Source organism: Pseudorasbora parva, chromosome 20 (genome assembly GCF_024679245.1).
Source record: "Pseudorasbora parva isolate DD20220531a chromosome 20, ASM2467924v1, whole genome shotgun sequence".
Taxonomy (NCBI): domain Eukaryota; kingdom Metazoa; phylum Chordata; class Actinopteri; order Cypriniformes; family Gobionidae; genus Pseudorasbora; species Pseudorasbora parva.
In genome coordinates, this window is record NC_090191.1 from 33,215,157 (window position 1) to 33,457,307 (window position 242,151).

General features: G+C 37.1%; 4 protein-coding genes and 2 long non-coding RNA genes across 10 annotated transcripts; 4 read left to right on the forward strand and 2 right to left on the reverse strand.

Annotated features, from left to right (window-relative positions):
• The first annotated feature begins 2,290 nt into the window (after positions 1-2,290).
• Positions 2,291-161,371, forward strand: btbd11a (BTB (POZ) domain containing 11a). 3 transcript variants are annotated; one of them, XM_067427535.1, is made up of 17 exons: positions 2,291-3,461; positions 109,728-109,877; positions 130,959-131,166; positions 138,083-138,235; positions 140,330-140,495; positions 144,098-144,187; positions 145,964-146,065; positions 146,770-146,863; positions 150,065-150,200; positions 151,654-151,877; positions 153,747-153,925; positions 154,865-154,970; positions 155,641-155,743; positions 156,408-156,489; positions 156,675-156,743; positions 157,139-157,252; positions 158,639-161,371. In XM_067427535.1, the coding sequence occupies exons 1-17, from the start codon at positions 2,594-2,596 to the stop codon at positions 158,858-158,860; spliced, it is 3,066 nt and encodes a 1,021-aa protein (XP_067283636.1). In that variant the 5' UTR covers positions 2,291-2,593; the 3' UTR covers positions 158,861-161,371. The 3 variants fall into 3 exon arrangements, with proteins under 3 accessions (XP_067283636.1, XP_067283637.1, XP_067283638.1); XM_067427537.1 differs by having other exon boundaries at positions 3,323-3,461; positions 109,728-109,881; XM_067427536.1 differs by lacking the exon at positions 145,964-146,065 and having other exon boundaries at positions 2,292-3,461.
• A 1,006-nt stretch (positions 161,372-162,377) lies between these two features.
• cyb5r3 (cytochrome b5 reductase 3) lies at positions 162,378-167,578 on the forward strand. Its single transcript, XM_067426877.1, has 9 exons — positions 162,378-162,544; positions 162,863-162,985; positions 163,068-163,140; positions 163,227-163,333; positions 163,418-163,547; positions 163,774-163,857; positions 163,933-164,018; positions 166,339-166,438; positions 166,561-167,578. The coding sequence occupies exons 1-9, from the start codon at positions 162,527-162,529 to the stop codon at positions 166,731-166,733; spliced, it is 894 nt and encodes a 297-aa protein (XP_067282978.1). The 5' UTR covers positions 162,378-162,526; the 3' UTR covers positions 166,734-167,578.
• A 16,886-nt stretch (positions 167,579-184,464) lies between these two features.
• LOC137049144 (uncharacterized) lies at positions 184,465-195,517 on the forward strand. Its single transcript, XR_010899560.1, has 3 exons — positions 184,465-184,667; positions 192,737-192,843; positions 195,179-195,517. It is a non-coding gene; the product is annotated as an uncharacterized lncRNA (long non-coding RNA).
• On the reverse strand, positions 193,074-197,585 carry LOC137049143 (uncharacterized). 2 transcript variants are annotated; one of them, XR_010899558.1, is made up of 4 exons: positions 196,886-197,585; positions 194,869-194,953; positions 193,582-193,720; positions 193,074-193,404 (listed from the first exon to the last, which is right to left on the reverse strand). It is a non-coding gene; the product is annotated as an uncharacterized lncRNA (long non-coding RNA). The 2 variants fall into 2 exon arrangements; XR_010899559.1 differs by having other exon boundaries at positions 193,077-193,401.
• Positions 197,586-202,605: 5,020 nt separating this feature from the next.
• On the forward strand, positions 202,606-216,507 carry podxl (podocalyxin-like). Of its 2 annotated transcripts, none has more exons than XM_067427162.1 (8): positions 202,606-202,995; positions 210,275-210,913; positions 211,882-212,024; positions 212,114-212,143; positions 213,267-213,378; positions 213,529-213,572; positions 213,650-213,784; positions 213,966-216,507. In XM_067427162.1, exons 1-8 carry the CDS (start codon positions 202,959-202,961, stop codon positions 214,158-214,160), a joined length of 1,335 nt encoding a protein of 444 aa, XP_067283263.1. In that variant the 5' UTR covers positions 202,606-202,958; the 3' UTR covers positions 214,161-216,507. The 2 variants fall into 2 exon arrangements, with proteins under 2 accessions (XP_067283263.1, XP_067283262.1); XM_067427161.1 differs by having other exon boundaries at positions 202,608-202,995; positions 211,879-212,024.
• A 484-nt stretch (positions 216,508-216,991) lies between these two features.
• On the reverse strand, positions 216,992-240,065 carry mkln1 (muskelin 1, intracellular mediator containing kelch motifs). The gene is made up of 18 exons (XM_067427092.1): positions 239,905-240,065; positions 238,375-238,444; positions 234,550-234,692; positions 234,198-234,286; positions 233,787-233,896; positions 232,117-232,309; positions 230,703-230,780; positions 230,428-230,493; positions 229,928-230,040; positions 228,393-228,605; positions 227,978-228,199; positions 227,618-227,747; positions 224,727-224,874; positions 222,256-222,370; positions 221,709-221,848; positions 221,048-221,150; positions 219,376-219,430; positions 216,992-219,223 (listed from the first exon to the last, which is right to left on the reverse strand). Exons 1-18 carry the CDS (start codon positions 240,033-240,035, stop codon positions 219,102-219,104), a joined length of 2,241 nt encoding a protein of 746 aa, XP_067283193.1. The 5' UTR covers positions 240,036-240,065; the 3' UTR covers positions 216,992-219,101.
• Positions 240,066-242,151: the final 2,086 nt, after the last annotated feature.

Genomic DNA, 242,151 nt, shown 5'->3' on the forward strand with positions numbered 1-242,151 from the left:
GAGGAATGAACTTGGAGATCTAGACTTAATTACACATTTCTTATTCATACTTGCTCTTTTCATCCTGATATAACTGTAATGGGTTCTGAATATCCATAAGATGGAATTCGTATGTGAGTTATAGGAACCAAAATACATTGCTGCATTTGTGTTTCCAGGCAACAAGCAATCATAGAAGAACATGTGAAGGAGAAATCTCAATTAAGGATAACAACCTCTGCATCCCAGCCTACCGCTGCTGCTCACTGATTTATTCCCATGCGCAGTGCACAACTAAGGTAATTAAAATATGTAGAATGGATGAAATAAGAATAAAGGTCTAATAATGCTTATTATATTATACAAAGATTGAATGGTGTAAGTTAAATAAGTGCCTTCAATAACATAAACACTGCAGTACTAATATAATTAGTTTTTTTTCTGTTAAGAAGTATTTTATTCTGTTTTTAAGTATTTTTACACTGAAGACTGGAGTAATGATCCTGAAAATTTAGCTTTGCATCACAGAAATAAATGATAATTTAAAGTATAATTAAATTGAAAACCAAATATTTTAAATTGTAATAATAAATCACAATATTACATTTTTTTCTGTATTTTTGATCAAATAAATGCAGGCTTGATGAGCAGAAGAAACTTCTTTCAAAAGCATTACAAATAGTAATGTGTCCAAACTTTTGGCCTGTACTGTATGTGTGTGTATATATATATATATATATATATATATATATATATATATATATATATATATATATATATATATATATATATATATATATATATATATATATATATATATATATATATATATATATATATATATATATATATACTTTTTTTAATTTTATTTATTTATTTATATTTTTCAGTGTTAAGTGGTCTCATTTTGTTCAGAGCTCTGTATACATAAAATATTTTTCAGAGCTCTGTATAAAATATATTATATATATAATATATATATATATATATATATATATATATATTAATAAGGCTGTAACATTACAAAATGTGGAAAAAGTGAAACGCTGTAAATACTCTCCGGATGCACCATAAGTATAAGAACATTAGACAGTGTTATACTGAATGGGGAAAAAAGGGCTTAATGTAGATTTTGAGAGTGAAAATGCTCCCTTTTATGGCAATGACTAAACTTTTGTACAATGTCTTTGAATTTTCTTTTGTAACAAGCTATATTTTTATTAATAATGTGTAATCAGAATGTTTTTTTCCACTGTGAACAGAAATTACTGGTTCAGTTATATAATAGGTGTATTCCTGCATTTTTGATATACCACCATATTCACAAGCCTTGCTGAATGTCACATATTACTGCATAATGCTGTTTTGCATGATATTTAGTGATTAATTCATTTTCCTGTTTAATTGTACATTGATGTCAACATATGTACTTAATTTCACCTATAGAGGGCGCCAGATACGTAACAATTCTCCACCAATGCACCAATAGTCCTCATCTATAGTGTTCTCTTTGTGCGTATTAATAATGAAATTCATATGAAGACATATTGCAAGGCTTCTCACGTCAAAACAATTAGTTTCTTTGTCACGCCAGAACACTTGCATGATTAAACACACAAAGCCTAGACGTGTTTAAACCCATTCTCGTATAACGTGCTTATTCCAGAACTTTTTTGACAATTCTGGAATAATTTCCTGAGTTAAATTTTAAATGGTTTGAGACAGATGAAAGGTGCAGGAGCTATACAAGAGATTGCTTTGATCTGCAAATTTCAGAATCATCTCGTAAACATCCCCTGGCTAGAGGAGGGTGCCGAGATGGAAAGAGACTATTTACTAGAGACTATGTGGTGTCTCTTGTGTGATCATATTGATCAATATTTATTTATTTCCAAATATGCAGTTAGAGATAAATATATTGAAAATCTGCAATTTGTTAGTTCTAATAATTTTCTATAGTAGTTTTATTGAATACGCTATTTCTTTTGAAACACCGTTGTCTGATTAATTTCACTTTTAAAAAAATAAATTAAAAAAGCCTATTTGAGCCTGTTGATTTGATCATGAGTAATTTTCTTTCTGCATTGACCCCAGAATGATTAATATACACAATCCGTCCCCCTATAAGTGGTTTATTGGCATAGCTCCTCCTCCATATGAGTGGTTTATTGGCATAGCTCCTCCTCCATATGAGTGGTTTATCGGCATAGCTCCTCCTCCATATGAGTGGTTTATTGGCATAGCTCCTCCTCCATATGAGTGGTTTATTGGCATAGCTCCTCCTCCATATGAGTGGTTTATTTGCATTGCTCCTCCCCAAATGAGTGGTTTCGCAGTGAAGTTGCAGTGGTTGGTTGGTGAAGGCGTTCTGAGCTCTCGAATTACGCACGCGAAGTTGGGAGCAGAGGCGCGCTTTGGAGATATATTTTTTCTTGTGACTTACTTAAACATTCATCGAATTGTCACCGCGCGCACTTGCAGATTGGTGTTTTCGCGTGAAATTAGGCGGCAATACCTACATTCCTATACTACGGAGGAGAGGGCGCGTCACAGGAACGCGCTTTGGGCTTTCTTTAAAATTTCAGGCATAAGCCTAACATTATGAGGTGCAGCCATGGCAGGCAAGGGTAAGACAGCGGCGAGGACGCTGGAGGATTTAACGCTCGATTCCGGTTATGGTGGAGCAGCGGATTCCTTCAGGTCGTCCAGCGTGTCGCTCTGTTGCTCGGACACGCATCTGTCGTACGCGCATGGGGGCAACTGCTGGCATCTGACTGAATCCATGCACAGCAGACACAACAGTTTGGACACGGTCAACACCGTCCTGGCGGAAGACACGGAGATCCTGGAGTGCTCGGGCCAGTGCGCTAAACTGCCCGAGCTGGAGGAGGACGTGCCGTGGAGTCTTGGAGAGGTGGAAGGCGCGCTGCGCAAAGACGAGGACCTGTGCGTGGGAAACGCGTCGCGGGAGATCCTAGCCAAGCTCTCCGCGCTGGTCAGCCGCGCGCTGGTGAGGATCGCCCGGGAGGCTCAGCGCCTGAGTCTGCGTTACGCCAGATGCACGAAGCACGAGATCCAGAGCGCCATCAAAATGGTCCTCTCGTGGACCATCTCCGTGAACTGCATCACTGCGGCGCTCAGCTCGCTGTCGCTTTACAACATGAGCACGGGCGATAAGTTCAGCCGGGGCAAATCTACCCGATGCGGACTCGTCTTCTCCGTAGGGAAGTTCTTCAGGTGGATGGTGGATAGCCGAGTGGCCCTGCGCATTCATGAGCACGCGGCGATCTACCTGTGCGCGTGTATGGAGAGCCTGTTCAGAGAGCTGTTCAGCCGTGTCCAGAGGAGCGCGCTGGTGGAGAAGGAGAACGGAGTGCCAAAGTTTTCCGTGGAGTCCCTGGAACAGGCCATAAATAACGATTCAGAGCTGTGGGGTCTCTTTCAGCCGTACCAGCACCTCATTTGTGGCAAGAATGCAAGCGGTAAATGTTTTTTTTGTTTAATTTTGTTTTTTAACACACACACACACACACACACACACACACACACACACACACACACACACACACACACACACACACGCCACACGTTTGTTTTTGTGACATATGGGTACATTGGTTTTTATACTGTACAAACCGTATTTTCTATCCCCCTACCCCTAAACCTACTCATCACAGGAAACATTCTGCATTTTTACTTTCTAAAAAAACTCATCCTATATGATTTATAAGCATTTTGAAAAGTGGGGACATGGCCAATGTCCTCATATTTCACCCTCTCCTTGTAATACCAGTGTCATACCCATGTCATTATACACATTTGTGTCCTCATATGTCACAAAACATGCCCCCCCCCCCCCCCCACACACACACACTTTTTTTTTTGCATTGCTGTAGTCACACTTAACATTTAGAATGTGCTTTATAGTCATGACCAGCTCATGCATTTCTTTTCATTGATTCCTGCTGGTCTTATGATGCAACTGCAGAAACGCACCTGAAGTCAGTCACAAACCTAAGTTGAGGTCAGTCAACAGTTGTTCTGTCCATCAACCTACTTACGGTACCTCCTACCTGCCTTCTTTTGTGATAACACCATTGAAAGGGTGTTTCGTAATTTCTAGCATAATCAGATCCCTGCAGCTCCTCTCTTGGTAAGGTGCATGGTGCTTCTTACTTCATAAATGATGCCTGCTTCTCTACAGCACTGTTTACTTATTTATTTCTCAGGATAAATAACTTCTGTGAGATGACGTGAGTGAGTCCCAGCAGGATGTTTGTTTTCAGAATTCTTATTCATTTAGACACTGTAACAGGTGCAATCACAACAGGAAGTGATTCACACTATGTGCCGCAGTACATTTTCCCTCCACCTGTTGAAACAAACTCATTTTTTGGTGTCTGCTATGATGGGCTTATTGTGATGGCATAATCATGGAATCTGAATAGTAACAGTTAAGGTTGTTATTCATTTTTTAAATGATTCATAACCACAAACTAGTGAGCAGTCAGTTTGGGCTTAATATTTTTGAGGCAGATTCCGGTAAACCATAAAGATTTCTATGAAATTTCACACTTTGGAGCTGACACATGTTTTACATCATCATAGGCATTTTACTGATGTGTTGACAGTTAGAAAAGAATATAGCTAAATGTCTAGTATCACATTAACACTATTTGCATCTGTTCAGCCACCCTAATATGGAAATTGAGTTTCCCTTTATTTTGATAGTAGACTGATAGGGTTAGGGTTAGAATAAGTTGACATTTAGTTGCAAAGTTACTTATAGTCAGTAGAATATTTGTTGGAGGACTGTCAGAATAAAGAGTTAGCGGAAATTGAATATGGATATTTCTCTTAGACAAACTCCCGGAGCTGTATGGATTACTTTCATAATGGATTGATACACTTTTTAGGGCTTCAAATTTTGGGCACTGTCTGTCATTGTAAAGCTTGGAAGAGCCAGGACATTTTTTAATATTACTCAGATGGTATTCGTCTGAAAGAAGAATGTCATATACACCTAGGATGGCTTGAGGGTGAGTAAATCATGGGGTCATTTTCATTTTTGGGTGAACTATCCCTTTAAGCAGCAGACAGTCTACTAATACTATAATGAGAGTTTGCTGACATGTAGTTTCAAAGTCAACAGAATGTTGGAAAGGGTAAATCAAAATAATGTTTATCTTTTACTCACCCTCTTGTCACTCCAAAACCATATAATTTTATTTCTTCTGTAGAACACGAAAGCAGAAATTTGGGAGAATGTACCAGTTGCTCTTTTCCATGCATTAACAATGAATGGTGGCTAAGGGGAAGCTGGATAAAACAATCTATTTCAAATAAATGCCATTCTTTTGAACTTTCTATTCATCAAAAAATGCCGTAAAAATTGATCACTTTTACGTATTTTTAGATACAATTTTTCCATTGTAATTAAAGAATGTATCTGGCACTCATTTCCATACAATTTCACCTTTTATGTGCCATGCAAGATAGTCATAAGGATTTATGGGTGAGAAATGTTGTTCATTTAATAGATTTTGGATTTATGACAAAAATCCAAAGATTTACAGAAATATGCTGAAAACATTTTGTTCCATATTATTTATTTGTGTTTGCACCATGAGCTTTTAGCACTTTTCCTGCAAGGCCTCTTGTGTTTTTTGTAATGTCACTGTGGTCTTATAAGGTTCAATTTTGGAGCAAATTGCTGTTGCTCTTAGGAGCTTTTAGAATGTGATTGCACAGTGATTGCAGCATGGATTGGTGATCAGCTCCTATATCCCAAGCTCTTTTTGTATGAGCATGTCTATGCTTGTTATGCATTACTGATTTATTGATTGATTTATATATGTGGGCTTCTCCTGTATGATTATCTCATTTTCTCCCTTTACCCTTGTTCTTTTCATGCCCGGCTCCCTGCTTGTCTCAAATACGTGAAAGCCTTTTCCAGCATAGTTACCTGAATGGTGGTTATGGTCAATTTTCTGTGGCCCAGCCAGCAGGGTTGATTATCGACACGTGTAACTGACAGACCATTTGCAGGAATAATGCTCTCTCTGCAACAGAGGAGGAGAACAAAGAGACCAAGTTAAAGTGAAAGATGTGGAGGGACAAATTGAAAAAATGACAATGTCAGGAATGGGTGGAGAGAGGTGATGAAGGTGAAGAAAATGAAACTGAAAGAGCAATGACTTGAGATGAGACGGTGAAATGAGAAAGTTGGAAGAAAATTAGCGTGAAGACACCAATATTAGGATAAAAGAGCAAGAAGGACTGCTGATATGGTTTTGCGTCTTATGTAGGAGGTAGACATTCGTAACAAAAAGCAGACTGTGAGTCCCAGATAAGCCAAGTAAATGTAATTTTGGTTCTTGATATGAAGGGTTTTGTTGCCTCCCGCAAAATATTGCATCTTTTCAATTTCGTTCGGTGCACAAGCTGTCCCTTCACATCTATTATTAATGTGTAGCTAATGTCCCTTCTCGATTTTGGTGTAATTTGTTTTTCATGAGTTGCTGACAGAAGTTGTTTCACTTGTTACTTGTCAAGCATATATAGGCTGCACGTCAGTCAGGAAAAGTGTCCCTTAAGACACCTGAAAAGTGAGTGGTAGTTGCACCGCCTAAATGTGCTTGCGGATTGTTGCTTTAGGGTGTTTTTTAACTCGAAACCAAAGCAGAAGACGGTCAACAGGCTCAACTGAAGCTTGCAAAGTCTTTGATGTATCATGGTGAATCTATGGCAGATTTAGGAGAGACAGAGCTGTATGTTTTGGAGATTTAAAATGCAGCGAAGAACAGCCAGAGGCCCAACTTACTTATCAACTTACTCCATATGTCGTTTCCAAAATCTATAAATCTATCAACAGCATTTCTGTTACATATACACTATTTTGCCAAAAGTTTTGAGACGCCTGCCTTTACATGCACATGAACTTTAATGACATCCCATTCTTAATCCGTAGGCTTTAATGGGGAGTTGGCGCACACTGTGCAGCTATAACACCTTCAGCTCTTCTGGAAAGGCTCTCCACAAGGTTTAGGAGTGTGTTTTTGGGAATTGTTCACCATTCTTCTAGAAGCACATTTGTGAGGTCAGGCATGGTTGGTTGAGGTTGAGATTGATGTTGGAAGAGAAGACCAGTCTCCGCTCTAATTTATCCCAGAGGTGTTCTATTGGGTTGAGGTCAGGACTCTGTGTAGGCCAGTCAGTTTCCTCCACACCAAACTCGCTCATCCATGCCTTATGGACCTTGCTTTGTGCATTGGTGCACAGTCATGTTGGAACAGGTAGGGGCCATTCCTAAACTGTTCCCACAAAGTTCGAAGCATGAAATTGTCCATAATGTCTTCTGAAGCATTAAGAGTTCCTTTCACTGCAATTAAGGGGCAAGCCCAACCCCTGCAAAACAACCCCACACCTTAATCCCCCTCCCCCAAACCTTACACTTGGCACAATGCAATCAGGCAAGTACCGTTCTCCTGGCAACCACTAAACCCAGACTCGTCCATCGGATTGTCAGACAGAGAAGCGTGATTTATCATTCCAGAGAAATAGAGCCCAGTGGCGGCATGCTTTACACCACTGCATCCGACAGTTTGCATTGCACTTGGGGAATGATGTAAGGCTTGGATGCAGCTGTTTGGCCATGGAAACCCATTCCATGAAGCTCTTTATGCACTGTTTTTGAGCTAATCTAAAAGCCAAACAAGGTTTGGAGGTCTATAGCTGTTGACTTTGCAGAAAGTTGGCAACTTTTGTACACAACATGCGCTAACCCTGCTCTGGTTGAGCCTGATTTTACGTGGCCTACCACTTTGGGGCTGTGTTGCTGCCTATTATAACTTTGTTATAATACCACTAACAGTTGAGCATGGGATATTTAGTAATGAGGACATTTCAAAAATGGACTTATTGCACAGGTGGCAACCTATCACAGTACCACACTTAATTTCACTGAATTTACTGAGCGACCCATTCTTTCACAAATGTTTTAAAAAGCAGCTTGCATGCCTAGGTGCTTGATTTTCTACACCCTTGGCCATGGAATTGATTGGAATACCTAAATTCAATGATTTGGAGGGGTGTCCTAATACTTTTGGCAATATGTATGTACGCTAGCATTAAATGTATGTACGTTAGCAACTAGGTCCGTTAATTTTATTCAGCATTTAGGAAAGTCTCTAATGCTCACCAAGGCTTCATTTATATAAGCAAAATGCTGTAAAACACAAATATTGTGGAATATTATTACAATTTAAAATAACTGTTTTCTATTTGAATACATTTTAAAATGTAATCGATTTCTTTGACGATTAAGCTGAATGTGTAAGCTGAATTTTCAGCATCATTAGTCCAGTCTTCAGTGTCACATGATCCTTTAGAAATCATTCTAAAATGCTCATGAAACATTTCTTATTATTATCATGCTGAAACCGTTGTACTGCTTAATATGTTATTGAAAACATTGATTTAGGATTCTTTGAAGAATATAATGTTTAAAATAACAGCTTTTATTTTAAATAGAAATGTCTTTCTTTTGCAACAATATCAGTCACCTTTGATCAATGTAATGAACCAAATCTGATTCACTGAATCAAAAGAATGATTCAGCAGTCTTCAGAAGACTTTTTTTTGTAACGGTCTGTGATTTTTTTCTTTTTCTTTTTTTTTCTTTCAGTTTTTCTTTCTTTTTTTTTCTTTTTTTTTTTTCTTTTTTTTTTTCAAATTCTGTTGCATTTTCCTGGTTTCTGTTTTGATGGTTTCATTACATGCAAAAATAATGCCTAATAGAGAAAGGAAGTCATAGGATTGTGAACAAATAGTAAATATAAAAATGTACCATTTCCATTTTCATCTCTTTAAGTTTCTGTATATTTCTAACAGCACCTGTTTGAAACAACCCTACAGTCAAATGAGAGCAGAATCTTCATATCATGGAATAACAAATCTTATGTTGGTCACGATTCATCCTGTAGTCTGTATCTCAAATCATCACTCCCACATGGTGCTCTGATTGAGCTTGACCTTGACTTGAAGTCAAAAAGTATTTCCAATGTTGACAGTCCCTGATTTGCAAATGTCAGTCCCTGCCATATATTTCTGTTGCAGTAGAAATTTCTCTTGGTTTGCGTTTTAAATCAGCTGCGGATTACTCTTTGTTACTAGAGGCTGGCTTCTGCCATTTGACATATTGGTGGGGTCTGCTTAGTCAGTGTGCATAGTGCGCTGCCCCCTGACCTCTTTGAAGGATTAAACTGTTAGAATGCTGCTCCAGCAGGTGGCTGATGAGTATATTCTGAGCCCACGCTGAGCTCAGGCCAACGGTGAAACGCACTGTCAGCCGTGATTCTCTACAACACTCCTCTTCATGAGGGCTGCGGCACGGACTGCTCACTGCCAGATTTCTCCCACTCCACACAAGCCTTTGGGGACAGTTTAACTCATAAATCATTGATACACCTTGGTTTAAAATTCACTAGTTCTGGCCGATAAGCCAATAATTATGTTATGCCTTATAACCGATATGTGAACAAAATTAAAATTCCACACTATTTTATCTAAATAAATAATAAGAAAAAACTAACAAATTAAATCGGTTGTTTTAAAAACTCAAAAAATTATGATGACATATAGAATAATTATAAAGTACAGTAATTTTAAGATTTGCTAAAGATTGCATTAACAGTGAGCATTAGATGACGGGATATGTAAAATATATGCATAAATATATGGCACAATATGTAATTTTCGCCGCTAGAGGTCGCTTATTTAAAACAATGGCATAACTTGATGACGATTCATATCGTAGAATTATCAGAGTTGCTGTCTTTAACTCTACAGCCGGTGGATAAGACTCCAACAGGACTCGGGCAGAAATCATATCAGGGATGAACTAATGTATGAATCAGTGTATTGAATTTATATTAACGTTACTGTTGCACAGGGGTGGTGATCTCTGGTCCTGGAGAGCCACAGTCCTGCTGTATGAAGCAGGCTGGGGCTGAATGCCGTTGGAGCGGAATGAGGCCACCGGAGCAATTTCTAATAAGAGACAAGCACGACACATGGCTCGAGAGCAGACGAATGCTTCTGCTTTTTCTGGTTGTACGTATGTAGGGTAACGCAGCAGTTATATTATAGATACATTTAAGTGTGTTGAAAGTTATTTTATAATGTGTGTTCGCTCAGCAGCTATTATGAGACTGTTGCACACTGCAGTAAACTAGATCGATATTAGGCATGGTAAAACATGGTACTCGCGGTAAATAAAGAAAAAAATATTCAAACAATAAGACTGTTGAGCTATATAACAATGATTCGTTTTCTGTCGATGAATGTGTCCAAACTGTTGCTCACCTGTCTAATAAAACATAATATATTAAAGCGTCTTTGGTGTTTCCAAAATAAGACCGGAAATCGAAGGTAACGATGATGTAATTGATGAGCAACATATGGATCCATGTCCTGGTTAAAACATTTTGGATAAATTACACAAGTCAACAAAATCTATACTTTGGATTTTGGATATTTTAATCCAAAAATCTTAACATATTTGTAGCAAAGTTCGTGAATGTGAGGAAGGAAGAGGACACGGGGGTCGGCTAGACGGTTGTTGCTCTTTTATTTTGGAACTCAATAGTCAAACACACTCAATAGTGTGGCTTCTCTCAGACTCAAAACAATAGCGATCACTTCCGGGTCGGCACTTCCGGCTTCCGGCAACTCAGTCTCTGTATGGGTTTGGCAACAACCGTCCTGACTCTCTCTCTTTCTGGTCTCTGGTTCCGCTGGTGTTTTATCCCGTCTCCGCGCTCATTACTGGAACAAGAGACAGGTGTTATTAATCTGCGTCCAACCCACTCACTTACCGCTCGTCCCGCTGCCCTCTCTCCCGCTGCAGACCTCGCTGAACCACGCCCCCCTTGCCACAATATTGTGCCTTAAAAAATCCAATATCGACCAATAGTGTTAAATATAAAAATAATAATAATAATAATAAAAAAAAACATCTTTAAAAACATAATTTCTGTGGTGGACTGTTTAAAAAAAGGTGTGCAGAGATGCAATGGCCAAAGACGGTTGATAGACAACTTGTCGATCATCATAACCCATCCTTAATTCCTGGGATTAACCTGATGCTGTTTTGTCCATTGTGAATGGATTCTTTAATAACGATCTTTGGACATTCTCAAAGGCACTGCAAATCACGTTTGCATGCTACAGTTGTTTTCTGCAGTCACGTTTCAGTCTCTGTACACCAATAGAGCATGTAGCTTGTTGCAGATTCTCCCTATTGACATGTAAGATTATTTAGTTAAATCCCATCTATTTGAAGTCTGCCATCGCAAGCTGTAGGAACACTGATTTCAAAGCAAGGGAGGTTTCATGGTAGAATGAGTTTTCGTGTCCTTGACTGCCTTTTGACGTTAAAGTCCCGTAATCCTTTTAGATGTGTTGATGCAGCCTACATCATAATTGCATAATTACCGAACTGCTCTGAAGTCGCATGCGTTCTTTCCGTGAAAAACGAAAGCCTTGAGCTGTCGCAGTGTTTATCTCTTGTCTTTCAATAGACACAATGAGCGTTTGTTGTTCTCCAGACAGTCTGCAATGTTTAAGATGAGAACAGGAAGTTAAATGTGTTTGTACTATTGGGTTAAGTTCCATTCAATCTTGGAACAAGAACTTTATATATTCAAATTGAAAATGTTTTTCTTGATGCTTATAGATATGTGTGTGTGTGTTTGTAAATATATACATTAGCTTAAAGGCATGAATAATTTCGTGAAGTCTTAAATGTCAACAGTCAAAAATCATCAGGAATGTTGGTTGGAATAAGTGCGTGACATATTGTAGAAACAAGATGCTACTGTAGCTCTTGCTTTTTACAAAATAGTTTATTTCTGATGAAAACACAGTTTAGCATTTCACATAATCTTTAAAACATGCCCAGAAGTTCTGCAAGACCCATGCGTCATTTATTTTACATTCCTCTAAGCTTTGCATAATTTAGATGACTGTTACTGTTTCGCCTTCATTTTCAGTCTCTGATTTTTTCGAAGTGAATTCCATTAAAACAGACGTGGGTCCCATTAGTTAGATGTTGTTCTGTGGGAAGAACATGAATGACTTTGTTGTCAAAAGCTGCATATTAAAGCGTTGCACATCTATGTGGCTAAATTCATCTTAAAGGGATAGTTCACTGTCATTTAATGCTTGGATTAGCCAGGACATTTTTTAATATAACTCTGATTGTGTTCATCAGAAAGAAGAAAGTCGTATACACCTCGGATGGCTTGAGGGTGAGTAAATCATCGGGTAATTTAATTTTTTGGGTGATCTATCCCTTTAAACATCCTCTTGCTGGGGCTATTTCAGGCTCTGCACTGGATGAAACCCAAAGGCTGTGTGAGATTGTACACAGGTGCATGTAGAAATTCTAATTTTTTACAAAGCCTAAAATAAATATCTGGAATTTAGCAGCCAACAAATATAGCGATCACCTTGCAGCAGTTTTTGTTTAATTTTTATATTAATCTTGCATGTACGGCTATGGTTTTCAAATCTTTATGACAGTCAGTTAAATTCTCATCCATGTGTGCTGTTGAGTGTTTCCTACATTCCTCTCAGGAATCTCCACGTCTGTATTTTGCATGTTACTATTGCTACTAGAATTCAGCAAACGTGTCCCCACTTCACTTGTGATGTAATACACAGACATTTTCTGCCTCCTTAAAGGGACAGTTCACCCGAAAATGAAAATTCTATCATCATTTACTCATGTTTTTCCAAACCTGTATGAGTTTCTGCTGAACACAAAATAATATATTTTGAGATATATTTTCAGATATAACAACCATTCGCTGCCATAGTATTTTTTTCCCTATATGGTAGTGAATGGTTATTCTATCTGCTTGGGAACAAACAGTCTTCCAGATATTTTCTTTAGTGTTCAGCAGAAGAAAGAAACTCATACAGGTTTGGAACAACATGAGGGTTAAGTGAATGACAACAGAATTTTCATTTTGGGTGAACTATCCCTTTAAAGGGATAGTTTAACCTAAACAAAAAATAATGTAATGATTCACTATGCCATTCCAGAAATGTGAAATTATTTTTGAATTTGCTGCCTTCTAGACTGACAGAAAAGACAGAAAATGTATTTTTGTCTCATGGGGATGAAAGACTAAAATTCCCAGAATGCTTTGCTGCCCTGTGAGGCCATTCCCAAAGCCACCGCTACTGGATTACTGTGACTGAGTTAGAGAAACGACACTACAATTAAATACTGAACGTGTCTGTTCAATATAAGGATCGAGTCTCACAGCACTAACTCAGATTAGGTGTCCGATTACATTTAACGTCATAAAATAACCGATGAGGTCTCGTGATGAGAGCTGAGGTAATCGCGACCATATTCGAGGCATACATTCACAACGCGTGTTCAGTCTCCGCGTTTTCAGTTCATGCCTTTGTCAGCTTAACTTTCATAGAAATTAATTTGAGAAGTTAAAACACTTACATTGCTCAGCATCCGTTTAAATAAATACCTGCAGCTGCGAGCTGAGCTGTGAGTGTGATCTCTGATCGCCCATGCGCGAGTTGAAAACTCCCTCTGCTGGCTGTAGTCTTTAGCCTTTGGCCAAACATTCCAAAGATGACGCAAATATCGTCAATTTGCGTCATGGGAGAAATTTTTCCAGAAATAAAATTTCTGCTGATACAAAGCCATATGCTAATCGCTGAAGTAACCCTTTAAAATATCTTCTTTTGTGATCCAGAGTTAGAGAAGGAAAAAAAACATGAGGGTGAATAAATTCTAACTGAATTTTTATTTCTTGGGTGAACTATGCCTTTAAGGCAGTCGATCTGTATCACTTCTGTTTGTCTATTTGTATCATTTATTGCATTTAATTGCGCATATTCTCGGGTGAAATCGCGTTCTAGTCAATGTGATGTGAGCCTGGCAAACCGACAGACAGAATTGTGTAATGCCCAAGTAGTACATGACTTTTTCAATTTGTTTGACTTGTTTTGTGAGTTCAGATGGGTTGGATGAAGGCATTCAGGTCAACATAATGAATTCTGGGTTGTGCTCGGAAGAGCAGTGATTTTTCCTTTGAACAGAGTTTAAAAGCAGGATGCTATTGATTAGTGGAGAGATTTTGCACCAGTGGTTTTTGCGGGAGAGGCAGGAAACAGGCAGTATTTTTAACTACAAAAACACATTGTTCTTTGGCTTAGCATTTACGTTAGTGGTGTAACTTTTTTTTTTTTTTTTTACAGTCAAGAAAATGAGGTCATTTTAAAAATTAATTGTATTTGGAATGCCAGTTTTTATAGTAATTGCTTTCAGAATATTTCTTGTAATTCAGATGATGAATCATTCCCCACTTCTATCTGTAATTTCCTCTGATGGTGATTGTGAATCACAGCGTTACAGCCTGGAGCTGTTTGACATGATGGCCATCTGGAATGACAAGGAAAAATTGTCTCAAAAGTGCTCTGGATTGCTCAGTTGTGTTTATTCAAGTGACATGGAACAGCATATTGAAACATTATTAAAGTATTTCAATTAGGGCTGTCAATCAATCAATCAATCAATCAACCAATCAATTTTTGTTGAGAAAAGCATCCAAATGAAATCATTCAAAGACAGTAATTCATTGTGGCAGATGAAAACATTGAATAGCAATGCAAAATTTTTGTTTCTTTTATTTCTGTTACAAACCTACAATCTGTTCGAATTCCTGTTATCTTTTGTAGTCCTTTTAATCCCACATGCATGATCAATAGATGCACGTATGGTGGTGAATATTGCGATTCAAGTGTTGTTTGCTCTGGTGGCATCAGTGCCTGTGTTGTGTACCGTGTCTGCCCTTCTGTCATGCTCATAAAGTTGTAATTAACAGTTTTCAAAAGGCCTCCCGTTCTTTTTCTCAGAGTCCTACTAATTACTGTTTTGCTGGCAGTCCCTGGAGTGAAGGGGAGAGTCCACAGAAACTGGCAAAATAATATAGCGTCTTTCATTCGACAGAAGCCAGAAGGAAACAAACAATTAGTCTGACTTGGCGAGAGAAAGGTGGGTGGCAGAAGGTTTTGTGGGTGCACTGACAGCAAAACAACTGTGTGTTCTTCTCCTTTAGGCCTGAAAGATCACATGGTTGACAACCCGGAGAAAGGGGTTAGGGTTGTGAATGGGAAACGACCTGATTTGAGCTCATATTTGGGATGTACACACACAACCTCAACATGTTACAGCGGTTATACCACCCATGAAGCCACGACAGGAGATTTACACCTTTACTGACTGACCTGTCATGTCAGGGCTTTGGCAAATAATTTCTGTTACCCATAATTCATTGTTTCTACTGTTACAAGACCACATTGATCTATTTATTTATTTTAATTACAAATATAAAATTAATTAATTAATAGAAAATAAACAGAATATAAGCATGACCAGTTTTACATAATATATTGGACATTTAATTTCTTGAATAAAATTAAATACTTTTTTTTTTGTTTAATTTTATATATATATTCAATATAATATATTGTAATATTTGTATTTTAATTGCATTGATTTTATAGTAAATAAATGAACCCATTTAAAAAAAATTCATTTATAAAATCAATTTAAAAATAAATAATTAAGACATATTTTTTCTAAATATATATATTTTTTATTATATTGGAAATGTCATTATATATTATATAATGATTGAATTTTTTTTGTTAAATAATAAAAATAAAGTAAGCAAATCATAGATTTTAGTTATTTACTTGCTTATTTATTAATTTAGTTATATGCATTTATGATATCATGTATTTATTACACTTACTATTATTATGTATTATGATGTAATGTATTTGTATTATTATTGCACATATTTATTTTATAATAAATAAATATAAATAGTTTTACATATATATTGGAAATTAAATTTCATTATAAATTATAATGAATGCAAAAAAGTAGTAAAGTAAAATATTTATTTACTTAATAAAATATATATTTGCATTTTAGTTTTAGTTTTGTTTTTTATAAGTTAATAAATATAATACATGAATAAATTAGTAATACATAATATACTGGACATTTTATTTCAATATAAATATTATATAATTAATGCACAAATGTAGCTAAAAAATAAATGAATACATTTTGTTTTTATTTGAAATGATTTGTTTTTTTGTTTTTTATTTTTGTGCATTTGTCTGTTTGGATGTGCTCTGGCTTTAGGGAGCCAACACCCTTATGCCTTGAGGGGGGACAGGTCTGGACATGTGGTTAACTGATGTGGTTTGGTGGGAATGGGAACCGAAATAATACCAGTGCAGGTTATCTCTACTTTTCCATTCTATTGCCTCATCACATACATTAATTGGCACACACATGCATATGCTATCACCCTACTGCGCTCTCTGTCACCATCACATGCAGACATATATACGCATGGCACTGTCATTCTGCATACTCACACGCACTTATCGTTAATGCTCATACGCCCACATGCAGGCTGCTTGCACGGTTACTTCTGCTTGCCACACCCTGTGCATGCCATAGCAACAGAAACAAGTCTTACAGCTTTACTCTTCCTACGAATACATCCTCTCTTTTACACTTATATAGCTTTCTTTATCCGTTCCCCCCCACCCACACCAGAAACACCCCACGTGTACAATTCATTTATCTTCCTTTCCCTCGGGCTGCCTGATACGACGGCCCATAGACGCTTCATTTTTTTTTCTTCTGTCAAAGAAACATGCAAGATCAGCAGCTTGTTGCTGTTCACAGGCTGGCATTGATAGGTCGGGGATTTGAGAGTCTTAACCCATGGTGTCATAACCTAATACCAACTCCCACAATGCAATTTACCATCTTGCCCGCCTCGGAGTGAAAGGCTCTTGTGAGAATTGCCTTGAGTACACTTGGAAGACAGATTCATACTTCGGTAGTCTTTCATTTCAATTGTGAGACACTTAAACATCTCACCTTGCAAACATTGTGTTACTTTATTTGACCCAAAACCAAAGTATCAGGGAGAGCGGGGCTAGTTGTCACTATACTCCAGTAAATATTTCTTAGGCTGAGTATGCAGAACTTTAACTTGGCTAATATATATATATATATATATATATATATATATATATATATATATATATATATATATATATATATATATATATATATAATATTTTAACATCTCCCTTTATTACCTTGTAAAGAAGTTAAAGTTGCTTTTGGAGCATGTTGTTATCACAATGGGAACCTGCAATTTAAATGACTGTTATGATATGGCTTTTTAGCTAAATGTAACTATTATGGCCTGCTCTGACCTAAGATTTATGAAAATTATTATTATTGTTAATTTAGGCCCTGTACACATGGAGTTGCGTTTAGCTGTATATGTAAAAAATAAAATACGTTATTGTATTGTCCAGATGGATCCGACATTTTGGGAGCCTGAAATGCACATTTTTTTAAACCGGGTCCCAGGGTGGAAAGATTTGAAAACGACACACTTGCGTTTTCGTGTGTACAGCCAATCTGTATATTTTGTGGGACGATGATGTCATCGGGGGAAGCTCTGGCTTCATATGGATGTTAATTTTAATGTCTGATAATTTTCAAATAGTTTAAAAGCAATAATCCGCTGCTAGAGAAAATACCTTTGTTTAATTGAATTTTGGACATTGCCCTAGTAAAAGTAGCCCCAGTCAACCATATGAGATGTCAATAGATCATCCTCACACTGATATTTCTTTAGGCAGCGACTATTTGCTATAGATGATACACTGTGTAAACAGCAACTTGATTCTATTTACACTTAGTGAAAATAACATTTTCTTATAGCTATAGATGATATTTACATTGTGCAAATAGCTGTAGATGCTATTTACTAAGTTAAATAGTGATATATTCTCTTTACAAAATATAGAAAAGCAGTTCTTTGCAATATGTGTAAGTAGGAATGCTATTTCTATTTTATTTTAACAGATACACACTATTTGCGTAAATAAATTATTAATTGGATCCCGCCTTAATGGGAGAATAAAATCCTTCTCTACACCTATCCATAACCCTACCCAATAACCCTGCACAATTTTGTTAGGCACTTCTTTTCCAGAAAAGAGAGAAGAGCGAGCTCTGCAAAAGACGAATTTGTTGAATTGTGTTGTGTTGATCGCAACAAAGCCTCTTTAAGCCTTATGTTATGCTTTAATGACTAGGCCAGTGAAAACATTGAAATGTTATGTTTTTAATCTTGTTTTTCCCAAACAGGCATTGTTAGGCACAGCTCGTGCGAATAGCACCTGCCAACAAGGCACGCTATTTGCACTTGGCGTAAATAGACACCTTGACTTCTTAAAGCTGCATAATACAGCTCTCCGAACACTCAGTTTTTTACTATTGAAAAAAAAATCCTGAGCAGGATGATCAGTATAACAATGTGAGGTGTGAAAAAATGTGAATCAGCAAAGCTGAGCTCCATCAAAAGGAGCACAAAAGTATTGTGTGAAGTATGAGCAGCTCGGCATTCTCTCTTTCACACACTGTATTTGTTTTCTCGCCCGCTTTATATCCATTTCCCTACCTCCCTGGTCCTTTTTCACTCTCTTTTTCATACACCCACTCTCTCTGTTGCTAAGGGATCTTCACCTTGCATTATCCACTCTGGAAATCATTAACCAAGCCATCACTCTGTCTACTGCACCAATGTTATGTTCATAAAAGCCATCATTCACAAATATATCAACATATCAAACGTCTCAGCCTTCACTGCCCATTTATCGACCCATCTTTGTTCCTGCATATGCCACTGCAGTAAAAATTCACTGCTGAGTATTAAGAGTAGCATTGTGTTAAAGTGAATGTGGGTGCAGATGAGAGAGAAAAAAAGCTCATTAAATGATAGCGCCATTGCACAAAATGTCATCATTAGGTCTTTACGTTTCATCCCTCCAGTGCTCTGGGAATCACAGTCCAGCTGTTCTGACACCTTTCTTTGTTTCCTCTCATTTAGTCAGACGTCCAACTAGATTACCACTGCCTGACTGGAGAGCAAGCTAGCTAATGGTCTTTCTTTAGGGACTGCCGGGAGCTTTCTTTTCTTTTACACTATATATATATATATATATATATATATATATATATATATATATATATATATATATATATATATATATATATATATATATATATATATATATATATATATATATATATATATGTATATATATATATATATACATATATATATATATGCACACATATAGAGATGGAGATTAGATTAGACATATTAGATAGACATATTTTCTGTGATACAGGTGCGAAACTTGCCCTTTTTGGCATGTGAGAAAGTTAGGTGCAAGGTTCAGACATGGAATACTAATGAAAAATGGTCAAAGTGTAAATAACGTTAAATAAGAAATTCAAAACAAGCCTTGTTTACTTGGACATGGTTGCTTTGCAACCATTGAAGCTATAACTGTGAATAATGAAAGACTAAATTTAATTTATACATGTGAAGATGTGTAACATTTTAAAAGACTGTCAGGAATCTTGTGGAAGTGCATCTTTTGTTGATGCAAGTGTGCGTGAGAGGCGTTTAGATAAGCTTGTGTCTGTGTGTGGCGATGCATTGTTTGCCCTCCTGCCAAATGTGTAGGCCTCACTGAGTCAACAGTATCACGTAAGCCCTTTCTCACCAAATTTGTGTATTCCAGCAGTGGGTTTGTTTGTAAATGTGTGATCGTGAATATTAAGTGATTTGTCGATGGACTGTGAACAAAGAAAAGTCAGCCTTATGTCACTCATAACTGCATATGAGTCATTCGCATCCATATGCTCAATTACAGAATAATACTTAACACTTGGCGATCTGATTGAAGCTATATTTTAGACATGGTTTTGTTGCTGTTATCTTCAAAGGAAAGCCTGCAGGTGTTAAAAATTACGATTTATAATATGGTAGAAAAACAATAATGCTGTGCCTGGATTGGGTATAAGCAGCCGCGGCTCATCTGTATGGGCAGGTGCACCAAAATATTCATCCAAACATAGACATCTATACACACTGAATTAATCAGTGTTGCCACAGTTACTTTGAAAAAGTAATCTGATTACTGATTACGGATTACTCCTTTAAAAAGTAACTTAGTTACTTTACAGATTACTTGATTTTAAAAGTAACTAAGTTAGATTACAAGTTACTTTATTAGTTACATTCAGCAGTTGCCGACAACACCGCTGCCGCCTCAAAATAGAAATGACAACCGTTTTTGGCAACACACTTTATTGTATTTATGCCCGAGACTGACGGTCCCGACTTTTTTACGCCCCCTTTTTTAGGCTTCTCCTTCGTTTTATATTTATTTTAATAATTAAAATGAACAATGAGATGTGCTGGTGGAAACAACATGAGACCATGATAGCTTGCGCCACTGTCAAGATATGGCTCGCGCAGGGTTAAAGAGTCCGTATCTTCAGCACAGCTGCTAGAGTTATGGCCTTTTTACAACTGGTTCCTTCATTCGTTTTCTCTGACCAGGTATCTATCTGATTGCGAAATGACCAGGAGTGGGCCTAAATGCCTTCCGAGAGTCTTTCCAGACGTATTTAATTCCGATCACTCAAACAAACCAATTCAGAAGGTGCATGAAAGCATTTCAAACTAAACCGGACAAATGTAAATATATCTGGTTGTTTAAACCACATGTGTAAATTTTACTCCTGGCAAATAATTAAAAAATAAATGTGTGAGAGCGTGTTATGTTGTAGTCAGATAGATATGACGGTGCAACTGCAACACCGCTGCAGATGAGTAAAGCAAGCCAACGCATATGGCCGTAAATGAAACTTTAAAATAAGTCACACAAAACACAATCATCTTTAATATAAAATAATGAGACTAATGATCTTACCAGTGCTTAGGTCGCTCTCTCTCTCATATTGTGATCATTGAATTTAAAATGAGCTGCTGAATAAAATGCTGGAATCTTTTGCTTTGATGTGAACTCCGTTAAATGAGCATATACCGCGGGAATTGAAGATCGGATTTATATTAATTTTGCTGAAGTGTAAGGTAGGCTATAAGACAACCTGCCTGTACTTTTTTTTTTTGTTTGTTTAGATTGTGTAGCCCGTTTCGGGTTTTTTGAGCACCGTTGCGAGCATGTTGTGAGCAGTAGGCTAATCTATCAGCTGCCTCAGCTCGTCAGAAATGCCTTTGTGGTGGTATAATAACTAGCCTACTTTGTTTTTAATGTCAAAGTAGTTATATTTCGTTTCGTTTATTTTTTAAGTTCATTTAGAAAAATGTTTGGAGCAATTTTTGTTTGTTAAATTAAAGTTTTAATTTTTTTATGTGACGACCCAGTGAGTTAACCGCATGTTTAATAGCCTAGTCTCTCAAACCAACTCTTGAATTGTCTTGCCTATATAAACTTTAATTTAACAAACAAAATTAGGATAATAAAAAACGAAACGAAAAATAACTACTTTGACATTAAAAACAAAACTGAACTATTTTAATGGCTGCAACAATGTAAAAAATAAAATAAATAAATAAAAAACACGGCTCCAGCCCTCGGGCTGAGAACTTTGATAAGCTGTCGGTTTTTACAAAGGAAAATGACTAAAATAGTAACTCACAGTGACTTGGATAAGTAACTTTAATCTGATTACTGGTTTGGAAATAGTAACGCGTTAGATTACTCGTTACTGGAAAAAAGTAGTCAGATTAGAGTAACGCGTTACTATGTAACGCGTTACTGGCATCACTGGAATTAATAATAAATTATAAATGTGTTCAGCACTCAGCAACATATTTTCTAGACTACTTTAAGCCATAACGTGAGCAGAATATATTAAAATGTAACGCATGGTTTCAGCAGGGATATATTTATGATCCTAAGTGGGGCAGCTGGTTTCAGAGCCCTCCCCAGCTCTACAGCGCCCCACAAATATCCATTTTAAATCTGTGGTAAAAGAATTGAACTGCACAACGCTCTAATTGAGAGCCATTGAGGCAAATTTCAGGCTGTCCCACTTACTTTCACGTTACCTCATGTAAACCTCGCTCCAGACAAAGACAAAAACAATCCGCTTCAGTATGTGTCTGCATCTGTCCTTCCTATGTGGAGTATCAAATAAATGAAAGTATAAATCCTTTAGTTTAACTTTGTTTTCCTCACTGAAATTCCTACACAACTTGCAATATTCTAAAGAAACATTCGGACACAATAAATACTACATTAGAGGGGTGGCTGATTATGATTTCACTTTTTAAACTTTAGTTAGTGTGTGATGTTGCTGTTTGAGCATAAACAACATCTGCACCGTTCAAAGCAAACGGAGATACATGTAAGGCTTTTTAAGGACTACAGCAAATGGCTGGTAGTGGCTACAGCCAGCTTATTCACGGTTAGTGACATCACTAACGCTAAAATGTAAGTAAACCCTGCCCCGTAAACATGCAACAAAGGTAATGTTGAGAAGAGGAAGAGTTGTTGTAGTACATTTGGCAATCTGTTCAAACTGTCACATCCGTTTGGTCACATTTATTGCAATACAGTACTTAACAAAAATGCGACAGCATGTCATAAAAGCAAGATGACAACATAAATTATAGACGTAATTAAACTAAACTATAGTTGTTCTATCTCCATGCAGCATTCTCTGGCTCTGTGGGCATCTTACAACAGTTCCCATACAAGCTATTTAAAGATTATTATGACCGAATAGGCTAATCAATGACTTGAAGACAGTTAACTTCACATTAGCTAACCATTCAGAAACATTGTGTTGTATTTTAAATATCGTCACTTCTTCTCTTCTTGAGTCTCTCCATCATTGCCCTACTCCAGTTTGAATATAAAAGGCTGAACAGTTTCTGACTTTTTTCAGTGCTTGTCTGCTTGAGGTAATCGGAGCTGCTAACTCGAGCTCTTGAAGCTCCACCCTCTTTTAGAAAGTGGGCAAGGAGCAACAGCTCACTTGCTTTTAAAGGGACACACACGAAGGCACATTTTTGCTCACCCTTAAAATGTGGCAATTTTAACATGCTATATAAAAGATTATCTGTGGGCCATTTTGAGCTAAAACTTCACAAACACACTCGGGGAACATCAGAGACTTGTTTTACATCTCTTAAAAGGTGTCATTAAAATACCCCTTTAGGCAATTCTACGATGGCATTCCATGCGTTTGTCATGTACTAATTTCAGTCATCATTAGAGCGCAACCCTCAGGCTGAGTAACGCTGTAATAATGACATTATAAACGTATATTTCCATTGTTGAGCTTTATATTTCCCTTTAACTTGGTCTTTAACTTACTTTCCTCTTAATATCTTCTGATGTACTTCGTGATGTCTGGAGCTCTTCTGTAAAGATACCTCTTTCACAGCAGAAAGGTGAAGGGAGTTTTTTTTCAATGGAGGAAAACTAGTTTCATGTGTAATGTATTCTTAATTTTAAATGGTTAAAAGAAAATTATATCATTAATTACTCATTCCAAATCTGTAAGACTTTGTTCATATTTAATTAATATATTTTTAAAGAAATCTGAGTGTTTTCTGTCTTTCCATTGCAACAACCACTTTGACAGTTCAAAAAGTTCATAAAGGGATCAACTATTCCATTGAGCAGATTAGTCTGAAGAGACTCGATGGCTTTATATGATGAACAAATTTAATTTATGCTTTTATTCAAATAAACAGAATCTCAAACGAACCTGCTTGACGCATGAGAACAAGACTTATTGGCGGAAGCTTCTGTTTTCCATAACTGATGTGTGAGTTGATGAAGGTTTATATGTGAACCAAAGCCTATGTTCATCATATAAGGTGATCGTGTCTCTTCAGAAATTGCGACTAAACCGTTCGCTTACGAATACTGTATTTCGTTTTACTGTAATATTCTATAAAGCAATTTCACAGAATTCATACTGTAAAATTACAATAGATCGGTGACTCTGCTGCATTTTAATCTGACTCTGCTGTTATTTTACCACATTTTTTACAGTAAAAACAAACAAACAATTCTATTCAATTGGTCTGATCCACTTTCAACAACCTTTCTCAGAAATTTCTTACCTCTCCTGTAAACGTTTTTTGTTGTCTTCATACTGGAAGGTTGGTGGTTCGATCCTTGGTTCCACCAACCCATTTAACATTTACCATCAAAAAACAAATCAAAATGAGTTTTGTGGCTTTGTAATGAATGTTAGCTTTAAGGTAATTTACAGCAGGGGTTTTCAAACTGGGGTCCGGGGACCCCCAGGGGTCCTCCAGAAGGTTCTAAGGGGTCCTCAGAAAATGTTTAGATAATTAAAAGATAAAGCAAAAATGGATAAAGTCTACTGACTAATTTAACTGTTTAATTCCTAAACGTTTCTCACCTTGTTTGCCATATACAAACCTTTCAGAATTGTATATGTTTGCTTTGTATCCTGCTAGTGATTTTTTTCTCACTATAGTCCCCTTTATCATGCTCACTTGGGTTCGTAGAGCAGAATTCTTAATGCGGTATGCAAGCTGCTTACCAGTACATATTTTTATTGTGAAAGTTGCTTATACAAGTAATTTTTAATTGAACACCTTCTTCAGGTTTATACGTCCAACATTAAGTATATCCAATTTAAATTTGGAAACAATGTTGTATTTAAAATGTTATACTATTTATCTAATAGTTTAAATGTTTTTTCATACATAAAAATACATAGATGGATTTAAGGGGGTCCCCCATAAAGGTGCATCATAGTTGGGGGTCCTTGGCATCGTAAAGTGTGAAAACCCCTGATTTACAGTATATGCTAGTTTGCTATCAAAAGTTTACAGTTTAAATATGCACATCTAAAATTTAGTGTCTTGTTTACCCATATCTGTTTATTGTGGTGTAGGTGAATATGTGTCCGCTTATGTTTAACAGCAGCGTTTAGCACACATTTAAAGTTAACTAGTCTAAGAAGAAGCTTCTGTTTCTCGCCTGCCTTAACTCTTCATGGACTTGCTAATGCAATGTGTATGTTGTGGGAAATATTCCTCATTTGACAGTTCTTACCCAGTTGGCAGCAGCAGGTGTTGCTCCGTGGGCCGTCTTTATGTGTCAGCTCAGAAATATGGCGCACACTCCGGGGTCGTTTTGCAGATCCCTGAACCAGCTTTCATGTTGGCATTATACATTTTATTATGCTTGCATTTTTTGGCATTGCATAAATGTGTCCCTTCCTTCTTGTCCTCCCCCTTTTCCCACTCTTCATAACTGTGAAATTTCACATGTAGGTGTAGCCGAAGTTTAACTCCTAATTTTCACTTTTGATGGGGTGTACAGTGCCTCTGCAACACTTGTTTAAAGCAACAAATGTATCTGGGTTGCAATGCCTACAGTCTTTGGGGAGGGTGGCATATGGAAACCTAGAAAGTGGTGGAAATATTTCTGCAATGAGAGCACACCAGTGCTGTTTATCAATATGGAACATTGTCACTTCAGAAAGCGGTCGCAGTTCATGTAAGAAGTCAGAAGAAATATAGCATTATTGTAGTGTTAGTGAGACAACAGTTTGTTAATGTGTTTCAGCTTTCCCTGCAAATTATGTGAAACATTTTCTCTTATGCAAAACACATTAGTTTTGTGCTGTAGTGCGTCTGACTTTGTAGTGGCGTTAATTAGAAAAGCAAAAGTTAGTATAGCCCCCTAAGAAGACACGTCTTGATTTCTTGATAAAGGAATGTTTGCTTATGGTTTTCCTATGTTGAGATTAGTCTTTACATTTTGTCTAAACAGTAACATTTCTGATGTCTGATGTTCTGATGTCTAAACAATTTTTATTTAATAATTAGTTATAGATTTAGATTGGCTATATATATATATATATATATATATATATATATATATATATATATATATATATATATATATATATGTGTGTTGCAAATCTAAATCTATAACTAATTATTAAATAAAAACTGTTTAGATTTAATCATCCGAAAGTTTACTGTTACACATTGCAATAACTATCCACAAATCCCCCAATAAGAAATTAACATACCATATATATATATATACCATATATATCATATGTATACCATATTGAATTGATAGTATGTATTAATTTACATAGCTTATTGGATTATTTCACCTTTTTCTAAAACAAATGGTGTTTTGATGAAATTATAGATATTTTGCGTAGTTTAGATGTCAAGAAAAAAACTTTTGTCATGCCAAGCTATTTGAAAATATGTGATCATGACAAATTGTGACAAAAAATAATAATAATGGATTTCTTGCATGGAGAACCTCATACGTTTATCAGTTTGTTGTGCCATGTGGGGCTTGTGTGCAGTAATAATTCACCATCTGCAGCTCACAATTATGACTACTGGAAAAATGTCATGGTTGTGCATAAGAACCATATTGATGTAGGAATAATTTGAACTATTTATATTTTTGGAATCGGCTTGTTAATAATCATGTTGCACCAGTTGCTTGGCTTTGGCAAATCCCACTTTAAAGGGATAGTTCACCCAAAAATGAAAATTCTGTCATTTACTCACCCTCAAGTTTTTTCTAAACCTGTATGAGTTTTTGTTCTGCTGAACACAAAAGAAGACATTTGGAAGAATGTTTGTAATCAAGCAGAGAGACCAACCATTGACTACCATAGTAGGGGAAAAATACTATGGTAGTCAATGGTTGCTCTCTCTGCTTGATTACAAACATTCTTCCAAATATCTTATTTTGTGGTCAAATGATGACAGAATTTTAAATCTTGGGTGAACTATCCCTTTAACCCTCTGATACCTAATGTCCATGTTTACTTTTACAATGAAAAAGATTGGCTTTGCTTTGTGATTTATTCCATGCATCAAAGAGTTAAAAGTGCTGTGCTACTTTTGTTTTCCTCATAGCTATTTGCTTAACCTTATGCTATCAAACTTGATTCAAGTGACAACCATCAACTGACCTTAGTTTAAATAAATGCATTGTAAAGGATTTGACTGTCCGTGTGATGGATAATATTGAGTTTTTCCTTTATATTGTTAGCACACATGGCACAAGACTCCCTGAGGCAGACAGAGTTTGTTGATACTGTAACGGGATCTCCCACTATCCACACAGTAGATTCTCCCACTGCTGATTATGTACACACAGCACAGGCTGTACATACACACAGCTACACATCGGCTGTTTCAGTCACGGTGAAAGAAGAAAAACGGGAGAGGACTGTGGGGGATGCTCTGAAGGAGTTGTAGGTTATTGGGGTGCCAGGCCGGGCTGCGTAGCCTACTTAGTGTACAGCTGCAACTAGGCCAGACTGTTCCTGAGAGCAGACGTGTCAAGTGATTCAGCAAGCAGAGGGTCCGCTGGGACTGAAGTGTCCTCAAGCACAACAGGCACAGTAACACATTTTTATAGTGTTTTTTTCTTCTTGACTTTTCATTGGTAACATTTTGATGTTATTCTCTATATCAGTGCACACTTTATCTTAATTCCCTAAAACGCCTCGATTTGTAGTCTCGAGTTTTCTTCTGGGAATGTACACCACAAAATATTCTTCATTAAAGGGGTGAGGAATTGAGAAATCAACTTTCCCTTGAGCTTTTGATATATAAAAGGTCATGGTAATATAAGAATATCCTGCAAGTTTCGGAGCTGAAAACATCAAAGATAGTCAAAGAAAAGCTTTTATAGACACCAGGCCCAGAAAACGATTGTGTGCTTCATCCTGACGTCATCGACTGAACACCGCCTCTACAGAATATTTAGCACGTGTAATTCAGTAGCCCCGCCCACCGACTCATGGAGATGTTCAGTTTGCGCTAGCCAGCATCAGTAAACATGTCGAAGAAAGCAAGATATTGCGCTATTCCTGGTTGTGAAAGAACACAGTCGCTGCATAAGTTTCCTTCAGATCCTAATATTAGGAATGTGTTCCAGGTGACTTTTGGAAGACATATTCACTTAATTTCACTGCAGAATCATTTGTTAACAAATCTAAGGTGAATTTGCAGGATTTGCAGACATTTGATATTAAAATAAAATGCTATTTCTTCTATATTGGATCCGACAGGAGGAATGGTGCAACACACTTATGTGAGTAAAACTTGTGTTTTTATATAATAGTATTGCATTGTTATAGATAGTTTTGCTTATGTGTACGTGTCAAACAGAACATACCTTTTAGCACCCTGGACTCTGACATACTCGCAAAGCCCAACGTCCCGGGGCTGTGTGTTTTCCAGACGGGTTACCAAAACGGAATTTTGTTTTGCGGTGTTATTTCTCTCTTGACTTGACTCGGTTTGCGCTTATATCGAACGATCGTGCAGGCTATGTAATACAAAAATATTTGTCCAATCAACCGCGGGTGGATGAGAAAGGAATCATTGTGTTTGTTTGATAAAGACGTACTTGAATAATTCCGGTTGCCACTTTCAAAACAACCCCTCCCTCATGTGAGCTAAAATGACAGGGGCATAGATATGACAGGAGCTGAAGCTCATTAAATATGCAAATCTTATCCAATCCTAGATGTGGGCATTTACTTTCAAGTCTCCATTTCGGCACGCCCATCAAAACCCAGCGTTCAGGAGAGAGCCTCAAAACCAGTGTATAAAATATTAATTATGATGTTTTTAAATGTAAAAAACACACAAACGTCATTAGTTGACCTCAGACAACAGTATAATTGTTTTTTTTAAAAGCCAGTTCATGACACCTTTAAAATAATTTCCACCAAATACATATGCAAAACAAAAAGGGGGAGTGGGGGGAGGCCTGATTAAGTTAGTGTGTTGAATCTCATGGTTATCAGAGCACATTGTCCTTTTTGGAAGGAAAAATATATATGTAGAAATTAATATTTGACCGAGTGGCAACCTCCCCCAGTTACTGTTGAAGCCTATAAGGAAGTAACTAAAACTGCAATTCCTGGCTACTAGGGAAAGGCTCCAGAAGGGAGCAGCTCTTATTGAGGCCCATGTTAAAATGCCCAACTTTACAGCAGAAAAAAACATGTTTATAGCCTGGTACAAATTGTGGCTTTGGTCTATATGGCTGATTTAGCCCTTCATGACAATTGTGATGGGGTTGGAACTCTTTGGTTTACATAATATAATTAAGGGTCTGGCCACTTTGATTGACAGGTGGATAGCCGTTTGTCTGCTGTCTGTTAGTCATCGCATCACCCTAGCTCCGCCCACATCCCGCCTCTTTGCCCATTTTCTGTTATCTGGGCGTGACACTGATGACACGTTGCCAAGATGGCAGCGGCCAGCTCCTCTTTCCTTTATGCTTCAAAACTGCACTTCAGAATCCAGTGGTTGACGTTACGGACACTATGTCAATTTTATGACGTAAAATAGCTTTTTACGAAAGCCAAAGAGCACACCCATCAACAAGCTTCGTTCGGGTTACAGAAGCCGTTGGTAGAGCTGTCCTTTTATTTTTAGACAACAAAATCAACAATTTCACAAAGGTTTTTTGTTTGTGAGGGAAAGATAACCTGCTCAGCTTAAAATCCAGAGTTAAGGAAACAGGATGCATTTTTTTTTTCTGGTGCAGCAACAGAGTTCTGTGTGTTTGTTTGTCAAAAGTTATCAAGAGATAGTGTGTGTGTGTGTGTGTGTGTGTGTGTGTGCGTGTGTGAGTGTGTGAGTGTGTGTGTGAGTGTGTGTGTGTGTGTGTGTGTGTGTGTGTGTGTGTGTGTGTGAGTGTGTGAGTGTGTGAGTGTGTGAGTGTGTGAGTGTGTGAGTGTGTGTGTGTGTGTGTGTGTGTGTGTGTGTGTGTGTGTGTGTGCACTTAAGGACCGCCCACTACAACGCACTTCTGACGCACTTCACAAGCTCGGCTGTTTTAAAACGAAAGACTCTTCAAAGATATGAAGGATGCAATACTACTTTAGGTGCTCAAGATTAAAATGATATTGGCAGAAACCAATCTCAATCTCAACACCAATTTTGTGTTATGTAGCCTTTAAGATATTTTTAATGAAATTTGTGAGCTCTCTGACCCGTCCATAGACAGCTATTTAATTACTACTTTCAAGGTCCAGAAAGGTTGTAAAGATATCGTTAAAATAGTCCATGTGACTACAGTGGTTCACAAGCACAAGCATTTTGAGCTGTGAGAGGCCTTACACTTCCTGTGTTAATTGAATATGGAGAGAGGTCTGTGAACTAACCCTTTAACGTATTAACTAACATGAACTAACAATGAGCAATACATTTATTACTGTATTTAACATCCTTTGTTAACGTTAGGTAGTAAGTCAGTCATTGTTTGTTCATGTTATTTCATACTAACATTAACAAATACAACTTAATAATGTATTAATAAATGTTGAATTTAACATGAACTAAGATTTATAAATGCTGTAGTATTGTTTATTCTTAGTTCTTGTTAACTAAAAAAAAAAAAATCCTTATCTGTCTTACATGAGCATACAATAATCAGTAAAAATGAAGAAAACATTTTATTCCCGAACTTTCCCAAAACAGGTATGCGTCTATAAGCAATGTCACAAATAAGTGTCACATTTCGCTTTGGATAGGACCCCTATAGTTTACAGACCATGCAAAAAAAAGCACACATCACACTGTTTCTAAAGTCTCACAGCTCTTTATTGTGGTACAAAGCACACAGACGCACACACCTCAAGAGAAGGAAGCTGGGGAGGCGGGGAGTGTTAGTGCCGAACCAGGCTAATCAGAGCAGGGAAATGAGGCGAGTCCCACACAGGGCTCCCGCGCCTAGAGGCCCACTCGCTTGACAGCTCTGATGGATGGAAGTGTCTTCTCATCTGAGAAGGAGAAATATATTGGGAGGAAGTTGAGGAAGTGCACTGCAGGTATGTCGCTGTTGGGTTTCTAACCTGCCTGATTTAGGATACTTAACAGAGAAAGATGGAGGTGGAGTTTGAGGGGATGGAGCGAGGGCATAATTAGTCTCTGCATCAGTCGGCACACCCACACAACATCTAAAACGCATATTGAACAATAATGACGATAACTGGCGGAAATCATCAGTTCAAATCAAACTGGATGGCTATTACATAATACCCAGTAGGCATGGGGCACAGGTTTTTATCAGCCTAATGGGAAGCAAAGCAACAGTTTCCTCGGATAAACTCTTCCGAGCAAGGACAAGTCAATTAATTTGGCACGTTTGCATTATGCGTTGCATTGAATCTTAGGTTGTGTTCACACTTGGCTGGTTTGGTTCGATTAAAACTAACTGGGATTGCTCTGTTAGTGGGAAGCAAAGCAACAGTCTGCTACAATATACTCTTCATAGCAAGAACTAGTCAATGCAGTTTGCATTTTCCAATCCGGTTGTGTTCACACTTGGCTGGCTTGGCTCGATTAAAACTAACTCTGGTGGTGTGATCGTTCTGTTTGTGAGATTCACTTGAATTGGTGTGAAAGCTGCCATCCGAACCCCGGTGCTCACCAATCAAGCAGCCCGAGACCCCTGAAAAGGTGCTTCTCAGTCTGCTTCCAAGCAAACTTTGGGCCGGTTCGACTGAAATATGAATGCAACAGGAACCAAAGACATCAAAACAAACCAAAGACATCAAAATAGAATGCTCAAGCATACCTATTTTTTCTCGTCATAGGAGCATTAAAACCGCCATCTTCTTGCAGCAGATCTTCCTTTGTGTGCAATGGAGGCATTCCTGACGCTGTTTTGATGCATTTACACATTTTTTAAGCTCTTTGTAAGTTTTCGGCTGGAAAAATACCATCATATATACGCACATACAACAAGTGTATTTAGCCCAACACAGTGTTTTGGATACATCCTTAAAAAGCATTTATTTAGTTTTTTGCATCTTTAGGTTTAGTGTTAAAAATGACGTTGAAAACAAAATGAACTGGACTAAATGTATAAATCTTTTTTTTTTCTTTTTTTTCTTCTTCTAATATATACATTTTCTTTACCAAAACAATCAAGAGAACCAAACTATAAGTGTGACCACACTCTATGAAATACGTTTCCGTTTTGTATATCACATCTGATTATTTCACTTCCTTCTCTGTTTTGTCCGTTTGATAACAGGTGCTTAATACTAGGGACGGGATTTTTTTTTTTACGTTTCTGTTTTTATTTATTTATTTAAATACCATTTATTACAGCAAAACTGTTTTGAGTATGACATATAAACAACCAGTCATTAATTGCACTGATTACACTGATTTAAGTTTGATGGAAGATAGAATCTGTTTGATTGGTTCATTGAAAAGTTAGTTCATGAAAGTCATTAAGTCATGAATAGGATTGCTGTTACATGTAATGACATGCAATAGAAAGATGCCTTGTCTATTTATTTTTATTTGTATTAGTCGTTCTCACTTATTTCATTCAATTCAAAGTGAAAACCCACTACAAGGAAACCAGAAAAAGAGCTTATTTTGTTTAGCATTAGATTGTTTCAGAAAACATTGTCCACTGAGTATTTTACAACATTGTTCTGTTCACATTGGCAGAAGAATACAGGCGTTCAAAGAGTCTTTGAAGGACCTGAATGCTATAAAAGTAGTGTTTTTTTTTAACATATAAATATTTATTAGATATAAATATATACTATTAATAATACATTTTCACAGTTTTTACTGTGTTTTGCCATCAATACACAGGGCATTTTTCATATTGCTGATTAAAGCAATGCTGGACCAAATCTAAAAAAAAATAATATATATTTTTTTATTTTAAATGTTAAGTATAACCTTTAAATATAGATTATATTTGTTCTCCCAAATGTCTAGTAGAATACTAGTGCATTTGAAGAGCAGGGCAAAGTAAGGCTACAAACTTGTGGCACGGCTGATGTGGTTTTCCTGTGGTGTCTGATTTAGTCCTCAAGTATATGTCTAACCACAAGGGACATTTCAATAAGCTCTGTGGGTATTATAGCAGGCCAGACAGAAGCTAATTACACCTTTTACCTCCACATACAGTATCTATAGATGCAGCACATAGAATGAAGTGTATTTTAATAGACCGACAAACTTTCCATTATTTTTATAGAAATAGCCAGTGGCTCCAACAGTGCCAATTTATCGTTAACAGCATGGCTGGGGGAGATATGGAATGAAAATATTTAGTTAACTCTCATCGGGGTTTCTCCACCACCAAGTTGCAACTCACTCACACTAGGCCAACTGCTATTGATATGTCACAGGTTGTCAGTCACACAGTAGGGCGTTGTGTTTGGGAATTATTTGTGTGGCTGAGGAGCTTGTTATAACATGGTTTGAATTAATGGAGATCAACTCGTTTATGAGGCTTGGACTGGTATCAAAGTCATATGGTGAAGTAACATGCACTGATAAAAAACAAGGGTTGCAATGGATGTGTAGACGGATTGCTAAAGCATTTTAGAAACAAAGAATTGTTTTTTTATTTTTAATAAATTAAGAAATTTTAATTGTACGTAAAATAAATAGACACGTACATGTTATTTATATGTATGTGCGTGCGTGTGTGCGTGTGTGCGTGTGTGTGTGTGTGTGTGTGTGTGTAAATATATAATTTATTATTATTTATTCCAAAAAAGAAATTCTATACAAGTAACCTCAGTGAATCAGCATGTGTGTTAGAGAAGCAAACACACAATTATGTGTAATTCCGGATAACTGGGTCAGAAAAATTTCCCAAGGGCATTTGGAAGATCTTAGAGAGAATGAGCTATGATGGTTCAACCTTTGGTCATAGACATGGAAAATAAAAAAATGTGTGTTATTTTGTGGCCACACACATTTATCGGTTTCTTTCATACTTGATTAGACTCTCGCCCAAGGGCGACTGTGTTTAATGATGGTACTGAACCAGTGGCAGGTTCCCATAATAGGCAGAATAAAAGGGTCTAAGGTAAAGGGTTTATTTGACACATCCGAATGCATTCTCACCAGGCAAAGTCGTCTAAGATGTTATCATTTGTTGTGGTGTAATTATGATTTTTTTTTTTTCATTTACATTGAGAATTGATGTTGGCACAACAGAAATGTCAGTTTTTTTTGTCAGATTAAAAGATTTAAAAGGCCCACACGAGTTCAAAGGTGGATTTAAAAACTGAATATAAACACTTTCTCGATGAAAAATCCCCTGGTGGACTGGTAAAAATCCAAAAGTGCACAGAATTTTCTTATTATACCTGTTTATTGAACCTATAACCTTTTGTATCATATTGCTGGGTGATTTTAGAACACCTTATTGAGGTCATTTTTATTAGATTTTATAAATGCTGTTTCACATCTCACTGCTGTTTCACATCACTGAAACCTATATGAAGATTATAGGTTTCAAACCATGGGAATTGAAGGACAAAATACCAGAATTTTATGAATAACAATAGTCTGGCAAAACTTTCACTTTTGCTGCAGAAAATGAATGCAATAATGTTCTGCTGACTAGAAATGATAACGGGGTGTATTATAATTGTCCAATCGATGCCCTTGGACATACGCTTACGGCCTTAAATTTACATGTTACATGGAAATAAAAGCTGAGAATATCAGCTATCACCGTTTTAGATGATGAGAGAAAGAATTAGGCAAGATGTTGGTTGCACAGGCAAACTCTTTTTGACTTCTGTAATTGTTGAAAAATGTAGCTGGAAGGCTCAGATCTGCATATAACCCAGCTATTGCGTTCTGTACCATTCACACTTCATTAGGCTTTCCCTAGCATTTATTTCAAATGGCGGGTGAACCGACAGCCCGGCCACACTGAATGAATCGGCCAGACTGTGAGAGGTCATCTGTAGCATCTCAGTTTCATTTTACATCATGCTGCGTTGAATATGAGCTCACCCACATGCACAAAGACAATATCGTGCATAATGTAGATTGCCCTGTAAATTTAAAACACAATCTCAAATGGCCCACGGGGATTGGTTTGCACAGCTCCACCGGTGAAGGGTTAGTCTCATTTTTGGCTTGTGTCCTCGGGGAGTTTATTTGACAAGCTCCGGAGGTGTTTGTTGAGGATAACGCACTGCAAAATTCAAACAAAAAGGTGTGTAATGTCGTTGAAATAGGATTATAAAACTTGTTCTTGTGGGATTGTGTTTTTGATGGTTTTCTTGCTTCCTCTCATGATTTCCCAAGTCATCACATTATGTCACTTCTTTATAATAGATGCCCTTTTGGTTCTTGTTCGATACCACATTCATTGCTGCATTCAGGTGGCTTTTGTCTGATAAGATGAGACCATGGATCGCATGTTACAAATTCCTCCCTAGCCACATCCAACACAAAAGCACCTTTCACAGAAGCCCTCTCCATTTCCCTTAGCCATAGATAAGGCAGTCATCCATACATTCGACTCTGAAGCGGACTGACTTCTGCCGCGCTGCTATTAGAAACTCTATCCTGAAGAACCAAAGCGGTTGTAGACATCTGGACTGATAAGAACATACAAGAGACCCAAAAGAAAGTCACTTACCAGCCACGTCGGGTCACTGAATAGATAATCTCACTTCCTCGCAATTTCCTATCACTACAGGATTGTTTTGGAAGCGAGAGCTTAATTGTCTCTTATCTTGTTGGACCGGTCACCAAACGTCTAACAACACAGAGGGCAAGTGCATTTGACTGTTACACACTCTCAACCTAAGATGATGCTCCCCATTACCAGTTTCTTTCTTAATCTTAAGCCACTAAAAGGCAGGTTCAAAATAAAAACAAGATGATGAAAGGAAGAGAGAAATCAGTCAAGAGCTGAAATAAATAATAATAGCCTGTCATGAAACTCAAGGGCTGAATTTACACTGCAAGTCTTAATTCACAGATCTGATTTTTTTGTCCCACCTGTTAACATTCACTTCAGACATGACTGGTATCCGAAAACTGTTTACATTAATTCAAGCCGAAAATTATTCTGTTGGTGATCGCTTTACTACGCAACATGGTTGACCGTTGGGTTTTGAATGGGTGTGCTATTAAAATGATTTACATAAATCATGTTGGGTGGTACCATGAATACTTGCCAGCATGGATAAGCTAAAATCTGTCAGCAGCAAAGCTGTTTTATTTATAGCCTACGATTCATGGGGAAGAGGTTGAAAACAAGTTTCTATGCTCCTGGATGTTTCTGTGTGTGCGCAATCTTTTAGCAATATATTACATGTAGACGTGGGTCAGATGTCCAGATATCGGATATGTATATGATTTAAAACCACTCTTGAAAGAACGGATAAGAAAAAAATCTTGATTTTGTTGTGCAGATTTTTGTGTTTACACGTGTGCAACGAGTAGAATATCTGACTTTTTGTGCCAGTGTAAACGCAGCCAAGGTCATCTTACAAACATAACACAAATGCCATCCAAAGCGTCAGTACTAACAACATTAAACAAACAATACACTCTCAGAAAAAAAGGTACATTCCTGTCACTGGGGTAGTACCCTAAGGTACAAAACCAAAAAGGCACTACTATGAACCTTTAAGGTACTAATTCACACTCTTAGAGTACTGATATGTACCATTTAGGGGTGAGTAAGGTACGAAGATGTACCTTTTGTACCTTAAGGTACCTCCCCATTGACAGCACTGTACCTTTTTCTCTGAGAGTGCACTATGATTACATGTGCAGTCAAACAAATATAGGTGAGTTTTGAGAATAGATTAAAAAGTATGAAGACTTTCCCTGTTTGGAATATCCAGGAAGGGAATTCTAGACCCCATAGTATTCAGACGGATACATGGTAAAGTTGATGATCTAAGAGTATGTGTAGGAGTGTAGATAGGAAGAAGATCAGAGAGGTACACAATGAATGAGTAAGATTATTGAGAGCCTTGTAAGAAGCAATATTTTGAAATTGATTCAAAATATAAAAAATATAAAAAATCAAATGTTAACACAATACCGGATGGATTTCTGACTTTGATACAATACCTTTTCCTTTTCTGGATACAATATTAAGGGCATAAAATTTAAATAGTTTCAAAGTTAATTTACTTGTGAACATAGTCAAAGTATTTTCATATACCTAAGTGGGATTAAATTATGATAATAATAATATATGACAGAAATATATTACTATTTTAATACAACTGCACTATAAAAAGTAAATTATTTATTTTACCTGACTTATTTAGCAAGAGATAAACCCTTACATTTTGTTTTGGTGATAAACTGCAGGGACACTTTAAGATTCAATAACAATAGGTTTACAGGCGTTTCTCATTACAAATCTGCGTGAAATGCGGTAATCTTTCCACACAATTGCTGGAAATTTTAAATAAAGCATAACTGGTGCATGTTGCTGTTTCAAATGCATGTTAAACTCGCAGCACATGCAGAGTTTGTTGCATTTACTGTGAAACAAGCTGCTCCGAGACACTGACAATACCAGATCACGAGCTGCTTCCATGTAAATGAACACGGTGAAATGCACATCATTAAAATACACAGATTGTGGTATGTCTCAACCCATTGTTGGAGAGAAAAGTGCCAGAATGTGCATATGGTATCGATGCTGCGACAAATGAGTATTGAAATATTTCAGTGCTGAAATCAATATGTTTGACAACACTATTATACCCAATATTCAAAGTCTTCTGGAGTCATGCAATAGTTTAGTGTGACAAACAGACCAAGTCTTTAATCACAGTATCCCTCTTCGTTAACAGCAACTGGAACACAGAATTTAATTTGAGAAGTTCAGTCTGATTCATGAACAAAGTATTCGGCCCAGTCAAGGTTATAAGTGAAAAAACGAATTAATTTCTGTCTGTTCGTCACACAAAGCTATCGTATGACTTCAGAAAACGTATATATAGTGAGTCATATGGACTAATTTTATGATGCTTGTTTTAGAGCTTTAGTCCTCATTAACAAAAAGATGAGCTCTACGGAAGTAAGAAAGTGTATTTGAAAGGACACACGGGTAAGTAAATGATCACAAAATTGTCATCATTGGGTGATCTTTAAGTGCAAAAATAAAAGGCTGAGATGAAGGGGTAAGTAGCAATAGAAAAGTCACTGGCTTTATTAAATCTTCCTGTAGCAGGGCAGGCATTTAAGGTAATGGGAATGAGACTTGTACCCTCAAAGGCAGACGAAGAAAGACATTTCATTGTATATTTCCGGCTGGTGTCCCATCATGCCATGTCTATTATGCATGTCTGTCATCATTATCATATCCGTATGAGAAGGAGATGGCTGTACAGTCAAATTGGGCTGACATGGTTGATTTAGACTCTGAAGTAAGTGAAAAAAGGAAACTCCATTATCCATGTTTAATATTACAAAAAGGAGATAGAACAGTTGATAAAACATTTTCATCCAGAAACGATGATGCTTTTAAAGAGTTGATTTTAGTACAAAATGTCTGTTTTATTGCAACACAGGCAATTTTTGTGCTTAATTTCATGGCGCCGCAGCATCTGTGTGTATTTCATTGATATTCGTTCATCATTATAAGCCCAGCGAAGGAGAGAGACAGACAGACGCTGAGAGGGTAAGGCCCCCACTGGAGCTCTCCCACGTTCCTCCTAAGCGCTTGTGTCATAGCCAAACCATTTATCTTTTTAATGTCAGAATATTAGACAAAAAATAGAGATTTATCTGCCCTGGTTCTTTATTAATTAAATTTGTATGTTTGTTACTTATCTTGTTTGACAAGGACCACGTCATTAAATATATTGGAACCAAAGAGAAGTGGATAATAGTGCTTTGCTTTTTTGGTTTTATTTGACAGAGCAACATTGGACAAAATATCATTTGATATTTTGAGATGTTTATTGTATTGTATTATGAGCACATATTGTATTGTTTTGTTTTGTTTTACCTCAAAACTACTTCAAACAAATATTGCGGTATAATTGTATTAAGACTCCCCAGACCATGCAATGTTCAATCTTAAATTGAGCTTGCTCTGTGATAGATAGCAAGACAAGAACAGGGAGGTTTTGCTCAATGACTTGTGTTCAGAAATATTACCATTCTTTCTCTTAATAATAATAATAATAATAATAATATTAACATTAATATTTATAAATATTATGCTTATTAACCCAGAATATTATGTTAAGTATACACCAACAATTACAATAATAATAATTTTTTATCCCCAAAATTGAAATACTCCATTCATCCATGCATTATCCAAACTGCTTGTCCTTTGTAGGGTTATGGGAATGTGGGAGCCTATCTCAGAGGAAAACAAGCTGGCAGGATGGCAGTCCATCACAGAAGTTTTAAACCTTTTTAGTATTAAAGATATGTGTCATGTCTTTTTTTTGGTTTCTTGCCCATGGTGAACAACTTCAGAGTTATCCAAAATAACGTGTAGAGTGGAGAAACCTGACAGAAATGTTGCTTCAGTTTGGTCCCTACCGATCTCTAGAGTAAATGTTCAGAAGTCAGAGCTGTGGTTAAGGTCTTCACTGAAAAAGTGAAGTCCATTCCCTTGAGAAAGTGCCTCACTTTGTAAAGGGTTACAAATGCCTGGCCCTTCAGAAACGTCTCTGCTGAGCAGTAGGGCGCACAGACACCTGGCTCCATTTTGGCGGCGAGGTCTGATGACTTTTATCCTGGCTCTGTGAGCGACTCCATCCATCACCGCAAATTTTATCTCCTGTAACGACCTCTCGTTTCTCAGCCTGTCTGGGGTCTAATGGAGGAGAACGGAGATGGATTAGGAGGTGGGATGTCGACAATAGTTTTGGGGCACGGCCCTTTTAGGACACCCCCTGCCATTGGAGGAAATTGTGTTTCGCAACTGCGTCTAGTTAATTATTATTGTGGTTTTGATTGCTTTCCTTATCATTTATTGGTGGATCGTAAGTCGGTCAAAGCCCTTGATCTGATTCTCCTGAGGTCAGACACCAGGGTTTATGTGACGGGTTAATGTGCGTATGATGCTCAATTATCTGTCCTCGATCAAAGGGCCTGACGTCAGAGCCTGCCATTAAATTAGATTGTTAATTCAATTTTGGGCTTGTTTTTGTTGTTTAAAGGCCAGTGAAGCATGTAATGATACTTTATAAAATAAAGAGTTTGTCATAGTGGACAGTTATCCTGAAATGCACCGTTTGCCTTTATCAGCTTGGCTTTAATTGCCATTAAAGTCTAGTTAAGTATGATATAAGATATGTCAGTGTGCAATTGTGCTTTTTGCATGTCAGAGTAAATTTTTATGGAAGGCGAAATTATTTTGATGTTAAAGCAAAATTATTTAGCTCTAAAAATGTTGTGTATGTATGCAACCAAATAATTTGGATATGAATAATTCCACAAATGAATCACCCCCAATGTCAATGACTTAAATAATCATGATGAATGCAGGAAACATTACAAAAACGAACTAACTACATACAATTATTCTAAATTAACGTTTTCTTGGCTGGTTTATGTAAATAGGCAGCCATATTTTTTATTATAATTTTTTAATGCCATATATAAATGTTTCAACAAATTTCAGCATATAGATTTCTAGAAGATTTTTTTTTCATTCAATTCAAGTCAAAGGAGGCACAGCTCACCCCACTTCAGCCTAGAAAAGCAAGTAAAGATTATCGTATAGTATAATGCTCTGCATTTTTTATTTAAAACAAAAGCTTATCACCTACTGAACAAAGAAAAATTAACGTTCTCCTCTTCAGCCAGATGTTTTGCAGTGGAATGCATTGTCCTAGCTATTTTATACCTCTCTTATTTGCCTCCCAGGGAATCATGAGTAAAACCTACAAGTGGTTGGTAGTATTGTTTTCTATTTTTACTATAGCCTCCATGATTCATTGTGCTATTTAGGGAGATTCACCCTTTGTATCACAGTACAAGCTGTTATTTTGCATTTCATTACGTCCTAACCCTAATTGTGGTGTTTTTAAAGCAGTCAATAAACCCCTGCATTAGATCCGTCATCCGAAATACACCACTCACCATCCGTTTTGCCTACAGGGGTGGTTTGAACTCATCTGAACCGTAGAAACGACACAATTTTAATAGACACTTGCTCTAGTTAATGTTATCAGGATCATATGTAAGGGATAATGTAAACCCAGCATATTGTTATCGCAGAATAAACCCTGACTTTTGATCAGGACTTGCATCACTCTGAAGGGGTTTAATCTGCGATAACACTGGCTGGGTGTACATTGTCACGCTTATTGCACGGCTACTCGATGCAAGTAAATTAGACATTAAATATTGTCTTGAGTTTAAATATTTTATTAGCTCATACGCAAATGTTCAATGAAGAAAAACAATTCCAAACTGCTTTAAGCCTTTATCTATTGCTGAAAAACATGTTTTTACCATTTATGTTGAAATGAATGCTGAAAGGTATAGTTCACTCAAAAATTAAAATTAGCCCATGATTTACTCACCCTCAAGTCATCCTATGTGTATTTGACAATCTTCTTTCAGATTAATAAAATCGGAGTTATATTAAAAAAGCCCTGGCTAATCCAAGCTTTATAATTGCAGTTAGTTGCAGCTCTGTTTTTGAAGTCCATAAAAAATGCAGCTGTCCGTCAAAAAAAAAAAAACTGCTCCACACGGCTCTGTGGGCTTCGGCTCACATACGTTTGTGTAAGAAAAATGTCCATATTTAAATCCTTACAAAGTTCCGGCGATCGCATGCCCTGGAAAAAGTGTTGAAAGTGCCTTCTCGCAATTCAAAATGCTTGCGCTACGTCTGACGACCGTAACTGGTAGCGTAATCCTTGTGAACTGCATAGGCACTTTCAAGACTTTTCCCATAAACTGACTTAGGAAGGAGATCGGCTGAAAAAAAAGTTTTAAATATGGATATTTTTCTTACACAAACTCATCGATTTGCATCAGAAGGCCTTTATTAACCCCCCAAAGCCGAGCATGCTATTTAACGGGCAGATGCGCTTTTATGGATTTCAAAAACAGAACAGTCACTGCCATAATAAAGCTTGTAAGAGCCAGGGGTCTCATTTATGAAGTACATGTATGCCAGTTAACACGCAAAGGTTGTGATCTATAAAAAACAAACTTGACGGGAGAATGTGCGCACCTTTAAGCAAACTTTGAGCTGTGCGTACGTGCATTCTGCAACAAAGGTAATTGGTGACACAGATGGTGAGGTCGAGAACTAAAGTTAGAATTAGATCGTGAACTGTAGTTGGATCGTGAACTGTAGAAAATAAATGTGAGGAACAGTTATAAGAATTCATGACATTTAATTTTCACTCCATTTCATACATTATAACCACATTATAATCAAGATTAAATCCAACAGTGTTAGTTGTGCTGATTGTTATCGGCTATATACATCTTGTGATATCCAAACGGAATTCAAAATGTATTAAAAAAATATATAATAAAAAGAATCAGCGCTGCCTTAAAGTCACATTGTCCACAACGGGAGCGCAGGAGGAGATGGCGCGAATACACTTGATACAGAATAGGATGAAATACCCTTTTAGAACTGCACAAAAACGAAATATTTACCTTAATGTACATATATCATAAAATGTCAAAGTCTGCAAATACAGTCATGAAGCACAATCTCTCATCGGTCCTAACTATTACAGTGTTCATTACAAAACTGTCATGAAGAAGCATGTGTTCACTATAACATTTTCGTCTTAAATTTTCGCCTACAAATTAATTCTGTGATTTTGTCACGGTGTTAACGATCAGTCTATTTGTTAGAAACATATAAATCCTCCGGTGACCCAGGTATGTAATGCTTCATGACGGCACTGTTGGAGGATTACGCTAATGGCAGAATAAGAAAAGAACGAGTTAATTCAGGGACATTACATTATCAACAAAACTGCATGGATTTTATTTGATTTGAAGTGTTTAAAATCAATGAAATATTTTTAATTAAAATAACACGTTATGTAAAAAAAAATACCTGAGAAGTATTTTATACAAATTTGTTTTTATGGATATTTTGATATATTTATTCTACGACATAAAAAGCATATTGAATGATTTTCAGCAAGGTAATATGTAAGACACAAATGGCATTTATAGTCCATATCTAATATTTTTCAATGTCTTTTACCTTTGACAGGGTTAAACATGGTGTCACGTGGATGGGAATATGCATGCAAATGATATGCAAATGAGGTCATGCATAGTAAAACTAGGCGTTGTAAGCTCCATATATGGTGATTTTGAGGAGGAGACGGTGAAGAAGCACGTATCACAATCTGCTGCTGGCTGTTATTTATAAAGGGATTTTTGCACAGGTTTTATAAATCTGATTTTTTTTTTATGCATACACAAAATCTATCTTTTGTACGTAAGTACACTTTTAGGATGAAATCTGTGCAAAGTTTTATGAATGAGACCCCAGGAATTTAATATATCCGATTTTATTTGTCTGAAAGAAGAATGTCATATACACCCAGGATGACTCGAGGGTCAGTAAATCATGGGCTAATTTTAATTTGTGGATGAACTAGACTTCAAGTCTTCCATTGTAACCCATGGTGATCAAATGTGTTTTTCTGTCACAAGATGTCACAAGACAGCGGAGTGACACGTTTAGCATAATAAGTAGTACCGGTCAAGATAACTTGTAGTACCCGGATGAGCGGTGTGTTATTCACTTTGGTGGTTGTTATGTGGGAATAACATAACGCTGGAATGCGTGACTGACCAATCAGAATGAAGTATTCCACAGAGCCGTGTAAAAAGTGGTTAATATCACACTCAGTGTTGCTCCTTCTTGTTTTTGTTGGCAATCGTAGTGAATCGATTGACTGAAATGTTGTTGTGATAGATTGTTTCACTGCACACACGCTTTAAAGGGGTCCGGTACTATAGTCGTCCCTCGATTTGCCTTCTACACATGACTAGGAATCAATGGCAGCTGGGTCAGAAAACAACATGCCCTTCTAGTGCATTAATGGGTTGGTAATTAACTGATGCTTTTATCTGCCAAATCCATGAATCCTTTGAAGGGAAAGTGAAGTTTAATTCCTGTGAATGTGCATTTACTGCCTGCTTTGATTGAAAAGATTATATTGGCTGAGTAACCTTTTTCCAAGATGATTGGGCTAACTGTAATGCTTTCTGCTAGTTTCTATGTTTTGTTGAACTAGGTTTCGTGCTAGGTTTTCTGAGAATTGTGCTCCAGTGAAAAGCTACTCTGTGGGAAGAATAAGATGCAGTCTTTATATTGCACTCCCTTGAAAATTAAAAACAAAATTGCCTCGAAACTAGCAGATCTCAAGAAACAGTTCCACTGTAAACGTCAGTTCCCTTATGAATACATTTTGAAGTACATTAAATCTTGAAGATCTTTTGCAATCATTATGAAGAATTGAATCAGTGACAATATTGAACACTTTTATTAATCGCCACTGATCCACTTTCTAACACACATTTCAAGTAATTTGAAGAGCAAAGTGCTTGTCTCACCACTCACAATAATGGAGTCAAATGCTTGGATTGGTTCAGCGAACGCCACTATGGTTATAAATGCTGAAAGTCTTACAGGAGTCATATTATTGGTTTAATGTGTGGTCATGTAGACAATAAGTACACTCTATTTTAAGGTGATGTGGTTACATTAATATTAATTACGGTAACATGTAGGTCAAGGTTAGTTACTTGTAATTATGCATAATTTACTGTTATAGTAACGTAACTATGTCACCTTAAAATAGTGTTGCCAAATATCATGTTTAAGGCTGTTAAACAATTAATCCATCCAAAATAAAAGTTTGTGTTTACATAATATATGTGTGCGTGTACTGTGTGTATGATTACGTATATTTAAATACACACATACATGTAATATAGTTATACAAATATTATTATATATTTATATTAAATATAAAGATTTTAAATATAAAGATTACAAATTTGTCTTAAATATATACAAGTGTGTTTATATATATACATATAATAATACACAGTACACACATATATTATGTAAACACAAACGTTTATATAATATGTTTTAATCGTAATTAATTGTTTGACAGCACTAGTATTTTTATTTAAGTTTTACCTATTATTAATATAATGTTATCAGTAACAATAATACATAAAATTAAAAATACTGTATAATTAATATTAATATTATTTTTTATCTCTAATGGACACATGCTTAGTGATTCATGAAGACAGAAAATAAATTGTAACATTTCACAGAATCAGCAATAAAAAGTAGAATATTTATAAATGAACATGAACCGCTATAAAAGCTGTAAAAACTTCAACAGCTAATCCTAACAAATTGACACTTATTGTAAAGTGTTGCAGGAATTAGTAGCAGATGTTTTTTTTGTTTTTTTTTTTCTTGGCAACATGTATTTCCAAACAAAGTCAGTTTCATCTCGTCCTGTTTCAGCACAAAATGACTCCAATTTAATGCCCTTCATCACATACTAATTATAATGTTGGCCTGTTGCAATGGTTATGTAGCTGTGCCAGAGTAAAGGGCTGCCGTCTGGTGTTGTGAGAAGGCTAGGGATCTAAATGACACGAGGTCTCTGGGCTCAGATGGCCGAGCAAAGGGTCAGTGCCACCACAAACACTGATTACCCAATGTCCTGTCTCCGGGAAAACTCGCTTTTTAAGCTGTCTAATTTTCTCCTCTGCTAGAGAGAGACGAGAACTGCTCAGAAATAGAAACCATTGTGTAGATCACTTTGACCATAGTAGCTTGTCAAGAAAGAAACTACTCAAAGAAGAAGCCTTTGAAGAACTATTTTTGGTTCACCAAAGAAACTCAAAAAGTAAAACCATTCTTAGTGAGAAGAACATTTTAATAATTTAAAGAATCTTTTTTCAATATTAAGATTCTTCGGGGCAATTGAAAGGTTCCGTGGACATTAAAAGTTCTTTATGGAAACATTGATGCCAATAATAACATTCAGGAGTATACACTTGACAAAAGGCTACAATTCAACACTTGAGCGTCTTATTAGTTTCCATTGTATGACAGAACTAAATGCCATTTGAACAGATTAATTTACATTTAATACAACTAACAATACAATACCATTAAAATTTTGTCAGAGTTATTTCAGTATTTATTCAATCCACCATGTTTTTCCTGTCCAGCCATTGCATCACACAAATGCACTTAAATCTAGCAGCTACGTTATGTTCTTGTCCCTCAGCATGTTCCCAAAATTCCTCCTCGGACTGGTCCTAAACTGATCAAACTAGAAAACATGGGCTCTGCTTTACATAACAGAAATGCAATCCAATGAATACAGATGGGATGATAAATGTCTGTTTGCAACTAAGATGCAGATGACATTGATTGACTGCTTGTGATTTACATAATTGCACTGCATGCCCAATAAGAAACACAGTTTGCAGGATGTTCTTGGTGTTTATTTAAAGAATCTCTGTGTCGTGCGGTCTGGCTGGAAATGAACTGCTTTGAAAACTGTTGCTCAATTGTAAAATGTACTGTATGCATGGAGACAATTCATTTAAATAACTACGGCAATGAGCAAGAAAGCATTACAAATTACCTGGATAAAAATCAGCATTCATAATATCTAGGTTAAGTAATATGAAATTGATAGATGTGGGGAACGCCAGCTATTGTCCAATAATTACCGTGCTCGTTTGCAAGAAATAATTATTATTAAGAAATTCGTCCTTCGGATGAGACGTTAAACTGAGGTCCTGACTCCCTGTGGTCATTAAAAATCCCATGGCACATCTCGTAAAGAGTAGGGGTGTAACGCTGGTGTCCTGGCCAAATTCCCTCAATTAGCCCTTACCAATAATGGCCTCCTAATAACCCCCATCCACTGAATTGGCTCTATCACCCTCTCTCCTCTCCACCTATCGCTGGTGTGTGGTGAGCGCACTGGCGCCGTTGTACTGTGGCTGCCGTCGCATCATCCAAGTGGATGCTGCACACTGGTGGTGGTTGAGGAGAGACCCCTGACATGAGTGTAAAGCGCTTTAGGTGTACAGTAGTACATATGAAAGCGCTATATAAATGCCTCATTCATTCAAATGAACATATTAAACACTAGGTTTTTAACGTAGTGAAAAAAGTGACCCTTTGCCCTCATGTAAATTGAAGTGTTTGCCAATGTTTTTCTATAGTTTCTAAGGGGTTTGTAGCATATTTGTGGTTGCTAGTTGGCTATGGATCTTTGACATTGAAGGTTCCATGATGAAACCTTTCACCTCCATCATTGCACAAAAGGTTCTTTACACTATAAAAAAAATTAAGTTTCTTTATTGGCACTTTATGGATGGTTCCAGAAAATAACCTTTGCTTTTACTTTTCTTTATACTGGAAAAAAAAGGTTCTTTAAGTTATTCAAATAAAAAAAAAAAATGGCTCTTTTCAGATCTGTTCACTGAAAGTTATCTGGAGAACTGTAAATGTGACCCTGGAACACAAAACATATTTTTTTTCATAAGATTTATACATAATCATTTATACAATAAATAAGCTTTTCATTGATGTATGGTTTGATAGGACAATATTTCGCCGATTTGAAAATATGGAATCTGTGTGCAAAAAAAATCGAAATATTGAGAAAATCTCCTTTAAAGTTGTCTAAATGAAGTCCTTAAACCTGCACATCACTACTAATAATACACTTTTGATTTATTTACAGTAGGACATTTACAAAATATCTTCATTGAACTATGTTTATTTAATATCACAATGATTTTTGGCATAAAAGCAAAATGTATCATTTTGACCCATAACAACGTATTATTAGCTATTGCCACACATATACCTCTGCGACTTATGACTGGTTTTGTGGTCCAAGGTCACAAGTGATTTTTCTGTGGCATTGATGTAAAAATAATGGGATGGTAATTTGGAACCTTAATCTTTTAAGAGTTTACTCAGTGGTTCAATTAAGTCAAAATATCCCAAGTCTTTATTATACTCTGGTACCCAGATACTGTATGATTAAATTTCCTCCTTCAGTGTAAGTCTGATAGATCAGTCGGCTAGCTTAGAAATGCAACAGCACATTAGTTTAATACTTAAAAACTTATCAATATAAATATTTTGTTGATTATATTCTAATCGCCAAATAAATATTTCTATTAATATTAAATAAAACTTCCTTCTTTCACAAAAACACGCAATTTTGGGCAAGGTCAAAGGCAGAAGTGATATTACAGTAATTCATTCCTTCATAGTTTTTCCTTTATCTATCCAAAGAGCTCATTTACATTTGGACATTTCTCAGATCTCTCTAATCACACTAAAATCACTCTCAATTAATTTGCAGATGGCTCCTGGCTCAGACCAGATCGGTTTCTGTTCCTCTTGTTTACTTTGATTCCCATGAGCTCGCCTGCTTGTCTGTGTGTCCATCCATCCGTCATCGATGTCACATGTGCCTGATCATGTCCCATGTTCCCTCAGGGAGACCAGACAGAATGGCACGTGTCACTAGTATTAGGGATTACCCATCACAAACCCATGACATGTTGTCATGCGAATACTAGATAAACAGAGCCTGGCCCACTGTCATATTTACCACAGGCAATCCCTGATCAATGGCCGTTTCAGTTATACAATGCTATGAAAAGTGTTGTTTTGGCCAATCGCTCAACTGAGAGGCATTTGCAGATTATTTATTTCATTAGAGATGGTAATCAATAGACAAGTAGCGGTATCATTGATTTTTTGCTGCAACGCAGCATGCACATGAGATATCTGTGGAGGAAGTTAACCGGTTTCATTCGGAAGTTATATGTTCACATTTGGCTGGACAAACTATATATTTGAATGATAAATATTATTTAAATAAAACATTTAGCATATATATTTTTAAATGTTGAAGAATTTTTCTTTTATGACAAAAATCAAAAAATAGGATATTAAGTAAAAAAAAAAAAAATGTTCCATTAATATATTTTGTAAATTTACTACTGTAAATGTATAAAAAATATATTATTAGTTGTTAAACGCATTGTTACGGATTTTTTCAATATTCAATCTCAGTTTTCTCAATATTTAGATTTTTCTCCATATAGGTGTATCTCTGCCAAATATTGTCCAAATCACGTCGATGGAAAGCTTATTTATTCAGCTTTTAATTTTTAAAAAATAAAATGAAACATTTACCCTTATGGCTGGTTTTGTGGTCCAGGGTTACATATGGTCTCAGACTTTTGGACTCCACTGTATTTCATTCGAGACCTGAATAAAAATTCCAAGTATGTTTTTTTTGGGTTTTTTGTTTTTGTTTTTTAAACACTATAATAGTTCAATCCAGCTATATGAGTTGACTGTGCTAATGTGAAACACTTCCTTTTTTAATGTATAATTGAGTGTTCTAAAATCAGAAATCAGATACTTTGAGGCCAAGTTAATTTTTCAAGTCGTATTCAATCTCTCATAAATCTCAGATGTTGATGTAATGCACTTATGCTCTTTTTGTGGTTAAACATGCATTTGGCTCTATCTGTACTTAGATTTAGTATGTGGTGTTGTTATACCACTGATCTTCCTTGGGGATTAAAGGAAGAGGATTTGAACTTAAAAAAAACTCTCATCATTGGGAAATTTGAAAAACAGAAGGCCAACAGACAAGCAGCCGTGGCTTTTTTATGACAAGCTCGCTACTAGAAGAGCAGTGTAATTGTAGTTTTTATGTGTTTTAAGTATCAACTTGTCATTCTAGTTTATTTTAATGTTCAATCTATGATTGCTTTAGTTTTTAAAATTTCAGTTTTGTGTTTTAGTATATTCCATCCATCCATCCATCCATCCATCCATCCATCCATCCATCCATCCATCCATCCATCCATCCATCCATCCATCCATCCATCCATCCATCCATCCATCCATCCATCCATCCATCCATCCATCCATCCATCCATCCATCCATCCATCCATCCAGTCTTCTGTGCTTAATTTGACTTACAAACCACAACATTTCAAATCCTGGATATATGAACCTATAAAACCTGTTTTATTCATAAAGGGAATCAATAACAACACATAACTAAAAACTAACTTAAGCCAAAGGCAGTTTTGTCCATTTTATTTCTTGCAGTCCTTTCTTGTGAATATTCTTGAAGACATCTTATTGAGCAATATTTCCCAGTATTCACATCACGTCTCACATCACATTGCTTTGCCAAGGTCGTAACAGCCTTTATGAGCTTAGTTAGCCACCGGCTTGTCAGTGTAAATTTTACTGTTACAGGAAATCCAAACAATGTTTTAAAAAATGCATACGTTCTGATGACATGCATAGCTCTGCAAATCACCTCGCAAGGTTTTAGTCAATGTTGTCAACCAGTCTGAGCCGCTGTGGCCTTTTTAATACTGTTGCGCAAGTCTGACCCCCCACCCAAGTGTGTGATGGACTTTTTTCTGACCGAGTCAGAAGTGATTGGATTCCTCTTCCCGTTCTCTCATCCTTTCTCATGTTTTTTTTTTCTTTCTCCATGTTCTCTAAGCTGACATCTTTCAGTCGATGTGTCCTTAAAAACTTGATCTGTTAGCAAGCCAGTTCTTGATTCTCAAGGTCATCACAGTCTGCAGCCCAAGGGACGGGACCTTATCTTTGACAGCGACTGTCATCACCGCGAGAAAGTGTCCCCCAACCTGTATGTTACATAACATGCTATATGTCATCTGGACATCAATCGGCCAGGCAGAATGTGGCATTTACCTTGAAAACGGGAAGAACAGGACTTGACAATTAAAATGTCATCAGATGATTAAAAAGATGCGATTTATAACAATGCATTATGTAATTGGCTGCTCTTGGATCGTTATAAAGAAGACATAAAAATGAGTAATAAAATGTACAAAAATGTCTGCATCTTCTGATTTTCCACCAAACCTTTGAACTAAGAATATTTCCATGTAAATTGTTTATCTATCCGTCCATCCATCATACATTATACATGCATATATATATACACACACAAACACAAATTGTATTTATTTATAACCCAATCCTACCAAATTTTTCTGCCAATGTCATTAATTGATGTGAATGCATTGTAATTATTCTAATCAATTCCTTTCTTTCTTTTGCATGATTCATGATGTCCCCACTGATATCATTCTGTTGACAGGTAAGATTAACATACAGTTCTTTAACTTTACCTAACTACAAAATGATGAAATGTTCAAAGCATCTAAGTCCATCAAACCATATCCGTTTATAGCAAATGAAAATAAATGAGTGCCATTATGCAATTTCAGCTGACATTCATCATCACTGCACCTTTAAAACCCTTCCATGGGAAAATCCTTTTCAATTTCAACATAAATCTCCCATATTCCCTCAATAGGTTTTATGGTGACACACATTTGTTAGATCTCTATCATCATTCTCCCTTTTGGTCTGACCTCTTAGCTTTAAAGCTTGGAGAATGTGATAGTGACAATAAAGTAAAATTGGTCACTCTGAATTACCTTCACCGCTCGGTTTCCCTCTCACCTTTAGAACGCATAACCTGACCGTGATGCTCAGAGCTTATAAGAATAATGAGAAAGTAATGACATGCTAATGAGCACATTAGACTTTTAACAAATAAAAAACGTGCCTGTTGGCCTCCGACTGCACTCGAGGTGGGATGGCATAGTATTTTGTTTCAGAGGAAAGTGTAATTGTGAATGGTGAGGTTACGGCTGACCTGGGACCTCTGTCTTGATTAATGGCTTTTGGACTGAAACACACACTTTCTTGCAGCTGTTCGTAATGGACTGTGAAGTTCTCTTCCAGCTTCATATGGTGATTTAGATCAAATCTGGTTTTGTAGGTAGTTGCTGTGAAAAGCCCTATTGGGTAAGTGTCTCATCTGTTGTGAACAGTTTGGGTTGCTCTATAATTTTAATCAAGATCTTATTCTAGTCGGGACCAATTTGCCCTTCAAAATTTTAAATTAGTACAGAGTTGCCCATATTAGCCAGTACATGGTTATTAAGCTCATTTTTCTTTGCTGTCATGAATCCATAACCTCTTATTGGCTTTGAAACCAAAAAAAAAAAAAAAATCCTGTTTAAATCTCTTAAGGGATCCGTAACTTTCCTAAACAAATTTAGCTTGCAATTGCAGAGTTGCACTTTTAAATAACATTATAATCTCTTTTCCAGGACAAATCCTTATGTTAAACAATCGAAACTTGTCTCTTTGCTACTGCATATACAACCTTGATTCCTATTTCCTTAAACCTTGAATGTTATTTTATAATGCTGCAATGAAAAACCAAAGCGCAAAAGAACTGAAAGAAGCTTCTGAGCAGAGTCTCTCACAGAAGGTGGGTTGGCGATTGCAGGGCTGAGAGGACTTATAGCCTACAATGCTTTTCAGTGGGTGAGCTGTAATTGTTTTAGGTCATTAATCCTGTGGCACCTGGTTCTGAAAATGATTTTGCTAACTTTAGTACAGTGATTACTGACACCCGGGGATCTGTAAAACTGAGGTCTGAGTAATAGCACTGTGCACTGAATGCCTGTAAACCAGCCCTTGAGACACAAATAGGCTTATATTAAATGAGTAAAAATGGGAGAGACCTGATATTATTATGCTAGATAGAATATAGAATATAGACTCACCTAAACTAAAGGAGTATTATCCCTAAAGGGATAATGAGTCCCCCAAAGGGACACATGTTCAATTTCTCAATAATGCAATTATCTAATCAACCAATCACATGGCAGTTGCTTCAATGCATTTAGGGGTGTGGTCCTGGTCAAGACAATCTCCTGAACTTCAAACTGAATGTCAGAATGGGAAAGAAAGGCGATTTAAGCAATTTTGAGCATGGCATGGTTATTGGTGCCAGATGGGCCGGTCTGAGTATTTCACAATCTGCTAAATTACTGGGATTTTCACACACAACCATTTCTAGGGTTTACAAAGAATGGTCTGAAAAGAGAAAAACATCCAATATGTGGCAGTCCTGTGGGCGAAAATGCCTTGTTGATGCTAGAGGTCAGAGGAGAATGGGCCGACTGATTCAAGCTGATAGAAGAGCAACTTTGACTGAAATAACCACTCGTTACAACCGAGGTATGCAGCAAAGCATTTGTGAAGCCACAACACACACAACCTTGAGATGGATGGGCTACAACAGCAGAAGACCCCATTGGGTACCACTCATCTCCACTACAAATAGGAAAAAGAGGCTACAATTTGCACAAGCTCACCAAAATTGGACAGTTGAAGACTGAAAAAATGTTGCCTGGTCGGATGAGTCTCCATTTCTGTTGAACCATTCAGATGAATTTGGCGTAAACAGAATGAGAACATGGATCCATCATGCCTTGTTACTACTGTGCAAGCTGGTGGTGGCGGTGTAATGGTGTGTATAATGGTTTTTGGCTCACTTTAGGCCCCTTTGTGCCAATTGGGCATTGTTTAAATGCCACGGCCTACCTGAGCACAGTTTCTGACCGTGTCCATCCCTTTATGACCACCATGTACCCATCCTCTGATGGCTACTTCCAGCAGGATAATGCACCATGTCACAAAGCTCAAATCATTTCATATTGGTTTCTTGAACCCCCATTGGTTTCTAAAATGGCCCCCACAGTCACCAGATCTCAACCTAATAGAGCATCTTTGGGATGTGGTGGAACGGGAGCTTCGTGCTCTGGATGTGCATCCCACGAATCTCCATCAACTGCAAGATGCTATCCTATCAATATGGGCCAACATTCCTGAAGAATGATTTCAGCACCTTGTTGAATCAATGCCACGTAGAATTAAGGCAGTTCTGAAGGCAAAAGGGGTCAAACACAGTATTAGTATGGTGTTCCTAATAATCCTTTTGGTGAGTGTATATGTAAGGGATAATGTACACCCAGCCGGTTGTTATCGCAGAATAAACCCCGACAGAGTGATCAGGACCCCGAAGCAAAGAATGCCTTATATGACATTCTTCTTTCAGACAAATACAATCGGAGTTATATTTAAAAAGTCCAGGCTAATGTTAATCCCAGCAGTAGTTGTAGCTGTTTTTGAAGTCCATAAAAAAGGCAGCTGTCCATCAAATAATGAGCTCCATGCGGCTCCGATGGATTAATAGAGACTTCTAATTCGAATCGATGCGTTTGTGTAAGAAAAATATCCATATTTAAACTTTATAAAGGAAACCCGCCTTGAAGTCTTCCAATGTAGCCATGGCTGTTTAAGTATTTACGTTAAGCCACAAGATGGCGCCAGCGTTAAGGCCCTTTCACACTGGACGCGATTTTGACGAGCGAATAATTCGCGCGATGTTTTTTTTTCCCCGATCAGCTGTTTGTGTAATGAGTGCTTCCACACCGAACGCGACATTTATTTTTTTCGTTTCGATGAAGTTTTTTTTTTTTTTACTCTAGCGGCGACAAAAACGGCTTCAACCTATCACATAAAAGGAAACAAAGGTGACCAAATTTTTTGACGTGAAATATTCGCATGCGAAATATTCGCTTATTCGTTACGCGTCCGGTGTGAAAGGACCTTTAAGCATAGAAGTAGTACCGGTCAAGATAACTCATACCCGGATGAGCGGTTGTTATCTGGAAATAACATACCGCTGGAATGCGCGATTGACCAATCAGAATCAAGTATTTCACAGAGCCGTGTAATATATATATATAACTGGACGTCAAATTGACATTTGTCAAATTTATATATATACAGTCAAACCAAATTTATTCAGACTCCATCAACATTTTCTCACATTTTATCCGCTATAGTTTAGAAAATGGTAGTAGAATTTGACAAGAACTCACCTAAACCTAACTGTGAGAACAAATTCTTCTTGATAATGACATTAATAATGTATGAAAGCTATGAATTACTATCAACCAATCAGCTGTCAGCTGTTAAATTTAAGTACACAATTAGATAATAACAATTTAGATCAACCAATTACCAAGCAATGCTTCCACGAAGCATCCCCCCCCCCAAAAAAAAAAACCGACGCATCTTAAACCATGCGCTAACTATAGTAGATTGCATTGGTCATTATAGAAATGACCCGGCTGTGTCTGTATTCATTAATTTCGTGCCTTGTCTTTAGATCATACACAGAACTGTCCACTCCCTTTAATGAAATTGTGCTCTCAAGCTAATTTGCCTTGTTTAATAAATATGGCCCTTATTCTAAAACAATTTTAGTTTATTATAATATTTTACTTTAAACAAGCATGTCCAATATCTATCTAGTATATTGTTTGCCTTTGTGACTCCTCTAACACACAGTGAAAAAACAAAATAAGGACAGCTCCAGACAGGCACTAAAACATTGATGTCTGGTGTCGTCACCCTATAGTCCAAAATAACACAGACTAGATGGGCCGTCAAGGGCCACATTGATGCAACTCCCCTTAATTTACCCTCCTTTTGGGTCAATAACTGAGACAACCTCCAGCAACAGCTGTTGAGTCAATACTGGTTAAGTGCAAGGCCAAAGAGTGTTGAAACAGGAGAATCGTCACATAATTGGTGATAATTAGCATAGTTAGGCACAAGAGGTGTCCCATTGAAACAAAGGCCAGAGCACCAGTGCAGCTTCGAACAATTATCATCAGACTGTTTGACAAGAGATAAAAAGAAAAACTCAATAAGGCCATTACTTAGACAGTAGTGCTTAACTAAGTTAAGGAAAAAAGAAATGCAAAGATAGCAGTTGGCCTTTTTGAGCGACTGTCTACGTGCATTTATTCAGCTTTCACTGTGGGTCACATATTTATGTGCATTAATTATGAAAAGAATTTGTTTTTTAATGGAACAGAGATAGCTTGGCCTTGAAATGATCTCTCCTGGCGGAGGAAAGCAGCTCGCATCATGTAAATGTTCCCATGTAAAACCCTTCACGCCGCGCCTTTATAATGTAATGCTAATGTTTTATTCATATGCATGAGACCTTTTCTTAAAAAGGCTGATGACATTATAATAGTGTTTAATTAGTTAATGGAGGGAGTGAGATTCAGGTCAGGTTGTATTAAAAATGGAGATGTCAAAGATTTAATTGAACCCTTATTTGTGCCTGGCTTTCGCTTGCTCGCATTTTCCTTTAGTGAAGGAAGTACCGAGGCAACTTTGGCGAAATGGACAAATTGACGTTTGACGTCCGGTGAATGAATCACAGAAGCGTTCTGATTAGATTGAGCAGGTTAAGTCTGATTGCACTTGGGGTGCGGGTTGAAGTAGTGTAAATCAACCGCAACAGACGTTGTACACCTATTACAGAGGGATTGAGTTGGAGTGGAGTGTACCGTTTCGAAAGCTTGTGGTGGTGCGCATTGATCATTAAATGAAAAGAGTGACCTCCAGTTATTGAACATTTAGAAATCTATTATTGTGAAGAGGACACAGAAAGATTGCTTTTCTGGCGTCTCACTACTATATTATCCAAAGCGACTTGCAGTGCATATAGTAGACATTCTGCATTGAGCAGTCTGAGGTTTACATTTACATAAATGCATTGGCGGACGCTTTTAGCTGAAGGAGACATGCAGTGCATTCTAGCTATGCATTTTATTAGTTCATGTGTTCCCTGGGAATTGAACATACGACCTTGGTGTCATGTGTGAGTGTACTGAGGGGGTTTCAAGAGCTAAAGTTGTTCCATAATTGTTTGAATGTATCAATAAAGCATACATCTGATGCATTTTTATAATTAATGTTGCTCTGACTAGTTATGACTAATATATATCTAGTGAGCTTATCTCACTCTCCGTCTTCAATATTGCTGTTGTCATGGCAATCAGTTTCTTATTTTTTCTGTTAGTTGTGCATGAGAATCAAATTTTGAGTCTCTGATACATAGTTTCTTTACATTTGTGCTATTTTTGGACATTAACAGGTCATCATACTTGAGTCTAAAATTAACTGATAGCACTAAAAGTGAATAATTTTTTTCTCTGAGTAAATGCAGTGTTAGTTTGTGGCTATATGGGTGTATTTTATAAGAACAATAGTCTGACCTTTGCTTTTTTAAATCTGACGTAAGTGCTGTGACTGAATTGGATCAAAGACGTATAAGTGCTCTACTAAAGGGACTGTCCAATAATAATGAAAGTGTTTGTGCGCCTCTTCGTCTGATCTTTTCTAATCTGAAACATCTAAAAGGTTGAGGCTGACAGTCTTTACTAAATATTTTAACAATAATTTTGGTGAAAAAATTACTATTAGATATGTATCTAGAATATATTTTTCTAATCTAGAACGGAATATGACAATTGTGGAATATTAGATTAAGCTACCGAAACATATGTGAATATATTTTCCAAATTTGTTGTTCAAAACCTGCAAGACTTTCTGTCTTCTGTGGAACACAAAAGAATGTATTTTGTAAAATATCTCTCTCTTTTTTTAACAATACAGAAAAGGTGTGGGTAATTTTCTTGTTGGGCATTATTTGTGAATTTTACCTCAAAACCTCAAAACGCAACACAATGCAATGTGTAATTTAAAATACTGGAAAATCCATTCATAATACCAGTATATTGGGCTCTATTTTTACAGACTTCTCAAAGTGTACAGTGAAAGTCGTGGTGTAATGCTCTTTTGGTCACTGTTGACTTTAATTGTATGGACAAAAAACCCAGAGACAATTTTCAAAATACTTTTTATGGTTTCCTCGGAAGAAAGAAAGTCATGCAGGTTTAAAATTCTATTCATCATATTTAAAGAGCAGACCTCAAAAACCATCTGATGTGTTGGTCAGAATTGCCTGTCACACTAAAAGTTTGACTTATCATACATAAAGTGTTCTCTAAAATGTGTAGCATCCAGAGAAGGACAAAGTACACAACTTCATTACTGGAGTAAAAGTAACAGTACTGCTGGTCAAATAACATCACTGCTTGTCACGTGAATAATATAATATAATATAATAATATAATATAATATAATATAATATAATATAATATAATATAATATAATATAATATAATATAATATAATATAATATAATATAATATAATATAATATAATATACAGGAGTCCCAGGAATCACACAGTTAAAAGTGTAGGTGCCTGAAAAGCTTTTGACATCTCACCGTAACGCTTCATTCCACCAAAAGTAGCCGAGCACATTCACATACCCAAGTAACAGAAACCAGAAACCCACAGATGATTTATTTAGTATCCTCTACCTGCCCACTCCAGTAGAACATGATCTTTTCTGAACAAATGAGGAAATGATTCTCTGTAAACACAGTTACACGACCCACACTGTCCTCACTCTTGACACCAGAGAAGATCCTTCCATTTATTTTTGATCCTGTGCAGTTTCCTACACTGTCCACATTTGTATTTTAGTGCAGTCTCTCCAATGCGGTGTTATGTAATTCACCTCGATTGTTGCTTTTCACGTTTTATGCTTTTTTGTTATAATATACATGGTCACCATGATTTTGTAAGACACGTTCCTCTATCCCTACCCCTAAACCTAACCATAACTTATCCCTAAAATCAGAGGGAAACGATAGGGGAACACTGATGCAGAAGAACCTAACCCTGGTTGTAAGCCTAAAATTGACATAAACCATAAACTTGTCCCTCAAATCTGATTAGTCGGTTGGAATGCGGATCCTCGCCAGGTGAAATCATGTTTACCTATAGGATTTCATGTGCTATAGGTTATGATGGTATACATAGTAAAGGTCACGGCTGATAACACAAAGGCCTATTCCTCAAAGGACAATCTGTGAAGTGTAAGTGTTTCTGAGTTGTGCCCTTGAGCAAGAGTCTAAACGCTGTGTTATCCCAGAGGCATTGTCCCTGTAGAAAGTTTCATGTAAGTCACTTTGTATAAATTGTGTTAGCTCTATGATGATTAAATTATGACATTTGTTAACATTAGTTAACATGAACTAAAAATGAACAATAGCTCTGCATTTATTAATCCTAGTTCATTTTAATCTTGACATTTAGTACTATATTTTTTTAAGATCAAAGGTATAAGTATTTTGATGTTTTTATTGTATTTTTCGAAATGTATTATTATTTTTGTCATTTTCATCTAAAGGCAGTAAAATTGGACACTAAAGGCACTAGCTGGGTTTCCATCCAAACATGAAGCGAAACTTCATTTTCAAAGCAAAACCTTAGTAGCCAACAGTAAATAAAACTCCCTCAGCTTAACCTTAACATGAAAATTAAAATATTATTAAAAGACCAAACTAATAAAGCATAAAATGTACAGAAAAGTTGATCGCTTATAATGAGGCTTAATGGACCAACAGTAACACAAAAGACAAAATACATTACATTATTAATAAAACACAGGCAGGTTTAGTGATTTGCAAAAAATAAATCTGTACTTACCCTTAGATTGTCATAAACACAGAGGGAGTGCTATTCTAACAAGCTCTCTCACCCTGAACACAAATGTACTTTCTTTCGTCATATTATGGGCTCATCTGCTTCTTAGTACATTAAGTATTTTAGAAGAATTAGCAGAATTTATACGGCAAATGCGTTTCCGATTCTCCTAAAATAAAAATGGAAAATGTACTGGTAATCTTCTTCATTACATTATCCAGTAATTTTATGGAAATTTCCGTTAACCCTTAAAACACAAACTAATGCAATGTATAATTCAAAATACAGGTAAAACACCTGTAAAAAGCTATACAGAAAATTACTTCATATTTATACAGTACATTGTGCCTTATTTTTACTGACTTTTTTAAAAAAATTTACAGTGTACAAAATGTGTGTTAAAGGGGTGGATGCATGAGATTTAACTTTTTTAACTTGAGCATAAACAGTATCTGCAAAGTTACAGTGCTGAAAGTTCAATGCAAATTGAGATATAGTTTTTTTTAAGTTATGGCAGTTTATTGCTTACAAAAACGACCAGTTTGGACTACAACAAGCTTCTTCCCGGGTTGGTGACATCATAAACCCTTGCTAGTCACCGCAGATGTGACTTCTGCCCGTAATGGTAAGGGGCGTGGCGTTTCCGGCAACCTGTGCTTGGCACTTCAGCCAATAACAATACAGGAAACTACATTTGGCCATCTAACCAATCTAAAACCATTGCGTTTTTTGGAGGGATGGGCTTCATAGAAGCAGGGAGCAAACGAGACGTTCAAAGGACAGTGGCGACAGCGGTGTGGAATAAAGGTCGAATATTTAAAAAATACAATGTAAAAAAAAAAAAGAATTAAGACATTTTATACTGCGCCCCATAAACACAACCAAGCCAAGAAAAAAAAAACACGGAACCACCCTTTTAAATTTTATCAGATGAAACTTGTATCAACATATAAAAGATTTATGTTTAACAAATCAAACTAAATATTTCATGATGTATTTATTTTGAGCATGCAGCTGCTGTATTTATATATGTAGGCTGTTCATATCGCTGTCACTCAGGGCAAGGTCATGTGCTCTTTTTCTGCACACTGAGAGGCATTATCTTAAATCATTCACAGATCAGCTCTATACACAGCCCAAATCTAGAGGGACAAACGTGGGGAAAAAGTTATTGGGTCCTTCATCATGATGAGTCAGATGCAAGACGGCACTTTAGCTTGAGGTATTGCGGTGAGCCGAGGACCTCACTGTGTTTAGAGCTAAATCAAGAGGAGTCTCTCCTCTGAGAAACACACATCAGGGAAATCCAGAGTTTCCGCCATGGTGCCCTACATGCTGCTAGAAAAAAATATTGTCATTTCTTCTGAGTTGAGCTCATTCTACTGGTTACATTTTATTACTGTACAGATAAGTCATCTTGTTCAAATGGCTTTCAAACTGTTTGGTGCCAAGGACCCCAAATATGGTAAATATAAAGAAAGCTGTATATTTTCAAGACTCATACTGTACGCTAATAACCATGGAATAATAAAGATTTGCATATTTGCAAAATGAACACAATTTTTTTTTCAATATTGTTAATTTTTTATTGTAATTTATTTTGTCATTGTGCTTAAGGAAAAACACTTTTTGAATATTGATTAGATATTGTCAGATAAAAATTAAAGACAAACTTTTTTTATTCAATATCGTTTTGTGCTTTTCACAATAATAATTCCTCACATGGTCTATTCTCCTACATTTGAAAACTCCTGTTTTGGTTGTTATTGTTTATTTTTTATCTTTATTTGCATATGATGCTTTGTAGAGATTGTCAAGGTAACAATAAATAGTCAGATTATGTTGCTTTTCTTATTATAATATTTGCAATGAAGTTTACATGTTTAGTGAGCAGTTAGTTATCAGTAAGAGTATAGAAAATAATAGTGTTGTGCTATAGTTCCTCAGTTGCAATGCACTCTGGGAATTCAATGTTTCTATTGATACAGTTTAATTGTGTGAGTACAATATTTTCATTCTTCAGTTCTGTCAGCAAAGGCTGATCTCATTTACATGTCTGCTACTTCAATTTTAATTCTGAAAGAAGGTCTCTTATAGTTCCTCTTAGATGAATGTTAGTTCTGCAGCAGTCAATACCTGTCCTATAAGCGCTTGACAGCCTCCTCATCAGGGCTTAAGAATGCTGCCCACCTTGAAATAGTTTTCTCTCCACCCGCTTTCCATCAGCCTCTATTATCACGCCTTATCCTTTTACTCTCAGTCAAGTGACCAACTCGATAATCACAACCAGGCTCTATTGATTTGATATCAAGGCATCAGTGCTCCTGGTCAGTTATTTGAATGATCCGATAGCTCACTTATGACATTTACTATAGAGAGATGCAGTGTGTGTTTGTGCGTGCGTGCGTGTGTGCGTGTGTGTGCGTGTGCGTGTGTGTGTGCGTGTGTGTGCGTGTGTGTGTGTGTGTGTGTGTGTGTGTGTGTGTGTGTGTGTGTGTGTGTGTGTGTTCTTTCATGGAAATTAAATCCATATTTGACATTCCTAGAAGACAAAATTCTCACAAACCTTCTTCTTTTAGGCTGTTTTTTAATCAGAATTGTGAGTCATAAAGTCAGAATTGTGAGATGAAAAGTCAGAATTATAGTCAGAATTGTGAGATATAATGTCAGAATTGTAATATATAAGATATATAGCGTCAGAATTGTAAGATATAAGTCAGAGTTGTGAGATGTGAAGTCAGAATTGCGAGTTGTAAAGTAAAAATTGTGAGATATGAAGTCAGAATTGAGATATAAAGTCAGAATTGTGAGATATGAAGTCAGAATTGTGAGATATATTTCAGAATTATAGTCAGAATTGTGAGATAGTCAGAATTGTAAGATATATGTCAGAATTGAGATAAAAAGTCAGAATTGTGAGATATTAAGTGTAGAATAAAGATATTTAGTCAGAATTGTGAGATATAAAGTCAGAATTGTGAGATATAAAGTCAGAATAAAGATATAAAGTCAGAATTGTGAGATATAAAGTCGGAATTGTGAGATATAAAGTCAGAATAAAGATATTTAGTCATAATTGCGAGATATAAAGTCAGACTTTTTTATAATAATATTGATATATCTTTATAATAGTGACACTTTTCTCAGAATTGCGATTTATCCAGCAATTGTGTGTTATAAAGTCAGAATTGCATGATATAAACTTGCTATTCTGAGACATCATTGTGAGATTTAAAAAAAAAGTCACAATAACCTTGTTTCTTTTTTTATTCTGTGGCGGGAACAAGCTTTCACACAAATGCTTAGAAAAATAGAGCCTTAAAAATAAGCTGGCTTTCTTGCCTTATTTCAGCGTGAATACATTTTGTTGGCAGAAATGCAAATGCCCTCATTAACACCAGTATTGTACATGCTGATTGGAAGAATTCCCCTGCAGTCATGCCTGGAGTAATTTAACTTTAAGAGGCTGCTATTCATCTTCACGTTCATTAGGTCTGGTGTATTGTTGGTTTATTTAAATGACATGTTTTATTTTACGCAAGTAATTAAATATATTAGGATATCCTATAAATGCTAGAAAAAGAAACATTCACTAAGAGTAGCTTACACACTTGGCTGTACTGATGCTACACCCGAGTTAAAAGCGATATAATCATGTATTTGATGTTCATAGCTTTCAGTTGTCACTTCTTTTTGGATCTCACTCGGAAATGTGTCACTGTGCATCAGCGAGCGAGCTATACCATCATTATTGTGCCACAGGAGCGTTGACTCATTGCTTCGTGCTGTGGGTTTGTGACTGTGCCGATGACGTAGATGTGAGATTGAGCATCTCTGTGGGAATTCACTCGGATTGGCCTCGGAGCCTCCGGCGAAGGTGTTAATTATGCAGGGAACAGATAATCGATAAGGCAGCTAGAGACCAAATACAGTAGGCTGACTGAAAGCTGCACTCAATCCTGTGCCTGCCAATGTGCTCGGTGGACTCCAAGATGCAAATCAGATATCACCGTAGAGCCGGGCTGGCGACAGCTTTCGCTTCATTTTCAGGTGCTGCTGATGTGTCAAAAACAGTCAGGACCCGTATTGTACTTTCGACATCAACTCAACACAGGACAAAAATGCTTTATTGTACAAAAGTTACCAAAACTGTCCTTAAAATAAAATATTAAAGTGAAATGCATAATAAGAATGCTTATTTTAATGGCAGCATTTTTATTATTTAGTTTGATTGGTTCAGTGATGATTAGTAGTAGCTGTAGTAGTATTATACATATTCATTACCATGTAATTTCCATAATTAATTAGTTTGTTTGATTGATTGTTTATATATAATAATATCACTAACGACAAAAAACCCCCTGTATTTAAATCAATTACATTATTATCCTTTTAATTCAAATAAATGGCATCCTTTAGTGGACATATATTTGGAAGCCATTTTAAACCATTTAAGTTTTAGTACCATGTCCCAACCACCAAGTGGCGAACCCCCAAAGTGTTTTCCATGATTCCAATTAATTATCGTCTTTTTATCTCTTTTTTGTTTTGAGACATCATACATTCAAAACGGCAGAGGGAAGAGGTGATGCATCACGTACCTCAGCAATAACTGTTAAATCCTTTTATTCTCAGAAAACCAGACAGGAACAGAAATATTGTTTCAGCTAAATACGACGTTAGATTTACTTTTATCCAGATTTTATTAATATTTTTTTTGTGACAGAAACTAAATCTCGTCATGTGCCGAAGGGTATATTGTGCCTATATTTAGATTCCGCCTTATTTTGTATGATATAGCAAAAATTATGATAGCATTTACACTTGAATAGTTTTAATAAACAGCAATCATAACCCGGACCAATTTCTCCTTATAGGAAAATGATGGGGCATATAATAAAGACCAAATGGACCACTTAAAACATGTTTCTGCAGTTTTTTTTAAAAAATACAAGCCCTACTTGTGGAAGATCTGTAATGTTACATGTATGTGACAATTTTGGCGTTTATGATACATTTTTAATGTTACGTATATGTTACACTGGGTGTTTATTTCTCAGTTAAAAAATACATTTAGTCGGTTTTGTGCTAAATAACACTCTTTTCTGTTTCTTTTCTTTACTTATACATATTATTCAAAATTATTTGCGAAAACATATCAAGCCATGGACGGATCTTCCAACACAGCTTGCCAATTTGACGAATCATTGTTGTCAGTGAAATGTAGGCATGCTAGCAGAGTCTAAAACGGTTGCCTGACATGTTGTCAGCCACCATGAGACACTTTGTGTCATTTACCCAGTATGCACGATTTCTTGGCATTTGGTGCAGACCCATGCTAGATACCAATCAGTATTTCTATTTCTTTAACAGCGGTGTTAACATTCTTCTGAAGTCCAGATCTTTGCACACTGTACAAATTAATTTGTTCCTTTGGTAACTCAAGCATATCTGCAGTTATGAACTTTCTGAAATACAGAAAATTCCAGGGCGTTTGAAGATTGTCTGACACTCTTGTGACACTCTGGCCTTTGAATGTGCACTCAGGGATTTCACAATGTTTCTTTCTCCAAGAAAATGTTTTTTTTTTTTTTTTTTTTTTTTTTTTTTAAAGAGGAAAAAAAGCTGGTTGTATTTTGCTTTGGTTTTTGGAGTTTTTGTTTGGTTGTGCAGCTTCTGGATCTTAAGTGCATTCTTAACATCAAATTGTTTCCTGAATATATTCATGTTTTTCTCACTACAAAAAACGATCAAATTTTATATCAAATCTGGTCATATAAAAGTGTAGGCATATTACTTTATTCGATATTTTTCACATTTATTTTATTAATAGTTTTAATTGGTATCAAATGATAATGAGTATGATACTGTAGTAGACAAATATATATATATATATATATATATATATATATATATATATATATATATATATATATATTTTTTTTTTTTATTATATATTTATATATATATATGTTTTATATATATATAAATATATAATAAATTCAAAACTATTTATATAATAAAATAATTATTATTATACATTCATTTCCATTTTATTTATTTTTCCTTTTAATAATAATAATTTTGCATAGTTATATAAAGAAATGTTAACACAAAATTAAAATTTTAACATTTTATATTAAAAGAAGCTAACATCATAGCCAAAGCAAATCAATCTGATGCTTATGGATGTGGCTTAATTTTGTTCAGTGAGCCCAGGTTTATTATTTTTATATTAAATATTTGATTTTATTATTTGCATTTTATGGTCTTTTTTTTCCCTCTGTTGTTTTCAACCATATCAGAACAGACATGCGACCCACGCAGTCATTCAGCAAAGGACATTTACATTAACAGTACAAACAGAAGGACGTCACTGGATCAATGAGTCTGGATAGGTGGTAACTGAATGGTTTTCTGCAAGAGCGTTTCTATTAAGTCCAGTCCAAGCTTATATCTGGCTTGTTTCCCTGTCACAAAGGAAGTCTTTCATGGATGCGCACAGCAGCCCTGGCATTCTCAAGAGTGCCAAGAGCATTGTGGGCTATCAAAGTAAATTACTGTTCAGTCTGGTGTCATCCCTCAGGCTGCTCGGTTACCACCCATGTTGGTCTCCTGCAGGTGGGCTAGAGACTGAATCCAACTGTGCCTGATTGGTGAGATAGTTAAATGTGTCATGGGGTCATAGTAATGCTGTTTTTTGTGCAGAATGGATTTTTGATCCACCTTGTATTGTGATCAACTTTAAATTCATCTCAAAAACCCAGTCAGTCTTTTTTGTTTACTTGTTTAAAAGCTTATTTACAAGCTAAAAGTAAAAAAACCTGGGCAATTGAAACTCATTTTACAGATTCAATATATAATGTGCAAGCTCTGTTTACAGATAATACAAGCAAGAGTTGCTGTTTACAATAAAGCACTCAAGCACTGCAGGGATACATGTTTAAAAACGAACTCTGGAAAATATATCCACAAGACTTTATCCCCTGGTTTCACAAACAAGGCTTTAACCAATCCCAGACTAAAATGCATGTTTTACCTGAAAGCAACTTGCACTGACATATATTAAAATATGTATGTATCATTGTTATGTCTCAAGAGTCAAAGGTGAAGGTAAAAAAGGTGCACTCAAAGGTGCACTGTACATTTAAGCGATTAGGTTGCAAACTGCAACCGCATACCCACCTCTCCCTTTCGAAGCACATTGAAGCTACGGTGGTCGACACAGGACAAAGTTGTCGTTGTCGGGCAGCAGAGAGTATCTAGTGCTCTATAGAGCAGTTTGTTCCTGTAAGGCAACTGTAGAAACATGACGCCGCAAAATGGCGACTTCAATGTAAGGGGACCCGCTGTGTATTTAGATAGAAATGGCTCATTCAAAGGTAATAAAAACAATGGTTCATCACCTGAAAACATAGGTATGTATAGTATATTGCGTTTCTGTCAATAGATCCTCATAAATATTACACACTGTACCTTTTAATGTCCTAATCGAACTAAGGTCTAATCCTGGCTTAATCTAGCTCTAGACCGTGAACATGAAACATAATACAATTGTTTGCTAAACCACAAAGTAGATTTATATGCCTAGAATAAAAAATAATATATAAAGAATATAAAAAAAAGTAGTCAATTACAGTGTCATCTATACGTCATATTTCTTTAGGTCACTTATCTTTCCATGTCACCATTTCAGCATTTTCATTTCATTCTATTTCACACTGCAGTCCGCAACTGTTTTGGGTTAAAAATGAAGTACATAACCAGCCAGTTTTTAAAACTATCTGCTTACCTTAGCTCGATTTACAACGGTAAGGTTGTAATAATGTTTTTAATTCCAGTAGACCTGGTGGATTTCCGCAGGAAATTCAAAAATATCTTTGCGCCATTATGTCACATCTGTACACATATCACGTGTGAGGATGTGACAGCCTCTGTGATAGATAGAGATGTGATAGAGATTTATTGCCTTTTCTCACAGCACTTGATATAATTAAACTTATCAATTTGATGGCAGTGACAACTGGAGATTCACCTGTTGTAAAATGCAAAAGACTTAGGATGTTGTAGTGGCTACAGAAAAAAACGAGACTTCAACTGGGCCCATGAAAAGGATAACCGGGCCTATAAAAAGGGCTTCTGGAAGGTGGTTAAATATTTTTTCATATGTTGTTTCATCTTCATGTTTTGAAGGTATTGTCAGGCTTTTTTTGATGGACAGGTAAGACATTTCAAAGGTTGAATTAGGCTATGTAACAGTACTAGCACACTTGTTTGCTTAAAGCTACACTATGTACGTTTTCCGTCCGCTAGAGAGCACCTATTGAAAACAAAGGCATAGAGGGATGATGCCAGGTTTGAGCGCAGAATCTTGGTACCCACTTGGGACGTGGTTTTCACCTCACAGCCGGTGGAAAAGAATCGGGCTAGGACTCGGGCAGAAATCATGTTCATGGATGTGATTATTAACGTTACTGTAGTATGAAGCAGAGCAGGACCGTATGTTGAGTGAGCTGAGAAAGGCCACTGGAGCGATTGTTAAGCAACACATGCCTCTTGAGCAGCTATTAATTACGGGATACAGTCCACTTCTGCTTTTCTGGTCATGAGTATGAGGTATCACATCTCTGTTTATCATATCAGATAAATTTAAGTATGCTGAAAAGTATGTTATGACGTTACTCTGAGTTCACTCAGCGGCTGCTGTAACACTTGTTGCACATGGATGAAGAGTAAAACATTTTTGCCAAAATAAAACAATATAACGTATGACGCAATTGACAGTCGATAGCAACTTTAAAATAGCAACTTTCTCACAATTTACAAATAGTTGGAAACATTTGGGATATTGTAAAAACTCAACTGAACAAAATATAGAACACTGGCCTGGTGTTTTTGGGATATTTTACTGCAAAAATACTACATACACAGTAAAAAAAAAATGTTGTTTTTTGTTGGTTTAACTTAAAAAAGTAAGTAACCTGTTTGCCTTAAAATATTGAGTCTATTGAAGTTAAAAATTTGAGTTGATACAATGAAGGACATTTGTTTAATAAATAGAAACTCAAAATATTATTGTATCTGAACCACATAAAAAAAATTATAAATCGTGAAAATAGCACAATTTGGCATGTTTCACTGTGTCATCAGAAATAAAACACACACAATTACCCAATATGCTTACAAAGTCTTTTAATAATATTTTTATAAAGGTTGTGGAATCTCAAAAAAATGTCATTGTATTAACTCAAAATAAAATTAACTCAAAATTTTAAGGCAACCAGGCAACTTTTTTCTAAATATTTTTTTACAGTGTAGTGCACCTTTTAATTCTAGAGAATTAAATCATCTATGCTGATGTTAACATTAACAATTTTTAAACAAAGTATAATTTGCACTGTTTGCTGTGATATGATAAGCGATTGTTAGATTTAATCATCGATTAATCATGGATGTTAGCTACTTACTTGTTCAGATGGCATTCTTATGTCGGTCATACTTTCAAACCGTGTAGAGTCTGTGATTCCAGATGACCGTATCCACACCGGCGCGGTGACTGAAAGCACACTTTCTCCTCAAAACATTGGATTCCTCCGTTAAGTTGATAATTCGGCGAATAACTGCAATTGCAGATTTCGAACAGAGATGGCGACAAAGAGGAAAAACTACGGACTGCAGCTTTAGGTAAACAATAACTGTACTTGTATATTTACCTATAGTCCTGCATTTTAAAAACTAAGGGAATCAGATGCCGGTCTAGGTTATTTTCAACAGCAGCAGTCTGTCGAAATCTGACCGATCAAAGCAGGTGTTATAGGTTAGAGCTTTGGCAGCCTGTCCTGCCTCTGGCGGATTAGCTTGTGAGATGTCCTTTAAAGGTGTAGACATAGTGACTCACGGCGAAGGTTTAATCTCAGCCTTTTATTGAAAGCTGAGGTGGACGGTAGTGGGTGGAGAATTGAATTGTAGTAGATCCTCCGTCCCCTTTATCCTTGTATTTAAGGGCCTTACCGCATATATTGTATCTTTGATATGGTATCTAGGGTGTAATTGAAGGTCTCAGGCTGTAAAAAAAACACTTAAATAGCACAATTTTACCTGGCATGTCTGGCATATGCTGACACATCACAAGGATTGCATTTTCTGCATAATTATACAGACACTCGTGGAGTATGAGCTCTCAATGTGACCCTGTCTTGTTGAAAATATCGGGGTTGCTTATTATATTATATGCAGAAAAATAACGTTTACATTATAAAACAGCACTGCAATATCCTGCAAGGATTATTCAACCATGTCCAACCTTTAGCAACACATAAGGGTCAAAAGTGCAGGATGATTTTTGTGTTAATGAGGAGAGATGAGTTAATCATCTCTATTGTGACAAGCAGAACTCAGTGTAAAAAAAAACTATTTTGATATTTTAATGCTTAATTAGACGTGATAAATTTAGTACCATCCAGTTAGGAGTGTAATTATTTTCTTAAGATGACTAATTTCTTTTTGAGTCTCAAAGCGGGAATATCTGATGCCATGCATATAATTCATTTTCTTTTATTTATTTGTTTTTGGTGCATATGCATGACAGATATGAAGGTTGTGCAGGGTCTGTTTAGTCAAATGTGATGCATGTTAGCCTGTTGAGAGAGATCTGGCTTTTGAGGTAGTGTTTTCTGCGACTGAAGGTCAAAACTCTTAATGCCATGCTGGAAATGTCAAAACAATTATGGCCACAATAATAGCCTGCATTTTAGAGGTGTGTGTGCGTGTTTACCTGCATAGATGTGCTTTTAAATTGTGATCAAGTATAAAATTGTAGCTACAACAGGTTTTTATCACAGGCATGTTAATGATGTCATGACGAGTTATTATCCCAGGAACCTGATTTAAAATGTAATAAATGAGCGTTTTTGCCTCTGACATTTGTGACCGCATCCGTGTATGTCAGCTCCCCATTATTGAGCTGGGAACAAATGTTAGGAGCACTTTAGAGGTGAAAGCCATTAAAGAATGGAGTGGGAAGGTGGTCTTGAATGGTCCCACCGCTCTACTGATTCTTTGTTGGTTGTTTTTTTTTTTACTTCATTAATTTATTTCCATCAAGCATAGGCCTTCATTAAACCTGGCCGCTTACTCAGTATTATATAAGACTTCCCATTGTTTTTGAAGTAAGAGCCAAAGACAATGTGTTAAGGCTTGAGGGATCGGTCTTTCTCTTGTAATCTGTGTACGGTACATTAGGGAAAGCACGAGTAAGTCAATGACGTGGTAAGAGTCATAGTTGTTTTAGTTCTGAATCGATGCTTGAGGCATTCACAACTAAAAAGAAAATTACCTCATAGCTACATAAAAAAAAAAATCTGTGTTTGAATTGGCTAGTGCAGTTCTTTTTTTTAAGATCTTCTCTCAGTCAGTCTCAAGATCACTCTTAAAAAATTAATTCTTGGCATGTTAGGCTGAACACTTCCTGCATCCAAGTATGTTGTGATAGGTCCTAGGGAGTCTTGGCCTGATTCATCGCATATTTAAAGGGATAGTTCAGATAAATACATTATCTGATAAGGGATAGTTCAGATAAATACATTTTGAGTTATATTTAAAACATATCCGGGCTAATCCAAGCATTATAATGCTCTACGTCCTACGTCTCGCTTTTAAGAAAGGCAGTCTGGCTGAAGCTAAACTTTTCCTTAATTTGTAATGTTGCTGTTTGAGCATAAAAAGGTCTGCAAAGTCACAAAGCACAACACACACTGCAAAGTTAGTTATTCTCTATATCAGTGCACACCATTTCTGAACTGCCTGAAATGCCTCAGTTGTAGTCCTTCAGTAGTACTCTAGTTTTTTAGTGATGTACACATCACAGTAGACCTAGTTGAGTTGCGTGACATTTCCGAAACACGTTCGAAGCAATTGACCAATCACAACACACTAGCCCTGCTGACCAATCAGAGCAGTAACAGTATTACTGGGAAGAGTGGTGGAATGGTCCTACCAGACTCTTGTACATTTCATTTATACAGAACATCTGGTAAACTCTCCATTAACAAGCTTTCTTGAAGGCAGGTATTCTGTTGAAGTTTAAAATTGGAAATGCCATTACCAATCGCTAACGTTTGGTTGTGACGTATGTCATCTCAAACTAGTGCACATCATCACTGTCATCGTTCTCAGCCACTCCCTCTGTTAAATGATTCGACCGGTTAAATTTTGACCGGAGAAAACCAGAGAATATACCACAATCCCAGACAGAGTACTGAAGGAAAATGAGAATTGAGCAGAAATATGTTGGAGGGCTAGAAGAGCTGCAACAATGTGAAAAATGGTTTTGAAAATTCAAGCATGAAAACCTGTTCTAGACCCCAAAAACTAAATTAAATCTTTGAAAAGGGGCATAATAGCTCCCCTTTAACAACAATTCCTAAATGCTGGGTCAGAATAGATGGCTACAAAATTGAGAAAATTGGTTCTCAAGTGTATTATTGATAAATCTAGCATTCTCTTCAGTGCCTGAATGAGATCACACTTTTAAAAAAATGTATAGGACATAGTGGTAATGTAGTGGTGTGCTTCTGTTTAAACTAAAGACAGGTAAAGTTGTTGGAATTTTTATCTCCATGATGATACATTTCATCAATGATAGTGTATGTGTCAGGGCTGCTTAAAATCAGACTGATGGGATAGAGGAAGTGACTCTCGGACATGTGTAAGTTTTGTTTTGAGTGACAAATTATTGAGGTCACTTTATACCCCACGGTGTCAAAAATCATTAACATGAGTGATTTCATTAAGTAGAGGCTCAAAAGAAATGGAAGTATTTTAGAAAATATAAATGTTATATGTTATAGTCTCGCTGTGTAATGACGACATAACATAATAACACTTAGCATATTTGTGTTGAGACGAGACAAATATTTTTTTTTGATAAATACAAACAATAAAGCAAAGTAATCTTTGATTAATATTATGTTTTTTTGTAAGAGCATATGAAGTAAAAACTTGCCATGCTTTGGTAACATTTAGCAAGGTTTTAATTTCAGACCTCTTCATTAGTTTAGTTTTTTCTCACACTGTATAAATTAAAGAAGTAAGTAACCTGGTTGCTTTAAAAATTTGAGTTTATAAGGTATGTAACCTGGTTGCTTTAACTGGTTTGAGTTTATTGAGTTGATACAATGAAGGAAATTGGGTTAATATATAGAAACTCAATATATTTTTGTATCTGAACCACATAAAATGTGATAAATCATGAAAATAGCACAAGCTGGCATGTTTAACTGCGTCATCACAAATAAAACACACACAATTACCCAATATGCTTACAAAATCTTTTAATGATATTTGAATAAAGATTGTCGATTCTCAAAAATGTTAATTGTAACTCAAATTTTTAATTTCAATTACCTCAATTTTAAGGCAACCAGGCAACTTATTTTTTGAATATTTTTGTACAGTGCAGAAAGATTGATTAACCTATACATTTCTCATGCTCAGCTATTCAATTATATGATAATTGTTGTTTATTATGAAACATTCCATACATTTATGGATGTCACGTTTTATTTTGAATCATTACAAATCTACCATAAAACGGTTCAGTGTAATTTCCTTTCAAATACTAATATCACACTTTATTTGTAAGTTTATTCACATTACAAAGCTTGCCAACATTTCAAAATATAGTTCTACAATTTCAAATAGTAAGTCATAAATATAGACTATGGTATGCTTTAATGCGTCCCAATTTTAGAATATATTTGATAAGGCTATCTCTGCAATTTACAACCAACGAGATTTAAAACAAGTTTTGAAAGTTGTGAAAATGAGTTACCTGTGATCTACAGTAGGGCTGTTATACAGTATGTCATTGTAAAGACTGTAAGTCAATCTCTCACAGCCTCATATTCGACCGTGTAAAAATGCAATTGCCGTTGACTAAGGTCTATTGCTTATGCTTTAGTTTGAGGACATCACACATCTGTCTGTATAAAGAGGACATACATGGGAATATCCCTCAACTCAAGGTTATGTAACTCCCTCATTACTCACACAACACTCAGGGCCTCCACGGGGACAAACACCTCTGTTTTTTTGTTTGCTTTTGTTAAGAGATGCAATATTTATGTAATGCACTTCATTAGCTGCTATCAAGCATTTTGCACAAGGAGCTCTGCAAAAATGCCTCCAAAAGCAACAATTAGCTGCAATGCTTCAGAAAACTCATGACGCATCATTAAATAGCTGTCTGATTATGATCAAAACAACATAAAATATTTGTATAAGTGTACCCAAGATGCATCGCACCACCTTCAAAGCGTACACTGAAGTTAATGGAGGCGTTCACCTTTACCGTGCCTTTTGATGTATGATCTAATTTAGCAAAATGCAGGTTGTTCTTATGAGGCAGTTTAGTCTGACTCAGCACTGAACAGAGAGAAAGATGATGCCCTGATATCGCAGAACCACCAGCGTCGCCTGTCCCATCAGATAAAGACTTCTGAGGGTTTGATCCTGCAGAGTGAAAGCTGCAAAGCGTTCCGCGTTTGATATTCGCATAAGTAGGAACATTTGCTATTCGTTTTTGGTTTGGCTGTAATGTAGCATTACATTAAAGTTTTACCAAAGGCTGCTTGGGCTTAGACCATAGATAGTTGATATCATTTATTTTCCCCGTTTTTGAGAGTTCAAAACAGTTTTGTTGACTTTTGCTATCTTTTAAGTTAAGCCCTTTCTTGTAGGGATTCGGAAATCTATTAATTGGAGTTTTTAATCTAATAGTCAAGCTCTGATTATTCCGCCACAGTGCTAAATCACCGTGCCATTGGTAATTGCTCTGGATATGTGCTTATCTGTTCATTTACAAAGGATTTCCATTTCCAGATTCACAATGGAGTCGCTTCATAGCAGACGCTCGGCCTAAATCGCTTACTTTTGCAAGTCGTTCTTAAGAAAGATCCGTCGCAGATTTACATCAGATCTTCATTCAATTAGCACTTCGACAATAGAGGGAAAGCTTTTAATAACGCAGATAAATCAGAAGCTGGCCTGATTAGGAATCCATCACCCAGAACTTTGAGTGTTGTGAATGTTGGGAAGTTCATGCACGCTAACAGACCTAATGGATGTGTGTGTCCATATCAAATAGCTCTGTCTTTGTAATTAGATCATTCTCCAATCGATTTGCTTCTGCTTCCAATTGCCTATTTAATTAATGCTTCACATTACTTGAGTGTCTGTGGAAAATGAACATCTTGCCCAGCGTGTGTTTTGAATAGGAAGAGAGTGACGGTATGGTTGTGGTCAATAGGCTTGAATCCCCCACAGTGATGATGCGGTGTTGCCCTGATGGGTCTAATGGAAAACCCCAGGGGCTTGTCGACTCTGCTTGATGCAGCTAGGGGACAAGACCAGAACACTGACAAAGTGGATTAACACCACTGTCATGGTATTAAAGCAGCACAGTAAGAACAAATGTTTTGCAAGTCTGGCCAAACAGGAAATGTCCCCCCTCCAGCACTAAAGGACCCATGGGGCCTTAGCTTAACTACTTAGTCGTGTCCAACATTCAGCATTTTGTGTTTTTTTATGCCTAGATAAATATATTTAATAATCTGAACTACTGAGTAGTTTTGTTTGTAAAAGATTGCATTAAGGACTGTCAAATGTTTAAACATTTTAAATTAATTGAATGATATGCAGAGAAATTCATTGCATGTTTATGTAAGTACTGTCATATCGATTAATCGTGATTAATCGCAACCAAAATAAAAGTTTGTTTGCATAATATATGTGTGTACAGTGTATAATTATTTATTCTTTCACTCATGCATGTATATATTTAAGAATTATTTGCATGTATATATATATATATATATATATATATATATATATATATATATATATATATATATATAACATTTATGTATATATTTATAACATTTATGTTATATATAAATTAGTGCTGTGAAACAATTAATTGTGATTTAATATGTGTATAATAATATTTATATTAATTATTTATATAATATTATATATATATTTTTAATATATGTATTTATGTTTGCATGTATATGTGTGTGTATTAAAATATACATTATAATTATACGCAGTAAGTACACATATGTTATGTAAACACAAAATTTAATTTTGGATTTGATTAATCATGATTAATCGTTTGACAGCCCTAATATAATATTTAAAAAATTCTTAAATATCTAAAAATATCTACATGCATTTTCTTAAATATATATTTTTTACAAAAAAATCTTAAATATCTGCATGCATGTATGTGTATGTGTATGTATATGTGGCAGTTTTACTAAACAGGGCAAATTAGCGTGAAAGCACAATTCCCAAAAAATTGCTGATGTGGAGTGGACAGTTCTGTGCGTGATCTACTGACAGCGTACAAATTAAAGAACACTGACGCAGCCGGGTCATTTCCATAATGACCAACGCAATCTACCAGTTAGCGTCTGTTTAAAGACGTGCTTTTTGGGTGGTAAATAATGGTGCAAACAACAGTAAATTTACAAGTGCAAACCTTTGTAAATCACCTTCTGTGATTCTTTTAAATACTCTCCTCCCATTCATTTTGCTTCTGAAAGGGAAACTCCTACAAATATGCATATGCTATAAGTTCAGACACAAAAATAACTTTTCAAATATTTCATTTCTTCTTTAGTTTTTCAATGCCAAAAGAGGGTTTGCACTGGAGCAAGCTTTTATATATTCTGTATATATATATATATATATATATATATATATATATATATATATATATATATATATATATATATATATATATATATATATATATATATATATATATATATATATATATATATAAGGCATATATAATAAGGTGTGTATATATATATATATTAACTTATAAAAGTTTTCAATAATTTATTTTGGTCCCTCTGATATTTCTCATGACAGTTATATAAAACACTGGGTCTGCTCTAGACTGCGTAGGCCGGGCGCTTAAGGCCGTGGACTGAGGCGAACTTGCTAGATCTGTTTAGAGATGCATGTGAAGTGATCTTCCAGGCAGTGCATTTTTGCTTATTAGAGCTGCTCCTGTAGCAGTTTTTAGCTCTGTTGCTAAATTGCACCAACATTTTTTTTGTAGAATATTGATTGTTGGAATGAGTCACTATTCAATAATCAACTAGTAGTTTAGTGAAGCTTTAATTAAAACATGAACCGCATGCTGTGTTTAGCTTTTGGACAATATGCGCAGTAAAATCATCTCAAAAAAAGTTAAAATCTTAAGATTAATTCCTTTTAAAACACCACTGCTACAATCATAATGAAAGGCATCCATTCTGGGTCAGGTGAACCTGAAACCGGTTAAATTATTATACTGAGTTGATTATTTAGCATTTTCTAATCTCTAATTAATAGACACTTTAAAATGCGTCTGGTAGCTTAAAAAGTGTTTTTATAAAACCAATGATTTGTGCTCATTTTAATTATCTTTTCACACTATGCATGTAGCTGATAGCAGATGTTTTCAAAAGAGGACGTGGAAGAATTTAAACCCAACAGTATGAACATTTTAGCTCAACAATGTCCTCACTTCTCTTTCACCCTGTATCTTAACTCGGTTACCAAATTCCCCGTCCATATCCTGCGGTCTGCGTCTCACCCACCCCCTCATTCTTTCACACAGTCTTTTCTTCAATCTCTCTTCCCCACTCCTCCACTCCAGCAATTGTCCTTTCACTGACTCCAAATCTTGTCATATCCCTTGCTTCTCATTCTCTTTCCATCTATACACTCTTTCCATCTCTAGATTTCTCCTTTCAATAATCCGGCAGACTCTGAACTTGAATGTGAATGCGTTTCTGTGAATTTGTGTATGAGCACTTTTATGAATTTGAGTATGAATTTTCTGTGTTGCCCAGTAGGTCTTGCAAGGCCAATGACTGAAGCGAACAGTAAACTCGCAACTACCCATATCCATTATTGTGGCCACAGCGCTTAGGGCTCAATGGTCACCGCCGCTTTAATTGGGTCCAGCTACATCAGGACAAGTCGTTCTTTTCAAGAGAAAACGTAGAATTCACTGATACTTTTGGGTTTATAAAAAAATGTGGATTAGCTTTTGTAATGGGTTTTGGAGTTAGAGTTAGGGTTACAGCTTGTTAGGGTTGCATTTCATAAGAAAACAATGTTATTTGGAAAAATGTAAAAGTTAAAAAATTACTTTTTTATGCTCATGATGAGAGTTTTTATTATTAGATTTTATTATTAGATTTGACTATGTACGTTGTTTGTTTTTAGTAGTTTGTTACTTTGAGTAAAGTATATAAATGGTCCAGACTTTTTATATGCCATACGCATAGGTGTCTAAATGGATTGCCTGATTAAACATCTGATGATGATCTAACCTTTTTAAACTCCTATTATATTATACTTATACTTACTCTTTTGGTAAATATTGGTAAAAAATGTCACTGCTTTGGCTCTTAGGGCCCACAATTTTCGATGACTATTTTGAGTGTTAAGGATTTTATATTTTAGAAAGTACTATGGCTGCCCCAATGGAAATGTATAAATGTTCCAAAAAAAGTATCGTCTGGACCTCTGCTGCGAAGAATATAGAGGCCGGACCTCTTGAAACTTTAACTGAATACCCCTGATATGTTTTAGGCTGTTTATATATGCCATGATTAAACAAAAAAAGGGAATTTAGGGGTCTCAACTTTTGATAGATAACTGTTAATAAAGCTATTTTAATTGGCTTGCTATCTTCACAAATTTTAAAATCCCACTTGATAGGTGACCATAACTACTACTTACATCAAAAAAGAAGTACAATGAATGTACTTATTGTGTTCATATTGTATTGCAAAACATGTTTGCTGATATTGAAGTGGGATTAGGTACAGGTGTGGTGGTAGGGGTAGGGGTAGGTTTAAGGGTAGGGTTAGGTGTAAGGGAAGAGTCAACAACAGTGTAATTCTAAATCTAATTACAGAAATAACAATACAGAAAAAAGTACAATATAAAAACATATATGTACAAGTGAACTGTATCAAATTATAAATTAAAATGTTAGTACATAGTAATTAAAGCCACCTAAGAGGGAGATGTAACATTGCATTGAGCATTTGAAAAGAATAAATCTAATCTAATTGATAAATCAACCATCCTGCACCTTAAACCCAATTTGGACAGAATATCAAATGCATAATCATAATCTTATATTAATCGTATTCAAACAAAAATATCAGTGCATGCAAGCAAAAATTTGCATCACGGTTACTATAGCAGCAAGAAACTACCAGTGCTTTGTGTGTCAAAATGATTTTGATTGAGTTGTCAATTGAATTATTTTTTAATTTAGATAATCTCTAGTAAATCCGATTGGCTTTGTGTTTGTGTCTCAAATGGTACAGATCTAATAACTTTGGTAGCGATTTTTGCACAATGAAGGTTGTGCAAATGAAATGTTAAGCCCGGCCACATTTATTTGGGCCATTTAAAGAGACTTAATGATCCTGCAATAATAATCTTTACATTGACACATTTTAGCAGGCAGCATGATGGTCCCTTTGGGTAGCTGAAAGTATCGCCCCTAATGCTTGTCCTTACCTTATATCTCAAATGTTTTTTCGTTGTCAGTGTGTTAGTAATTGTACTGTGCATGTGATTTGCTAAAGTTCCATACAGATAAATTTATCTTGAGTGTAAAGTGCCTGAATTTTATCATCAAAGTTATTCTGCCTGAGCACGGCACGCTCACCGGGGGAGTTTTGTGATGATAAGTACTGAGAGTTCTGCCTGTGTGCATCCATGGATTTATTCCTGAATAAGTGCATATGCATGCTGTCTGACACTGCAGCAGCCCTGTGTATTGAGGGAAATCCTATAAAGCTCATATTACCTCATGAACGATTCAGCCAGAAAGAACAGACCAGCATGCAAATATCAAACCCATGGATCTTAGTCAAGCGCTCCGTTCTCCAGTTTTTCAATGAAAAACATAAATAGGGATGGTCATACTTCAGAAAGTGCAAGACACTTGAGACAATGCAGAGCGGTGGTATTACTCTGACAGGTAATAAAAAAGACACATGTGAATTAAGTGTTTTTATTCGGACTGTATTTCAGTGTTCCATCTGTATCTCTTAAGCTCCTATTTTAGCACTGAAATATTGTTTTTTCATACGGTTGGATATCAGAATCAATGGAAGAAAGGTTTGATCTCTCCTTTTGAGCTTTGTAATGCTTGATAAAGGCTTCAATTCATCTCTTTCATTCTGTACAGCTTTCAGTGTCGTGAAAGCAAGAGTTCAAGGACATATTGTCAAAAACAATAGCAGTCAACATGAAATCAGAATTTAGCCTATTGATTTTCTTTATACATGTTCTTGCTCATATTGGCCCTCATTTATCAATCTTGCGTAGAAACTGGTGTATATGTTGGCGTAAGATTATGCTTACACTCCTCTCACCGCCTGATTTATGAAGCTGTGCGCACCTCTGCAATCCAGGTGTACGCAATACTTGCCCTTGATAAATGCGGCGGCTGAAAACGATCGTCATTAGAATAACACGCCCCTATATATTCAAGTCTCCGCCTCCCCCACACCCTTATTTTACGCCATGGACAAACAGAAGACGGCAAAGAAGCGAAACTTCTCCGACGTGGAGATCGGGCGCGCTCAATCATCTCACTAGTCCACTAGTCAGGGCACTGATTAGGACATAAGTCAATGGGCTGACTCCCTGATCAGTGACGATCCTATTGAGATGATTGAGACGCGCGCCCATCGAGATCACCAGGGAAGTGGAAAAAAAACTGAAATTGTTTTATTTGGGAGTTTAAAGAGTGGAATTAAAGGCACCTACAAAAACAAAATATGGACACAAACAACGAGTACTGTTAATAGTGTGGAGATTGAGAAGCGCACTCCAGCAGTTTAAAGCTGTTTTGATGATAAATTACCATCACTGCATTATTTTAGGCTACAGCACGTTTTGAAAAAAATAGCATTTAATTTCGTATCACGGCACATGTATTGGGGTGTACAATAGTGATGATGATGATGATGATGATGTGATGTGGAGTAAGATTCATTCACATTAATAATTACATGACAATTTGTAAGATTCTTCTTTTTATTATTATGATTATTATTCTTAATGACGCTTGTTATTTAGAAGAAGAATGTCGTTTTTATTGATTTTATTATTATTTAAAGGAAGAAGGTCATTTTTATTATTTTGTCAGTCTGAATTATTTTAGTCCCAGTCGGTGCGCAGCTGCCGGGCCTAACCCTGAACCGTCAGATAAAGCGCACGGGCTCGCGACTAGAGGAATACATATGCCTACAAATCAAACACATTGGTAAAGTCACAAAAAGTAAACATTGACGTTCATGTTGCACAAAAATAAACCCTGAATGTTGTTGTTGTGGTTTTTAACAGTGGGTCATATAGCATATCTTGTCAGTGTGTTTTGTGGTGTTAGGAATTGCTTTTCTGCGCATTTTCACACTAACTCAAACATGCGTACACCACCTCCTGAGCTGGCGTAGGATTTGAGCGTGCCGTACGCCAACGTCCATATTGATAAATCTCAAAGTCACCGTGGGTTTGGGTGTACGCAAGGTGTACGCTGAAAATTTGGTGTACGCACTTTTGATAAATGAGGGCCATTGTGAGTAATTTATTAGAGCATGCTATTCAAAAAAAAAAAAAAAAAAAAAAAATCGTCTGCCATTATAATGTATTAATTTGCTCTGGCCAAGAGTTCATTGAAATGACATCATCTAGGCCTTGCAGATGATTAGATAATGTTAAGGGGGGGGGGTGAAATGCTGTTTCATGCATACTGAGGTTTTTAAACTATTAAAGACTTGGATTCCCATCCTAAACATAGACAAAGTTTCAAAAACTAATGTTGGACGTTTGATGGAGTATTTCTGTGTTAAAAATACTCCTTCTGGTTTCTCACAAGTTTCGGAAAGTTTTTTTGAGTATGGCTCGGGTTGACGTTAGTAAGAGCGGAAGGTCCTTGTATGGGCCGTACGGGCTCTTCTCCCAGTAGGATGCGCGCGTGTGACTAGAGCGAGAGAGGAAATGCACGCCCATAAACACTGCTCTCAAGCTGCAGATCCAGTCGTCCGTGTACACTTATGACGGTTATAGTCCGCGCCGCGCTCCACTTCATTCCTCCACTTTGACATTAAGCGACTTCAGTGTTTTCAAGTGTTTTCAACTTCAACGCTTCAGCACAGCATTCCGGGAAGGCAGCGCTTCATTTGAACCGATTTAAACGCAGAAATGACAGGAAGCTTCACAACATCGCGTCAGTCGCATCTAAAAGTGGATCTCCACACTCCAAGAAGTGTGTTTTTGACGGAGCGATCCCAGCGATAAAGGTTTGGTCCTGCTTTGGAAGCAGCCGTTGAGTAAAACTGCTTCAAATGTCTGTTCTGTTGCTTATCGTCGCGTGAGTAAACATCAGTAAACGACACGATCGCGTGCTTCGTCATTCAAATGCGCTAACGGACTCTATTGTTGTTCTATATATAACATTAAACTAGTCTGACGTGCAAAACCATTTTGCTTGCTACTGCTAAGGTTTAGTCACATACAATAGTCCATAAACCGAATCATGTCCTCATAAACTGCGAGTAAAGACACACAAATGTTGACAGGCCACTAAATACAGTACATATCACAGAGACGGACGTAATAATAATAATTCCCATGATGTAGAGTATAACACTCAATACAAAAGTATGATGAAGAATAGCATTGGCTTAATAGCATGTTGTCTAAAAATAGCATTGTTAATGTGTTTATTAGCTTTTAACATGTAAAAAAGTAATGACTGAATATGTTGTTCTCTGTTTATGTGCATTTAATAGCATATTGTATCTGTGTAACGCTTTATTTGTACTAAATCATCTGTACCTAATTTAATCTACGTCTATAGCCTTTCAGCATTTAGCTACTCGGAACATGTGATTTTTGCATATTTTGGCTGAGTCATAAAGAAGCGTTTTCACAGCATGAGACCGCAGAGCTGTCTGTCCACCGGTGAATTTGCAGTCTGAAAGGTGTTTTGCAAATTAGGGTCAAAGCCGGGGGCTAAAATTAGCGCAAAATGCTTTATTTTGTTCAAACACTTGAGTCAGGGGTCTTGTGGATATTTCCAGCAGCCAGTGTGCCATTCCCTAGAGATGCTGTTTTCAAGCTCTGACTCATCAGAAACATAGCAGGGGTAAAAACTGGTATTTTGAGAGCTTTTTGTTGCGTTTATGTGTTCATTCGGATAGTGTGTTCAAGCAGCATGGTGTTTCTGAAGACTACATTATATCCCTACGGTAGAATAATGCTGCAGGATATTTATCCATATCCACAACGTGTCTGTAAAATGCAGCTGGTGACTCATTCCCTGATGTTCTTTAATTTAATGAAGTTATTAGACATTTACATGGTCATGTTTTGGTCAGTTTCATATTAGCGGCCATCCCTGAAGTTAGATGTGTATATTTTTTGTGTAGGCGCCAATACATTTTTTTTTTGTCAGAATCCATCTGGTCAGTTCAACCATCCTCTCGCGTACAAATCAATAAATAAGGGGTGTGAAAAAAGTTTAAAGCAACACAAGGGAACTCGGCTAGCCTCCACAAACAGTTTCCTCAAAGCACAGTCTTTGTTTTGCTTTTTGTGTTCTTGGCTTGCCATAGATTACAATTCCCTCCTCTCAAAATAGCCCAGAGGAACTTCCGCCACCTGCCTGGAAGAGTGGGTGAAACCCTCAGCGACCCAAACCCTTGTTTCCTTCTGCTATTCTCGCCCCCAAACCGAGCGGTAGCAGCAGTCAGACCCTCTGCGGCTCACATTGCAGCACTTCTACAGCGCTCGGGTTACCAGGCAACAGCGCTCACTGCCGAAGTGCACGGGAGTGAATGAGGACCTCCAGAAGCCTTGTGGAAAAGCCCAAAGCTGGGAAAGTGCTAGAATTGTGATTACAAAACGGCTGGTGTTTGTCGTTCCCGGTTATTACTTGTAATGTCCCTCTCATGTTTTGAGTGCCTGTGACTTACATCAGAGGCAGCGGTTTTTGCATACCTGAAGATTGTGATGGTTTTTTGTGGCTGTTTGTGACAAAGATTGTACAGTTTTCAGCAGGTGTAGCAGCTCCTCTTCTAATGCCAGATGCTGTATATTGTGCATCCGTCTGTCTTGGGTGTGTATACTGAATCTAAATCGCTCATTATGGAAATACTATGGGTTTTGTGAGTTATGAATCATTTCAAGTTTCCATTTTCAAAAAGTGATATGCATATATTTTAAATCATGACGCATCTCTCATAGTCGACAAGAAGGGCTGTGGCAAATGTTATTAAACTTTTAAAGGGGTGGTTGCGTGTGATTTTACTTTTTTAACTTTAGTTAGTGTGTAATGTTGCTGCTTGAGCATAAACAGTATCTGCAAAGTTGCAGCGCTGAAAGTTCAACGCACACAGAGATATTGTCTTTTATAGCTATGGCAGTTTATCGCCTACAAAAACGGCCGGTTCGGACTACAACGAGCTTCTTCCTGGGTTGGTGACTTCATAAACCCTTGCTAGTCACCGCAGATGTGACTTCTGCCCGTAATGGTAAGGGGCATGGCGTTTCCGGAAACCTGTGCTTGGCACTTCAGCCAATAAAAATACAGGAAACTACGTTTGGCCATCTAACCAATCTAAGACCATTGCGTTTTTCAGAGGGATGGGCTTCATAGAAGCAGGAAGCAAACAAGCCGTTCAAAGGACAGTGGCGACAGCCGTGTGGAATAAAGGTCAAATATAAGAAAAATACAAGAAAAAAAAAAGAAGTATTAAGACATGTTATACTGCGCCCCATTAAAGCCCCACTTGGCAACTTTTGCTCTCGGGGTCCCCCTACAGTATGGAAAAAATAATGTCCTTAACTACTGTCGTAAGCTCTGTCATCCTACAACAGGGGATGCCATCGCGCGTGCATTTGTTGACATGACAGCCCTGATAGCCCTGAACTAGTGATGCGTGGCTCGTCTCATAACCCGCGGACCCCGTATGTCTATTTAATGGTCGCGGGTGCGCGGCGGGTTGTAAAAATATATACAGTGTGTGCGGTGCGGGCCAAATAACTTCATAAAAGTGGCGCCGCGGGTCGGTGCAGCGCTAACAGTTCCCCTGAACACTGCAAGAGGAGTTCTTCTGGCGTCGCGTGTGAAATGTCTTCATCCCAGGTAACATTACAGTCAGTGGCATATGTTTCAGCATGTCATATGAATATAATTTCATGGGTTTTATTTTTTTCAAACGCCAAATAATCACGATGCTCACGTTTACAAGCCAGCGTCATTATAGTAGTCTATTGGTTACCGTTTTACAGAATCTATATGATACTTCAGTTCAATGTTTGAGTGGTAGCTCACCGTAACAAGCAGGACAGCATCGGTCGGGCACGCCTCCTTCAGCTCACGCCAACGAGCAAACGCTGATCCAATGTTGATCCTCGTCCTGCCTTTAATCCCATCACTTTTTCGTTTCCTCTTATTGCTTTCCTCCAACAAAACCTTTTCTTTCTTATGTGTCTGTGCTGCTTTCGGACGTGACTATATTATCCGACGAACAAAGTTGGGCTCGCACGTCCAAATTTAAGGAAGTGTGGGTGTTGGTGGAAGTGACGTATATGCCGTAAAGCAGTCGAATTTTGTAGTTCCTTTTGTTCTCGGGTTACTACCCAAAACCCGAAGTTTAAAAGTACGATTAAAAACGATACAGACCCCATCAAGCTATGGCAGACGTGTCATTCAACCTATTGTAAGTCGATTTATCATCACAAGAGTCTTAAAAAATATATTATGAAGGTTGAAAAGTTACCTAGTGCTGCTTTAACACAACCAAGCCAAGACAAAAACACAAAACCACCCCTTTAAAAGTTTTAAATGTAATTTTACACAGCTTTTTTATTACATCTTTCTGGAATACTTCATCCTGAAAGAGTTATGGGTTGTTGTTTTTTTTCAAAGTTGTAGTTACAATCCAATGTTAGTTTTCTAGTTTCAGATTTTGATCTTATTTTAGTTGTAAAAATTTTTGTCATGTACACTACTGTTGAAAGTTTAGGGTCAGTAAGTTAAAAAAAATACAAATGGAGAGCTTCATGGATTCTAAAAAAAATGTTAAGCAACACATTCAGCTTTGCCATCATTGGAATGAATTACATTTTAAAATATATTTTTGGGGAAATTTGGGGAAAAATGCAGAAAGAAAATGCTGCTTTTCCATCAAAATTATTTTAAAACATATTACAATATATTAATAGAAAACTTTTAAATTCTAATAATATTTCAGAAAATTACTGTTTTTACTGTATATTTATCAAAAAAATGCCGGCTTGGTGAACATGCGATGCATATACCATATATCTGAAACTAAAATAATTTGAGGCTGTTATCATTTATTTAAATTTTATTTTTCAGTTATGAGTAGATTTAGTTTTATAATTTTCTTTGCAATACAATCGTGATACCATGGTATTTGGAAAAATAGAATGGTACTTCATAGAATAATATTAATGAAATATGTCCTAAAAACATGGTAGAACTGAAAATTTTGTTATGCAGGGAGACAGTTTTTTGTTTTTGTTTTTTGTTTTTAAGCTTTTAGCTATTTCACCTACCAGCTCATCTCAAACAGTCATATTTCAGCTCGAATCTCACTCTGTTTTTTTTTTTCACAAAGCACATTTCACTTGCTCCCTGTATATATTTACTCTTCATATTCATGGAACATAAATGTGAAGGGAATGAAATGAAAGTGAATGCAGCATGGCTACTGGCTTGAAGGACACCCCACATATACTTCTGGATAAATCTGCTGATTTTACTCCCCATTTAAACCACATGAAACCGTGTTTACACATCCACTTGATGTCAGATTTTGTCTTGAGTCTTAGTTATGTCCAGCCTCAGACTCTCACCTAAAAGGTGTTTTATATTCAGGACTTAATAGCACTCTAGAGGTCATCATGAGAACATCAAGTATGAACCCTTGCTGAAGTGTATTACCATGTCTGTAGTTTAAGAGTGGACTGCAACCTTTATTTTATTACCAGATGTTCTATTCATATTCTAATTTCTCTGTCTGAATCAGAGGCTCATGAATAGTCACCGTTCTTGGTTTTAAGTTGCATGGGAAATGGTAGACAGGGTGAAGGGTAGCTGCGGTAAGTGGCTGCTCTGTTACTCAGAGTATTTGTGGGACAGCTGAGGGTGACATTGAGTGGCACGGTCTCTTGGCCTTTCAGTCTTATTCCAGCTGAATCATTGACCCAACTCGCTCTCCGACTGTCCTCTCCCCCCTCATGAGTCAGCGAGCCTCGTCCCTGTCCACTCAGCAGTCTGCCAGTCAAACCACTTTATTTCTACCCACCGTAACTCTTTCTGAAGACTTTCTTAAAGGCTTCATTCAGAAGAAATACATCTTCCTTGATCTTATAAGTGTTACGTCAGGAGAAGTGAAAAAGGTGAGGACTCGGGTGCAAAGATAAATGAGGATTTATTTAACAAAATCAAACTTAAACACAAAACAAAAACTCACCAGGGAGAAAAACACATAATCAGAATGAACAAATACAAACTCAAAAACATACCAAACTGAACCACGGGGAAACAGGAGACGTAGACATGACAACGATCCGACAAAGACTGACAAACACTAGGAGCTTATAAAAGGGAACAAATGAGACGGGGATTGAGGGAACACAGTTGGGAGAAATCAAACACTAATCAGATAACAAGGGGGAGAGATCTGACAATGACAGGACCACATGCTCAACATCACAAAACCCACTTGTGCACACAAGACAGGACAGGCATGTGACAATAAGTGTCGTACTTTATTATTGTCGTACTTTATTATTGCTTCAATAACTCTTAACATACAATTCCAAATTTGCAAAATGATATTTTTTTGGTGCAGAACACTTAAAAAGAAGGGTTCTTTACTACAATGAAAAAAAGTGTGTTGGATTTACATGATTTAATCTTGTACATCGGTCCCACAAGAATCGATTATCGATTAACATCATTTGTTAATGTAACTTCAACATCATGCAATTAATACATTTAATACATTTTAAGTGGCTTAATTAAGTAGTTTCAAAGTGAATTTTTTATGGCTCCCTGTCATGATTCAGACATTCAATTTCATATATTCATTAATCCATTTCAAATTCATATACTTTAATGTTACACAACTGAATTATATATAGTTGGCAAACTTAACACACAATAGCATCTTAAATGCTAAGCATTAAAAGCTCCTTCAGCAAAGCTGAATTAGTATTAGTCCACAGCCTAAGCAAATGCTCCACTCTTCTCCACAATAATAACCCACTGTAATTTAAATTGTTCTAATAATTCCAGCATAATTGAATTTTAAACTATATTAAACAAAATTGACTTATATTTAAGTGGATCTAACACAATCAAATTAAGTTAGGACAAAATGTATAGCAATTGTGTTGCTTTAGCTCATTTTAATAAAGCAATTTGAAAAAGCTGTAAAAGCATCACTGATTCAACAAAGAACCTTTAAAAATATTTCACTGCACAAAAGATTATTTATACTCTATAATCTTTTAGGTTCTTTACATTAAGAAACGGTACACTGAAAGGTTCTGTGGGGAACCTAAAATTGTTCGTGTCATCACTGTGAAAACCCTATTTTGGAACCTTGATTTTTAAGTGTGTGATAAATAAATACATTTTATATTTGTAAATAATATTTATTTTGTTTTATATTTGTTTTTATTTTATTATTAAGGTGATTGAAAAAGATTGTATCTTAAAAAGCCTAATATGACTCCTTTAACACTTAACATTTGTAATACAGTTATAAATAAGAGCGGCACAATGGAATGTTTACTCTAACACCAGTCAAAACTGAGAAAAGAACACGTCTGTTGTCTTGTTCCCAAGCTCCTCTCAAGCTTTGGTGTAAATATAAAATATAATGTCTGCACAAGTAATACATGAAGAATGTATTTCCCCCCTTTATTCTTGTAAACATTAAATTCTCATAGCAATAAATATAAATGGGTATACCAGAATGAGACGGCCTCCGCCTGCAATTTATCTGAAGGTTCAGAGAAAGAAGTTTTCATACAGTATATGTTGATCTATAATATGCTATTAAATTTCATAATAGGCTGCATTTTATGCTACATGCATATGCTAATATTTTTATAATACAATTTTAAGATAGAATACAGTAAGTCATGCATGCAAGATTCATCCGTTTTATCAAGCACAGAACAGATTGTTACAGGTTTCTGACAATGTGTTGCGCATGAGTTAAATAGGAAATTATGCTCTAATGTTATCTTATATCATCACCAGATGTAATAGCTCAGTTCTAAAACATAGTGAGCTGTCTTAATACTGTCTACCAGCCTCATCTTATGAAACTGCGCATCTATAGCATGAATTATTTATTGTTCGATTTATACCCCAAAATGAGTTTTTACCTGCATATGTTACGGAGTTTTTGCGTGCATATGATACGTACTTTAACATGTCATATGCACGTAATCCACACCACTAAAACCAAGCGTGTTATGTGCACATACCCCACACCACTAAACCTACCCAGTGGGTGACAATGCGTATCATATGCACATAAAAACCCATTTTGGCATATAAATTGCATGATAAATACAATTTGTGCTACATATACGCATTTAATGAGAACGTGTGTCTACATACAGAACTTTCTTCTAAGGCAGAATTCCAATGGGCATACCTCATAAGTGGCTGATTTGGAACGCACCACTATTAGGAAGTACAATTGTTTTCAGCATTGAATATTTCTTGAGCAGCAAATCAGCATATTAGAATGATTTCTGAAGGATCATGTGACACTGAAGACTTGAGTAATTTCAGTCTTCAAGACATTTCACTGTGTTACTGTATTTTTGAGCAAAAAGAAGTCTTGGTGGGCATAAGTGGATTTTAAAAAACATAAAAAACTAGCCAAACTTTTAAAACAGCAGTGCATATTTATAGTGGCTCTTTCCTTTTAATCTATCCACCATCTGAGAATGCTACCTTACATGTGGTCCATAAATGTTATAGATCTACTTTTTTACCAGAATAATGACTTGGTTTTGAAAAAAGGTTTGACCTATCTGTTTCTAAACCACGTCCTTTTACATCCATCCTTCTTAGAAAGAGCAATGAGCTTACAAACTTGCCTATAAGGGATCGAATCATCTTTTCTGATTCTGATGAGTTTTCATGTGTACCCAAGTGGTCAAAACACCAGAATTTCTGTAACATAATTACAAATAAATATGACATTTGAGAGAAAAATGTATTTTTAAATAACAATAGGCCCAGCGCCTTAACTTCCATTATGAACAGCACGTCCCAGTGGAACATATTTCCTCATATTTATTCACCTCATTAGTTTTGGCAATGTCTTGATATTTCTATGGCTCAACTGTAGCTCATTCCAGTGCCTCTGGCCTCCACAGAATCCCTCTATGGCCTGTGAGTGACAGATAGCTATTGTGTTTTCCTGTATTGCTCTGTCAGGCTATAGATGAAAATAGAGGTAGTGCAGGGACTCTGAGACTAGCTATAATGGAGGGTGACGAGGGTGGAAAATGAGCAGAAACATTAAGACAAGCTGGAGCTAAAGACTCTGGCTGTGAAGGAAACTACAATCATAAACTGTATCCATAATTTTAATAACCCACTGGTTTTACTGTGTTTACTGTTGGAACTAACTGAGTCAAAGTTTTCATCCTGTCAGTGTGACAATACAAAAACACGCAAAGACAAAATGAGATAATTTATGCCCCAGCAGTAAACAAGGTGCACTTTCTGCCAGACACATTTGCATTTCTATGAGGATTTAGGGAGTAATTCAAAGCCTAAAAGTTTTAGTTATGGAGTAAATTGCACCGTCTATGTTCACAGTCAGTGTTTGGGGTTGACAATTATATTTACAATGCACCGATATTAAAATGAACGCCTTTTTCTTTTTATGACTTATAATAAAAGGTATTATTATTTAAATCAATAATGAAATGATATTCTGTTTTGTTTAAATAAATTAAAATAAAATAAATAAAAAGTAGGTATTACAATTCTGTTTAATACCAATAATCCGATAATTACAGAATTTCATATTATGACTTACAACCAATAAATAGCTAAAAATTATATACTATTATAAGTTTTTTTTTTCCTTTCCATGATCCTACACTCTAAAAAAATAATGTGTTGGCTCAACAAAAAATATATATTAATGTACAGTTTGCATATATTGTTTTGAATTATGACAACTTGCATTTAATTTTCATTCAACAAACAAGCTACATTGAGTTAATTTGTAGCATAAACACAAATGTTTAAGTTTATTACTCAAAAAAATAAGTTGTTCCAACTAGCCCTTGAAGCAATTAATCTTATCTATTTCAGTTCAAATCAACAGCTAGTATAATTTATTTAACATATATATTTAATGAATTATTTATATTTAATATAGTCTTTCACTGGACTTGTGTCCACTGTGAGGCAAGAGAGGGGGGACTCCGATATTTCCGATAGGGAAAATCGATATAAAGACTGTTTGCGTCTTTATAGTTTTACTTCTAACACAATTGTTTTAAGTATATATATCATTATATTATTTACAATACTCAATGTGGTTTTTAATTATATTTTTAAGGGGGGAGAACCCTCTGATGGGGGGGGGGGTCCGATTTACACCTATGTTTGTCATGCTCATTGATCTTTAAAACTTTGCAGACCTTTTACATTCACAGTTATATTACACACTACATGAAAGGTAATATTCGAAAGAAAGAAAAAAACAACCAGGGCGCTTTAAATTATTAGTACATTTTAATGGTGAACTTTATGTATTAGATGACAGCAAAGGTAATTAAAATGTACGTGCCCAAGTAAAAACCCAGTATCGACCCATACCAATAAATCGGCCAATAACTGACATGGTACTTGCATATTGCATATTCCTAAATCCAATTGTATTTTGCACTGTAAAACAGAACTGATGTGTGAATAGCCACCTTCTCAAGCCGTCTCATTTTTAAAACCATGATGAGGGTCACTTAGAAGGGTAGTCCCATCTTTTACCCGCTGGCTTGGCATTTTCCTAGTTCTTCTTGTGTTCTTGACCCAAATCAGTCATATTGCATGGTAAACATTCCCGTCAGTGCTTTCCTGGCTCCCTAGGTTGTATCTGCAGGCTTAAAGCAGGAAAACTGCAGCTTGTTTTCTCACCAACTATTATTACGGTCACCACAAAATGAGACCGCATATGCACCAGGCTGTTTACATCACTCAGGAGAACGCAGGATGCAGGGGGCCGAGCCCAGAGGCTCTGGGTCACGGCCAGATTCTGATAGGTAAGGTTAAGAATTGATGAAGATCGCCCCTTAAGTGCCAGACAGAACCAGAGGCTAACAGCAGAGGAGCGTCTGTGTCTCTCCAGAGTGGTCTGCTGGGTTTGTTTTGTAATCAGTTTTAAAATTCTGCCTGGTGTCTCTGATTTGTCAGTCCTGGAGAAAGTGGGCCACTGTCTCCCACAGACTCTGCTGGAGCTGTCACTGCTACAGCGGTGAGCATCAAACGATCAAAGCGCAGTGAGACACTAAAATGTTCTACAAAGTTGGAGAGTGACATTTATGGACATTCGGATGATAGGTGATGTATTAATGTTCTACATTTAGGGGTGTTTGAAATGAAAGCTTCTGGTTTTGACAACCAGTTGCAGAGAGAAATATTTTTTTGTACAAATTTTATTTAACGAAAAAAGCCATGAGAAATATTTTTGTGCGTGCTCTGTGAACTTCTTGATTAAACTTGAAACGAAAACTAGATTGACATAAATTGGTGAATTGGAATGTTTTTTGTCCACATAGAAATGTCCTATTTGTTTTCCTCCATCTCTTTTTTCCTCTATCACACTTACTCATTTATATCAAATGGGAGTAGAGTAGGTCGACCTGTCAAACGAGCCCAACCCCCCTGCAATAATTAAACCGAGTGTTGCTTGCCTGTGGCAGAACTTGCCGGAACCCGCTTGGATGGAGGAGAACCGAGAGGGAAATGAATGTGCAGTGGCACAGAGGAAATAGGCCGAATGAAGTAGCGTTTCAGATGGGGAAACACACTCGGCTCAGTTGAACTAACTGTACATTCACCTCCCTTCAACTCTGATGTTCCTCTGCTGTCAGAAGTGTCTAAATGTCCTGTATTCTGCCGTCTTCTCTCTTTTCAAAGAAAGAGTCTAATTTCGGTTTATAAGGAAGGTGTTTAACTATCAAGCAGCGTCTTTTCATATGTGAATCCTAATTTACCACTGCTTTCATCTCATTAGCAGCAGGGAACAAACCAAATAAGGGAAGAAAATGCAATTTTCAAGTTAAGGCCTATTCTATACTTGAAATTGCATTTTTTTTTTTTTTGTCCTTTTATGATAACGTGTAAATGTGTCTTTAAGATCGTTTCACCCCGAAGGTGTTTTTCGGTTTGACTTTCTATAACCTGTCGACTAGGGCATGATGAAACCTGTGTCTGTGACACCCTATCTAGGAGCCGGTGACTTCAAGGACATTTTTGCTGCCAGACAAATTGGAGTAAATGTCAGCTGAGAAACAGTAATTGCTGCCTAAAGGTTAGGCTAATTTCCACATGTTCCAGCATGTTTTATGGGATTTTCACAGGCTTTTGGACCACACCTATGCATTTATTCTGTGTCATATATATGGGATTAAGGTAAAAGCGGTGTTGTTGTAAAAGTTTGTTATGTAATGTTATGGTTCATTTCCTAATTGTAGAACAGCAAGACCGTGAGAAAATCAACAAAGCAGCATTCCAGTCCTTCATTACACCTACTGGTAGACAGTTATTTACTTGACTAGGGTGGGTGCCTCTAATTTGGGACTGATTTTATAGCCTTTTTTCAATTTCAAATGATAATGTTCAGGGTTTTATAGTTCATTTCCTCAACCAAGAGTTACGTCAGTACCCTGATATATGCTCTTTTATTTTTCATGTATGGAGCCGCATCATGGAGGCTACCATTTTGAGATCACATGACCAACTAAACTTGAATAACTTTATCTGCGTAATCCCCCTATTATTGTCATCACCAGATGTAATAGCTCAGTTCTAAAACACAGTGAGCTGTCCTAATACTGTCTACCAGCCTCATCTCATGAAAATGCGAATATATTGCACAAATTGTATTTATTGTGTGATTTATACAGCAAAATAAGTTTTTACTTTTACGCAGTTTTCATGTGCATATGATAGTACTTTAACATGTTATATGCACATAACCCACACCACTAAACCTACCCAGTGGGGTGACAATGCGTATCATATGCACTTAATTAATAAATTTGGCATATAAATCGCACGATAAATACAATTTGTGCTATATATATGCATTTTCATGAGAACGTGTTGTGTCTACAAACTTGTAAAATAGTGTATTCTTATGACGAATTGTGTATTTCTACCACAACATAGCTGACTGCTGTGGTCTGTTGCACAAAGCTGGTTTCAGTTGTTACCCTGATAATTTCGAGATTAGTTTGAGCAAACTCTGTTTTTTCGGGCTCAAGAAGTTGAGCTCAAATTAGACTCTGACTATATTCTGACTAGAATCTTGAGTATGACTCTTATATGGCCTAATGGGGTCGTAAAATGTCCATCAGATGCACTTTTCAGAATCTTTGAGGTAGTACTAAGTCATACCGGTACTTTTCGCCTCCTGTTTTATGAATACCAATTATTTCACATAATAGTTTTCACGTACTGTTTTACGCCTACTATATGGAAGTAGTCATATTGGGACGCCGGGAATGCATTGTGTAATAAGCTACTTACCAATGTTAACGGCTCCTCAGACACTTGACATCTCTGTCTGTGTGTTTCTATTTTAAGTCTGTAGGTGGAATGTATGTTTTCTCATTGACTGCATACATTAACCCCAGTATGAGTAGATGACAGTGTGTATGTGTCTGTTAGCTTTATTCAGACGATTTTTGAAGACGAGTGAGCTCTAAATGTGAATATAACTCAGTGTTTTTGTTTTTTTAGCCTCGCATTTGTAGCTGTTCTTCCGTGTTCTGCAGACATATGGCTACCATCTGCTTGGGCTTGGCCGCATCAAGGTACACATGCTGGGCCCCAAGCAGGGGCCTCTGGGTCATGTTAACCCCTAAGACAGACCATCTCACCAACAGGGACTGACGGAAGAACAGAGATAGAAGATGAGAGTAAGGAGAGAGTATTAGAAAAGGTGTATGTGACAAAGAGTTGCGTGAGACTAAAAAGAAACTGGAGAAATATGATAAAACAAGTCAACATTTCTCAACATTGAGAACACTCAATTTGAACACAGAATATCTTGTGTAATACACCTTGGCTGGTTTGAGTATGTTATAGCTTCAGTTTCACATGAAATATACATTTGAAGTTTGTTTTGGACTGGTCAGGATTGAGAAATTTTGAGAATTAAATCAAAAGCCCAGGAGATATCACACTAGCTTTTGTGAAAGACATAAAAGCCTTTGTTTTATCATATTTCTCCCATGTCCTTTTCGTCTCACGCAACTCTTTGTCACGTCCACCTTTTTACTATTTTCATTCCCCTCATCTTCTATCTCTGTTCTTCCGTCTGTCCCTGTAAAACAGATAAGAAGCATATGAAGAGAGTTGGGGTTTTGAATAGGTCACTGAATCTGGCTTCGCCACTGGCTTTGAAATTTCTGCTTCCTCCCAACAGTGACTGACTGACGCTGAGGCCTGTGGGCCAAACAGCATTTACGTCATGACCCCAAACAGACCACATTTACTTGCAGTTTGCTGCTTGTTGCCCACACTATAGCTGGAGATTCTTACATCAGCACAAAACATCTGTTCATACAAGCCTCCTAACGTATATTTTTCCACATAATTTTACTTCTAATATAAATAATATGTACATAAATAATATATATATTTATATATAACATTACAAAATATTTTAAATTATATATATTTGTGTATATGTATAGAAATGCATAGATACAAATGTATTTCTATGAGATTATTTTAGAGTCTGGGGTGCTGTCATTTGACATTTTAACCTACATTTTGTAAGAAGTAATTGAATTGCTTTCAACAAGTGGTTTGAGTTGCCAAGTCTGCGGTTTTCATGTGGAATTGGGCTAGTTTTAAGGGTAGGGTTTGGTTTTCCACATGCTGAACTACATCTCGCCCCCCCAAACACACACAGTTACAAATTCAGCAGAGAATTTCACCCCCCTACCAAACGCTAGTTTTGAAGTAGTGGGTCGCTGAGGGCTAAATATCAGTCAGGTGTATATTGTACAACTGTAGTATGTTATAAATCATCAGATGTGAATGTATAAAAAAATGCCTTGAAGATATGAGTTTTTAATTTCTTTATTGATTGGTTGGTTGGTTTTGACTGCCTGTTGTCCTCTGCCATGATGAGTCAGTCCGGGATCAGGGAGCACAGATGGAGAGCAGGAGCATGCTGTAAAGCAGCATGGGACTTTTTTTGATCCTATTATATGAAGTGAACAGCGTTGATTATTTGGAGAGTGCCGGTATGTTCTTTTTTTAAATTTATTTGTGATACAATAATATTTGCTGTTGACTGAAGACCTTTAGTTGTGAATTTGAGCATTTTACATTTACGCATTTGGCAGACGCTTTTATCCAAAGCGACTTACATTGCATTCAAGGTACACATTTTACATTTATCAGTTCTTAATAATTTTTATCCCTTCTTGCTTTCCCTGGGAATCGAACCCATGACCTTAGCATTGCTAGCGCCACACTCTACTGGTTGAGCTACAGGAAAGTCGAAGAAATTTTATGTCTTTATGGACTGACTGCAGAGACGTGTTGGGGAGTAAGTAACTACAAGCATGATGCAACTAACTTTTTCAGTAGATTGTATTCTTTTGCCAAACTTTTCAAGAATTGTGGTATTGTGTGACAACAATTTATTTATTTTTTTGGTCAAATTCACAACCAAGCAAACTGAAGCAGCCAGAGCTCTCTTTTCACTTTCCCTTATATTGCAGTATGAATCATTTTTGAGAGCTTAATTCGTACATTCGAACATTTCAGTTAAATGAACCATTGTCGCTCAAAATCCTGTCCCTCGCAGAATCCTTTCCCTCTTGAAAAAAAAAAAAAAATTCCGCTGTATTCCGCTATATTCTGATCTCTAATCAAAAGAGCTTTTCTTAACTAAGCTGTTAGCTTGCTGATGGAAGGCCAAGTCTAAAAACAGAAAACGACTAATGATTAAATATGTGGTTTTCTGGTATTTGTCACCAGATAAGTACTACTCTGATAGTAAAAATAAATTATATAATTTAGCAGTTACATGGTAAAAGCCATTCACTTCTTTAATAGTTTCATGTTAGTGTAGCTAACAGGCAGGTGACTGCTTGTAGAATTACTTTACATTACATTTACATTTATGCATTTGGCAGATGCTTTTATCCAAAGCAACTTACATTGCATTCAAGGTACACTTTTACATTTTGTCAATTGCTTTCCCTGGGAATCGAACCCATGACCTTGGCGTTGCTAGCGCCATGCTCTACTGTTTGAGCTATAGGAAAGCTACATTACTTGTAGCTTGGGAAGCTACAGTTTCTAAGCAACACTGCCGCACACATGCTTATTACGGTGGCAAAGTGACGTTTCCTTGTGACTTCCATTGGCAGAGACAGAGATTGAGCACAAACCACTTGGGTTTTCTGCTTGAGCAGCGCTAGTAAAAAGCTCTGTAAACTGCTAAAACATTTCTGCATGTGGGAAATGAACTCTGTCCTATCAAAACCTATGCCCACAAGTGAGCCATTAACGGGTTAATGTGGAAATGGAATGGAAACACTTCGCCAGTAGAATGAAATGTCATCCACTGATAGAACTCTTGGCCAGAATCTCTGCGGTTTGGAAATTCAGTGTCCTTTTTCTAAAAGTAATCTCATCTGTCAATCATCATTCACATAGTGGCTGTGGCCCGGTCAGTGTCGCTCAATCTTCTTACAGTCCCAGCATGCTTTGCAAACAATCTAAAGGCAAACAATATTTTGTGATCACCTGTTTATCTATAATATATATAGATATATAAGCCTTGATTGTTTAAAGGGTTAGTTCACCCAAAAATGAAATTTCTTCCATTAATGACTCACCCCAATGTCGTTCCACACCCGTAAGACCTCTGTTCATCCTCGGAACACAGTTTAAGATATTTTAGATATAGTCCGAGGCCTTTCTGTCCTTTAAATGTAAGTGTATGCCCACTTGCTGTCCATATCCAGAAGGTAATGTAGCAAAGTAGTCCATATGTGACATCAGTTGGTTAGTTAGACTCTTTTGAAGCGTCGACAATACATTTTGGTCCAAAAATAACAAAAATTATTCAGCATTGTCTGAATAAAGAAAGACATTGGGGTGAGTCATTAATGAAAGAAATTTCATTTTTGGGTGAACTAACCCTTTAATACTTCAAATTATGTTGACCTTTAGATCTTCGGCACCAAAAGTTTAACAGAAGTACATTTTCAGTTTTGCATAAAAAATGTTGACTAATTGAGCTCTATGGATACTGTACCAGTCAGAGGCACGGCCCTCATTAAAATCTTGCAATGTCCCTTGTTGATCATATTGCTTCAAGCTGATGTAAAATGTCAAAATCAGAAAATGTTTGCCGGTAACTGCCGCAGCTGTGAAGCAGTGTGTGTTATGAAGAAAGGGGCATTCACCTCGGTTGTCATGGTGAAGGAGAATTCGGACAGCTTCTGGGTTGTTTTAATGATTTATGACTTGAGGCATAACCCTGCCTGTCTCCACATTTGAACTCTGATTGTACATAATGATATTTATTCAGCATTTTCAATGCCTACACAACAGACGTTATATTGAATTGCAGCTGCTGCCTTTATTATATGATCAATATATTATTTGCAACATTTTTCGTGTGGTTCCTATGTAAGGTTTTCTTCTAGCCATCCCAGTTCATACACAATATTTATGCAAGTCAAAAGAGAAGCACCATATGACCCACTTTCTGCAAGAACTCACCAGAGACAGATGATGTCAAATGTTTAGTGGGCAATGACCAAATGTGATTTCCCAGGAATACTTTTTTTTTTTCCTCCCAAAAAATGCTACCTAAGCGTTTAATTCTGGTGCCTTTAAGAGCCCTTTTAAATGTTCATAACTACTGTTGTGCAGAGTTAATGTAACTATGAGCTACAGATGGTTTAAGTGGTTCGTAACTGTTTGACTAACATTTAACTTTTATCATTGACCTATGAAAACTAAATAGATTGTAGAAATGTATTATAACGCTGTCTGCCAACATTTACAGTGAATGTAGCATCATTCGGCCTCAAACTTAGATACAAACTTTGTGTTGTCCTCTTTTTGTTTACCTGCCATGTTGTAAATGGTTTAAACAAATGGACATGATCAAATTTAGAGAACTGGTAAGGTTGTTTCTCATGCGTAAATCTCCTTTGTCAGGGTTTTTGGACAATTGAACAGGACACAGAAAAGTTTGACTGGTGTTTTACATACAAACATGGCCACATTTTTATTGCACACTGTAAGTTCTGCAACTTTCAGTGAAACTTTTCAGACTTTCTTTCTATACAATAATGCATGATTCAGAAGGAAATATCCAGCTGTCATGTCGAATGGCAGAAAATAGACATGCTCTGAATATTTTAAAACTCTGACATTATTAGCTCAAGCGCTGTTGCATATGAGATCCACTTATCTGTATTGCTGCAGTTTATTTTTTTATTATGCTATGGTGAACACTCCCTCATTTTGCGAGGTTCCCCCAAAATGTCTTTTTTTTTTTTTTTTGTCACTGCGCATTTTGTATGCGCTCACCTCCAAAACCAGCACATCTCTCTCTTTCCACCAATCACACGGCTGCTGGGCAGCTCTGCCCTGTTGCTATGGAGACTTGGCTGTTAATATTCTGTACGAGTCTCACTCTGATAAGAGACCGGCCGCGCACCGTAGAGAAATCGATGGGACTTTCCTCCAGCAAGAGAGCAAGGTAGAAAAAAAAAGAGAAATTGAAAGCGAGCTAAAGAGTTTTGTTGTCTTTTTTGTGACAGGACTGGTTCCCCTGCCGGGTCGCGATTGAACCGTCCCCCCAGTAGGATACTTTAATTTAGTTGGTGGAACAAATCTACTCTGAACCCCTTTGAATTTTAGAACAATCTTATTCTTCTGTCAGATTTCAGTTTTATATGTTCTGCAAAGTTTGATTGTCTGTTGTGGAATTAATCTGTATTACTGATATTCTGTGACTCAATTAACAAGTGTGTCGGAATGAACCGTCCCCCCCCCCCCCCCAATACCTTATCACTTCAACAGCTGCAGAAAATCAAAACAAAGTGTTTGAGTGTGCACTCAGGAGGAGAAGTGTGTTTCTGTCACAGGAAAAGAATGGGACATATTGATTGTAGATCTAATCATTCAGTGAAGAGCTGAAAGGGGATTTCAGGCAAGCTTGAATATACCACATTTGCTCCTTCCTGCCAGAACCGCCAGTTACAGGCAAGCCAAGAAAGGGAACAATCTGTTGTGCAAAAACTGTGGAAAAACTGAATTAGCTTGTGCGTACATATGCAAATCTAATGTATAACCTCCACTTCATTTGTAAAAGACAAATACAGTCCAAACGTATGAGTCTAAATTGAAAATCTGGCATTCAGAATTAAATTTTAACTTGAAAATATTTGGATTTTGACTAAACATTGGCCTGGTTGCACAGACAGAGCTTAGATTAGGACATTTAGGTAACTTTTATAAATGTGCCTTAGAAGAAAAAAAACATTACTGATGTAAATCCTGAGACAAAACAATGCCCCTGACATATACGATATGTCACTGTAAGTTGCGTTTGGATAAAATACAGCTTTAGTCTGGAACTATAGGCTTAAGCCTTGTCTGTGAAACAGGTGGTTTATGAGGTAAAATGAAAAAGCGCTATTTCAAAGTTTGCACTGTTTCTAGGTCGCTAAGTAGATCGGTGACATTGATCATGTGAACTTCTTTGTACAGATGGTCAGATGTTCTTCCACTGAAGCTCCAGATGCTCTTTGGATCATTTCAAATTATGCTGGAGAACATGGTCATCCGATTGTACACAGACTTTTGGAGTTCATGCAGCTCAAGTGCTGCTGTCAGTAAAGCTAAAAAGATGCACACCAAATGCTAAGACATTCATAATAATGTTACTCAAATTATGGCAGTACTGTAGTTTCTAATGTGCAAAAAGAAAAGAAAAAAGAAGTATTTTCACAGTTTACTGTTTGTTGTACTCATGTCTGTAACCAGGATTTGAACATGTGTGGGGTATAATAACACCTACAAATTCAATGCATTATATACAGTATAAACTTTAATACAAAATTTAAGATTATGTTTTACACTTTACAGGCATGTACACTCTCTGTTCTGTCTGTGCAGTTTATTGCATCACAGTTTGTTAATACTTTACCACAGGCTAGGTAGTTCAGTTGTATTATTACTGTTATGGATAAGTAAAAGGAACCTTGTCGGTGCTCTTATGAATGTTTTTAGCACTTTGTGAATGGTCAATTAAATAGCATAGCCGTTTTCATTGGCAATGTTTACATACTTGGCATATAGCATTCTATAACCTACTTGTTCTACAGATCTGTGTACTAGTGTTATTATGCTACTATATTTGATTGTGTTGATTTCTTACAGATAAAATCACAATGTTCATTATGGTTGTCTTACCATATACTGAGCTGTCTATGAGCCTTAGGGGAACAGGGGTACAGATTTCAACATAAGACTGTCGATGCAATGTTGCTACAAAAAACTTTGTGTTTTGGAAATAAGATAAAGATATAGCTAACTCTAACTTGCAACTTCCTAAAGTGTTCTATTAAAGGTGCAGTGTGTATTATTTATGAGGATCTATTGACAGAAATACGATATATAAGTATGTGTTCAGTGGTGTATAAAGACCTTATAAATATATATATACAGTCTTGTTCAAAATAATAGCAGTACAATGTGACTAACCAGAATAATCAAGGTTTTTAGTATATTTTTTATTGCTACGTGGCAAACAAGTTACCAGTAGGTTCAGTAGATTGTCAGAAAACAAATGAGACCCAGCATTCATGATATGCACGCTCTTAAGGCTGTGCAATTGGGCAATTAGTTGAAAGGGGTGTGTTCAAAAAAATAGCAGTGTCTACCTTTGACTGTACAAACTCAAAACTATTTTGTACAAACATTTTTTTTTTCTGGGATTTAGCAATCCTGTGACTCACTAAACTAATATTTAGTTGTATGACCACAGTTTTTTAAAACTGCTTGACATCTGTGTGGCATGGAGTCAACCAACTTGTGGCACCTCTCAGCTGTTATTCCACTCCATGATTCTTTAACAACATTCCACAATTCATTCACATTTCTTGGTTTTGCTTCAGAAACAGCATTTTTGATATCACCCCACAAGTTCTCAATTGGATTAAGGTCTGGAGATTGGGCTGGCCACTCCATAACATTAATTTGTTTGGTTTGGAACCAAGACTTTGCCCGTTTACTAGTGTGTTTTGGGTCATTGTCTTGTTGAAACAACCGTTTCAAGGGCATGTCCTCTTCAGCATAGGGCAACATGACCTCTTCAAGTATTTTAACATATGCAAACTGATCCATGATCCCTGGTATGCGATAAATAGGCCCAACACCATAGTAGGAGAAACATGCCCATATCATGATGCTTGCACCTCCATGCTTCACTGTCTTCACTGTGTACTGTGGCTTGAATTCAGAGTTTGGGGGTCGTCTCACAAACTGCCTGTGGCCCTTGGACCCAAAAAGAACAATTTTACTCTCATCAGTCCACAAAATGTTCCTCCATTTCTCTTTAGGCCAGTTGATGTGTTCTTTGGCAAATTGTAACCTCTTCTGCACATGCCTTTTTTTTAACAGAGGGACTTTGCGGGGGATTCTTGAAAATAGATTAGCTTCACACAGACGTCTTCTAACTGTCACAGTACTTACAGGTAACTCCAGACTGTCTTTGATCATCCTGGAGGTGATCATTGGCTGAGCCTTTGCCATTCTGGTTATTCTTCTATCCATTTTGATGGTTGTCTTCCGTTTTCTTCCACGTCTCTCTGGTTTTGCTCTCCATTTTAAGGCATTGGAGATAATTTTAGCTGAACAGCCTATCATTTTTTGCACCTCTTTATAGGTTTTCCCCTCTCTAATCAACTTTTTAATCAAAGTACGCTGTTCTTCTGAACAATGTCTTGAACGACCCATTTTCCTCAGCTTTCAAATGCATGTTCAACAAGTGTTGGCTTCATCCTTAAATAGGGATGTATATATATAATATATGAAATCGCCATTTTGCACAGCCAGTACACACTACAGTAGCCCTAAACGGACAAACTGCTCTACAGATAGTTAGCTACTCTCTGCTGTCTTAGACAATGACATCTTTGTCCTGTGTTGGCCACCGTAGCTTGTCTATGTGCTTCGAAAGAGGTGAGTGGTAGACGGTTCCAATTCACAACCTCACAATGCCGCTAAATTTTACACAGTACAGCTTTAAGTGGACAAAACAAGTCCAAAGACACTTATAAAAATTGGATCTGGCATCATGGTGGAAAAACTGTACCGGGGTCCTTACCCACAACTCTTTCTAAAGCCTTGTTCACTTCACCATGCATTCAAGATTCATACTGTTTTAACACGCACACCACGGACACTAAACAATCTAGCAAACGGTCTAAACCTAATTGGGCACTGCAGACACTCATAGGGGGAGTTTTTCAACTTGTAGAAAACAACTTCAAATTGTATTTTTGAGATTTACAGCGGTCTGGACCTCAGTGACCTCAAAGCTGGCTACAGCCATGATTGTACTCAAAGACATGTGAACAAAGGCTTAATGTCTTAATGCATCTATTTGGAGTATTTTAGGTGTAATGCAGCCCTTCAACCAGCATCAACAAATGGATAATCCATTTGGCATTCAGCTAATATTATTTACCTGCCCATATATTGTTCATTTCGCTTCCATCTGGTTATCACATTATGTTCCTCTCTAGAAAATGAATTGGCTCTTTAAGAAGTGACAGATGTAGCGGCAGAGGGGGATGATGTGATTGTCTGTCGAAGTTCTGGGTTTACGAACAATGTTGAGGCATCCAAGTCATTTTTGGATATCACTTAAATGCCACTAAAACCAGCAGAGAATTATGGGCCCATCATCATGGCAGTAATATTGCACATAATGACTGGTCCCCAAAGACATACGTCTTCGAGTCATTTAATGAGATTTTAATGTCCATTAAAAGTGTTCGCTCATTAACTGACTGAAGCTGTAGTTTTATCAGTCAATTGTAATTTTTTTCTTAATATGCAGATGTGCCTGCACAATGCATTGCATTTTAATGAATGGCATGTGTTTTAATCTGAGGTAACACTTTTTTATTTTGATGGTCCGTTTTAGAGATTCTACTAACTATTAACTCAAGTATATGTCTATTATAAACGTGCAACTGCATATTAACTAACTGTAGAGTATTAGTAGACAGTCTGCTTTGTATCTACTAAATACTTTATTTTTTTGATTATTTCATTCTACTATAAGTAACTTTTCAACTACCCACAAACTCTTTATACAGTAGAATAGTAAAATTTATACAAATTTGGCACCAAAATTATTCAGACACTTTGACCTGACCATGTTTAGCTTAAGTGTTTTTTTTTTTTCTGTAATTGCTAATGCGACCTTTTACGCCACAGACTGAACATAATGAAGCATTGCTTGGTAATTGGTTGACCTAAATTGGGATTATATTTGTGTGTTTAAATTTAGCAGCTGACAGCTGATTGGTTGATTGTAATCCATTACGTACCTTTCTATCAAAGTTATCTGACATTATCAAGAGGAATTTATTCTGACACAGTTTAACTCTGAGTTCTTGTCATATTTTATTACCATTTTCTAAACCATTGCGAATAAGCTGTGGTAATGTGAGAACATTTTAAAGGTGTCTGAATAAATTTAGGTTTGACTGTGACAATTCATGAAAAAGAATCTGAGATGTGCATCCTCTAATATTTCCCAGTGATCATTACATAAGATGCACTTCAGGTACTGCAGCGGATTTAAAATATTAAGAAAAAATATATATTTTGCTAACCCAGTTCAGACACAGGATATTGTCTTATTTTGGTGAATACATTGGAATACAGAAGCACAAGATTACCTCTGAGCTATGAGCAATGTGATATTCAGGTCAGTGAACAGCATAGTCAACAGCATTTTTTTTTAACTGAAGTTTTTTTTTATGTGCTCATCCATATTCTTTGCAAATGTTTGTTTTGCTATAAGTTTAATAAAAAAAGGATATACTCTGTCTTGGCTAACTGAACTCTGGACTACGAGTGTGTTGTAAAAACGAAGACATGGGGATTTATTCTACGACACCCAAATATCCATCGGCATGTTCTGACGATACCCTCATATCATGATTCGATACATCACGATACTGAACTCACGATATGGTATTATTGCGATACTCCAAGACATAAGGTAAAATGTTAACAAAAAATATACTGTTGATTTCAAATGCAAAATTTGGGATTACATTTTGGGTGAAAATTAATAGGCTTGAACTTGATGCTGGTTATCCTTTTTATAGGACAATGGTGACACCAAAATAAAAAATATTAATGATTCTGAAGCTGAAAATACAGAATTTTTTTAGAATATGCTTGCACTCTGTCACTGACTAGATATATTTAAAATAATGTACGGCACTTTTTATTGGTTACATTTGGTATTATCAGGACCCACAGATATTCCCTCATTGCATTATTGTACATTATATTCAGCACTATGTATAGTAGTTTAAAGTGGTACTGACATTAAAACTTGATTATTATTTTTTTCTTATACTGTACTTTTCATTTTTGTTGAACTATCCACAATACAGATTTTGTGGCAATATCCACAATATACATTTTTTTGTATTTTTGTATTGCAATATATTGTAACAGAATATATTGTTACAACCCTAATTGTAACGCTATTTTTTCCATCTCAATCTCTTCAGGTGCTTGTTGAGTATCCGTTTATATGGCAAGGTCAAGGTCTTTTTAAAACAGAACTTATGAGAAGTTTTCACACTTGTTATGTGATGAAGAACTCTCTCTACTTTCCCTTCATTTCCACAGCTATGATTGAAGTGTCTAGCAGCATTTGTACTGTATTATTTATGCATCTATCTAAAACAGAGTAGATGGTGTTCTTATGACTCAGTGTCCTCTCCCCGTTTTACTGTAAGTATGAAGAAACTTTCCGTGTTGTTGAAAAATCAGGTTTTTATAAATATCACACTAAGAAACATTGAGGAAAGTGTTTTGCCACCAGTTGGCCAAGGTCACAATCCTCAAGGGACTGTGGTCTCATTTTTCTCCTCCCACCCCCTTCACCCTTTTAAGTCACCATATCAAGCGGAGAAAAACACATTGCTGAAAATAAAAATAACCGTTGCTGAATTCCCTCTCAGTAGGGAACACAAGTGCTGGATAGAGATAACATGGTTAATATGTGGTGGGGCTGCAACGTTGGACTGCCTAGAACGTTCTAACATGCTTTTTCTTGATTTTGATCTGATTGTATGAATATTGCAGGGGGATCTTTTAGCGTCTGTAATGACACTGGAAAGTTTGTGCGCTGAGAATATAGAGAGAAAGAGAGTGAAGAGATTCAAGAGCAGGGAATGTTGATTGGGTGGAGAGGTCATAAAATATTGAGGCCTGTTGTTTTCCCACTGGAGTGCATATTTTTGGCCAAAGTGAAAGAGTCATGAGAAGATTTCTTGCGATCAAAAACCTGTCCGTTTCTCCTCCCATATCATTCTGGGAATTATCCCAGGATGATGACAGCTCTCATTGGAAGGTTTTTTAGACTGAGTGCATGTGTGTGTGTGTGTGTGTGTGTGTGTGTGTGTGTGTGTGTGTGTGTGTGTGTGTGTGTGTGTGTGTGTGTGTGTGTGTGTGTTTGTGCCTGAGAAAAACAGATTGTTAGATATACTCTTTAAATTTTGTGCAGTTTTTTCATTATTTTGTCATTTTATTACAATCAATGCATTTATTATTAACCTTACTATATATGTTAAAACATATTTTTATTATTTTGTCAAATATATTATTGTTATATATATTTATATATATATATTTATATATATTTATATATATATATATGTATATATATTTATATATATATATGTTATACACCCACACTTTATAATATATATATATATATATATATATATATATATATATATATATATATATATATATATATATATATATATATATATATATATATATATATATATATATATATATATATATATATTATAAAGTGTGGGTGTGTATTAAATATATAATGCCTTGTAATGGGCCAAAATTACATAGTTCCCCATGTGAACCATCACAATTTTATATTATTTATATTTAGATCATGTTTTTTTTTTTAAATAGTATATAAAATACATTACAAATATACACAAATATTGTTTTGTTAACAAATAAAACACATTGCCTTATTGTAGCAATAGAAATAAAATAAGTTAGTATTAGTAAAAAATATTAATTGCCTAGTGATTTATGGGCCAGAAGGACAGTCCTAAAATTCCCACCACAATTGTTTAGATTTTGTTTGAATATGTTTTTCGTCCTATTTTTGTTTTCTGTTTTGTACATTGAATTTGTTTTATTTAGCAGTTTTTAGTTGTCGGTTGTACCATCTGCTTTATTATCAGAACATTTTACAGTGAAAACATTTTAAAACAATTTAAAAGCTCAGTTAGGTTGATGTATTAACATTATAAAATAAAGGCCTGGTTTCACAGACAGGGTTTAGATTAGGACAGGATTAGGCAAAACAATGGCACTCACATAAGACATGTTAGTACAAGAACTAGGCTTAAGGCCTTTTCTGTGAAATAAGGGGGTAAATCAAATAGGAGCATTAATAAAGTTAACAAAATAATATAGTGATATATGTAACATACATATGTTACCATATATTACCCAGCTGTCACAGCTGTAAGTTTTTTTTTTTTTACAGTCAAAAATAGGTCAAGCAATCCCCTGTAACTTTGTGCCGGATCCTGTTTTTGGACTACATCATTCTCTCTCCCCCCTCGCTCAACTGTACGAAAACCTGCAGCAAAATGCTGCAACTACTGTAACTGGCATCATTACACTGGCTTGTGCGATGTCCTGAGGCTTCATTAGGGACCGTACACATGCAAACACTTGCTACTCATGCAGTATTTCAGCACTCAACTTAAAAGAAACTTCATCAGGCGAGACAATCAACTAAAACAAAGCATTCCCTTGCTTGAACTTCCTTAAAAATTCCTTAAAAGCATCATGTCACCCATGAACAACATTGTGTTTCTTGACAAAGCATTTAGCTTGTCCCCCATCTGGTGAATATTGCACATCCTCCATTATGCATAAACTCACTAACCACAAAGAGATCTGCAGCCGCCAGAACTCCCTGTGCCACGTCATTTTAATCATGGCGTTATGAAAACTTCATGAGTTTCTGTGTTTCGTTCCCTGTGTTGTTTTGTGCTAACGGCTTCATTCAATATACAACAGGATACAGGATATTTACCCACCTCTGGGAGACTGACAACACAAATCCCTTTAGATGAAAGTCAAGAGTATAACCTGCTTAAAATAGCTTCCTGGTAGGCTGTTGCGTTTTTGTGTGCAGTGTTGGAGAATGTTACGTAGAAGTTTTAGAAGTAATGTTACAGTTTGTGTTTGTATATTGACATACACAGTTTCTGTCTTTTAATTACCTTTAAAGAGGAATCACTTAAAGTTACTTAACTCATTTGAAATCAAATGATGTAAAAAAGTCTGTGTATCTATCTATGTTCTCGTGTATACATCTTTGAAGTCTTGTAGTCTTATTTGATTGGATTAGCTGAGTGGCCTTTTAAGAGCACTGGAATGCAGTGGTGTTCGAAGAGTTTTAAAATACAGCCACCTCTGGTCAGTCATTTGAGTTATTGAATCATTTGCTCAACCATTTCATTCAAAAATGCTGATTCATTCAGAAGTGAGTCAGATAATTGCCTTTACGAGTGAGTCATTGAATCATTAATTTAGTTTGATCATTCAAAAACTATATGAAGGAGTCGTTGAATCATTTAATCAACCGCTTTATTCAGAAATGCTGATTCATTCAGAAGCGAGTCAGATATCTGCCTTTACGAGTGTCACTGAATCATTAATTAAGTTTTATCATTCAAAAACTTAACGGAGTCATTAAATAATTTACTTAACTGCTTTATACAAAAATGCTGATGCATTCAGAAGTGAGTCGGATAACTGCCTTTATGAAAGTGTCATTTAATCATATACTCAACTCAACTCATTAAACTCACACAATAAAAAAAAAAAATTCAGGAACTAATGGTGGCGGTCTTTATGAGTGAGCCATTGAATAACTTACTCAACCAGTTCATTTGACAACAGTTTCATTCTGGAAAAAAACAAGTTACTGTCTTAATGAGCCAATTTATTATTTACTTAATCAAATAATAAAAATAAAAAAGATTAATTAAGAAATACATCAGGGGACTCTTTATGAGTGAGTAGTTGAACCATTTACTCCACAGTAATGGAACAAATAGCTTTCTTTTATGATTGAATCATTGAAATAGTCATGCAAGAATGCCATTTCTGAGTGGTTCTACTGTGGTGGAGCAAATGTAGACATTGTCACTAAGAATATTGTGTCAAACCTGTAAGTTATTCAATATTAACTTATTATTTATTGAAAAAAAAACTATATAGCTTAAATATTCTGACTTATTACAAGGCAAATGGCTAGGGATGTCTCAAAGACAAATAGTTACAGATACCAGACATTAATTAAAACCAGTTCAGGAACATAATATGTAGTCCAAACGTGTGAAGCCTTTAGCTCTGACAGATAGCTGCTTGTCTGTCTTTATTCACCTGTGGCTGAGCTCAATATCCCATCTGTCATTGCCTGTTCTCCAGTTCAAACAAAAGCCTTGGCTGCGGTGCTGTGCCGTGCAGTAATTTGATTAGGGTTATTGAATGAACATTAGACGGCCAGGGCTCCAGCCAACACACACTGCTGAACTCACCTGTGGGCGCATGGTTTGTTACAATTTGAAAAAGATCCAACACAAAAACAGCGGTTTTAATCTCTTCAGGGGTTGTTTGATTTGCCTCTCAGACAATGATAATGTCATAATACTTTGCTCTCCAAGTCTCCTGGTCCCATTGCAGATGTTTTTTGTCTGGTTTTGGCTTGTTCAAATGTTTATTTATTTTTAATTGTCTGATCTTTGCCCCACAGGTGTATTGAGCCTGCCGGACAGTCTGAACCTGCACCGTGATCAGCAGCGAGCAGGGAAAACCGGAGAGGGCCATGCCTACAGCCAGGCTGAACTCCGCACCATTGAACAGTCCCTCCTGGCGACCCGCGTGGGGAGCATTGCAGAGCTCAGTGAGTACTCATGCCTAGAAAATGTTATTGATATGGAAGTTTTTTCACAAAGGCTGCAATTATTTGATCAAAATGCAGTAAAACATTGTATTCCCCCTCATTCATTTTATTTAAAAGTTAGACATCAATCTTCTTAGTATTCCTTAATCTATCAACAAAAATATAACAAATAATATAAAAGTTTATATTTTCAATTTATTTATTTATTTATTGATTATAAAAAGTGTATAGGGTCACTAGCGACCCGAGGTATGTATTAGCGTAAGTCTTTTTTGTTTCTGCACAACAATAAATTAATCTCTGATGACTAAATACGTGCAATTTAGCTTTATTCCTCAAGGTTGCAATGTCATAAATTCACAGGCATTAATCAAAATTTGGTCAGCAATTTCGTCATTAATTGGTCAGCTGGTCCCCAGCTGGTTGAATGAAGAAGAACGCTTTGTGTGAACTAGGTTTAATATGAAATCATTCATTTATTTCAACACCTATAGTGTTCAGCTAAACAAATGTATTTAAACACACACCATACTTCCGTATCGGGTCGGAAAAACTTCGAACACATCTTCCCTTCTTATGACTTCAGTGCTGTTCTTTTCTCAGAGAAAAGCTTAACTCCAAGTCTTCCAGAGTCGCGGTCGAAAGACTAATAGCACGCAAGCACAACTCTGCCGTCATTATGTTAAGCCCCGCCCACCGACTCTATACATGATGTGATTGGCCTGACCAGAGACGTGTATTGAAAGTTGCTAGACAGATACTCGCGGCAGATTAGATTTGCTGCCGCTAGGGTGCAAAGGGTAGATTTCTAGGCTAGTGCAGCCGGCGTTTCCGAGCAAAAGCGCGTTTATGGGCATGCATATGCTCTCTCGCTCTTGTCACCTTTTCAAGCATTACTGCAGGATTTTTCATAGTGGTAATTCTATATTTTATACTTCTTTTACATTTTGGATGTGATGTTATAACAGTTTGTTATTTATACAAACTGTGTCATATTTTTGTATTGTGCTCTGTACTTCATGCCTCAGAAAGCAGTTGTTAGAAAATAGTGAGAACACAACAAAAGGTGATTGTATACTTCTGAGGAATAGTGATAAAAATACATTTAACCACTGTTTCCTAAGATTGTCCACCTTAGGAAGGCCAAAAAGATAGACTCTCTTTGGAGTGGACTTTGGCTATGTAATTTTGCTGACCTTTTCATCAAACAGCATCATTACACATTAAAGAAAGATGAATCAATAAAAAAATCATAACAGGACCGTTTAAAGTGTAATTTATTTATGTGATTTCAAAGCTTTTTACTCAAAGTACAATGAAAAGTTTAGAAATCATTCTAATGTTGTGATTTGGTGCTCAAGAAACATTTCTTAATATAAAAAAAATATTGAAAACAGCTGTGCTTAATTTCTTTGTTTGGAATTAAAACTGACCGAAACTTTTGAAAGGCTCAAAAAAGCAAACAATTAAAAAGTTGGTTGCTGGTAGTATTAGGGATAAGACAATCTCATTCTAGAGAGCATTTGATTAGAAAGAAATCTGTGTTGGACGAGTCCTCAGTGTTGTTGGTCTATTTTCTGGAAAGAGAAAGAGTGTACATTTTGAATACATTTAAAGAGTGTAAAAACAATTATGGACGTAGTGTCTGTGGAGCAGTTCTGAAGCGTAATGTGTCGGACTGGCCATTGCCATCAGAAACGGGTGCCACTATTGTATGTTTTGAGTTTGTTAGTTAGTGTAGTTTATGTAGGGCGTCTGAACGCCGAAGATGTTTATTTCCTTTTTCTTTTCATTGTGTTAAGTAGGTATGTTGGGAATGGGTTAGGAGCTGGGTTTTTGTTTTTGTTACTTTCTTTAATTTAGCCCCGTTTAAGTTCCTACTCCCTGGCATCGGTTTTTGTTTTGTTTTCTCCCTCCTGTGTTGAGTTTTCCTCTCCAAATGTTATTGTGAATAAATCTTTCCGCTTCATGTAAAACTCCAGTTGTTGCTCTTGTTCGTTTTTTTTTGCACCCGCACCTCTGATCGTCTTCCAGAGTTGAAATCCGGGAAAATTCTTATTAATTTTATGTTGTGTCCCTCATGCCCTTATAGCCACCTTTGGGACGTAACAACGCGTCACTCCGGATAACTGATAATGGGCAAAGACGCGGGACATGGACGCGATGACTGACAGACAGCAGACAAACGGCTATCCACCTGTCACTCAAAGTGGCCACACCCTTAATTATGCAGAACTTTATGGCTTTATTTAATGTAAATGAATGAAATTCACCCCATCACAGTTGTCATGAAGAGCGAAATCAGCTATATAGACCAAAACCACAATTTGTGCCAGGCTGTAAACATGTTTCTTTCTGCTGTAAAGTTGGGCATTTTAACATGGGGCTCAATAAGATTCTGCTCCCTTCTGGAGCCGAGGAATTGCAGTTTAAGTCACTTCCGTATAGGCTTCAAGAGAAACTGGGGGAGGTTGCCGCTTGATTTAATCTGATAGAAGTGAACATTGAGTCGATATCTAAATCTAGTCAAAAATGTTTTTCCCGCACCATTTGAATTTCAGCAGTGACCCTGTTTGGTATCCATTCTGTGTCAGGTCTCTGAGCTATTTGACATCTGGACGATCCAGTGAATTAGCTATTTTTAGTCACGTGTGGGTGTATGAGCCCAGTGGTCAGCATCTGCAAGGTCCCTAACTGAGCGGGGTGTGTCTCCCTGTACTGTCTACCGGATGGTCGTCAGACTGAATAAAAGCTCTTTGTATGTTTGTCTTGGTGATGGTGGTTAGCCTGTGTGTGGCAGTGGATTTCAAAGCTTGCCGTATTGCAGGACTGCAGCAACAGTCATTTTATAATCACAGCAAACACACACAACACCCAAAAGGTCAAGATGTAAAAGAGCACACCATCATCTGATTATGTCTCCTCAAGTATGCCTGCCTGCCAAATGTATGCCTGCCAAATGAATACATGTGACCCCAGAGGAGGGGAAATTCAATGTGTGCAGAGAGACTTGAGTAAATTACTGAGATTCAGTGACCCTTCTGTCATTCTAATCAACATTGCATCCTGCTTGGAAACAGACACATCAGAGTCAGCAATGTGAAACAATAGAGCAAACACAGCCAGGCTATTGCATGCTTGTTTTGTTTATTAAAATCATTTTGATTGGGTGAGGCTCACAAACCCGTCGTGTCTGGGTCATGTTTCAAATAATAATAAATAAATAATTATCCTTAATTAAATAGTATCAGTCAGTCAGTCAATCACATTTTATATAAATTATATATTATAATATTTAAATATATACATTGTTTTATATATAATTTAATAGTATTTATTGTCATAGACAGGCAAAAGAAATGAGGTGGGTTATTTAAGATGCTGCAGGGTGTTTGTGTTATTGCATGATATGAGGTATCAGCACAGGTGTAAAGTTGCTTTCATAATGCAGCATTGGTTATGTAACCATGCAGAACATTAGCTATTTCGACAACAGATGAGGCATAATAATCAGACATAACTGACTTTTTCCTCCTCAGCTTTGTGTGCACACTGCACAATAAGCATTTATATAATGATTGCAAACCCTTGAAAAGCCACCTAATTGACCATTCACTAATTATGGAGAATGTTCACACTGTACAACGGAATATAAAAGTTGGGATTATGCAATTTCTTGTTTGTTGATGAAAATTTCTCATGCATATTCATTTCCTTTTAAATCATCTTAGTTTTGGTTATGTTAAATATTTTCTCTGTCTCCTCTAATTATCTCGCAGTGTCCTCATCACAGACCTATAACTATCAGTGTGGTGTATTGCAAAACAGTACTTGTTAGAATGTGTCCAGCATTTTTATGAGCATCCTGGCGTCTGTCAGTGTGAAACCACATGAGCCGCTGCAGTCAAATTTAACTAGGAAACATAATACATTGTGGGCATTTAACAAAGAGGCCCAAACATTTCAGACGTCACTGTCCTGAAGGCTAGTTATGCTATGGTACATATGTTCTTAAAACGTTTTGATAAGTACAATTTTATTTAATTTTTTAAAAACTTACTTACATACTTTTTATATAAGTAAATGCCTCTAGAGTTCATCTTTTCATTTGAGCCACCAGGCAAAACTCATCTGTGGGATTTTACCCTATTGTTTTTTTTTTTACCCTATTTTTTTGTTTGTTTGGTTTTTATGCTAGTGCTCAGAATTTGTAAGAAAAAGCTCCTTTCACAATATGGCCATAATTCAGACATCTGTCTCTCCACACAATCCCAGAATCCCCTTAAGATTTCGGCCTGCACTGTGCTTTCTCATTGGTTAACTAAATTATTCCCAGCTTAAGTTCATTGCTAAAAATCTAAAAATACAATAAACTATGCAGTGTGGAATTCAAGGGACAGTCATATTCATCTGTCTGTCCGTCAGTCAGTCAGTCCGTCTGTATGTCCATCCATTTGTCAAAGCATTCATTCATTCATTGATTCATTCATTCATTCATTCATTCATTCATTCATTCATTCATTCATTCATTCATTCATTCATTCATTCATTCATTCATTCATTCATTCATTCATTCATTATCTCCTTGCTTATCTTTGAAAAAATCCCCAATACATGCTCTTCTTGAACTAAAAAATCCAGAATCAACTGCTGCTTTCACATTGTTTGGGCTGAAATAACATGAACTAATTTATTAGTTTCCTTTACCAGAGGCCTTTAGATTATACATGGAAAATTAGCAATTAAGGGATATTAATCAAACTACTATCTTGACAAGGCAGAAAGAAAACCACTCACTGCTCTTGGTAGGATAACTAATGTAGCCCTAATAAGTCTAAATTGATATAGTTACACAAAGTTATAACAAATGAATTATTTTATAATTACAGACCTGCTCAGTCAGACTATTGTGTCTAATAGTCAGTATGTTTACCCCTAATATTTTCCTTTTGTGTAATTAAAAGAAAGATTCCACTGTTTTAACATGTGAGCTTAATATGCAATACAACTAACTAAAGTGGGTTGTGAATGACTTTCCATCAAGGAAATGAAACTGCATGACAAGTTTGTTATAGTTTTTTATATATAAGTTTTTTATATATTTCTAAATTTCAGCTGTTATATACAGATTCAAATATTTCCTTTTTGGTAGCTAACACGGAAATGTCACCATCAGTACTGATGATAATGACATCCAATGTCAGTGAGAGAAGTGAAATCAACTGCATTTTGCCTGTAAATGAATATGGTCCAATCAAAACCTTTTTCCTCCATCCTCTGTGATGTTTCCTGGCGGACCTGAGCCATCCGGAAACACACCAAGTGCCACTTCAGCATCAGAGCAGCTGTAAAATGCTTAGCAAGTTTAGGTAATTCACACTACACCAATAGACACCGACCAATGGCAACAGACACATTTGTTGTTTTTTGTCTAATTAGTGTGAAACTTTAGTGTTGGTCGGTGCTTGTTTTCAGCTGTTATGACTCATTCATTTAGAGTTATTTTAAGTCATTTGAAAAATGAAAGAGCAATCAAATTGAAAGTAGAAAGACAGTGTGGTTATTCAATTATGGATACATTTGACTAATTGAAATCAAGTGGTACTTCAAACTTATTGTTTAAACTTATTTTATATGTTAAATTTTAAAGCATTTACCCTGGAATAAAGGTTTCCCAGCAGAACACACTGCCTCCGCTGGCTTGCCTTCTTCCCATAGTGCTTCACGGTGCCATGTGTCCCAACAAACTGCGCCTACATGCACTGTGTATTCTAACACCTTCCTATCAGAACCAGCATTAACTTCTTGAGCAATTTTCTGTTTGATCAGACCACACAGACTAGCCTTATTAGTACTTATTTTTAATAAATGCTTTTATTTTCTTAAATGTTATTTTTTCTTAATTCTTACTTTACGCATGGTTTCCTAATTAAAGAACTGCCCACTAATGTGATAATTGAACCTTTGTGTGAAAAATGCGATTTTATAAAGCTCCCCTTAAAGAGGTCTTCATGGTGATTTAAACAATGAACTTCTTTTGTGAGAAATAAGGGAAAATAAGGGAAAATCAAACTGCTCCAGTTTTAACAAAAGACACACCACTTGCCCTTTAGACTGATTAATAACCATAGTTAAGCACATAAGAGTTCAGAAAAACTCAGAATGTAGAAAATAAATGTGCAGATGTGAGCGGTCAAATGTGGATGCACAGATGCACCTGTGTGTCTTTCTCTTTTAGGGCACCATGTCCTTTAAACCTGGCATGTCTTTCATTTCTTCATCACTTATTTCTACCTGCTGAGCTACACAATTTCCTCTCTGAGGCCTTGACAGCAGACTGAAACATGGCTATTTACTAAACACACACTCGAATACACAAGCTTACGTGTACATTTAGACATAAACAGCTCCTGCCAAATTGATCGTCTCTCTGAAAGCCTTCGGTCTAAAGGGTTCATGCCCTGAACTTTACTTAATCCTCGTTCAAGCATTTTGTCAGTGACCTAAATGATCAAACAACACAAAGAGAAAATGCATACTGGATTCTTTGGTTTAGAAAACAGACTAGAACAGGGATAATGAGACATACATCTCATCCTATTTACAGGCACAAAAATGGCTTAGCTATGAGTTTCTAAAATCGAGCCACTGAAAACAACTTTAAAGAAATAAATCGGTGTTTGAAGCTAGACAATGTAATTATCTTGACCCAATGAAATTTACATCAAAGTTTTTAGTCCATACGCATTTGCTTTGAGGTCATCTACATGCTGGTGCTGACTGAATAGATTTTAACAAATATATGCATTTAGTTTTTAATTTGCAGTCTTTCTCTTTCAGTAAACCTGAGCAAACATATTGATAGTCTAAGCCTCAGACGTCATGATCGTGGACTGCTGGCTTATCGTCTGATGCATATGACACACCTAATCTAGAAACGCTTCAGGAGTATCAAAGTCATCATCTTATTGGTTGAATTCTACAGGATGTCTACGAAACGTGTTTGTCACATTCTTTAACGGTCGGCCTGGAAACAAATGACACGACTCCAATCTCCCTTGTAGTAGAAGACAACAGTTTACAACAGTGACAATGATCGCTTACCAGGATCAACTAAACACTGGATTTTCAAAAGTATGTGAAGTTCGCAGCTCCATTGTTGCAGTAAACTTGCATAACATTGCATAGTTTATAGATGCACGCCAGGTCTGTTATTGCAGGGACATCGACTTTACATTTTCACAGCGCTAAACATGACGCGGAACAAAAAACGAACTGTGATTTATTTGCGTTACATGTCGGTCAAACATCCTCTTGGGCAGTCCTTGACCAATGAAACTGCCATACATATTAATACATACAGTACAGGCCAAAAGTTTGGACATATAATATATGATAACAATATAATATATAATAACAATCTTATTGGACATATATATTTGTAATGTTTTTGAAAGAAGTTTTTTCTTCTCATTAAGCCTGCATTTCATGTGACACTGAAGACTGGAGTAACGATTCTAAAAATTCAGCTTTGCATCACAGAAATAAATGATCATTTAAAGTATAATAAATTGAAAACCAACTATTTAGATTGTAATAATATATCACAATATTACATTTTTTTCTGTATTTTTGATCAAATAAATGCAGGCTTGATGAGCAGAAGAAAGTTATTTCAAAAACATTACAAATAGTAATGTGTCCAAACTTTTGGCCTGTTCTGTACTGATTAACATATGGATGACTCATCCTGCACTACACACTTTTTTTGTCCAGTCAAATGCTCTCTAGGATGAAAATGTCCCTCCCCTGAATACCGCCTGCAACTGACTAGTAAGAATTAAATCATGGTTGTAATCTAACTAAAATATATGAATTATTTTTTAGAAGCTGGAAAAATCTTGAATTTTCAGTTTATTTCCATTGCCTGCTATAAGTATATATTTAATGAAAGCCCTTTTGCTTCCAAACAGTCTTAAGCAGTTTTTTTTAAGAGAGTACATCTATGCCAAGGGCATCATTCAACTTATTCAAATGGCACATATCCGCCAAGGAATGGAAGGACCATTTTACAGCTGATTGGTAAGATTTGCTATTGCATTCCAGAACTGTATAGTAAAACTGTTCTCAGACAGTCCTCTCTTTTCAACTCTGATGCTGACCAGACAGACAAGGGCAAGTGAGTCATTTTCATCTGCACAAACTGCAGAAACTCCTGACCTGCCACTTTCTCTGCAGGTTGGCCACTGCTGACTGACCCCAAAGAGCAAATAGGGAAACAAAACCTTAATGTGCAGCAATCACCTTTCAATAATCATAATTAAAAGGGCATTGTAATTTAACAATGGCTTGAAGAATTTAATCTAATCAGTTCACCTTATTAGCCCGCACCTTATTCAGAGCATTGTGTGTGATGACACATGCAGATGATTCAAACGCATTATTCCATCGCTGTCGAGCTTAATATGAACCTCCTGACAGTTAAAGTTTGACAACCCTAATGCTGTACAAGATAACTCAAACTTTCGCCAATATGGCATATAATTGTTTTTGATTGTAGCGTTATTAACTTCGCTTACATCAGCAATACCTCATAGAGCAGCTGCTAATTTAGTGTAATTGCCTGAATAAAGGTTAGGCTATTTAACACTTTAGGAACACATACCAAAGATGAAATTCCAATGCTAACACTTGTTCTAACCAGGTGTGACTCATTAAAAGGGATAGCACTGCAAAAATGTTGTCTTAATTTTGTCTTTGTCTAAATATCTAAAATAAAAAAAACATTTGCTTGTTTTAAGCAGAAACTCACTTTTTTGGCTGAACTATTACTAGCAACAAGTTAATTTTTTTCACAAATATGAGTTTCTATCCTAATCAGCCATATTTTGTTGAAAAATATTTTTCTACACTGGTCCATCAGTGTCTGTAAAGCAATCACAGCCAAGCAGAAGATATATAAAAAGTTTCTTCGCACAGCAGTTTTTGTGTTCAGTGTGGACAGCAAGCTTGTCGCTGAATCAGCATGTGTCCGAAGGGAAATCTGAGTTTTATTCATACATTTTGATGACAACATGCAGTACAGTAATACAGATGCATTTGCCATATGTCTGAATATTGATAATATAAATGTGCACTTGAGCTGTGCCCCCTCCTATTTCATTTCATATGGATATAGCAATAACATTGGACAAACCAGATGCATTGTTTAAAGTGTTATAGCACATGTGCTAATTTTCAGCACCTGTCCATAGGGGCTTTTACATAGAAGCATCTTCAGCCCGATTTAAGCCACTGTTCGAGCTCTCTGGTGAAGATGTTAATATTGTTCTGCCATTTGAATCCAGTGGGAAGAGAGTTCTATAGTGTAGCCCCTCTGAAGGAGGAGCTGGACTGTCCAAAAGATGTTCTAAACTTCGGGAGCACACAATCCCCACTAACTGAGTCTCTGGTGGAAGGTCTAAAAGAGCCCTGACGCCTCTCCATGAGGCCAGAGAACAGTGGTGACACACAGTTGTTCATACATTTAAAAGTCAATTTCAAAATACTAAAAAAATAAATTTAAAAAAAGCTTATGCTTTTGTATGATATCACAATGATGCCATCTCATTGGTTTTTTGTCAAATATCTTAATTGCCTGTTTATATAGAGAGATAACTGGTTTCAAAGTGGACGCTGATGTTTGTGACCATGCTGTTATACAGTATTCCAGATGTGAAAAAACCATTGCGTGCATAAAAAATAAAGCTGCGTGATGTGACAACTCTCCTCTAATAAAACGAAAACAGTTCAGATTTGATTTTGAAACTTCAGGTGTTTATCCAAAATTATCCCCAAGTATTTCTAGAAAATCTTAGAAAATGAGGTGAGAGCCTTTAAAAATTAATGGAGGCAAAAAGTCTTGTGCTGCCTCAATGGAAAAAGATCCCATGAGCTGTGCAGCAGATTGCAAAGCAAGGTGCCTTTATTTCACGGTCAAAGGAAAACCCGGTAATTATACTGAGAGGGAGTAATTATAAAGGCTCCGACACTATTTCCTGCTGCTTTTGGTAGTTAATACTCAGACACCTCCATTTGTCACGTTTGTGGAGACAATCTCTTGTGCACAAATCCAGCTACGACTTGCCTTAGATCTAAGGGGAAGATGTTGCCAACTGGGTAGCAATAGTTTTCAATGCAATACATTAACTTTTACTTAATATGCTAAAAGGCATTATTATTTACTTACCATCATGTTTTTTTCAAACCTATATCGCTTCACTTCTTCTGTGGAATACAAAAGAAGACATTTACATTTATTCATTCAGCAGACGCTTTTAGCATTTAACAGTGTGTAAATGAAGAACACTTCTGAGCCTCTCATAGAGGCTTGTTGTATAAATTTTGCTAATGAGCATCCTCTTCAGACCTACTGATGCTGAGACCCAGGTCATATTAATACTTTGGTTCTGTCTCTCAGCACACGGGAGAGCTGATGAATACACGTCTTGCATTATTTCCCATCTCACCTTCGGAGATCAGTTCAGGTTTTATGAGATGAGTCGCTTTGTTCAACAACTCAACACATTTCATCATAAATTGGGGCATAAAGGTAAGCCAGGCTGCCACTTACTAATCCTGCTCTGGCTCCTCTGAAACCACTGTAAAGGTTCCCCTGTGGGAAAGGTACCATCGTATATGCATAAAACATGAGAAAAGCTTAGAAAGCAACACCCCGGCCCTATAGCAGATGGAATCAGAGCTTAGGGTTGATTTAGGATAAATTGACTTGAATTCATGTTGCACTTTGTGGTTACTGTATTTTGCATGCCTGTGTTTACATGTGACTTAATGTCATTTATTAAAGATTATTCAAACAGTTGTTTCCGATCCACATGTATTTAATATACAGTCCAACTTCGCTGGGACTTTTCACAGTTTGTGTCACTCTGCTTTTAGTTTTTAGTTCTGCATTAGTTTTCAGTGACAGAGCTAGTAGATGACTGTCATTTGTGAGTCAATGATTTATTCACTCAACCATTTATTTCAAATATGCTCAGGAACAGACCAAGTGCCTGTCTTTGTGAATAAATAATGATCAAACTTCACATATTTGTTACAAACGCTAATTCATTCAGAAACTAAACAAGTGATGAATGAACCCTTGATTCATTCACTTGATTTGCTGAAAAACACACATTTATCCAGGAACAAGTTATATCATTATGAATGAGTCACTGAATCGTTCACCCAGTCAGTTAATTGAAAAATGCAGATTCGTTCAGGAACAGAACAACTGCCAATCTTTATGAATACATAATGATCATACTTAACATATTTGTCAAAAATGCTAATTTATTAAGAAAATAAACAAGTGATGAATGAGCCATTGATCCATTCACTTCATTTGTAAAAAAAAAAAAAAAAAAAAAAAAGAATTAATTTAGAAACTAAGCAAGTTATCTTGAATGAGTCATTGAATTGTTCATCTAATCAGTTAATTGAATTTTTTTTAATTAATTCATAAACTAAACAAGTGACCGTCTTTATGAATGAGTATTTGATTAACTCACTTAAATAATTAATTAAAATACTGAAACATTCAGGATAAATGACCGTCTTATGACTGAAACAATTAGTTTGAAAATGCTGATTCAGTCAGGAATGAAACAAGTGACCGTCTTCACAAATAAGTCGTTAAACAATCACCAAACAATTCTTCAACAATGCACAGCGGTTCTATTGTGACTTTGTTCTAAAATATATTTGTTGGTTGAGCAAAACTACATAAATTATCTACCAATATTGTGTTAAAAAAGTTACTCTCTATCTGTAAGTTACTCAGTTACTCAAATTCTTACTTATTGAATTGTTGCATAAAAGCAAAATCACACTCCTGATTCGAGTGTGAATGTGCACAGATGGAATACAAACAATTTGTTAAATGAAATTCAAAGACTAAAACTGTTTTATAACTCTCATTACTATACAGTAAGCGCACTAAAAGTGTGTAGTTATGGTCTCCCAAGGTTGTTTGTTATGGATGTCATGATGTAAATGTACCCTTAGATGAGACGCTCTGTGCATCTGGCCTCTGGGTGATAGATATTGTGACTCGCCATTGTTAATGACGACAAGTCCTCAGCTAGATGAATCATGGCCTGCAGTGATAGTTTGCTTTTATAATTCCGGTCCACACAGCCACATAAGGTGGATGAGGCAATCATCATTCTCCAGAGGATTCAGAATGACAGCCTCCAGAACGCATATGCATACACAAACACAAACTGCACACTGCATAATTTTGTTTGTGTGTGCGTGACTTTTAAATGAAGGCACCTATTTCAGTGACACATTTGCTGACTAGTCAGGCATAACCAGTGATTCACCGGCCTTGATCTTTTTCAGATTGCCTCGCTGATGGGTAGATCATTGTTCGGTCTGACCTTGAATCCAAATCAGAATCAGTGATGGAGCAACAACATTTTTTTACCAATAAACAAAAACAAATGACACTAAAAAAAGAGAAATTTGAAGATTTTTTTTTTTATGTGTCATTGAATAACCATTTAAATAATTAATTCCAATATTGATTCATTCGAAACAGAGTTATTGTATCTTAAACAATTAGTTAAAAATTGCTCATTCATTCATTCATTTTTATTTTTATTTTTATTTTTTTCAGTTGCTAAATTGAAATGCTGTGAATTGATGCAATTTAGTTCACAGAAATTCAATTTGGGGAACTGAAAAATTTAGATGTGATCAGTCACTTGAAAATGTTCATTTATATATATATATATATATATATATATATATATATATATATATATATATATATATATATATATATATATATATATATATATATTGTGTGTGTGTGTATATATATAATTTGTTTTTGTTTTTTTACTTAAAACAACACTAGGTAACTTTTCAACCTTCATAATATATTTTCAAGACTCTTGTGATGATACATCGACTTACAATAGGTTGAATTACACGTCTGCCATAGCTTGATGGGGTCTGTTTTTAGTCTTGGAATTTTGCTTTACGGCATATACGTCACTTCCACCAACACCCACACTTCTTTAAATTCGGACGTGTGAGCCCAACTTTGTTCGTCGGATAATATAGTCATCTCCGAAGCAGCAGAGACAAATAAGAAAGAAAAGGTTTTGTTGGAGGAAAGCAATAAGAGGAAATGAAAAAGTGATGGGATTAAAGGTAGGACGAGGATCAACATTGGACCAGCGTTTGCTCGTCGGCGTGAGCTGAAGGAGGCGTGCCCGACCGATGCTGTCATTCTTGTTATGGTGATTACCTACCACTCAAACATTGAAGTGAAGTATCATATAGATTCTGTAAAACGGTAACCAATAGACTACTATAATGACGCTGGCTTGTAAACATGAGCATCGCGGTTATTTGGCGTTTGAAAAAAATAAAACCCATGAAATTATATTCATATGATATGCTGAAACATATGCCACTGACTGTACCTGGGATGAAGACATTTCACACGCGACGCCAGAAGAACTCCTGCATGTGAACTCCTCCTGCTGTGTTCAGTTGAACTGTTAGTGCTGCACCAACCCACGGAGCCGCTTTTATGAAATTATTCGGCCCGCCCCGCACCACTGTATATATTTTTACAATCCACCCCGCACCCGCGACCATTAAATAGACATACGGGGTCCGTGGGTTATGAGACGACCCGCGTATCACTAGTTCAGGGCTATCAGGGTTGTCATGTCAACAAATGCACACGCGATGGCATCCCCTGTTGTAGGATGACAGAGTTTACGACAGTAGTAGAGCACATTATTTTTACCCAACTGTAGGGGGACCCTGAGAGCAAAAGTTACCCAGTGCTGCTTTAAACTCATGTCTGAATTGTTCAGTTCAAATTGTAAATCGGATCAACCAATTTATTATTCCAAGCTCAAAAGAATGATTCATTATTTTATTTCGGCTCAATTTCAAGTGAATGTGTCTTACTTTAAGGGCCCTATTTTAATAAAAAAAAAAATGGTCGCACGCCAAGCGCATGATCTAAAAGGGTTGTCCCTTTTAATGAGTCATGGGCGTGTTTTGGGCGTAACATGCAATAAACCAATCAGAGTCTCCTATTCCTAAAAGGCAGTTATGCTTGCATCATGGCAGAATTTGTGTGCAGAAAGACTGAACACTTCTTCAGAGAGGCACGTGAAAATGATAACTGCGTCAGGGCTGAAACGAGCAAAAAATACTTGATTGAATTGTTCTGGCGTCGCATTGCGCCGGGTGGTTGATAGGGCCTTAAATGTGTCTAACGCTGGGTTCACTGTACGATTTTGGCCGTCTGTGACAAATTTTGAGAATCCTCAAAAAGATTCCTCTGATCCTAGGCCAAAGTCTTTAATCGCTAATTTTGATGCAGTCCTGCAGTGTAGCTTCTCCTACGAGAGCCGGTAAATCAAAAACCAACAGAAGCGCAGAACCTGATGATGCAGTTAGTGAGATGACAAACCCCTACTAAATGATTCTGTCTGTGCTTCTGTTGGTTTTTCATTCTATTTTTCTTTTCAAGTCAAGTGACAAGCAAGATTTTTTCCGTTTGCTAGCCACCATTTGAATCCCACATGTAATGCTGCTCACAGTCACCGAACGTGTCACTGATTGATGTAAAACTATGGATGAGTCTTCTTGCATGCATCCGTTTTTAACTAGTCTTGTTCATACAATCATAAAAGCAACATACAGTGTGCACCCGACTTAAGTATTTAGTAATCACAGATTTTATTTTAATTATTTTATACTATTTCTATGGTTATGTTCCTAAATGTATTTGTCGAGTTGTCTGTAAGGTGTTTCAATAAGGCTGAGGAGATTGTCCAGCTCTGTAAATGCCATCAGTGAACACTCATGAAATAAACTTCAAAGAGGCCGTGCTTCTTTGACACTGAAAGGGCAGGGAAGAAGAAAAGGGGACACATTCAGTCTTTCAGCTTTGACTTTGTCCTTTGGCATCTCTTTGAAGCTTCAAGTTGTGGTTCATCATTATTAGATTGCATCCTACTTAAGATTCAAATCATTGAAGGTCACTTTCACTGATGGTTTCTTAGATATTGAATGGTAATGTGTCTACTAAACCCACTTTACTTGCGAAATGTGACATATTTCAATATTAAAGCAGGATGTACAATAACATATGCCAGGACTTTCATTAAATCTGTCAGAAATTGAATGGATCGTTAAACATGGTAGTTGAAAAGTAAGAGGGCTGGTGTATTGTCTTCTCCCTTTAGAATTGCATTGGGGAACGAAGGTAGATCTTTGGTGTTCATTTTGCACTCGCTTACCTTCAAAGATTCCCTCTTTCAATATTATGCAAAACTATACAGCAAGAAATATAAAAGTTGAGTATCATGCCTCAATATCGCACTTGGCTGAGCGGATGGGCTCGCAGGGCATCTCTGCGGCATGATATTCGACGGGGGCGTGATCCGTTCCTCATAATTACACCTCCTACTCCAGCATCTGCTGAAGGGAGAAGAGAGAGGGAGTTCCTTCGAGTCATTCTTCATGATTAATGCAGGTGTGCCTGAGAGGCCTTTAGGGAACGACCGGAGAATAATTACTGCAAAGTATAAAGATGTGAGCGTGCCTCCGCTCTCTCCCCTCTTCTGACACCCTCCAAACTACACCACCCGCCAAAGAGCAATTAGACTAGAGAAGGCCATGTAGAGGATCTATCATTTAGGCTGCCTGTAGCAAGAGAAGATGGGAGTAAAGGGGAATTTGTGGATCTATAATTGGAGCAATTTCAAAGCTGAATCACACCCAAAAGGCTTGGGTTGAAAAAACGGGAGCCTCTGTTCCTGGTAAAGAGAATGTGCCTCCTTCCAGTATGAGATTGTGACTTGCCTGGCCAACTTTGCCATTTATTTATTTATAATTGTGTTTTGGAACCTGTTGTGTGTCGATTACTATAGCGTAAACTATATTTTAAATATCCTTAAGACATTAGTTACACCCCAATTCAGAAGCTGCGTCCTTCGAAGGCCGATTGTGTCACATCAGCATGACGATGAAGTCAGCATGATGTCACATTTAGTTTATATTTCACTTTTCAATGGTTAATACATGTTTTCAGATATCTAAAGTGTTTTTATTTAGATTTCATTTTAGTTTTTGATAACCATAATTACACAGAACGTATATTCATAGAAAAACAAATGTACCACTTTCCTCTCCATTATGTTGGATGTAGTGCAGATTTGATGATTAGATTTAAAGGAACACTCCACCTAAGAAACAGTTGGCCAGTGGCTCGGACCATGGAGAGACTTACATCATGATTAAAGGAACACTCCACCGTTTTTATAAATAAGGCTTATTCAGCTTCTTTCCCATACATTTAGATATGTGGGCAAATGCATTTTTGTCTCAGTATATGCATTGTTTTAGTTTGGCAGGGTTGCAACTAGCTTAGCTTAGCATAATGAATATAATCCTATGTTGCCAGCTAGCATGTCCCAAGTAAAAGTGATCCAAAAAACCCCAACCCTCACCTAATTACTTCTTGTGGTCTGCGTATTCACAACTAGTACAAATAGCGATGCAGATTAAGACTAGGAGATTTCTTAGGCAAATATTGACTTTATTATGGGGAACATAGGATGCCATTAATTATGCTAAACTAAGCTAGCGACGACCCTGCCAAACTACACTGTAAAAAATGTTTAATTGTTTTTTGTTGGTTTAACTTAAAAAAGTAAGTAACCTGGTTGCCTTAAAGTTTTGAGTTGATACAATGAAGGAAATTTGTTTAATAAATAGAAATTCAAAATATTATTGTATCTGAACCACATAAAAAAAATTATAAATCATGAAAAAAAAAATCATCACTATGGCATGTTTAACTGCGTCATCAGAAATAAAAAACACACAATTACCCAATATGCTTACAAAATCTTTTAATAATATTTTAATAAAGGTTGTTGAATCTCAAAAAATGTTCATTGTATTAACTCAAAATTTTAATTTCAATAAACTAAATTTTAAGGCAGTCAGGTAACTTTTTTTCTAAATAATTTTTTACAGTGTAAAACAATGCATGCACTGAGACAAAAATACATTTGCCCACATATCTAAATGTAGGAAAGAAGTGTAATAAGCCCTATTTCTAAAAACAGTGGAGTGTTCCTTTAATCATGATGTAAGTCTCTCCATGGTCCGAGCCACTGCCAGCTGTTTCTTAGTATTTTGACAGAACAATCATATTTTGTGCTGATGCCATATGTTGTCTTCTGCAGAAAGGTCACCGTCTGTAAAGCTCAACAGCGGTGAGAATGAGTGGTATGCAGAGGTCTTTCCACTCCTCTGGCCTGCAGCTGTGCTCCTCACACACCCGTGATCTCTAAAGGTGATTTACAGGTCACACTTTAGCTGAGACAAACTATCATTGTTTGAGAAGCAAGGGAATTGTTCATTTTTTTGCAATCAAACAATAATCTGCAGACCCACTGCAGCACCATGCAAGACCCCCTGTTGATCATCTGTGTTACTTTCCATAAAAAGTCATGGTAATTAGTTACATTTTATATAGAACAGCACAATAATGTAGTTTTTTTTAAAAGATTTGGTGTGCTCTTTGAATGACATGGATTTGAATTCTGTCCTGACTGCTCTTCCTCTTTTATTTGTGCTTCTCGTCTTCCTTGTGCAACTCCAAATCAGTAACATTTCACCTTAACGCAGCAGAAGCCAAAATAGAAACTGGTTCAGGGAGAATGTACAATGTTAACACTAACTCCCAGGGTGGACAGTAGTCACTCTGGAATTAAATCCTTTCTCATTCTTGCTGAGAGAGTTGTTCCCTTTTGCACAGATCGGTGCTGAATAACAACAGCATCTCGGCTGCATATAGTAGCTGCCACTTCACTCTTGCCTCATACACACCGGTACAATCAAGTGAAGGCTAGCTTCAAGTGAATGGTGCTTGGCAGAGCTTGAAAGACATGTTTCAGACCATCTGGACAGGTGATGAAATGTGTGGTTCTGATCAGGATCAGTCGAACATGCCAGTCTTCTGATCATGGTTTTTAGCAGTTTTTCATACAACCCTTGGAAGCGATTTTATATCAATTTGCACTTACTCCCAAACAGTGTACTTTAAAAGTGCAATAGTGTTAATAATATAAAAAGTATAAAAATAATTACAACTGTAGGAAATTCAAAATGTCTGACTTCCTGCTGCGTTTAGGACTTTGCTCTAAGAGTCTTTTTTGTAGGTATTGGCGTATTACACATATGTACACGTACACGTTGAGGTGGTGCTATCGAGCTATTTTGCCACACCCAATTCTGAAACTCATATCAGATGTAACTTTTCGCCAGTTCTGCCACGTGTGCAAAGTTTCGTGAGTTTTTGAGCATGTTTAGGCCCTCAACAATGTGATTCATTTCGGAGAAGAAGAAGAACAATAAATGGAGCAATTCCAAGAGCCTCCTCGTACCTTGGTGCTCGGGACCTAATTATGTTCTATTGTTACTTTTATGGAAAGTAAAACGTTAAAGTTGGTGTGAAACAAGTTGCAACAAGTTTCTTCCCTACTCTGACATGTATCCGACTGAAACAGCTTCTCGAACAAGAAAAATGCATCGATAAATCATTCATTCATATTACTGCAATATTCCATTAAAAGATTTTAAATCATGGTGACTTTTGTGTTACTTCTTCTCACCATAAGTGGATTGAGACTCTCTTTTGTGGCTTGTGGGTACATTGGAAGTGTGTGATTTATTTGTTTATTTTAATTAAAAATGTATTTACTTTGTCCAACAAATGTGATAGTACATTGAAAAATTATTTTGTCACTGGTAAGCATGAAAAAATTATACCCCTCATGCTGACACACAGCAGCTGTTGTCCACCTCAAAGGCTCAAAAAAGCCTGGCAAGCCAGACCCACATCAAGATGTTGGGAACTCACCATTGACAGGGCTCAATCCGAGGGGCGGATAAACGGTTGTCTTTCATATTCCCTCTGCACCCAATAGGGTAGCGCTACAACCAACCAGAGCAACGAACAAAGGTGACGTAGTCAGAGCGAGAGTCCTTTTTTTAAAGAATGATTTCAGTGCCATCTTTGTTCTTTTCTCAACGGAAAGCTTAACTCCAAGTCTTCCAGAGTCGCGGTCAAAGCCGAATCGAAAGACCGCCGTTCTCCGGCAGCAGCAGCAGCAGCAGCAGCCAGCATTTTTGTTTTCAAGTAGCAAGGAATTCACACAGAAACGCCGCAACTCTGTCGTCATTAAGTTAAGCCCGCCCACTGACTCTTTACATGATGTGATTGACCTGACTAGAGTTTGGATTTTCAAGCTCGCATGCCAACGCAGTGTTGCTAGAGGACCCTGGCTCTAAATTACATTTGCTGCCACTAGGGTACGTCCCTTAAAAAGGGACATTTCCAATTGTATTTGTCAATATTTTTTGTATATATATTTAAAATTATACTAGCATTATATCTACTAATATTATAATGTCAATCTAACTTCCTAGTGTTACTTTACTCATAACTTAAAAAAGTAATTGATATAAGGCAAGTAACAGCCAACTCTGCTCTCAAATATTTACAGTAACTAAAAAAAAGGCTTTTAGAGATTATTAAAAATATGTGCCGATTGACTTATTTAACCCAGCTCTCCTCTATAAAACTTGAATGAGGTGTGTATTTGGAAAGAGTAGATTTGCTCTTGATAAGAAAGCTTTCCTTTTGATAATTCACATGGCCATTATAGAGTAGCACATTGTGTGCGTGTGTGTGTGTTTGTTAGAGAGAGAGAGAGAAATGGAATGTTTGTGTGATGGCGAGTGATATTCGCCAGCTGCCGACATAGTGCTACATCCAATAAAATTAAGAAAGCAGCACACACACACAGAGAGACAAAAGTGTACAACTTAAGGTTTAAAACTGTGCAGACTTCCTTTTGCTCACATTCTCAGTAAATGCGGTGTGTGTGGGGTGGGGGGTAATGTATGTGAATGTGTTTGGATTTTGTTCTGTTTCTAACTGGTGAGATTTCCTAAAGAACCCATTCAAATTTTCTTGGTTTTGCCAAGAAGGCTCGGTGATTTATCCAAGATAATTTCATCATTGAAGGTCATAATTTGTGTTTATGTGAATAAATAATAGGTCCCACTGACTAATACTTTTGTACGTGTTCTCATGTGTCTTATGTATTCAAACTATTTATTTGTATTTTTCATAACAGGTGTTTATAAACTGTGTTTTGTTTGTAATTTGTTTTTCATAATGTGTATGTGTGTTGTGTGCATATATTAAATTAAATTAAATTAATTATTTTTTTTATTTCCTATGCACAAAATTTTTAGCTTGGCATTCCTTTCTATTATGTCGACCATGGTTGACAGAAAAAGAAAATGTTTTGATAACAAATCTTGAAAATTATACCAAAAAATGTATTTTGTCAAATTAACTTGGATTTATGTGGTTTAGATAACAGTATTTTGAGTTTCTGTTGATTCTCCTTCATGAAATAAAAATGTTAAGCCAACCAGGTAACCTTACTGTAAGTTAAGCCAACAATATTATTTTACAGCGTGTATTGTTTTTTGTTTTTCAAATGTTCTAAACATTTGGCTATTAAAAACGTTGATGATTCATGATTTCTTTGTGAAAACGTTTGCACACAGTGAGTAAGTCCTAAGTCTTTAGAAGGGAGTTTAGATGTGCAAGAACTACATATTTTCTGGCTTCTTGTTGAAATCTAAATTGTAGCTTTTAAGGTTTATTACAATATTGTGACATTTTGACAAGTTTTCTTCCCATAAAATGAGCGATATCTCCTGTAATCCCTGCACCAGATAAGAAAGGAAAAAGCTTGTTTTCCTGTAGCTGTCATTTCCTCCTGTAATGAATGTCTACCTGTCAAATGTGCCACTGTCTGTGTCTCTTTGTGCATGCAGTGATGTACGAGGCTTCTAGTTTTATGTCAAAGACAAGTGTAAAAGCTTTATTTGATGCAAAGACACAGTCTTTGTAAAAGAACATTTCCCATGCACTCAACTGCATGTCTTTACTGCCCCCTGTAGGTGACCTGGTGTCTCGTGCCATGCATCAACTTCAGCCTCTGCACATCAAGAACCCCAGCAATGGAACGCCCGTACACGAGAACCGCACCGGCACCGTGCACTGGGAACCGGAAGCCCTCTATACGCTCTGCTACTTCATGCACTGTCCTCAGATGGAGTGGGAAAACCCTAATGTTGAGCCCTCAAAGATTACCCTGCATACTGAGAGGTATACAAGGCATTAGAACCATGTGTCACAATAATAGAGGGATCTAATGCTTGAATTGTGGTGTTTGCTAATGCAAGCCCTTTATTTATATATACCGGTGTAAAAAGTGCTTTACACAGAAAAAGGGAATTACAATAATAACAAAATAAATTTAAGTTAAATTAAAACTGTTATAAAAGGAATTAACCTAGATATAAAGATAATACAGTTATGAAAGGAATTAAAAGAGTAAAAAGATGAAACATATATAGACATATATGCTTTTTTTAATGATCCCTCTTATATTGTTAAAATTATTCAAATTTTTACAGATTCAGAAAGGGGTGTGTAAACTTTTAAACAAGTCTGTATATTGTGTCAGTTATCAGCAACTAATCCTTATACCCTACTGATATATATTGTGGCATCTAGACCAATATGTACAGCAAAAAAAAATGTTTTTTAAATTGGCAGATGATAAAAATCATGGATTTTTTAAGCAGTGACCTGTGTCTTATCTAGGGACCAGAGTATCATATAGGCTTTTGCAGCCACCCAAAACACCCTAGCAACTGCATAAAAAACCTCTGCAATTTTATACAGCATCAGGTGACCTGGTACATGATGGTGGCAACATTTTCTTCAAATGACCTCTACTTCCCTGCTATATGTCTTTTTCTGTTCGTCAATGTATGCCCAAGGGTATTTCAGTCTCCACGGGGTTACTTTGAAACGCATTGACAGAGTCAAGGCACGGGAAAGCCAAGGAGAATGTGATTTAGACTTAATCTTGTATTCCCAGATGCAATGTTTTAGCACAATAAAGATACAGTAGACTCCTTTTGGAGGAGAGCGTTAATTGATTGTTATGAAGTTATGTTCTGCATCCGTTGCGCATTGATAAATCCATCAGGACATCTCTTCACAGGCTGCCCCACATCACTCAGATGTGATAAAAGCCCCCCTTCCAAAGACCCTGTGGGACGCCCTTGCAATGCTCGACAGAATCGGCAAGCTTTCTGCTTCCCCAGAGAGGGTCTGCTCTATTTTATTCATTTCTTTGTTGGCCTCTCACAGAAGAATGAGAGTGGAGGAAGAAAGAGAGTGAAAGATAAGAGAATGACAGAAAAAAATAAAATAGATTGTAGGTGAGGACAGGAATAATGAATAGAGATGGAGAAAGAAAACAAGAGATCAGTCTGGAGATGTTCAGGGTTATGGCTTCAGATTGCAGATTTCATTCCAGTGGACTTTTGTGCGATGTGCTCAGTGACATTTTATCAACCTTTCAACATTTCTTCAGAAGAAGAAAAATACACCAAGGGCAAGAACAGTCATATCCACACTGTAATTATCACCCCAATTTAGCCAAAATACTGTACTGCATAATTACCAACATGAAATACACTGAAAGATCTGGGAAATATACTTTCTGGAAATGTCTAACCTAGATCTTGTAAACAGTTGCTTAAAAGTTTATTTTAGTTATCGTTCTCAGTTTGCCTAAAGCTCTGTTGTCATTTGTGGAAGTAAGTAAGGTTAGGTGTGTTGATCATTTTAAGATTATCGACAAACACTTTTTAAATATTTCACATAGGCCTATTATTAGTTAATAATGAGTAAAAAAAAAAAATTCATATAAATATGGGATTATAATAGCTTCTTGACAAAAAATATTTTATTTAAAAAAAAAAAAAATATATATATATATATATATATATATAATATTATTTTTATTATAAAATGTAAATTAAAAAAATATATATATTATATATTATTATTATTATAAAATGTAAATAAAAAAAAAAATAAAAAAAAAAATATATATATATATATATATATATATATATATATACACATTTTATTTACATTTCATACTTAAAAACACTGTAAAAAATGTTGGTTTTTGTTGGTTTAACTTTAAAAAGTAAGTAACCTGTGTCACGTCACAGACAAGGGAAAAGGGTGCGAGGACTCAAGTGCAGAAAATGATAATTTATTATAAAATAAAACATAAACTCAAAACAAAACCCACGAGGGGGAAAAACACATAATAGAATAATATAAATACAAACTTAAACAAACCAACAGAATCACGGGGAGGACGGAAGACGCAGACATTACACAAGGATCCAACACAGACTGACAAACACAAGGAGCTTATAAGGGGAAGAAATCAAGAGGGAACAGGTGGGAGAAATCAACACTAATCAGATAACAAGGGGGAGGGATCAGACAATGACAGAAGCACAAAGGCCATACTGACAAACCCACATGTGCACACAAGACAGGACAGGCATGTGACATTACCCCCTCCTTAAGGAGCGGCTACCAGACGCTCCACTAGGGACGGGCGGGACAGACCAGGGCGGGACGGGAGGGACAGACCAGGGCGGGACGGGAGGGACAGACCAGGGCGGGACGGGAGGGACAGACCAGGGCGGGACGGGAGGGACAGACCAGGGGGGCACGGGAGGGACAGACCAGGGGGGCACGGGAGGGACAGACCAGGGGGGCACGGGAGGGACAGACCAGGGGGGCACGGGAGGGACAGACCAGGGGGGCACGGGAGGGACAGACCAGGGCGGCACGGGAGGGACAGACCAGGGCGGCACGGGAGGGACAGACCAGGGCGGGACAGGGGAAACAAACAAGGAAGGAACAGACAAGGGAGGGGTCAACAAGGGAAACATGGGGAAAACAAAAAGTTCAGGAGGCCATGGTGGCACACAAAGTTCGAATGACCAGGGCGGCCCGCCGAAGTCGGGAGGCCCACCGAGTTCAGGTGGCCGGGGCGGCCCGCAGAGTTCAGGCGGCCAGGGCGGCCCGCAGAGTTCAGGCGGCCAGGGCGGCATGGGTAGAGCAGGGCGCCAGGGAGGCGCGGTGAGAGCAGGACTCCTGGGTGGTGCGGTCAGTGCAGGGAGCGCCAGGGAGGTGCGGTGAGAGCAGGACGCCTCAGCGGCGCGGTGAGAGCAGGACGCCTCAGAGTCCCACGGAGAGCAGGACGCCTCAGCGGCGCACGGAGAGCAGGACGCCTCAGCGGCGCACGGAGAGCAGGACGCCTCAGCGGCGCACGGAGAGCAGGACGCCTCAGCGGCGCACGGAGAGCAGGACGCCTCAGCGGCGCACGGAGAGCAGGACGCCTCAGCGGCGCACGGAGAGCAGGACGCCTCAGCGGCGCACGGAGAGCAGGACGCCTCAGCGGCGCACGGAGAGCAGGACGCCTCAGCGGCGCACGGAGAGCAGGACGCCTCAGCGGCGCACGGAGAGCAGGACGCCTCAGCGGCGCACGGAGAGCAGGACGCCTCAGCGGCGCAGGGAGAGCAGCGCGCCTCAGCGGCGCAGGCAGGGCGTTGGGGAAACTTCTCCAGTCCAGCAGTATCCACCGGCACTGGGACCGCCGGAATACGATCTGCTGGCATTGGGACCACCGGAACATGATCTGCCGGAACTGGGACCACCGGAACACGATCCACCGGCACAGGGACCACCGGAACACGATCCACCGGAACTGAGACCACCGGCACACGATCCACCGGAACTGGGACCACCGGAACTGCCTCCGGGGCTTCGGATAAAGCCCTGTGCTCCTTCCACGCATGCAGGACTGCCACCACAAAGCATCCCATCACAGCCCTCCAGGCCGTTTCCGGACTCGGGACCACCGGAACACGATCCACCGGCACAGGGACCACCGGAACACGATCCACCGGCACAGGGACCACCGGAACACGATCCACCGGAAAAGGGGCCACCGGAACACGATCCACCGGCTCAGGGACCACCGGAGCACGATCCACCGGCACAGGGACCACCGGAGCACGATCCACCGGCACAGGCACCACCGGAACATGATCCACCGGCACAGGGACCACCGGCGCACGATCCGCCGGTACTGGGACCACCGGAATACGATCCGCCAGCATAGGGACCACCGGAATACGATCCGCCGGCAAAGAGACCACCGGAATCCGATCCACCGGTACTGGGACCCCTGGAATCGGGACCACCGGAGCAGGTACGGAGGGAGCCTTTCTCCTCCTCCTCCGTTTCGGGACCACCGGAGCAGGGACCACCGGAACACGATCCACCGGCACAGGGACCACCGGAGCACGATCCGCCGGAACACGCACCATGGAAGGACTGGGGCCCAGGCAGTAGACAAATTTCCAGAACCCCAGACTCCCCATCCTGTCCATCACCCCTGGAGAGAGGGGCATGTCGAGGCAGAGGTTAAAAGTCTCCTTCCACTCTGCCTCGTTGAGCCCAAAATGTTCGACCTCCTTGAGGAACAGTCCTGCAAACTCTTGTACATCCGACCCCTGTTGCCGGATGTACTTCGAGTTTAGGTGCCGCATCACTCGTAGTCTCTTCCCAAACTCCATGAGGGAAAAAAAAAAGGGAAAAACAAACAACAAAAAAAACAAGTCCTGCTGAGTCCTCAGATGGTTGGATCCTTCTGTCACGTCACAGACAAGGGAAAAGGGTGCGAGGACTCAAGTGCAGAAAATGATAATTTATTATAAAATAAAACATAAACTCAAAACAAAACCCACGAGGGGGAAAAACACATAATAGAATAATATAAATACAAACTTAAACAAACCAACAGAATCACGGGGAGGACGGAAGACGCAGACATTACACAAGGATCCAACACAGACTGACAAACACAAGGAGCTTATAAGGGGAAGAAATCAAGAGGGAACAGGTGGGAGAAATCAACACTAATCAGATAACAAGGGGGAGGGATCAGACAATGACAGAAGCACAAAGGCCATACTGACAAACCCACATGTGCACACAAGACAGGACAGGCATGTGACAACCTGGTTGCCTTAAAATTTTGAGTTTATTGAATTTAAATATTTTAGTTGATAGAATGAAGGAAATTGGTTTAATAAATAGAAACTCAAAATATTATTGTCTCTGAACCACATAACATTTTTGATAAATCATGAAAATAGCACTATTTGGCATGTTTCACTGCGTCATCACAAATAAAACACACAATTACCCAATATGCTTACACAATCTTTTAATAATATTTTAATAAAGGTTGTCGAATCTCAAAAAATGTTCATTGTAACTCAAATTTTTAATTTCAATGAACTCAAAATTTTAAGGCAACCAGGTAACTTTTTTCTTAATATTTTTATAAATTGAAGGAAATGATTTTGTCAAAAAAAATTGTTGAGAAGCTTTTCTAAGGCTTACATTTCTATGTATATATATATATATATATATATATATATATATATATATATATATATATATATATATATATATATATATAGGCATTGTGGTTGGTAAGAGAAAAAATAACAAAAAATAACAAAAAATAAATATAATTTTGATTTTTTTTTTTTTTTAATGGGGATTTTCCTTCTATTTATAGGAAAGATATTTATTTTTTAAAAGTGTGCATTTTATTCTTGTACTTCTTCTTAGATCAAAGTACCAAGTTGCCATAAATCAATGGAATATTTCTCTGCAAAATATTTTTGAAGACGTCGACATTTTTCAAGAGACCCTGAAGTTGAGACCATTTGGATAGGGAAACTCCCTTCCTCTGGTCAATGCGAAGTTGTCAGAATCCAGTCTCTATTTTCCAGCCAGATGTGGCTTCACTTTCAAACTCCAGACTGGAATGAGAACCACGTCCTTTTCCTACAAACATTTCTTCGAAGGGAGGGGAACAGAGAAGCACGTTATTCAGGCAGAAGAGAAACAGAGAAGGGCTTGCGGTTTGTTTTGGCGAAACTGAGATTCCTGGCAGGCTTTCTTGCGGTGGGTAGGTGTCCTGGGAGGAAGAGTGTGGATTGTTCAAACCTAGTTGTTAGATGCAGGTCACAGAAGGCACAATTAGATGAAGCTAGAGGGTCCAAGATTGAGCTTGATGGTTTTGTTCCCAATATTTCTAGGGTCAAATGCCTCCTGTTTATTTATTCCAAGTGTGTATACTAACAGCTAGAAATTAGTTTTCTCTAATTTCTATATTTGGAATATGATAACATATGAAATGATGTCATGTTTTTTCCCACACACTGCATGCATCAGAGGGGTGTGTGCAACAACTTTGACACAAAGACGAACAGATAATATTGTGTAGGTGGACAAAAACGGTCATTGTTTTTTTGTTTTTTCGATCTTGAAAGCCATAAAGTAAGACCATTTCAACAAATTGTGTGCATTTTTCATAAAGTCATATTATATAGCTGTTCCTTCTTTTTAATGTTGTTCCACAACAACCTGGCTAGACTTGGTTAAAACCGCAGTGAAATAAGCTGGATATGCTCATCGGAAAAGCTTGAAGCAAATTTTCAACACACAAAGTATTTCATCTTTGTGATGAAATGATTGTGTCAAAAGTAACATTTGTACCAAAAGTAATGATTTCCCCATGTTCCTCAACCTGTGCCTTGTAAAGAATAGTTTTGAATCATAAATATGTAAAAGTGTTGTTTGGCAGTGTAATGAAAGCACATTTGGAGCCGTTTAATTGTATTTTTTTGCATCCAGATTCGTCTTTTGGAATGAGAATGTTTTAATGAGCATCTTGAGTCTCCAGTTTTCTTTTTCTGACTCCAAATTTGTCAGGATCTTGCAACAGGTCTTTCATATTCCGCCACTCTAATTAGATGGAGCTTAGTGCTGGTAATTAGTAGCAACTGTAATCCCACCAGAGAGCTTATGATTACTTCTCTAAAGTATCCTGAAGCTGCACGCAAACAGATGCGTCCATTAAAATTAGCAATTGCAAAGGTGATTAGGAGAAACAAAGGTGTGCTGACAGTAGAAGGTTTGGACTGAATTTGTTTCTTGTGACGATAAAAACCTTTTGAAACTATAGAAATATAGTTTGTAAACAAACTCAAATATGAAAACAGTAAACTGCTTTTCTTAAATCGAACCTATCTTCCTTCTGCCCATGCAGGCCGTTCCTGGTACTGCCTCCACTGATGGAATGGATCCGGGTGGCCGTGGCGCACACAGAACACCGCCGAAGCTTCTCTGTGGACAGCGACGATGTACGTCAGGCAGCCCGACTGCTGTTACCCGGGGTGGACTGTGAGCCGCGGCAGCTGAAGTAGGTTTGGAAGGCAACGTCACTTCCATACATGCACAAACACCCGATCGACATACATGCTATGCACGGAGAATGGCTTACTTGACTGTAAGTTATTCATTTAAGTACAAAAGGGCACACAAACACATAACACACTATGTACTCATACTGCATCATAGAGAGCTGCGTGGGACTGTTGAAATTATGACCATTACCACCCACTCCGCAACGTGTGTTCCACTCCCGCTCTCACTCCCGTCCGCACCAGCAAAAAAGTCTGTTACAGCTTGTTGAAACTGTGGGGGAAAAAATATAATATTAGGGTGATGCTGAACAAAAAATAAAACATAATATAAATAATGCTAGCATCACAAAATGACAAACACATTCGGCCAGCCTTATAAAAACTCTATCAATTATCTCTAACTCAGCTATCAAAACTCTATTGTTAAAACAATATATTTGGCGCATACAAATATTTTAAACTCTGGTAACCTAACAAGGCACAGCATTGAATTACTTCTAAAATAAATAAATATTAAACAAATATAGGTGACACTTTAAAATAAGGTTTATTAGTTAAAGATTAGTTAATGTATTAACTAACATGAATTAAGCATGACCAATACATCTGTTACTGTATTTATTAATTACTAACGTTATTTAATGAAAATACAGATGTTAATGTTAGTTCACAGTGCATTAAATAATGATAGCAAGATTTTAATAATGCATTAGTAAATGTTGAAATTAACATGAAGGCAGGCAAGGCAAGTTTATTTGTATAGCACATTTCATGCCCAATGGCAATTCAAAGTGTTTTACATAGAAATAAATTAAAATAGTGATAAGATATGCATGAGAAATAAGAATACCATGTGAATAAAAGAATAAAAATAAGAATAAAAAATAAAAACAAGGATAATTAAAACAGTTGTAGAGAGAATTAAAAAATATATATAATAAAAATAAAATGGTCAAATACACAATCAACAAAAATTAGTGAATGCTTTATAAGTGCAGAGATTATTTGTTCATGTTAACTGTGATCTAATGTTAACGTAAAGTGTTACCAACAAATTCAATAAAAAATTATTATAATAAATAGGGGAGAAAACTTTAAATTAAAAAGAAAATAAATAATAGTAAAAAAAGCTAGCACACTATTACCTTAACAGGTGCTGGTTATCCTGGCAAACAAACTTTTTATTTCAAGGCTTATCTTTCCATGGCAACAATCTTTTAAAGTAAAAGTGTGTGTATGTGTGTGAAGGTGTGCCACTTTTCAAAAGGCTTATAAATCGTACAGGATGAGTTTTTTTGAGAAAGTAAAAATGCAGAATGTTTCCTGTGATGGGTAGATTGAGGGGCAGAGGCAGTGTAGGGGGATAGAAAATACAGTTTGTAAAGTATAAAAACCATTACTACGTCTATGGAGAGTCCCCACAAAGATAGTGAACCAGACGTGTGTGTGTGTGTGTGTGTGTGTGTGTGTGTGTGTGTGTGTGTGTGTGTGTGTGTGTGTGTGTGTGTGTGTGTGTGTGTGTGTGTGTTGTTGTTGTCTTTAAGACACAAGTGTGGTAATAGTTATTATTATTAAAATTATATTGTTTAAGAAATAAATAAATATAAATAAATACAATATTATTAGAAATACAATATTTTATCATATTCATAATATTCATTGTTATATATTTATGTATTATATTTAGTTTATTATATATATATATATATATATATATATATATATATATATATATATATATATATATATATATATATATATATATATATATATATATATAATGTATTAGTATTAGATTTCAGCTAATATGCTAATATATGTAACATTATGTAATGTGTATATACCGGTATATTATTATATCTAAATTCAAAAATAATATAAATTACAGGAATTTTAAATAAAATAATCAATTAATTAAATATTAAACATTTATACAAAATAATAAAGAATTATGAAAGAATATATATAATAAAAACATACCTAATTATCAACACTAAGCTGTAGCTAAATTAGTGTGTCAGAAAATGAAAGAATATGTTATAAATGTATTAAAAAAGTAAATAAAGAAACACTGACCCTGTCTTCAACAGAGCGGATGACTGCTTCTGTACCACAAGGAAACTGGACGCTGCTTCCACAGAAGCAAAATTCCTGCAGGACCTGGGGTTCCGGATGCTCAACTGTGGACGAACTGACCTGGTCAAGCAAGCAGTCAACCTTCTCGGGCCAGATGGCATTAACAGTATGAGTGAACAGGTGGGCTCTGATATATTTACATGCTCAAGCACACCCACACATATCACACATTTTGCGACATTTATATATTATTCAGGCCTGAATATAATACATTAAAGGTGTGCATCTTTAGAAGTAAACACTGTTAATTTACATATACTACCAACAATACACTCTAAAAAATGCTGGGTTAAAAACAACCCAAGTTGGGTTGAAAATGCACCAACCCAACAATTGGGTTGTTTTAACTCAATGGTTGAGTTGTTCTTACCCAGCAATTGGGTTGTCTTAAGCAACATTTAACCCAACCACTGGGTTTAAACAACTTAACCATTGGGTTAAAACAACTCAACCATTGGGTTAAAACAACCCAATTGTTGGGTTGGTGCATTTTTAACCCAACTTGGGTTGTTTTTAACCCAGCATTTTTTAGAGTGTAAAACAATACAAATGTGGGTTGAAAATCTGAAAAGTGACACTTTCATACATTGTGACGTGACTAAAAAAAACGGTTTTAGTTTAAACTAAAGGCTGGACTTCATATAGTGTTCCTTACAACTTACCAAAGATCCAGTGATCCATGGATATCAAAATGCAGCCAGAATCACGTTTACTGACATTTATATGAGCCTGATTTCAACGCCGTGGAAATACATAAAGCAAATTTGCCTGTAAAAGCTTTAAACACAATATAGGTAGGTATGAATATAGGTAGGGTGATCACTTATATCAATGCTATATACATCGTCATATAAATCCTCCAGTCCTAAAACTAGTTTTTTTTGTCAGTGTTTATAAACATCTAATTTTTCAGAATATAAGATGGTAAATTGATGAGTTGTCAATATTACATATAAGAATATAATATATGATTTTACCCCAGAATTCAACATACAGACACAAAATGATGACTGCAAATCCACGTTTCACTACCTGGAGTCCTGACTGTCCTCCGTCCTTGACTGTCTGTAAAGATATACCTTTTTGTACAGTTAATCTCAAAGCTCTTTCCCCTTTTAGATGTTTTTCACAGCATTCATGCTGAAAACCAGTGCTGCCGCTCAGTCTTTTTGCCACTCAGTGGGCGTAACCGCAGTCACTACGGGCCATGTTGACATCACGTGCATACCCTCTATTTTGTTGGCACAGCACCTTTTGTCTATACAGTTACACATTTTACGGTGTCTATGAATGCAATTAATTACAACACCAACAACATAATAACAGAGTATAATTATGAACCGCTCCACAAAATAATTGTGTCATGAAATAATCACACATCCTTTAGTATTAATCAGCACTTGCACTGTAATTACTCCGTAATGTAAATGCTCACATAAACTGTGACTTTCCCCACATCTGCCTTCCATAGTTTTCTCCTCCGTCTGTATAGTATCTGCCTCATACCATTACATTTTTTAGAATCAGTCATTTCTGCAGCATGTGTCATTATAGAAAAAAATTGGCCTAGTAGGTTTCTAATAATATTATATGTGTGAAGACCCACATAGACATTTGGAGGCTAAGGAAATAAATAAAGCGCTGCTTGACCTTTAAATAAGGAAAAAGCTTTTAATCTGACTGATGTGTGTAGGACGCATCTATCGTAATAGTAGTCATGACACTCGGTATTATGAATCAAATAATGTCATCCGTATATCTTATGGTTGCGTGTTATTGTCACAGTCTGTCTTGAATACAGCAGCCAGTTTATGCAAAGAATGGCAGCGACATGCCTGTGCTGACAAAGTGAATTAAACTAACATGTAAAATTGAAGCGGCAAAGAGGCTAAATGTGATGTGATGACAAAGGGAATTGTTGGAGTCCAGCTGGGAATCATTGAGAGTAGCTCCATCTTACTCTGTGAAGAGTTGCTCTGAAATCACTCAAATATGGTACTCGTTATTTCAAGAAAAGCCTTGAGGGAAAATACGACTCAACTGACAAATGATTCTCCTTCTTTAGGGTGAAAACTGTTTGTAGAAACACACACTCTTGAGTTAGTGATAGAATAAAGTGTTTACAGTGCGCGTTTAAGCACAACATGAAGCAGGATGCCTAAAACCCCTTTGTGTGGTAAAATCTCAGTGAGGCAGGGGATAGAGAGACATATTATTTTTATTTTAAAGAAATCCAACTTTGTTCAGTAAGGAGTGAAATGTATTAGTATTAAATTAACTGAAATCACTGTGAAATTGAGTGCACTGTGAAACTTGAACATATCTCTTTTTCAGAGACCCAGAAGAAATTTAGATAGATTTGTCACCATCACCATTATATAAAAAGAATGAACAGTTTTCAGTAATGCTTTGCAATACGTTTTCATTAGTTAAAATGAGTAAACTGCATTAGAAAATGAACTAACAATGGAAAATACTTTTAAAGCAATACTTTTATTAATCTTAATCTGTTAATGTCAACATTTACTGAAACGTTGTAAAGACGAGCTAACAATGAAGAATTTTATTTTTTATTAACTAACATTAACAAATAATTACCGTAGCAAATGTTTTGCTCATTGTTAATTACTTTCATTTAATGTATAAACTAACGCTAACTAATGAAACTAATGAAAAAAACTGTGATGCACTTTGTATTCTGACTCCTTTCTATCAGAACCAGCATTAACTTCTTGAGCAATTTGAGCTACAGTAGCTCTTCTGTTGGATTGGACCACACGGGCCATCAATGAGCCTTGGTCGCCCATGACCCTGTCACCGGTTCACCACTGTTCCCTCCTTGGAGCACTTTTGATAGATATTGACCACTGCAGACCGGGAACACCCCACAAGAGCTGCAGTTCTGGAGATACTCTGACTCAATCGTCTAGTCATTACAAATTGGGCCCGCTCAATTCCTTACGCTTAGTAAGATGGATGGATGGATGGATGGATGGATGGATGGATGGATGGATGGATGGATGGATGGATGGATGGATGGATGGATGGTTGGGTTGGGTTGGGTTGGGTTGGGTGGGTGGGTGGATGGATGGATGGATGGATGGATGGATGGATGGATGGATGGATGGGTGGGTGGGTGGGTGGGTGGGTGGGTGGGTGGATGGATGGATGGATGGATGGATGGATGGATGGATGGGTGGGTGGGTGGGTGGGTGGGTGGGTGGGTGGATGGATGGATGGATGGATGGATGGATGGATGGATGGATGGATGGATAGATAGATAGATAGATAGATAGATAGATAGATAGATAGATAGATAGATAGATAGATAGATAGATAGATAGATAGATAGATAGATAGATAGATAGATAGAATCAAAACATGATTGTGAAAGTTGGGAGGGTATTAAAAAACAAATTATTTGCTGGCTTTATGTGCCTTCATGCACTAATGCTTATATGTGTGTGTTTTTTAAAGCAGCCTAAGATTTGATGGTCTAGAGAATGTATTGTTTTCTGTTTAAAGTGCTTTAATTGAGCATCATCCATAAAAATTACTGTTCCACTCAGTTCATTTAAATGGACACTTTAAGGCCTTAAGACACTTATTTTCAGAGACTCTTAACTAGTGCCGCAGTATCTTGTGCTATAGGCTGCACAGCGATGGGCTCATACTATGGCATGTGTACTGCAGGTGTTCAGTGTTTTTTATGTGTTTCTCAGGGCATGACCCCTCTCATGTACGCGTGTGTCCGTGGGGACGAGGCCATGGTGCAAATGCTGCTGGACGCTGGGGCAGACATTAACAGTGAGGTCAGTATTTATTGTTTGGACAATTATGAAGTGTCATGTAGAGTGTTTTCCTCTGTCTCTATTAAACTAACTATCCTGTCTCTAGAATATGAATGATCTATTCTCTCTGTCCTCTTCCCGATGCTGTTTGCATGTACTTGCATGGAAATGAATAGCGGTTGTGTGTCTACTTAGGTTCTCATTGATCTCATCGATATTTCATTTAGATTAGAAAGCAAATGGATGTATGCTTTGATTCAAAATCCAAAAAAATACATATTTGTACAAATGTTGTCTTTTGAACGCTATTAAATATAAAAAGTTGGAAAAATACAATGATTGCCTAAAGTAGATACAATGATTGTGAAGCACTAAGGTTGAAAACATGAAACATGATCATAAAAGTGGCTCGGCTGGCTTACATAAAACAGCATTGACTCAATGTCTTCCTAATGTAAAGGTCATTCGTTGATATTTAAAGGAACATGTTTCATGTATTTGCCTTTCATGTGTTTGTCCTGAAACCGGTGAAGAACGTGTCCAGGTCATATTTGACCATATAAAATTAAGTGTTGCATAAGGAAATAATAAATAAATAAAATTAATAAATAACTATTTCTGCCTATTTTTGCATCATTGCATTGTTGCATTGTGATGCGTTATGACAATGAAGCATGTTTTCTAATTACCATAATATCCCTAGTTGATATTTCTCATTATTTTTGATCATTCAAATTTTTTGTAATTTAGTGATTTTCTTTTAACCGTATTACAATTTTTTTTAAAAATGTAAATCAGTATACAGTAAATGCAGAATAACAAATAGTACCACAATTAATAAATACTTGTGTCTTAGATTGTTTCACAAAAGTGTTTCACATAATAGTGAGCCTTTTGGATAAAATGTCAAATATTTTGGGCTGAAATTTGTTCTTCATCGTTTTCATGAAAGTCAGTCCTGTATACATGCATGTCATTATGTGATATTGTGCTCTTTTACCCTACGTCGTCTTTATCGTTTGACCGTTTAAGGACATTTGCATGGCGTTGTTGACTTGGGCACAAAGCACCAAATCCATAGTGATCTTAACTTGTTTTACAAATTGCTTCAAGCTCAAAAAGAGTATTAGCACGTGGGCAGATTATTTGCCTACCTAACGTTTCCTTGGCGGTTTTGCACAAACAATTGCTTAACCTTAATCCCACCCGAACGATCAGTTCCAAAAGGTCATGTTTGCCTAGACAAGAACAGATGCCTGCATAATTTACCATTGACTACAGGAGAGCTCGGTTCAGTATGCAGTACAGCTGTAAGCATTAAAACCAGACAAGCCTTCTTTTTTGTTGCTTTGTACATGAGTCATTGCTCGCTTACACTTCTAGCGTTTGAACTTGCTGCCAATTATTCTTCCCGCAGTCTTCATGTTACCGCTATGAAAACCGTGAACTAGATCCTAACCGTCTTCAAACCGTGGTCAGGATTTTGAGTAAAGTGAGGAGGGCGTGTAGGAGTTGTCCAAAGGAACAGAAACGCAAGTTAACTCTAGATTAACGTGGGCTGGATGGAAGAAGGGGTTTGGAGACCAAAACAAGCGCTGGCTTTTTCTTCCTCTGTTCGCCTGAATTAACAAAACAGCCAAGCGGCGGAAGAACTTTCCAACTTTCCGCTCACTCATTCACTCATTCCTTCCCCTTTTTTCTTTCTCGTACTCCTGCAATTCCGCAATTGGAGCTCAGTGTTCTGGTATATAATGGCTGAATTTTTCTCTCCCTGAACTTCACCTATATGATTCCCAGGTGCCCAGCTCACTACACAAGCACCCCTCAGTTTATCCAGACACCAGGCAGGGGACTCCACTCACATTCGCCGTGTTACACGGACACGTCCCTGTCGTGCAGGTAGTGGCGCTGTGAATGATTTAATGCCTTCCACCTTTGCACTTTTCTTAATTATTATTATGATGCCGCCATCGTAATAATAATGGCACAAAGCAAAAGTTTGATGTTAGACCCTTGTGGGCTGGATGTTGCTGCCCCAGTTCAGAGGAACTTGGATGAGCATGTAGTTTGGGATCAGGAATAGGCCATACGTGCCAAAGAAGAAAGAGGAACGCTTTGAAGATAGAGGCCAGTTTATTGACTGTGCACTCTACTTTCCCCCAAAAAAAGTGGAAAAAAGTCTTAGTTTCACTATAAATACTCTAGAAATGTTGAATCCGATGTTCTGCTAAGGCCCACTTATTTAGCTCTTCCAGAAAAATGGAAGGCAAGGTGATATTTCCTGGATGTTTCTCAATTTCCCAGAAGCACACATCCACAGCAGGAGATAATTTAAGTGGAATCCTATTTTTATTTCTTTCAGTATAAATAATTTCCTATTTTCTTTGACAACCAGACTAAAAATCGTCCACTTAAAGCATCAAGAGTGAAATAAATTATGACCAGATTACCATAAAGATGTTTAATAGTGGCATGTGGCCTAGGTGATGAAAAGAGAAGGCTAATTGAATGCAATTACTGGACTTATATTTACCCGTATCTTGGTGATATTAAAGTTAAATAATCTGTTTTATAATGATTGTCCTTCTGACCTTATTGAGCAGCTTCTACTGGATGCCAGAGCTAACGCGGAAGGAGCGATTCAAGATGCCGCGGAGAACTACACTGAGACGCCTCTTCAGTTGGCGTCTGCGGCAGGTACCCCAAAATTTATGTACAATTCAATATAAAACCAAGTGGCATCTGCAAACATGAAGCAAAAAATGCAAAGACAATGTTGTTCAGTTCAATTTATTTATGAAGCACATTTAATAGCATCAACAAAGCTGACCAAAAGTGATGTACAATGCAAAATAAAAAGGCCATATAGATAAAAGGAAGCAGAGAAGAGCAGAACAAGACATTACAATGTATTAAAAGCCAATGAAAAGAGATATGTTTTAAGACTAGGTTTGAATGCAGATAAGGTAGAAGCAGCCCTAAGGCCAGATTTACTAAACAGGGCAAATTGGTGTCATGCACAATTCCAAAAAAGCATAGATGGGAGTGGAAAATTCTGCGCGTGATCTACTGACAACACTCAAATAAATGAACACTGAAATAATGGCGCGAACAAAAGTAAATTGATATAGGCAAATCTTTGTACATCACCTTGTGTGATTCATTTAAACAGATAAATGAACTCCCATACATTTTGAAAGAGAAACTCCTACAAATGCATATACAACAAGTTGATCCGCAAAAATAATGAATCCTGAGAGTAGTTTTTTTTACTACCATAGGTTTTCGCTGGCGCACGCTGTTAGTATGGCCCCTAATGCGGTTTTTAAGGCTGCTCCATGAAGTAAGCGAGTTCTTAGAATTTGGAGTAAGTTTTGATCTTCAGACCTTAGGCTTCATGAGGGATCATAGGGCTGGAGTAAATTAGATAACTTGGCGTTTGATTATGTAAAGATTTATAGATCTATAGAAGTAATAGGATTTTAAACCCAATTCAATAATTAACTAGCAACTGATGTAGCTCTTTCAGAAAGGGAGTGACATGCGTACAATTTTTACATCCTTTCAGAAATCGTGCTGCTGTATTTTGAACCACTTGTAAATTTGAGACTTGCGTATATCGTAATAGATGGAGTTGCAATAATCCAGCCTAGTCGTAAAAAAGAAGCATGGATTGCAACTTCCAGAGACTTCTCGGATAGAAACGGCTTAATTTTGGTAAGCAAGCAGAGATAAAAGAAACTAGAACCAATCACAGTGCTAATATATGTTCATTAAACTTGAGAGAATTGTCAAACTCCACACCTAAATGCCTCACATAATGAGAAACAAAAAGTTGTCGATATATCTAAGATTGATCTTGTTACTTCCTGGAGAAACAGAGTGGCCAGAAACAATAACCTCTGTTTTATCTGCATTCAAACAAAGGAAATTACTGATGTCAAGATATTTATTGAATGCATCATACTCACACCTGAATACTTCTATCTTCAAAATAAATGGTATGATATAGCTTGGTATGATATTTATGGTTTAATATCTAATGTAGTTACATATGCTGTAGTTAGAAAAACGTATTAGGGCCACTGTAAAATATATTTATTACATGCATGTTGCAGTACTTTCATTCACTAACTTTTATTTTAAACTTAGATATTTTAAACAGTTTTTGTCTTTACAATGAAAGTCAGTGGGGTCCAAAACGATGCATTGTATTAACAAAAAAACAAAAAAACACTTTGACATTTATAGAATATCTTCCAAGTACTTTAAGGTAGTAATATGTACTGTTTAGGGATAGATAAGGTACTTTTTTTAGAGTACTGCCTTAGTGGCATTTACATTACAGAGGCTCCATGTGAGTGAAATATTTGACAACATGCATATTTGAGTGAATACATTTGAGAAGTATGGGGGGACCCATTTTTAAATGTTTATATTTGGTCTCTTTTGTGGCTCTAATTTCAACAAAATGGTCTCTGCTGACTGTTATCTGAAAAACTGAAGACATTATACTTTTGTGCCCCAGACTGGTTCCATAGCCATAATAGTATTATTCGGAGACTGATGGGGCTGCATCGCTCTCAGGAGCTCTTTGCAAACTTGCTAATGAGCCTTAGCAACAGCAGCTTTTTTTTCCCTTAACATCCACAGTGTGAATGTGACAAGTCCACACGGTGGAATGATGTATGGAAACCAGTGCCAAATGAGATTTCATATTCCTGGCTGTGGCAGTCCTATGAATATGAATTGACCCGAGTGATATTCATTTACATTTGCCAAGTGTTTTCCAGCATAATGCTGAAAATTACCTGTCTGCCCCACTTAGCGTACACACTCTTGAAGACTTGGGTAATTTAGGTTTGAGTCAGCTGGTAATGGACACCTTCTTGGTGTGATAAAAAAGGATGGGGTGCACATTGTATCATCTCAAGCAGGGGATTGAAGGAACACAAGCCAAACCGATTGAGCCGAAATGTGTTGAAACAGGTTTAACCGTATGCCTGTGTTCCCTCGTGACCCAACAGAAATGGCTGTGAATGGGATTGTTTGAGCCTCGTCGGATCCGAAACTCATCAGGCCTCATTGAATACGCCCCATTTGCTATATGCTTGGTCAATTACCCCCAGTGTTAGCATTCGGGTTTTCCTTCTAATTTAGAAATGCTTTCTCCTCATTACTCCATGTGGATCTACACAGGACAGCCTGTTAATTTACATTAGTAAATCAATCTGGAGGTGGCCTGCTAGACAATCTGATTGATAAATACATTCTTCTGTAGCTCAACTGGTAAAGCAAGCTCTCACAATGCTGGTAAAATGTGTACCTTTTTATCCATGACAGATAAGAGATAAAGAAATGTTGCTTTTAAATGTATGCTATAGCTTATTATGAATAATGGAATTATAGCTGAAGGAGCCAATCAAGCCAAAATAACGAACAAAATCCACAACTTAATTCATCCCCTTATTAAACAAAACCAAAGAAAAAAAAGATGATTTTTTAAAATCTTATATATAAATATTTTATATATGTAGTACAACATATTTTTCTTAAATATATACATGCATGTGTGTGTATTTATATATACATAATAATTATACACCGTACAAACACAAATAGTATGTAAACACGATTCATCGATTGCCCCGCACTAATTTATTTATTTAATATTTTGTTTGTAAAATTTATTTATTATATTTAACACATAGCATTATTACAAATGATTAATATGTGTTGTCATAAGACACCATCCACCTTGAAATCAGGGCACAGGGAACACATTTGAGAGAAATGCTACTAGATTGCTGCTGATCTTAATAGTTGGTGTGTAAATACATTGTTTTGGATAAAAGGTTCAGCCAAATTAATGTAATATAAATTGTCTTCTTTTAACAGGCAACTTTGAGCTCGTCAGTCTTCTTCTGGAAAGGGGAGCAGACCCTTTGATTGGCACCACTTACCGTAATGGCATTTCCTCTGGTCCGCTGGGTGAAATGAACTCGTACAGCCTGGCAGCAGCACATGGACACAGGTAATGCACACCCAATGACTCGACAGCATATGAAGTGTATAAAGTGAGAGCACATTCACCACCAGCACAACAGGGAACTCAACTTTCATTAGTTCATTGACATATTTGTCACACATATAATTTTTTTCTGTGTCCTTATACATCATTCTGACCACAGAAACTTAATCTATCAGATCTGAACCTCTGATGTGTTATTATTGGCACGCATAAAAGCTGAGGTGGTGTATTTGCCCGCAAAACCGTGTGTAATTTACTACCGGAACTCCAACCCCATCACTCTCCACTGCTGGTGAACGGCATGGATGACTGCATGCTCATTCATTCAGTCTCACCTATGGCCAGCGCTGCATAACTGAGCCTCATTGAAATTCACACTGCATACGTCTGAATGAGAATCCAGCACGTTCAACGGCCAACTCACCCACTTCTGCGGTATTAAGGTAATCCGTTATAAAGGGCGTCAGAATGGGACATGTCAGTATCAAAGCCAGAACGGGATGTTTTTGGCTTCAGGTCTTGGTGATGTTTGCAGTTGTTCATGCCAGTGATTGGTTGTTTATGCATATTAGATCAGTAGTGCGTTGGTACTTTTATTAAAGTATATGAGTTTACAAAGACAAGATAATGCGGCAAACCAGAAGAGAAAACTCATTGGGATGCGATGATAATGAAAGTCATTAAAAAAAAATCTCACAGTATGTCATAATGTTCTTTTTTTAAACACTTTGTACTCATCAATCCACTGATTGCACGCAAGTAATCCTCAATGGCTAATGGCTTTGTTTATAACTGTCAGATTATGACAGTGTTCTTGCTTTTGGAAAAAAGTCACTTTTACTCAAGTCATGTCATTCTGAACTTATGCAACATACAAAAGTTAAGGGTCAGTAAGACTTCATTATTTTTATGCTCACCAAGGCTGCATTTATTTAATTTAAAAAAATACATTAGAGCAGTAATATTGTGAAATATTATTAGAATTTAAAAAGAATGCTTTCTACTGTAAAATTTTAAAATGTAATTTATTTCTATGATGGCATAGCTGAATTTTCAGGATCCATTACTTCAGTATTAAGGTTCACATTATCCTTTTGAAATCATTTATTTGATGGAAAGGAATTCAAAAGAACAGATTAAAAGTATTTAATTCTTTAAAAAAAAATATCTTACTGACCTTTAACTTTTGAATGTTACTGTATAAGCTGTCTTTAATCATTTTTTTTTCTAGTATAATCTTTTCTAGTATAAATTTCAAGTTCATAATCTGTCAAGCTCTAAAAAATATTATAATAAAAGTAATCCATAGTCTTCTTACAATAGCCTGTGTAAAAAAGGTAAAAAGAGCTCCAGCAGGATTGAAAACGACATGAGGATGAGTAAATTATTTGTGAGGGAGCTATTCCTTTGAGTATACATACCTGAGCGAGCTTGTTAAGTGCACTTGCTCCTGCAGGAACGTGTTCCGGAAGCTTCTGTCCCAGGTGGAAAAGGACAAGGTGGATGTGCTGTCTCTGGAGGAGATCCTAGCCGAGGGCTCAGAGGTCGTAGAGAGGAGAGCACCACAGAATGAAGGCACCCTCCGGACAGGCAAGGCCAAACTAAGAGCCCTCCGCGAGGCCATGTACCACAGTGCCGAGCACGGCCATGTGGACATTACCATAGACATCCGCAGCCTGGGTTAGTAAAAACACTGCACGATTACCACAGACATCTACCGCCTGGCTCACTTCTGTCACGCAGGGATTAGTCTCAGCCTCAAATGACATCTGATTTGCATTGCACATAAAAATTGCAAGGACTAGTGGAAATTGCCATTTATAGTCTTACGTGTTAATGTTCAAAGCCCATTTTCTGAGTGTACAAACCCGATTCCAAAAAAGTTGGGACACTGTTCAAATTGTGAATAAAAAAGGAATGCAGCAATTTACATATCTCATAAACTTATATTTTATTCACTATAGAATATAGATAACATATCATATGTTGAAAGTTACACTTAGACATTTAGAAATGTCATGCCAAATATTGAATATATATATTTGAAGTGTCATGCTCATTTTGAATTTCATGAGAGTTACACATTACATAAAAGTTGGGACAGTTAGCAATAAGTCAAATGTACATAGAAGGAACAGCAGGAGGACCAATTTTCAACTTATTAGGTCAACTGGCAACATGATTGGGTATAAAAAGAGCCTCTCAGAGTGGCAGTGTCTCTCAGAAGTCAAGATGGGCAGAGGATCACCAATTCCCCCAATGCTGTGGCAAAAAGTAGTGAAGCAATATCAGAATGGAGTTTCTCAGAGAAAAATTGCAAAGATTTTGAAGTTATCATCATCTACAGTGCTAAATATCATCCAAAGATTCAGAGAATCTGGAATAATCTCTGTGTGTAAGCGTCAAGGCCGGAAAACCATACTGGATGCCCACGGTCTTCGGGCCCTTAGACGGCACTGCATCACATACAGGAATACTACTGTGATGGAAATCACAACATGGGCTCAGGAAAACTTGAGCAACTTGTCTCCTCAGTCCCCAGACGTTTGCAGACTGTTATAAAAAGAAAGGAGATGCCACACAGTAGTAAACATGGCATGTCCCAACTTTTTTGAGATTAAAAAAAAAAAATTAAATCAACTTTTTTCCCCTTTATTTTATATATTTGATGTGTCGTCTGTGTTGTATTCTGAATAAAATATTTAAATTTGTAACTTCCACATCATTGCATTCTGTTTTTTAATCATAATTTGTACAGTGTCCCAACTTTGTACTACTATAATGCTAATTTCTGAGGCTGAACTAATCACTTGCCAAAGTTTTCAAGGTTAGTGGCATCAAGTCTTTGAAAGACACTCTTTGAAAGATGTTTGAAGCCCTTAGTTGCAAGGTAGATACCCATGAATATGTTTTGTGTGTATTGTTTTCTGCCTGTCAATATCACTATGCACCATATTTATCGATACTAAAAGACGCTTCACTACCGTTTACAAAGTTTGGGGTCAGTAAGGTTTTTGTTATGAAAGAAATTGATAGTTTTATTCAGCAAGGATGCATCAAAAGTGACCGTAAAAACATTTGTATTTCACATAAAGGCTGTTCTTTTGAACGTTCTATTCATCAAAGACTCTTGAACACATGCATGACAGTTTCCACAAAAATATTAGCCAGGACAGCACAGTTTTCAACAGTTATAATAATAAGAAATATTTCTTGAGCAGCAAATCAGCATATTAGAATGATTTCTGAAGGATCACGTGACACTGAAGACTGGAGCAATGATGCTGAACATTTAGCTTTGCCATCACAGGAATAAATTACATTTTAAATTTGAAAAACAGATATTTGAAATTGCAATCATTTAATATTTCTGTATCCTTTCCTTTTATACTTTCTTTCAAAAACATGAAAAAGTCTTACTGACCCCCAATTTTTCCCTAACCCTACATATGCATTGTATCAGTTCTCCTTACAGAGGACTGATAGATCGATGGACGGGATAGATCGATTCGAAAGTGAATATAATTGATATATGGATTTCAAACACAGGCGTGCCCTGGACCCTGCACACGTGGCTGGAGTCCCTGCGGACGTGCTTTGTGCAGCAGCGGCGGCCGCTGATCCAAGGCCTGCTGAAGGACTTCAGCTGCATTAAAGAAGACGAGTACACAGAAGAACTCATCACGCACGGACTGCCACTCATGTTCCAGATCCTTCGAACGAGCAAGGTCTGTTCTCAATGCTTTATTACAGTCTGGGCCAGTATTATTTACTTCCTGGTGGTCATATCAGGACACATTCATAATGTAGTGTTCTAGTTGTTTCCTGTTCGTTTAATCAAGGTATTAAAGTGTATAAATTCATCAGTCTGCATTCTGTGTTAATGTAATATTATTTATATAATATTGTTGTATTTATTCATATTTTGAATTAGATTTTATTTGTATATTAAAATTTGTATCAGTTTTCTGTGCGTTTGTAATTTTATCAAGTTTACAAGTTTTTCATCTAATATATGTATTTTATTTTATTTTATTTCAGTTTTATTTTTCGATTAAAGAAATTGTTCTCCCCAACAAAACAAAAAAATTCAAGTGAAATTTTTATAAATCAATATAAGTTTTCTTTGTTCTGCTGAACACAAAAGAAGATATTTTGAAGAATGTTGGTAACCAGTTTCTGGTCCCCATTGACTTCCATTGTCATGTGGCAGGGTCAGTGTTGGGGACCAGTTTGGTTACCCATATTCTTCAAGATATCGTCTTTTGTGTTCAGCAGAACAAAGAAACTCATACAGGTAAATGATGACAGAATTTTCTTTTTTGGGTGAACTATCCCTATATATTTTTTTAGTATATAGTTTTAGTCTCTATGCACAGTTTTGTTGTAATTTTCCTGTTTACATTATTTGCGGCACTATTTAGAAATGAATGCCCCCCTGTAAGTCTCTGCATTATTGTTATCACTGCTTGTCAGTCCCTGTCTCTGAGCAAACAGGCAATCAACGTCAGCCACACCAGTTTCAGCTTTCTCTGTAATTAACATGATAAATCCTCTCATTACAGAGCACATCTTAAGTGCCGTGTTGCTATTACCGTAGGCTCGGATGCGTTTTACTTTTAGAATTGAGTGTCTAACTGCCCTGTGTGTGTTTGTGTGATCTACAGAACGAAGTGATCAGCCAGCAGCTGTCAGTAATTTTTACCCAATGCTACGGGCCTTTCCCAATCCCTAAACTCACCGAGATCAAAAAGAAGCAAACGTCTCGTTTGGGTGAGTATGTCAGTTGCATTGCCTTGATAAGTTCGCCTTTAAAAGAGACTCCATTTCTGCTCTGCCTCTACATTACTAACAATATCAATAATTGACCAACATCAACCAAGCTAGAGTGTTTGGCCTGTTCTGCTATTCAACACATCAGCAACTTGCTTTTTACACACAATATGGATGGTAATTATGTCTGTTTTTGCACCGCTAATAAATAGACAACCAAACTAACTGTTGTGTTATGCACATTATGTGTCAATTCAGATCATTAGAAAAGGCCAGATCAGCTTGTGCTGCACAAGGATTCAGATGTAGTATCTGGAGTTAATTAGTGAAGTCTACTTGTTAAATCCACGCATTGAGCTGCGTTAGTCACACTACAGAGTCACAAGGACACTTTTCAGGCAGTTTCAGTCAGAATATGAAATTTGAGTTAATTTTCCTTTCACGGTTAAAGTTTTGGAGGAACACTACTGCCACCTAGGCTTTGGTTAAGCTTTTGCGAGGTATAGAATGATAAAACAGACATCTTTCATGCTCTTTCATTTAAAGTGTTGATGACAGCCTGTCAAACACAAGACATGGCACTACTGCTAAATAATGAGGAAGCTTGTGTAATCAGTGTTGTGTAATAATGCAGCTCCGACTTCATCACTTGATTTGCTACATCCTACAGATCCACACTTTCTCAACAATAAAGAGATGTCTGATGTGACGTTTCTAGTGGAAGGAAAGCCCTTTTATGCCCATAAAGTGCTGCTCTTCACTGCCTCACCAAGGTGTGTTTTGATATTTATTTTATCCATTGCTTTATCCATCCATCCCTCCATCCAGCCCACCCACCACTCCAACTATCTATCTATCTATCTATCTATCTATCTATCTATCTATCTATCTATCTATCTATCTATCTATCTATCTATCTATCTATCCATCCATCCATCCATCCATCCATCCATCCATCCATCCATCCATCCATCCATCCATCCATCCATCCATCCATCCATCCATCCATCCATCCATCCATCCAATGTTATAAATTATTGGCATTTCAATTTTTGTCATCTTGGAAATTGGTACTACTTAATCTCAAGATAACGTTGTAATAATACAATTTAATGTACTAATATCAGAGCAAACCTTTCCAAATCTACAAGGTCTGCAAAATATGAATTTATGCAAAGTGACTGGATAATCTAGGTCTAAACCTACTAATGTCAGCATGAGCTAATTCATAATTCATTCATGAATTAATTTGCATTGACATGACATCATATCCTGCTCATCTACTGTGCCCCTGCCCCATTCTAGAACTTCAGAATATCTTACAGACACAAAATATAAAACATTCCTGTCTTTACTGAGCTCTAAAAATAATTGATTTAGTAATAACACAGCTTTTAAAGGAAGATAATGTTTCTTTTTACCTGTTTTAACTTGCAGGTTTAAGTCTCTGCTCTCTAACAGACCAGCAGCTGAGAACACGTGCATCGAGATCAGTCATGTCAAGTACAACATTTTTCAGGTTGGAATCTACTGACTCATAAATCCCACTCAAACTCATGTTGGTATTACAGTCAAACTTCGCTACTCTAATTCCTTCCTCTGTCATCGCAGTTCGGCTTAATGACAAAATGTGTCTGCATTTGTGACTAAGCATCTGTCTTTAAATGTTTCTTAGAAGTTTGAGAACATTTTGTTGTGTTTCAGCTGGTAATGCAGTACCTCTACTGTGGCGGCACTGAGTCATTGCACATCAGGAACACTGAAATTATGGAGGTAATATTCTATTCTCTTTCCTCCTTTATGCTCATAATGCTCTTGCTACCCTAAACCCTTTTTCATCACCATGGCACCCACACACTAATGATGACTTAATGATTTATGGCCTAAGATGATGTTGAATGATGAATGAATGAGTTACGGTCTGATGGCATATGGAAGATTTCTCATGGCGTGCTCATTGGAAAACACTTTGAGAAAAAAATCTATATGTAATATTCTCGCATTTATCTCCATCTTTCCCAGATGGAGGCTCTCTTGCATGTAGAAATGCAGCAGAAATGTTGATAAATGTTTTATTTATTTTAAATGTAATCAAGTGATTGCTCTTGATCGTTATAAACCTGAAAGCTTGATGAGTTTGGCTCATTAACAAACCTTCTGCTCCAAAGCTCCTGTCTTCAGCCAAATTCTTCCAACTTGAGGCTCTCCAAAGACACTGTGAAATCATCTGCTCCAAGAACATCACCACCGACACCTGTGTGGACATATACAAACATGCCAAGGTACTCTTAAACATTCATTTATATGTCATTCTATTACACTTCTATTTATTTATATCCAGAAACTGGAAGATCAGAGATTGTACACTGTATATTTGTAAAACCCTGGATTAACGTTTCTATTTGCATATTTATGAGGTTAATAACACTGATTAACGATAATGTGACCTGAATGTTTTAATAATTGCTTGTCTATCTGTGTAAATGTCAACAGCTAAATTTGTTCTGCTTGTTTTGAGTCTTTAGAAATATACAGATTAGGGGTGTAACAATACCCTCGTGTCATGTCACGATTCGATGCATATCACGATACTGAACTCGCAATACAATATTACTGCGATACTCCAAAACATATGGTAAAAGGTTAATGAATTTGGTATTACATTGGGGTGGAAATGAATAGGCTTGAACTTGGTGCTGGTTACCCAGTGCACAGGACAATGGTGACACCAGAATACATTTTTTAATGATTCTAAAGCTGAGTATACAGAATTATTTTAGACTAGTGCTTAGCAATTGATGAATCACCATTTTTACATAAGTTTACTTAATATATGTGTGTGTGCTGTGTATAATTATTATGAATATAAATACACACTCATATTTTTAAGATGAATATGCTTGCACAATGTTACTGACTACACTGTAAAAAAAATTGTTGTTTTTTGTTGGTTTAACTTAAAAAAGTAAGTAACCTGGTTGCCATAAAATTGTGAGTTTATTGAAATTAAAATTTTGAGTTGATACAATGAAGGACATTTGTTTAATAAACAGAAACTCAAAATATTATTGTATCTGAACCACATAAAAATTTTGATAAATCATGAAAATAACACTATTTGGCATGTTTCACTGCGTCATCAGAAATAAAACACACAATTAACCAATATGCTTACAAAATATTTTATAATATTTTAATAAAGGTTGTCAAATCTAAAAAATAAAATAAAAATCAATGAACTCAAAATTTTAAGTGTAGATATATTTAAAATAATGTAGGCCACTTTTTACTGTTTAACATAAGACATTTGGCATTATTAGGACCCACAAATATTCCACCATTGCATTATTATACATTATATTCAACGTTATATAGTAGTTTAACATAGTACTGACACTAAAACTTTGTGAATTTGAACTGTTTCTCAAACTGTAATTTTCATTTTGTATGAGCTATACACCATATATATTATCACTATCCATGAGACATATTGTTGCATTTTATTGCGATATATTGTGACACGATAAATTGTTACAACCCCTAATACAGACATGGTTTTTACATTATATACCTCTGGATACTGTATACCTTAGCAGGGCTTCGTATATAACATTATTAAGGAGAAAATACAAGGCCTCACATAGTCATTATTTCCCATACATCTTTAGTTCCTGGGGGCCTTGGAGCTGGCAGCCTTCATCGAGGGCTACTTCCTGAAGAACATGGTGCTCCTGATCGAGCTGGAGACCTTTAAGCAGCTACTGTATGAGGTTCCTGCGGAGAGCCCCGGTCCAGGCCCGTCCTACGACGTCCTCCATGACCTCGAAAGAACCCTGGCTCTGCGGATCCGCTCCATCCATCTCTCCACCTCCAAGGGCTCCATCGTGTGACGCTTTCGCCAAACTCACGCCCACTGTTCCTTACAGTGGTTTCATCAAGAGCTCCATTACTGTGTGCCAACCACTTGGAGACATTTCAAACATCACCGCCGACATGACTAGCACCTGCCCGACGGGATGTGCTGTAGGGAAGACCAAGAGATGTGTTTTAATCCACAGGCTAACATCTCCACAACGTTGCAGAAACGTCAGCCTGCTGAACTCATACCATTCCAAGGGCTACGTTACATTGTGGAAACATTCTAGCAACCTTGTGACAAGCTAATCACGCCCAACCAACGTTAGTGCCCAGGGGAAACCATGGCTCCTGATGTCTTCACTGCCTCTGCGATGCATGCGGATTGGATCTGCTTAATTTTTAGGTGGAACTGTCGCCATGCTACCCGCTGTGGACAGTTTTAGTAACACACACAGTTATATTACTCTCCGATTGATGTAATATTGTTAGCCTGCCTTCTGAAACCTGAATTTGTGTAACATTCCCTCCAAGTGACACTAAACGCTAAGCAAGCGATGCATGTTAAGTTCGGTAGGTGATGCCACCATCAAGTTCCTACGCATTTGTTTTCAAGTTGGTCAAAAACATCCACTAGGTGTCGAGTTTTAAAACTGAGGTGTTTTATATACTTAATAATACTCTCATCCAACTACAACTTTTGGTATTTGTGTCACTGAACAATAATATGCCGGTTGTTTAAATCCTAGCACTTGTGTTTAAAGCTTTGCGGTTTTAAGGAATAGAAATTTTATCCAACATAAATTATCCAACCAATGGTAGACTAAACTTATTTGAGTTATTCCTTTCAGTTTATACTTCTCACCAAATGTTCATCGTGTCCACCAGTGCATTAGTTCTGAGCTATTCGTTTCAGCCCACACGTTTTAATGGCCCTCCAATCTACCACTGTGCTTAGTACACTTAAAACTGAGCAGTTCATCTTTGCCTTGAGGTCACGTAACCAACGATCTGTGTTGAATTATCTGCATGGGTCCTCTGCAGGCTGGAACTTTTTTTAAATACAAAAAAAAAAAAAATAAGAGCTCACTTTCCTTTAGTGGATGCAGAATTAATTACTAACGCCCTTTGTGCAGGCCTCTATGGTCCTTTGAGGTCTTCGTTGCTTGCGAGTCTGTCTAAATCGTGTTATGAAAGATGCCATTGCACTGGTCGCTACCTTCGTGGCCCAATGTACAAATCCCCAGTCCTCACCTGCTGCACTGCTTTTGTTCAATGTGAAAAATGTGAAGCCAGCTCAAAACAAGCTGTTTTTAGTGTGCATGTTCCGGTTTTCCTTGTGTTCGTCTGTAACCCTTCAGGATGTTGGTAAGTTAGGAACTGTACTGGCCGTATAGTGTTACCAGCAGAAGATTTTATTGACCAGGCTGAACCCAAAGTAACAGATTTATATTTACGGCATTTCATCCAAAGACTATATGAAAGTTACATCAAAATCTCACCAAATACTCTGATTAGGTACGCATAACGTGCTGGTAGTGCTGTCCAAGAGTCCTGTTCTGTTGTATGATTTATATTTAATGTACTGTAATGAAATAACTTGGTTATGAACATCCTCATGTAAAATGAAAGGTTGGATTATAACTAAATTTAAAATGAACAATTGAAATACATAGTTTACTGATATGTAGCTGACAATATCATGATGCAAATAATTTAAAACTGTGAAGATTTTATTTTAAAGAAACTTAGTATAGTTACTTTATTTTCTTACAAAGTACATTTATTGTGCAATCCCTGTCTGCTATTTTGTGATAAGAAGTCATAATGTAACTGTATCTGTGTCCTTTGCAAAATGTCATTGCTTTGACAAAAGCGAACACAAAAACAGACAAGGATAAATCATGTTCATGTCATTTTGAAGATCGGACCTGCTTATGTCCTCAGCAAACCCCACCATATGTGTTCACAGTTTTAAAAAAGGATTTGTAAAAGCAATACTTGACACAAATATGTCCATGCAAGGTCAGTGCTCACATGTCGTCAGACCTACTACTTGTGCTTAGCATGGATGCTTCTCCATGTAGCCAAATGTAAAGCAGAGGTCAATGTCATGAAGTGTTCGTAAAAGCTGTAAACCTCCTCACATAAAAAGAGACTTGCCCTGTGTTTCTTGGCTTCAGCTTTTCTTTTTTCCCCCCTCTTGCTTCAAGGCTGTTAAACATGCTTTAACTCTTCAGTCTCCACTAATGCACACTTTAGACAAAAAACTGCATGCTTTGGCTGGATCAGAGTCTAACAGAATTAGTTTGATCTTATTATTTCACTGATTAAAACATTGTACATTGTACAAAAGATATATAGAGAAATATCTATAGAACTTGGTGTAAATATAAGGGACGTGGTTGAGTTTAACAATCGAAAAAACAAGAATGTTACACTTGTGCTACAGTACAGTTGTTCAATGACATGCATTTGTGTACAGTCAATAGAAATGACCACGATTGACCACTGTGTTGGGTCGTCAATAAATTTCTGTGATAAACTGTCGAGTCTTGATTCATTGGCACATTATGTGTTTGTCATTTCAGTGAGAGTGAGAGTTTTTCCTCAAAGAGGGAATATCTAGAGATCAAGGTGGTTAGCCCTTTTGGAAGACTAAACCAGTGAGCTTACCTGTTACATGCCCAAATTTAAACTTAGCAGAAAACATGAATGTTATTTGTACTGTATCCAGATTTGTATTACCTATTAGGGTTGCCAGGTTTGCGTAACAAAACTAGTTAAATGGCAAATAAAAAAATAACCCACCAATACCTTGCATATAAACTCAATGTAAGCTATTCCCATACCTAAAATACATGTTTTAGTAGTAAAATCTATATATTATAGTTATTAAAAAACATAACATCTAACACAGCTGTAGCCTATAGGCCTATGTATCATTGGTAGAAAGAATAGAAGTAAAATTTTAATTATTTAATGTCAAATATGGGGGATATGTGCAATAAAGTTTTTCCAAATGCCTCATACTTGAGAATTTGATACAGATAAGTTAATTGCTAACGATAATATTTTCTTGTTTTTTGGTCTGAATTAGTCATTTTATTAAAACACATTGCTGCTGTATTCTAACACCGTTTTACGTTTTATATACGCACTAAGTTACTAATGAGCAAATTGATTTATTTTGACTTGCTCATTTTCTTTTACCTGTGGCATATCTTTTATGGGGAACGGTTCGGTTCGGTTTTTCACTTGACGAATGACAAAAAGACTGAAAAGTGAACTAATTCACCTTGGGCTGCAATATGATCATTTCTTGTGGACGTTGTCGCCGTCTGGTGGTCAAAGGATGAATAACACGAAACGTATATAATAGGATAAATAGTGCGTGTTTGCGCCATATGTCATATATATATAAACACACACGGGCGTTAGCTAAAACATTGATATGTCAACACGTTTCAATAAAGTTATGGCGCAACGAAGCCTCTACGGTACGAAACAAACGATTCGCAAAGGGTTTGAAGCGTAAGTTAACGTAACGACGTCACTAGCAGTTAGCTCCGCCCTGTCCAGGAAGAGATAGTCGTTGACAGGCAGCTTGCTAACTTTCTAGTAAAGTTATTCGTTAGTCTCTAAGTGTTATTATCCGTCTTCGATACTTGATAGAGTCTCTGTAAACACTGCAGGAGAAAATGTCCTTCATCTTCAACGTGAGTATCTATATAATAACTTAACTTGCATGCGGAACGTCGTTATTCCATGTACATTCTTGTTTGTTTGCAGCACGCAACTGTATCTTGACATCTAAGCATACTTCGATTATGCTTTAATTGCAGATGTAATTAAAATTACATTATTACAGATGTTTCAAGAATTTAAAGAATGCTATCTTTATCCAGTTTGTTGACAGTCTCTGCATCACACGTTTGTTTTTGGCCTTTGTACAGGACACACCCATTATAATTTAGTAACGTTATACGAACCTATTTGGTATTTTATTGCATGATTGTTTATATTCCTTTCTGCAGCTCATCTCTGGTGGCCTTCAGTTCGTGTTTGATTTGATCCGGAGGCTCTTTGGCAAGAGAAGACCTGCCATTACCCTTGAAGACCCCAATTTGAAATATCCATTGCGCCTTGTGGACAAAGAAGTGAGGATATTTTAGAATGTCATGGTTTAATTTGTGCATAGATAAGTCTTTAACTCTCTCTCTCTCTCTCTCTTTTATTAAGATCATTAGCCATGACACAAGAAAGTTTCGCTTTGCTTTAAAATCACCCGATCATGTTCTTGGACTTCCTATTGGTGAGTGCATTAGATAAGCTGTCATTGTGCATTTGAACATTGTTCATTGGCTAACTTCAGTATATGCTGAATCACTGCATTTGTAGGGCAACACATCTACCTGTCTGCCAGGATTGATGGCAACATTGTGGTGAGGCCTTACACCCCGGTGTCTAGTGATGATGACAAGGGCTTCGTTGATCTGGTGGTGAAGGTATATCATACAATGCATAGAACTGTAAAAACAAAAATGCCTTTTTGTTCAAATTGAAACATTTTGTTGCCTTGTTCATTTTAGATATACTACAAAAATGTCCATCCAAAATTCCCAGAGGGTGGGAAGATGTCCCAGTATTTGGAGAGCCTTCGTATTGGTGACACAATTGACTTCAGAGGACCAAGTGGGCTGCTGGTTTACAAGGGCAAAGGTTTGTAATCTTGAAATCTTCAGTGAGTCATAGAAAAGTTATGAAAACGACCAACAACAAAAATGTTTCCCCCCAAACCAGTTTAACTCCACCCCACAGTCGATTCTGAAGATTTCATTACTCCTGTCAATCCCAGTGCTACTTCAAGGACATTTTGAACATGTGAACATATTAAAAGCAGTGAAAAGTTAACCCATTGTGAATTACAGTATCAATATTTCTGCAGGATTATTTGCAATCAGACCTGATAAGAAATCCGACCCTGTGATGAAAACTGCAAAACATGTTGGCATGATTGCTGGTGGTACAGGTAAGCACGTTATCATGCAGTTTTAAGTGCAATAAAAACTTTTCCCATTTGCACATCTTTGCTTTATTTTTTTAGGAATTACACCTATGCTCCAGATAATCCAAGCAATTATAAAAGATCCAAAGGATGAAACTGTGTGTTCCTTGCTTTTTGCAAACCAGGTGAGCCATATATATATATATATATATATATATATATATATATATATATATATATATATATATATACAAAATATATATCCCTCTAGTCTAGGGTACACAATATGATTTGAATGTGGAAAAAAAATATTAGTGGTGTTTTCCTGCTTAAAATTGGACACTATAACAATAGCAATAAAAAAAATCATAATTTTTGTATTTGTTTATTTTTTTAAAGTTTGTTGCCTCAGTATTACCAAAAGAAGTATTACCAAACCATCAAGTATTACCAAACCATCGCATCAAGTTATCGCATCAAGTTATCATATCAAGTTATCACATATCTATCTTCATCCTCATCTCCATCTTTCATATTACCCTTACTCTCTTCCTGCCTGACTGTCACTATGGCCTCATCTTCCTCATCACGACACCTCATCCCCACCCTCATCAGTTATGTTTTATACCTTTTTTGAGTGTTATAGAAAGTGTGCAGATCATAATATATGCAGTTATAGTATGTGTATTACTATTTTTATAAATGCATTACAATATTGTGCAAATATATTTAGAGAATTCTAACTTTTTTTCCTTCCAAATATGCTGTATCCAACCTAGTGTGCCTGGTACGGCCTTATGTGATTCCATTATGGTACAATGTTACCTTGAGGCAACACACAGTTTTTTGTTCTTTACTCTAAACCATTTGAGATATAATGTAAAGTTCTTGAAAATACTTCTTTACTTACCAGTGAAGGTGACTCATATTTTTGTGGGTGATTATCTGGACAGGAAATTAGTGAAAAATGCCGTTTTCATTGGAGAAAATATGGAGCCATGTGACCTGTGCACATGACTGAAACAGGAAAGAAAATGGACCCCTGTGGGTCATGTGAGCCATTTTTTAGCACTTTCATTGATTATATTGATTTCATTGATTCTTCCCGGGGACAGGTTTGAAAAATAAATTGGTGTTTCATTTGATTAAAAATAATCTAAAATAAACTATGTTGCCTGGAGGCAACACCGTACTATAGGCTCTGTCAAATCGATTAATCACGATTAATTACATCTAACAAAAAAGTAAGCATATATATATATATATATATAGGCCTGTCATGATAACAAATTTTGCTGGACGATAAATTGGCCTAGAAATTATTGCGATAAACGATAATATTGTCGTTCTGAGACAATTTTCATCTAAAATAATGATAATGGCATACTACTGCAGGTACACCTTTTGAAAGATCAATAAACTTTTATTTCTAAAGGCTGTTTAACACTGATATCGAAAAACATTTTAAATATCCACAATAAATGAACAAAACCAAAAACAATAAAAGCAATGGACTCTCAGCCTGTTAACAAAAAATGCACTTGAACAAATACCAAAAACAAATAAAAAGGATAAAAACTGCAAAGGATGATTGTATTTTAGATGCATTAGGGGTGGCACGGTTCACAAAACCCACGGTTCGGTTCGTATCATGGTTTTTTCTTTTAATCGTTAACACTCCAAAAAATATACTTCAGCATATGTTCTATAGCTGAATTATCCACAATTTAGGATACTGTATTAAACATTTTTTATATCATGTAATCATGCACAAACTGAACTTGACTTGACCATCCCTGAGGACAGCTAGGTGAGATGTTGATACAGCAAGAGAGAAGACATTGATGACATGCTTTTCATTTATTTGGCAAAAAAAGGAGATTGTGTAGGCCTAGTGCTATCTCGACAGCACTTAGCACACTGAAGAATTACCTTGTGTTTATCAAACTGCCAACTTCAGTGCAGCTCTCTGTTTATACTTGACGCGTCCACACGAGCACAAAGGTGCGCAAAGATACACACCCACTGGTGCACAAAGATAGACACCCACTGGTGCACAAAGATAGACACCCACTGTATATTATTACACCACACACACACACACTGTATATTATTACTGCTGTCAAAATCGATTAATCGTGATTTACTGCACTATGCAAACTTGTATGTTCGCTGCAGTTAATCTCAATTAATCGATTTGACAGCAGTACTAATATAATGTGTATAATATTTAGTGTTTTTTTAATATATATAAACACACACAATATATTAGTACTGCTGTTAAATCAATTAATTGTGATTAACTGCTTCGAACATACAAGTTTGCACAAGTTTATGATAAATAGATGGGTGTACTAATTGTAAACCAAAACTACATTTATGTTAAAAGTGATTGTAATTCCTATAGACATCTCTTGGTTGAGATTGACAAACAATTTGTTTGTCATGGCAAGCATTTAAAACTGAGAATTATTCCCACTCACTACTTTTTATGTCTTCAAACAGACTGAAAAAGACATTCTACTGCGCCCTGAGTTAGAAGAGATCATGGCCAATCACCCGACGCGTTTCAAGCTGTGGTACACCGTTGACAGGGCACCAGACGGTAAGAAGGTCTTGTTTTTGCAGATCATGTTTAGCCAAAGAACAACTTCAGTTTAGGTGACTTAAGAGCATCCAGACATCAATGAAAAGGTGACAAGCTGAAATAATCAACTTCATGTGCAGGGTGGGAGTACAGCCAAGGCTTCATCAGTGAGGACATGGTGAAGAACCACCTTCCTCCACCCGGAGATGACACACTCATCTTCATGTGCGGACCTCCTCCCATGATTCAGTTCGCCTGCGTCCCCAGCCTGGACAAGGTGGGCCATTCCAACGACAGGCGCTTCACCTTCTAGAAGATTCTCACCTGCGACATCTGAAAGCAAGCGGTTTTGCATCGTGCAACTTCACTCAAAATCATAGCCATGCTTCCACCTGCCAAATCATGTATGGCTTTTACACATGTCAACTAACTGCACATTAACTGAAAATGATCTATAATTATACACAGAAAAATGCCTATAACTTTTCAGTTTATATCAAAATGTGCCGAAAATGCATGCATAAAAATGTACCTGCCATTAAGTCATGGAGAAGTTGTGTATGTTTTATTCCTTGATGAAAGCAACATTTTGCATTATATCAGATGCAGGAAGATATTGGAATGGAATAATTTATTGTGACTTTACACTTGCATTTTTTCTTAATTGTGCTCCTTTTACACCTCAACAGATATTAGTGATGTGTAATGTGTTACACATCATTTTTACATTAGCACCAAAGTTCATGTTCATTCACTATTCATATTAATGCAGCCACTGTTAGTGGGACCTGGTGTTGCTTAATGTACACCGTTGATTTGTCTAGATCTGCTTTTCTTGATTCTAGTCCAGCACAGCACATTCGTTTGTCTTCCTGACCTGATTCAATCGCATGAACTGAACCGAGTGTGTCAGATAAGAGAGACAAACAAAACATGCAGTGCTGTGGATCTTCAGGACCAGGGTTAAGAACTAGACAGTCATCATTGTTATAGCATTAGTAAACCAAATAAAAAATGGCAAATTTCAATGTATCGTTTATTATGTGTCTTTCTGTTAAACTTGTAATATGTCATTGATTTGCTCTAAGTGCATGATTCCATACAGCACATGCTGAATGTAATGATTAAAAACAAAAGTATGTATTTTTATTAATTTCACCACAATTATACTTTTTGTATGACCTGTTTGCACTTCATATTGCTTGTCTTACATGGCCAAAACCTATTGCATTGACCAATAAAAGTATATTTAGGGGCCAAGCCCCAAAGGGGCATAGCCCCTATTGTATCTGTTAGTTTCCTATATTATTATTATTCTTCTTCCTCCCCTATGGGAGTCAACAGCAGCCCTATGAACCATAAGTAGGAAAATTATGAAATTTGGCACAATTGCAGAGATTGAGAGAAAAATGAGAGAAATTTGGCACAATGTGATATTGTTCATCAATAGTAAATGGACCACATTTTTTGAACTATTTATAGTTGAGAAATGAGAATTAGTACATCTGATTCCTCTCTTCATGCTCACATTCAACATCTTACATTAAGGCTCCGCCCATTACAGTAACGGCCATTTTAAAAAGTACAGTATTCTTTTTTTTTCTGCCACTCCTTCAAATTTAGTCCACATTTGGCTCAGATGAACATTGGAGTGAGCCGCACAGAAATGACTGAACAGATTTTTGTTACTCATCTTTGTTTAAAAATTATGTCGTAAACTTAACAAGGTCGACCCAAAATTGGTTCTGAGGCTGTATCTTGGCCAAACTTTGACCAATCGAAACGAAAATTGATACGCTTCATCAGACCCATGGGTCCACGCCAAATTTGGGAACAGCGCCACCTAGGGGTCATGAGATATGAAAAAATTACTATTTTTGCTCATAACTTCTGAACGCTTTGTCAGAAAATCATATTATGACATGCCGAATCCAGTGATACCGGATATGTTAGGATCGGATGAACCATGTGACTGCCATTTTGAATTTTGTCATAAATTGCTATATCTTTTGAAATATTTGACATATCTGCACAAAATTTGGTATGGATGACCGACAGCATGTCCCGAACATACCTGAGAAGTTTCAAAATAGCGGCACCTAATGTTCCAGAGATATAAGATTTTTTGCTGATGCAGATTCCAACGATAAATAATTTGTCATTTTCCAAACATTTTACTGTCCGACATATTGAAACAAGTGAAAAACAGTTTTTTCGCTACCCCTCCTACAAATTTTGTCAGATGATATTCGGACTGAGCCGCACAGAAATGACTGAACAGATTTTGGATATTCGCTACCGTTCCTGAGAAATCCGTCTCTGAAGTTGACCGTGCCTATGTTTGTGACTTTTTGCTAGTTAGCTTAGCATTCTAAATGGTTATCTGCAAAATGTTCTTCCCTTCCAGACATTAATTACTTCTGAGAATTATTTCAACCAATTGATTTTAAATATATAATGTTGTTCATTAAATAAAAAATTCTTCATTTTGTGTTCATTTCTAATTTAAACCATGGACCTACGACATGCCAATGAGCCCGTGTGGGGGCCGATGAGCATCAGACACTGGATCGTGAGGTTATGAGTTTGAGCCCTGTGGAGGACAGCTTTATAAAGTTGTGTCATTTAGTGGCAAAAGCTGTGGTTCTGCCTTCAAAAACTCAAGCGTTTATAAAATTAAACAAACCATTGTATGAGTGGAATGCTGTTTAAAGCAACCAGCTAAAGCTTTGAAACTTAGTCCGCTTCAGCAGTCCCATACTCTGAGAATGATCTAATCTGAACTTTTTAAATATAACATGAAGTGCATTTTTTTTTTTTTTAAAACCTATCAAAATCATTTTCACCTGAACTATGAAACTTTGACAGACGTTCAAGTGCATACCTGCCCAATGGCACAACAAGATAAACTTCAGGCACCAGACCCAGAGAATGTTGGGCAACTTTATAAAATTGTGTGTAATTTCAATGTGATGTTTTTCTGCCATTTGTCCAGTTCTTACAAAACTTGGTAGAGATGAGCTTTCATCCAAGTCGTAAATTAATGACAAAACAGAATTTGACCTACTGGTGAAAAAAATGTCACAAAACAATTTTGAGCCAGAATGGGTTCTGAGGCTGTATCTCGGCCAAACATTGATCAATCGAAACAAAACTTGGTTCGCTTCAGTGGACCCATACTCTCAGGATCCATATTGAGTTTGGGAACAACACCACCTACGGGGTCAAATCCAGTGTTTATTAAGCTTTAAACCATGTGAACCGTGTAATAAAATTCATGGTAAAAAAACATATATCCAAATAGCCTTAAAAAAAAGCCAAAAGGGCTTGGCCCCTCAATTGCTTTGTTATGGTTGCTTCAAATTTTTATGGTTGTTAAAATGTTCTATGTATTATTCTTTAAAATGGCAAAATATTAGCCTCCAAAAATGTTTTATTTATCAACAATTAATTGAAATGACCATCATGGATTTTGCAACAATGACTGGTTTTCTCTCTTGAGCCACTGAGACTGCTGGGTTGAAGAGCATTTTTAAAAGGTCTTATCGAGATCTTTGTGTTAAACGATGAGTAACTAAGAAATGTGGGATTTGAACCAGGGCTTTCAGGTTTGAAAGATATAGCTACAGAGCCTGTGGTGTGATGTTCATCCTAACATATGTTTAAGCTGAGTAAAAGATGCTCCTCATTGATTGATAACTCATTGACTACTCTGTCCAGAAATAAACACACCAAAAATATTGGGTAGTATTTTTTTATATTTATTATTTAATTGTGAGAAAACCAGAGTTGAATTACCAGAACAAAGAAACCTGGTTTAGCCTCCGGTAGTGATTTGAATGAATTACACCACTGCGAATCGAGTTGAATGAACTAGAAAGAGTTTAGCCCTCTGGTGGTGATTTGAATGAATTACACCTCTGCGAATCGAGCTGAATGAACTAGAAAGAGTTTAGCCCTCTGGTGGTGATTTGAGTGAATTACACCACTGCGAATCGAGTCGAATGAACTAGAAAGAGTTTAGCCCTCCGGTGGTGATTTGAGGGAATTACACCACTGCGAATCGAGTCGAATGAACAGGGGTTTTCAAATCATTCCTGGGCCTCCCCAGCACTGCACATTTTGGATGTCTCCCTTATTAGACACACCCAGCTCAGGTCATGGAGTACTAAACTAATCAGCTGATGAGTTAATACAGCTGTGTTAAATAAGACACCCATCCATCATATGCAGTGCCTTTTACTATACAGAAGCCTAACCCTTTAAGAATCTGAAATCAGATTGGAAAAGTAGTGCAAGTAAACATATCTATTGAGATGCATTTCTTAGGGGGCTGCATATGTTGGACGAGTGTCTTATTTAACACAGCTGTATTAACTCATCAGCTGATTAGTTTAGTACTCCATGACCTGAGCTGGGTGTGTCCAATAAGGGAGATATCCAAAATGTGCAGTGCTGGGGAGGCACAGGAATGGTTTGAAAACCCCTGAACTAGAAAGAGTTTAGCCCTCCAGTGGTGATTTGAATGAATTACACCAATGTGAATTGAGTCGAATGAACTAGAAAGAGTTTAGCCCTCCAGTGGTGATTTGAATGAATTACACCAATGTGAATTGAGTCGAATGAACTAGAAAGAGTTTAGCCCTCCGGTGGTGATTTGAGTGAATTACACCACTGCGAATCGAGCTGAATGAATTAGAAAGAGTTTAGCCCTCCGGTGGTGATTTGAGTGAATTACACCACTGCGAATCGAGTCGAATGAACTAGAAAGAGTTTAGCCCTCCGGTGGTGATTTGAGTGAATTACACCACTGCGAATCGAGCTGAATGAATTAGAAAGAGTTTAGCCCTCCGGTGGTGATTTGAGAGAATTACACCACTGCGAATCGAGCTGAATGAATTAGAAAGAGTTTAGCCCTCCGGTGGTGATTTAAGTGAATTACACCACTGCGAATCGAGCTGAATGAACTTGAAAGAGTTTAGCCCTCCGGTGGTGATTTGCGTAAATTACACCACTGCGAATCGAGCTGAATGAACTTGAAAGAGTTTAGCCCTCTGGTGGTGATTTGAGTGAATTACACCACTGCGAATCGAGACGAATGAACTAGAAAAAATATAGCCCTCCGGTGGTGATTTGAATGAATTACACCACTGCGAATCGAGTCGAACGAACTAGAAAGAGTTTAGCCCTCCGGTGGTAATTTGATTGAACTACACCACTGCGAATCAAGTCGAATGAACTAGAAAGAGTTTAGCCCTCCAGTGGTGATTTGAGTGAAATACACCACTGCGAATCGAGTCGAATGAACTACAAAGAGTTTAGCCCTCCAGTGGTGATTTGAAAGAATTACACCAATGCGAATTGAGTCGAAAGAACTTGAAAGAGTTTAGCCCTCCGGTGGTGATTTGAGTGAAATACACCACTGCGAATCGAGTTGAATGAACTAGAATGAGTTTAGCCCTCCAGTGGTGATTTGAATGAATTACACCACTGCGAATCGAGCTGAATGAACTAGAAAGAGTTTAGCCCTCCGGTGGTGATTTGAGTGAATTACACCACTGCGAATCGAGCCGAATGATCTAGAAAGAGTTTAGCCCTCCAGTGGTGATTTGAATGATCTACACCACTGCGAATCGAGCCGAATGAACTAGAAAGAGTTTAACCCTCCGGTGGTGATTTGAGTGATTTACACCACTGCGAATCGAGTCGAAAGAACTTGAAAGAGTTTAGCCCTCTGGTGGTGATTTGAGTGAATTACACCTCTGCGAATCGAGTCGAATTAACCAGGAAGTGTTTTGCCCTCCGGTGGTGATTTGAGTGAATTACACCACTGCGAATCGAGCCGAATGATCTAGAAAGAGTTTAGCCCTCCGGTGGTGATTTGAGTGAATTACACCACTGCGAATCGAGCCGAATGATCTAGAAAGAGTTTAGCCCTCCGGTGGTGATTTGAGTGATTTACACCACTGCGAATCGAGCCGAATGAACTAGAAAGAATTTAGCCCTCCGGTGGTGATTTGAGTGATTTACACCACTGCGAATCGAGTGGAATGAACTAGAAAGAGTTTAACCCTCCGGTGGTGATTTGAGTGAATTACACCACTGCGAATCGAGCCGAATGAACTAGAAAGAGTTTAACCCTCCGGTGGTGATTTGAGTGATTTACACCACTGCGAATCGAGTCGAAAGAACTTGAAAGAGTTTAGCCCTCTGGTGGTGATTTGAGTGAATTACACCTCTGCGAATCGAGTCGAATTAACCAGGAAGTGTTTTGCCCTCCGGTGGTGATTTGAGTGAATTACACCACTGCGAATCGAGCCGAATGATCTAGAAAGAGTTTAGCCCTCCGGTGGTGATTTGAGTGAATTACACCACTGCGAATCGAGCCGAATGATCTAGAAAGAGTTTAGCCCTCCGGTGGTGATTTGAGTGATTTACACCACTGCGAATCGAGCCGAATGAACTAGAAAGAATTTAGCCCTCCGGTGGTGATTTGAGTGATTTACACCACTGCGAATCGAGCCAAACGAACTAGAAAGAGTTTAGCCCTCCGGTGGTTTTTTGAGTGATTTACACCACTGCGAATCAAGTCCAATGAACTAGAAAGAGTTTAGCCCTCCGGTGGTGATTTGAATTAATTACACCACTGCGAATCGAGTGGAATGAACTAGAAAGAGTTTAGCCCTCCGGTGGTGATTTGAATTAATTACACCACTGCGAAGCGAATCGAGTCGAATGAACTAGAAAGTGTTTAGCCCTCCGGTGGTGATTTGAATGAATTACATCACTGCGAATCAAGTAGAATGAACTAGAAAGAGTTTAGCCCTCCGGTGGTGATTTGAATGAATCACACTACTGCGAATCAAGTCGAAAAACTAGAAAGAGTTTAGCCCTCCGGTGGTGATTTGAATGAATCACACTACTGCGAATCAAGTCGAAAAAACTAGAAAGAGTTTAGCCCTCCGGTGGTGATTTGAATGAATCACACTACTGCGAATCAAGTCGAAAAAACTAAAGAGTTTAGCCCTCCGGTGGTGATTTGAATGAATTACACTACTACGAATCAAGTCGAATGAACTAGAAAGAGTTTAGCCCTCCGGTGGTGATTTGAATGAATCACACTACTGCGAATCAAGTCGAAAAAACTAAAGAGTTTAGCCCTCCGGTGGTGATTTGAATGAATTACACTACTACGAATCAAGTCGAATGAACTAGAAAGAGTTTTGCCCTCCGGTGGTGATTTGAGTGAATTACACCACTGTGAATCGAGTCGAATGTTCTAGAAAGTGTTTAGCCCTCCGGTGGTGATTTGAATGAATTACACCTCTGCGAATCGAGCCGAATGAGAGTTTAGCCCTCTGGTGGTGATTTGAATGAATTACACCACTGTTAATCGAGTCAAATGGGCTGGAAAGAGTTTAGCCCTCTGGGGGTGATTTGAGGGAATTACATCACTGTGAATCAAATCGAATTAACTTGAAATAGTTTAGCCCTCGGGTGTTGATTTGAGGGAAATACCCCACTGCCATTTGAGTTGAAAAAACTTGAAATAGTTTAGCCCTCCGGTGGTGATTTGAGTGAATTACTCCACTGCAAACTGAGTAGAATTAAAAAGTTTTGCCCTCTTTTGGTGGTAATATTTGTGTGAATTACCACCACTGCAAATTGAGTCTAATGAAACTAAATGGTATTTTCTTCTGTCCTCTCTGTTCTCCTGTTAAAATACATTTATATAAATTAAAGACCAGACTTTCTAGTTGTTTTTAATACGAAAGTAAAGTGCAGTTGTCCCTCCGGTCCACCACGCGGTAGAAACGGTTTCACCTTTATCGTCTGCTTGACAACATGACGCTTGGCTTGATGACAGTCACAACAACACGTCAACACGTGCAGCTCCTGCAGATGGGATTACAGCTCTCTTAATGTTACTTAATGTAATAGCACATATTCATGAGCAAACTACAAATGAAACCGGCAAACAGATGGATAAAATAAGGGAACCGATCGTCTCACGTTACTTGTCTGTAAGTAACTTTTCGTATAAATGCAGTTTCTTTAAATGACTTGCACGCACATAGCCTAGCAAATCAATCGCCAACTTTTCAGTCTCTGAATGAATGGCCCTCTGATATACTATATACTATAAAGTGGAATAATATAGTTGATATTGCAGTGGTTTCTGGATTGATGTGAGAGTCAGCAGGAGTTGTAAAGCGCTGATGTTCTCCGGCTGCTTCATGCTCTACTTTCTGATATGACTGTAAAACATAAGCGTTTATTTTAATGAAAAATATCATAATATTTCTACAAACATGAAACAGAGCAGTGACTTTCTAATCTTGTTGTGATGTTTTGTAGATCTGACATTCTTTGGGATATTCGTTTTTAGTTGTTTACTTGTGGCCTGCAGTAATTGAACTAATTGCACCATCAGAACAGCATGGCATTATTTACCCTAAATACGGTATTTTGCCTTAGTATGTAAGTGGTAAATTAGGCTAGACTTTTTGGAATTAAGCCAGTGACCAAACTTTTGGCAAAAGTCTATTGGCAATGTGTGACTGTAAGTCGTAATGTAGTCTGAGGTGCAGTTTTGCATTTGCTACACTAGAGGCATCTTTACACAGCAAACGCGGCACAGAAACCGCGATTCTGAAGCGGCATTAAATCCCAAAAATGTGCATTTACACAGACCGTTTAATCCTTCTCTGAAGCGGCATAAACGCATTTACACAGGGATTAAAATCGCGGGTAACAATGCGTTGAACTTTATTTAAAACTACAGTTTTAACAAAGTGTTATAAATTAATTTAAAACAAATAATGAAATGTATAAAAATAGACCTAAAATAAAAATACGGAATTTTAAATTTATAAATAAATATATAAAAATATATATAAATATATAAAGCGCTTTTGATGTTTGGCATAATTCTGTAGGTCTACTGTAATACTGCAATTCTTCTATTGTAGGCTACGGTATAGTTATTTTATATTTCTTAATAAAATTGTACCTGATTGACAATGCTATAACGAAAGTATAGCCTACATTATTAAGGGTAGAATACCGCAGGATTAAAAGTGGTCCAAAGTTTTTTTTCAAAGAAACAGAAAGTCACTTTAGAGCATTCACAACATATGTAGGCTATAGGCTACAGGGGCGTCGCATCCGTGGGGGATACACCCACTCTTTTCTCGGTGACAGGTTTCAACACCTGCTCTTTTTCTGCAGTATTTCCGCAGTCTTGCACAAACACCATAGCCTACTGCAGTCGCTCCTCCGTTTCTCTGGCAGCTCTGTGTCTGCGCTCGCTGCTGTTGCGGTGCATAGGACGGACCTGTCCGCGGTCGTTCTCCGTGGTTCTGACCAAAGAAGAGCGATCTGGAATCTCCATTATAGCACTACCTATAGCCTATTTCAAGTTGTTAGGCTGGACTATGCCTAAAGGGAAAAATCCAAACTTCAGTCTATTTTAACGACATGTAGGACAGCAGATAGAATATATCAGAAAATATCAAATCTAATATAAAATATCGTTCTCTCCAAGAGATTATAATACTGGGTTGCAGTGACGCCGACTGGGTTAAGCATTTACCGTTTCTGAGGGGAAATGTTGCAGTGCGTTGATCTGCCAGTCTCTTCAAAGGAAGATTACAAACGGCGAACACTACAGTGTTATAGCTTGACGATGTGAGTACAGAAAGCATTTACTTTAATTCCTAGATAGTTTGTCTCCTTGCTGCTTCTTGATTCTCGCGCCTAGTGAGCTGGCTGACAGGTGGTTGTCCTGACAATTATGTAGTTTAAGGCGGCAAAATTTCGCGTTCATTTACACTGAATCAAAACAGCTTCTATGTCGCCTTTGATACTAGGGGCCGAGGTGGGTCAGACCCGGCATATTTTAATTCTGCTTTAATGCGGCATCGCGTCTTTACACAGAATTTTGAGCAGACACAGACCCGCGTTAGACCCGCCTTAACTCGGCTGTGTAAAGATGCCTTAGGAGGCGTAGACTACGCGGCTTCACGTTCAGCCTGACACACCTTCAGGTGCTTGACAACACAACGCTTAAACAGTTTCACAACACGTGTGGAGAGTTTTAAGAACGGATCCTGTGCAGATCACAGTTCAGTGACAGACTTTTAATGTTACTCAACAACACACAAACAAACAAAACCGACACACGGCTATCATTAAAACTGTAAAGTTCAGGAATCGGGTGTCACGCGACTCACCTGTAAGTATCCTTTTTATACAGTGCATTTCTCTTGTAAAATAACTAGTACACATACATGGGATCTTTAACCAAAAGTGCTGTTGTTTGATAGCTAAGCTTGTTTGAAGGCATTTGCTATAAAGAATTATTACCACAGACTTTGTTTACATGAGTTACTTCTTGCTGAACTGACAGAGCTTTAGAAGAACCAGTGGTTTAGTAGAAACCATAAGATATCAATCCATATGCAGGAAACCTGTCTTTTTACTGTTGCTTGTTGTGATGGACAATCTCATTTTAACTCTTAATAGAAAAATCTTTATAATTATACACTATACTAACAAACATTTGTTTTGTTCAATATCATCACACACACACACACACACACACACACACACACACACACACACACACACACACACACACACACACACACACACACACACACACACACACACACACACACACACACATAATTTGTTTATGGTGATATTGAAAACATATATATATATATGTATGTGTGTGTGTGTCTGCTCTAAGCCATGCCTTAAACTTTGTAATTTGAGCACTTTTGTGTTTATATTTGCCCCTTCACAACGATTAATTTGCTGTATTCTTCATTTGTGAGACGCATTGGACAAAAGCGTCTGCAAAATGAATAAATGGAAATGCAAATATCCTGCAGCAAATGAATCAGAGGCGGAAACACAGAGAGAGTTTAAATAAAACAGTAGAATGAACCAAAAAGATTATTATTGCTACAGCATTAAAGTATAATATACTCTGCTGTATTTGCTAAACATTAGTTTTAAGAAAAATTACACCCATCAGGATTTTGCATCACTTGGCTGTGTAATGTGTAAATTTGTTAGTTTGTTTATTTAGCAAAGAATTGAAGTAATATCATTGCAGTTTTTATGATTAATGAACCACCAGTGCAGCTCTACTGGTGTATATCATTGTGTCAGTTAATTTAATTAAAACATTTTTTTTTTAATTTAAACATTATTTTTTTAATTCAGATTTTAATCATTAATAATATTTTCAACATTTTATTTGTTTTTAGATGCTTTTAAAATCTGATTTGAACAACTTGTTTATTTTTAGACACTCAAATTCTAATTTAAAAAAAAAATTGTTGAATTTTAGGATTTAAGATGTGATTTTTTTTTTTTAAATGTGTGTCTATGGGTTTACCTCAAATTAAACAAAATGACTAATGTTAGTGTGAGACGGTGGTGGTCCAGTGGTCAGAGCTCATGGTGTGAGAATCAAGCGTGACGTAGGAGACCAGGGTTCAAATCCATCCACTGCTGCAGGTTTTTTGTGTGCAGGTTTTTTTTTTTTTTTTTATATATATATTTAAAAAAGAAAAAAAAAGGGAAAAAAACTTTTCCTTCTTTTCTGGATTCCGTCTTTCTTTCCTTCCTGCCCCTCTTGCTTCTTTGCCTGCCCCTCTTTCTTTCTGGCACGCCTCTCTTTCCTTCTGATCCAGCCTTCATCTCACATTGTGGTTGTTTTACTGCCCCAGGTATGTGTTGGTCCGTGTTTTCCACCAGTCTCTCTATTGTTTCTGGTCCGTGTTTTTCTTGGCTGTGTAGCCAGTCTGTTATACCGCCCCAGGGTTCTCAGCCTCGTGCTGAGCCTCAGGTATCCGCCTTCGCCGCCCTTTGATCGGTGTACCGCCCCAGGTACTTTGCTGTCACCACAGCTTTCTTTCTCTGGTGTGATCCCCACACACCGAGGTGGGGTTCGAGCCCATGCCTCTATCGCAGCCTTGTCCGCAACCAACGTGTGTTTAGCCACTAGTGCCATCGTGGCTTTCACACTGAGAGCTGCAGTTTGGACCACTTTGTCTGATTCCACAACAGCAAATTAACTTAAGAAAGAGTGGGAATCGAACCCGGGTCTCCAAGATGAAAGCGCAACGCTTTAACTGCTGAGCCACTGAGTCTGAGGAGTGTTTGGTGTTCTGGACAAGGTTTTATTAAGAGCTTTATTTTAAATAATGAAAACATAAATGTTTGTGGGGTTTGAACCCAGACTTTCATGAATGACAGACGATCAATCCTCCACTGAGCCACAGAGGATGGGCAGTTTTAGCATTGATGTTTTTGGATTATTATTTTAACGGCAGCATTAATAACAATTTAACATAAGTAACAGCAGGATTTGAACTCAGGTCTCCACGATGAGAGCGTAACGCTTTAACTCCTGAGCCACTGAGTCTGAGGAGTGTTTGGTGTTCTGGACAAGGTTTTATTAAGAGCTTTGATTTAAATAATGAAAACATTAATGTTTGTGGGGTTTGAACCCAGACTTTCACGAATGACAGACGATCAATCATCCACTGAGCCACAGAGCTTGTGTAGTGCTGGTATTGGTGTTTTTGGATCATTATTTTAATTGCAGCATCAACAACAATTTAAAATGAGCCCAAATCCAAATAACAGCAAGATTTGAACTCGGGTCTTCAAGATGAGAGTGTAACGCTTTAACTCATGAGCCACCAAATCTGTGCAGTGTTTGGTGTTCTTGATGGAAGCTTTGAGCTGGAGAACTTGTTTAAATAATGAAAAGCATTTGTGTTTGTGGGATTAGAACCTGACCTTTTTTGAATGATAGGTAAGCAATCACCCACAGAGCTTTTGTGGTGTTTCTCTCTTGACTTTGGTGGTTTTTGATTTTGATTTTAACTGCAGCATCAATAATTTAACCAGAAATAGTGGGATTTGACCTCAGGTCTGTAAGATGAAAGTATAATGCTTTAACTCCTGAGCCACTGAATCTGATGTGTTTGGTGTTCTGGACTGGGCTTTATTGAGAGCTCTGTATTAAATAATGAAAAACTGTACATAAACGTGGTATTTGAACCCATCCATCTCTCAGTAATCCAAGATTAAAACACCAAGACTTCTCTTCTGTGCCAGGTTGAGTCTGTGGTTGGTTTGTGTCAAGTTTTATTCAGAGCTTTGTTTCATTTAATGATGTAAATTGCAGGATTTTAACCTAAACTTTAAAACGTAAAGACAAAGAATTATCCTCTGCTCCAGTCTGATTTAAGGGTCATTAGATTTTATATTTAGCAACAGCATTAATTACTGCAACCTTTTAACAAGCAATCGAGGTATTTGACCTCTGAATCTGTTAGAGCATGTGTTGAAGGGTGTTTTGGATGTGATTTTATCAATATAATGAAATATTGAAACAAATGTGCAATTGTAATGTCATTAGGAACTTTATTCTTCAAACTCAAACTGATACACACATGTAACTAACATCATTTGCTCATTCAAATAGTTTTTATTGAATTGAATTTAGATAAAGAGTCCATCACACCTGCCTGGAAGTCTCTAGTAAAGGCTGCAACATACTCCGCAAGAACAGAGAAAAAAAAGTTCTCGCTTCCAGAAGCCCTGGTTTGGGAGTTCTCACAGCTTGTTCTCGACACATCACCTGAGCAGAACTTTTTTCTTACGGGTGTCCTATTGTGTGATTGGTCAGGGTTGAGAAAAACGCAGATGATCGGCACCTGCTTTTCTCGTGAAGTATGAATGTACTGGCCAGAACGAACTTTGTTCTTGTTCTAGCCACCTCGAGAAAACGAAAACATTTCTTTGTTCTTGCAGAGTATGTTCCAAGCTTAATCCTGAAGCCCTTGATTCACTGCTTCAGGTGTTTTTGATCAGGTTGGAGCTAAACTCAGGAAAGTGTCTCATCAGGATCAGGATTACACATCACTGCTTTATTTGAGTTTCTTCGCACCGGGGTGTCCAAACTCGGTTCTGGAGGGCCACTGTCCTGCAGAGTTAAGCTCCAACTTTCCTCAACACACCTGCCTAGAAGTTTCTAGGGAAGCGTCTTTATCAGCTCCCTAGTTCAATAATAAGGGCACTGATCAGGGAATCAGCCCATTGACTTCTGTCCTGATCAGTGCCCTGACTGAACTAGGGAGCTGATTGAAACACACCCTAGTATCCCTATTAAGACCTTGATTAGCTGGTTCAGATGTGTTTAACTGGGGTTGGAGCTAAACTTTGCAGGACAGTGGCCCTCCAGGATCAGGATTGGTCATTGGACGTCCCTGCAGTTTGCACATTCTGCTATTTTTAAATGGAAATGCAGACACACTTAATGTCCACAAGGGGAAGCTGACACACTGATCAGATCTCACTCCTGTGCCTGTAATATTAATCAATAGAAACATTAGTTTTAGTTGTTATAGCAGTGATTAGTTTGTAGTTTATATATAATGCATGTTGCTTTGATACAGGCTTCATACAAATAACCAATAAAAGCACAAAGAGTGGTCAATCCCTCTGACCAGTAATATTTTAAGCTCTATTAAAACAGTGACATTTGACTTTCTATTTCTGTGTAGATCAGTTAGGCTGACTTTACAGCCTGTTCCCCCAAACCAACATCTGATCTGAGTGGTGAATATATTCCCTGCTCACTGTCGCCCTCCTCCATCATATGCCAGAGCTTCAGATTATAGAGACTCCGAGCAGGACGAGGATCGAGAACTGCTCAGTATCAGATGCTCCTCCAGGAGGAGCCGGTGAATCCATCAGATCTCCTGAATCTGCCTGCTATGACAATCAGTAGCAAGATTATCTCCAAGAGACACCTAAAGACATTAGCATTATGTTATAATAATATAGGCAATGTCATATATGTCATTTAACAGTCCGTTAGATTCAAACCCATTTAAATAAGCAAAAACAAATTCACATGTACTTTTCCCAATTAAAAGTTTTGTCTTTTGTCCTGTATTTTTGTGTGTTTAGCTTTGAGCATGTGCTTTTGAGTTCAACACAAGTACACAACACAAGTTTTCCCCTTCAGTTGAGAGCTGATCTGGTTCATTCACTGAAACTCATATAGATCCACGTTTCTCTGCTGGTCGAAGCCTGACAAACCGATACATTTGTTGTAAAATACATGACATTTAAATCTCACCTCCGACTGGCCACCTTGTTTACACTCGTACAGTCGACACTCGTTTGATTAATTGTCGATACACTTGTTGACCACAAGAGGGAGCCTTTGGTAATTTGGCTTATGCACATTTAATAGAAGAAATAGGGACTTTTGCTTGAGTATGAATGTGTTCAGGTATGTATGACCTTTCTAAAATATAGCCACTGAGCAAATATTAAATACCTTTGAAACTGCAGCCAGTCTAATTCTATTATGATTGTGTGGTAGAAACTGAAGTGCAGTTTTCCAAACGCTCCACTAGGCGGCGCATGGGGCTTCACGTGCACGTTCAGCTTCGGGTGCTTGACGACATGACGTTTGTTTTGTTGTAGTAAACAGATAAAAATGCATATCCTGAGGATGACAGCTTTGTGACAGTATTATAATATCACTAACTAACACATAATCGAGCTCATCAAAGAGGCCATGCTCTTGTTAATGGAATAACAAAAGCAGAACAAAGAGAACAACCCAATTTGTCCAGATTCTCTGTGGTCACCATAATCAGGACATTCAGAGAAGAGAACAGGTACATTTATTGTTTTTCTAATTTGTGCGACTGAAAGTTTACTGAATACATTTGATATAGTACATCAGTTTGTCAATAGAAAGGGGAGTGGGAAAAAAGAGAAAGAAAAAAAAGATTTTCAATACATTTTACATATGAATGAGATGTCCATTACTATTGTTTCTGTATACATTTGTAAAAGCGTTTTCTCTTTTGTAGAATTGCAAGACTACCAAATGAGGGTGGAAGGACTCCTTTGTTCTCCCAACAGCAAGAGGCTCTGACTGACTTTGATTTTGCAATTGCACAATATTTTGTGTACTACGCTTTTCATTTAGAATTGTCTTTTTTCTTTGGGCTTGCTTTAATTTTGTGCTGAAAATACAGAAATTCAATACAGCAATATATTTGCTGTACTGAGTTGTGATTTATTTACTTTTATTTATGGCAAAGTTACTTTCTATATGCAATAAAAAAAAAAATCTGTAACCAAGCTCTGGACGCTGTTCTCAATTTTTTTATAGTGTCTAATGAATGCTGATATTTTTATATATTGACAGGCTGTGTTTATGTTTTGAAAGCATTGTTTGATTTCGAGCACAGATCAAATGGTTTTGAGGCAAGTGTTTGATTTCGCCAGAAGAGTCAGGGGTTTTGTGAATGTAGTTTAAAGACTGGGTTTTGTGTTTAAAGTTTTAAGAATGTGGGTGAAGGTTTCAAGAAATGTGTTTTAGCAATTGTGAAATACTGTAAACACAAAACCTCCTCTTCAAGCACTATTCACAAAACCTCTGACTCCTCTTGCAAAATGAAACTTTTGCCTCAAAACAGTTTTTACCTGTGTTCAAAATCAAACACTGCTCTCAAATCATAAGCAAAGTGATCAAAATGATAAACACTATCAAGCAATCAGTAAACAATACACCAAAAAATAGAAAACACATTGTTCAAAACAGTGCTCAGGGAGAAGTACATTTTTAATCTCAAAACAAATTTCATATTTTTCTGTCATTGATGAATGAAAACATGTTCATCATAGAAGCTTAAAATTGATCAGATATTCATACTCTGCTTTGCAATTTTTTTGTTTCTTCCTGCTTGTAGCCCTGTTTTTACCAACTCGTTCTCATGAAATGCATATATAACCAAAATTGTAAATCGTTTATATGGCAAAAATATTTTTTATGTGCATATGATACGCATCACTAGTGGGACGCTTGCATATAACACGCTTGGGTTTAGTGGTGTAGAAAGTGGATACATGCATATAACACGCACATATAACATGTATTTATTGTGTGGTTTATAAAGCACATGCATATGATTTGCATTTTCACACCATAGGTTTAGCTGTTTGGAGTATGTGCACATAACACAATATCATATTCACATAAAATATTTTGCCATATACATCGCACAATAAATACAATTTGTGCTATAGACATGCATTTCAATTAGATTAGTCTGATTTTTATTTTACAGTACTGTACTCTGCATCTCACAAACTTGTACTTTGTTTCTGTGATACTGTAATTCTTGTTCTTTGTTGATATGAACCTGCAACCAGTCAAAATCTTTTGAGTCGTCTCTGTTACAAATGGAAAGCAAAATGTTCAGGGCAATATGATTTGTTCATTGTACAGTATAAAGCCTACAATGCACTGTACTTATATTGGTTGTCTCATCATTTGAAACAGGTTAAATCAGTTTTGAGTGGTTGTGTTCAATGTAAGATCTGCAAATTGTGTTTTACCATGTGAAATGGTTAAGGTATTGACAACAGACTGCACAATAAGCGAAATGAGTTCTCAGGCAACTGAGAACTTTGTTCATCCAGTGGGTTTTAGTGTTTTAGCTATTGAGAAAAACTGTAAATAACTGACATAAACATCAACTTCAAACACAGAAACCCCACAACAAGAAGATTGTCTTTTGTATGTGTAGTTACACTTGTGCTGGTGTTACCGCATCAGTTGAGATGTGTACATTTACCGAAACTGCAGAATCCGCGTTGTTTTGCTAGTCGAATCCCCCAAAAAACAGATTTGTTTTCAAATCAAGTCCTCTACGACTGGCCTTCGAGGCCGGTCACTACTCACTAATTGACCACAAGGGGGAGCTGACGATCACTTTTTTTCACTTGACATCTTTTACCCTAAACATACGGTATTTTGCCTGATTAAGTGGTAAATTAGGCTAGACGTTTTGGAATTAAGCCAGTGACCAAACTTTTACTAAAAGTCTATTGGCAATGTGTGTCTGTAAGTCGTAATGCACAAGGTGAAGGGCAGTTTTGCATCCGTTACACTAGGAGGCGTACACAGCTTCACGTTCAGCCTGACACACCTTCAGGTGCTTGACAACACGACGCGTTCACAGTTTCACAACACGTGTGGACAGTTTTAAGTACAGATCCTGTGCAGATCACAGTTCAGTGACAGACTTTTAATGTTACTCAACAACACACAAACAAACAAAACCGACACACGGCTGTCATTAAAACTGTAAAGTTCAGGAATCGGGTGTCACGCGACTCACCTGTAAGTATCCTTTTTATACAGTGCATTTCTCTTGTAAAATAACTACTACACATACATGGGATCTTTAACCAAAAGTGTTGTTGTTTAATAGCTAAGCTTGTTTGAAGGCATTTGCTATAAAGGATTATTATCACAGACTTTGTTTACATGAGTTACTTCTTGCTGAACTGACAGAGCTTTAGAAGAACCGGTGGTTTAGTAGAAACCATAAGATATCAATCCATTTTCAGGAAACCTGTCTTTTTACTGTTGCTTGTTGTGATGGACAATCTCATTTTAACTCTTAATAGAAAAATCTTTATAATTATACACTGGGCTAACATTTTTTTTTTCCATCATCATAAACAAAAACAACAAAAAGTGTTTTCACTTTGCTTTAATCCCTCCCTATTCTATCTTATTCTGCTGTAAGCAATGCCTTAAACTTTGTAATTTGAGCACTGTTGTGTTTATATTTGCCTCTTCACAACGATTCACTTCATTTGTGAGTCGCTTAGGACAAGTCGAATCCTGCAGCAAATGAATCAGAGGCGGAAACACAGAGAGAGTTTAAATAAAACAGTAGAATGAACCAAAAAGATTATTATTGCTACAGCATTAAAGTATAATATACTCTGCTGTATTTGCTAAACATTAGTTTTAAGAAAAATTATACCCATCAGGATTTTGCATCACTTGGTGTAATGTGTAATTTTGTTAGTTTGTTTATTTTGCAAAGAATTGAAGTAATATCATTGCAGTTTTTATGATTAATGAACCACCAGTGCAGCTCTACTGGTGTATATAATTGTGTCAGTTAATTTAATAATAATAAAAAAATAAAATATTTTTTTATTCAGATTTTAATCATTAATAATATTTTCAACATTTTATTTGTTTTTAGATGCTTTTAAAATCTGATTTTAACAACTTGTTTATTTTTAGACACTTAAATTCTAATTTTCTTTTTTTTAAAATTGTTGAATTTTAGGATTTAAGATGTGATTTTTTTTTTAAATGTGTGTCTATGGGTTTACCTCAAATTAAACAAAATGACTAATGTTAGTGTGAGATGGTGGTGGTCCAGTGGTCAGAGCTCATGGTGTGAGAATCAAGCCTGACGTAGGAGACCAGGGTTCAAATCCATCCACTGCTGCAGGTTTTTTGTGTGCATGTTTTTTTTTATATATATATTAAAAAAAGAAGAAAAAAAAGACTTTTCCCTCTTTTCTGTGTTCTGTCTTTCTTTCCTGCCCCTCTTACTTCTTTGCCTGCCCCTCTTTCTTTCCGGCACGCCTCTCTTTCCTTCTGATCCAGCCTTCATCTCACTTGGTGGTTGTTTTACCGCCTCAGGTATGTGTTGGTCCGTGTTTTCCACCAGTCTCTTTATAGTTTCCGGTTCGTGTTTTTCTTGGCTGTGTAGCCAGTCTGTTATACCGCCCCAGGGTTCTCAGTCTCGTGCTGAACCTCAGGTATCCGCCTTTGCCGCCCTTTGATCGGTGTACCGCCCCAGGTACTTTGCTGTCACCACAGCTTTCTTTCTCTGGTGTGATCCCCACACACCGAGGTGGGGTTCGAACCCATGCCTCTATCGCAGCCTTGTCCGCAACCAACGTGTGTTTAGCCACTAGTGCCATCGTGGCTTTCACACTGAGAGCTGCAGTTTGGACCACTTTGTCTGATTCCACAACAGCAAATTAACTTAAGAAAGAGTGGGAATCGAACCCGGGTCTCCAAGATGAAAGTGCAGCGCTTTAACTGCTGAGCCACTGAGTCTGAGGAGTGTTTGGTGTTCTGGACAAGGTTTTATTAAGAGCTTTATTTTAAATAATGAAAACATTAATGCTTGTGGGGTTTGAACCCAGACTTTCATGAATGACAGACGATCAATCATCCACTGAGCCACAGAGGATGGGTAGTTTTGGCATTGGTGTTTTTGGATGATTATTTTAACGGCAGCATCAATAACAATTTAACATAAGTAACCGCAGGATTTGAACTCGGGTCTCCAAGATGAGAACGTAACGCTTTAACTCATGAGCCACTGAGTCTGAGGAGTGTTTGGTGTTCTGGACAAGGTTTTATTAAGAGCTTTATTTTAAATAATGAAAACATAAATGTTTGTGGGGTTTGAACCCAGACTTTTGTGAATGACAGACGATCAATCATCCACTGAGCCACAGAGGATGGGCAGTTTTAGCATTGGTGTTTTTGGATGATTATTTTAACGGCAGCATCAATAACAATTTAACATAAGTAACAGCAGGATTTGAACTCGGGTCTCCAAGATGAGAGCGTAACGCTTTAACTGCTGAGCCACTGAGTCTGAGGAGTGTTTGATGTTCTGGACAAGGTTTTATTAAGAGCTTTGATTTAAATAATGAAAACATTAATGTTAGTGGGGTTTGAACCCAGATTTTCATGAATCCCAGACGATCAATCCTCCACTGAGCCGCAGAGGATGGGTAGTTTTGACATTGGTGTTTTTGGATGATTATTTTAACGGCAGCATCAATAACAATTTAACATAAGTAACAACAGGATTTGAACTCGGGTCTCCACGATGAGAGTGTAACGCTTTAACTCCTGCGCCACTGAGTCTGAGGAGAGTTTGATGTTCTGGACAAGGTTTTATTAAGAGCTTTGATTTAAATAATGAAAACATTAATGTTTGTGGGGTTTGAACCCAGACTTTCATGAATGACAGACGATCAATCATCCACTGAGCCACAGAGCTTGTGTAGTGCTGGTATTGGTGTTTTTGGATCATTATTTTAATTGCAGCATCAACAACAATTTAAAATGAGCCCAAATCCAAATAACAGCAAGATTTGAACTCGGGTCTTCAAGATGATAGTGTAACGCTTTAACTCATGAGCCACCAAATCTGTGCAGTGTTTGTTGTTCTTGATGGAAGCTTTGAGCAGAGCTTTCATGGTGCTTTTCTCTCTTGACTTCGGTGGTTTTTGATTTTGATTTTAACTGCAGCATCAATAATTTAACCAGAAATAGTGGGATTTGACCTCAGTTCTGTAAGATGAAAGTATAATGCTTTAACTCCTGAGCCACTGAATCTGATGTGTTTGGTGTTCTGGACTGGGCTTTATTGAGAGCTCTGTATTAAATAATGAAAAACTGTACATAACAAACGTGGTATTTGAACCCATCCATCTCTCAGTAATCCAAGATTAAAACACCAAGACTTCTCTTCTGTGCCAGGTTGAGTCTGTGGTTGGTTTGTGTCAGGTTTTATTCAGAGCTTTGTTTCATTTAATGATGTAAATTGCAGGATTTTAACCTAAACTTTAAAACGTAAAGACAAAGAATTATCCTCTGCTCCAGTCTGATTTAAGGGTCATTAGATTTTATATTTAGCAACAGCATTAATTACTGCAACCTTTTAACAAGCAATCAAGGGATTTGACCTCTGAATCTGTTAGAGCATGTGTGAAGGGTGTTTTGGATGTGATTTTATTAATATAATGAAATATTGAAGCAAATAGCAATTGTAATGTCATTAGGAACTTTATTCTGTTAACTGATACACACTTGTAACTAACATTATTTGCTCATTCAAATAGTTTTTATTTAATTTAGAGATAAAGAGTCCATCACACCTGCCTGGAAGTCTCTAGTAATCCTGAAGCCCTTGATTCACTGCTTCAGGTGTTTTTGATCAGGTTGGAGCTAAACTCAGGAAAGTGTCTCATCAGGATCAGGATTACACATCACTGCTTTATTTGAGTTTCTTCGCACCGGGGTGTCCAAACTCGGTATAGAGGGCCACTGTCCTGCAGAGTTTAGCTCCAACTTTCCTCAACACACCTGCCTAGAAGTTTCTAGGGAAGCGTCTTAATCAGCTCCCTATAGTTCAATAATAAGGGCACTGATCAGGGAATCAGCCCATTGACTTCTGTCCTGATCAGTGCCCTGACTACTGAACTAGGGAGCTGATTGAAACACACCCTAGTATCCCTATTAAGACCTTGATTAGCTGGTTCAGATGTGTTTAACTGGGGTTGGAGCTAAACTTTGCAGGACAGTGGCCCTCCAGGATCAGGATTGGTCATTGGACATCCCTGCAGTTTGCACATTCTGCTATTTTTAAATGGAAATGCAGACACACTTAATGTCCACAAGGGGAAGCTGACACACTGATCAGATCTCACTCCTGTGCCTGTAATATTAATCAATAGAAACATTAGTTTTAGTTGTTATAGCAGTGATTAGTTTGTAGTTTATATATAATGCATGTTGCTTTGATACAGGCTTCATACAAATAACCAATAAAAGCACAAAGAGTGGTCAATCCCTCTGACCAGTAATGTTTTAAGCTCTATTAAAACAGTGACATTTGACTTTCTATTTCTGTGTTGATCAGTTAGGCTGACTTTACAGCCTGTTCCCCCAAACCAACATCTGATCTGAGTGGTGAATATATTCCCTGCTCACTGTCGCCCTCCTCCATCATATGCCAGAGCTTCAGATTATAGAGACTCCGAGCAGGACGAGGATCGAGAACTGCTCAGTATCAGATGCTCCTCCAGGAGGAGCCGGTGAATCCATCAGATCTCCTGAATCTGCCTGCTATGACAATCAGTAGCAAGATTATCTCCAAGAGACACCTAAAGACATTAGCATTATGTTATAATAATATAGGCAATGTCATTTAACAGTCCGTTTGATTCAAACCCATTTAAATAAACAAAAACAAATTCACATGTACTTTTCCCGACTAAAAGTTTTGTCTTTTGTCCTGTGTTTTTGTGTGTTTAGCTTTGAGCATGTGCTTTTGAGTTCAACACAAGTACACAACACAAGTTTTCCCCTTCAGTTGAGAGCTGATCTGGTTCATTCACTGAAACTCATATAGATCCACGTTTCTCTGCTGGTCGAAGCCTGACAAACCGATACATTTGTTGAAAAATACGTGACATTTAAATCTCACCTTCGACTGGCCACCTTGTTTACACTCGTACAGTCGACACTCGTTTGATATATTGTCGATACACTTTTTGACCACAAGAGGGAGCCTTTGGTGATTTGGCTTATGCACATTTAATAGAAGAAATGGGGACGTTTGCTTGAGTATATGAATATGTTCAGATATGTATGACCTTTCTAAAATATAGCCACTGAGCAAATATTAAATACCTTTGAAACTGCAGCCATTCTAATTCTATTATGATTGTGTGGTAGAAACTGAAGTGCAGTTTTCCAAACGCTCCACTAGGCGGCGCAAGCAGCTTCGGGTGCTTAACGACATGACGTTGTATTGTTTAAGTAGTAAACAGATATAAACGCATATCCTGAGGATGACAGCTTTGTGAAAGTATTATAATGTCACTAACTAACACGTAATTGAGCTCATCAACAAATAAAAGTGACACGCTTCGATAAAAAGCAGTAATCGCGTACGCGACTCACCAGTAAGTATCCTTGTACAGTGCATTATACAGCTCTGGACAAAATTAAGAGACCACTTAACTTGGATTTCTCAATGTTGTGTGGTCTCTTAATTTTTTCAGAGATCTGTATGTCTCTTGCATTATCCTTATTAAGTCTGTATTCTTTGCACTTGCTATTTCATTTTAGATAGTTTAGTATTGATACATCATTATGTTTTTTGATATATTATAGCAGACCTCTGTGTGTTTATTCATGTTATGACAAATTCAATGTGGTGTTATTAATGTGTTTGAACATGCACACAAACATGGAGTAAAAACCAGATTTCTGGTTCCCAGTGGTGTTTTTAACCTGAATTTTTATTTAGGCTGCTTGCTGAATGTCAGCTGCTTTTGCATCTTCTATGACAGCTTAAGAAGAACCAATGAATTGTTGAAGTTTTCAAATAATCACCCTCTGATGTTTGTATGATGAAATAGATCTAGGATGTTCCTACTGTGTCATGGTTTTTGTAGAACTGCTGTGGGCAAAATATTAAATATTGGGATTTGAACCCATGTCTCCAGCGCAATCTCAGCATCAAAGAATGTGTGTTCTGCCACTTGTGCCACTGTGGCTTTCACACTGAGAACTGGTCTTTTGGCCACTTTGTTTGATATAATGGTAACAATTAAACATAAGCAATAGTGGGATTTGAACCCATGTCTCCAGTGCAATCTTAGCATCAAAGAACGTGTGTCTAGCCACTTGCACCACTGTGGCTTTCACACTGAATGTTGATGTTTTGGACACTTTGTTTGATATAATGGTAACAATTAAACGTAAGCAATAATTGGATTGGAACCCAGTTCTCCAGTGCAATCTCAGAATCAAAGAATGTGTGTTCTGCCACTTGCGCCACTGTGGCTTTCACACTGAGAACTGGTGTTTTGGCCACTTTGTTTGATATAATGGTAACAATTAAACATAAGCAATAATGGGATTTGAACCCATGTCTCCAGTGCAATCTTAGCATCAAAGAACGTGTGTCTAGCCACTTGCACCACTGTGGCTTTCACACTGAATGTTGATGTTTTGGACACTTTGTTTGATATAATGGTAACAATTAAACGTAAGCAATAATTGGATTGGAACCCAGTTCTCCAGTGCAATCTCAGAATCAAAGAATGTGTGTTCTGCCACTTGCGCCACTGTGGCTTTCACACTGAGAACTGGTGTTTTGGCCACTTTGTTTGATATAATGGTAACAATTAAACGTAAGCAATAGTGGGATTTGAACCGATGTCTCCAGCACTACCTCAGCATCTAAGAACGTGTGTCTAGCTACTTTCGCCACCGTGGCTTTCACACTGAGAACTGGTGTTTTGGCCACTTTGTTTGATATAATGGTAACAATTAAACGTGAGCAATAGTGGGATTTGAACCCATGTCTCCAATGCAATCTTAGCATCAAAGAATGTGGGTTCTGCCACTTGCACCACTGTGGCTTTCACGCTGAGAGTTGGTGTTTTGGCCCATTTCTTTGATATAATGGTAGCAATTAAACGTAAGCAATAGTGGGATTTGAACCCATGTCTCCTGCACAACCTCAGCATCAAAGAACGTGTGTTCTGCCACTTGCGCCACTGTGGCTTTCACACTGAGAACTGCTGTTTTGGCTACTTTGTTTGATATAATGGTAACATTAAACGTAAGCAATAGTGGGATTTGAACCCATGTCTCCAGCACAAACTCAGCATCAAAGAACATTGATTTAGCCAAATATACTGGCAATAATTAAACGTAGCAATAGTGGGGTTTGAACCCATGTCTACAGCACAATCTTAGCATCAAAAAACGTGTGTTCTGCCACTTGCGCCACTGTGGCTTTCACACTGAGAGCTGGTGTTTTGGCCCCTTTTTTGGTATAATGGCAACAATTAAGCGTAAGCAATAATGGGATTTGAACCCATGTCTCTAGCACCACCTCAGCATGAAAGAATGTGTATTTAGCCAAATATACTGGCGACAATTAAACATAAGAGATTTGAATCTGGGTCTCCTTGATTAAAGGCCAGCACTTTAACTACTGAGCCACTGAGTATTGTTGAATCGGTAGTTTGAAAGGGGTTTTATTGAGAGCTTTGTTTGAAATACTGAAAAACATTAGGAAGTGGGGAATTTGAACCCAGTCTTTCATATATGATAGGAAAGTGATCATCCACTGAGCCACAGGTCTTGTGAATCTTTTCTTAGTTTTAATTAGTTTTTATCAACAGCATAATTAACACTTCGACAATTGTGGTATTTGAATTTCCCACTGAGCTTGTGTTTTAAGTGTTTTTTTAAAGAATATTTTAGCTGTTATATTTTAACCACAGTGTTATTTACAATTTAATGCCAACAGTAATGAGATTTATAATCAAATTATTGAAAGTCAGTGTTATCTCCTGTGCCACTGAGTCTAGAGAGTTAAATTAGAGCATTATTTTATATGGTAAAGAGTGTCAAATTTGAACCAAGACTACAGACAAGAGTTAAATCTATGAGCCACAGCACATACTACATTTTATTGTTTTGTAATGCAGTATTTTGTTCCCCACATTTTTGCAGGTTGAGTCATCTTATAATTTCTATAAAATTGTTTGTCTGTATAAAAAACATCTGATGTATATTAACGTCTCTAATGCTTTTATTTATAGATTACAGATGAGAAAGCAAAAGCGGACAATCAAGACATGACTGCCCTGGATTCTGTATCCCTGCATCCCAGCAGCTCTTATGTTAAGGATAAGCAGTCCAATCTGTTGTGAGTGAACACTCAGGATGGGGCCTACATTCTTAAAAGCAAAATAGCCACTACCTGGAATTGACTCTTTGTTACCCGTATAAATGCGGTTTTCACTTTGGAATTAAAAATACTGATCTCTGTAGGCAAATAATACTACTAGTAACATGTACTTCAAGCCAAAGGTGGACTTAAAACTTATAAAGAAAAAAGGCAAGCCATTCAATTAATTCATTTATGAGTTTCTTTGTTTCAGAAAGTGGTAAGTACAGTGGTTATGACATCACAAAACAACATATGAACATTCATTAGGCAGTAGAGTCATTTCCAAAATTAAACATATATATAAACCATTACTGCAATTAGCAATATCCAAACAAATCACTTTACTTAAAATTATTGTCAATTGAATGGTAATCCTTACTGACACTTTCAACTGCTAAAATTCAGTTGACATTAAATTTGATAAGTTGGATCTGCATCTTAAATCCAAGCATGATCTGCTGGTCCAGGTGGCGCCACTTTCAATTCAGAACACAGTATTCGTCCGCCCATCCAGTCATTACCTTTCACATACCTCTCCTGTTTTTTCATGGAAGAAAAACACAATGTTAAGGATGACATGATGTAGAATTTCTGTTTTTGGTAAAATCATTCATTAAAGATGTTTGCTCAATTATGTGCATGTCTGAGGGTTATACTGATGCTATTTAGAAATACACAGTACTAGGATCAGGAATGTGAAAAATAAAAGGATACAGGAAGAGGACTAGGCCTGCACAGATAAATGAGGGGAGAATTCCGCACATAGATCCCAAGGTCAGGGCGTAGTGAGAGAGAGACATTTGTGGGGGATGTGCTGCCTTTCAAATAAAGATACACTGAGCCAAAGGGTCCCCTAGATGAAAAAAAACACAAGGCATCTCAAAAGACTGGCATTCTATGCAGATTATAAGGATAAGTAATCAGAGCATCCTGATACTATGGGAGAAAGACTGACGGGGGAGAGACAGAGATTTCCCAGAGATGGAATGTGTAAAACATGCACCGGCAGAGAAAAGGAATGGACGGGGAAGTATTTCCATGGCAGGGTTTATATGGCTTAAATCTAGAGCATTAAAGGTGCCAGCTGGGTGCTTGTGCGTGTGTGTGTGCGTGCGTTTGAGAGATCTAAAGCCCATTTTAAACCTACCAACAGTGCTTTAAAGTGAACTTCCTAAACAATAGTTCAGGGGGTGCTTGTGCATAAAATGGAAATGAAATGGCTATGGAAAAGCTAATGGCACTATATAAATAGCTATTACCTCAATCATTCCGATAGTTCCTCTATCATCCCTCCATAACCCTCCCTTCCTCTCCATAATTTCATCCCAAGGAGAACCAGGAAGCCACACCTGTCTACCATATTTCTGAAATGCATTATACAAATTATGATATAAGCAATTATTAATTTATTTTCATTTATGTAGGCATTTTACCAAAATATTGAATATGATCCTTCAGAAATCTTTCTAAAATCTTGGTTTGGCGCTCAAAAACATATCTTACTATGAATGTTGAACAGTTGTCCAGCGTAATATTTGAGATAATTTTCTTTAAGATTATTTGATGTTCCAAAGAGTAGCATTTATGTGAATAATAAATCTTTTTTAACATAAAAGTTTTTTCTGTAACTTTTAATCAATTTACTGCATCTTTGCAAATAAAAGTATTAAATGACAATTTAGACAAGTTTACAGCTCAAAATAGATATTTTTCCTAATTTAAGGGCTTTAACAATCTTACTGCCATTGTGTGATGTTCATTCTCACTTAAAAAAAAAATCTAAAGAAAGAATCGAAATCTAAAGAATCATTCTGCGGTGTCATCACAAATGATGCTGATTGAAGTCTGTGGAATGTGACCGATCGATCGTTTCTTTGAGCAGTGTAGACTGCAGTCATTCTTCTAATGGATATGTCTTACGTGAGTTCCTCTTTGACTCTGTGCATTACCTCAAAGGAGCAGACTGGAAGTGGCCTCTGGCAGGCCCACGCCCACACTTACCATTTCCTCCTATAGAAATGTAGGGATCGGCCAACAACTGTTTCTGGGGAAGCTCCCGTTGGCAGCTTCCTGTGCCACTCCCAATCTGTGAATAAACAGAACGTTTCTGAATCTGACTGATGAGCGTCTGAACCCCCCACCCCCACAATAAAAAAAAATGTTTCCACTTCATCCTGCTCTTTCCTTCCTCTTGTGACCTCCTTCAGTTATTGTGCACTTGAAGTCTTAAAAACTCCTTTGGGTCACAATGATGTTGTAAAGTCCGGGACAGGCTAATAATAACACAGACCAACTGCATCCTTCTTTTCAGACATACCCAGACGGGGACAGGGACCCATCAAAAGTGACCAAATCCAACGAGAGAGCCACATTATCATGAAGAGGGCGGGTGTAGATCTCTTGTCCTGGCTCCATCACCTCAGCAGGAGGCTCTACAGTAGCATTCTGAGATAATCTACAGGCTTTGGGGTATCAGACCAGAGGCAGATAGATGATCCTTCTACAGGTCAAAGGTCATATCTAAACACCTACACACTGATTGTTTACTCGGAGAAGTTAAGAGTCTGTTCCTGGCAAATGTTCCCAGCCTAGATCTTGGAATAGTGACCGCATCTCATGATGCGTCACAATTTAAATGTCACTTTTGCCAACACCAAGATACATTTGAATATAAATGCACTCAAGAACATTTGTGTTAAATTGCCGATTTTATTTGTCTAGACTGAAAGCTGTGGAGGATTTAATTATATTAAATGTAAGTGAATAAACCACTTTTAAATGTATAATATATATTTAAAACTGTAACAGTACAATTAAATAATTAATAAATCACTTATAAGTTGATTTACAGTATATAAACATTATATACATAAAGTTTTTTATTTTAGTCAAATGTAACAAAAATAATATTTTATAAACTGTAATGGATAAAGAAAAGTAATGTGTCAATGCTTTATAAAAAAATGTGATATAAAAGCTTTTTATTGCACTCCTAGTCCTCCATACAAAGGGCCTCATTCATAATCAGTGGGTCTTTCTTAGGCACGTATTATTATTAATATTGCTCATATTAGGGATTTTAACAAATCAGATTATGACTTTTGCTAAAATTGAATCAACCCTATAGACTTGCATTGGATGAGGCATATCTATGGACTAGATAGAATATCACACACTCTTTTCACTTGGACCAATTAGAAACCACATTCACTGTAAAAATAAAAAATAAATAAGATGTTGGTTAAACTTAAAAAAGTAAATAACCTGGATGCCAAAATTTTTTTTTGAGTTGATACGCTGTAAAAAAATTTTTTTGTTGGTTTAACTTAAAAAAGTAAGTAACCTGGTTGCCTTAAAATTTTTAGTTTATTGAAATTAAAAATTTGAGTTGATACAATGAAGGAAATTAGTTTAATAAATAGAATCTCAAAATATAATTGTATCTGAACCACATAAAAAAATTTGATAAATCATGAAAATAGCACAATTTGGCATGTTTCACTGCGTCATCAGAAATAAAAACACACACAATTACCCAATATGCTTACACAATCTTTGAATTATATTTTAATATATTGTCGAATCTCCAAAAATGTTAATTGTATTAACTCAAAATTTTAATTTCAATGGACTCAAAATTTTAAGGCAACCAGGTAACTTATTTTTTAAATAATTTTTTACAGTGTAGCAACAACCTACAACAGCATAGCAGCAACTTTTCAAGAGCAAACATCTTTCTTCAGAATATCTAAAAATACTTTCACCAGCAAGGTGCTCTAAATGTGTAACCAAGTTATCTTTTTTTGATGCTTCCACAATAATCAAAGGTTTCTAAATCAGACATTTCTTTACACTCTATAAGACTTGTTCCTGCAGTCCAGTCAAACCACTGATCTGACTGACCGAACACAGCGAACGTAAACAAGTGCTTTGAGTGTGAAAAGAGGTTGAAATAAACAAAGGCTTTGTGGAGAGTGGTACTGTCAGCAGGAGATGAGAAAAATAAACTAGATCATACCATTGGAGGAGTTACTCCTTCAAACGAGTTCTCACACACCCAGTGCTGCTTTTTCTCCCGGGGATTGACTCCGGTTGGTACCAGGCTTCTGATAAGGAGGTGCAGAGTGTTTTGTGTCATGTCAACTCTTAAATCACACACACTTTCAAGGATACTCTCTCACACACATGCATTTATCTCACAGTAAAAGAGAGTTCAAGCAACACAGGCAAGATTATGCAAATGTTATTTTGATCATTCAGAGACACCGTGCAGAATGTCTGACATGTCAACCCTGGTTTGAGTCCGCTACATTCTTGTGCTGCCTGTACTCCTCTGCCCTTTTCAACTTTTGAGTTTTAATGCACGTAGACCACCTGTGCCTCTGAGAGTGTGAGAGTCTGTCCATTTATCATTCTACCATTACTATCTTTACTTACTGACAAAACACAAATCATCCCTCCAAAACTCTGCTAAAGACTTTCCCCATGTGGGAGTATGACATGATGTATGATGAAGATGAAGAGAAAAAAGTTAAATAAATGTTTGACAATTTAATTTAGTAAGCACAATCAACAAATTTCTCCTGGCTCCATGGTTCACAAAGTTATGTAGCAGGCAGTTATTTTTATTTTATTTTAAGTAAAATGGTACTGCACCTGCACTCCAAAAAGTTTTTTCTTTTGGAATTGTCTCCATGATTTTCTGAGCCTAGATATGGTATGACCCCCCCCAAATTATTTAAACTAAACTAAGTAAAACAAAATTCTGTTATTTTGCTAATTTTATAGAAAAATTAGCAATGCCTTAATTTCAAATGACGGGTGGGTAACAATTTTAATTACATTTTCATTTAAATTAATTGAACTATTAATTTAAAAAACAAAAATGTCCCCCAACACCCTGTCCTCTGTGTGAATTAATGCATGTATTTACGTAAAATTCACAAAACATGATAATTTCAGATAACTGGATCATGGAATGCAAACGCTTGACATCTATAGCGGACAGTACGACAGTTCCACATATCTGAATAAAGCATGCAATAAGTCTCAAGATAAATTCAATAAAAAGCTTTAGAAATCATATTCATCATGAGGGAGGCTTCGCCCTGCCTTGTCAGTGCTTGGCACGCAGTCTCAATGCATCTAAAGAGGGAGAGTGAATGAGCGCCCCGCATTCTTGGAATGCTCTTACCATTGTGGCTCTTTAATGAGGCAGGGCTAGCGCGCGCTCTCCCTTTGACAAACCCCTCGCGCGACTCTGCTAACGATGGATGGGAGGCGTGAAGCCAGACGTGAGAGCACCAACCTCCAGCCCTGCGACCCCCGAGCTGTTTATCATGCGTTCCGTCACTCGCCGCTCTGCGAAGTGTGTCAGAAGGGCACCCTTGAAAATCTAGCGCACCAAAGTTCTCTGTAGTTCTATAAATTACAAGATAGAGCTGGATGTGTGAAGTGGAGTTTTTATATTCTTTTCTTCTGAGGTTAACTTTTCAAACACAAATGATCTGAAATTGAACTGAACCATTAACACTGAAAGGTAAAATCACTGAGAAACTGTCATAAACTCGATTTATTTATTTGACTTATGATTTTTTCAATTGAGTGTAGAATCTGCTTAGCCTTAGAGAGGCTAATTTAATTTGTACAGAGAGTCTGGCCACTCTCCATTGACAAGCGTTTACTTCCGCGAAGCCAGGTACTCTGTTGAAGTTTAGAACTATTGGATCTGCCATAACCAATCGCTAATAACCTCTCGCCTGTTTTACACATGAAAATAAATGTGCAGGCCACCTCAGTGATAAAACCTAAAACTCATGCATTCATATTGTGATTTATTCACGCCACGGTGGACGGGAGAGTTTTGTGATCGGGAACGTGCTTCTCACGTGGTCCGTAACATGACTGTATGCTGTAAATAAAATGTCATATGCTTGTTATGATAATAAATGCTGCTGTAAATAGCAGACCAGTTCAAATGTTTAAGTGCTTTTATTTTAATTTGTTTGAGCGGTAATGAAATATATTGTTCTTGTAAATACTTGCCAGCATTTTAAAGAAATACAAGTCTACAAATGCATCCAAATAAGAGCAAAGTGCAACCGTACAGTGCTGTGCAGTGGTTAAAAAGGATTATAAACAGTGAATTTTTAAGTGATATATTCTTGAAAACTCAGAGATGTGGATTCGGACAGAAATTACGTCAACACACGAGTTGATTTTTAAGTAATTATGGTGGTGGGAAACGGACGGCAATAAAATAACTGACTAGCACCTGTAAATGATGGCAAAACCTTCCGACCCCACGAGAAACAAATACTGTCCGAATAAAGTTTCAGCCAACTCCTTAACCACTAATGGAGCGAGCTGGAAAATCAAACTTTTCCCGAATTCCCCCTGTTGGGGAGGAGGGCCACCAGCAAACCCCAGCAAAATTTGTTATTGTTCCGGCTTTAACTTCTGGATATTCGGCAGCGGTTCCACAACGGAATGAATGGTTTCGTTCGCATCTTTCTCCGACGCCATTACTGAACTACAACTCAAACTAGCCCATGACATCAACGTCATCGTTCTCAGCCACTCCCTCTGTTCGCTGATTTCTGTTCGCTGATTGGACCGGTAAAAATGTGTTCGGAGAAAACCTAAGAAAACAACACAGTCCCAGACGAAATGAAAATTGAGCGGAAGTACGTAGGAGGGCAGAGCCAGGCTAGATTCGCCTGAGTATGGAAGTCCATTTCCACCACAAAATTAAAAAAATTAAAGTAATTGTGAATTTTTTTCTCACAATTGCGAGTTATGTCAGAATTCTGTGTTATAAACTCGCAATTGCATGATAATAAAGTCACAATTCTGACTGAGAAAAAAGTCAGAATTGTGACTTTATATTACGCAATTGTGACTTTATAACACAGAATTCTGACTTTATAACTCTGAAAAAAAGTCTGAATTCTGAGATAAAAAGTCGCAATTACTCTTTTTTTTATTATTTAGTAGCGGAAATAGGCTTCCATAGAGTAAAAAAAAAAACATGATTAAAATAAAAGAGTGCCAAAAATGCTGAGTAAAAAAACCTGTAAAAATACAAACTTATTATAATAGACATACTACATTTGTGGAGTTCATGTAAGTAGAAATGTTTTTTTTTTTTTACATTTTTTTTTAAACAGCCTCAAAAGTCAAATAAACAAATTAAATAAAAGAGACAATGCCGAAACTGCAGTCAATTTTTTTTAAACAAGCATAAAATAATAGACAGACTACATTTATCTGTGAAGTTCATGTATGTAGAAAGGTTTATAAAAATAGTGTAGCGCCCCAATGGCCTGTAAAAGTCAAATAAATAAGTAAAGTCAAATAATGGACACAGCATTTATTTGTGGAGTTCATGTATCTCACACAAACAGGTTCTTGCCATAAATAATAATAACAAAGATCAAATAAAAAAACATCTGGACTTGCAGTCCAATATAAACACCACATTTGCTCAGCTGCTGGCATTACGACACAATTGTGAGAATCATGGAGCATTTACACTTGACAACACACACACACACAGCTCACATCTCAGCTAAAGTGTAAGATAAAGAACAGAAGCGTTTGGAAAGAAAAAAATACATTTGCTTCTCCACATAACAATGGAATGAGCTTCTAAACGTTTTGGGCTTAAAGTGTTAAGAGGCCAAAGAGTCTATCAGCTGCTATTTCAGGACATAAAGAGACGCCCAGGAAGTACGACCAACACCCATGTGTTTATCACCCTTTGTACAGCACCCAAAACATTTCCCCTCTACCATTCATAACAATCACACATGACATGACTGGAGCTTTGTCACTGCTCTGATCTAACGTTTCCTATTGACTGCTTGTACCAGAGGGGCTTCTCTGGGCCCACACTGAGTTAATGCTATAATTAATGGAGCATAAGTAGATGCCCATGAGTGGAGGTCACAAAAGGTCACAGTTCATGAAACTAAAATTGAATGGACGTATTGTCTTTTATGGCACTTAAAAGTAAACATGAATTTCCCAGACTTAAAACATGAGCTTTTGAAGTCTGGTTGTCATGGTTATTGGCTTGGTGACTGTGGTGTCTGCTGGCAGTGTCAGATCTGGCCTTCACAGCAGCTGCGCTTACACATAGCTTTCTCAGACTAATTAACCCATTCGTTTTCTGACAAGTTTGGTGAACTGCGCCAAATACTGCACCTGTTGTAGTCCCAAAACTAATATATAATATGCAGAAAATATAAACACAACATTACAATGTCAATTTATGCATATTGTGATAAATTGAATTAAATTAAACATTACAAGAAATGTTGTGGTTAATTAATTATTGTATTTGTTAGATAAAAACTGATTTATATTTGATATGATATATATTATATATAGTTATATTTATAACTGATATATTACTGACATTTTTATTCATCGTAATTATTAAAAATAGTAGTAATACATTAGTATTTTTATATTAGTAATATAATATGCAACTGGTTGAAATATTTCTAACTATATAATAGATTATATATTATATTAGATTATAGATTATAATAGATTATATAATTATAATCAATTATGATTGTTTCAAGCCAATGAACAAAGTATTTATTATATTATTAACAAATTATATAATTAATAGTGACATGTATTAATTATATATTAAAAATATAGAAATTAGTATGTGCATAGTCAAACCGAAATTTATTCAGACACCTTTAACATTTTCTCACATTATCACAGTTTATTCGCTTTAGTTTAGAAAATGGTAATAAAATTTGACAAGAACTCAAGAAGACAAGAAGAGTTAAACTGTCAGAACACATTCATCTTGATAATGTCAGATAACTTTACAATCAACAATCAGCTGTTAGCTGCTAAAATTTAATTACACAAGTAGATGATAATAATTTAGGTCACCCAATGGCAATGCTTCATTATGCTCAGTCTGTAGTGTAATAAATTAACTTTAGTGTCTTGTGCCCACCAATAAAAAAAATTACATCTGGTGTCTGAATCATTTTTGGTTTGACAACATATATACACTGTAAAAAATTATTTAGAAAAAAAGTTACCTGGTTGCCTTAAATTTTTGAGTTCATTGAAATTGAAATTTTGAGTTAATACAATGATTTTTTTTTTTAGATTTGACAACCTTTATTAAAATATTATTAAAAGATTTTGTAATCATATTGGGTAATTGTGTGTGTTTTATTTCTGATGACGCAGTGAAACATGCCAAATAGTGCTATTTTCATGATTTATCAAATGTTTTATGTGGTTCAGATACAAAAATATTTTGAGTTTCAATTTATTAAACAAATTTCCTTCATTGTATCAACTCAAAATTTTAATTTCAATAAACTCAAAATTTTAAGGCAACCAGGTTACTTACTTTTTTAAGTTAAACCAACAAAAAACAACCAATTTTTTTTACAGTGTATATATATTAAACTGACAAAAAAATGTTTTTTGTTTTATTGTTGAAAAGTGCTTAACTTATTTTGATGAGTTAAGGCAATGTAAAAACGTATGTTACCAATTTATTGACCAAATGGCCTCATTTTTAAAAACGCAAAAAAAGTTTAGGATGTTGATTTAAAGATAGCACTTAAAACAGTGTCATATTTGATCTTAGACATTACTAAAGTGGACTGTGTTATTCATAGGCTAGTCTTGCGTGTGTCCATCAGAGTCCGACCCAGCCCTCTATTGGGTCTCCCCGCATGAGCTAATACACCTCAGACAGATTCTCAGTGCACGCGTGACAGCAGCAGCAGCAGCGCGAGCACAGCACAGCACGTCACGACTCCGCGCATTCAATACATCACAATCCGCGCAGCCAAGGAAACCCACCAAAACTTTGCCCCCCAAATCCCCGGACCCTCAGGGTGGGGTAAGAGCCGCAGTGAAGCAGCAGCTCAAACAAAAGCACTCCTCTTGGCTTTAAGATTAAAAAAATACCAGCTGCAAAAAAGTTCAGATACAAACTCAAGACGACAAGCGGAACCGATCGGGGTCTCCACATTTCCATGCAAAACTTTTTCTGAAGTCAGTGAACGCGGAGCGGCGAGCATCAAACTGACGGAATGAAAATGGCAATCACATGGACAATCGTTGTATTAGGTGAGTTTACGTTCATCAACTTTAAGGATGGTGTTTAAATATTAATCAAATATTTAATAATTAGCCAAATTAATATAACGCGATATGTAAATTAGGCTAGTTCATTAACCGTTTATTATTCAAACAGACCTACCTCTTGAATATAAACTGTTCGTGGTTTTAGAACGTATTCATATATTTAAACGTTTTAAATTCATTCAACGTTCTAATTCCCAATAATTTAAACGTCTTGACTTTAGAATTAGTTCGGATTTATGAGTGGCGATTCTTTAGTAACTTTCATTATTGAGCCAAAAATAAACATTATTGTGTCAGATACTAGTATTTCTATGTTTTTTAAACATTTTAGCCTACTTATTGTTTTTCAAGCCATATAAAAAGTAAATGTATGTCAAATACTGAATTCTTGTCTTTTTGTCTGGTATTTTCCCCTGCGCTGTTTAATTTATGACCCTTTCTGACATCATTCACATATAAATTAACTTAAATAAAATTTTGATTAACATTCTCATAAACATTTATATTTTAATGTACATTAACTTCTAATCTGTCAACATGTTTGTGGCTTAAAGATAATTTTTTTTATTTTTTTTTTAATGTTTTGCTGACAGCGATGGCTGCTAATCTAAAAGACCTGAGCACGTGTGTATGGGGGAGATTTGTTATAGTGGCAGAAAATTCTGGGAAGCGTAGCATCTGTGCCACTCAACATTTCTGTCAGCTGCTTCACTGAAATTACAAACAGTGACTCAATTACAGATGAAGTGCGTCTCAGCCTCAAGAGGGACGTAAGGGAGGACTGTTATTCTTTAATTATCAGTGTGGTGCACCTGCCCGTCCACATCAGTCTGACACGTCTATAAAAGAAGGTCATGTTTTGTTTAGCTGACCTAGCATCATAAGCATTTCTGACTAGACTCGGACTCTGTCAGCCTTTTCTGAGAGGTCCGGTTAATTGTTTGAAATTGCATTCTCGCGAGGCTTGTAGGAGTAGTGCAAGAAGTGAGGATGTTATAATCTTTTTTCGCTTTTCAAGGTTCATAAAGTTTAAGCCTTTTGATGACGTTGATAAACCTGGGTTTTGAGGGCTTCCTGGAGGCTTCCTCCATCCTCTACTGTAAAAAAAAAACAACACCTCAACATTTAAATCAGCCAAACTAAACTGATTGCGGCAAAGTATCCTTTGGCAGTTCTCTGATCTGGATGGGCCCTGACTGGCCGTCTCACACAAGGCTTGGGAAAGTGCAGAACAATGGGTAGGAAAGTGTTCTGTCAACATCCCGTTCCCAAGGAAGGTGTGGCAATTATTTCCTCTATCCTCTCAGTTCTCCCTGACTCCCTGATGGCTTTGTCTTACTGCATCTCTCCGCCAAATAATCCAACTTTTTCTGATATAAACGAGGTGTCTGAGATTATTCAAAGATTTTTGAAAATGCTTTTTGAAGACCCCATGAAAAAGCTTGCAGTGCATGGTTTTCTATCCTGTGTTTGTTCATTTCCTACTGAGACAGGAAGTTTGGGTGGGGCATAGCATAGCAGAGGGCTTGAAATTTATGTTTTTATTAATATATAAATACACTTTTTTGGGGGGTGCTGTAAAAATAAACAGGATTTTTTTGGGGGGTGGGGGGGGGCACAATTTTAGGGGTCAGTAAGATTTTTATGTTTTTGTCTGTTAGCTAACCAAATTTAATATAATGTATTTTATTTTATATATTTGAATAATTCCCGTGATGGGAAAGCTGAATTTTCAGCAGCATTACTCTCCAATTAACATTTGGAAATAATTTTAATAAGTAATTTTAATTTGGTGCTAAAAAATACATCCTTACTACATTTTTTTCAGGATAATTTAATGATTAGGAAGTTCCGAAATTACAATTAACAACATTACAAAAGTTTTTAGTCACTTTTAATCCATTTAAATGCTTCATTGCTAAATAAAAAGATTAATTTCTTCTGACCCAAAACTTTTGAACTTTGTAAATGCTATACATTTCCAAATGTTGACATATGTCTGCTGTTTCAACATGACATCCAGCCTTAGCATTAACCATGATTTTGTAAAAAATGTGCAAAATCATTAATGTATATTTATCAACTAAAACTTTATTTTGACAACTGAGCATAAAAGGCCTCTGATTCATTGACAAGAAGCCATACTTCAAATTAGTTTAATTGTTTTTTCAGTATGGGAGCGAATCACAGCCTACCTCACTACACCATAGACACTGAGGAGGAATTGTTTTATTAATTAAAATATTTATATTTGGCGCCAGTGTAACGATTTTAGTAAATTATTGAGAAAGAAAGTGATATATTTTTACCTCCACTAGTTTTTAGTATGGCCCCAAGAAGTAGTGGAATTCCCTGCTTAACATGGGAGTGTGGAAATGCTTTATGAGGGAGCTGTGTAAGGTAAAGAGAGAGTGAAAGATTGGTTTGTTGTGTATCTTGAGATTGCAAAGATGGCCCCTCTGTCATTCTCCCCCCATCTACTTATTATGTATAACGTCTGCAACTGGCACCACCATGCTCTTCAACTCCCTTCTCTAATCCAACCTTTAACCCTGCCTCCCCTCTCCACCCACAAATCCTTCATTTCATCACACGGATACTTTGCACCGTATAGCAGCTAGAATTTCTTAGAACAAAGAAAACACTCAACCGATGAGCTCAACTGATCACTTTATCCATAAATGAAAGAAAAAAAAAGTGTGGCACCTCACACTCCCAGTATGCAGTCCTCAAAAAGCTTGATACAGTTCTATTAGTACGCCATAATGATGTCTGATAGTGTGTGTCATGAGGAATGTGTTTGAGTCAGACATTGTTCGGCCTCTGTCCAGCCCTCTCAGACGCCTTCTCTCTTTCTTCTATCTGTCTTGCATTCATTGTGCACATTTTTATATTCACAGTCCCTCTCCTCACCCCAATAGAGAGGGTTAGTTGTGACTCAGCTCCATAAAGGAGCCCCCCCAGTCCTACCCCTCCCCTTCCCACTAGGCCTGTTCAATTACCCCTGAATAGGACACTATCATGGGGAGAGGGGGCTTGGGGCCCAAGCAGGTCTTGTGCACGGCTTTTTTGGGGAGGGGCACCTATTATTCAAATCAATTAGTACAATACAATGTAATATAATTCTATTCAGCCCAAATCCCTCTGTCAATACAAACCGGCCATAAGTTTTATCGGAGAAGTTCACTGTTAAACTAGTAACACTAGCAGTCAAAAGAATATTGACTATTTATGTGTTTGAAAGACATCTCATGTTTACACAAGCTGCATTAATATGATCAATAATCAAAAATAATTAGTAATTTAATTTATTCTTGTGATAGCAAAGTTGAATTTTCAGCAGTGTCACATGATCCCACAGAAATCATTATAATATGCTGATCAATGTTGAAATTGCTTGAAAGCTGCTTAATATTTTTGTAGAAACGGGATTTATTGCATTTAAAAGTTTGGGGTAAACACTTTTAAAAAAAAGAAATGTATACTTTTATTTAGCAAGGATGCTTTAAAATGTTGTTCTTTTGAACTTTATATAGAAAAATATTAAGCAGCAAAAACAGTTTTCAATAATTATAATAATAAGAACCATCATTTATAATTGACCACTAATAATAATTCATAATAAATGAGCACCAAATCAGAATATTAGAATGTAGAATCATGACACTGAAGACTTGAGTAATGATGGTGAAAATTCAGTTTTATATATAAATATAAAAGTATATATAAAATATATTATTATAGAAAAAAAGTTATTTGAAATTGTAATAATATTTCACAATATCACTGTATAATTTTTTTTTTTTGATAAGCCATGAGAAAATCAGACTTATTTTAAGGACCCTAATTATATTCCAAACTTCTGATCCCCTTCTTTAAAATGAGTGTGTTGAGCTCCTGTTATCTGGGATTACTGGAACGGTACCTCAGAATCCCAGTGAGAGTGTGGCCGTCTGTAGGGCAGATATAAGAGCAAATGATATGCCTCTGTGAGAGGTCATCCATGAAATGCCTGCATCTTGTCCAAACAGTCTCTATATTGATAGTGTTAAGAACGGCAGCCCTGTCAGTGGCCAATAAACAGACCTCAACTGACAGCAGGGTCAACGAGGGTCAATCCTAATGATGGAACTATTGGAAACCACAGGATGATGAAGGATGATAAGAGTAAAAACACCAACCTTACACTTTCTGTTACTCAAATAAATGCATTTCAAATGTTATTCATGGATATTTATTAGGTTCTTAAAAACAAGAACCAATGCAGTGCAGCAAAAGGGCAGTTAGGTCTAGCGCTGTGATAGGAAGCCGTGCTGATTAGCAGTGGTCATATCTTTGGATATGCAAGGTTACGTGATAAGACAGAGGGCTAAATGAAAAACAACACTGGTTCACCAACCAAAATAAACAGCCTCTCATCACTGCCCCCCATCCTGAACAACAACAATGCCCTGTTTCTACAACAACTACTACTGATTTTCCTGACATCCCATTAGGTCAAGATTTACAAGGTCTTCATCCTGGGTGGCCACTAAACAGTTCTGGTAAAAAAGCATGGAGGTTTAAGTCATGACTTTTTATATTAATATGACATTTTTATATGACTTTATGTAATCAGTCAGCCAGTGATGTATATATATATATATATATATATATATATATATATATATATATATATATATATATATTTACAGATCAAGCATAACATTATGACACTCACTGATTATCTCTTCGTCACAGCACCTGTAGGTGGGTGGGATATATTAGGCAGCAAGTGCACTTTTTGTCCTCAAAGTTGATGTGTTAAAAGCAGGGAAAATGGTCAAGCGTAAGGATTTGAGCAAGTTTAACAAGGGCCAATTTGTAATGACTAGACGATTGAGTCAGAGTATCTCCAAAACTGCAGCTCTTGTGGGGTGTCGCCGTTCTGCAGTGGTCAGTATCTATCAAAAGTGGTCCAAGGAAGGAACAGTGGTGAACCGGCGGCAGGGTCACGGCGGCCAAGGCTCACTGATGCACGTGGGAAGCAATCAAAAAGACGAGCTAATGCAGCTTAAATTGCTCAAGAAGTTAATGCTGGTTCTGATAGAAAGGTGTTAGAAAACACAGTGTACCACAGGTTGTTGTGTATGGAGCTGCATAACTGCAGACCAAGGGTGACCATGCTAACCCCTTTTCACTGCCAACATGGGCATGTGAGCATCAGAACGGGACCGCAGAGCAATGGAAAAAGATAGCCTGGTCTGATGAATCACTTTTTTTTTTTTACATCACATGAACGGCTGGGTGCGTGTGTGTCACTTACCTGGGGAACACACTGCACCAGGATGCACTATGGGAAGAATGCAAGCCAGCGGAGGCAGTGTCATGCGTTGGGCAATGTTCTGCTGGGAAAACTTGGGTCCTGCCATCTTTGTGGATGTTACTTTAACATGTACCACCTAACTAATCATTGTTTCAGACCATGTACACCCTTTCATGGAAACAGTATTCCCTGGTGGATGTGGCCTCTTTCAGCAGGATAATGCTCCCTGCCACAAAGTAAAAATGGTTCAGGAATGGTTTGAGGAGCACAAAAACCAGTTGGTGACTTGGCCTTTAAATTCCCCAGATCTCAATCCAATCAAGCATCTGTGGAATGTGGTGAACAAAGTCTGATCCATGAAGCCCGAACCTCGCAACTTACAGGACTTAAATGATCTGCTGCTATCTTGGTGCCAGATACCACAGCACACCTTCAGGGGTCTAGTGGAGTCCATGCCTCGACGGGTCAGAGCTGTTTTGGCAGCAAAAGGGGGATCAACACAATATTAGGTCATAATGTTATGCCTGACCGGTGCATAAATGGTGTGTGTGTGTGTGTGTGTTTTTGTGATTTATGAGGACACACATTTGACATGTCATATATGTCAATATATCATATTTAATATGATATGGTCATATTTAAAATAGCTTTAAAAACATACTAAAAAAATTGTATTACATTTTTTAAATGCAGAATGTTTCCTGTGATGGGTAGGTTTAGGGGTAGGGGTAGCGTAGGGGGATAGACACAGGGGCGGTAGTGGCTCAGTGGGGGGCAGCAGTGGTTCATATAGGTTGTATTCAAACCAGAAAACCAGGTGGTTCAATCCCCGGTTCCTCCTAAACAATTTTCGAGGTGTCCATGAGCAAGACACCTAACCCCAGCTGCTCCCGACGAGCTGGATGGTGCCTTACAAATGGCTGACATCGCCGGCAGTGTATGAATGGGTGAATGTGAGGTGATACGTTAAGCGCTTTGGATGGCCATAGGTCTGTTGAAAGCAATATATAAATGCAGTCCATTTACCATAGAATGTACAGGTTTGTACAGTATAAAAAGAATTACGCCTATGGAATGTCCTCACTTAGATAGCAAAACAAACCTGTGTGTGTGTGTAAAATATGTGTAAATAGTAGTAAAGCAACCACAACTGATAAACACTGGATCAAATAAATTAAAATTCTGTCGATATATATATAATTATGAACTTGAGAGACGCAAGTTAAGGAAAGGCTATTGTTTGAAGTCTCAAGAGACTATGCAGCAAATTTGGACACCATTGTTTTGGCATCTGTGGTTCCGCCCATAAGAGTAGGTGTGTTACTTCCTAAGTTATTGTATGGAGTGTCCTGTCCAGCTCTCTAAAACAGAGATAAAGTCCCACTACAATGTGACATCAAGACATAATAATAGCAATATGAGGTGCATGAATACAATTTTTTTTAAATCACAGTTTGAAAGATTTCAAACTTAGTAAAGATAGCATATAACATTAGTTTATCATTACTGTGTGTTTTGATGTCTGTCTTATACCTTGAGAAGAAAGCAAATTGCATCTCGTTAAAATTAATACAAGACGGTCGGTTTAAATGATAGAAACCCAAAGCCATGTTTAAGCATACAGTTAAATAAGCTTAGCCCTTAATTCCTGGTTTACAGTGTATACACAGTGAAAAAACACAATGAAATGTGGCAAAATTTGGTTACTTTTGTCAATTGATAGAACACACTAGAAATCGTCCTGTTCATTGTTGTCATCATTGTCATTGTTGCAGCATAACTCTACAAGTGTGCAGTAACTTCATTAATAATGCATAAAAGCAGTGTTCACTCTTTTCTAGGAGTTTACAGCTTGTGTACCTATAACGCCTTGTTATAGCAACTCTACAGAAATGTTGAGTTTGCAGAGCATATTCTTACACTCTTTCCTAACTGGTTGCTTTTTGTTCCTCATAGGTGCCCTCCTGCATGGCATGAAATGCGATCCCGTTTCAAACGCCTCACTAAGTTCAACTGTTCTCATTCCAACCACCTCACTGAGTTCAACTAGCCCACCGGTTCACCCTACAATCACCTCACTGAGTTCAACTTCCTCGCTGGTTCTCTCTTCATCCACCTCAACAATTATAAATGAATCACCGGTTCTCCCTACATCCACTTCACCAAGTTCAGCTGATTCAACGGATTCCACTAAACCAACTTTACTGACTTCAGCTGGCTCACCGGATTCAATTACACCCACTTCAACGAGTTCAGCTAGCTCAACAGATTCCACTAAATCCGCTCAACCAACCTTACTGGGTTCCAGTCAGGCCACCTCACCGGTACCCAACATCCTACCTTTAACATCAACTACTAAAGACTCACCCCCCCAATCCAATGCAAATGATCCACAAACTGAACACAGCACAACAACAATTCAACCAAACATAGATCCAACAGTTTCCAATTACAGCCCTCAAAATTCATCAGCAACTGTTATCTCATCAGTCAACAGTGATACCACCGATTCAAGTACACTTGCAACCACTACCCACAATGAAAATGACAAAGCCTCAATCAACCAGAGAGACACATCAGCAACTACCACAAATCGTGAGTCGCATTATTCACAATAGTACAGTCTTTATGAACAACAGCACTTGAATATCCCATGGTAATTCTGTGATTGTTCACTCTCCTCTTGTCTTTCCATACTCATATGATTTTCTTTCTTTCGTGGAACACAAAAGCAGCACTTTTGAAATCGTTTTCAGAAGCAGTGTGTTAAAAAGTTACAAAACACCCAAGAATTGCAATTGAGATTTCAGCGCTATGGTCAAGGAAGAGACTTTAAAGTCGGCATGAAACGGAAGTCGCGATAGTCTTTTCTTCCACCGCCATATCACCCGGTAGCCCTAGACTGGTTTCCCACTGAAGCTAAGCAGGGTTGAGCCTGGTCAGTACCTGGATGGGAGACCTCCTGGGAAAACTAGTTTGCAGCTGTAGGGCCAGTAGGAGGGCGCTCAACCTGTTGTCTGTGTGGGTCCTAACACCCCAATATTGGTTGAGGAGAGACCCCTGATATGATGATAAATCGCTTTGGGTGTACAGTAGTACATAGGAAATGCACTGTATAAATACCTCATTTGTTTATATTGTGAGGTATATCTGAGTGAAACTGCTTCTCAAACAAGATTTTTTTTAGCTGCGCAACTTGATTGTATCTTTTGGGAATTGATTTGATGCTTGTGGGGGCTTAAGTGAGGGGAAGTTATTTGGATTAAAGATTATGAAGGCTTGTGAATGATGTGCAGGAACGAAGTCCTAAAAAAAACCCCATTTTTTTTAATGGTGACTTAAATGACTTTAAGTTAACACAAACAATGTATTTGTGTAGACTTCTTTTATGGTAATTTATGGCACCATATGCTTCTGTCAATGGAAAGAGCACTGATTCTTCAAGATATATTCTGCTGTGTTCCACAAAAACCAGCTGACATGAGAGCGAGTAAAGGATGCAGAATGTCATTTTAGTTTGAACTACTAAATAGCATTTACTGTTCATCTCCACACAACAGCAGCAACACACTCCCAATCGACTGGTTCTCAAAATATTCAAACAACGGAGGACAAAACAACAACTGCTTCGAAAGACCTGCCTTCAGAATCACGTAGACTCGACGACGATCCCATGAATAGCTCCTCTACTCCCAAACTCCTAGATGTAAAATACTAACAATTATGTTTTTTTTCTTATATATTGTTTCCATTCTTGACCCTGATATTGCACAATCATGTTTTTTATTTCCTCAGCTTAAGGACTTTGATCTGAGCACTAGTGAGGTGAGTGCATCTTTTTTTTTGGTCCAACAAAGATTTTAGCCATATGTTCCCAAAGGTCTTTTGCATTAATTTTCCATTAATTGAAGATTTTTAATTCCAACCGTTGCTCGTATAATGCATGTCAATGGGGTGTTTTTCTATGAGTGCCGCTATAAGAGTAAAAAAAGATGTATATGAATCCATATTAAACCCTGCGGCTTGTGACGATACATTGATGTCTTAAAACACGAAATGATCGGTTTGTCTGAGAAACTGAACAGTATTTATGCTATTTTTTTTACCTCATAGCAGACGAATCTCATCTAGTATTCTAGTATTCCCAATGCCATTACTTCTGCCGGAGAAGGGCAAAATCCGGCACAATCATATATATTTATATATAGAAACCTCATTAGTGCATGCGCGGATCGGTCGAATGAGGCATCTATGTACACATATCTAAGATCGCGCCGTTATTTTGACCTTCTCCTGCAGAAGAAATGGCATTGGGAATACTGGATGAGATTCGTTTGATATAAGGAAAACAAATACCATAAATACTGTTGTGTTTCTCGCAGAAACCGATCGTTTCGTGTCTTAAGACATCAATGTGTCGTCAAGAGCCGCAGGGTTTAATATGGATTCGTAGGTCTATGTGTTTTTTACTCTCACAGTGACTAGAAAAACACCCCATTGGCATGCATTATACGAGCAACGGTTGGAGTTAAAAATCTTAATTTGTATTCTACTGAATAAACAAACACACCTACATCTTGGATGAACGCAGATAAACATCACATTTTCATTTTTGGGTGAACTATCCCTTTAAAAAAGTGCATGTTCTCAACAGGTGGAAATGCCCTGCTCTTCCTCTTTCCATTCCCTAAAAAGAGAGCTCATTTCCATCCTAAAATCACTAACAATTCAACATCCAGACCCTCTATGGAAAAATACCACAAGAAAGCTATTTGACCTGTAAACTCTGAATGTTTAAAGACATTGTTAAATAATGGTATGATTGAACAATATATGAAATGGACTACCTTTCACAAAATCAACTAGATTCTCCTTAAAAATGATCAAAACATGCAGCTAAACATGAAGTGCTACCATTTTTAATTTTTTTTTTTTTTTTTTTGCACAGAGGGGCATCTTGCAGGAAACCTGCAAGGCGCTGGCGGAGAAGTTGACAGGAAAGTGCTCGGTCAGCTTGGACTCAAACGGCAAGCAATTAGTTGCAACAGTAACAATAAACGGTGAGGGAAATGTTACGGTTTCCAAACATATTAGAGCCTCATCTGGAGGAATCACTGGATTCAGTTCTTGCCATATTATGATCAGTTATCTTTAGCAGCATAAGTACAGAAAATATCATTAAAGTAATTCCATACCTTTTTCATTTACAGCCAACGAAGTTATACCAAAACAATACTACCAACCTCAGGAAAAGGTCAGGAGATTTTCCAGACAACAATACTGGGACTCTCATGAAGTTTGTTTAATCTCAAAACACATCTTTTCTTGCAGAAAGCAGATGTAAGCGAGGAGACGATACCAGACACGTTGGTTGCCATCTTGGCTTCATGTGGCGCTTTGGTGCTCATTTTGTGCTGCTTTGCTGCGTACTGCACTTATCATCGCAGATCCTACAGGAAGAACCAGGTAAAACTCAGTTGCGAACACAAAAATGAATCAGACATACTTGCATTGCTTGAGTCAGTCTCTAGTTTCTGAATAAGCTCTGAATAATATGAGTCCTTTAAATGTCAAAGTTTAAAGTTAAACCCTGAATCCCAAAGTGTTACGTTGTTTGACATCCCAACAAATACTTTTACCTGGGTAGCAACACCTGACGGAAGAGATGCAGACGGTGGAGAACGGTTATCATGACAATCCCACACTGGAGGTGATGGAGGTAGTGCCAGAGATGCAAGAGAAGAAACTGGCATTGAACGGGGAGTTCAACGACAGCTGGATCGTCCCCATAGACAACCTGCTGAAAGACGACATACCCGATGAAGAAGACACCCACTTGTAATGGCACCGGACGAAACCTGCTGCTCTCATTATGGTAGATCGTGACCAGACAGAATGTGGGAAAAGCAGAGATTGATGTAAAGACTATCAAACGACAATGGTTTTGGTTGGTGCCTGGATGAATATGCTGTAATGAAGTAGTTAGATACCAAGTATGTGCTAGAAATAGCAGAAAAGCTTTTGTGTGTGTCTGTCTATGGGAAAGGGAAGATTTCTGGACTGTCCATGCACAACCTTTGTGCCTTAACTTTTCTCCCTCACACTTATTTTAAAACCAATAGTTTGATGTCATCACGCTGCTTGGCCAACAATCTAGCCCGTTACTAATTTAAAACAGACTGGGTTCAGTAATTTTCAGTACTGACTAAAGATCTATAATCTATATTTTATGTGATTTCACTTGCCATCTTGGAGTTTTCCCCCCACTGCAGTGCATTCTGGGACTTCCTTAGAATTTGTTCAAAATGAGGTGTCTTAAAGGGGTCATCGGATGCCCATTTTCCACAAGTTGGTATGATTCTTAGGGTCTTCATGTAAAGTCTGTGAAAAACAGCTCTGTTCATAGCGACCCATCTGAGTGCATGTCTCTTTAAATGACACCACACCACTTTCTCTTCCGCAGACAGTGTACAACTGGCTGAGGGCAGAAATATTCTAATATGGGACAGACCGTCAGCGGTCGTGGACGGAGCATGAGCAATATGATGTTATATAGACCCATTTGTAGCAGACGTCACAGTTACGTCATTTGCAGCAGTATATTATATAGTATAGCATAACAAATGGAGGAAAATGTGCTTTTGTATGTCAGATTAGGAACGCAAAAATTATGGTCTTCATTTTTATAGAATTCCGTCGAAGACAATATTTGAAGCTAAACGCAGACGTTTTTATGTTGCAAGTCACAGACTGACCTGATAAAAGCTGCAATGATTAGCATGAATTTGATGTAAACAATAAGTCTACATAATATTCATAGGGGACACACATACATAGAAGTTACGGCATGAAATAATATTTAAACCTATAACATTTGCATGTTTATATCTCCCAGTTTGGACTTTATAACTCACAATTGTGAGTTTATATCACCATTCTGAGGGGAAAAGAGTCAGAGTTGCGTGATATAAACTCACAATTCTGAGGACAAAAGACCGAATAACGAGTATATCTCACAATTCTGTTTATCCTTGGAAGGCTTGAGATATAAACTAGGATTCACGAGAAAGAAAAGTAAGAATTGTGAGATGCAAATTCGAAATTAACTATTTTTTGTCTTTTATTCCACGGCTTCCACAGATTGCTACGGCAGAACATTTTCTGCAACCAGTCGTTTGCAAACACAAAATGGGTGTATTGCTCAGAAAATTACAACGGCTTGATTATTGAATGTTTAGGCTTTTTGAGGATAAAAAAGGAGTAAATGGGTTTTTATCATTGTGGGATTTTATCACACTGCAAAGACATTTATATGCAAACACTATAGAAGTGAATTTAGCATATGATGCCCCTTTTAAAAGGCAGCAATTTCAGTGCCTTTGCATGGGAGGCGTGCCTTATGTTTTTTCTCTGTGATATATATAAAGGATTTGGGGTTAACGCAATTTCTGATTAGTGGTTGTTCATGAAGACGGCACTCACAGAGTAACTTTCCATTACTTTTTAGAAATCACATCAATCCAGTACCCTGGGTCCCCTTTATTACTTCTTGAGAGGAATGTACTTGTTATGCCTGTATATAATGCTTATTTTTGTATGCTTCTTCTTATGTTTTCTGTTTAGGGAAGATTAACATTCATAGGCTCCAAATTACACTGTGACCAATGGATAATTCATCCTGGTAAATTAGAGTATGGTGAATTAGAGATAACTTGTGCATTATCTTCCCTTATCTGTTCTACTTGTGACTCTGGGTTGTTAATTATGCTAGTATGAAGGTTTAGTCTCGTTAACCTGAAACATTTGACACTAAATCCAACACAACTTACTCTATTTAAATATTCACCTGTCACTGTCTTTAATTTGAATATTCAGTTTAGAACATTGATCACCCTTTTGTTTAGGGATGTTTTATTTAATTTTGTTTTGATGTTGATTTCACCAAAACATTACTTTTTTATATTGTATTTGCATGCACTTCAATTTTCATTATAAAGGATTCACTGCTGCCTCAGTTTAGCGGATTTACTTCCACCAAAGTATTAAAGTTGAATTTATAGCTGTATTCTGTGTTCTGTGTAAGTCAGTTTGCTGCTGTGCGCAAACGACAGGGGTCTGATACACTGGAAGCCGCATCTCTGTCAGATTGGACAGGGATGGCCACTATTTCTAATAAATTTAAACAAAAACATTTTTTTAAAGAAAGTGTTATTTCTTGCAAAGTGCAGCTGATACGATGTGATGCACTTCATCTCAAACAACATATTCACTACTGCTCAAAAGGTAAAGGTCAAAGGTTTTTTGATTTAAACAAAACAGTAAATCAATAATATTGTGAAATATAACCATTCAAAATAATGTTATCTATAGTTATTTATTTTAAGATGGAATTTATTCCTGTGATGGCAAAGGTCCCATTTTTTTGTGGAATAAGTAATGCTTTTATTCAGGATTCTGTGATTAATTACTGTCGCTTTTGATGAGTTTAATTGTTGAATAAAAGTTTTATTTGTTTCTGGAAAAGAAATGACTGAAAAACTTTTGAACAATTATGTAAATATATATTTACAAATTGGAAACCTTTACAAATGAAAAAATTCAAATCACGAGTCAACACTATAAAAAAATCTTTAATAGGTCTATGTTAAAGGAAGACCAAGACGATTTTTAAGAAAACTTGAACAAAATACAATCTTTATTCTTTATGTACATTACATACAATGCAGTTCTTTAATAGGTTCTACACATTCATGAGAGCCACAGTGTAGTGCTGACATCTCAATGCGCCCTCGCTCAACAGCAGAGGGAGGCTCGCCGAGATGACAATTTCCAGGAGAGAGGAAAAGAAAAAAAGTCATTTCATCTCTGACACTGCAGAAGTGTACACCGAAAGCAAGAAAATGTATTTGGCATTGAGTGCGACAAAAATGTCTCCGGTTGTAAGTGTCGATCCTCTCGTGCATCCATGATATCATTTTTTCTTTTTCTTTTTTACTTTCTTCCTGGCACAAGGACAATGCTAGCTACAAAAGGCAAAGAAAGCCCTGGATTACAAATCATAAATCATAAACCAAATTGCTTTCACACCAGAAAAGGAACCAAGAGTGGAGAGAGAAAAAAAACTAATTCACAAATGGGCCAATCACAGAGAAGTAAAACATCCACTCTCTGGTGCGCCGTAAGAGCATCTCCCCATATGCACGCCTCCCTTCACAGGGGCAAAACTACAGCTAATACTGAGTTCAGGGAATTGAGATATGACACTTGGGAGGACACAATCAGCAGGGTCAAGCATATTGTTCTATCCCATGGTTCTTTGAGCCTTTGGTTTCTGCGTGGTTGAAGCCAAAATACAACAAATTTAAGAGCGATCCAATTACAGGACTTTTTTTTTTTTTGCAGGACAAACACTTCCTACTCATGCACAGGGACACAAACAATTCTAAAACAACTGCTGTTAAACTAACGCTGCACAAATAGAGACCAAGTTATACAGACGTATGATGGAAAAACTCGTGTGGAACTATATGGAAGACTATCATCCAACACTTTCATCGGTCCAAGATCTCAAACAATCCGGAAGCTCATACGGAATGAAGGGCACATACAAACATCTCTATGTCATCATAGAGAGAGACGGAACAAAAGACATGACATTCAATCAGGGCTCAAGTTCACCAAGAAATAATAATATTAACATTAATAATAAATAGTGAGGGGTCTCTTCTGTCTTCGGTGGTCCCAATAAGGCTCCTTTGTGTTGGTACCAGTCCGCTAAACAGTCTATGCAACACAGCAGTATGAACTGGACTACATTGAGTTTAGACAAAAGCAGCCACAACCTTAAGTAAACAGCAATCTAACACTTCAAAAATTCAATTCATCCATGTCTTCAGTTTGTCTAAGTGCAGCAAAGTGTTTCGCCAATCCGTTCGCTAACGGATATGAGTGTAATGACCGGTTATAAAGTACAAGGTGTTGCCATAAATTAATGTGCTACTAATATTTGCGTTCCAACACACACACACACACACACACACACACACATAGAGAGAGAATGGAAAACATTTCTTGTGTACTTAAATGTGTGCATTACAACTCAAATATATCGCTAGATTTCTTTTAAGAATTGTGCATGGAATCTATTTAAGAGTCAAAGAAAGAACTAATGTCATGGCAGCATCCAATAGCAGCAGCAGGTTTAGATGGAAGCCAGTATTCAAATCCAGTAATGAACGGACAATTCCTTCAAAAATCATCTAGAAGGCGCTCTGATCTTTGCACTTGGCCTTCACTGGCTAAGCGCATGTTTGTCCTTAAAAATGTGATTTTAAAATAGCAAGGCAGAAAGGAACCCATGATCACACAGTTCATAAATCAAATCCATCCCTTTATGATGTAAACTGCTTGGATTAAGCAATTTACAATATTTAATTTGGATTTATAATAATTTTGAAATGATAAAACAGAGCAGAAGTTTGTTTAAATAAAAAACAAAAAAAATCAAATCAGTTTGCAATTTGGCAGATATGCAAATTTAAACCTACTTCTGACACCTTTTTAAAATATAACAAAACAACAACCCTGGTACTCCAGAGTAGAAAACTATATTTCTGCATTTTAAGTCTCAGTGATGTTTAAGTGGCATTACATCTGTAAGAGGAAACACAGTAGGTGGGCATGGCACACCTAGGGTGGAAAAATGTAGAAAAATAACTTCTGTTTTTGGTGGGAGGAGTCTTGAGAGGTCTATAGAGGGTGTGGCCTAATGTATAGGGCGTGGCTACAGGGTGATGAGGTCGACAAGGTTACCCTTGGGTGGGGTCATATTGTCAGGGAAGAAATTGACGAGTGTGTCGAACAGCTGTGTGCGCTGGGCGTACGTCTGATCCACATCTGAAAAGCCTATGATGAAGAAAATGGAAAAAAAGATCAATATTAAGAATAAGAAAAGCACTAATAAATATATCTGAATAACTTGTACACTGATTTGCGCCAAAAACACCTTGTTTGGAGGACATTCGTGTTCATGAAATGTATCTGAACAAAGGACTCACCTAGAGGAATGAAGTCTGAGCTGGATTTGAACAGAGCAGAGGGCAAGAGCTGGAACTACAGAAAACAAACACAAAAAGCACATTTATTAATTTAGCCATTGTGAAAGATAACATTTACGTGACACTTTGCTTTATTTGAACTGAAATAAACTTTTAAAATGCATGTTAGTACACATACTGACTCAATACCAGAAGTTTATTGGCCTGTTTACACAACGGACAATAACTATAACAGTAAGGTATAGTACTAAAAACACTATATTGCCAAAAGTTTTGGGACATCTGCCTTTAGGCACATGAACTTTAATGACATCCCATTCTTAACCCATAGGCTTTAATAAAAAGCTGGCCAACCCTTTGCAACTATAACAGCTTCAACTCTTCTGGGAAAAGTTTCCAAAAGGTCCAGGGATGTGTTAACGGGAATTTTTGACCATTCTTCTAGAGGAGTATTTGTGAGGTCAGGCCCTGATGTTGGATGGGAAGGCCTGGCTCACAGTCTCCGCTCTAATTCATCCCAAAGTTGAAGTTCTATCGGGTTGAGGTCAGGACTCTGTGTAGGTCAGTCAAGTTCCTCCACACCAAACGATTTTCCATGCCTTTATGGACTTTGCTTTGTGCACAGTGCATTGATGCTCAGTCGTGTTGGAACAGGAAGGGGCCGTCCCCAAACTGTTCCCACAAAGTTGAGAGCCTAAAATTTTACAAAATGTATTGGTATGCTAAAGCATTAAAAGTTCTTTTCACTGGAACTAAGGGGCCAAGCCCAACCCTTGAAATACAACCCCACACCATAATCTCCCTCCACCAAACTTTACACTTGGCACAATGTAGTCAGGCAAATATTGTTCTCCTGGCAACCACCAATCCCAGAATCATCCATCGGATTGCCAGAAGAGAAGCATGATTTATCACGCCAAAGAACACGTCTCCACGAGTCCAGTGGCGGTGTGCTTTACACCACTGCATTATGCGGTCCATTACACTTGGTGATGTAAGGCTTGGATGAAGCTGCTCAGCCATGGAAACCCATTCCATGAAGCTCTTTACACGCTGTTCTTGAGCTAATCTGAAGGCTACACAAAGTTTCGAGGTCTGCAGCTGTTGACTCTGCAGAAAGATGATGACTTCTGCACTGTGTGCCTCAGCATACGCTGATCCCGCTCTGTGATTTTACCTGGCCTATGGACACAGGTGGCAACATTTCCTGAGCGTGACCCATTCTTTCACAAAGGTTTGTAGAAACAGCCTGCATGCCTAGGTGTTTGATTTTATACACCTGTGGCAATGGAAGTGATTGGAACACCTGAATTCCATCATTTGGAAGGGTGTCCTTATACTTTTGGCAATATATTTGTTAGATATAATAAAATATAATAAAATATAATGTTCTAAATATGTCTCCGGTAAATAGCAGAGTTCACACCACAACTAAACCAATAATGGGACTGAGAAACGATCACCTCCAGAACACTATTTTCCCTAGCCAAATAACGTTAAACACAGTGAGAGCCAATCAGAATCTATCCTGCTTCTAGAGCTTGAGCATTTAAAGTGGCGGATGGTAAATAAACAATGATATCTTCCACCGGTGTGGATGCTAATATAGTAATCAGTGTGAACTGGCATTTAAGCATTAAATGTAAAAAAAATGTTTTACTGCGTTCCTGACCTCTTTTGTCTCATCAGGGTCAGTGTGGTCCACTGTAAGAGACAAATCATTCTGTAGATATTTAAGTGCATTTAAGGGCTCGGTCTGAGCCTTCTCCTCAAACCTGCAAAAACAGAAAAGGCAAAAAGGATTACAATTAAAAATGCCCTAAGAATTCTGCAACCTCAAACTTGAACTAAATGAGAACAGAATTTTTCAAAGTACATTGGTTTAGTTGGCCACACGAGGGCACTAGGAGAGCAGAAATCTCATGCACTTATGGAAAAATACCACTGTAACTTAATCACTGACTGCAATGCTGCATGACACTGCAATTACATAATACAGCTTGGTCCTAATGGTTTACATTCAGATCAGACAGATCACAGCAGGATCAGAGCAAGTGCATGTACTGCATATCAACACTCAACACAAACTATTTAACATGGAACAGATATCTAAACACTTTGGCTAGTACCATTTGGAAACCAAGTGCATTTGACCGTTTTCTTTGGCTTCAAACAGAGAAAGACTAAAGACCAGACTACCCAATTCAGTAAATATTATTCTTAAGCACAATTTCTGACTAAGAGTTGTGAGGTCAGAATAACAAATATCTCAAGAGCCAGTGAGAAGCAGTTTGTGACGGGTGAAAGTTAAACACATAAAAGTAGGTTTGTACCTGTATTTGCGAATAAGGTATTTGCAGTGTCGAAGCAGATATTCTTTGGAAGGGCGGCACAGCTTTAAGGACCAGAAATCATCCAATCGCATTTTAGGAGAACTGGACTTCCCCGGGTTTCCACCGAAAAGGTAATGTACCTGTGTACCATATCATCATATCAAAACCCTGCTAACTGCTTTGATTAATTATTAAAATTATATAAAATTAATACAATTAAAAACTAAAGTACTAATATAATATATCAAAATAAACATTACTGTAGAAACCTTAGAGTTCAGTTAACAAAAGTGTTTGCAATTAATTTTAATTATTTAATATAAAGTGTTTCTGGGTAAAACAGAACATTCAACACATTTTTTTTTTTAATATTTATTATTATTAAGTACTCAGAAAGTAAATGGGGTCATTTTTGAGGCTACAGGCTAGCTGTGGTTGAAACCTACAAACTCTGGGTTATTAGGTCAGATCTTTAACCTGCAAATCCTAGACCACACCAACACAATCACATTTAGCATGGGTGTGGAAGTAAAATTATCTACCTTACCTTGTGCAACTCGTCGTAGACTAGCTGATGAGCAAAACGAGGACACGGTTCTTCTTCCTGTAGGGCCTTAGCGGGGTTTTCTTTCACTGTCTGGTCATTCTTATAAACACATGACCTGTACACAAACACACAGAGTTAGTCTTTCATATTAATCTGTGCATACTGTTCTTGCAAAGTGTACACACGCGCACCCACCCTAATCGAGTCAAACAAAATGACAGAAACCAGCACACCAGATCCAAAGGAAACACTGATAGACAAATTTTTCAGAAGCCGTAAGCCAACTTTTTCAATTAGTGTAAAGAACAAAGAGTTTTTATTCTTGGTTTAAGTGCAAGTACATTTAATACACACACACACAAAAGTGGCCAGGCCCACATGCAAGCAGAGAACATTCTGTTCCTGTTTGATGGTCACCAACTCCCTTTCTGAAGGTCAGGCCTTTGAAATCATATTATTCTGTTTAGCTTTATTCAATATATGTGAATGTGCGTACAAAAATATTTTGTTCTCAGCTTGTACGCACATGTGTGAATACATATACATATATACCGTATGATATATCAGGGTATATGCAGGAATCCTGAAGTTAATTTCAATACCTTTTTAAGACTTTTTAAAGACCTTCTCAAAATATTTTAAGACTCCATCGCACTTCAAGTTCTAATCGGCAACAAACCTTTAACTTAATAAACAGTTGTAGTCGAATGTAGACTTTAAATCTCTATCGTAGGCCAATTTCGTATCATTTATATTGCATATCTGTTTCGCAACATAAGGAGGGCGACACATTCCCTAACTGCGCATTTCGCAAAATACATGACGTCACCCGTAGACGGCGCGCACCAGGGATGGAAATTAACTTTTAAAGTCTACCACTCAATGTTTTTACAGCCACTTTTTTGTTTTTAACTGACAATGTGTAACTGCATGTGAAAATTAATACTACAAGCTCTACAATACTTAAGCAGTTTATTTAATCTCAAGTCTCAATGAAATACTGACATTTTCTCTTTCTCGCTTATACACACACAAAACATGAACTGATATACATTTCATTAAATAAGTAGGGCTCTGTGTGCTCTTTTTTTACCTGGATGAGGCATTTGGAAGATTTGCGGTCTTTTATGGCTTCCAGTTTTATGGTTTTTAGTCCCAACAAAGAAAGCGTGTTGATAACACACCGAGCAGAACATTGTCAGTAGGGATGCACCAAAATAAAAAATCTTGGCCGAAACCAAAGCCAAAAACCGGAAAATAAAATTCAAACTAAAATGTTTAACTCGACCTCACTCATGTGTTCATTAAATAATAATGTACAGGTCTACTGGCCTGCAGAGAAGGACAGAAACTGAATAATGTAATCAAATGTAAAATAACTGCATATTTAACTGTTTAAATGAAAGATTAATCCTTATTAAACATATAAAAGCTATTCAATCAAGAGCATTGTTTAATGTCAAACTAAATATAAGGACATCACTCAGGCAGCAGTAAAGGCCACTGCGCCTTTAAGAGCTGAGGCAGGGATATGCTCGTCTTTCTCGACTGTGCATACTATACAGTTCACTTGAGGCATATTCAGACTATGACTATGTCTGCTTGGATACTCATCAAGATGGACATGTTGACATACTTCTTGTGTGAGTTTGTCCGTTTAAGTGCAAGACTTGAAAGAGAACTCAATATTGGCGCGCTGTGAGACTCGCGCGCGCTCTCGGATGATGCACAGCGCCAGATCTTCCCTCAGCGCGCGCGAGTCTCACAGCGTGTCTTCACGCGAGTGATGACGGAGAAAACGACTGGTCATATGCGCACATACGGCAGCACTCACATGCATTGAACAAAGTTTACATAGAGGTGAAACAGCTCGGTAGGTGAAGCGAGTTTACCCGCCACAACTCAAAATCAGCCGCATTTGGCTGGTGGTGGTGCTAATTTCCACCCCTGGTGCGTGCGCTCCCAGCCGATCTCAGACTGAGCGCCCCGTTGTTTTTTAATACTTACGGGGATGAAAATAAATATATTCATAAATACGTTTTGGAGTCAAACTCTTTTGACAAAGCTTGAACAAAATTCTTTCAAAATTTAAGACTTTATAAAGCCGTGATAAGACTTTTTAATACTTTATAAGGGTCTTAAATTTCCCAAAATTGATTTATCACCTTTTAAGACTTTTCAAGACCCCGCGGATACCCTGTATATTGTGCTCATCATTCAATGCTGCCAGAACATACAATTCAGGAAGGAGAGAACATGTTGTTTTCTCATCATAACTGAAGATTTTCTTCCTTCCCAGTCGTGTATATGGTAATCTAAAACCTCAGGAATGAAGCGCCTGAAGGCACATTGTGGATTACCAATGCAGGCAGTCCTCAGGGCCACGGTGTACAAACACAGATCTAGTGTACTCATTAGCATTCAATGTGCAATGCTGTAAAGATGAAGAGCGTGTCCGAGAACTCACGCACCAGTTGTTGCGTGCAATGTCGTAGATCCAGAAGGAGTTGCGCACATTCTCCTCACGTTTGTCTTTGTCTTTGCTGAGTCCTGACAGAACGTGGATCTCATTGAGTTCCGGGTCGATGGTGGCGCGCTGAGTGAACCCGGTCATTGGTACTGCAACACAAACACAGACGGACTTAAAGCATTAAGAGATGGTCTAAAGTGGCTAAAGTGTCCTGATGTAGCAGCTTGGTATTGTCTAAATAACTAGCCAACTCAACAAATTTTCTACCAAGAGTATAAATTAACTTCTTAGCTCCAACTGGCAATGGTGAGCAAATTTATAAAATTGTTTGAATAAAGTTACATTTTGCATTATTTATTAGTCATATCAATTTAATAATAATGAAATATTTTTAAGAATGAATGCTAATCAATATTTAAAAATATGAATTATATAAAATATTAAAGTATTAAGGAAAATATAATCATTTACCATTTTATATTTCTATAAATATTGACCAAATGTTTTAATACTTTTTTAAACAACAATAAAAGGTATATTTGGCACCATTAATGTTTAAAAACATTTATCATTATGAAAGTATTAAGGCAAATATAATAATTTATTATTTTATATTTCTATAAATATTGCATTTGCGAGTGAATTTATCAAAGTTAAATTTCACATTATTTCTTTATAATATTAATATTATATTTATTAAATATTAAGCATTAATGTTTGTTAAGGTTTAAAAATGCAATATTATATTAATATAAAAGGAAATATCATTTATATTGTTAAATGATGAATTTGTTAACAATATAATTAATATTTCCATTAAATAGAAATATTGCACAGCTCTCTAGAATTCTCCATTCTGATTGGCAATTTCTGTATAATGATTGCTAAACTGTATAATTCACAAATGACCAAGGTAACCGATTTTCAACAAAATTAGTTTCACATCTCTTGTATCAATACACAGTCTCTATTCTCTTACATTTTGCTCAAGTTTCAAACCAAATCAATGCCATGCACATTTTCTTCTGCAAATAGTTGTGAAATACGCAGGATAATGTCACAGCAAAGCTTTACCATTTGAATGTCTAAATTGGCCTGCAATTCTAACGCATTTCCTCTTTTTTTAAATATACTCATAAGAAAACATCACCCCTGTTTGAAACTACCAAATAAATATATTTTTGGGTGAACTACTTCTTTAAGGTGTGGTTGTGAGCATACTGTTTGGGCTCACTGTTTCCTTCCTGGTAAACTGGTGTTCTGCTCAGTCTTATTTTGGTCTCTCTCTGCTGCCTTCTAGCTCGTTCTCTTTCTGTCACCCCCTGTCCTCGTCGCACACACATCTCTCTCTAACGCGATAACAGAGAGAACACAGAGGTCTTTTTATACTTTCTCACTGCGTCAAGTTGCCCATTGAGATTTTACACAATCTGTTTATGGGAACAGGAAGTGTGTCACAGGCCAGTGTCTGCACAATATCTCTCAGGCTTCACAGCGCTTGTACTCTTCCACTTTCTGTATCTCTCTTCTCTGTGAACTGGCTGTTTAATTTGGTATTTTCCACTGAGCTGGACACAATATCGTCCAGTAATTACTGATTAGAAAAAGTGAAGAAAAATTTGGAGGACATTATGTGGGTGTACAGACTTTATGACCTGTCAACTCATCGAATTCTTCTCCGTGATCAGAGATGTTTTACAATGCCTACTTTGTTAGAAGACTTGATTGTGTTTGCAAGTATCATTTGCATGCATCTAGCTGACGTCAGTGTGCATTAGGTGAGTTAATCACCACAAGTGCGTAGGCATGAAATATTTTCTAAGAAATCTGTTCTCCAGAAGTCAATCGAAGTTCTGAGAATTTCCTCAAATTGGTATTGTTAAACGCTGATTTGTGCCGATAGAGGGAGGACGCTGAGAAGACCTGCTTTCACTTTCAGAGGTTTTAGTATAATTTATATACTATTATATTATTTTATATTTTGAATGAGTTATGTTTAAAAAAATAATAATTTAAACTGTCTTCAACAAACTTATTTTAATTAGTTGCAAAGAAAACATTTATTTATACGTTTTATAAACTAATATATATTTTATTTCAATCATGGAAAACTATTTTTATCATTTTACTTTCAACAATAACAACACTGCTGTGTTTCTGCAAAAAAAGCCATTGGCTATCTCAAATTTACCTTGAAGAGAGGGGTTCATGCAGAAAAGTCCTTATAATATAATAGACACTTGGGTCACTAGAAACACTAGTAACTGCCTTGAAAAACAAGAATTGTGCCTGCTAGCTTGGCATGGCCAAAACCACTGCTATTTGCTCTATGTTTTTACATAACTAAAGTAGAACCAAGGGCTCCAAATATCTAGTCTACTAGAAAAAGCTCTTAATATTAAAATGTGTATTTTATGCAGAGTCTTCAGAGGTGAATATCTTGATGAGTGGCAGAACATGTGTTCTTTGTAGAGCAGCATGTTATAACCTTGTCTCCCTGCTCAGGACTTTGCTGCAATATTCACCAATCATCATGACAGTCCTCACGAGAAATGTTCATCATCATCCAGACCAACAGATCTGTGTCTATCAGTATCAGGAAGACAGATGATGTCAAGCTGATTGAACAGTAGGACTGCAATAGCTCACATGCTCACTTTTAGCTGCGCATAACAGGCCGCCACAGTGACATAATCCCCACCTGATTCAACTCTATTTCTGAACGTGATGTCACCTTCATGCTCAAGATTCCTGTACTCTCCTTATAAGGAGTTTCTTCACAGGGCGCAGCTTTGTAAGAGTTATTCTTACAGTACGACCAAAAAAATAAATTGTGTTACTAAGATAAATAAATACTTTTTACAAATTTTCAGTTTGCTAATGATATCATACCCATGCCTGAGTCCTTCTTGGTGCCATCTGAGATGATCTCCACATGATCACCGTCAACGTCGTAACTGAAGAAATCATTCAAGTAAGTCTTGGACCTCTGACCGCCGAAAACGTACAGGCAGCGATTTCTCTACGGCAGACAGAAACAAAAACGTCACATCAAAATCCCCCATAAATCTCCCTTTTTATATTGTATATTTTGTTAAAGTACTATAAAATTACTCATACAGTCATTCAAGATTTTGGACATTTGCCCAAAACTTGACGTTCAATGTAAAAAAATATATATATATTTTCAATGTGTAAAATATCTGAGTTGCAGATCAGAGCACTTTATGGGTCGTTACTAAGGAGACGAACCGTATGGAAGAGCATGCAGTGTCCGATGCGGGACTGAATGTCCTCAGGCCCTGCGTTACACGAGTCTTCTCTAAGCAAACTCCAGCTGCCAGCTTGACAGTGATATGCGTAAAGCCCACTGAACTGAGGTTCTGATGTCCTTCCGTCATCCACGCTGCCGTTACACGTCAGAATCCGACCACCAAAAGTGTAGATCATGTGCTTCTCAGAGTCCATGCACATCTGACAGAGAGAGAGAGAGAGAGAGAGAGAGAGAGAGAGAGAGAGATAGAAAGAGAAAGAGAAAGAAAGACAGAAGCTTTGTTAAACTTTCTGAGAGATCCTGAACTATTCATCATAAATCTGTAAAAGGGAGACTCCTGGTGGTATGCGGGCATAAATCCTGAATTATTTAGTGTCATTTAAATATGCATACCTGGTGGTCAAACACGAGTTTGGGTCCTCCATCAGCGGATGTGTCCTCGCTGAGGAGGGTCCATGTGTTGGCATCAATGTCATAGCAGTAGAAGTCACTTTTCAGGGACTTGCTGTTTCTGACAGAGGAGTCCAGATAACGGCCCAGCGTATAGATCTGCCTCCGCTGAGAGTCGATGCACATCTTGTGGCATGAACGTGCACTGGGGCCGTTCTAAAGGAAATACGTTAGGAAACTTTAGCGTTTTCATCTCTTAAAGACAATTCACACCACACAGACAAACACCAACAAGCAAGATGACAGTTGGGTTTAGAATAATGAAAAATAACTCAATATGTTTATACTGCCCCAAAGAAGAGTGATTTAACATGGCTGAATACAAACCCGCCCAACGCATACAGTGGTTCTACAATCATTTTATGAAGAGACGAGAATAGTTTTGGTGCAAAAAAAACTAAATAATGCCTTAGATATAGCTGATTTCAAAACACCAACTGTTATGAATCAGCGTATCGATTCATAATTCGAATTGCCAAAGTCACGTGATTTCAGTGGTTTAGGGGTTTGACACACGATCCGAATCATGAATCGATATGCTGATTCATAAAGCTCCGATTCTTCAGGAAGAAGTGTTTTGAAATAGGCCATCATTATATAAGTCGTCATTTAGGGTTTTTTTGCACACAAAAACTATTCTCGTTGCTTCATAAAATTATTGTAGAGCCACTGTAGTGAGATGGGCTTTGTATCGACGTCTTTAGTGCCTTTTAAGGGTCTTGAGAGAGGAAATGACATTGGTGTCAATGAAGGTCTTTCTGAGCCATCGGATTTCAACACAAATATCTTCATTTGTGTTCAGAAGATGAACGGGGGTCTTACAGGTGTCGAACGACATGAGGGTAAGTAATTAATGAGATCATTTTAATTTGTGTGAACTAACCCTTTAAATTCTAGGATAACGTGAGAAATTAGTTACGTAAAAAATTATATAAAAGTACAATTTTTAGATGGATATAAATTCTGATGAAAAATCTATACACATTGCATTGGTATTTTTCATTGTCTGTAGGCTATAGCTGTTTGAAAGCAATGGTCTACTTTTGCGAAATCATTTATTTTAGGTTTACCAACCCCTTAAGGCAAACTGAAGTTGGCTGTCACATATTAGTTAGGCAGGCCCTTCCTGGTTTAATGTGCGGTTCTTAGTCATAAGTTGGAGAGTGTACTAAACATCAAGCATAGAGCCAAAGAGACCATTTCTATTAAAACCTCTATTAGCATTGCAGCCATCAATCTACATACTTTCCATTACAATAATTTACTTCACTTGCTTGTCCACAAACTATTCCAACTATGAGTCAATACCCAACCCCATTCTAAGTAACCTACAGATGAATGAGTACGCATCCATCAATGGACTTTCCACAGAAAAAGTATGTGAAACTTAATGACATAAAGGAAACATCTAGGGTATTTTTGTGCCATTCAGCTGACTCATAATTGAAACAAAAAAATCCTCTTTCACTTTCTCTTACCTCTTTCTCTGTATCCCTGGATATGCAGGCCCATTGGTTCTCCTTTACACTGTATGCCCAGAAATCAGCCAAGTCCTGCGTTCCATCCCAGCCACCAAACAGATATACAGTTTCTGTGGAACAAGGGTAATTCAATATGAAACCGAAGGATAAAAACTTATGGAATTTTTTAGGCTGTTATAAATCATAATATTCAAGAAGCAGCTGTGAGCTGAGGTTGAAAGGCTGATGTCGCCATGGTAATAAGCAGAGAAATTTGTTTGAGCTATTAAGCATCAGCTGATCTGTAGAGTGGGTTACTCAAGGTCAGTCTGAACATACGGGGCCACATGAGGGCTGTGGGATTGATTGTTCCTCTAACAACAAGCTCACAAATTCACAAGCGCATTTAAAACAGCCCTAACTCACAACTACTTAGCAGGCATTCCATTACAAGCAAGACTGGACAAGCTAAATAGCACTGCAATAAGCACCCAATCAGAAACTGACGTAAGATGTACCTGTCTGAACATCAATGACCATTTGATGACCTCCTCGCATCCCTGGCCTGTTATCATCCCCATCGCCTAATCAGAGAAAACAAGAAAGAATGGAAGTGAATGAAGAGTTGTGTGCCAGGAACAAGACAGTAAAAGAGCAAGAACATGGAAGATATATTGAATATCAATACACCCCTTAAATCATTTGATACAGCAGACATCGATTCCCTAGAGTCCAGCGTTCAGATTCAGAGCAAGAGGCTGCCACTTGTGTGTTCAGTAGCCTGCTGTCATACCTTTGTTACATTTGGGGATGATCTGACTCCAGCGGGGCTTATAATCCTGCTGGCTGATGTACTGATTAAACAAACCATCTGGAAGAGAACAGATAAAAAGCACTTTAATTTGTTAATGTATGCTCCCTGCGAGGGGAAACAAGCATACATTAGGTTCTAATTACCTTAATTCTCACTTTGACCACTATAACAAATGTGTAATAACACAAAACACTGTTGCAAACAACTTGTTAAGTGTGTAAAATTTTCTCCAATCCCATCCTAACAAAAAATTTTAAACACTGTTTGGTCTTGTCCAGCCTGACACATTTTCATTGGACAGGACCAATTACTTGAACTTGAGGAGGGACTATTTGTTTTGTCAGTAGAGTAAATTTAAACATGGTAACATGTTAACGCGATAATTTTCAGCAAAGCGACTTAAAATTTCAGTCATACAATAATTATTTAGATCAAATATTAAACCTTGACATTAACTGTATCATGAACAAAAGAACATAGGCATAAAGGACTGATGAGTGGCCATATTGAGTGTTGCACTTTCTTCCATTCAATGTAATACCTGTGAATGGTTTCTGTGAAATATAAGTATAATCTATGCTCCAAGTCATTTACTATCAATGGAAGTTGATGATTACACTCGAAATTAGTGACAGGGAGACTAGAAAACAAGAGCACAGCGATTCACAATCACAACCTCCAACTATTAAGATCACAGTCATTTTTCAAATAAAAATAATAAAATGTTACCTTAAATGTAAAAAAAAAAAAAAAAAAAAAAAATGTCATGCCCTTACCCTACCTTCTTGCTAAATACTTACATGAGATTCTACGTACACATATTCATCGAATCTAATCATAGCCAGGTGAACTTTTAAAGTTACATTACTGACATTTGACCACCATTGTTATGGAAAGTACAGCTCTCAACTGTTTGTGTGAAACCACCCACAGTTTTGTCAAAGAGTAAGTTTGACCAACTGTGATTATTTATGACTCATTACATTTACAGTACATGTATGCATTTGGCATACACTTTTATCCAAAGCGACTCTGCATTCAAGTTAAGCTTTTTATCAGTTTATACATTTCCTATTATACATTTCCTAAGTAATGCTGCATTTTATTGAAATGTTAAAATATTTTGGTTTATGCACCTTTCAGTCAATACAATTTGCAAATATAAGTTTAGGTGGGAGTATGTGAAAAACAATACATTTCAAAAGAGTACGAGGAACAGTCGTTTTCATTTTACATTTAAATTCTTAAATTCACAAAACAATGACAAAACATTTGCCATGCAACATGATTATAATCCAGAACCATTCTGTTCCCTACAGTGAACCAACATGCCCACATTCCCTTTTTAATGAATGTGGCACATATCCATATGATGAAACACTGGGTGAGGTACCTCTCACGGCTTTGTCTATGAGCTCCTCGCAGGCGTCAAAGTCTCCTCTGAGGACCAGCCGCTCGTGAAGGTGTGTGAGCATGGGGTGCTCCAGAGCAATCCGTGTTTTCTTCTGTAGAGACTCGAAGGCTTCTGTGTAGTTGTGTTGCCGGAAGTGTTTCAGGCACAGGCGGATGGCCTCCTGTTCACGGTACTGTTAAAAAAACAAAAACACTGTAACATCCCTTCAAACCATGATTAACATTGCGTAAAACTGCCTGTGCAAATGGTGTGCAAGTGGTCCTCACTGGAACAGCTTGTTAATGATTATAGCATAAAAAGACAATGATGCCGATTACTGAAATAAAGCTTACAAAAAACAGGAAATATTGAATACTTTAATTAACATGCTTTGTGACTTGGGTCTGATTATCTTTAGGTAGACCATGCAACTTTAGCTATACCCTTAAAAGGTTAGTTGACCCAAAAATGAAAATTCTCTCATTAATTACTCCCCCTAATGTCGTTCAACACCCGTAAGACTACGGGTGTCTAACCACAAATATGACGGTTCGGTATGTACCTCGGTTTTGAAGGCACCAAACAGTTTTACAAAATCGCTTTTTGTTTTAAAACATTTTATTCAACAGTGGTATATATACTGAAAAAAGTGTGTCTGCCCTTAAATTTATTTAATTGAACTAAGTTTCTTAAAGATAATGCTGTAAACCATATAGGGAGTCCTTACTTTTTACATAGTAGTCCTTACTAGGCTACACATTGTAATATTAAAAGTTAACAACAGAGCCCAACTATTAGCCTCAATTCAGTTATTTATTTTTAGATATAATAATAAATACTCATAAGCTTAACATGTGGCAGTTTTTGTATTAACTTCTAAATCTAATTATATATATTGTTTTTTCTCCAATTTGTTGTTGAAATATAATTTAAACACGGCTGTCAAATCATGACATATTTAAACATGCATTAAATAAACAAGACATTAAGTAGAATATAATTAATATATAGGCTAATATAGTGCATATGAACTAACAGCTGTGGGGTGGACACTGAATGACTTGCCTGAGGTAAATGTGATAGGGACATTGTTCTCAAGCTGTTGTCTTTCCGCGGTTGAAAGACAGATAGACAGCGATTACACAACATATTATACATTTCAGTAAGTTGTAAAGCATCCTCAACATACCTTAAGAGATATTAATTCATGTTTATTCTTTAGGAACAGACGATCACTTGCACGCCACCGCTGTTTGAACTGACGCGTACTATACTGTGATCAGTCACATCGCATTAAAGAGTGTCAAAACAGCATTTATCGTTTGAATTTTGTGATGAAATGGACTGAATACCTAATACCTATGTTCGCGACTTTGCGCGAACTCCAGCACAGCGCTTTAACAGCCAGAAAAACAAGAAATATCAATGCTTTACAATGGACTTTTAGACAGCTAAAAGGCAATTTAACAGTTCAATAAAATACCTTACTCAGTTAAACCCCATCAGCTTTTACAAGATTTCAAATTCCTCATTTCTCACCATCTCCAGAAAAGCCAAGTCAATATTGATTCTCATTTTATTGTGAGCTGTGTCATGTTTTCTTTTTGCCAGCAGACTGCCCTCTGTTCAGATTTTTTTCAAACTGCCGACCTTACTGTCGAACAACTCACCTTACTGTACCAATTAAGGCAGGGCTGGACAACGTCTGGATCTTCAATGCCATGTAACTCAATATACCAGATGCTGAAGTTAAAGCTGGGCCCCCATGACATCAGAGGCACTGTCCACAACAAAATACATACAGACAGCATCAAAAGAGGACATTCAGGCATATGCTGACAGACATGTGCTGGGAAAAAAAACTATTATTTAATCTTTCAATGTCTGAAAAAATCTTGTCAAAAGAGTTCACATAAGCATTCACATAAGCCCTTGTTTGTTCCGTCAAAGACTTGCAGAGTCATTCAATCACTCATTTAACTCATTGCCTTCTTCTGAAATCATGTGATGACTAATCTTTCCCCTAAATGTGCCAGCATGAGTTCACCATTCCTTTAGCCGCTTTAGCTGTAAACACTCACCTATTTTAATGAACCTGCAGGGAAACATCTGCTCATCGATCTTGTGCTTCAGCGTGAATGTCTCCTTGTTGAAGTCATTCTTAAGGCCACTAGGATTAGATGAGAAAGACAGTGGATGATCTCATAAGATCACAAGAAGCCACTTTCTCCAACATTACTTACATCATAAGAGACACTATGGGCCTTTTGATAAAATGTTTGTGTTTCTGGAGCCCCATTACTAACTGACGTGTATTTATCTGGTCACCCACTCTAAAGATGGACTAAAAGCTGTGAGGCTTTTATCTGACACAAAGATTAGCCTGTGTAAGTAGATTGTAATCACAAATGTCCATTTTCCACCCACACTCACCTAGACAAGAGTTCCGTCATGTTTTCTTCACTCATGCCTCCGAACACCTTGAATTTCTTCAGGTTGCACACGTGGGTTTTCTCATATTTGCCATAGGTGATGCTTAGAACAATAGCTGGTCTCTCCAGTTTTAAGATCAAGTACTGAGTAGCAGAAAAATAAATTGTTATACTAAAGCAATTCCAAACCAAAATGTTTTAGCTATGACAGCTCAGAAACATTAATTTGCAGTCTCACATAGCCAGACCTTCAGACTGGAGGCAGAATGTCTGGACTCTATCACAGCTTTCATTGGTCAAGGACCGCCCAAGAGGACGTTTGACTGGCATATACTATAACCAATCACAGTTCGATTGTTCTGCGTCATGTTTAGGGGCGTGAAAATGTTGTTGTCCTTGGAATAACAGACCGGCGTGCATCTAAAATATATTAATTTTAAAAGTTTACTGCAACAATGGAGCCGCGAACCTTGCATACTTTTAAAAACCTAGTGTTTGAAACTCCTTAAGCGTTTCCATATTAACTGTGCCATATGCATTAGAAGTTTAGCCAACAGTAGGTGTGACGTCTGAGGTTTAGACTAAATCATTTTTAACATTGATAACTGTACACAGAAAAAATTAAAACAATCTTTGGTGACAACCTTTTCTACGAAATGCAATTTTAGACCCATTTCTACTATCATACACACGTTTTTTATGTTCTAATAGTTGCTCCAGATTTGACATCAAGGATGTTTCGTAATGAAAGCAATTAAGCATATTAGAATGATTTCTGAATGCTTTTTGAGCTTGTCAATATCCATCACTTTCCCTTTTAGGTGGAAAATTTCATAAAGAAGAACTGAGAAGCCAGAACATTCTTCTAAACATGTTCCTCAGAAGAAATAAATAACTACTAACACATTGCATGCTTACCTCATTTTCTTATTAATGACGGCATAAAATCAAAAGCAACAAGGAAAATTACAGTACTTAATTCATATCAATCTCTAAATCAAAATACTCCCCTCTCTCTCTCTTGCAGTGGCTCATCTCTGATAATGTGTTTCTCAGCATAAGGACAGGACAAACTGTCACTCACGACATCAATACACAATTCATTCATCTCATCAACTCACAGTGGACAAAATCAAGTTCCTCCCACATTTTTTTAAACTTCCGTTTAATGCTGACTTTAACACATTACAGTATCTGAAGCTTTTCCGTTGAAATTACAGAATACAAGGAAGTTCTGTTTTTGTGGCAGTTTTTTATATACTTGATGGCCAGTGACCCTGAGCAATAACACTGTCTTCAGGTGCAGGTGAACAGGAGGGACTCTAATCCTCATGTTGCCCTCAGGAAAATAATTCAATCAACTGTAGACATAAATGAGAGAAAAGCCCACAATCACGGCTTGTAATGTATTGCTCAGACCAAACACACCTTGCATAGACAACCTACAAATAAATAGGCTACTGCCACTGAACATGAGAATGGCGAGAAAAATTTCACATAGATTGAGATATTCCATCCACCACCGGTGAAGTTAGACAGCACTAAACTTGGTAAAAATGGTTCAGACCATTTAAAGGGGTGACAAACTGAGAAATCAACTTTCCCTTGAGCCTTTGATATATAAAAGGTCATGGTAACATAAGAATATCCTGTTAGTTTCAGAGCTGAAAAAGTCCTTGTTAGTCAAAGAAAAGCTTTTATAGACACCAAACGAGAGCTCTCAAATATATACTGATCAATGACGTAATAGAACAGGAAAACCTGCCTCTTCAGATAAATATGTACGGCTGCTTCTGTAGCCCCGCCTATTAACTCGTGGAGCTAAACTGAATGTGCTACAGAGCAATAAACATGCCGAAAATGGCAAGTTATTTTGCTATGCCTGGTTGTGGAAGAACACAGTCGCTGCAAAAGCTTCTAATATTAGAAATGAGTGGTTGAACTTTATTTTTAATGAAGTTCCATATCACATTTGTTCACAGCGGAATTGTTTGCAAACAAGACGCAGGTCGACACTGGATTTACAGACTAATTGAGATTAAAACACAATGCTGTACCTTCTATATTGGATCCGACAGGAATGGTGCAACACACTTATAGGGCCCTACAATTTCCGCAATCACAGAATCGCGGAATTGGCATATAAACGCGGAATCTGCATACTAAGGCAAAAAAAGGCTGCATACTAGTGTTAACACAGATTTTCCTGGAATTTTACATATTTGTAATGAAATTCTGTTTTGTGTGGGAGGAGAACGTATGTCTGAGGAAAATGCAGACGGGGGAAGCAAATCTTCGCGACACAACCCCTCCCGTCATTTCAGCTCCCCCTTCAAAACAATGAAAGTATGGCGAAGTTAGTCTCCACGGCTCTGCTTTCGTCAGCAAAAAAAAAGTTAAGAAACTCAATGCTAACGGCGGTTTCACACTGCATGCGCAGGCAGCGCAGAAGATTTTAAACAAATATTTAATTATTTTCTTATATTCTTAAGATTACCATTATTTACTTATAATCATTTAAATGTTTTACAGGCTTTCACTGATGGAAAATAAACACACATGCTTATGAAATGGATGTTTGAGCATTTATTATTTTAAAATGTAGGCTATATATATCTGGAATGCACTACAGTATTTAAAATAGCATGTATGCAGTAGTTATACTCTCAATTTAATGTACAGAGGAAACTATAGAAAAAGATTAGTGTGTCGCACTCACAACAAGACACGCAAAAGGGGGTGTGGCGCCACGCCTGTTGCGCGTCTTGTTGTGGTGTGACACACACTAATCTTTTTTTTTAAAAATATCACAGGTTTAAAAGCGGTTTACCATTGAACTGCGGGAATTTCTTGATTTTCAACCGCGGTAAGAAAAAATCCATACCGTCCCAGCCCTAGCAAAAGCCAGATCATGACACCTTTAAACAATGGATGAGACATTGATTGAAATTTCTTGAAGTGATTTACAACATGTAGAGTGGTCAAATGCAGCACTATTTATGAAAAAAAGGATAATGACATTTCAAAGTTCTGAACTCTGAAGGGTTACTGTATTTGTTTTAAGTGAAAGGTCGAGAGTGGAAGGACACAAAGAAAACAAGCCTTTGAGGTTAAAAGTTGAGTGCGCGTGCTACTATACCCGCCAACACGCACTTTCGATTTCTTTATTGCTTAACCACAAGTCTGTCTGCGCTACATGGTCTGTGCCACAAGGCCAACAAAAAGAGGAGGCTTCCTCTTTCCAAAAAAAGATGAAAGGAACAGTGTCAATGAATGAAAATTTCAACATAACCAGGCATAAGATAAACAGCTTTGAACATGGTGAGCAGCATGTCTCTAAAGTCAAACACCTATTCTCATTAAGGCAGACACCTTTTGAAAATAATTGTATTATTAGTACTATTATTATATATTTAATATATTTGTATTATTTCTACTTTTGAAATCTTATCTTTTATAGTGTAGTACTTTAAGTGTAAAAATGTCACCTTATAAATAAAATGTATATTATTATTACTATAATGATGAATGTCCATCATGTAAGTGAACCTGAATTTTTTAATAGAATAACTTATCCAGCATCAGGCATAATATTTAATATTTTTGGATTAAAATATCTAAAGACGAATAGAACAATTTATTTTGTTTTATACATTATTCCAAATATTTCTACGAATGTTCAAATCCAGAAAAATAAGCAATTTTAACCAGGATGTGTTGCCTATTAGGGGTGTAACGGCTCCGCCTCTGTTTTCAATAAGTGACCTCAAACTGCAAAAAACTACATATTGTGGCTTTAACACTTAAAGAGAGGAGCAGAATTTACCTGTGGAGGGTAGTTGCTCTCAGATGACCACCTGGAAGACTGATCATTAGGTTTGTCCACTAAAATATTCCTGCAAGCAAACATTTGAAAGCTGATAAGTTAAACAATACATTGAGTCTTGGGGTGTAAGTGCAAAATAATGGACCTGTCACTTTTTCTATGCAATGTGTTAATTTGTTGTTTACTTTTCAAATGTTAATTTTTTTTTTAGTTCTAAGCACATCTGTTTTATTTGTCCTGATTATTTTTTTATTTCACGAGTAAACAAGATGAGATAAGTTAATATTACAACTTGTTACTTGCATTCATTTGGGATTTATTGCAGTACTGGTTAAAGTTCACATGGGTAAGGTACTTTGTACTGTGTGTGTGGAAGACTGTGTTCGTCCGTCATGACTGAAGACCCTTTTTGACAGAGGAAAACCCCTGCAATTCCCACACAGTGCTGCTTGCTGGATAAAGTTCATAAAGCATATAAACTTGATATGAGCAAAAACAAAGGGTACACAGACATGTGTAACAAGAAGATATGCTACACCACTGACCGCTAATGCACGGATGCATGTTTATGACAGCTTACAGCACATCTCTAACACATAGATTACAAAAAGACGTAAATTAGTAATATGATACATTTTACAGTACACAATTTGCATGATATTATGTTACACTGTAATAACCAACCAAGACATTGGCTATTTGACAACTCTGCGAATTCATACACTGTCTAGATAGACAGCTTTCTGGGTTTCGAAACTCTGACACTTGATAGATAGCAAGAAATAATGCCATATTCCGTAGAAATACTTACATCTACTAGATTAACAATGACCCAAACATATTAAAGTGAATAACAAATGAGGGGATAAAAATAGTCTGTAACTCTCAGTGTCATATTCCCACAATTTAGCATTAGCCACCAATGCACCTTTCTGCATTATAATTAATAAGTACTTCAACTTGTAAGTAAATAAAAATTAAACGGCTTCCCGCGATTTGTGGTTTGTTTACTTCTACATAACAGATCACTGGTAAACTAGCCATGCAGCTAACCGGCTACATACTGCAGTTCTGATTAATATTTTAAGGACAAATAATAAATACTACGCAGCAAGACACCTGCCCTATTCCTAAAAGAGCATTACAATCTGAACAAAGACATGCACAATAAAACACATGTGGCTGTCTTTAAGGCGTGTTTTTGTAGAATATGAGCTGCTTCATACTAGCCTAGCCTAGCATGCTATCATGACTGTCACATCTGCACATTTCCAAACATTTAGAGCCGTTAGCGCACTTAAGCGCATATAAATGAGCGTTAATGTTTAACGTTACGTTTTCAGAATTCGTTTGTTGTGTTGTTTGCAGTTTATACATTTGCGTCTGTTTAATGTACCCGTCTGCTGTAGCCCGGCCCGTTTGTTAGGTAAAGCAATGGATTTTACTAAAATTACAGAGTTATGAACTGTGTTTGCATGTTTAAGAGCATATATACAGTCTCAACGTGAGTATTTAATTTGCGTTACTCACTCGGGTAAATATGTAGAGGAGTACGAGCTCCATTTATAAACACTGTAGGAGAGCACTCTGCTGTCAGGAGCCACCGCCATCTTGATGCACGAACGATACGCGCGCACGCGCGCGCACACACATTCGCACATACACACACACACACACACGCAAACACACACAGACAGAGATACAGACGCATACATACATACATACACGCACACACACACACACACACACACCGAGGCTGCACGCAGTCTTAAAGTAAAACAGTAGTAACACTTTATGTGCCTCTAGGAAAGACAATAAAGAAATATATTAACATGGATAGTTTTTTGAGTTGTCTATTAACCCTATCCTAAGTGTTTTAATATTATTATTTTCAATGAATTTGGTAATGCTGTGAAATTATAACGTCAAATATCTCTGGTAACTCAACGGATGTGAAATTGTTTTTGGCAATGAGGGCCAAAGTCACAGAGTGATTAGCCTAGCCTACATAAAAGGTCTTTTGTTTATAAAAATTATTGTATGTTTGTAAAACTTCAAAGAAATCCTAAAGGGCTTAAAGTTTGCATGAAATAAGTTGCGATAATCATTTATTTCCATTTCTACCAGATGTGGTCCGGATCTGGTCCAACATTCCAAGGGTGTGAGTGAAGACTTGTGCTGTCATGTGCTGTCAACGCAATCAAATTTTAATTTGAGAAGGCGTTCATGTCCATATTTTTTTTAACTATAGGAACTTTTTTTTAAACTAGAACTTTCCTTAGTATATTTAATTCTGATAGCACATGAAGTCAGCATTATCAAATAAAAAGGGAAAGTTATTTTGATTAAAGATATGAAAAAATAAATAAAAAATTATAATAGCCTAATAATAACGTGCACATGTAAATTATTTATTATACAAATGAATTGCCCATTTTGATTTTATGGTGATTAAAAAAAAACATTACACTCATAATGCTATTGTAGACTAAATAAATATTTTCCCTCTCTTCCTTTCCCTAAATATTTTTATAGGACCTAGATTACACTAATACTTTAAATGAATCATCCAGCAATGGCTGAACTATTATTAATCATTATAACAAGGCTCAGAGCAAATTTACTGCAGCTAAGCCTGAAAGTAGGCTATTCCTGACACAAGCAAATGAACCAGTGGCTCCTCTCCAAGAGAAAGGGCTAGCCTATCTGCCCAGGGGGCGATCCCATCCTCATAGCCAAGGAGAAAAGCAAGGGATGAGGAGGCGAAGTGAACTGTAATCCTCTCTAATTCCATGCAGGGTCCTTTATCGGCCGCATAACTGAGAACTTGCTCTGAAATAGATAGACAGAACAAGCAGCAAAAATATTTTTAGTGTATTGTAGATATAGATAGACAGTCAGACGGACGGACGGACACAGATAGATAGATAGATAGATAGATAGATAGATAGATAGATAGATAGATAGATAGATAGATAGATAGATAGATAGATAGATAGATGGATGGATGGATGGATGGATGGATGGATGGATGGATGGATGGATGGATGGATGGATGGATGGATGGATGGATGGATGGATGGATGGATGGATGGATGGATGGATGGATGGATGGATGGATAGATAGATAGATAGATAGATAGATAGATAGATAGATAGATAGATAGATAGATAGATAGATAGATAGATAGATAGATAGATAGATAGATAGATAGAGATAGATAGATAGCATTAACTGCATGTCCAATACAAAAACTAAATAAAAGACCAAATATAATTGTATCACTGAATGTTTTATCAGTGGGGTTTATTATTCTTAGACTACTGAAGAACACAATGACCTTCAAGATAAATGCATTCTGCCTTCAGTTTATCATAGCACGCTGATGCTGTCCTTTACCGGAAACAAGCTGATGTAAGGAATAAGAGATAATGTCATTTCAGCTAAGTGCACGCCAGAACTTGGCAAGAGCTCTTTTAATTTACCGCAAATGGGTGAGGACTGTTTGTGTGCTGCAATTTTTCATACCTGTGCGCAGTTGGATAAATAAATAAAATTAAATCAGTAAAGAGTATGCAATAATATAAGTTGGGGGTATTGCTGTTATATCCATAAATGTACACATTTTTACAAGGATGATTGGGAGAAATACAGCTATTTTACATCTTCTAGCAAGGGTTTTCAAACTGGGATTCAGGGACCCTCAGGGGGGCTCCATTAGGGTCCACAGAAAATTTTCAGAAGATAAAAAGACGAAGCAAAACGGATAAAGTCTA

Coding starts and splice junctions, on each gene's coding strand:
- cyb5r3 (XM_067426877.1), top strand. Junction 162,986..163,067: donor TGCGCCTTGTGGACAAAGAA/GTGAGGATATTT, acceptor TCTTTTATTAAG/ATCATTAGCCATGACACAAG. Junction 164,019..166,338: donor CCTTGCTTTTTGCAAACCAG/GTGAGCCATATA, acceptor GTCTTCAAACAG/ACTGAAAAAGACATTCTACT.
- mkln1 (XM_067427092.1), bottom strand. CDS start 240,035: ATGTGCGAATGTGTGTGCGCGCGCGTGCGCGCGTATCGTTCGTGCATC. Junction 233,897..234,197: donor CTGCAGGTTCATTAAAATAG/GTGAGTGTTTAC, acceptor TGTTGTGGACAG/TGCCTCTGATGTCATGGGGG. Junction 230,041..230,427: donor GGTCATTGATGTTCAGACAG/GTACATCTTACG, acceptor CTTGTTCCACAG/AAACTGTATATCTGTTTGGT.
- podxl (XM_067427161.1), top strand. CDS start 202,959: ATGAAAATGGCAATCACATGGACAATCGTTGTATTAG. Junction 212,025..212,113: donor CTACTCCCAAACTCCTAGAT/GTAAAATACTAA, acceptor TTATTTCCTCAG/CTTAAGGACTTTGATCTGAG. Junction 213,785..213,965: donor GATCCTACAGGAAGAACCAG/GTAAAACTCAGT, acceptor TTACCTGGGTAG/CAACACCTGACGGAAGAGAT.
- btbd11a (XM_067427535.1), top strand. CDS start 2,594: ATGGCAGGCAAGGGTAAGACAGCGGCGAGGACGCTGGAGGATTTAACG. Junction 3,462..109,727: donor TTGTGGCAAGAATGCAAGCG/GTAAATGTTTTT, acceptor TTTGCCCCACAG/GTGTATTGAGCCTGCCGGAC. Junction 156,490..156,674: donor TCAAGTACAACATTTTTCAG/GTTGGAATCTAC, acceptor GTTGTGTTTCAG/CTGGTAATGCAGTACCTCTA.